General features: G+C 39.7%; 5 protein-coding genes and 1 long non-coding RNA gene across 14 annotated transcripts in view; 1 reads left to right on the plus strand and 5 right to left on the minus strand.

Moving 5' to 3' along the window:
- Positions 1-2281, plus strand: part of LOC105473393 (leucine rich repeat containing 10) — a 2358-nt gene extending 77 nt beyond the window's left edge. The window contains exon 1 of the mRNA XM_011727193.3: positions 1-2281. This exon is cut by the window's left edge and continues 77 nt beyond it. Coding sequence (XP_011725495.1) covers positions 12-851 — 840 coding nt within the window. The 5' untranslated portion in view covers positions 1-11 and the 3' untranslated portion in view covers positions 852-2281.
- Positions 2282-8560: 6279 nt separating this feature from the next.
- Positions 8561-24494, minus strand: LOC105473392 (chaperonin containing TCP1 subunit 2). The gene is made up of 16 exons (XM_011727192.2): positions 24351-24494; positions 23564-23638; positions 23090-23155; positions 22283-22394; positions 21898-21974; positions 21648-21760; positions 20664-20866; positions 18206-18306; positions 17255-17382; positions 16753-16856; positions 13070-13189; positions 12578-12706; positions 12276-12379; positions 11932-12031; positions 10119-10260; positions 8561-8834 (listed from the first exon to the last, which is right to left on the minus strand). The coding sequence occupies exons 1-16, from the start codon at positions 24351-24353 to the stop codon at positions 8804-8806; spliced, it is 1608 nt and encodes a 535-aa protein (XP_011725494.2). The 5' UTR covers positions 24354-24494; the 3' UTR covers positions 8561-8803.
- A 5645-nt stretch (positions 24495-30139) lies between these two features.
- LOC105473395 (fibroblast growth factor receptor substrate 2) lies at positions 30140-140129 on the minus strand. Of its 8 annotated transcripts, none has more exons than XM_011727195.3 (10): positions 139974-140129; positions 79122-79217; positions 78031-78073; positions 61057-61114; positions 47813-47907; positions 41075-41166; positions 39356-39542; positions 38442-38600; positions 37618-37781; positions 30140-35926 (listed from the first exon to the last, which is right to left on the minus strand). In XM_011727195.3, exons 6-10 carry the CDS (start codon positions 41138-41140, stop codon positions 34976-34978), a joined length of 1527 nt encoding a protein of 508 aa, XP_011725497.1. In that variant the 5' UTR covers positions 41141-41166; positions 47813-47907; positions 61057-61114; positions 78031-78073; positions 79122-79217; positions 139974-140129; the 3' UTR covers positions 30140-34975. The 8 variants fall into 8 exon arrangements, with proteins under 8 accessions (XP_011725497.1, XP_070927558.1, XP_011725501.1 ...); XM_071071457.1 differs by lacking the exon at positions 61057-61114 and adding an exon at positions 118259-118372; XM_011727199.2 differs by lacking the exon at positions 61057-61114 and adding an exon at positions 125246-125341.
- Positions 140130-146001: 5872 nt separating this feature from the next.
- Positions 146002-154729, minus strand: LOC105473396 (uncharacterized). 2 transcript variants are annotated; one of them, XR_982215.3, is made up of 4 exons: positions 154237-154729; positions 150081-150303; positions 148384-148520; positions 146002-146390 (listed from the first exon to the last, which is right to left on the minus strand). It is a non-coding gene; the product is annotated as an uncharacterized lncRNA (long non-coding RNA). The 2 variants fall into 2 exon arrangements; XR_982214.3 differs by lacking the exon at positions 146002-146390 and having other exon boundaries at positions 148136-148520; positions 154237-154723.
- A 65860-nt stretch (positions 154730-220589) lies between these two features.
- LOC105473397 (YEATS domain containing 4) lies at positions 220590-244264 on the minus strand. Its single transcript, XM_011727202.2, has 7 exons — positions 243979-244264; positions 240633-240752; positions 238139-238205; positions 237955-238049; positions 232996-233088; positions 232627-232714; positions 220590-221333 (listed from the first exon to the last, which is right to left on the minus strand). The coding sequence occupies exons 1-7, from the start codon at positions 244027-244029 to the stop codon at positions 221164-221166; spliced, it is 684 nt and encodes a 227-aa protein (XP_011725504.1). The 5' UTR covers positions 244030-244264; the 3' UTR covers positions 220590-221163.
- Positions 244265-249737: 5473 nt separating this feature from the next.
- Positions 249738-255934, minus strand: LOC105473482 (lysozyme). Its single transcript, XM_071071459.1, has 4 exons — positions 255756-255934; positions 254022-254186; positions 251374-251452; positions 249738-250511 (listed from the first exon to the last, which is right to left on the minus strand). The coding sequence occupies exons 1-4, from the start codon at positions 255889-255891 to the stop codon at positions 250445-250447; spliced, it is 447 nt and encodes a 148-aa protein (XP_070927560.1). The 5' UTR covers positions 255892-255934; the 3' UTR covers positions 249738-250444.
- Positions 255935-288358: the final 32424 nt, after the last annotated feature.

Here is a 288358-nt window from a genome sequence, read left to right on the forward strand (position 1 = left end):
CCAGCCTCTGCATGGGGAACACCATCAGGGCCCTCGTGGCCTTCATCCCTGCTGACCGCTGCCAGAACTATGTGGTCAGGGACCTCCATGAGATGCCGCTGGACAAGATGGTGGATCTGAGTGGGAGCCAGTTACGCCGCTTCCCCCTGCACGTGTGCTCCTTCAAGGAGCTGGTCAAGCTCTACCTGAGCGACAACCACCTCAACAGCCTGCCTCCGGAGCTGGGGCAGCTACAGAACCTGCAGATTCTGGCCTTGGATTTCAACAACTTCAAGGCTCTGCCCCAAGTGGTGTGCACCTTGAAACAACTCTGCATCCTCTACCTGGGTAACAACAAACTCTGCGACCTCCCCAGTGAGCTGAGCCTGCTCCAGAACCTCAGGACCCTATGGATCGAGGCCAACTGCCTCACCCAGCTGCCAGAGGTTGTCTGTGAGCTGAGTCTCCTTAAGACTCTGCATGCCGGCTCTAATGCCCTGCGTTTGCTGCCAGGCCAGCTCCGGCACCTCCAGGAGCTGAGGACCATCTGGCTCTCGGGCAACCGGCTAACTGACTTCCCCGCTGTGCTGCTTCACATGCCCTTCCTGGAGGTGATTGATGTGGACCAGAACAGCATCCGTTACTTCCCCAGCCTGGCCCATCTGTCAAGTCTGAAGCTGGTCATCTATGACCACAATCCTTGCAGGAATGCACCCAAGGTGGCCAAAGGTGTGCGCCGTGTGGGGAGATGGGCAGAGGAGACGCCAGAGCCTGACCCTAGAAAAGCCAGGCGCTATGCGTTGGTCAGAGAGGAAAGCCAGGAGCTACAGGCACCAGTCCCCCCTCCTCCACTTCCTCCTACCAACTCCTGAGGAGCTTCAGTTGCAAGTCAGTGCCAGGGACCCAACTGCAGCATGTTTTGGAAGCCTCTCCATTGGAGTGGAAAGGATGGCTCTGGGTCATTTGGGGGTGGCTCTGCTAGTAGAGACTGATGGAGACAGCCAGGTGGAATGCCATAAATCACACTGAGAAAATATTTCTGGCCAACAGCTCTTCTTTCAGAGGGGAGTTGTGTGCCAATGATGGCATGAGAATCCAGAGAATTCTTGTTTGCAAGAAAACAGCTTCTCCATGCAGATATTTTGAAACACTGAAGAGCAAAAATGGCTGGGACACTTTGAACTCCTGCACTCTCCAGAAGTGACTGGTCATGAGGCTCATGAGCTCCTCAAATAAGGTATTTGTCATAGAATTAAATATTCTGGTGGTCTGTCCCTTTGCAGGACATATTTTCTTTACTGTAAATGACCATAAACAGTATCAATGTATCACTGAGGCCACTGAAAAGGACATTTCTACCTAGGCAATCAGATTCACAGAAAAAAGTTGTTTGTTGTTGTAAAGGCTCAAGATGAAACTCTCCCCAGCAGTTTAGTGCCTGCTGAAAAGATCCCTGATGGACAATACCTCTGGTGGACTCCAGCTGCCCCTCTTATTATTATTAGAGACAAGATCTCGCTCTGTTACTAGGCTGGAGTGCAGTGGCACAATCATGGCTCACTGCAGCCTCTAACTACTGGGCTCAAGCCTTCCTCCCGCCTCAGCCTGCCCAGTAACTGGTACTACAGATGTGCGCACCTGGCTAAGTCTCTAATTTTTTCGTAGAGATGAGGTCTTGCTATGTTGCTCGAGCTAGTTTCAAACTCCTGGGCTCAAGCGATGCTCCTGCTTCAGCCTCCCAAAGTGCTGGGATTACAGGCATGAGCCACCACACGCAGCCTTCAGCTGTCACCTTAAACTTGACAATGGCTCATGCTGATTTAGTTCATTTTCCCTAAAGGTTTGAGCCAAGATCTGCTCCCAACAGTTCACTGTCACTGACAATGTTGGAAGTCATCTGGAAAAGATAACCTCTGTGGCAATGCAGTCTCATTAAAGTCAAGCCTTGTTGTGATTCCTGTCTACCTCCCTGAAGCAAAGCCCTTCTGTTTATTCACACTAATGAGCCAGAGCTGAGCTAAATTGAATCCCTGTCCTTGGAGGAAAACCACATTTCCAGAAGCATATTAGTTTAAAGGTAGTAGGTGAGAAATGTGATCACTTGAAACAAGTACTTTGAAATTTGAAGAGCAAGTTGTAGTGTATATAGGAAGTCTCTGCCTCTTTCGCCTAGTATCTCTGCCTTTGTTTCAATGTGTTTTGATTTCTATAGACTGTTTTGACAGTGTATAAACCAAGGTATTTTGTTTTTTGAAAGTATGTAAATTGTGACCTTCTCACAAATATATAAACTTTAAAGAAATTGTTGTTAGTGGGTGATTTAATAACACAATTCTTTATGTACTTGAACCTTTTCAGCAAACAAGGACACAAAAAGTGTCATCTTAACTAAAACATACAGTACCAAGTTTTTAAAAGGACCTTTTCCATAAAAGCATCTTAACCCAACAAAGTTTGGTTCTAAAATGACATTACACAACAGACCTATTTTCATGTATGTCTTCCTACCAGAAATATTTCCTGCTAAACTAAAGGAAGATAAATTTCCATGATATTGCATAATTCCTTCCTACTGCCACCTCCCATCTGCAGAGCGTTTGCAACCCATTGATCAGACTATGAAAAAAGGTCCCTTTAATCATTTAATGTAATAGGTTTAAACTTTCAGGTCAAACATATTTAACTCCTTTAGAAACAAGCCCAGATTTCTGTTGGACAGTTAGGATTTATCTCATTCCTAATGACGGAAGCCAAATTATATTCAGCTGATGATAGAAACTTTTGTCAACAGAACTTGCATTCTAAGCTTAATCTATAGCAAGGTTTATCGATTGCTGACTTTCTTTTGACCCTGTCTTCCCCTTCCCAAGATTAATCGGCCATTCTGTGGTTGCAGACTATAACCATAAAACAGAGTGAAGCCAATTGATCCATACAGAACTCTCATCTACAGAGCTAAATGGTCTGAATCAGTAGTCAAATTATAAACATTTTGGCCCATAATCAAGCTGTTTTATTCTAAAACAATCAATACACAACAGACATTTCTCAAATGGTACGGTCAAGTGTTTGCTGTTGAATTTGCTTTCCAAAAAGTTTTCACTGTAGGATTTCAATCAATTTTATAAAGTATATAAATGCATACTTACATTTCTATAACCCTTCTAATGTTTTCTGGAAATGTTGACATAATTAGAAAGTAAAATAAGAAAATGTTGAAGCACCAAATGTAACATTTTTGCTCCTCATTTTAAGTCTTGAAACTCAAAGTGTTAATGCATCAAAGGGAAAAGGTCTTCCAGAAGTTTACATAGGATTTTAGAGTCCATAAATAAGAGTGATGCCAACTGAAATCTTTAACATGGAATCAATGGAAATGAATCAGCAACCAAATTTGCTTATTTTGTCCTAAAATGTAACATCTCTAGAGTTTGTAATTTTACACTTAAAAGTGGGTTTGTGCCCTAATAAGCAACTGAACTCAAACTAAAGGCACATATCCAACACAGTGAACCAGAAGCAACGTAGCATACTGGCTAAGAACATGGCCTTTCAGACTACCTGGGTTCAAATCCCAGGCTTGCCAAGAACTAGTCAGTTATCATCTGTGTGCCTCAGTTTCCTCATCTGTAAAATGGTAACAGTTTCGGCAGGGCACTGTAAGGATTAAACCAATTACTGTGTATAAAATGCATAGAACAGTGCCTGGCATGTGACAGTGAAGGTTTACATAAAATGTTATTTTACTAAGTATTATACCAGGCAGCACAACACCTATGTTTACCCTAAAAGCAAGTGTAATTCCTTGCTTTAAAAAAAAAAAAAAAAAAAAAGTGGCATCCCATGATTTGCAGGAGAAAAAAAAAGTGGCAATAGAACAACAAAGCTATTTTCCCTTCAGAAAATTTTCAACCATAATATCTAAAGTCCTGAATATAAGAGATATAACCACAATTTGGTCAAATGTTCCTGGCTTACCAAAATAGGAAAACACACAGACATGATTACCAAAGATGCATTTGCAAATTTCTAAATGAATATACTTTGATCCTTATCTATTATTCTAGAATTAACTTAATCACCAAAGTACTTGAAAACACGGGACTATTTCTTGGCATTAAATCTGTTTAAGGGGCAGGAAGCATGTGACTGAAGACATGGGTCCTGTTAGATACTTTTACTCTGCCTTTTGCTCGTTTTTTGTTTGTTTGTTTTTAAGCACACTATTTGTCATCTCAGTACCATAGAAAGGATACTACTACTATTTGAAAACAACAAGATATGCATGCCTTTCTTTCCTTATGGACTGTCCACTTCTGGCAAACACTAAGCAGGTCTTATCATTGAATCATCAGTGCCTTGTACAGTTCCACCACACTTCTTGAAGATGGGAGATTTTGTCAGTACCCAGCCCACGGGACAGGAGGAAAGGCTGACACGTGGAGCGCTGCTAGAGGCCGGGCCAGGTACTTTCCTCAGGTTAAGTTAATTCATGTCATTTTTTCAATACTCCTTTGAAAAGTGCTATTATATACTGCTCACAATTTTAAAATCATAAATGAAATCAGGGTTATCTTTAGTCTTCATATTGAGAATCTGAAAAGTTCTATAGTAATTTTGATTTTTAAAAAGGTTCTCTTTATATCTTCTATTGACCTAATATGCTAATACGGCACATGGCAGACTTTTATAAAGGGTTTTGTACAGAGTATTTTGTTGACTTCTATTATTCGGAGCCCTGGCAAGAAACTGCATTCACCCCATGTGATTACATGGAGAGACTTTAGTGAAGACAGGGTGAAGTGGGGGAAAAAACCAATAGCAACCCAGACACAATAGCAGCAGCTGTCATCACCTGTAAGACCGAACAGGGTAAAAAAACATTTCAGCCGGGCCCAGTGGCTCACACCTGTAACTCCAGAACTTTGGGAGGCCGAGGGGAGGTGGGCCACGAGGTCAGATCCAGACCATCCTGGCTAACATGGTGAAACCCCGTCTGTACTAAAAAATACAAAAAACTAGCCAGGCGAGGTGGCGGGCGCCTGTAGTCCCTCCCAGCTACTCAGGAAGCTGAGGCAGGAGAATGGCGTGAACTCAGGAGGCGGAGCTTGCAGTGAGCCAAGATCCTGCCACTGCACTCCAGCCTGGGCGACAGAGCAAGACTCCTTCTCAAAACAAAACAAAACAAAACACCGTTTCCCAAATCCATTAAGAGCTAAGAGCCATGGTAGAGGTGCTGCCTAACAAAGATATAGTAGCAGGTCTTGCAGGGATGCAGTTACCTCCAGAGACAAAGAGCAAAGGCAGGAAGAGAATAGATTCTGTCTCCCTATCTCCTGCCAGTGCATCCTCAGTTAAAGCAATAGAAAACCAATCCACAGGGAGCTGTGAGCAAGGCAGCTAGCAGGGGAAGACTGGATTTGGGTTTGACGAGTGTAAAACATCAAACCCAAATTATCCTTCCTCAGAGAAAAACTGAAGGTTAACTAGGATAGATTTTAAGCTCCTAAGCACTTAGACCCATTCCAAATTTCTACTTTCAGGTCACAAGTCTTGTGAAAACAAAAACTCACTACTTCCATGCTTGCTATTTCTGAGTTAAAAGAAACTCCTTCCGTCACTCATACACTGTTGGTGGGAATGTAAATTAGCTCCACCTTTATGGAAAACAGTATGGAGGTATCTCAAAGAAATAAAGTTACAACTACCATTTGACCGAGCAATTCCACTTCTGTGTATCTATCCAAAGGAAAAGAAATCATTTTATCAAAGACACCTGCAGTTGCAGCACTATTTACAGTAGCAAAATCACAAAGCCAACCACAAGCCACCAAAAGGTGACTGGACTTTTAAGAATGTAGTACATATACACCAATGGAATACAACACAGCCATAAAAAAGAAAAACACATGTCCTCTGCAGCAACACAGATGGAGCTGGAGGCCATTATCCTAAGTGAACACAGAAACAGAAAATAAAATCTCACATGTTCTCATTTTTAAGTGGGAACTAAACAAAAGCAACACGTGGACTTAAATATGGAGGAAATGGACTCTGGGGACTCCAAAGCATGGAGGGTAAGATAGGCATGAGGGCTGAAGTTACCTATTGGGTCCGGTGTCCAATATATGGGTGATGGATATGCTAGAAGCCCAACCCCCATCATCACACATAATACCCTTGTGACCAAGCAGCACATGTACCCCAAATCTAAAATGGTAAAACCTCCATCCTAAAACTGTTAACAGGCCAGGTGTGGTGGCCCAGGCCTGTAATCCCAGTACTTTGGGAGGCCGAGGCGGATAGATCACAAGGTCAGGAGATCGAGACCATCCTGGCTAACACGGTGAAACCCCGTTTCTACTAAAAATACAAAAAAAATAGGCGGGTGTGGTGGCGGGTGCCTGTAGTCCCAGCTACTCGGGAGGCTGAGGCAGGATAATGGTGTGAACCCAGGAGGCGGAGCTTGCAGTGAGCCAAGATCACACCACTGCACTCCAGCCTAGGCGACAGAGCATGACTCCGTTTCAAGAAAAAAAAAAAAAAACCGTTAACAGGAGTTAGGTCTAGGTCATACTTACCTCTGAAACTGAAAAGATTATTTGTGAACTTGAGATTTTTCTAAAGACAACAATCAGTAAGGGCTTCAGAATATATGAAGGCAAGGTATGGCTATATTTTTGAATATAGTAGTTTCCATATTCTTACTTTTCTAAACTTCTTCATTGGCCAATCTGTTTTAAGGTCTTTGGAGAAAATATGCCTAAGTACCTAAGAAAATATGTGTAACTCCATGCCATCTGGTCCCTCAGGATAAACTCACCTGTCCCACCACATCCTTTGTGGGTTCTCTCATATGCTCTCCTGCTCCACCTACGTCAGTTGTGAGGATCACAACTAATGTGTGATAAAGCACTTAAAAAAAAATCACACAGCAGATGGTATTGCTATTCAATCAGTGTAATTCTGATAATGTCACATTTTTCTAGTTTTAATCTCATCTACAAATATTAAAATATTGAGACAAATTCTCAGATGTCTCAACTTTTCCCCTGACCCTGAAACAAAAACATGTTTGGTCTATCAGTGTGTCTTTAGAAATCCTTTGCTCCTTTATGGGAAGGTCCCTCCATGTTAGCACAGCTGTCCAATAAAAACTCAACCTGTTGGGCTCTTACTTCTTGTCTATTCTGCTACATACTGATGCAGTAACAGCCTCCAAATCTAGAGCTGCCTTTTAAACCAGCGAACTCAGTCCATACTTACACCCATTCTCATTCTCTTATCCACTTACCCAAAACAAAAACCCTTTATATATATATCTAAAAAAAAAAAAAAAACCCAATCAGTACCAATACTTAAGTCTAACCATACTCTTTTTAGAGAAATTACCTTACAAAGCATTGGAGAGAGGTGCTGTAAAACCAGCCTGGGCAGCACAGCAAAGTCTGTCTCTACAAGTTAAAAAAAAAAAAAAAAAAAAAAAAAAAAACACACATCAGCCAGGCATGATAGTCCCAGCTACTTGGGTGAAAGAATCGCTTGAGCCCAGGAGACAGGGGCCGTATGAGCCTTGATCACACAACTGTACTCTAGCCTGGGGGACAGAATGAGATCCTGTCTCAACAAAAAAAAAAAAAGCAAAAAAACAAAAAGTACTTAGAGCACATCATCTTGCAACATTTAATATGACTTTTTCAAGCATAAAAATATCATGTAACATAGAGACCAGCCTGGCCAACATAGCAAAACCCCGTCTCTACTAAAAATACAAAAATTAGCCAGGCATGGTGGCAGACTACTATGTAATCCCACCTACTCGAAAGGCTGAGGCAGGAGAATCATTTGAAACTAAGAGGTGGAGGTTGCAGTGAGCCGAGATCGCGCCACACTGCATTCCAGTCTGGGGGACAGAGGGACACTCCGTCTCAAAAAACAGAAAAAAAAAAAAAAATCACATCACAGCATTGTAATTTTTTCCAATGCAAGAGACAGCATTTAGACTACACAAAATTAAATGAGTACTAGTTTATGGCATTTTCACTGAACAAAATTAAACGGGTAGTAAAATTTACACTTTTTTTTCTTTTTGAGATGGGAGTCTATCACGCAGGCTGGAGTGCAGTGGTGCGATCTTGGCTCACTGCAACCTCTGTCCCCCAGGCTCAAGTGATTCTCCTGCCTCAGCCTCCCAAGCAACTGGCATTACAGGCGCCCACCACCATGCCCAGCTAATTTTTGTATTTTTAGTAGAGATGGGGTTTCACCATGTTGCCCAGGCTGGTCTTGAACTCCTGACCTCAAGTGATCCACCTGTCGTGGCCTCCCAATATTAGGATTACAGGCATGAGCCACCACGCCTGGCCATAATTGAGGGTTCTTATGGCCCAGCAACAAAACCAAAAGATTAATATATGGTGTGTTTATCACAATTAACTTGGGCTTATATTAATCAAGATAATTATTTCAAAAATGCAGATGGCCAATCATTAAGCTGGAAAATGCCATATTTAAAATAATCATTAATTTTCATTAAGTAGAGTTCAAACAGAATACACACATATAAGACATAAGAACCAAGTAATTGTTCAAATGTTTATTTTAATGCACAGTATGAGAAATGAACTTTTAAATCAACTGATTTGTATGGAAAATGACACGGCAAATAAATTAGACCTATGTTAAAGAGAAGGTCAGCTAAATAGCCAAACTTAAGGATACAAAATGGGCACCAATAAAGATTCCACAGTCTTCTTTAAGAGACTACCTTTCAAACACAACTTTGCTAGAAACTGGTCCAAAGATCAACGGCACGTGGGAATGCTTAACAGGGGTGGTGATCAGGGACACGTTTCCTATGAAAGTAAGAAAAAAGTCAACAGTGAAAAATGAAGAGCATGATTTTATCCGAAGTACTATACTAAATACAAACACAACTAGAATCCTGTACTAAAACTGTTATAGCTCTGCAATGGTTTGCATGTGTGTCCCCTATACAACTCACATTGAAACTGAATTCCCAATGTGGCAGTATTGGAAGTTGGGCTTTTAAGAGGTGACCAGGTTATGTCATGGACTAATGGGTTATACAGCAATGGGACTGCTGGCTTTAGGGGAGACTGAGCTAGCCACTCAGCCCCTCTCCGTGTGATGCCCTAGCACATCAAGACTGTTCTGCTTTGGGACTCTGCAGACACCCCCACCAAGAAGCAGCACCTTTTATTCTCATCTTTTATTCTTTGGTGACCATACAATAAGGGGGCACAGAACAATCTTTTGGAAAGATGGGATAAGGGTACTAGTAAATTTTTACTTAATGCTTGTTCAAGGATCTAAAGCTTGAGAAACACTGCTTTTAGAGGCAAACACAACAGTTAAGAGAAGCTGAAGAAGCTTAAGAATAGATCAAAGAGTACAGCATTATACAGGGGTCATATAAAGAGATAAACTTTTCAACCTTAGTAGCTTATGGAGGGACTAGGATGCTAACCACTGTCAAAAGAGTTATGAAGCAGCTGTCACAGGGCACTGATCTGAAAAACAAGTCCTCTGGAGATTAATAAGGAACATGAAAAAGAAGCCCATGGTCTGGTAAGTTTGGAAGGCTGGGTTAAACAAAATTAAGTTTCTTTACTGCAAATCACTCAGAATTTGCTAATAAAAGATACCTAATCTCTAAAACAGTATCAGACCAAACAAGGTATCACACATTTTTTAAGTGTATTTCAATTGTGGCTGAGGGCATTGACTTATTGTGAAGATTTCTGGGAGTAGGTGTGGCTATATGACATTGCCCCTAATCAGAACACTTTAGTTACAGAACTCAAGTTTCCTTTTGCTATAATTCTGTTTAAAGACAATAGAAAGCATCACAGCATCTATTGTCCTCAGTACTTGACCTTTCCAAGCATGGCTCTTTCTGTGCCTTTTCAATCCTAAGAGCTACCTCAGCTGCCCATCCTCTTAAGTTTTTCTGGCTTAAGTGTTAAGAGTTGTGATATTTTAAATAACTTACATAATACTTTTATCCAGGCAAAACTGTCTCTGCTTTTCATTAACTCTAATTATAAAATGAACACAGCTCCCTAATTTTTTTGTTTTGCTGTTAATAATTTTTTCTGAGAAGAGTGTTAGGGTACCTGGGTGCTGCTTTGATGATGTTGTCCACACGCAGAATCACCTCTGCTGCTTCAGCTGCACTCAGAAGAACCTGTCGCTTCACTTGAAAACTTTCTGTTATACCCAGGATAGCCATATCGCCAATGGTGCCTTCCCTCATATCTAAAAAGAAAAAATGTTTACTAAAAAGTAGTTTTAACTATCAAAACATCTCTAATGATTTACAATAAAAATTAATCCTGTTATTAATAAAATTAGGACACCAACTACTTTACTCAGTAGGTGGATATGCCTACAAATGAGCTCAAAGAAAGCCTTTAGATCACCTGTGATCAGAAGCTGGAGACTGGCTTGGCAAACATGGTAAAATCCCGTCTCTACTAAAAATATAAAAATTAGCCGAGCATGGTGGTGGGCACCTGTAATCCCAGCTACTCAGGAGGCTGAGGCAGGAGAATCACTTGAACCTGGGAGGTGGAGGTGGCAGTGAGCTGAGATCATGCCATTGCACTCTAGCCTGGGCAACATGAGCAAAACTCTATCTCAAAAAATAAACAAATAAAATAAAAGGGGCCAGGCTCAGTGGCTCACACCTATAATCCTAACACTTTGGGAGGCTGAGGCAGGAGGATTGCTTGAGGCCAGCCTGAACAACATAGTGAGATCGCCCCCATCTCTTAAGAAAATAAAAATAATTTAGTCAGGCATTGTGGCATGTGCCCTAACTACTTGGAAGGCTGAGGAAAGAGAACTGCTTGAGCCAGGGGTTCAAGGCCACAGTGAATTATAATGGTGCCACTGCACTCCAGCCTGGGGAACAGCAAGACCACTGTCTCAGTAATAATAATAATAATAATAATGATGTCAACTACTGGTCACCCTATTAATTAGAAGACAACAATGTCAAATAATGAAAAACAAATGGGGGCCAGGCACGGTGGCTCAAGCCTGTAATCCCAGCACTTTGTGAGGCCGAGACGGGCGGATCACGGGGTCAGGAGATTGAGACCATCCTGGCTAACACGGTGAAACCCCGTCTCTACTAAAAAATACAAAAAAACTAGCTGGGCGAGGTGGCGGGCACCTGTAGTCCCAGCTACTTGGGAGGCTGAGGCAGGAGAATGGTGTAAACCTGGGAGGCGGAGCCTGCAGTGAGCCGAGATCCGGCCACTGCACTCCGGCCTGGGAAACAGAGCGAGACTCTGTCTCAAAAAAAAAAAAAAAAAAGAAAAACAAATGGAAGAAAATTCAGAAGTCATCTACACAACTTCTCTTCTTGTGAGAATCCTGCTTCACTTTCTCACAGATTAACCGGTGCTCCCTCTTGTTCAATGACAGGATTATCTATCTTCTTAAGACTACTCTATAATGTCCAGCACAGCTTGTCAGAAAGTTTTTCAATACGAATTAAATCTGCCTCATTGGCCACTCTTATCTATGGACTGGAGATCTGTGATCTGTACTCAAGATTATCTCGCAGTAAGTTTACTATGAAATTAGGAATTAATACTGATTGTATAAGCAACATAATAGTTTATGTTATTTTCCAGAGTGTAAGTATTGTTTATATTTAAATCCTATAGTCATTATATACCAAATAGTTACAAATCTTCTAATCAGTTTTATATGTCTTATGGAATAACAAAGTTTGGGAAATGCTGAGCATATAAAGTCACACACATTTTCCCAGCACATATAATGGTTACGAGGACAAAGCAGAAGAGTCTTTTATATGGTTGGTTATCGTTAACTCTTTATGCTCCAAAAGAAAAAAAGGGCCGGTGAAAAGAGTTACTTTTAACAACGGCCACAAAGTTCCCCTTGATTGCTTACCCAGTCCAGCAGTGGTATTGCCTTCACTGTGAGCAGCCCTGAGCTGGGCCACCAGGTCTGCACTGTCATAGCCTGCATTGTCAGCTATGATGGTTGGCAACTATGAAATGAAGAAAACAAGTAACTACTCACTCTAAGAACCACTGATTTACTCCTAACTAGGATAGCTTTTTAAAATTATGCATTTAGAAACAATGTAATATCTGCTTCAATTACTGCTCACGAAGAAGAGAAACTCCAGAATTAAATTTAAAAGCAGTATTAACCAGTTTATTTTCTACTCATTTTAAAACTATCAATAACCACAAAACTTAAGTTCAGATCTCTCATTCTGATTAACTTACCATTCTCAGTGCTTTAGCGTAAGACTCCATTGCAACAGCTTCTTTGCCTGGTGTTCTATTGGCAAGCTGTGTCACAGCATGAGCCATCAACATCTCAGAACAGCCTATAGATTAAATTTCCAACAAAATATTGTAAAACTTAGTTGTCTCCAAGATACTGAATTACTGACTTTAAGATATGCCAAGCATTTTAAAATTTAGTGCAAAGGCAATATAAAGTTTCTATAAGAACCATTAAAACCACTTAAGACTTATATTGTACTTCAAGAAATAAAAATATTCAACATTTTCTAAATGCTTACCTCCTCCATAAACTGTTCTAGAGTCCTTTACAGTTTGCGCAAGAACACAAAGAGCGTCATGCAAAGATCTTTCTGCTTCATCTAAAATTTGTTGAGTGGCACCACGCAAAACAATGGTACAAGCCTCACCTAAAATTAAAAGTCACAGTGACCACTTAGGGACAAAAAGTTTGCCTTCTATTATTTATACAGGTGTTGGTTATATTACTGGGTTCTGAAAGCTGATCTGTCTTCCTGTATTATACATTCTCCAACAATCAAGGTTCATAATGGTTCTAAGTTATCAAGGAAAAAAACTATGTTGAACATGCACTTTTCACAAAGACACAGTAATACAAGATTGACCTCAAGAGACTGAAACAAAATATGTATCATGCTTCTGAAGAGTTAAGACTTGTAAGATACACTATTCTAGTAATTACAATAGCCTTTACTTCAACAGAGCCTAGCAAGAATTTAGACACCTTAACCAGGATCTACATAATCACTCACCAAGGGCAACCCCAGAAAAGTGAATGAGTTTGTCTTCTCCAATCATGACTTCCTCGATAAGTTTGCAACTTCCAAGCTTCACCAGTTCTGGGTGATCAAAGGTAGAGGCAATTTCACCACCTATAAACATAAACATTTATTAGCTAAATGCACGGCAGGCTTAAAATTCCTGTTTTCTAATAAACAGTAATGGATAATGATAGGTGATGTGTTTAACATTTTAAAGATTGATTGCTTATTATATACCAGGCACTCTTTAAATACTTCATATTGACTAATCTTTAAAACAATCCTCTTGGATAGGCTCCATTATTATCCATTTTACACATGATAAAAATGAGGCCAAGAGGTTTACTTTCCTATCCAAAGTTACCCAACTAGGATGAACATAAAAAGCTGGGGTTCAAACCCAAGCAGTCTGGCTTCAGATCTATAAGCACACACTATACAATACTACCTCCCAAAGGTTAAAGTGAGTCTTAAAGCAGTTACTTTTGAACTGAAATTCAGATTCTCTTCTGAATCCAATCTGTAATTCCCAGCACAAGACATGAAAATATTTGTCCTGTATGTCAACCACTATACACTTCATGAACCGCTTAATAATCACCTGGTATCTCTATCACAAATGAAATGTCCTAAGGCCTAAAAAAAAGAAATGCATACTACGAATTTCCCAGACCAAATTTAATAAGAACAAATTAATTTTAGTCCTTATGTCTCATTTCTATTCCTATTTTCCCTCCATCTTCCATGCTGTAAACTGAACAGGTCAGTCACTTCATTCCCTATTTCCTAACTAAGCAAGTCAAGTTTCCATTTCAAAATTCTTTTCTCTAGCTGACTACTCTTTTCATAATGTGAACTGCATATATTATCAATCAACCCTTCTCTTCCTATTCCTTACTGATAAATCTGTCAATGCCCTATTATTTATTTTACAATAAATTCATAAAGACTCTGGTCTTCTAAACTACTAATTTATACTCATAATTTGTATAAAGTTCTTTTTACTTCTGGCTGAGAAAATTCTGAGACTGCTTTGTGTTCTAGATGTGAGACACAACAGATATTTCAGATGTCATATCCAAAAATAACACTAACTTGGCTTATGAAACTTTTCACTTCATCCTTCTACATGTAAGGCTTTGTTTCTTTCTTTTTAAAAAGACAGTGTCTTGCTATGTTGCCTAGACTGGAGTGCAATGACTGTTCACCAGGCACCATCATAGCACACTACAGCCCCAACCTCCTGGGCATAAGCAATCTTTCTGCCTCAGTCTCTTGAATGGATGAAACTACTGGCACATGCCACCATGCCCAGCTCAAGACATTTAATGACACCTGCAAGAACCAATGTTATCAAACACCTTTGACAACTACTGAGCTTTTAAGGATGGGAGCCACCATGTGGTCAACTTCATAGACGTATAATTGGTGTACTTTAAATAAACATTCTTCTGGGTATATACAGCAATTTCATGTCAAGACCTTACGATACATTTATCCCATCAATATATTATTACCATTTACTTCTCACATCTTTTTTTTTTGAGATGGAGTCTCGCTCTGTCACCCAGGCTGGAGTGCAGTGGCGCCAATCTCAGCTCACTGCAACCTCCATTTCCTGGGTCCAAGTGATTTTCCTGCCTCAGCCTCCCAAGTAGCTAGGACTACAGGCGCCCACCACCACGCCTGGCTAATTTTTGTATTTTTAGTAGAGACAGGGTTTCACCATATTGGCCAGGCTGGTCTCAAACTCCAGACCTTGTGATCCGCCCACTTAGGCCTCCCAAAGTGCTGGGATTACAGGCGTGAGCCATCGCACCCGGCCTCTTACATCTTTATTTTGTGGAACTAAAGAATGAATTACACAAACATGAGCATCTTAAATTTTGTTTATTTGTCGCCTTAAAGCATCAAGTATGCAGCGGCTCCTAAAGAACTTTAAAGCAGGTAAACCCACTTCAAGTAATTAGAAGAAAATGTCTCTTGGTTAGAGGAAGACTATGCTTCTCAAATGATTTTAAAAAATGTCTTAAGAGATCATTCTGGGATGAGACCAAGTCCACTCTCCAAAGGTTAGTACACTATAATTTCTTCTAATAATCATGGCAGTTCCAAACCATGTGGCAGCCCTACTGACTTCACAACTCATAACCCATGTGTCCAGTTCTCCTTAATTCCCATTTCCAAACCCACTTTCCAACCTATTCATTCATTTTCAAGGACCTAAAATCTAGAAAAATCTGTTAAACTTAGTTTTCTAGGGCTTAGAGTTTACTATGAAAACCATTAACAAAACTATACTTATACCCCTAAATCTATAAACATTTAATAAACAAAAATTTTTAAACCATTAGTTACCACAATAAAGAGCAGACAAGCTACATTTTTTTTTTTTTTTTTTTTTTTTAATTTAAAGACAGGGTCTTGCTCTGTCACTTAGGATGGAGTGCAGTGATGTGATCATAGCTCACTGCAGCCATGAACTCCTGGGCTGAAGAGATCTCCTGCCTCAACCTCCCAAGTAGACGACTACAGGCATGTGCCACCACGCCTGGCTAATTTTTTGTAGAGACAGTCTTACTATATTGCCCAGGCTGGTCTTGAACTCCTGGCTTCAAGCAATCTTCCTGCCTTGGCCTCTCAAAGCACTGGGATTACAAGAATGAGCCACTGCAACCAGCCTGAACTCTTAGGTCATTTTGATATAGACAGACATGTCTGATTTACAAACACAGTTTCTATTTGACTCAACTGGAATTATATCACTCATACTTCTTTTAAAGGGTATTGAGGTATACTAATTTCCATTATACAATGTTGACTGTTTCACTTATGCTAACCTTTATTACTTTCAGAAACTTAAAAAAATTAATAAAAGTAATGTTTCAGTACTTGACTCACTCTTCAGCATACAGTAAGTGTTCAATAAAGGTTACCTATTATAACTGTACTACTACAAAGGACACAAAGCATTCAGCTACTTACTTGGCAATAAAAACAAATGAACAAACTAGATAAATATAAATAGACTTAAGACTTTTTAAAGCTCTAGTTTGTTCAGATTTTAACAATGGTCTTACAGGTTTGTGAGAAAAAATACATCTATCTTTTTTTTGCTGTTGTTGAGACAGGGTCTCACTCTGTCGCCAAGGCTGGAGTGCAGTGGCACGATCTCCATGATTGCAGCCTCTGCCTCCCAGGCTCAAGACAGTCTCATCCCTCAGCCTACCAAGTGGTTAGGATCACAGGCACTCGCCACCACACCTGGCCAATTTTTTTTTTTTTGTAGGGATGGGGTTTCGCCATGTTGCCCAGGTTGGTCTGAAATTCCTGAACTCAAGCGATCTGGCTGCCTCGGCCTCCCAAAAGTGCTGGGATTACAGGCACGAGCCACTGCACCCAGCCAAAAATCTACCCTTAAAACAGTGACACAATGAAAGAAATCTATACCTACAGCAAACGTGGTATATAATTTGGTATAGTAAATGTAATGTATCTGCATATCTAAATTAAAGATATCCAAGAGTATAGATTTCAGAATAACTGTTGAAATTCTAAACTCCTTAAAGGGACTCCTTCCTTTGATTTCTTAACAATGAATTGCATATAGTAACAAATAATAAATCCAAGAGTGACTATTGTGTTTGTTAAAAAAAAATACCTTTTTTCCATACCTGTGACAAGAGCTAGGCGTTCCACACCTGCAAAATCTGCATGCTCAATAGCCATGACACCAGCAGCACCAAAGAGCTGTTCAGGATAATTATAAATTAATTGCCTGTAAATAAAATATATGAAAACATTATGCTCAAAACTATTACAAGATAAACTATATTAGACTAAAAAACAAGTAAACATTTTTACCACACAAGTAAAAGAAATGCAAATTAGAACAAGATTGCATTTCTTACCTGTATAGAATTTATCAATTACAGTACTAATGCATCCACTACTAGCATTGAAAACAGGTGTTCTTTATTATAGTAACTGTATAAATCAATCCCATAATTCTGGCCACTGTAAGTGTGCATAAATCACAGTTTACAAATTATGAAAATCCATAATTTAGGTGAAGTTATGTAAGGCAGTTCCTAACAAATCATTAATTCAACATAAGTAAATATAAAGTATTCCTTAAACTTTCATAGAAAAAAATCCTTTCTTACAAGCACAGACCTGTTAATAAAGCAATTTATTCCATGCTTAAGAATACGTTCAACTTTCTCCTTCATTTTTTCCTTTTCCGCATGTTCTATTTCTGCAACCTTTGCTGTAGAATCAACTCTTACCCGGGAACCAAATATCTAAGACAAGAAAAGCATAAAGAGAGCATCAGTTTCATTACTTTTTTTTTTGAGATTGAGTCTCGCTCTGTTGCTCAGGCTGGAGTGCAGTGGGGCAATCTCGGCTCACTGCAACCTCCACCCCCCGGGTTCAAGTGATTCTCCTGCCTCAGCCTTCCAAGTGGTTGGGATTACAGGTGCACGCCACCACGCCCAGCTAATTTTTGTATTTTTAGTAGCATGGGGTTTCACCATCTCATACTGGACAGGTTGGCCTCGAACTCCTGACCTTGTGATCCGCCTGCCGGGCCTCCCAAAGTGCTGGGATTACAGGCGTGAACCACCATGCCAGTCCTCATTACTCTTTTTAAAGAGTCCCATAGCATATCTCAACATTTTTACCAATGTATATATCAAAAAGTATATACATGTGTATATATACAATAGACACCTATCCCAAGCTTTTTAGTGCAATTGATTCCTGAGTTTATAGAAGCCAGCAATTTTTTTTTTCTTTTTTTTTTTTTTTTGAGACTTTAGAGACAGAGTTTCACTCTTGTTGCCCAGGCTCGAGTGCGGTGGCACAATCTCCTGGGTTCAAGCGATTCTCCTGCCTCAGCCTCCCAAGTAGCTGGGATTACAGACATGCGCCACCACGCCCAGCTAATTTTGTATTTTGTATTTTTTTTAAGTAGAGACAGGGTTTCTCCATGTTGGTCAGGCTGGTCTCAAACTTCCGACCTCAGATGATCCACCGCCTTGGCCTCCCAAACTGCTAGGATTACAGGAGTGAGCCACTCCGCCTGGCCAGCAATTTGAATTTTTAAAAAGTACAGTTACATACCTTTATTTTGTCTGTATCCATACCAGTATTTGCAATAAGAATTTTAGCATTTTCAATTCGTTTTGGTTGATTTACTCCAATTTTTTTATCCAACAGAAAGCCTACAATAAATATAAGAACAGTATCATATTTAATACTTCAAAGCAGCCTTAGTAAATCTTATAAAGCTGTCTGCTTTATCATATCACTATTTCAAAGAAGCTATTTAAGTCCAATTTACCAAGCTCTTAGAAGGTATAAAAGCAAGCCTGTCTAACCCACCTTATTCTGTTGTTGTTTTGCTTTGTTTTAGGCTTTTAGCGCCTGAAAGCCATGGATTTTAGCTTCTGTCTCTAGTGATAAGAAAAGAGGGATGAGGAAGGGGCTTTACTGGCCCAACCAGAAACAGAAACTAGGAACCCATGACTGTATTCTCTTCCTTGGACACTCCTGGTATAAAGCATCCCACTAGAAGAGTTATTACAAAATTCATTTAATGGGTTACTTAAAAAATAATATATGAAACAGGAAATATGAGAACACAGTACAGACAGTAAAATTAAACAGTATTTTGAAACTTTTGTTTCAGATATATACTACACCCACATTTGTATGGGTTGCAAAATAAAGACAACAGGTTAAGTCCACTTTTATTAGCTTGAAATCACCATCACAAGAGAAAAACTGAAGATTCAGGTATTGAGGCTGGTGGTAAAAATGAAAAACCATGGACAATAGAGTCAGATAAACCTGACCCCAATCCTGCCCCTGCTGCTGGCTATATAACCTTGGACAAATTATCCAACCAGAGATGCTAATTTGTAAAACAGGAATGTAACCAGTGGCAGAGGTGCTAGTTACCAGCCTAGTCCTGTTGCTTTGAAATCATCATACAAACCCAGTACCACCTACCTCTCCAGGTCTTTTTTGGTTATGTTAGAAACTTTTCTCTTACGAAGCCACCTTTATCTTGGGTTTTCTACTCTATTCAAGTGAACTTAATCCTCACTCACCAGGTCATGATGACTAAATGACTAAAGTTCCTATTACAATTCCTAGTACACAGCAGACATTCAAGAATGGTGCTGCTTGTGCTACTATTCTTGTTGTAATGCTCCTATTAGAAATGCTACACAGCAGCCAGGCATGGTGGCTCACGCCTGTAATCCCAACTCTGTGGGAGGCTGAGGCAGGTGGATCACCTTAGGTCAGGAGTTCCAGACCAGCCTGGCCAACACGGCAATAATCAGTCTCTACTAAAAATACAAAAAAAATTAGCCAGGCATGGTGGCACACGCCTCTAATCCCAGCTACTTGGGAGGCTGAGGCAGGAGAATCGCTTGAACTGAGGAGGCAGAGGTTGCAGTGAGGCGACATCATGCTGCTGCACTCCAGCCTGGGTGACACAGCCAGACTCCGTCTCAAAAAAAAAAAAAAAAAAAAAAAGAAATGCTACACAGCTCTTGTATATAAACTTAACTAAGAGTATTTTCAGAATCATGACATTCTCTGAAAACAAATCAAGACCTATAACATACACCAAAACCAGGACTCCAAACCACTGATAAAAGCAGAAGTTATAAAACACCATCTAATTCTTTTTTTTCCTTCTCTGTACGAGAATGCCTATACTTTTTGACAGGTCATTTTGTGAAGTAAATTCAATGTGAAGATGATCTGGAAAACTTCACTCTATAAACAAAAATGTACTACTAAGAAAACAGTACTTGTTATGTCTCATTTATCACTCTTTAAGAACTAGATCCTCTTGCCCTATAAACATACATAATTACTAGTTAATTTTTTAAAAATTCTTTTCTAAAAAAACTAGTCATCCCCCAGTATACAAGGGATACTGGTTCCAAGATGCCCACACACACCAAAATCCACACATACTTAAGTTCCAGGCTGACTGGAACCAGTAGATTTGAAAAGTTGGCCTGCTATATAAACGGGTTTCAAATCCTGCAAATACTGCATTTTCCATCCACACTCGGTTGCACATGCACAAACCACGGACACAAAGGGCTGACTATATTTATTGAAAAAACCTGCGTTAAGTGAATCTACATAGTTCAAACCCATGTTGTTCAATGGTCAACTGTACATCCTCGACAACCAGCTAACACAATGATATGACTGACCCAGACCCTTCCTGGAGAATACACATATAATCCTGGTAAAAGTACCATTTGAGAATAAATGATTTCTAGCAAAAGAAAACTACATTTCCTCTTTATCAGAGACTGCAAATAACTTCATGGTAGTTAAGTAAACTCTAGAGATCATCAACAATGCTGGAATAGTGTGGGAAGAGGAGTACACTCAATGAAATGACAAAAATGGTTGCACATATGGTATGTCCTTAAATTCAAGTTCACTGGCTTTGTAAAGTGTCACTGGTCCCAAAACAGAATTCACTCAGTATTCAGCCCTCAGCATCTAATCAAAGCTTCTTGTATCTGACATTCATACATACCTTCATCTAAATAAGAATCTGCCAAACTTCCTCCTAGCTTCTTGATAATATGAATTGCCTCGAGGTTGCCAGAGCCTTTCAGTCTGAGAACTGCTTCTACAGCTAACTTTGTAAAGTGGTCTTTGTGATGAGTAAGAAGTTTTGAGGATAATGTTGTGCCCGCAATATTCATTAAATCTTGACGGAATTTTACTTCATCGGAACTAAATAAAACCAACCAAATACACATATTAACCTTACTTTTCAAAATTTATCTAGATATTCATGTCAATAGATAATTTTACCCTAACTGGTCAAGTTTGTAAGCTATAAGAAAAGAATTAAACCTCAGCAGTAATCAAGAAACACAAATTATTTTCCCCACCAAACTGGCAAAATGCCAAAAAAAAAAAGTGGGGGGTGGGGTACAGCACACAAGCAAGCAAAAATCTAATATTGGCAAGAATATGAGAAATGGCTGGGCACAGTGGCTCACGCCTCTAATCCTAGCACTTTGGGAGACTGAGGAGGGTGGCCTGTAATCCTAGCACTTTGGGAGACTGAGGAGGGTGGATCACTTGAGGTCAGCTCAAGACCAGCCTGACCAACATGGTGAAACTCCATCTACACTAAAAATACAAAATTAGCTGGGTATGGTGGCACATGCCTGTAGTCCCAACTACTTGGGAAGCTGAGGCAAGAGAATCGCTTGAATCCAGGAGGCAGAGGTCGCAGTCAGCCGAGATCACACCACTGCACTCCATCCTGGGAAACTCTAAGAGTGAGACTCCGTCTCAAAATAAATAAATAAATAAAAAGAATGTGAAAAACAAGTAATATTATACAGTTGCAAATGGGAAAATTAGTAAAAATGCCTTAAAACACTGGTCCCCAACCTTTTTGGCACCAGGGACTGGTTTCAAGGAAAACAATTTTTCTACCTGCATTAAGCATGTTATGAAAGAACACTAAATGTTTAGAACAGTAGTACTTTGGTGTACCAACCCATGATCGACTGCAGAACTCAACAGTGCCTCTCTTGCAGCCTTTGTGGCTTCTCTCCAACCCGCTATGATGGTCTGTGGATGAATCTTTTTTGCAATTAAAGATTCTGCTTCCTATTAATAGTTATAAAATAAAAGTTATAAATAGAAAATTATTAAGCACTCAACAGTAAAGATGGAGGAAGTAAGGACTTGATTACCTCTGATACTCAAAAACAGTAGGAAAAACAGAGTTGCTCAGTTGCTCTTACCCTTAATAATTCTGCTGCTAAAACGGTAACAGAGGTAGTGCCATCACCAACTTCATCATCTTGAACCCTTGACATATCTAGAAAAAGAAATTAGTTAACTCAAAATTGCTTCTTTGCTTACTAAATTCTCCAAAAATATTCACTACCAATCTAAACTTATCAAGGTTCCTCATACAAAAAATTCTTTGGAACTTTGAGGTCTGAAATGCAACAGTTTACCACCAATATATGGCACTCCTGAAGCTTGTATTTTAACAATGATAATTAAAACCCAGTGGATATCAATTGACAGTACAATTGGTCAACGCAGCCTATTTATAAAGTTATTTCAAAAATGTTAACCAATAGTATTATTAGGTTGGTGAAAAAGTATATTCAGACTTACCAACTAAAACTTTAGCTGCTGGATTGTCAACACCAATGTTTTTCAGAATAGTGGCACCATCATTGGTTACCATAAGAGAGGCATCTCGTCCGCTGCTTAGAAGAATTTTGTCCTAAAGGGAACATAATTGGTTCAAGTTAAGATATAAGTACATCTTGAAGAATGCATGGTTCAATCAGTATTCTCATACAGTGCTAGTGTTATCAACACCCTGGATGGCTATTTTGTGGTATCCATTCATCAAATGTTTTCAATACATACACCATGTTAACCAAACCGTGGTATCTACCCCTAGAAACATCAGAAGCACAGGGAGACACTAGTTTTTGTTTCAACACTGTTAACTGCAAAAACAATGGAAAGAAACTATCAGTACAGCCATAATTAAATTATAAAATAATTAAGGCACAGGATAATATTTGACAGTTAAAGAGGCAGTATTATCTACTTACACTGAAAGGAATTTAAAAGACCAAGCTACAAAACAGTATTGATAAATAGTATCTATGTTTTATAAAACAGTATCTATTACATGAGTATAAAATACATAATAAAGTACACATAATTCTACATAAACAGAAAATTAGAAGTAGTACATGCAAATTATAACACTACTTGTCACTGAGGAGGGGCATAGGATTGGGGATGGTGATTCTGGGGACTCTGATTTTTACTAAGAACATACTTGTCTTTTATAATTAAACGTTCTAAAGATTAAAAAGCATTTTAAAATGTTTGTTATTAATTATATTTCCACTAAGGGCTCTAAAACAATATTAAAACATAAAACTTTTCTATTTTTCTTACCATGCCTTTGGGTCCCAAGGTGCTCTTTACCAAGTCTCCAATGGCGATGGCACCAATAAAAGAAGTCTGGAGTAAAAACCAAGGAGATTATCAGAATCAACTTTACCGTCTTCAAGTACAGTTTTATCTTTATTTACTTTTTTTTTTTTTTGAGGCAGAGTCTCGCTCTGTCCCCCAGGCTGGAGTGCAATGGTGCGATCTCAGCCCACCGCAACCTCCGCCTCCTGGGTTCAAGCGATCTTCCTACCTGAGGCTCCCAAGTAGCTGGGATTACAGGCGCCCGTCACCACGCCCGACTAATTTTTGTATTTTTAGTAGAAACGGGGTTTCGCCATGTTGGCCAGGCTGGTCTTGAACTCCTGACCTCAGTTCATCCGCCTAACTCGGCCTCCCAAAGTACTGGGATTACAGGAGTGAGCCACCGCACCTGGCCTCCAGTTTTATCTTTAAAACAAAAGTTAGAACAAGGCTTACCAGGCGAGCTGTCTCTGCTCTCTCTTCATCAGCTCCTGCCTTGAAGATGTTAACAGGTGCAAGGGAAAGGGACGCCTAAAAAAGAAAACCAAGAGGCATTTCGTTTAAGTACCAATACTCTAACACATACACTGAGGTGCCTTCCACTTGTCTTACAAGTGGATATCTAAGAGAAAACTCATTTACAATAATGTTTTCAAACAAATGAAGCTTCCATCATCGGAGAAGGCATTTAAGTGGGAGAGAGGGACTTGTAGGAGAGCGACATGGCTTTTCGGATTTACAAGGCCCCAGGAGTACAAACTATACACCAGCGAGACTGACAGTTACCTACGGCTAGACAAAAGACGATGTGGAACTAAGAATGAGGCAGGGAGGGGTTTTTTGCCATCGAGGGGACGCCTGCCATGCGGGCGAGGGAACGCGGCCTCCATCTTCCACCCTCGGGTGGCTCCGGCCCCGCCGCTCCAGGCTCCGCCCCTAGAGGGAGGGCGGGGCAGGTCCCACACTAGAAATTTCTTCGCTTGGGGTGAGGCGCGGGCCTAGGCTCCCGGGACTATGCAAAGGCCTGGGCAGGAGACGCTGGCTTTGCGGTCCACTCCTCCCCTTCGTGGTGGGCTCCACCGGCTGGCCTGGCACAGGCCGCACGCCCCACGGCTCGCACCATGTGCGGCGGGCCGGAAAGCCAGAAACGGAGCCTACAACCCCAGCAGGACAGAGGAAGCAGTGGGGTGCCAAGAGCACGGGGAAGCAGGGGCAGGGCAAGAGACAGGGAGGTCAGGCTCACCATAGTTCCGAGGAATTCCGCACACAAGTGAATCCCCTCACAGCTCGTGCTCAGGGACAGCAGACAGAAGGAAGCCGGAAGTGACGTCACACACCCTACTGTCGGGGGCGGGGCCCCGGCCTTCGCGTCCCTCCGGCTGGCCGTTACCGCCAGCAGGCGTCCCATTTTGATTGGAGCCCCACGGGCCGGAAACGCAGCCTTTCACACTGGAGGGGGCGTGGCCGCCGCTCGAGGACGGAGGAATTGGGCGGTTGAGAGAGGAACAACCCAAGAACAAAGAGGCGGCTGCCGCACGAGTTGCCATAGCAATGGAGTTCTTGCTCACACTTTGTTTTCTTAAATTTAATCTTTAAACATTTGTGTTAAAATCACACATGTACACAGTTCAAAGTGTTACGTGCCAATAATGAAACCATAATTTACCTACCTCACCACTTCCTGTCTCCAGGAAAACTGCTTTCAACTTTTTCAGTTTTTTGGGGGAGCTATTTACTATCATATTCCCAGATAATATTATTGCTATGTTAATTTTAAACATTATTTACTGAGTATTACAGAAGAGGACTTCCTTTTCTCTTACTGAATTTTCAAAGGTTATTTCTAACTGGACGTTGACTGTCCAGGCTAAGTAAGGTCTTGTGAACTGACAGAGACATTTATAGTATTTTATCTTTGCCCTATTTACTCATTTTCAGGAATTTTTGCATTTCAGTCTTTTTTTTCCTCCAATAGTAGAGACGACTTACTAGTCTTTGTTTATAATAAACTGAAATATTTGGGACTGATCTTGACACTCTTACATGTTTTGGCAGACATCAAGATCAGTCCCAAATATTTCAGTTTATTATAGACAGTTTTCTACTTTCTTTAAGTTGACGGATGTCTAAAGCAAAATTTGTTCTCTAAAAAATTTTTCTGTCATCTACTGATACCCTGTTTTCTCCCTTTGATCACTTAACAAGCTCCTTGGCAGGGCGTGGTGGCTCACGCCTGTAATCCCAGCACTTCGGGAGGCTGAGGCGGGCAGATCACCTGAGGTCAGGAGTTGGAGACCAGCCTGGCCAACAAGGTGAAACTTTTGTATTTCAACAAGGTGAAAATACAAAAATTAGCCGGGCGTGGTGTGCGCATGCCCATAATCCCAACTACTCAGGAGGCTGAGGCAGGAGAATTGCTTGAACCCGGGAGGCGAGGTTGCAGTGAGCCGAGATTACGCCACTGCACTCCAGCCTGGGCAACAGAGTGAGACTCTGTCTCAAAAACAAACAAACAAAAACCAAGCTCTTGGATTTTTCTTTTTCTGTTTTGTTTTGTTTTAGAGACGGGGTCTCACATGTTGCCCAGGCTGGCCTGGAACGCCTGGGCTCAAGCAATCTTCCTGCCTCAGTCTCCTGAATAGCTGGGGTCTCCTGGATTTTTGACATTGCTAACATTAACAGGAATTTTCAATTTTTAGTTGTTTCTACCCTTTGGATTTCCTCTAAGTGGGTTGATTTCCACCAGGGGTTGGCAAGCTGGGAGGAGTCAAACCCAGCCTGCCAACTGTTTTTGTATGGCCTGAGAGCTAAGAATAGTTTTTACATTTTTAAGTGGTTGAAAGAAATAAAAAATTTCCTGACACATGAAAATTCTGTGAAATTAATATTTCAGTGTCCGTAAAGCTTCGTTGGACTCCATGGGCATACCCATGCATATTTACTCTGTCACAATACAAGAGCAGAGTTATGTGGCAGAGTTGAGTAGTCACGACAGGTTGTGTGGGCACACGAATGCTAAAACATTTATTATCTAATTCTTTACAGAAAAAGTTTGCTGACCCTGGTTTACAGTATTCCTCAGGTCCGACATGAAAAGGGGGAGTTCAGACTGAACAAATTGTTTTTTTAAATCTCCCAAGAATTTTCTGTTCTTTGTAGGAAAACTTGGTCTTCTTTCAGGAAATGTACTTTCCTAGGCCGATCCCAAATCGCATTCTGGAATGAGAAGATTCACAATGAAAAACTAAGATTCCTGCACAATATTGAAAAAGGTTGTTTTTATTGTGGGCAAAATTACATACCTGGAGATATTTACTATGTCCTCTGGTACGCAAGCCTGAGACTGTATGTGATGGGGAAACCAATGACTGCTCCCTGCTGGGCTTTGAATGTAGCCAGAGGCATTTGGATGGGGAGAAGGAGGCAGGCCCTGCTACCTTGTGGAACTGAGGCTAGAGGCAGCCAGGAAGAGACCCTATGATGGGACCCTTGGAAATGTGTCCCTTCTCCATTGCATCTTTTGATCCTTCCTCCTTTCCTACTTCCCCCTCCTTTGATGACACCTCTACACCCAGAAGCTAAACACTCAGCTTCTAGACCCAGACTATATGAGTTTGAATTTCAACCATTTTACATGCTGGCTTTGTAGCCTTGGGTGGGTTTCACAGGCTCTTTAAATCAGTTCATTGAAGGCCATTCAGAGCATGATCAATGTGCTAGCTTACCAAAAACTGTCTCTTTTAGCTGTTTATACTTTTTTTTTTTTTTTGAGACGGAGTTTCACTCTGTCGCTCAGGCTGGAGTGCAGTGGCATGATCTCAGCTCACTGCAACCTCCGCCTCCCAGGTTCAAGCAATTCTCCTGCCTCAGCCTCCCAAATAGCTGGGGCTACGGGCATGCACCACCACGGCTGGCTAATTTTTGTATTTTTAGTATAGACAGGGTTTAACCATGTTGGCCAGGCTGGTCTCAAACTTCTGACCTCAAGCAATCTGCCCACCTCAGCCTCCCAAAGTGCTGGCTGAGATTACAGGCATGAGCCACCACGCCTGACTTTTTTTTTTTTTTTTTATTAAATTGAGACAGGGTCTTACTCTGTCACCCAGGCTGGAGTGCAGTGGCGCGATCTCCACTTACCGCAGCCTCTGCCTCCTGGCTTCAAGCGATCCTCCCACCTGTCTCGCGAGTAGCTGGGAATACAGGCATGCGCCACCACACCGGCTAATTTTTTGTATTTTTGGTGGAGATGGGGTTTTGCCATGTTTCTCAGGCTGGTCTTGAACTCCTGAGTTCATGCAGTCTGCCCACCTTGGCCTCCCAAAGTGCTGGAATTACAGGTGGAAGCCACTGCGCCCAGTCTATTTATACATTTTATAGTAATTTGTATTAGATAGGTTACAGGGCCTATGGAGGTAGTGAGACCTTGGGAATCCATGTTTCTGTGATTAAACACGTTGTGCGACTTTCTCCTGGCTCTTCTTCTGTCCTCTACTCTCAAGTCCCTTGATCTTGGCTTATCTTAGTTAACCCTTCCTCCTCCCTCAAAGTCTTTGTGACCCTCTCCTCTCTATGACTCTGTGTCCTCCTCTCTCTTCCCCTTGGTATAATATGGCTTTCAGTGAGTTGACTTTTTGTTAACTCGTCAGCTTCCGGTTATATAATCTCTCTGTGCCTCAGTTTCCTTTTGTGTAAAATGGAGATAATTATCACAAAGATTAAATAGCTTAGAACAGTGCCTGTTTAGCTTAGCTATTGTTATCATTATGTCCCAAGTCTTCTAATAGGCTTTGTTAAGTATAGTAGCCGAGGGTGGGTATGCTTGGCATGATATGGAAGTAGGAAAGCACTGTAGCATACCATGATTTGATGGCTAGAGGTGATTTGGGAGCAAGGGTAGATGCATTATCTGGAGTGAAATAACTAGCCAAAGAGGCAAACAACCACCAGAACAGTTATGGGACTTGTCAACATTCCTCAGGAACACTAAGAATACCTGGGGAAGGAAACCAAATAAAGGACCAGGAATCCAGAGTTGCACTGAGTAGGGTCGATCCAGACACCTAGTGTTTGGGTAGTAGGGAGGTTAGAAGATTTGATAATTCTCATGTTGCAGACCATGATAGTTTGTACACAGGAACCAGTCTGTGGAGCACACTTAGAGTAGCACTTAAAAAAACAAAAACAAAACAGGGTCTCATTATGTTGCCCAGGCTGGACCACAGTGGCATGATCACAGTTCATTGCAGCCTCAACCTCCCAGGCTTAATCTATCCTCCTGCCTCAGTCTCTTGAGTAGCTGGGACTACAAGCACACACCACCATGCCAGTTGATTTTTGTATTTTTTCATAGTAACAGGTTTTCACCATGTTGCCCAGGCTGGTCTCAAACTTCTGGGCTGAAGTGATCCACCCTCCTCAGCCTCCCAAAATGTTGGGGTTACAGGAGTGAGCCACCATGCCCAGCCCCCAAATATATTTTAAATCTCAGTGAACTGACACCATCAACCATCTCAGTCACCCAAACCAGACAACTGGGGGTCATCTTTGACCCCTCCATTTCTATCATTTCCCCTTATCAATCAGAGGTGTTAATTCTTCCTCCTTTAGGCCCTCTATTACATTGGTGGCCCTGCATAAACTACACTTTTGATGTTCATGCTTTTATATGAGCCACTATAATTCAACAAAATAGAACAGAATTGACATTGTGCCAGTTCTGGGCTTAGGCCTCAAGAAAGCCTAGCAGCTTCTACTTTTGTGCTCTTGGGAACCCTAAGCTGCCATGTAAGAAGACCACATGAAGAAAAACCCAAGACTACATGGAGGAAAACTAAGGAACACAGCTGATAGCTAGAAGTTCCAGACATGACCTAGTGGAACTGGTCCAGCCAGCCCTCAGCTGCTTGAACCATACTAGCTGAGGCACAAAACATGTGAGGAAGCCAGGCCTCCAGACATCATATGAGATGAGTCATCTCTGCTGTGCCCTGCCCATCCTGATCTATAGCAACTTGAGATATAAAATGATTGCTGCTTTAAGCCATTAAATTTTAGGGTGGTTTGTTGCACAGCAGTAAACAACAGTCCTTTAGCAATGCCTTTGAATACACATTTATCAGATCTGGCTCCATTTCTGAAAAAGCCTCTTAACCAGTCCCTGCTTTATTAAAATACCATAGTTCCAGCTACTTGGGAGGCAGAGCTAGGAGAATGGCATGAACCTGGGAGGCAGAGTTTGCAGTGAGCCGAGACTGCGCCACTGCACTCCATCCAACCTGGGCGACAGAGCGACTGTCTCAAAAAATAAAAAATAAAAATAAAAATAAAAATAAAATACTGTGCCCTTCAGATATCCATGTTGTCAGAGTAATCTGTCTAAACTATTATTTTTCTGGTGTTTAAAATCCTTCAAGTTCTGTCACCTAAACAAAAGCTCCTTAGGATTCTGTGATGTTTCTCATTTGTCCTTTCTTCTGTATCCCCCAAGCCTGCCTTTGCTCTCCATGCTTAGTCATTTGCAACCTCTTGCAACCACTGAATGTCATGATCTTTCTATACCTCTGTGCCTTTGCACATGTTATCCCTTCTCCCTAAGACATCCTCTCTTAAGCTACAAAGACTTTAAACAAAACACCCCAGGGATCACCCCCTCCAAGCAGCTTTGCTTGAAAACCTGCACCCCTAGGCTGAGTTGGATGCCCTTCCTTTGTGTCTTTATCATGCCAGTTACATCAATCATTTGTGGACATGTCCATCTCCTTCATTATTTAAATAATTTCCATCTTGACCTGTACTCAACTAAGGCTTTGCAATGTCACTCAGTGGCTAAAAACAGGTTTGAAGTCCCAGAGCTGAGAACTACTATTTGGAATGATCACACAGATAAAACTGTGAGAGCGCCTGTCAAATAGTTACAATTTCATTTTGATGATATGTTCATTTTGAAAACAGAGGCACTGATATGAGACTAGGAAAGAAAATGTCATGAAGTTTCAAGTAGTATGTGAAATATAAATACAATAAAACTTTAAGTAGATATCCAGCCACACGTTTTATTGGGGTTTTATTGCAATCTACTTTGGGCAGTAAGGGGATAGTGAGCATGAAAAGAACTCCAATCAGACTTTATTCAACAAAGCAGCTTTTCATGAATGCTTCAGGTCCGTGTATGATCAGCTCAGCTTCCAGTATCAACTTGAGTACCTCATCATGGATATTTATGCTAGAATGACAACAGTAAGGCATTGCAAATTCCAAAGTCATCTAATATTAAACCATATTTTACATAATTTGTAGGACAGTATAATACTCTACAATAAATAAGGATTTTAAAAAATGTGTTGCTTAGCCCTTGTTGAACTGAATTCAATTACTAGCTTATTCTAAGTACTCCAGTTAATAAACGTTTGATTGTACTTAAAGAACTGACTTCTCCAAAGATAAAAAAATTAGTTATTTGTCTTGACAAAAATTAAGCTTAAAAAGCACATTCACACACTTGTCCTTAAAAGCATGTTTACGTCATATATGAGAGAACTTTTCATGCCTGATGACATGGCTTATATGCAAAAACAGTCATATGCAAAAGACAACTAGAGGGCAATCGTCCCATCCCCACTTCCTCCAAAAAGCCACACTCGGCCTCAGTGTAAAAGTTATATTTTATTGCCATGCTACAAAATGTATGAAGTTGGCACTGATAGGGAGAAATAGAGAACAAAGGGTGGGAAGGGATAGAGGGCAAATTATGTTGTTACATATACAAGGTTTTATTTTAATTAACAGTGGTTACGTTTTGCCAATATTAAAAATGCAAATCAAAATTTAAAATGCTGATCTGAAACAGCATTAAGATACAATTTATGCATAGTACAGTATCACTTATGTCCTTTATTAGAGAAATATGGAATGTTTATAAAAGAAATTAACCATGGGGGTAAAATTCATATTTCATATACAATTTGGCAATGGTAGTCCCACTGTTAGACAATTTTTTATAAAAGAAAAAATTAAAAATCTAATAAGCTACCTTTATACAAAGTTGCTATATTTATGCCTTTACGTAGGAAAAAAACATTTATAATGCAAATGAGGACATACAATAATCTTACAATATTATACAATGTAATGAAAATAAAACATAACACAAAGTTTGTCCTTTATAAAATGTATATTTTGCATTACTAATGCAAATGTGGCACACTGGTGACTACTGTACTATTAATACCAGTCTGTTTCCATGCTATAATTGTCCAATTGCCATAGAACTGCAATTATAATGATGCTACAAAAGAACTGTGTTATACCCCAAAAAAATGAGGAAGTAGGGATGGGGAACAGGGATGTAAAGAACAGGATAGATAGGGGGCTGGTTTGGGCAGAGTATACTGTGGTATGTCATAAAATATTTGTTAATTTTTCAAGCCAAAAACATTTTCTTTACATTCTGTAATTTCGTACCAATGCCTTTATTCAAATTTGGCAAACATCAAGGAAAAGGTAATTAGTACCATATACCTCACACATCAGAAATATGAATGAGATGCCAATACATCAGTTACTTGTGAATGATGTCTCTGATGGTATGTCTACTTCAAGAATATATGTATTTATACACACACACTACACATTGCACAAAACATTTGGGCATTATAGGTTAGGAATAGCACAGGGGGAATTGGGAAGTACTTTTTCATCTGTTAAAACCTTTACCTTGAGGCAAAAATATGGTGGCACATTGTTGGGAAATTATGAAAACATAAGGCCCCTGTCCCATTTTTAATAGAACATTATTGAGGTACATTTTTATATGCTGTGCCACAGTTTTGGGGAGGGGAAGGAGATTAACAAACACTAGCTTGACTTGTTCTATTTATAACATTGAACGGTGGAGAGGGTCAACATTAGTATCTATAAAAACAAAGATTGCTTGGCAAATTTTCCTAAGTCCCAGATGTGATGTATTCTGGATATACTGGGAAGTGAAAAGCTTTTTGCTGAATCTTCAAGAGTAAAGTGCATATCTCATCACTCCACAGCAGCAGTAAATAAAAGGAACTATTTGCCAGTCTTCCTGGAGGGAGGGAAGGCACCATATTTTCATTTTTAAAATAAGATGAAACTGGGAAATAAAACACATTAAGAAAAAACACAAGTAATACCAATATCAGTTTCCAACCCTGGCATGGGATAGATGCTGTTATGATTTATATGGATAAAACAGTATTCTATTTGGAGGGAAAACATTAACAATGATTATATTTCCAAAACCAAAAAGAAGGATCACATGGTCTACCAACAGAATTATCTAAAATTAGATCTGCCTCAGAAAATCTGAGATATATGGCCATAATTATATGCTAATAAAATATTAATATTTCATTCTAAAATGCACCTAGTAATAGGTACATCCTTCCAGGACACAGCTTAATGCCCATTACTAAACTACTGCAAAGGACAAGTAGTATTCTAAATTACCTTTTATTAAATAGGAACACAAGTGATTTCTAGAAGACATCTAGAAATTAACACCAGTTGTATATATCTTCCTAATACTCTTATAGTACCTAAAATCAAATTCTTAGCAAATTGGTCCCATTTTCATTTTTAAAGCACACAGTATTTAAAGCATAAACTGTAATGATTATATTGGAGTTATCTAAAAAAATAAAAACTAATTAGAATCCGGAGGAAACAATGAAAAGGATGACGGAAAGAATAAAGTATCCAACCTCCAAAATGAATAAATAGATCAGCCCTTTCATTTGGAGATTAATGTTCTGCCTTGACTGGTTGTTTCAGAAAAAACTATGTGCATTGGTTCCATCATAATTCTTATTCCACATTACAAAAACTATTACATAAATTTGGCACAATTAGCAATTTACTCAGAAGAAAGGATAGTGGAACAATGTATTAAAAATGGAACCTGCATCACGGAAACTGCACACCTATACCACTGCTCTCTTTTAAGGGAACAGTGAACACTTTAATAAGCACCAAGTTCACAAGGGAACAAAAGGCGGAAAAGAAAATTCTGCTATGCACATAGAATAAAATACACTGATATTGATTTATAATAAAGACACTAAAATGGCACTGAAAACGATAAAGACACCTTTAATAATTTATTTTCTTTATAATGATCCCACTCTATTGTTCTCCTAATCCATCACTGTCCTATGATTCGGTTATTTACTGAATAGGTTGGATGCTAATATGACTAAAACTTTTTCATGCTAAATTAACCTTAGTTATATCTGGTAGATCCAGATCATAATCTCAAACTTCCTCATATTTAGAGGAAATAGTAAAATATTTTGCAAGGTTACCTAACCTTTTTCCACTCTACCTTCTCTCATATTCTCTAGTGTTTAGGAAATTGGAACATCTTTGATTTTCCAAGAGTTTGACATATGGAGACTCTTCAGTTTATATAAATTTTAATTCATTTTAATGCTAAATTATGATACAATCTCATTGCTACAAGACTTCCACTGTACCTGCTATGCTGGCAACAATATTAATATTTCATGGAAATCAAAGGATAATCAAAGATCCCGCTACAAGTAAAAGGACAGCAGAGCTGAGGAACACTAGAGTGGGCAGAGTACAACTGCAGCGTGTAGCTGGGGGAATTACTGCTAAAGTGCTGGGGAAGAGTGCCCACAGAGAAAACACGGTACACCTTGAGGGAACTTTGCATGTTAAAAGTATCTTCCTTTTTTTCTCAGTTGCTAAAGAGATCACCTATGGACACAAGTAAATTTAGAATTGAGAGAATTTTTTATCAACTTGAAAAGTAAACAGCATATAAATAAATACTGGACAAGGGCAACCCTGTTATAGAATAACACAGTAAGTTCCAAATGAACCTTCAAAACCATAATTTGACAAAAATGCAAACTAAACAACAATGAACACATAATCCAATTTCAAAACTATATACAAACTCAAACATTTTAAATTGAAAAGGACATAAAGCAACAAAATAACACATCCCAAACACCAAAGAAAAAACTGAAGATAAATGGAAACCTAATGGCACAAATGCCTCCAGAAAACAATGTTTTGTCAATAATCTATAGGAGAAAAACTTTCAAGAGATTGTGGTTCAGATTTTCAAATGTTTTTGGGTAAAGTGACCTGAGACTGATTCTTGAGCCTATTATAATTCTGAGTAAGATATGTGGACATGCCCTTCAAATGACATCATGAGATGAGTAAATAGAAAATCTTGTCTCCTTCTTGCCTTTCAGTGCACCAACAGCAAACCATACTCATGGACACGGGCTGCTTTCTAGTAACACTGAAGACAAAGGAGCTGACTGGTGTAAGAGGAGGTGTGGTACTTGTTTCCTTTACATATGTTTTGGCTCAAGTAAAAAAGCCTTTAATTAATGAAATAAAGGATTCCTCATGTTACATGCTGGAGGCCACATACTGTGAACACTGAATCTACGAGCATTACTTTCAAAGCCTATAGTTATCTGTTAGCAATGCACATTGTCAAGAGGCTTTATAAAAAGTTTTAAAAGCCAACTATGACTTAGACATGAAAGATATGCGTTAAGTCCAGAATATTGATAAAAATCAACCAGCATGTCATTCACTTCAACTCTCATTTTAAATAGGCACTGTGAAAACAGGAATGCTGCTGTACAACGAGTAGTATATAATGAAATTAGTGTTCTTTAAGGAGTACCTGCTCTACATTAATTCCCTTTAGTTAAAGATGCACATGAAATACTCAGAAAAAAATTTTATCAGTCTATAAAAGGAGTTAGTATTTAGAAATGAAAATGAAGTACTTGCATCTTCATTTTTAAAAACTTCACAAAGGTGCAAACAACATAATGCTTTCCAGGCTCACATGGGCAGATCAGTACTATTGTGTCTAGTTTTCCTAGATGTACCATCATCTCGTGGCAGTGCTTTCTGCAAATTTGACATAGCAGCAGTTCTCTCGATGTCTATCACGGCATACAGCTCTGTGCGCCTGGTAGGGGTTTGTGGAAGGGGAGTCGTAGGCGTTTTTGGAGTCTGAGGGTTGTCAGAGTCACTGCCACCTTCCAAGTCAACCTGTATGTAATTAAGCTGCCTGTGTTCTAAACTTGGGCGTCTGATATCAAAGTTAAAGACTGTAGGTGTACAGTCCCGACGCCTTGAATATTCTATTTTGTGAGCACTTGCCGGCACTGTTACATTCTCTGTATTTACATAGTTATGCATTGGATCTAGATTATTATGGTAGCCATTTAGAGATGGGGTCTTTGGTCCTAAATTGTCATCTTCATCCCTACTTAGCTTGCGGGCTTCCCAAACAGGAGGCAAAGATGGTAGATTTTCATAGTTTAATAATGCAGTTCTTCTCTGAGCTGAGTTGTTGATATTCTGGGTATCTGAGGTACTGGTGGATGTCAGACGACCTCTCCTGACCCCTGAGGCACTAGGGATAGATAGCCCATTTATATTTTCATACACCAGTTTGTTAACAGAGGGTGCATCTCTTCGTTCATCACTGTCATAGCCAGTGTCCCATTCTGTGTTATTTGCTCCACTTCCACTAACTTGATCTCTTCCAAGTTGCTCCAATTTCTCTTTTTCCATTAATTGCTTTTGAACAGGCGTTGGCCCTAAAACAAATTTGACTCCTTCAGGTTCAAGAAGAATCTGAGGATCCCTGTCCTCAATACTACTTGGTTCTTCTTTTGGTGTGTTGCTTTCAGCGTTAGAAACCCTCGCCTCCAATGGAACATGCACACTTGTGCGGTTTTTCCGCTCTTCTTGCACACCTGTAGTGTTGACATAGGTATGTACCTAAAACAAAACAAAGTGAATTAATTTACTTAAAAAAACAAAACTGAAAAAAAGCCTGACCACATCAGTTAATTTTATTAACAAGTTGATTTTATTAACTTTCTCTCCAAATGTACTCTTACTTCAAAACTTTTGCAACTATTTTTTTATTAATAAAAAGGTAGAAAGAGAGAATAAATGTAGAAATGTCTTCCTAATTTGATAAAAGAGTAACGACTTTAAAATAACATGCAGGCTGAGTGCAATGGCCCACGCCTGTAATCCCAGCACTCTGGGACACTGAAGCGGGTGGATCACTTGAGGTTAGGAGTTCGAGACCAGCCTGGCCAACGTGGTGAAACCCCGTCCCTACTAAAAATACAAAAATTAGCTGGGCATGGTGGTGAGCGCCTGTAATCCCAGCTACTCTGGAGGCCGAGGCACGCAAATCGCTTGAACCCGGGAGGCAGAGGTTGCAGTGAGCCGAGATTGCACCACTACATATCAGTCTGGGCAACAGAGTGAGGCTCCATCTCAAAAGATAAAGTAACATGCAACATTATATTTGATTGTTAAACATGATAATTATACAAAAAATAAAAATCAGGAACAAAATAGGGATTATCATTTTGCTGCTGTTGTAGAGGTTCTCAAAGCATTAAAATATGATCCAGAAATAAATAACAACTTTGAAAAGAGATAAATTTATCCTTATTTACTGATGATCTGACTATATAAGATAAACTCTACTAGATTTAATAAGAGTTCTGTAAAATGCATAGATATAAAATAAATGCCACCTAGTAAGAAATTATCACTATTTAGAAAAGCTTAATGGTATTTTGGGGAGATAATATAAAAATATTTAGAAGGGCCGGGCGCAGTGGCTCACGCCTGTAATCTCAACACTTTGGGAGGCTGGAGCAGGTGGATCACTTGAGGTCAAGAGTTCAAAACTAGCCTGGCCAACACAGTGAAACCCTGTCTCTACTAAAAATACGAAACAATTAGCCGGGTGTGGTGGCCTGCGCCTGTAATCCCAGCTACCTGGGAGGCTGAGGCAGAAGAACTGCTTGAACCCGGGAGGTGGAGGTTGCAGTGAGCTGAGATCACGCCACTGTACTCCAGCTTGCGTGACACAGAAAGACTCACGTAATTACGGTAAATAAGAACTCATTATGTACAGAACACAAAGAAACTGATTTTAAAAACACTAAAAACTTTTTAATATGACATATGGTTTACAAAACATAAGTATAACTAATTAATACAGAGGTTCCAACCAGATACTTCATTCCACACATGAAAACTAGAATAGTCGGGAACACTAAATAACTCCGTAACATTAACAGCAAAATCTACCTTCCTACTAGTAGTTCACTGACTGTAACGGCTAAAATATGAAAAGCAGCATAAACTCTTAATCCATTGGACGTTCTTATAATGGGAACTGACCATTAGTTATGCCTTTCTTAATCTATAGATGTACCTCTTCTGTGAACCCACAAGCTACTGTAATGCTAAATTCCCCTGAATGCCTGCATATATTTGAGCATAAGCCAGCAAATATATGCTATTTCCTCTGATTGTTCACTACAAAAGTAATTTACAAACAGATAAACTTCAAGCTGAATAAAATCGTCTAGTTTTAGCACAGTGGTACCCTTACTCTGAACAATCATTATTGCTGTTACACCGGAGCATATGCTTACTTGTTCCTCAGCCACAAGCAAAGGATGTGTAGATTCTTCCCCTACTGAAGGCAGGCGAGCACTTCCCACAGAAGGATGTCTGCTTGAAGGATGGGATGAAGCATCTCCAAATGAGGGATATCGGGGATATCCATTAGGTAAGTTCTGAGCAGCAAATCCTGGAGCTGAGTTTTTTTTTTATTGGTTTAAGGAAAAGGGGGGTGGGGGCAGAGAGAATAAAAATGATTAAGAATCGAATCTGTACTGAGAGGATTATAAGAGGTCTTTCTGCCAAGACAGCAGAAATCAGAGCACAAATAGTATTACTCCCACTCCATATTTTAGATAATATGAAATACTAAATGTTTTCATTTTTAAAATATTTTAAGTACATAGAACTTTTTTTTTTTTTTTTTGAGATGGAGTCTTGCTCTGTTGCCCAGGCTGGAGTGTAGTGGCGCGATCTCTGCTCACTGCAGGCTCCACCTCCCGGGTTCATGCCATTCTCCTGCCTCAGCCTCCCGAGTAGCTGGGACTACAGGCATCCGTCACCACGCCCGGCTAATTTTTTTGTATTTTTTTAGTAGAGACGGGGTTTCACCGTGTTAGCCAGGATGCTCTCGATCTCCTGACCTCATGATCTGCCCACCTCAGCCTCCCAAAGTGCTGGGATTACAGGCATGAACGACCGTGCCTGGCCTACAGCTGTTTTTAAAAACTGACAACTATTATACTTTTGTTATCCAATGGTGATTTATAGTGTGTTATTGACTAAATATCCATAATCTGTATCTTACAACTAAATGTCTGTTATTCAAAATGTGAGAGGGAAAATGGGTACCTACTTGTAGGTGTTCGAGGTGTTCTAGGGACTTCCAATTCTGTCTGATGATTATTCCTTTCTACAACTGGCTCTTCCACCACATTTATACTATTATTTTGCATAATCTCTTGCAACATGTTAAATAATTCTTCTGCACGGGCACACTTAAAGGCAAAGATTCCTACAAATATAAACCAAAAGGGAAAAATAGTTAACATACCTTTGGAAAAACTATGGGAACACTTGACAAAGAGCAGAATTGTAAAGTAAGCATTCTATGCGCCAAGAGTAAGAAATCCCTTTAAAATAAATATCTGATAAATTAATGATTATTCCCTGTTTCAAAACAAGCCCCCGCCAAAAGTTCACAGAATAATTTTCATTCATCTAAGGGAGATGGCCCAAAACAAAGCTGATGAAATCAAGACCTGCACACTTAAGGCTCATCTGTTTCTAAACAGCAGGGGGAGCCCAACTCACTACTCCAAGGTGATCATCTGCCATGTAACAGGCCCCTTGGAAAGTCCCTAGGTGTTTTCCAATTGCTATCTTGTTTAATTATTACAATAATTATAAGATAGGTATTACCATTTCCCTGTTATAGAGAAGAAATTTAACATTCAACAGAAGTCCTGTAACTTGTCAAGGCCATTCAAGTAATAGGTAGTAAAAAAATCAATGATAAAGACATTTAGTCAATTTAGCAGGCCCAATCATTTACTGAAAAATCTTAAAGGTAACACGAGCCAAAACTTCTCACATAGACAATGTGCTTAATAAACACTTGATAAATGAATACATAATATACTATATCTTTTCTTAACAATCTGCTTATTTTGGGATTTTCATAAGAAAAATATTAATCTTTATATACAGAATAGCTGAAAGAATAATATTTCAAATATAATAATTGGAAAAAAAAACCAAAGATTCTACCTTGTCCAGTTTGACACCTTCGACCACTTTCAAAAGAAAAGAGATTCGAGTCATAGCCATAGCGTCGCAGGCAGAGGTAGTGCCATTTTACTGAGTCACGTTTGCGGGTGTATAAAATCAGTTCTGTGTCTGTAAGTTCCATTATGCCAGAACCTAACTCATTCCCATCATCATCCACATTAATGACCTAAAAAAAAAAAAAAAGGTGACAGTCGTGCAAATATTTCACCAATTCGTCAGGAAAACGCATTGTTGCTAATTAGTTATTTGTAATTTGTTAGTTCATTCATCAACCAATGTGTGTGTCAGGCATGGACTATGTAGCTGTGTAACACCCAGTTCAGATCTGTAAGAAATTTACATTTCCACTGGGGAAACAAAACATACAAACACAAAACAGTGTATGATTAATTGACAAATGAATGCAACAGCAGCTGCAGAAGGCAGGAAATGTGGCCTAAGGTTGTTGAGACACCTTCATGTAAGAGGAGGAGGGCCTTTAGCTGGACCACTAGTATAAATAAATTGACACAGAAAATAAAATCAGGGGGGAAATCTAGTGGGTCAGGAGATAAAGGGGACATCATAAAAACACAATGTTAAAGCAGAACAAAAAAGTACCTTTCAAAGAGACCAAAATAGATTGGCACAGAGTTCATATAAGGAAAGGTTTAGTACTGCTGAGCTTCAGAAAACGTCCAAAGACTAGAGCAGTAGATAACATTTAGGGAGAAGTTACTATTCCCCGGGAGTGGGAGAAGAGCTTTATATGTATTTTTCTCATTTAACCCTCATAACAATCCTAGACTACATTGTACAAAAATGGAACTAAGACTCAGTAATAATGTAACCTGCCCAAGGTCACAAAGCTTATAAAGTAACAGACTTATACCTAGGTTTGTGTGATCAAGGCTACTCTTTATAACAGATCGAGGTCAGACTATCAGACACAAAACAGCTATAGGAGCATTTAGCCTATAGATAAAATAACACCACAGAAGTTTTAGCAAACAGGTTAGCAAATGATGAAAGAAGATTAATTTGATGGTGACTACAGGATGAATCAGAGGGTGACTTGAGGTAGAGTCCAGTTAAGAAATCCCACAGGCATGCATTAAAATGATAACTGAAAGATAGTGATGAGATTGAAAAGGCACCCTGTAAAATGGCATTTTAAAAACAGTGTTACCACAACAGTGTGGCTAATTAGATACAGAGGACCAAAGGAAAACTAAAAAAAAAATTCCATACTGTAAGAAAATGTTGTCATTGTTTATTAAATCAAGAAAGACAGGGTGGAAAGAAAGGGAAATAGAAGGGTTTGGCGATGAATGCCAGGAATAAGATTTTTTTTTTTTTTTCTTGAGACAGAGTCTCGCTCTGTCGCCCGGGCTGCAGTGCAGTGGCATGATCTCGGCTCACTGCAAGCTCTGCCTCCCGGGTTCATGCCTTTCTCGTCCCTCAGCCTCCCGAGTAGCTGGGACTACAGGCGCCCGCCACTAGGCCCGGCTAATTTTTTTTGTATTTTTAGTAGAGACGGGTTTTCACCATGTTGGCCAGGATGGTCTCAATCTCCTGACCTCGTGATCCGCCTGTCTCGGCCTCCCAAAGTGCTGGGATTATAGGCGTGAGTCACCGCACCCAGCCTAAGATATGTTAAGTGAAATAAAGAACACCCAACTAGGCAGTAAGATATATAACTCAACCAGTTTTACTGACCTTAAACTTGTTCCGATGGTTATCTGGGACAGTGTCTTTATCTGGACAGCTACAACAGCTACCCATGGCTTCTTCAGAAGACCATGTGTGCACTACATGAAAAATGATTTGGAAAATGTATTAGATGAAGGATACAACAACTGTAAACAGAAAAAGACTTTAGAAATAATCTAACACAAACATTCTGATGCAGAAAATTAAGTCCAACAAGGTATATGGCTGCAGCTAGATTTTATACAGCTAGCTAGTTGATTTTACTCAGTAATAATGAGAATAAATTTTGTGAGGCATTAATACTGTCACACAAATCTCAAATTTCTAGTTAAATTTGCAAAGGTCACCTATTCTAAAATCATCTAAAAAACAAACCAACTTAAGGTCTCATATATATTATTTAAATAATTAACTTGTGTTCAAGAGTTAATGAAATTAACCCTTTGTGGCTTATCAGGAATTTCACATCCTTCTTTAAAGAGAGAGAGAGAAACAGAGAGACAGAGACAGAGACAGACAGGCAGGCAGGCAGACATTATGTTGCCCAAGGCTGGGCTCAAACTCCTGGGCTCAAGTGATCCTCCCACCTCAGCCTCCTGAGTAGCTGGGACTACAGGAGTGCCAGGCCTGGCTTGTTCTTCTTTAAATAAAAAATCACCGAAAGGATGGTAAACTTCTGGCTTGGCAGGTATTTTGACTGTTGTTACTCATTGTAGTATCTTTTATGTCTCCACAAGACAAGAGTTCATTGGTAATTAAAACAAAATCAAATTTCGAATAGTTCATTGGTAAGGGGGAAAGACAACTTAAAATTAAGCAGTAAAGTAACACACAGAATACTGGCAAAACTGATACAGCATGTCTATTTAATACTCCTTTCCCATAGAAGGAGAGAGAAGTGGTTATACACCTGACATTGAGTGTTTAAGAACACTCCAACTAAGCAGATAAAGACAATGCCAAAGCATCACTTACAAGTAAGGGAAATAATCAGATAGAATATGACAATATATGAAAAAAGGAGGAGGGAAGGAAGCACAGAAGCTACAAAACATTACAAACATAAATTTGATTGAAGCTTGTTGAAAATTATTCAGTGGCTCTCTACTATCTTCAGTTTAACAGTATAAACTCTTCAGTATGACAGATCCGATCAGATGCAATGTGATCCCTGTCTACAGATCCAGTCTAGACTCTCCCTGCTCTGTTTCAAGCCCTATTCTTAGTCCCGTAGAATAAACAAGGTGTGGTTTCCCCAGAGCATCTTGGTCTCTCACATCCTTCCAAGCTGCTCCCTTTCTGCTTCTTTCCTTTCTCAAGATTCAACTCAAAGTGCAGTTCCTCTAGGATGCTTTCCCTGACTCTAAGCAACTAGGCAAGTTATACTTACTATGTATGACCGTCATGCATATGCTACCCCAAAGCACCCTGGGCTTCCTAATATCAGAGCATCTATCCCACTTTGTACTGAGTAGAAATTGTGGCTAGTGTCTGTTTATCTGTCTTCTTTCCTCCATTGTGAGCCTCTTGCCAGCAGGGATGAACCTTACTCATTTTTACATTCCTAGTACCTAACACAATACCTAGCATATAGTAGGTGCTATAGGACCTTTGTGATTTAAATGGACTGTATTAAACAAATGTGAAGGATCCCTAGCAGGTTTAAGTATTAAAAAGATGAAAAAGTGTACTAGTGTATAAACCAAAAGTGTATAGATAACATATAATAGTAAAGTTAATTAAGACTCATGATATTTGGTATTTTTGCTTTAACTAATATGCCAGCTAGGTATCACAGTACAAGGACATGTAAGTCACCATCTTTGTCTTCGAAGAGCTGTGAGTGTCATGGGGGTGGTGGGGTGGGGGAGGGAGAGACAGGTAAATAGAGAATGCACTGCGATAAACCTTGTATTAGGATATGAGCAGAGTACTGTGGGCACAGGAAAGGGAGCAACTAACTTTCTGGGTTAGGCAGGGAAGGAAGCACTATTTGAGCTGGGATTTAAAAGGAGAGTAGAAACAATGTGCTAAGCAAAGTAAAGAGAAATAAGCACCTGAGACAGACAAAAGTCATGAAATGTCATACCACATTCAGGAGAAAGTGAGGTGTTCAGTAAGACTGGACTACAGGGTAGACTGGAAGACAAATGGGACCCAACCATGAAGCAGCCTGAATAAGTTAGGGACATGTTCCCTAGATTTGAGACTTGATCTTTCAATGAACTTGAAGCTAGCCTGCCTCTAGCGTTCCCACAATAGAATGGCATAAACTCTATCATTGCCTTTATCACACTCTGTTGCAATGTTTATCTTTCTGCACCATCCACTTTGCTGGGATCTCTTTAAAGATAGGAAATCTTGCCTTGCTCATTTTCCAGGGCACTAAGCATACCAACTGACATGGCACATATTTTTTTTTGAGATGGAGTTTTGCTCTTGTTGCCCCGGCTGGAATGCTATGGTGTGATCTTGGCTCACTGCAATCTCCGCCCCCCGGGGTTCAAGAGATTCTCCTGCCTCAGACATGGCACATATTCTATAAACATTTAATTTTTTTTAAAAAGTAAACGTTTAATATTAATAAATTATAGGATGAGTAATATAAAAATTTTTAAGGGATAATTGATACAGACATTTTTTAAAAGTCTTCTTGAAATTACATATTCATTCTCCCCAACCTCCTTGTGAAATATAAACAGCTAAAAGATTACTACAGTATGGCTTTTGCCTCAAAAGATGATCCTCCAAAGGAATGTTTTTCAACTTTTTTTTTCTCACAAGGAGCGGGAAAATCATCCTTCCATTTGGCATCTTCATAAGCTACCTGTTAAGGTAGAACCTCTCATGCTGGCAGGGATATACAGTCATGAGCCACATAACAATTTTTGGTCAGCAACAGACTACATGTATGACAGTGGTTCCCTAAGATTACAAGGGAGCTGAAAAATTCCTCTCACCTACTGACACTATAGCTATCACAGCATCACAGTGCAACACATTATTCATGTGTTTGAGATAATGCTGGTATTAAAAAAAACCTACTGCACTACCAGTGTATAAAAGTATAGCACATTCAGTTATGTACAGTACGTAACACTTGATAATGATAAATGACTATGTAATTGGTTTATTTATTTACTATACTATATATCTATTATTTCAGAGTATACTCCTTCTACTTATTAAAAAAAAATTAACTGTAAAACAGCCTCAGGCAAGTCCTTCAGGAGGTATTCCAGAAGAAGGTGCAGTTTTCCTAGGAGATGACAGCTCCACGTTATTGCCCCTGAAGACTTTCCAGTGGGACAAGATGTAGAAGCAGAAGACAGTGATATGGATGATTCTGACCCTGTATAGGCTCATGCTAATGTGTGTATTTGTGTCTTTGCCTTAGTTTTTCACAGAAGTTTTAAAGGTTAAAAAAATTAAAAATTTTAAAACAGAAAAAAGGATAAAAAGAAAAAATACTTTTGTACAGCTGTAGAACGTATGTGTTTTAAGCTAAGTATTACTACAAGAGAGTCAAAAAGTTTCAAAAAATTAAAAAGTTTATAAAGTAAAAGTTATAGTAAGCTAATTTATTATTGAAGAAAAAAAATTTTAAACAGTGTAGCCTAAGTGTACAGTTTTATAAAGTCTACAGTAGTGTATAATAACATTCTAGGCCTTCACATTCACTTACCACCCACTAACCAACTCACCCAAGAGCAACTTCCAGTCCTGTAACCTCCATTCATGGCAAGTGCCTTGTACAGGTGTACCATTTTTTCTCTTTCATAGTTTTCTTACTGTACCTTCTCTATGTTTAGAAATGCAGATACTTACCATTGTGCTACAACTGCCTATAGTATTCAGTACAGTAATGTTGCTCAGATTTGTAGAGTAGGAGCTACAGACTATACCATATATCCTAGGTGCATAGTAGGCTATACCATCTAGGTTTGTGTAAGTACACTCTATGACATTTGTGCAGTGACAAAAGTGTCTAATGACACATTTCTCAGAATGTACCTCCACCAGTATGTGATACATGATTTATATGAGTGGTAGTGCAACCTACCTGGGGACTGTATCCACACTGAATGCTTGAGTTCAATACAACAATTAATGAAATCTCTAATATGTGATACGAAAGCCTTGTAGGTCATGCCAAAGAGAAAGGAATTTATCCTACACATGATGGAAAACCACTGATGTATTTTAAGTAGAAAAGTGAGATGGTCAGAAGTGCATTTTAAATATAACCATATGTACGATAAATTTAAGTAGGTGTTTAGATCAGAGGAAAGGAAATCAGTTTGGGATTATTAAAAAATGAAATATGATAAAAACCTAAAACAAGAGCAGCAATGGTAGGAATGAAGAAGAAAATAATAAATTTAAGGAACATTTAAGAGGAAAAGTCAGTAGCACCAATAACTGACTTGATATAATGGAAAAAAGAAGCAGCTTCCAGCATGGCAGACGAAGGGTGCTGAGGTTCTATTACCTGAGATACAAAAAACTATAGTCTTCAAGAGGAAGTGATAATGATTTGTTCAGATATGTTCAACTGAGAGCCCAGGGAACGGCCAAGTGCAATAGTTAAGTACATGAGTATGTGTTTGAGGGAGAAGGTAAAACATTAGAACAAATGTAGTATTTTAACTCTTGAACACTAGCGCAAGGATAGTATGAAGACTGGTCTATGGTTGAAATTCTGGGGAAATACAAATGTGTTTAAATACAGGAGTAGAGAGAAGCCAGTGAAGGCGAAAAAAAAAAAAAAGATCAGAATAGTACAAACTAAGTAAGCATCAAGCAGGAGAGCACCATCCATGGCAGAGACAGATGCCAAACTGCAATGAGCAAGTGGAAGATAAAGAGGTAGCTCCTAGAGGATAGAAATTGGTCTTTCAAGAATTGGTTGAGAAAATAAAGAATAGAGAAGGCTAGGGTGTGAATATATTCAAAAGAGGATATATTACTTGAGTTATGTATTTTAAGATGACACAGATTTATGCAGGCTTATAATCAGTAGGTCAAGAAAGTTTAAAAACATAGTAAAAACAAAGAAAAGAGAAGGGCTAATTGATGGATCAAAACAGAGGGGGATACTACAGATGAGTTCCAGGGCCCAGATTGAGAGGTTTACCCAGAGAAGGAGGAATACTTCATTCTCTGAGGAGAGAGGAAAGACATAAGGGTGGGTGGAATATAAAAAAGAGACTGAAGTAGATAACATTTATCACCCTACATTTCTTCTATAAAAGAGAAGGCAAGGCTTGCAGAATGAGGGACTTGAGAATGGCAGGATTAGTCACCGAGGAGCTACCCAAGAAAAGAGAGCAGGATTATTAAGTAGGCTGAGATGAGAGCTCAGCAGAGGCTGCAGAGGCAAGATTATGCTGTTTTGCTAGCTGTGCTCAGCAGTCCACAGGACAGACAGTTCAACTGACCCAGGGTCAGAGGGTAAGAGGGCGAGGTTACTAAAGGATGTTGGCAATACTACAGGGGTTTGAAGTGACAGATCATCACATCCAGTCAGGAAAGAAGTAAAGAAAGAAGAGAGCCAACAAAATAGAAAATGGGGCAAAGACTCAAAACAAAACAAAAAAACAGGTGGCCTCAGTAAGGCTAAAGAATAGGCTTAGCGTGAGTGAGGGATAGACACAGCTGGAACACAGGCAGTTGTGGCCAATCTTCCAATTCCTGAAAGGAGACTTCTTTAATGTGAAGTTTTCATCCACATCTCTGATTCTTTCCCCTAAACCACAAACTCTTAGGCAAGGGAAAAGGCTAGATACTAGATATTCTGCATTTATGACCACCAGATTAATATTTGAAGACTACATCTGAGCTATGTGACACCTAATAATATGCACTAATATTGTAAACACTTGAGGAACAACCATGTGATCTCATTTGTATACACTCCTCCAAGTTCGTAACTCAGCAAAAACACAAATGATTTTATTATGCTCCCTCAAGACAGCAACATACAAAAGCAAGTAGGGTACATTTAAAAACAAAAGGTAGGCGGGGGTGGTGGCTCACACCTGTAATCCCAACACTTTGGGAGGCTGAGGTGGGAGGACTGCTTAATTAAGTCCACGAGTTCAAGACCAGCCTGGGAAACACAGTGAGACTCTGTCTCTATAAAAAATAGAAAATTAGCTGGGCATAGTGGCACACACCTGTAGTCCCAGCTACTCGGGAGGTTGAGGTGGAAGGATCATTTAAGCCCAGGTGGTGGAGGCTGCAGTGAGCTATGATCATGCCACTGCACTCCAAGCCTGGGCGACGGAGCAAGACTCTGTCTCAGAAACTAAACTAAACTAAACTAAACTAAACTAAACTAAACTAAAATCAAATAAAGTAAAAGATAGCTTTTGTTTGGGAAGAGCAATGCTGTAACAAGTTTGCTGAATACTTTAAATTAGTAAACACATCTTAGTTAATAAAAGCCATTTATCTTCGTTCTTTGGGAGTCAGGGGGTGGTGTCAGCAATCAGGAAGCAAAATGATTGCAGTTCAAGAAAACATTATTAAATTCTCTCATTAAAAAATTATAGGCCAGGTGTGGTGGCTCACGCCTGTAATCCTAACACTTTGGGAAGCTGAGGTGGCGAATCGTGTGAGCTCAAGAGTTAGAAACTGCCTGGGCAACATAGCGGGACCTCATCTGTATTTAAAATAAAAACTAAAAATAATTGTAAATGCAGGCTTAGTGATGTAAAAAATAAATAAACTTAAACTTACCTAGATCTGGCCATTAATATTCTTAGCCTCTGCTGCAGCATCAGGAGTTTAATCATACTTCAAAATACCATGTTTTCTTTGTTTGCTGACTTAACCTAAAAACAGAAGAAAAACATTGAGCATTTCTCATTTCTAAAGAATAATATTCCTTATGAGCTTTCTGGCAGCACGGTTAGTTCAGTTAATCTATTTAAACAAACTCAAAAGTCTAAAAGATTGAATAAAAAGTATTTAATATATAACATCAATTTAAAAAAGTAATATAATATTCACATGCTACCACTCTTTTTCAGAAGAAAAAGATGATAAAAATGTGATAGTCTAAGTTCTATGATGTTTCTGGCTTCTCTACTACAGCTATAATACTTGCACAACTCACTTCTCTATACTTATCTCCACAGCTGTAAAATGAGGGGTTAGGTTAAACCACCTCTTAGGTTCCATTCCAGCTCTAAAAACCCATTTTAGCCAGTAGCAGACTAATTCTCCGTCCCCAGTGACTTTTCCTAAACCTCACTCACCATAATTCCTCTTGAAGAGCTGTCTTCAAAATCCACCCTCCATATCTTCCTATTCCACAAGACCCCTCCAAAACCAGTTCAGACAAGTCAGCAAATCAGAAAATGGACGGTATGAACAAGCATGCCACAGAATCACAGAACAGTGAAATTACAGTGATAAATTACAGTCTAGATTTACAAGAGATTTCAATATATTTTTGAAAAATTTCTGGTCAATTTACCCTTCACAGCACAAAAAAATCAAACTTACTCAAACAGGGACACTAATATTTACTGAATACCTACTCTGTATCAGCATTTTATTAGGGGTTATGGGAATAGTGTCATTTTAATCTACATACTAACTAGAGAACAAATATAATTGATAGCCAAAATGAACATTTCTAAAACCACGTACTCACAGACAGTCAACAATTTCAACTCTGAACTTCAAATGCAACAATTTCAACTCTGAGCTTCAATTTCATATATAAAATCAGCATGCCAGGTGTTGGCTCACACCCCTTGGAGATGCTGCTACACCTCACTTTAAGGTGGGCAGCAATCCAGTCCCTCTTCTTTACTATCCCTTTCTTTTCTCCAGGAGCTCAAATATACACCACGCTTTGTCTCTGGCTTGGAAAACTGCCCAGGGCTGAACTAATTCTACCATAAACCAATTCTTTTAGGTGAATATATACTCTCTTTGCCCGTCTCTTCTAAAATGTATTCTAAGGGATTTTGGCCAATTAAGTCAGAAACATCTCTATTCCTCTCATTCTTCATTCCACTTATAAGCATTCTCCAACCCTTATCCTGCAATGAATTTAATGACTGCACATAAAATTAAGAGAAATGATAGTGATCTACCTATTAACTACCAATGAAAAGTCACAAGCTTTGAAATGAAGTTAAACATATTAAAGAATCAGTGTACCAACTCATTAAGCTCTTAAAAATATTAAAGAGTCCCCACATGAATCTCCAGAAATTATTTTAATCTCTTGAGAATCAATATTTATTCAATTTTATTCTTTAATTATTTTGATTAATGCTGCCAATGTATTATAGAGTTTTTGCTTGCTTTTACTGTTTTTCAGTGCAAATATCCAGCATGTCAGTTGTATCGGGGAGTCAAGATTTTTTGTGCCTCATTTAGAAGAATACTTTTTACAAGAAAACACATTCTGAGTTCTAAGCAACTGACATACCAAAGTACTCCTGGAATGAACATAACCCAATGGACCATGGGTGTCCACTGGATGCCTCAGACACTCTATGACTTCTTACCCCTCTTTGGTTTCTCCCCATTGTTGGAAGACTAAGAACTAAAAGATAATTAGGAGGCAGTAAGGGAAAAGGTGGTTATAGGCACTACATGGAACTATAATCTTATTGTTGTAACATCAGTATTTTTCTATAAAATAGGTATATATAACTGCACTGACTATGACACTTAGTAAAAAAAAAAATGCAATTTTACCAAGAGGCTAAAAATTACACTAAATGCTGTCTATCACCACCCCATTTTTCTACAGTGAACTAATTTACCTTACTGTATGCCACACATACGGTCATTTGGATTACCTCATTTAATCCAAACAACCAATAAGGTACATATTACCATTATTTCTGCGTTCCAAATAAGGAAACCAAGCCTTAAAAAGGTTAGGTAGCTTTCCCAAGGTCAAGAACTGATCAGAAGAGCTAGACTTAAATTTTGATCTGATACCAAAGCCCAAGCAGTTATTAATTAATACACGCAAAAATCTTAAAAACAATGTTTAGCATGTAGTATGCACTAGTAAATGTCAGCTGTGGAAATAACAGTACTTTGTTATTATACAATGCTGCATGCCTTTGACCATCAGTCAACCTTTCTGTGTCAACATTCCCTCATTTATAAGATTAGGACACCCACTTCATAGAGCTACTATGAAAAACCAAAAAATCTCTGGATATAAAGACATTTAGAAAATTAATAGCATTTTAAAAGACAAGGCATTATTATATCATCATTACAAGTAAAATTCTGTCTCTTATTTCACAAAGAAGCCTTTTGCACTGTAAGCACAGAAAATCTAGAACTTAAGCACATACTTATAACAAGTATTACATTAATAAATTTAGTAAAGCTGTCCTAAATTATTCCAAATATGATTCTTGCAGAATGACATGTAAAGAGAACACTGAACTCTATTCACAAGTATGATTATAAATTTGGTGCTTAGGAAGCTATATGTGCTCTTTTGGTTCACTAGCAATGAGGGGGAATTTGGCTTATACTACAGTAATACTACAGTAATTTTGTTCAAATGCAACCAGGAAAGAATGTCTATAGTTAGAAGCATAGCCAACTAAATTTTGGGCACAGTAAACTGCCATGTTTCATTACATTAAAACAATCAAGAGGATAGCATTCAAAAACCATGTTGTGTCCATGGTCTGGCTGTTGTTTTTTCTTTTTTTAACCATTGGGTAGGTCTTTTAACATACACATTAATTTTCTGTTAATTCTTAACACTGACAAAGATTTCTGGATTATTTATATTATTCTGAAAAAGAGCAGTTAAAAAAAAAAAAAGCTAACGAGGGGAGATTCTCAGTACATTCTACTAGTTGCCTTAAATCAGAACCATTATGTCAAAAGCAAGGACATCTGCAACAGTTCCCTTGCTAGGTAAAAATTTAAAGTACACACCTATACACAAAACTACAAAGGTACATGACTATTTTTAAGCATCCATCCATGAATATGGTTGTATTTGCACATTCTTAAATAGATCTTTCTTCCTTTTTTTAAATCTGAGGACAAAGTTGATGAACTGCTTCATAAGACGTAACCCTCCACTCACCCCCTTTTTAACTCTTGAAAAAAATCAATTACATTACTTACAAATCACTTCAATATCTGGTACTTTAATTTCTTGCAATTATATCTAATCAAAATTCCCTGAACTGCAGTTTAAACCAGATTCCTCTCATTTCTCTATCAAAGACAAGTAAAACCAGTATGATCAAGAAAGATTAAGCATATGCTTATGTATATTTAAACTGTCATCAATTCACTTTACTGTGGATAAATTTCAAATATTAATAAAGTGGCATTTCTTTTAAGATGGGTCTCACTATGTTGCCCAGGCTGGTCTCGAACTTCTGGGCTCAAGCAATCCTCCCACTTCAGCCTCCCAAAGTGCTAGGATTACAGGTGTGAGCCACTGTGCCCAGCCTAAAGCAGCATTTATTTCAGACATAGTTGCTTGAATTAAGCTAACAAAAGGTTATGTAGTAGATAAAAATGATTTTTAAGCAACTATCAATATTAAAGAGAAAATTAAACAATGAATTCATTTCCCTATCCACACACTGAGGCATTTTACCAAGTATTTTCTGAGCACCTATTCTGTGTGTCAGGCACTGAGTTAAGTGTTAGAAATAAAGATAAAGGACACATTTCCTGACTCCAAGGAGCTTACTGTCTAGTGAGAGAGACAGACAAGAAAATGAATATGTGGCAGAATTGCAGACCCATGTGCTGGTGCTATGAGAACATTCAATACATAGCAGAAGGAAAGACAGAAAGAAGCATCAAAAAAGGCTCCCAGGGAAAGCTGGTCCCTACATTGAGTCCTGAAAGATGGATGGGAGTTAGCTAGGGCAGGGGCAATCCAGATCAAGAAGAAAACATGTAAAACCCCCCCAAACCTAAAAGAACAGGGCCTCCTCCAGGAGCACCCGGTAGTTCCTTAGAGTTGGAATGTAGGGTGTGCATGGGAAAATATTAGGAGATAGGTAGGAAAGAAGGCACATGGCCATTTCACCGAGGGTCAGTTTGTACTACTGAGGGTAATTCACATTTCCCCTTAAAATCTTACATAAACCACTAATGTCCTACCAGAATACTTTCCCATGGGGACAGAAAACTGACATTACTTTCAAGAATAATTTAACTTAAAATTAGTAAGAATAAAATTAATAGTGTTTTACTGTGTGTCATGTCCAAATTCTAACCTTCAAGGCACAACATCCATCTATAAACATTTCCCCTGATAGCAACTGGACTTGCAGTGTCACCGAACAATGACCTGAACCTCAGATTCTCTCTTCCCTTCTAGACCCCGAAAACTCACACACTTTAACCCCAAATCTCACAGTGAATCTCAAAGTCCCTTTTAATCATGTATTTTGTTTTTTAGGAACAGAAATCCAAGAATATATATATAGAGAGATTCATTTGTTTATGCGTATGCGTGTTTGTGTGTGTATGTATACATATAAAACAACACACACACATATATAAAACAATTTTGTGTGGGTATTTGGCAAATACTAAGAAAGTATTACTAAAATAGTTTGCTAAAAAAACTAGTTTTTTTTAAAAAAGAAAAAGCTAAAATGGAAGATGATACAAAATACTATATCTCCACCTTTAGTAGTGTTGGTCATAACTCAATCCTGGAGTCATCCTTAATCTTGGTACATATCTATAGCAAGAGACACTGGTGAGGAAATTCAGACAATTAAATTGGAGCGCCCATAATGTCTGCTCTAAGATATGTGCAAACCCAGCAGATGAGTCACTCAGTCTCAGCTAATTAACAAGGTAATCAGTACTAAGGGCAACAATCCTAGCGCGCGCGCGCGCGCACACACACACACACACACACACACACACACACACACACACACACACACAAATCAACCTTCAGAACTCTCAAAGAAACTCTTAGTTTAGGCAGGGCGCATTGGCTCAAGCCTGTAATCCCAGCACTTTGGGAGGCCGAGACGGGCGGATCACGAGGTCAGGAGATTGAGACCATCCTGGCTAACACGGTGAAACCCCGTCTCTACTAAAAAATACAAAAAACTAGCTGGGAGTGGTGGCGGGCGCCTGTAGTCCCAGCTACTCGAGAGGCTGAGGCAGGAGAATGGCGTAAACTCAGGAGGCGGAGCTTGCAGTGAGCTGAGATACGGCCACTGCACTCCAGCCTAGACAGAGCGAGACTCCGTCTCAAAAAAAAAAAAAAAAAAAAGAAACTCTTAGTTTAGTGCCTTATACTGCAGTATAAAAACATATACAGGGAAATCAAATACCATCCTCTAGCAACATCAAAAGGATGAACATTCTATATGAGCAATCCCATAGCTCTCTCCACTAAAAAGTCACAGATCGCACCATAGAAAGCAAAGGTGTGTGCTTTTAAGGCAGCAGTAAGAAAGTAGAGGCACTCTCTAGAAAACGATTATCATTAACTCTGAAAATCTGAATGAATAGATTTGATCTCATAGAGTTAGAGCATTCAGTTTTCTGTAAACATTGTAGATCAAAATTCCATGTTTTTATTCTTTAGCTCAGTGATAACTTCTACGTATTAATCTTACAACTGTGTCAAATTAATAAAGGGTCACTTAACCTTCATAATAAATCTCTAGTTTAGAAATTTACTAATAAACAGTAATCCCTTAGCAGGGACAGAACTCTAGCATAATACTTAACTTATGAAAAACACATATCATACAAAATCTTTAACCCAATATCCATTTACTAAAAAATACTGTGAAATTCAAAGGAATTGTTATTTCCCAAATAAATGCCAAGTTGTTCTTAATGTAATCACTGAGTAACTTAAAATCAATTCAGTTTTTTCTATTACACTCATGATTATAGGCAATGAAGTTTTTACTAAACTGAGCAACCGTAGGAGGTAAACCCACAAGTATGAATTTTACAATATTTTCCTTAATATGGTATACCTAACGGTTCTTAAAAAGCATTTGGCTTTATGGCTTTATTTTTTAAAACAACAAAATTTAAAGGCAAGTCACTCTAATTTCAAGCTTCATGTTAAATACACAAACTAATATTATTCAAACCATAAACATCAATAAAACACTAAAAGACATGTAAGAAAATCCCTAGGCATCTTCACTTTTTATATATAATAGCTTTAACCTATAACTAAATAAACACTAATGATGGATAACAGAAAAGTAAATAAAAGCTAGTCACGGAGGCTCATGCCTGTAATCCCAGCACTTTGGTCAAGGCAGGCAGATCACTTGAGGTCAGAAGTTCAAGACCAGTCTGACCAACACAATTAAACCCCGTCTCCATACAAAAATGAGCCAGGTGCGATGGTACATGCCTGTAGTCCCAGCTACTCAGAGGGCTGAGACGTGTGAATCGCTTGACCCTGGGAGGTGGAGGCTGCAGTGAGCTGAGATCATGCCACTGCACTCCAGGCTTGGTAACAGAGCGAGACAAAAAAAAAAAAAAAAAAAAAAAAGAAAGAGAAGACAAGACAAGAGAAGACAAGAGAAGACAAGACAAGACAAGAGAAGACAAGACAAGAGAAAGAGAGGGAGGGAGAGAGGGAGGGAGGAAGGGAGGGAGGGAGGGAGGGAGGAAGGAAGGAAGGAAGGAAGGAAGCAAGGAAGGAAGGAAAGAAAAGAGAAGAGAAGAGAAGAGAGAAGAGAGAAGAAAAAAGAGAAAGAAAGAAAGAAAGAAAGAAAGAAAGAAAGAAAGAAAGAAAGAAAGAAAGAAAGAAAGAAAGAAAGGTAAATTAAAAGGTATTTTTCAAAACTGAATATAGAAATGTATAAGTACAATTTACTATAAATCTGTACTTCCAAACTCAGGTGGATATGATGTTACTAGACTCATATTAAAAGCCTAAATATGGGCCAGGTGTGGTGGCTTACACCTGCAATCCCAGCACTTTGGAAGACTGAGGCAAGAGGACTGCTTGATGCCAGGACTTTGAGACCAGCCTGTGCAACATAGCAAGACATCGTCTCTAATTTTGTTTTAAAGTCTAATATTGACTATGTGTACATGAAATGTGTATACCATGTGTACATCACCCCCCGCCACATACACACTGATCAAAAGAAGCTATGCCAAATGCCAAGCAACTCTAACCCCCCAAAACAAACTGTTTCACAATAGCTCATTTAAATGTTTCTGCATTTAAATCAACCTAAAATATTGATAAATATACTCTCAAAGAAAACTAAATTTGCCTATTTATTCTCTACTTCTAGAGCAGTGCATTCAAAGTAATTGTTACAATCTAACACACCTGATCAAGTATCCCACTAATAAAAATGTTTGTTGTGTATAGTCATCCCTTTGTGTATCTGGGTATTGGTTCCAGGGCCTCTGTATGGACCAAAACACGTGCACACTCAAGTGCCACAGTCGTCCCTGTGGAATCTGTGTATATGAAATGTCAGCCCTTTGTATATGGAAATTTTGCATCCCACAAACACTTTCTGGTTGACAAAATCCACCTATAAGTGGAGCCATACGGTTCAAACCCTGTGTTGTTAAAGGGTCAATTGTATATACGTTTTGTAACATGCCCCCTCACGAAATGCCAACAACAAAAAGTTTACCAGAAAAGTTTGCATCAGAGCACATCTATCCCTGTGATTAACTTTTATAGAGCTCTTAAAATAAGTATTGTTCAAAAACTATTTAATGACAAAGACAAAATGTTCATGATATAAAATTAAGTATAAGAAAAAAGGGCTGGGCGCAGTGGCTCATGCCTGTAATCCAGCACTTTGGGAGGCCGAGGCAGGCAGATCACCTTAGGTTAGGAGTTTGAGACCAGCCTGGTCAACATGATGAAACCCCATCTATACTAAAAACATAAAAATTAGCCAGGGGTGGTGGCACATGCCTGTAATCCCAGCTACTCGGGAGGCTGAGGTAGGAGAATTGTTTGAGCCTGGGAGGCAGAGGTTGCAGTGAGCTGAGTTCACACCACTGCACTCCAGTCTGGGCAACAGAACAAGAACAAGACTCTGTCTCAAAAAAAAAAAAAAAAAAAGAGAAGAAAAAAGGTAAAAAACTATTATTAAAAAAAATAAAGCTGGGCCGAGCATGTGGTTCACACCTATAATCCCAGCACTTTAGAAGGCCGAGTAGGGAGGACTGCCTGAGCCTGGGAATTCAAGATCAGCCTGGGCAATTTAGTGAGACCCTGTCTCTACAAAAAATAAAAAAAATATAGCAGGGCATGGTGGCAAATGCCTGTAATCCCAGCTACTCGGGAGGCTGAGGTGGGAGGATCACTTGAGCCCAGGAGGCCAACAGTGCAGTGAGCTGTGATCACGCCACTGCACTCTAGTCTGGGCGACAGAGTGAGACACTGTCTCAAAACAGTAACAAACCACTAGATGCAATATGTATCCCTAGGTTGGATCTTGGAACAGAAAAAGAACATCAGTAGAAAAACAGAAGAAATGTAAATAGTCTGTAATTAATAGTATTGTACTAGTATTAATTTCTTAGTTTTGACACATATGCCACGGTTACATAAGATGTTAACACTAGGGGAAGCGAGGTGAAGGGCATATGGGAACTATCTTTACAACTTAACATTCTAAAATTATTCTAAAAAATTTTATTTTAAAAGTTGCTCTTCACATCCAGTAGCAAACTTGAAAGGATTTGCATTATTAAAAAATAACATTTTACACCAATTTTTCTCTCCCCTACCTCCACATAAAATACATAAACCCACACACACAAAAAAAACTAGATGAACACACCTTAAAATGTTAACACTGATTCATTTGGTGGTAGAATGAAAAGGATTTTTTCTTTTTATGTTTTCTAGTGTGTGAATTGCTTTTATAATCAATGAATTACTAACTAAAGAAAATACAAATCAATACTTACTGAAGAGTTCTTTAGAAACAAAAGCTGTAAGTGTCTAAGCAGAGCCCAAAGGCAGACTACATACAAAACACGTTTGGGCAGACTCTGAAGAACACAGTGGCCAAGGGAAACTGCCAGGAGCATTTAAGTAGGGAAACTCTAATTAGTAAATGCTGGAAACCTGCCAACGAGCAGAACTTAACATCTACTCTCAGGTTAAAGTGCCTGAGGCCAACAAGCTATGCTCAAAATTCACATCTTAGGGGAATGAATGTCTTGAAAAGCACCCAATACTAAGAATTCACGGAGATACACAGCCTGGGTTTACTTCAAACACAAATAATGCAGCTGGACACCTGGTACACAACTGCCCACTGAGAACTCCTAGAGACAGTTTTCAGTACCACAATATGGTCCCAAAGTTTTTCTTCCCTACTTCTTTCCTCTCTAACATTTTCCTACCACCTACGCCCATTCCTTAGCCCTAAGGCCTAAAAATGGCACCCTGGTGCCATCTAGCAACATGGGTAGAATTATCCAGGTCTAGAGACCACTGAAATTACAGAATCAAATCCTATTTCAGATGTGTAACAGATGCCTCCCACAAGCTTTTTTTTTTTTTTTTCCTGATACTTTTAAGGAAAACTATGTTCTAGTAACTCCATTAAGCCATAAGGGAAAATTTAATCAACAATAAATATTCTCCAATCAAAATTTAAAGGTACAATCATATTGTCCCTTAAAGAAAGTGCTAGTGGAATCAGATTACATTTTGATAAGAAATTTCTTCTAAGCTGTAATCAGCATAACTTACATATGTTAGGTTGCAAGCTCCTAAAATAACTCTAAGTGGGTCAGGCGCGGTGGCTCACGCCTATAATCCCAGAACTTTGGGAGGCCGAGGCAGGTGGATCACGAGGTAAGCAGTTCAAGATCATCCTGGCTAACACAGTGAAACCCTGTCTCTAATGAAAATACAAAAAATTAGCAGGGCGTGGTGGTGGGCGCCTGTAATCCCAGCTACTCGAGAGGCTGAGGCAGGAGAGTCTTGTGGACCTGGGAGGCAGAGGTTGCAGTGAGCTGAGATTGTGCCACTGCACTCCAGCCTGGGCAACAGAGTGAGACTGAGATTCCGTCTCAAAAAAAAAAAAATCACTCTAAGTGGCCTGTTCTGAGTTTTGTGTTGCTTTTTAAAAATAATTTGTAATTGTTTGTTTATGGGACACTCATTCTCCGCAGAAAGTATAGTAAGTCCTAGAACCACCACTTAATAAACATTTATATGCATTCCTTTTTACTTTTTTTTTTTTTTTTTTTTTTTGAGATGGAGTCTTGCTCTGCCGCCCAGGCTGTAGTGCAATGGCACGATCTTGGCTCACCGCAACCTCCACCTCCAGGGTTCAAGCAATTCTCCCGCCTCAGCCTCCCGAGTAGCTGGAATTACAGGTGTGCGCCACCATGCCCGGCTAAGTTTTGTATTTTTAGTAGAGACAGGATTTCACCATGTTGTCCAGGCTGATCTCGAAACCTGACCTCGGGTGATCTGCCCACCTCAGCCTCCCAGTTTACTCTTTTGAATCCTTGTGGACTCTGTAATAAGGTATCTAGGATTAACTCAATGACGTACAAAGTAAGACACTACACTCAGAGGCAAAGGGGTCTTGTAAGTTAAAGTACCTGGCCTTTACTTCATGAGTTCTGTAACAGTGATTTTAAGCATCAGAAGCCTTTGTTTCTTACTTTCCAGTTCCTGGCTGTGTTTAAGACAGTAGACGTTACCTACCAAAAAAGTGATCCTCAGGTATGGTGGCCACTATACTGTTATTGTTGTTACTTTGAAAATTAATAGACATATATCCTGTTTTTCATCAAAGCTGAGACATGATTGATTTTAAGACTGATATTTTATATACCACTGAGAAAGAAAAAAAGTCAATTTAACTATAATATGCCACTAATTGTAAGACACACCCAAATTTTAGTGAATAAAACTGGGAAATGTCTCTTAGGATCAATAAAATATGTCATACAGTCAATGAAAGAACTATCAACACACTACAAATAACAGAAATGCAAAGTTGTTTGGATTGTCTTTTCTTTGCTCCTTCCCAGATGGTGAAGATAGTTACAATCAAGTGGTAGGATTTCAGAGCATCCAAGACTGATGTGATGTTCTTTTGAGCCCTTGCTAAATATTGATCTAAAAAACAATCTCATAATGCAGCCTGCTGGGAACTATTTTCTCCATTTTTCAATGGGGAAATGAAGGTGAATAAATTAATCAAAATTTTACTAGAAGTCAAATTTAGAATGTTCAGTTTTCTGCTCTACCACATTAACAAAGACAATATGCACCCTTCCTCTAAAGGTTTCATGGTTTGCTTTCCTTCAGATTTACCTGGGTCTTAACTTAAACACGTACCAATCATCCATGGTGAAGGTAATTCTGAAGAGCCACGTTCATAATTACACTTGAGCTCATCCCTCTGAAAACAACTACAATAACATATAATTTGGTAGTTTTGTTTGTTTGTTTGTTTTAAGACAGGGTCTTGCTCCATTGCCCAGGCTGGAGTGTAGTGGGGCGATCAAAGCTCACTGCAGCCTTAACCTCTTGGATTCAAGTGATCCTCCCGCCTCAGCCTCCCAAAGTAGTTTGGATTACAGGCGTGCACCACCACACGCAGCTAATTTTTTAAATGTTTTGTAGAGACACGGTCTAGCAATGTTGCCCAAGGGGTCTAGAACTCCTAGCCCCACGAAATACTCCCGCCTTGGCCTCCCAAAGTGCTGGGATTTGAAAGCAACTTTGAGAATATTTCTTTCTTCTTTTTTTTTTTTTTAAAAGACAAATGTGAAGAAAACAAATCTCAAAAAAAAAACAGCTGAAATTTCTAAGAAGATGTCTTATTCCGTCATACTCTCAAAATGTTTCTTCACTAATACTGGCTGAAAAGCTGCGTACTTTAATCTTTTTAAAAAGACTTTGAATAATTAAAAAGTCTTCGAACTTAATTCAACAGTTAGCTACAAATAATATTGGTTTCCTATAATTATGTACATAAAATACTCATGTTGAAGCCTTATAGTTTTAAATTTTCCACACGTAAATTACAAAATTGAATTCCCAGAAATGATTCATCCTTCTAAACAGAAAGTACAGTATGGCTCAGGTGAGGTTTTAATTCTCATATAATTGACAAATGGCATACAATATCTCTGCTATCTCAATGTACTTTAAACACTACATTAGAATTTAAAATGAAAGGCTTTGGTGGTTTTGCTTGTTTTGGGACAGGTCTTGCTCCATCGCCCAGATTGGCAATATTGGAGATAATGTCTTCTAGAGAAATTTAGAATGCTAAAAACAAAGCCTGTCGTTTTAGACTTAGTGAAAATATGTACTTGAACACTAGAGAGATCTGAGTTCTTACTTAACCTCTCTGAATCTATATTTCCTCACAGGTTAAGTTAAAAATACTTCCTACCAACATTCCCTACACTTTATATGGTTTTTACAGGTTCGGAAGTGGTTGTTGCATGCCAATAACCATGAGGACTGAATTAAGTGGAGATGGGAGAGAGATTTGGGAGTCGTCAGCTTACAGATCCAAGCATAGCGACAGATAAGACTGCCCAGTGCGAAGAAAAGTAAGACCTGCAGCAGCTCAGAAACATCAACATTTAAAGGAATTGTGAAAAAAAAAAAAAAGAGTGAAAAAAAGCCCACAAGGAGACTGGACATTCACTCTCCAAGAAACAAGAGGAAAACCCCCAAGAGTGTGGTATCACAGAAGCCTAGGGGAAGACTGAGGCAAGGTGAGTTGGGACTGAAAGAACATTGTCAAATCAATAAGGTAAGACTGTAGAAACCAGTGTGGAGAAGAAAATATTTAGCAATATGGAAGAGCAGAACAGAGACAGACAACTGTCTTCAAATTTCCATCTTATGGAATAATAGGCTTGATTTGCTCCTGAAATAGGAGACGGACCAAACAACAGAAGTCTATGCAAATGGAACAAATTTCTATCTACCCAACAAATAACTGAGCTCCCTTTAAATGCTGAGTTACCAATCGCAGACAGTGTTTCAGTCGAGTCCATTACTGGTTAAGAAGTATGATGTTGTCTCTAAAAACAAAATGAATTAAATACACAAAATTAACAACAACAAAGTTGTGATGATTTTTCTCTAAAAACTCAAGTGTGATGTTGTCTCTAAAAACAAAATGAATTAAATACACAAAATTAACAACAACAAAGAAGTGATTTGAGTTTTCTTTCAACTGAAATAAATTTCAAGGACTAAACTAAATCTGAACTACTTTACATTAAAGGGAACAAAAAGACACAACAAAACAGCTTTAAAATACTTAAGAAATATAAAGCATATTTCTTAAGTTATTATTTCTGAAGTTATAAAATATTATATTCAATTAACTTTAAGTAAAACACATAAAAAAGATAAAAAGCATTTTTAACTTTGTAAGTCCAAAGTAAAACATTTAATATGATATAAAACCTCTAAAGTCTTCACCAAATTTTATGGTTGATTTTTAGCTGTACTAATTCTATTTAATATCATTAAAATCTACCCAACTGAGTTTTCATAATTTTCTACCACTAAATAATTATGTTCTTCATTTCTCTCTTTGCTATATTTTTAAACTTGAAGCACATACGTGTATTTGTTTGTTTTAAGGTAGGGCTTAAAAGTTATCTGCAATGCTGTATATTTTCCATTTGACCCTTCAAAGCCGCTCTCTAACCTTCTCTACTCTACTCTGCGCCCTAGGAGCCTCACTCGCATGGAGGCACCAGCAGACCAGATTGGCTGTGGTTCCCTTCCTTACGGAGGTTCTTCTAGTAATGGCCCCTGTTAGGCAGCTCTCTCACATACTTACAGCTCTTGCTGACTCAGGTAATCACTTCCTCTCTCTTTCCCTTTTTAGACACCTAGGAGTGTTAAGAGCTGTTCCTAGCAGCCCGGTGTTCCTAGTAAACCTGGCTAACATCACGTGCTGATTTCCTTTAACCTGCCCATAATGTGTAAATAATCCCTTTATTAAATTCTTTTCCATTACAGGGTTCCTGCCAGAACCCTGACTTAAAGCAGTTGTTATTGATGTTTTCAATACAGTAATTATATATTACACTATAATCAGTGGAAAAGATACCTTATGAGAAAAGAGCCATGATCACCAGCTTTTACATTTCTTAGTCAAACCAACTAAGAATTGAAAATAAAAATGACCAACCTAAAAATGTTTGAGAGAAGGAATTACTTATTTTATTAATATCCAAAAATCTTGCAGTCACCCTTCACACCTTACTCTCTCACATCCCATATCCAATCCATCAATCCTTTCAGATCTGTCTTCAAAATATGTCCAAGTTCAACCATTGCTTAACATTTCCACTATTTCTTCTCTGGTCCAAGTTACCAACATTTCTTTATGAATTTTTCCCAACTACCTTCTAATTGGTCTTTGCCTCTGATTGTCCTGCTCTAGTCTTTTCTCACCAGAGCAACCAGATTAATTGTTAAAAAGTATTAATACAGGAGCTTGGTGCAGTGGCTTACACCTGTAATTCCAGCAACTTGGGAGGCTGTGGTGGGTAGATCACTTGAGACCAGGAGTTTAAAACCAGCCTGGGCAACAGCACAAGAACCTATCTCTAAAAAATAAAAAAACAACTTAGCCAGATGTGGTGGTATGCACCTGTAGTCCTAGCTACTTATTAGGAGGCTGAGATGGAAGGATCCCTTGAGCCCAGAAGTCGGAGGCTGCAGTAAGCCATGACTGCACCATTGTACTCTAGCCTGGGTGAGAAAACAAGATCCTGACTCAAAAAAAAAAAAAAAAAAAAAAGTATTAATGGATATTTTTCTGAAAATGGCAAAAATCATAACTCTCAAAAAACAGTAAAACAAACATATGTCAAAGATATAATTTAACTCATTAATAATAGAATTAGTAAGACGTTACAACTGGTTCAGAGGAACATTCCAACAACTACACATACATAGGGAATAAGGAGTTCCAAAAGAAATTTACAAATAGATGCAAAACAGGTATATTCACAGGTAATATCAACTGCATTCTACTGGGGATAATTTATATTTATTTTCATGAATAAGATTTACTTGCATTTTCTACTTTTTTATTGTGGTAAAATACACATAAAATTTACCATCTTAACTATCCATCATCCATCTCTGTAACTCTTTTTTTCTTTTCGAGACAGGGTCTCACTCTATCAACTAGGCGGGAGGGCAGTGATGTGACCATAGCTCACTGCAGCCTTGACTGCACAAGGGATTCTCCCTTCTCAGCCTCTCAATTAGCTAGGACCACTGGCACATCCCACCATGTGCGGTTAACTTTTTAATGTTTTGTAGAGGCAAGGTCTCACTATGTTGCCTAGGCTTCTTTTCATCTTGTAAAACTGAAACTCCACAGCTGTTAAACAGTAACTCCCTCCTCCTCCCATCCCCTGACAACAACCATTCTACTTTCTCTCTAATTTTGACTATACTACCTCCTTCACATAAGTAGAATCACATAGCATTTGTCTTTGTGTGACTGGCTTATTTCACTTAGCTTAATGTCTTCAAGGTTCATCCATGACGTAGCATATTACAGAATTTCCTTCCTTTTTAAGGCTGAATGATATTCCACTGCATCTACATACCACATTTTACTTACCCATTCATCTGTCAATGAACACTTGGGTTGCTTCCACCTTTTGGCTACTGTGTCCAAATAGATATGGGTGTACAAATACCTTAAGACCCTGCCTTTGGTTCTTTTGGATATACTCAGAAGTTGAATTGCTGCATCATATGGTAATTCTGTTTTTAATTTTTTGAGGACCACAAAACTGTACCATTTTATATTCTCACCAACAGTGCATAAGGTTTCCAATTTTTCCACATCCTCACCAACATTTGTTACTATTTTTTAAAAAAATAATAGCCATCTGTGGCCAGGTGCAGTGGCTCACACCTGTAATCCCAGCACTTTGGGAGGCTGAAGTAGGCGAATCTTGAGGCCAGGAGTTTGAGACAAGCCTGGACAACAGGGTAAAACCCTATCTCTACTAAAAATACTAAAAATACAAAAATTAACCAGGTATGGTGGCACATACCTGTAATCCCAGCACTTTGGGAGGGCAAGGTGAGTGGATCACTTGAGGCCAGGAGTTCGAGACCAGCCTGGGTAACACAGCGAAACCCTGTCTCTACTAAAAATACAAAAATTAGCCAGGTGTGGTGGTGCACACCTATAGTCCCAGCTACTTGGGAGGCTGAGATGTAAGAATCACTTGAATCTGGGAGGCGGAAGTTGCAGTGAGCTGAGATCATACCACTGCGCTCCAGCCTGAGCAATACAGCAAAACTCTGTCTCAAAAAAAGAAAAGAGTAGTGTGAGGGTAATATGAGTATGAGGGTAGTATCTCACTGTATTTCTTATTTGCATTTCTCTAATAATTGGTGACGTTAAACACCTTTTCATAGCTTACTGGCCTTTGTATATCTTCTTTGGTGTAATGTCTATTCAAGTCCTTGGCCCATTTTTAAATTAGTTTTTGGTTTTGAGTTTCAAAAGTTTTTTCTTGTATTGTTTGTGCCTTTGGTGTTACATCCAAGACACCACTGCCAAATTCAATGTCATGAAGCATTTGCCCTACATTTCCTTACAACAGTTGTACACTTTTGATTCATTTTAAGTTAATTTTTGTATATAGTGCTAGATGAAGGTCCAACTCCATTATTTTGTATGTAGATACCCAGTTTTTCCAGCATCACTTGTTGAAGAGACTGTCCGTTTCCCACTGAATAGTCTTGGTACCCTTGTCAAAAATTATTTGCCCATATATGCAAGTGTTTATTTCTGGTTTTTTTTTTTTTTTTTTTTTTGAGACGCGGTTTCGCACTGTCACCCAGGCTGGAGTGCAGTGGCACGATCTCGGCTCACTACAACCTCCGTCTCCTAGGTTCAAGCAATTCTCCTGCTCAGCCTCCCAAATAGCTGGGATTACAGGCCTCCACCACGACGCCCAGCTAATTTTTTGTATTTTTAGTAGAGATAGGGTTTCACCATCTTGGCCAGGCTGGTCTCGAACTCCTGACCTCGAGATTCACCTGCCTTGGCCTCCCAAAGTGCTGGGATTACAGGTGTGAGCCACCACGCCGGTCTATTTCTGGGTTCTCTATTCTATTCCATTGGGCTATATGTCTGCCTAAATTTATGCCAATACCATGCTGTTTGATTACTGTAGCTTTGTAGTAAGTTTTGAAATCAGGAAGTGTGAATCAACAGCTTTGTTCTTCTTTTTCAAGATTGTTTTAGCTATTGACAGTCCCTTGATATTCCATATGAATTGTAGGATGGGCTTTTCTAATTTTGCAAAAATCATCATTGCGGTTTAGATAGGAATTGCACTGATTCTGTAGATTATTTTTAGTATTCATATCTTAACAATATGAAGGCTTCCAATCCATGAAAAGCAGAAGTTTTTCATTTATTTAATTTCTTTGAGCAATGTTTTATAGTTTTTGCTGTAAAAATCTTTCACTTCTTTGGTTAATTCATATTTTATTCTTTTTGATGCTATTGTAAACATAATTGTTTTCTTAATTTCCTTTTAGTATTGTTCATTGTTAGATGAAACTGCTAACGCTTTAGGGTTTTCTACATATAAGATCGTATCATCTGTAAACAGAGATTACTTTACTTCTTTCCAATTTGGATGGCTTTTCTTTTTCTTGCCTAATTGCTCTGGCTAGAATACCCATTACAATATTTAATAGAATTGGTGAAAGTGGGAATCCTTGCCTTGTTCCTGATCTCAGAGGAAAATCTCTTTTCAGTCTTTCACCACTGAATATGACATTCACTATATTTTTCATATACAGCTTTTACTATGTTGAAGTAGTTTCCTTTTATTTTTTATTTATTTATTTTTTTTCAAGATGGAGTCAGGCTGGAGTGCAGTGGCATGATCTTGGCTCACTGCAACCCCCTCCTCCTAGGTTCAAGTGATTCTCCTGCCTCAGCCTCCTGAGTAACTGGGATCACAGGTGCACGCCACCAGGCCCAGCTAATTTTTACATTTTTAGTAGAGATGGGATTTCACCATGTTGGCCAGGCTGGTATCAAACTCCTAATCTCAAGTGACTCACCCACCTTAGTCTCCCAAAGTGCTAAAATTACAGGCATGAGCCACCACACCTGGTTCCTTTTATTTCTAATTTTAGTGTTTTTCTTTTTTAATCATGAAAGGATGCTGAATTTTGTCAAATGTTTTTTCTGCATCAATTGACACAATCATGTGGTTTTCTCCCATTCATACTTTTAATGCATACATTACATTGAACAATTTTCATATGTTGAACCATCTATGCATTCCAGGAATAAGTCCCACTTGATCATGGTATATAATCTCACTGATATGCTGCTGAATTTGGTTTCACTAGTATTTTGTTGAGGATTTTAACATCAATATTTATGATTCAATCGCATTTTTAAGAAGTTTTCTGTTAAGTTCCAGTACTCTAAAAAAAAAAAAGCCTTCCTACTCTGCCCCTGCCCTGCCCACAAAATGAGCCAGAGATAAACTCAATGGCTGAGCTAGACAGGACACCCATTTGCCATTTTTTTGTCCACTTCAATGTGGTTCACAACTTTTCCTGACAAAATCCTGCAATGGCTCCCCCTATTCCTCTGAAAATAAAAATTAAGGACTTTTCAATGGTCTCTATGAGATCCTAACATTTTCTGCCTCTCCCGTTCCACTACTGATCATGTACTTTAAAATTCTTCACTCTCCATACTCTGCTCCAGCCACAACGGCCTCCTTGCTGTTTCTAGAATACACTAAGTATGTCCCTATCTCAGGTCCTTTGCAACTACTGTTCCTTGTACCTGGAATGCTCTTCTACCAGATATCAGCATAGTTTCCTCCTTCACTTGCTTCCGGTTTTTGTTCACAAATCAATTTATTAAAGAATTTTCCTGAGCACTCTACATATGAAATAGATAAGCCCTTACCCACTAGCCTATGATGATACACCTTTTCCTCTTTCCCTACTACATTGTTCTCAAAATACCTTACCACCAAGTGGCATACTACATATTGACTTGTTTTTTATTCTCTATCTTCACTCCACTGCCGCCACAAAACGTAAACTCCACAGTGGCAAAGATTTTGTTTTGTTCACTGAAATATCCTCAGTGCCTGAAGAGTGCCAGACAGATATTAAATGCTCAATAAGTTTTAGTTGAATGAATAATATCAGATATTGTTTAAAAATAGCAACATTCTTATTCATAAAATTTGTTCCTGAATTTCTGCAATGTACAAACATATCAATAAAACTACAACCAAATGCTTTTACATTTTTACTTATTAACATATGTTACTTAATAGTTACTTATTGAGATGACTTGCAAAAATGGGGCTCAAAATTATCACTTAGATTTGTCTGTACACTGACAGCTATCTCAAGAAAAATAATTTGAAATTTAAGAAACAGTATCACAAAATTTCTTTTAGAAGCAATGTTACCATGTTGTTATCAAAGTGAGCAAGTATACTCGTAAGACTGAGGTAGCACCAGATGTTTTCCTTTTTGTACTATAGATTCAAAAACTGTCATTTGGATTATAGGTATTATAGCAGATGTAACTCCTGAAGACTCTACCTGGGTAAGTCAACCGCCTAAGAGTCATTATCCAAGCCACACTATCTCCTCCAAGCTAGGTCACTCTTTGACATTTTGCAGTCTTGGGACGAGCCTAGGTGAAGGTGAAGATACTCTAAGAGTAAAGCAATTGTTTATGTTGGATTTCTCATCCTACAACTTTTCCTAAGCTCTTTCATTTTCTAACATTAAAAGGTACTTAATATTAACTAGAATTTACTTTGAATATATTTGAACTACCTGCCATATGCAATTCCAACACCAACATCTTTGATCTGAGTTATTTCAGTGAAAACAGAAATATGGTTACATATGGTTGAAAGTACAAGTTTGGAACATCACAGACCAATGAAATAATGGTTTAGCTACAAACAATATTAGTTTAAATATTTTTTCTTTACATACCCTGATTCATTCAAAAATCTGTTTGAAAAAATAAAGAATTTCAGAGCTAGTCTTTTTTCTGTATACTTTTTTCCTGTATACTTTAATAACCTCTAGATTACTTACAATACAAATGCTATCTCAACAGTTGTTATGCTGTATTTTGTAATTTTTTAAACTGCTTTCTATTTCAAATAATTTCAATCCGTGGCTGATTGAATTTGCAGGTGTGCAACCTATGGATACGAACAACCAACTATAAATCAAAGGTAAAGGCATCATAAAGTAAGGTTTTAAATTCCTCTAGTTGATAAGGCTGAACCTGTTTACGATTGGGTCTGACAGCATGCACATTTTCACTTTTTAATTAGAATGCTGCAAATTAATATGTTTGTTATACTAAGTATGTCCGTCAGTAAAGAAAAATATTCAGAACATACTCCCCCGCCATCTACATCTGGTTTTAGAGGCAATAAATGCTTCTAATATATGGCCCTGATAACACCTGCTTTAATAATAAAAAGATAATCAAATCATCTTTCGAGTGTGTGAGGAAAAATTCTGAAAATGGAGAAATAACTTATTTGAAACCAATCTCTTTAAATTATAAAAAAAGTGTTAGAATTACATCAAAGCATAAGACTTTTTACATAAAGTTACTAAATTTATATCAAAACCACTTCCCCTGAATTAACAATAATACAGTGTTACTTTTTTTTTTTTGAGACAGGGTCTCACCTTGTCACCCAGGCTGGAGTGCAGTGGTACAATCTTGGCTCACTGCAACCTCCACCACGAGGGTTCATGTGATCATCCTGCCTCAGTCTCCTGAGTAGCTGGGACTACAAACACATGCCACCGCACCTGGCTAATTTTTGTATTTTTGTATGTTTTATTTTTTATTTATTTATTTTTTTTGAGATGGAGTTTCGCTCTTGTTGCCCAGGTTGGAGTGCAATGGCATGATCTCGGCTCACCCCATCCTCCTCCTCCCAGGTTCAAGCAATTCTCTTGCCTCAGCCTCCCGAGTAGTTGGGATTACTGGCATGTGCCACCATGCCCAGCTAATTTTGTATTTTTAGTAGAGACGGGGTTTCTCCATGTTGGTCAGGCTGGTCTCGTACTCCTGACCTCAGGTGATCCGCCCACCTCGGCCTCCCAAAGTGCTGGGATTACAGGTGTGAGCCACCACGCCCGGACTACTTTTTGTATTTTTAATAGTGAAGGAGTTTTGTCATGTTGCCCAGGTTGGTCTCAAACTCCCGGACTCAAGAGATCCACCTCCCTCAGCTTCCTAAAGTACTAGGATTACAGGTGTGAGCCACTGCACCTGGCCCAGTGTTACTTTTGTACCAGTAACTATACTAGAATACAGACTAACTGGGCCTAATAATATTAATGCTATATTCTTTATTTTTACAGAGTAGGCCAAATACACACATATACACACACTTCCTTTAAAACAAAAACAGCTAAATTATACATTCTAAGGTATTTTGTATAATTTTCATAAGAATTTTGGTTATCGTGAAGTTTAAAAATTTGAAATATTAAAGAAGTTAAGATTTTAATAAACACAACTTTCTACCGTTTGTATGAGTAGGCCTTCAGATGGCAGCAAATGCAACATAATAAACGTTGGGCCTGTTTGTAAGAACTGGTTATCTGATATCCTCTTTTACTAAATTTTTTAAAACAAGGGTTGCTCCAGGGGAAACACGCATTCAAGAGTGGGATGTGATCTAAAATCAAATGAAAGTTGCAAAGTAGGTGACTTCTAGGTTTAAAAAAATACTTGAGGGACTCAGTTTTGTGGTTTTTTTTAAAAAACCAACTTCATTACATTTAGTCATCATGTCTCTTAAGGATCCTCTTGGCAGTTAACAGTTTTTCAGATTTTTCTTGTTTTTGATTATCCTGACCATTTTCAGGAGCACTGGTAAAATATTTTGGAGAACGCCTTCTCCTCTCTTGGAATTTGACACTTTTCTCATAATTAGACTGGGAGTATGGGATTTGGGGAGGAGGATCACAGAGATAAAGTGCCATTTTTATCACAACATAGCCCTTAAAACATATTATCAACATGACTTATCACTGTTGATGTTACCCCTGACAACCTACCTGGCTGTCAGATTTCTCCACTGTGAAGTTACTTCTCCCTGAACTCTTCTGTACTTCTTGGAAGAGTACTGAACTTCTTGGAAGGAAGGCATGCACAGCCCACACTTAAGGATTAGGGAATTGTGTCTCACCATGATGAAGGTGGAGTACTGACAAATTATTTGGAGATCTTCTGTACAGGAGATTTGTCTCTTCTCCATTTATTTATTTATTTATTCATTCATTCATTCAATCACTTATTCATATCAGTATCAGCCCGTGGATATTCATTTTATACTCTGGGTTATAATCCAATACTACTTTATACTTTACTTATTTTCTTCTTCAAATTATTCCCACTTTGATCATTGTGAGCTCTTTTAAGACTCCTATGCCCCTTTGACATAGTCCCATTTTGTGGGTTTTTTGTTAAAGCCCTTCTTTACTTTTTTTTTGGCACTACAAGATGTTCTAAGCTGATCTTGTCTATCTTTTTATTATTTTTTGAGACAGAGTCTCACACTGTCACCCAGGCTGGAGTGTAGTGGCACGATCTTGGCTCCCTGCAACCTCCACCTCCTGAGTTCAAGTGACTCTCCTGCCTCAGCCTCCCGAGTAGCTGGGATTACAGGTGCCTGCCACCCTGCCCAGGTAATTTTTTGTATTTTTAGTAGAGATGGGGTTCCACCATGTTGGCCAGGCTGGTCTTGAACTCCTGACCTTGTAATTTGCCCGCCTCAGCCTCCCAAAGTGGATCTTAGACGTCTGTTTCTTGCCCTAGTCCTAGATCGAGCCATTTTTCCAAGGAACCCTGGTCCTTAAGGAGAAGAGTACAGATTCAGCATCCCTAATTGGAAAATCTGAGAATTTTTGAGCACCAACATGACACCACAGGTGGAAAATTTCACACCCGACTTCACATGATGCGTGCACAAAATTATTTAAAATATTGTATAAATCACCTTCAGGCTATGTGTATAAGGCATATATGAAACATAAATGAATTTCGTGTTTAGACTTGAGTCCCATCCCCAAGATATCTCATTATGTATATGCAAATACTTAGAAATCCAAAAAAAACCCTGAAATTCAAGCAGGCACGGTGCCCATGCTTGTAATCCCAGCACTTTGGGAGGCCAAGAACAGCCTGGAGTTCAAGAACAGCCAGGAGTTCAAGAACAGCCTGGCCAGCATGATGAAACCCCATCACTACTAAAAATACAAAAAATTAGCCAGGCATGGTGGTGTGTTCCTGTGATCCCAGCTACTTGGGAGGCTGAGGCAGAAGTTGCAGTGAGCTGAGATCATGCCACTGCACTCCAGCCTGGGCAATAGAGTGAGACTCTGTCTCAAAACAAAACAAAACACCCTGAAATCCAAAACACATCTGATCCCAAGCATTTAGAATAAGGATAAGGATAATCAACTAGTATTAGAAACCAAGATTTGGGTTCTTGGTGTGCTCTTGCTATCGGGTGTCATTGCATCTAGGAGGGCCTCTGTGTAACTAAATTTTATGTTATTTTGTGAGGAATCTGCATAACAAAATATAGAAATAAACTCATGGAGAATAGACTAAGACCATGAAGTTGAAAGATTATACAATTATAGATAGGGTATTATCACTTTTTATGAATGTGTTTTGAAAATAATGCATCTGAATAATATAAGGGAACCTAAATTTTTAAAAATATAAACTTAACACATGTCATTTTTGTTGCAAAGAGAAAAAGGTGACAAATGTATAATGTCAGGAATAAAAGAGGAAGTTCAGTAGAATCCTTCTTAATTCAAATGGACATGAAGTTAGTTGGATAATGCAGGAAATTAAAACACACATACCACCCTCACACACACCCCTTACCTTAAACATTTTATTTTAGCTTAAACATATAAAAAGGCATGAATTTACCAAACTTAAGGCCAGGGCCTTTTTTTGTTAATGGGAGATGGCTGATTAGAATTCTGTATTATGTTTCTCATACAAACCTTACCTAAGTTGTATGTTATTTGAAATGGATCAAGGGATTCTATTTCTAGCAACATGGTAGGTTAGATGTCCAGACTGACTCTACTGCTGGAATCTACAATGCTTTATATACATATTTTTAAAATTTTATTATTAAATGTTTTCCTAATCTGGCACAAATGTAAAAAGCTACAAAAGGTGGCTCTTGACTTTAAGGTAATTTCATCATGCTGCTTAGAAAACTGCAGACTGCAGGAGACAGACTATATAGTCCAAGACTGCATTGCATACAGTTGCAAATCCCCAAATCCACAAAGTACAAATGAATGAGCAGCAAACCTACCTTGTAGAAGGTGACAGCAAGTAAACTTGCCTGCTTGACCTTGACGCTGGTAAAAAGAAGAAAATCTCCTGCAAGAATTTATAACTATAAGCCTCTCTTAAATGAGTTTGTGGAGACGAAAAAGGACAAAAAGGCATAACATGAAAAATAGACTGTATGTCTAATTAGAGTTATAGAAGGAGAAAATAAGAGGCATTATTCAAAGAGATAATGGTTAAGAATTTTCCACAATTATTCAAAGAGATTATTATCCTCAGATCCAGGAACTCCCAAAGAATCCCAAGTGGGATTACAAAAAATAAAATGAGGAAATGAAAAAAATAATGCCTCAATACATTATACGAAACTGCAAAACACTAAATGGGAAGGAAAAAAAGGCTTAAGACAGCCAAATAAAAGGGTGATTACTTACAAAGGAAGGGCAATTAAGACTTCTCAACAGCAATACTGGCAGTCAAAGGACTGGAATAATGTCTTCAATATGATGAGAAAACAGAATTCTACACACAGAGAAACTACCTTTCAAGAATGAAGTTGAAATAAGACATCTTTAGACAAAGAAAAAAGTGTCTTTTTCACCAAAGGATCTTCACTGAAAGAAATTCTAAAGAACATACTTCAGGTAGAAAAAAAATTATCATAGACGAAAGGTCTCAGATCCAAAAAGGAACAATGAGCCAAGAAAACAGTAATTAGGTAAATAAATTTAAACAAAGGTTTACTACCTAAAACAGTAATTTGTCTAAAATTCTGTATGTATGCATAAGAAGAATATGCCAAAACTAAGATAACAGACAACAATGTTACAGGTTGAGAGGAAGACAACCAGAGCGTACTAAGTTACTACATTATTCAGGAATAGATTAAAGATACTAATTTGGACTTTTCTAAGAAAAGCATGTTAAAATAGCCAGAGCAAGCACTAAAAGAATAAATAATATATTAATTATAAACAAATATACATGCATGCAAGGTATGGAGAGGAGATGGAATGAGACAAACATATATGTCTAACTCAATACAAAAGACTGGCAAGAATGAGAGGAAGAACTGGATAAACAGAAAAACCACAGAAGGGGACAGAAATATATGTAAATCAGAGCTGGGCATGGTGGCTTACATCTGTAATTCCAACACTCTGGGAGGCTGAGGCAGGAGGAACGCTTGAGTCCAGGAATTCAAGACCAACTTAGGCAACATAGTGGGATACCATCTCTAAAAAATTAAAAAATCAGCCCAGCATAGTGGCGCATGCCTGTGATCCCAGCTACCTGAGGGGCTGAGGTGGGAGGATCATTGACAGCAGCAGATAGAGGCTAGAGTAAGCCATGATCGTGCCACTGCATTCCAGCCTGCGCAACAGAGCAAGATCTTGTCTCAAAAAAAGAAAAAAAAAGTTAAAAAAAAAAAAATCTAAATCTATCAGCAACACAATTGACTGAAATTCTCCAGTTAAAAAATAAAGACTGTCATTCAGAACAAAAATAAAACTGAATCTTATTCTATTTACAAAACTCCAACGAAAATACATGAAAAACTAAAGAATGAAAATACTGGCCAGGTGCGGTGGCTCATGCCTGTAATCCCATCACTTTGGGAGGCTGAGGTGGGTGATCACCTGAGGTCAGGAATTCGAGACTGACCTGGCCAACATGGGAAACCCCATCTCTACTAAAAAAAGAGAAATTAGCCAGGCATGGTGGTGCGTGTATGTAATCCCAGCGACTCAGGATGTTGAGGCACAAGAATTCCTTGAACCTAGGAGATGGAGGTTGCAGTGAGCTGAGATTGCGCCACTGCACTCCAGCCTGGGTGACAGAGTGAGACTTCGTTTCAAAAAAAAAAAAAAAAAAAAAAAGAATGAAAATACTACACTAACCAAAAGAAAACTACACTAGCTATATTAATCCAAGAAAACAGCAATAATAACAATTAAAAAAAAAATGTAAGGCTAAAAGTGTGTTTAGATAGAGGGCCCTTTCATAATGATAAAAAATTTGATTTAACAAAAAGATAAAACAATTCTAATCCTAAATTGTTTCATTATTTTGGCTTATTAATGTACTTAATAGCATACAGTCGGCCGGGCGCAGTGGCTCAAGCCTGTAATCCCAGCACTTTGGGAGGCCGAGACGGGCGGATCACGAGGTCAAGAGATCGAGACCATCCTGGCTAACACAGTGAAACCCCGTCTCTACTAAAAAATACAAAAAAATAGCCGGGCAAGGTGGCGGGCGCCTGTAGTCCCAGCTACTCGGGAGGCTGAGGCAGGAGAATGGCACAAACCTGGGAGGCGGAGCTTGCAGTGAGCTGAGATCCGGCCACTGCATTCCAGCCTGGGCAACAGCGTGAGACTCCCTCTCAAAAAAAAAAAAAAAAAAAAATAGCATACATTCAAAATAAATAAAGCAAAAATTAACACATCTATAAGGAGAAACTGACAAACCTACAGTCATGGTGAGAGACATTAATTACCATGTCTTTCTTACTAGAGAAAGTGACAAATCAGTCCCCAAATAAAACTAAACCTGAATCCAAAACAAAACCGAGAAGATATGAATAGAACAATTAACAAGTTCTTAGACATAAATATAACACTGTACTTAATAAATGAAAAATTTGCATTCTTTCTAAATACACATGGAACATTTATAAAAATTAGCCACATTCTAGGTGGGAGGATTGCTTGAGCCCAGCAGGTCAAATTATTTTAATCCTTTCCTTTCCCTCCATATTTTATAAATTAATCACTTAAACAGCAATCATTTCAAAGCAAAGAGACTATCTGGTTGTGAAAAACAATATGATGCTCATGTAATACAGGGCTGCCACTGTTCCAACTACTTCATATCTTAAATACATCACATTTATGCCCTCATTTAAGATCAACACATCATTGTAGGAATTAAGAAAAAAGGATAAAAAACAAAAATAACACATTTCGTTTAAGTATCTACATCAACGCCTATATCTAGATCTCATTTCAAGTATTAGTAATGTTGCCCATAGTAAAATCTTAACAGCATCTCAGGTAAATGGGATGTTAGTTTGACCCTTCTCACTGTCCTTGAATCATTATTTTTACCAAATTGGCTACTTATTTGTCAGATAGGCCCAGAACCTAACTTTGGATGCCTTGAGGAAAAAACACTCAGTTTTTAAAAAAGAAGAAATGGAACGAGTAGACAACACATTTTTACCAATCTCCAAATAATTCTGAAATTACAGTGCCAAAGAAATACACAACTACAAGGAACACATCATTTACTTGGGGACTATTAATACTGTATATATGACTGAAAAGGATGAACTGGAAAGATGACATTTATTCCAAGATAAATAATTATTTTAAAAATATTAAAAAATATGTATCCATCCAGCAAAATAGACACATTCCCATCTCATCTGCCATCAAAGCACCGTCCCCAACTTCAACCCCAAACACACACATACATATAAGACAGACCTTTTTCATCTAAACTGTAAGCCTGTGGCTTACATGAAAACAAAATGATTTTAACCACACACAAGCTCCGGCACTCAGACTTGTAGTTTCTACATGCTGCCCACACAGCACTTTGTGAGCATGTGATTAGGAGGAATGATGTACAATCACACCACATTCCTTCCCTCAGCTCACACATCGAGAACTTGCCCTCTCAGCTGCATTCTTCTCCAAACAGCCATGGTCACCTTAGCAACCCTGTACTCCTAATATGGACAGCTGGTCCATTTAAAGTCAGTACTTCTTGGCAGGGAAAATGCTTGTTCTTCAAATTGGGGGAGAGAGGAGAGGTTTTCCTTTCAATACACATTACAGGGGTTGATTTAACTTGATCAGCACTTTTGTTACGTGGCAGCAATTTGTGTTGAGTTTCAACCTATTCTGAATTTTGTTTTTTTGTTTTTCAATCTAAAAGCACGTAGCTGAAAAAATAAAATCAAGCCAGCTAATAAGGAATTCTAAGAGTGGAACGTGAAACAAAAAGGTATCTAAAATAACTGTTCTTTTATAAAACTATAAAACGATCCACATTTTTGTGTATTACGTTCAACCTCAGTTAAAATGAACTGTAACACCTCAAGTCCTAATACACAATAAGAAATCAGGGTCAGAAGACCCACATCTTTTAAATATCATAGTCTATTTTTGAACAACAAAAACACTGCTAAACTTCAAAGTCCCATAACTTCAAGTAGACTATCAATCTGCATTTCCGTATTCCACCACCTACATGTGAAATCTCTCAGTCTTTCCACAGGCTTAAATGTGAGCTAGGTGTAAGCCAAGTGGTTACTACTATTATCTGAAGACCCTTCAGACCTAAAGTGACCTAGAATAGGACTGGATTACTCAAAAACAATCTAAATCTCTGCCTCTAACAGTAAAGCACGGTCTGAACCAAATTAAGCTTTTTGGGACAGAAGATACTGGTTTATAATCCAGTATACCTGATTTTCACACTACAAACAAATAATTTGGTGGGGAGGGGATTACTATATTCTGAAAAACACAAGATCAAATTGTTCATTTCATCCCCTTGATGAAATTCTAATTTCCCACCCATCAAAACTAGACACATAACCTTTAAGTAGACAGGCATGCTCAAAACTAGAAATACAGCCAGGCGCGGTGGCTCACACCTGTAATCCCAGCACTTTGGGAGGCCAAGCCAGGCAGAACACCTGAGGTTGGGAGTTCGAGAACAGCTTGACCAAACTGGAGAAACCCCGTCTCTACTAAAAATACAAAACTAGCCAGGCATGGTGGTGCATGCCTGTAATCCCAGCTACTCAGGAGGCTAAGGCAGAAAAATCATTTGAAACCAGGAGGCAGAGGCTGTGGTGAGCCGAGATCGTGCCATTGCACTCCAGCCTGGGCAACAAGAGCAAAATGCCATCTCAAAAAAAACAAAAAACAAAACAAAAAAAAACCTAGGTAACTTAAATTTATGGCATTCATTCTAAATTGGAAATACTTATGAAATACTTTTCTATATAACAGAGGTGGACGAAATCCATATTAATAAATGTTCCTTTGACTATGGCCTACAGTATTCATGGCTTATATTTTTGTCTGTATATGTGTGTTTTTTAAACTTCTCAGGCTATGAGGTTCTTCCTAGTTAGAAAGCACTTCTTTCAAGTTAAGACTATCCTAGTAATTACACCTTTTATATATAGGAAAGTATCAGCTGGGTGGCAGTATAAGATTAGTAAAAGAACCTAAAGCCAATCCTAATACTGGTTTCCTCATTTGTAAAATGAGAATACTATCTATTCTATTTATGCAGTGTGGTAACATATCAAAATAAGAATAATAAAATTACTATGCCATACAAAAGACTCAAAATTAAAGAAATTGGAGAAAGGGACTAAAATTCTGACATAGTAAAACAGTAGCTAATAAATTAGTGAGAATCCTATGATAAAGAAAAGGTATTAAATAAATACATGGAAGCAAATTTTTAAAAATCAAGAGCAATTAAGCCTTACTCAACTATATTGATTTTATTACTATATTTACAATTTCTTACCTTGTGGAATTCTCTTCTGAGAAAAATAGATACAATTTTGTTCCTAAAAAAATTTCAGGTAGAAAGTTGAAATGTTAGTTTCAAGACAGTCTATTAAAAATGAAAACTTACAAAATGCTAACATAGTACATTCAGAATATTATGCTATGACATTTGATATTATGAAAGCCTGAGAGACAGTTGGTCTCTAATAACAAAAGTACGTGTTATTAAAAAATATATAAAATTTATTACTTTTATTACAAAAACACTTATTCTACTTGCTAAATATCAAGTCATTTTGCTAGGTACCTGATGATATGTGGCAATTTTTATATTCTAAAACAGTTGTTAAGTCAAATAGGTTTTCCTCTAAGACTTGATGTTCTGAAGGGTACTTTTTTTTTTTTTTTTTAGGTGTAATTCACATAAGGTAAAAAGCATTTCTTTGAACAGTGTTTTTTTTAAATATATACACAAAGTTTTGTAACCATGACCACATCATCTTATTCCAGAATATTTTCACCACTCCAATAAGAAACCCCATACTGAAAGGTATACTTTTAATCCCAGGAAGAAACATACGAAATAAATTTAATTTTTAAAAATATGCAAGAAGCGTACCAATCAAAATTATGTTGTAAGATACACCACAGAAGTACACTTCTTAGAGCTGTATGGTAGAATCTGTACTACAAAGTAAAACCAAAAATACAAGGTAACTTTAATGTCTACTTTTTTTTTTTTTTCTTTTTTTTGAGACAGAGTCTCACTCTGTTGCCCAGGCTGGGTGCAGTGGCACAGTCTCAGTTCACTGCAGCCTCCACCTCCATTCTCACGCCTCAGCCTCCCAAGTAGCTAAAATTACAGGCACGTGCCAATACCCCTGGCTAATTTTTATATTTTTAGTAGAGACAGGGTTTCACCAGGTAGGCCAGGCTGGTCTTGAATTCCTGACCTCAGGCGATCCACCTGCCTCAGCCTCCAAAAGTGTTGGGATTACAGGTATGAGCAAGCATGCCCAGCCTGTCTACCATATTTTTTAATTAAATGATTTTCAAAGTAGATAACTATAAAGTTTAAAAAAAAAAAAAAGATTTGGCCACACTTACCAAGCTGGTTGACACGCCACAGCTGCATCTTACTTTATGACAAATGGACTGTTTCATCACTTTTGCATCTGGGCATCTACTTCTTAATGGTCATTTCTGAAATATAGGTTAAGTTATTAAGAATGCTACTCTTGAATATATTATAACAAAACTCTTTAAGGACAATTATCTAAATTGTAGTGACCAGAAAGAACTTTCAAAGCATTTTTTCCCCTTTGAGATAGGGTCTCATTCTGTTGCTCAGGCTGAAGCGCAGAGGCACCATCACACCTCACTGCAGCCTCAATCTCCTGGGCTCAGGCAATCCTCCCACCTCAACCTTCTGAGTAGCTGGGACCACAGGTGCATGCCACATGCCCAGCCAATTTTTTAAATTATTATTTGCAGAGACAGGGTCTTACTACACTGCCCAGGCTAGTCTTGAACTCCTGCACTCAAGCAATCCTCCTGCCTCAGCCTCCCAAAATGCTGGGATTACAGGTGTGAGCCACCATGCCCAGCCTCAAAGCACTTATTGAGCAACCTTCTCATAAAAAAACATTAACAACAGGGCTGAGACTGGGGAGCGGGGGGTGATAGAAAATATATGGGAGCCCTAATATAGTACATTCTGAACACAACAAATTGCTTATTTATTATAAACAATTATCATTAATTGTTATAAGCAATTATTATTTTTATTGTCAACTTTCCCCTATAACTAGAATGTAAACCACAGAAGGGGTTTTTCTTGGTTTTATTTACTGTTTTTTTTTTTCTTTTGAGACAGTCTCACTCTGTTGCTCAAGCTGGAGTGCAGTGACGAGATCGCAGCTCACTGCAACCTCCACCTCCCAGGTTCAAGCAATCCAACCGCCTGCCTAGCAGTTGGGACTACAGGCACGCTCCACCACGTCTGGCTAATTTTTGTATTTTTAGTACAGACAGGGATTCACCACGTTGGCCAGGCTGGTCTTGAACTCCTGACCTCAGGTGATCCGCCTGCCTCTGCCTCCCAAAGTGCTGGAATTACAGGCGTGAGCTGCCACACCCAGCCTACTGGTATTTTTCAAGCACCTAAAACAATGAATTCCATGCTTTAAGCATTCATAAGGATTTACTGAAATGATTAATAAACTGATGAATTTTTAAACTTAAATTGATGAAATATTTAACCTTCCAGTACTATTTATTTATTTATTTATTTATTTATTTATTTATTTATGTTTGAGACAGGGTCTCGCTCTGTTGCCTAGGCTGGAGTGTGATGACGCAATCTTGGCTCACTGCAACCTCTGCCTCCTGGGTTCAAGCAATTCTCCTGTCTTAGCCTCCCGAGTAGATGGGATTACAGGCACATGCCACCATGTCTGGCTAACTTTTGTATTTTTAGTAGAGACGAGGTTTCACCTTGTTGACCAGGCTGGTCTCGAACTTCTGGCTTCAAGTGATCTACCTGCCTCTGCTTCCCTAAGTGCTGGGATTACAGGCATGAGCCACCATGCCCAGCTTACCTTCTAGTATTTTAAAATGTCACTACCCATGTAGTGTTCATCCTAGGAGCTCCAGTTTCAAAAGATATTATTACCACTTCCACTCTTAGTACCATGGTCCAAGTCACAGTATTTTGCATACACATTAGTATAATAGTTCCCTGTCTGATCTCCCAGCCTCTCTCTTGCTCACCTCAACAAGTCAGTGAGATTAGCCATTTTCAAAAGAAAGTCAGATCATGTCATTCTTCTAATCAAATCCTCCAATTGAGTCCAGCTCAGTAGTCTGAAAGTCAAAGTCCTTACAAAGGCCCATAAAGACCATGATCTGCTATCCCCCACCCCATCTCTCTGACCTCATCTACCACTCTCTCCCTTATTCACCCCATTCAAGCCATACCAGCCTCTTTCCTTTCCTTAAACTTATCAAGCATCTTCTCACTTCAGGGTCTCAGGACTTTTTTTCCCTCTGCCAGTAACAACAAATCAATCTCTCTCTCTCTCTCTCTCTCTCTCTCTCTCTCTCTCTCTCTCTCTCTCTGTCTCACTTATTTCTCCTCTTCCTTTAGGACTTTGTTTTTATAAGTCATCTCATCAAAGAAATCTACCCCAGTGTCCCGGGCAAGCCCAAAATAGCTGTCTTAGTTTTCCTTATCTGGCAAAGAATTTGCAAGGAATGGTAAATTATAAATTTGGGAGATGGTAATCTTCAAACATAACATAATCAATTTTTAGATCTTTCTTTGTGTCTAAACATCTGTAGAGCTACACTGTTCCTTTTAAAAGATTCTTACGTTCCTGACTTCAAAGAAATAATGAAGATGTATCTATCACAGCGTGTTTTTTTTAAACGGTTGTTTTGTTTTTAAATCATCTGTACCATAACTCTAGAATAGAGTGGTAGAAGATTTGAATTAAGAGTCCCATTAAAAAACAGAAACCAGCAAAATAAATGGCATTTCCTTTTCTTCCACTTCGTTAGGGATTTCTGTTTGGGATTACATTGTAAGGTTCCAAGTAATCTCAGGAAGTTTAACTGCTTCAAATTTGTCTGTTACCTTTAGGTATCAAGACCACCAGGAAGGAATCAAAAGAACTCACTAACTCTTAACATGACTAAACTAGCTATGACATGGTAGGATGTTTAAACTTAATTATTTTTTCTTTAAATAAACAAACTCCCCCTAGACTAAGCCCTCCTCTGCCTTTTAAATATTCTATGGCTGGCAAATTTCAGGGTCTTAAGAGAGATAGCCAGGGGACAGAGAAAACAGCAAGTCTGACTCAGTGATCACATTTAACAGTCCCTGAAAACCAAAACAAAGATACAGTTCTGGCAAGAGTTCTCTAGAATTGCTGCAAAATTGACTTATCCACATACCTTTCATCTGAACAATCTATTTTCACTTACTTTAAGGTACATAAAGCATTTGTTATGTGCCTATCAGACCTTAGGTATAAAAATAAACCAAGACACTTTGGGAGGCCGAGGCGAGCGGATCACAAGGTCAGGAGATCGAGACCATCCTGGCTAACACAGTGAAACCCCGTCTCTACTAAAAATACAAAAAAATTAGCCGGGCGTGATGGCGGGCGCCTGTAGTCCCAGCTACTTGGGAGGCTGAGGCAGGAGAATGGTGTGAACCCGGGAGGTGGAGCTTGCAGTGAGCCGAGATCGCGCCACTGCACTCCAGCCTGGGCAACAGAGCGAGACTCTGTCTCGGAAAAACAAAACAAAACAAAACAAAAATAAACCAAGAGTACAATGAAAACAATTAGCAGGGGTTCCAACAGTTGGATGATGAAATTTAATGTTCAAATCTGCTTTGTTTGGAAAGCTGGAGAGAACCCTTGAATATTTTTGTACCGAAATGCTCCCACTCATTTAGAAATCAGACTTTTAGCAAGTTCAACCACTTGAAAGAAGGCTAGTAATATTAAAAACTTTTACTGAGCAACTTCTATATGCCATATATACATTAGTTACTTCTCAGAATTTCCCAATCAAAAAAGTTAAAGCACACGGTGGTTACCTAACTTGTCTAAATCAGAGATAGCCTCAGGATTCCAAATCCCAGTTTGTCTTGTTCACTATTATAATCTGTAGTAACCTGGAATACAGTTATTAATGACAAATCCCTTATTTGTGCCATAGGAAAAACAGGTAAATCCAGGCTATTTATATAAAAAATTTGCTCAAAGCCAGGCATGGTGACTTGCAACAAGAATCTCAGTTACTTGGGAGGCTGAGGCAGGAGGATTCTTTGAGCCCAAGAGTTAGAGTCCAGCTTGGACGATGTACCTAGACCTTGTCTCTTCAAAAACAGAAAAAAAAAAATCATTTAAAAAAAAACTTTGCTCCATTCTTGCTTCAGACAGGAGGACAAATGAAGAAAGATTCACTGCTATACATTAAGAGTAAACCTGTGGCATTAGGGAATTCTTCAGGGCATTAAGGGGTGAATCCAAAGAATGTGCCACGCTTAGGTCAAAAGAATTGAGTAAAAATAAGCTGGCCAGAGCACAGCACAATAATTGGTTTTCAAATCACTTTTAAATGACTGATTGTTATTCCATACACTTAGAAAAGTCAGGGAAAAAATGTCAGGGTTCGACAGGGTGGCCACACAGGTGTTCATCAAAAGTTTCTGCACTGGCCGGACGCGGTGGCTCACGCCTGTAATCCCAACACTTTGGGAGGCCGAGGCAGGCGGATCACGAGGTCAGGAGATCGAGACCATCCTGGATAACATGGTGAAACCCTATCTCTACTAAAAATACCAAAAATTAGCCGGGCATGGTGGCACGCGCCTATAGCCCCAACTACTCAGAAGGCTGAGGCAGGAGAGTGGCTTGAACCTGGGAGGCAGAGGTTGCAGTGAGCCGAGACGCCACTGCACTCCAGCCTGGGCGACGGAGACTCCGTCTCAAAAAAAAAAGTTTCTACACTTTTCTGAGTATCTGAAATATTTTTCTCTCTCATCTATCTACACACACACACGTATCTGTTAAATTATCTTTAAAGTAATTTTTAGAATTTATAATAAAATTATTAGTTTTATTAATTTTCCTAATTTTCTTTTTCTGAAAAATCTTCTCATGTGGAACACATTCTTGACATTATCAGATAACACTAATTGGCTTTAGTTCTTCATACTCAATAGAATCTGATTTTATAAGTGTCATTAATGAGAAAATATTGCATAGGAATATTTTCTTTCTGAATCGTAAGCGTAATTGGTTGTTATTAGATTGAACTACTGCCTATCACACAGCAGAAGCAATATATCCACTGTATTTAAAAATGAAAATCAAGGTAATTTCTTATCAGGACACATTACCCAGGAAATGTAGCCTTATTATACTAATGTCCTAAGTTATTTGGAAAAAGTGAAAATTACTTAGAACTATCCCCATGATTAAAAAACACGCCATTTAAACATCAATGCAACTTACTGATTTACACAGAGAAACAGATTGATCAATTTAAAGTTTCCCAAAGGATGGGCCAGGCGCCAGGGCTCACACCTGTAATCCCAGCACTTTGGGAGGCTAAGGTCAGCAGATCACCTGAGGTCAGGAGTTGGAGACCAGCTGACAAACATGGTGAAACCCCATCTCTACTAAAACTACAAAATTAGCCAGGTGTGGTGGTGCATGCCTGTAATCCTAGCTACTTGGGAGGCTGAGGCAAGAGAATCGCTTGAACCCAGGGGGTGGAAGTTGCAGTGAGTCGGGATTACACCACTGCACTCCAGCCTGAGCAACAAGAGCAAAACTCCATCTCAAAAAATAAAATTAAAATCAAAATAAATAAAGTTTCCCAAAGGACTAAATACATATGCTAGTCTTCTAAATCTTTGTGATCTGGGGATTATCAGCAAAAAACAACATTCTTTTAAAAAAACACATACCACTTAGTTGAGTTTATGGTGTTAAAAAAAAAATCTCCCTCACAGTCTCCATTGCACTGATGGTTAATAAAGATGAAGGAGAGGAAAGAGATGACATGCGTTCTCAAGATACCACTTATAAACAATACAACTTTATTTTTTTAAGCCTTAGGATTTTAGTGTTCCTTTCTCAGTAACAAAGACTTTGTGTGCAGACCTAGAATTAGGAACATATAAAGATAATGGGATGGTCTGTATGGTTTTGAAATCAATGTTGGGGGTTATCACCTGTGGCATTTGCTTGTTTTGTTTTGTATTTTAAGGAAATGCAGATCACAGAGCATACAAATATGTATTGTTTCTTGAAACTTTATCATATACACAAAGTCTCTCTATAGTCAGTGTTTGTCTCATCTTTATCTCCTTTCCTTCCTTCCTCTTGAATACTCACACACAGTATGAATAATGCATATTTAAATACTTGTGGCTTGTATAAAAACATGCTACACACATTCTAGGCCATGACACAAAATGCATTTTTTTTAAGTAAAAAACAATATGACATCTTAACATTGTGATTCGATTTAGAGCATCAAGGTAAAAACTTCCAGCGTGGAGGACTCTCCAAGATGGCTGACTACAGCCCTCCTCTAGCCATGATGCCGCCCGGCTGCTGCAAATGCCTGCATGGAGGCTGGCACCCTGGCACTGGCTAGTACCCTGCCACAGCCCACGTGTCCACACTGCCATTGCTGTTGGCACGTGCAAACGAGTACAAGGACCAAGCCTGCTGCCACCACCCTATGAAGTGCTTTGGCTGGCACTTGCCCATTGGAGTGTGGTGACCAGTGTTACTGGAGCACTGGAATTTAATATCCGGCCAAACCAAGCTTCATAAATGAAGGAGAAATAAGATCCTTTTCAGACAAACAAATGCTGAAGGAATTTGTTACCACCAGACCTGCTTTACAAGAGCTGCTGAAAGAAGTACTAAATATGGAAAGGAAAGACCCTTACCAGTCACTACAAAAACAAGCTGAAGTACATAGACCAGTGACACTACAGAGCAACCACACAAACAAGTCAGCATAACAAGTTAACATCATGATGACAGGATCAAACTCACACTATCAATACTAACCTGCAATGTTAATAGGCTAACCACCCCAATTAAAAGGCTCAGAGTGACAAACTGGATAAAGCAGCAAGACTCAGTGGTATGCTGTCCTCAAGAGACCCATCTCACATGCAGTGACACCCATGGACTCAAAATAAAGGAGTGGAGAAAAATCTACCAGGGAAATGGACAGAAAAAGCAGGGGTTGCAATCCTAATTTCAGACAAAACAAACCTTAAACCAACAAAGATCAAAAAAGACAAGGGCATTACATAATGGTAAAAGGTTCAATTCAACAAGAATACCTAACTATCCTAAATACATATACACCCAAAACAGGAGCACCCAGATTCATAAAGCAAGTTCTTAAGAGATCTTCAAAAAGACTTGGACTCCCATGCAATAATAAGTGTGAGGCTTTAACACTCCACTGACAGTATCAAACAGATCTTTGAGGAGGAATATTAACAAAGATATTCAGGACCTGAGCTCAACACCGGAACAAATGAACCTGATACGCATCTACAGAACTCTCCACCCCAAAACAACAGAATATACATTCTACTTATCGCCACACGGCACATACTCTAAAATCAACTACACAATTGAACATAAACAATCCTCAGCAAATGTGGAAGAACCAAAATCATACCAACCCCCTTTTTGCACCACAGCATAATAAAAATAGAACTCAAGATGAAGAAAATTGCTCAAAACCTTCATTACATGGAAATTAACCCACTCCTTAATAACTTTGGGGTAAACAATGAAAATTAAAGCAGGAGTCAAGAAATTATTTGAAACTAATGAGGACAAAGATACAGCCAGAATTTCAGACATAGCTAAGGCGGCATGAAGAGGGAAATTTATAGCACAAAAGGCTCACATAAAAAAGTCAGAAAGACCTTACACAACCTAAAATTACAACAAAAAGAACTAGAGAAGCAAGAGCAAACCAACTCCAAAGCTAGCAGAAGAAATAACCAAAATCAGAGCTGAACCAAAATAGACTGAGACACAAGAAAGCATTCAAAAAAAAAGATCAACAAACCCAGGAGTTGGCTTTTTGAAAAAAATTAATAGACTGCTAGCTAGACTAATAAAAGAAGAGAGAAGATACAAATAAACACAATGAGAAATGACAAAGACAATGTTATCACTGACCCCACGGATATACAAGTAACCATCAGAGACTACTATGAACACCTCCATGCACACAAACTAGAAAATCTAGAAGAAATGAGTAAGAGAAGAGCTGGTACCATCTGTACTGAAACTATTCCAAAAAAACTGAGGAGGAGGGACTCCTCCTTAACTCATTCTATGAGGTGAGCATCATCCTGCTACTAAAACCTGGCAGACACACACACACACAAAAGAAAACTTCAGGCCAATATCCTTGATAAACATAGATGCAAAAATCCTCAACAAAATACTAGCAAGCCAAATCCAGCAGCACACCAAAAAGTGAATCCACTACAGTCAAGTAGGCTTTATCCCTGGGATGCAAGTTTGGTTCAACACACATAAATTAATAAATGTGATTCATCACGTAAACAGAACTAAAGACAAAAACCACATGATCAATTCAACAGATGCAGAAAAGGCTCTCAATAAAATTCAACACCCTTCACGTTAAAAACTCTCAACAAACTAGGTACTGAAGGAACATACCTCAAAATAGTAAGAGCGATCTATGACAAACCCACAGCCAACATCATACTGAATGGGCAAAAGCTGGAAGCATTCCCCTTAAAAACCAGCACAAAACAAAGATGCCTTCTGTCACCACTTCTATTCAACACAGTATTGGAAGTCCTGGCCAGAGCAATTGGGCAAGAGAAAGAAATAAAGAGCATTCAAATAGGAGGTGAGGAAGTCAAACTATCCTTGTTTGTAGACAACATGACTCTATATCTAGAAAAGTCTACAGTCTCAGCCCAAAAGCTCCTAGATCTGATAAACAACTTCAGCAGTTTCAGGATACAAAATAGCTGTACTAAAATTACTAGCATTGCTATACACCAACAACAGCCATGCTAAGAGCCAAATCAGGAACACAATCCTATTCACAATTGCCACCAAAAAAAAAAGAAAAAAGAAAAAAAAAACCTAGGAATACAGCTAACCAGGAGGGTAAAAGAGCTCTACAACAAGAATTACAAAATACTGCTCAAAGAAATCAGAGATGACACAAACAAATGGGAAAACATTCCATGCTCATGGATAGGAGGAATCAATATCGTTAAAATGGCCACACTGCCCAAAGCAATTTATAAACTACCAATGATATTCTTTACGGAACTAGAAAAAATATTTTTTAATTCATACGGAACCACCACCACAAAAAAAGCCCAAATATCCAATGTGTCCTAAGAAAAAAGAACAAAACAGGAGCCATCATGCTACCTGACTTTAAATTACACCATAGGGCTACAGTAACCCAAACAGCATGGTACTGGTACAAAAACAGGCATACATGTATGACCAATGGAACAGAAGAGAAAGCAAAAAAATATGGCCACACAACTGCAACCATCTGCTCTTCAACAAACTTGACAAAAACAAACAATAGGAAAAGGACTCCCTAATCAACAAATGGTGCTGGGATAACTGGATAGCCATACGCAGAAGACTGAAACTGGATCCCTTTCCAACACCATCTACAAAAACCAACTCAAGAGGGATTACAGACTTAAATGTAAAACCCCAAACTATAAAAACCCCAGAAGGCAACCTAGGTAATACCATTGTGGACATAGGAACTAGCAAAGATTTCATGATGAAGATGCCAAAAGCAATTGCAACAAAAGTAAACATTGACATACGGGATCTAATTACATTAAAGGGCTTCTGCCCAGCAAACAAACAAACAAACAAAAACAAAACACCTAACAATAGAGGAAAAGAGACAACCTACAGAATGAGAGAAAATATTTGCAAACTATGCGTCTGACAAAGCTGTGATATCCAGCATCTATAAGGAACTTAAACAAATTTTCAAGAGAAAAACAACCCCATTAAAAAGTGGGCAAAGCACACGAACACGTTTCAAAAGAAGAAATAAATGTGGCCAACAAGCATATGAAAAAAAGCTCAGTATCACTCATCACTAGAAAAATGCAAATCAAAACCACAATGAGATAGATACCATCTCACACCAGTCAGAATGACTATTATTAAGAAGTCAAGAAATAACATGCTGGCAAGGTTACAGAAAAAAGGGAATGCTTCTATACAGTTGGTGGGAGTGTAAATTAGTTCAACCATTGTGGAAAGCAGTGTGGTGATTCCTCAAAGAGCTAAAAACAGAACTACCATTCACTCCAGCAATCCCATTACCGGGTATACACCCAAAGGAATATAAATCGTTCTGTCATAAAGACATATGCACATATATGATCACTGCAACACTATTCACAATAGCAAAGACATAGAATCAACCCAAATGCCCTTTAATAGTAGACTGGATAATGAAAATGTGGTACATATACAACATGGAATACTAAGCTGTCATAACAAAGATCAAGATCACGTCCTTTGCAGCAACAAAAGGTGGAGCTGGAGGTCATTATCCTAAGCAAACTAACACAGGAACAGAAAAGCAAATACCCATGTTCTCGCTTATAAGTGAGAGCTAAATGGTGAGTACACATGGAGACAAAGAGGGAAACAACAGACACTGTGGCCTCCCAGAGGGTGGAGGGTGGGAGGAGGGAGAGGAGCAGAAAAAAATAACTATTGGGTACTAGGTTTAGTACTTGCATGATGAAATCATCTGTACAACAAACCCCGTGACACAAGTTTACCAATATAACAAACTTGCACATGTATCCCTGAACTTAAAAGTTAAAAAAAAATGGCCGGGCGCAGTGGCTCAAGCCTGTAATCCCAGCACTTTGGGAGGCTGAGACGGGCGGATCATGAGGTCAGGAGATTGAGACCATCCTGGCTAACACAGTGAAACCCCGTCTCTACTAAAAAATACAAAAACTTAGCCGGGCGAGGTGGCAGGCGCCTGTAGTCCTAGCTACTCGAGAGGCTGAGGCAGGAGAATGGCGTAAACCTGGGAGGTGGAGCTTGCAGTGAGCTGAGATCCGGCCACTGCACTCCAGCCTGGGCAGCAGAGCGAGACCCTGTCTCAAAAAAAAAAAAAAAAAAAAGTTAAAAAAAATAAAACTTTCAGAGTGAGTTTTCTTCTATGTCTTCAACATTACGCATAAGAGATGCATACAAATGTAAACGTCATCAGAGTCTGTGACTTTATTATTTTTCATGAATTTTAATGTAATACACAAAATATTTACTATGAAGAGCAGCTTGGTATTAAAGCAGGTTTGCCTTTTATACGATCCCAGGGAACTGACTTACGTGAACCCCAAAAGACCTCAGTATTTGACAGCCTCTTCTTGAAGATGGTATCTTCGTATCTGTGGGTCCCAGAGCCTGTCACCCCGTCCATTAACTTCCTCAGAAGTGGATGCAATTTGTACAAAACACACCTTGGCCCCTTTATTTTCTAGGCAATAGTCCATAACTTCAAAAACAGAAGTCAATAAAAAACAGTTACAACTGTTGTTTTTTTTTTTTGAGACGGAGTTTTGTTCTTGTTGCCAAGGCTAGAGTGCAATGGCACGATCTGCCTCCTGGGTTCAAGAGATTCTCCTACCTCAGCCTCCCAAGTAGCTGGGATTACAGGCAAGCACCACCACACCTGGCTACTTTGGTATTTTTAGTAGAGACATGGTTTCTCCATGTTGGTCAGGCTGGTCTCGAGCTCCAGACCTCAGGTGATCTGCCCGCCTCAGCCTCCCAAAGTGCTGGGATTACAGGCATGAGACACGACGCTTGGCCTACAATTTTTTTTTTTTTTTTTTAAAGACAGGGTTTTACTTTGTCAACTAGGCTGGAGTGCAGTGACACCATCTCTGCTCACTACAGCCTCGACTTCCTGGGTTCAAGCGATCCTCTTGCCTCAGCCCTCAAAGTTGCTGGGACTACAGGCATGCGCAACCACACCTAGCTAATTATATTTTTTCTATGTTTTCATAGAGATAGGGTTTCACCATGTTGCCCAGGCTGGTGTCAAACTCCTGAGCTCAAGCAATCTGCCCATCTCAGCCTCCCAAAGTGCTAGGATTATAGGCGTGAGCCCCCTGGCCAAAAATAGTTACAATTAAAAAAAAAAATCTGCATTTATCTGCCAGAAGAAAAACACTATCTTCATTTGTCAGTAGTTTTGGTAGGTTCTAAATATTTTTCAGCTGTGTACAGGATATAGAGATAATTTTTCCCACAACTAAACTCTAAGGTATTTTCTCATAAGTGGGAATTGTACAAAGGACAATGAAAGAAGGAATGACTAATGTCTTCAACCAGTTTCCAACAAATTGAGAAGTAGAATTCATGTCTCATGAAGAGGTCTTCAATAAATCCATACCTCAAAGCACTCAAGACAAGCTATATCTGTTTTCTTTCAACTACTGCTATGAAATAGTGTTTCTCATGAAATCCACAAAACTTTTAGTTAAGATAAGCCAAATGAATTCAGTGATCCTCCCTAACTTGTGCCTCCTTCCTTATACATAAAAAAGTGCTTAATATTTTGTATATAAATGCAATATAGGAAGAAAATGCTAAGAAGAAGGGCAAAAAAGACAAGCCCTATAAATTTGCCATATTACAACATATTTTTAGAGTGGGGGGAAATACCTGTGAAATCATTTTATATTTTACAGGTAAAGAAAATGAAGCACCTTATAAGCAAGGAAAGAAGTCAAGTTCGTAACATAAATGTTTTTTCCCCCAGAATTACACATTCCAACAAATCTACAGGACATTTTAGCTTAATACATGTCTAACATACATGTATTATATATTAATCAGAACCGACAGCAATGCTGAAGAGTTTAAATAAAAGCATGAATTCTGAGTTAAAGGAAATTACAAATGGCCTATGTGCCCTTTAGGAATGGCAGAATTCCAATAAGAAATCTGTTTCCTTGGTGTGGCTCTTTAGGACAGTCTAGGCTCAGTGGATCACTGCTCTGGCCTCACACACCATTTCTTATCTAGATTATTAGATTCACCACTGGCAAATGCCCCTAAAGATTAAAAAAAAAAAAAAAAAAAAAGTACAGGTTGAGTATCCCTTATCCAAAATGCTTGAAACCAGAAGTGTTTTGAATTTCAGATTTTTTTCAGATTTTGGAATATCTGCATATACATAATGAGATATCTCGGGAATGAGATCCAAGTTTAAACACGAAATTCATTTACATTTCATATATACCTTATACATATAACCTGAAGGTAATTTTATGCAACATTTTAAATAACTTCGCGCATGAAACAAAGTTTGTATACACTGAACCATCAGAAAGCAAAGGTGTTGCTATCTCAGCCACCCATGTGGACAATCTGTGGTTGTTTAGCACTATCATCATTCTGCACACAGAAAAGGTAACTACAGCTGTGAGGGCTGGGAGAGTCTTTTTTCCTTTGTGGAGGATGAATAAGCTGTGTGTTGTGTGCCTGTGTTTTCACTGGAGCCCATGACATGAGGTCAGATGTGAAATTTTACTGTAGCATCATGTTGGTGCACAAAAAGCTTTGAATTTTGGAGCATTTCAAATTTTAAATTTTTGGATTAGGGATGCTAAGCCTATATATGCCAACACTCTGTTTTCAAAAATGGACTACCACTCATTTGAAAACTGATTCACTAAAAAGTTTCTATAAGAAGCATAAATCTTAAAGTGGCAGAATAGAAGAATATATAACATCAATTTCTTTTATGAAAAAATCCATTTTATACAGCTAGTACTGGATTAAAATAAAACAAATTATAAAGAAATAACAGTTCTCACATTAAAAGTTATATGCTAGGAAAGATCAGATGGAGATAAGGACAAAAAGTATAGTATACTCAATGTTGACAATTTAATATTTAAATAGAACACAAATCACTTTTAATTTCATGGATTTTAACCTTACATCAAGCACATCTCCAGCCCACATTCAGACTGTCTACAAAAGCATGTGTGTGGAAGGGCATTTAATCTACCCACTTTTACAAAAATACAGCTGCCCATTTAGTCCTAAAGGCACAAGTGAATAAAATAACATTATTATGAAGTACTGCTTTGGAAGTATAGAAAAATCTGTAGGACAGACTTGTGCTACAGTAATAATTAACAAGAGATGTGGTTTACGAATAAATACTCCAGTTTAATTGACATCATAGAAACTATGGGAGTTTGTCTTTATGATTTCCTCTTGCCCAAACCAAGTTGGATATTTCCCGGGTTAAATAACAGTTCTTGTTTATTTCTCCTAGATATCACACCTTTTGTGTGTGTGTGTGTGTGGGGGGGGTCAAACTAGAAATACATAAACCAATATAAAATGTAAACTGGTAGAGAGGCTTAAGATTTACTGTTTACTCTAGGGAAAGCACAGATTCAAACTTTTTTTAAAAAAAAAGACAGACCTCAATGACTTTCCTGATATAGAAAGGGAAAAAGCTGTTTTTCAACCTACCATTAGAGTGAACAAAAGATTAAAAATGTTGCTTTCAGGGTAATGTGTGTGCATCCCCTCTCTTCCATATGTATTTGTCTTTGTTTCTCCCTCTCCATGGGGTGTGTGTGGGTGTGTGTATGTGTGTGAGAGACAGACAGAGAGAGCAAGGGATGTTTCTCCCTTCCTCCCTCAGTCTCAGTCACTCTATATTCCCTCTCCTTTCATATCAGCCTGTCTCTCACACTCAGTAACTCATTTCTAAGCACTGATATTCAGAAACAAAGCATTTTATCAGATTGTAGTCTGAGGCAAAGTGAATTACAAAAATAGTCACAAAGTGAGAAAAAGAATCAGAAATTATTTAATCAACAGTTGAAAATAGAAAAAATCAAAGCCACAAGCTTTCAGCTTTCCTTAAACTACCTAAACACATAAACGTCATACACGAAATCTTAATAAACATAGTAGGTTCAATCTAATAGATTTATTTACAGAATGTTGAGCTAAATACATCAGGACAGAAAAAACATTAAAAGTTAGTTTAATTAAGTAGTTAGCACTGGCTTTGGAGTCATAGCTCTGAATTTATATCCCAACACTGCTATAACTAACTGTACAATCTTGGGCAGGTTACTTGCTCTTGGTCTATCTCTTAATTTCTAAAATGAAAGTAGTAAGTTTGTTGTGAGGATGACACAGATAATTCTTGTTAAACATTTAGCATGGTGGCACATATTGAGGGCTTCACATTCTATCTGAAACATCAGGTGCAGTGAACAACTATTATTCTTTTTGTCTGCTTGAACTTCTCCTGCCATATGATTTCAGAAGGTAAAACACTAGTTCCACATTTTGGAGTTCTTGAGAACTCCACCCATCTTTGTTTTTGTTTTTGTTTTGAGATGGAGTCCCACTCTGTTGCCCAGGCTGGAGTGCAGTGGTACGATTTAGCTCACTGCAACCTCTGCCTCCTGGGTTCAAGCGATTCTCCTGCCTCAGCCTCCTAGGCAGCTGGGATTACAGCCACACACCAACACGCTTGGCTAATTTTTGTATTTTTAGTAGAGATGGGGTTTCGTCATGTTGGCCAGGCTGGTCTAGAACCCCTGAACTCTGGTGATCCACCCACCTCAGCCTCCCAAAGTGCTGGGATTAAAGGCATGAGCCACTGCACCTGGCCATCCACCCATCTTATGATTGCAGAAGGTTAAACACTTTCCCACATCTCCCATACATCTAGGATATGTATTTTGTCAAACACACATGTGCATCCCAGAGTAGCAAACTAGTAGGCAGAAGCAGAGAGAAGGAGCTTGTTCTCACACTAATGGTGGAGCAGTTTCAGCAAGGTCAAGTCTAGGGCAGCGGTGGCAGCATTGAGAGTCATCCAGAGCCAGGTGCTGCTGGGACAAGCTGTGGTGTCCATCCGTCTGTCTCTACATGGTACTGGCATCCTCATGGGAATTGTGCAATGTGATTTGGGGCATTGTTTCTGGTTGCTTAGCCCCGAATCTTGTTCTCCAACCCTCACAACAATTTGATAAGCCAATGAGCTCTACTTAATTTCCTTTTAAAACATATTTGAGTTGGTTTTTACTAACCAAAAATTCTGATTGACATCACGCAGGGGCGAAATCTATTCTCACCTGCCTCACCCACACAGAAAAAAAGAAATTTTCCATCTCTTCAAAGGAACTCAAAAAGTATTGCTTGCTTTTAACCAATGGATTTATCCTGGGAAGTCCTGGAATTTTATTTTTATAAATTATGGATAATTATTTTCTTAATTTAAAAAGTAAGAAATATCTAGGCAGTTTTAGATTTATTTCAAAGGAACACTGTCAAGGAGAAATGGTATCACAAGAAAACAACTCTATCCAAGGAGTAGCTTTCATTGAGGTAACAAATGATTCCACCATGCCTAAAACCAACCTATGTATTCCCACCAGCTTTCTTCCCAGCAGGAGCTTTACATTTGAGGAGCCTCACCCCCAAGGGTCATTTTTAGGTCAAAAATTTTTTTATTATTATCAGAAAACCATATATATCCCTCTCTTGTTTTAAAAAATAACTCAGTAAAATGTCTAAATAGCAAAACTATTCACTTCTCTGTTAAAATAGTGAACAGTAAGTCAGTGCCTCATTGTCATAGGCTAATGCACTCTCCTCTTCCTCTGCCAGATTTCTCTGCAGGTCTATTTTACAGTTCAGTAATGCTTTTTCCAATGTTCAGAATGTTACAGCTCAAATCTGTTAATTTTATTACTCATCAGTATAAATGTTGATACAAGGTTTGTAGCGAGGCTAAAGCTTGTGGACTAGTTTCCCTAGTCTCAGTAGCCAGTTACCATATGGGGTTGAAACTATGTTTTAATGAATAAAAAAATATATATATATATACACATATATATATATGGATGGACATATATATATATATGAGAATAAAATCAAGCATAGCTTTTTTTTAAAAAAAAAAAAAGTGATTGTTGACTGTCAACCTAAAAAAAAAAAAAAAGTTTAAAAAAGCAAATCTTTTCAGATTAAAATTCAGGAAAAAAAAAAGAAGAATTTGGAAATGTATATTGTTGTTAATATACATCCAATGTATAAAAAAGTTAAAAAAAAAAAAAACCCAAACTTTGCCAGAGATTTTGGGGGGCAGGGGGTAGAAGTCACAGAATTTCAAGGTTTATGCTCATGCACCAGAGCTACATTACAACTTACAAGTAAGTAGCTGAGGCCTTGAGAGTTGAGCAACTTACCCAAGGAACTTATCTTCTGATTCCTAGCTGAATGATGTCATTAAGACATCTGCATTTTGCCCTTCAAAGTAAAAGTAACTGAAATAAAGTTAACTGAATACCATATGGCTTGATTCCTGAACTTAAAATAACAAAAAAACACTAAATCCAAAACAAGTGATTTCAACTGTTTGTATTCTTTTTAACATAAAGTTCTGATTTATGATAATTCATACATACTCCAGACCTAAAAGTGCAGAAAAGGTCATCAAGGAAAGTAAAAACTTTCTACAGTGTCTATAAGTTCATTTCTAGGTAATGTCCGGGATGTGTTATAAAGTAAAATCATTTTTGCATATATATCAAGGGCTATTTCTTAACCATCAATTATAATATATAAGTTGTTATTTACTGCATGCCCTCAGGACATATACCTAAACACCATGAATTTAAGTGTATGCCACTTAACAAAAAAAAATTTTTTTCTGGTCACAATCCACCCACCTTATAAAGATACCATAATCCCTTAGGAAAAAGTTCTTCTGTATTTGGTTCTTATACTAAATGTAGTGTGAGCTTTCTACTCAAGGGAAAAAAAGGAAAAAGTTCACACAAAATCTAGGTCTTCTTTCTTAAATGAGGCTTATGCAAGTAAGTCTTACAAACTAGCTATATTTGTGTTTTATGAGAAGCCTAGAAGAAGCAGAGCTAAAAAGGTCCTAAGGCTAGCTCTGAATAACCACCCTGTTATAAAGAGTAATTTATACTATGAAATAACAGTAACAGCCAAAATATTCCCCTCCCCCGCCAAAAAGAGGTAAGCTAACAGATTCCTATTAAAATAAGGTGCAAGAACACAAAGTACATGAAACCCAAAAGAGAACAGGGAGGGAGGGTGTGTATAAGGAGATAAAAGGTTTACAGCAAGGAAAGCAAACCTAAGACACATGTACTGCTATTTCTCTTCCTTCAAAGTTGGCAGACACAGGTAACAGGTGACAGCTAGGTGGAGTCTGGCAAAGGCTTCAGAAACCTGTTACAAAGCAATGGAAGCTGTCAGATCAAATAGAACACTGTCATCCCTGGCTGAGACTGACTGAACAAAAGCTGCAGAGAAAACTCATTAAGGAGATAAGGAGTATAGAGAAAAACAGTAACAATAACAGCAGCAAATACTTAGAGATATTTTTTATTTTTAGGTTACATACATTGTTCATTTAATCCTCAAAACAAATATAACTAGTAACACTGTGCCCATTTTATAGATGGAAGGAAAGAAATAAGATTTACAGAATTTTCAACAACTAGCCAGTCATACATATAGTAAGAAATGGGGGCCCTAACAAGGATATGAGCAGTTTACCACTCTTGTAATGGATCATAGAATTCAACGACTGACCCAATCCTCTATTCATCCCCATGTAAATCCACCAGTTCTGTTTTTTTTAAAACAAAACTTTAAGTAATATCACGTTTCTAATTGAAACTGTGGGAAATAAAATGAATATACTAAAACTGATATATTTTTATTGCTTTTATAATTAACTTTGATGAACACTTTCTACCTAGACTTCTATACATGTTTATTCCATTTATAAAACATTATCAATGGAATTCTGGGTCAAAGAGTGCGCTTACATTTAGCCGGAACATTTGATTTTATTATTACTGAAATGATGAAGAGATGATGGTCCCTTTAGGAAAACAACTGTCTTATTCTCTCTTGTATCCAAAACATCTAGTACATGAGCAAATATTCATTGACTGCTTAATGAATGATGGAGGTTTCCCTTCCCTTAGCACACAGTCTCTGAGGGGAGAATTAAATACAGCAGGTTCCCAAATGAGAAGACAAATGATGCCAAATATCAAATTTATCGATGGGCTGCATAAAGCCCTCCTTAGGGAGAAAAAAGCACAAGTATTGGCACTGCCATTCAAAGTATCTCCAAATGTTTAAAAGAGTTGGATACCTTATATTTAAAGAATACAGTATTTTAGTAGGTATGTAACACTGAAAGATATTACTTCTCCCAGTTTATCATCTAAATGGCACACTATCCATGGAGATAATTTCAGAACATTTTCAAAGAGCTTCAAAGGGCTAAATATTATACATACTAGCTAGACTTTTCATTTTTCATTGATTTTTATTCACGGGTACTAATGTTACTATAGCAGGTATCCCATAAAGATGAAAAACATATTCACTATAAGACAACGTGCAGGTAATACACTTTAGATGTATTAATTTAATGTTCACCACATTCCATGCTAGGTATTATTATCTCTATTTCACAGGCAAAGAAACAGAAGATAAAGAAACTTGCTTGTTTCTTTGAACCAAGACATTCTGGCCACACCCCTAATCACTACACAGTATTGACTCCAAGTAACAAGCAAAAGCAAATACAGTTTCTGGCACAGCTTTCAGTGGACATTAGTGATAAAGGGTACAATGAGAATATGCTTGCCAGAAAATAGGGTGTTCCATCACTTTGGATGGACTACTTATCTATTTAGTAAATAATTATTTATTATCTATCATGGGCCAAGAACCATATCAGAATATGAGTGTTTTTCAAACCTTGCAAACAGTTTAGGGAAGAAAGAAGCAGATCTTGTAAAGTAGATCTCTAGCGTACAGAGACAGATGTAATGGAGATAGAATAAAATAGAATTATTCACAAGTGTCAAGACACAGAAGGAGTAATTAACTCTACCTAGGGCACTCAGAGAAGTTGCACAGAAAGGAAACAGTTCAATTGCAACTTGAGTAACAGACTTTTAAAGTCTCTAGCTATAAGTTTCTCTCTCAAAATTATTCTCCACAGATGGGTCAGGTTATCACCATGAAAAGTGCTACAACAGTAGAAGCACAGAATATGGCTTAGGACAGCTGGCACCACATAAGGTATGCTAGGGAGGGAGAGAAGGGGCTAGAGATTGCCACAGATCTGCACAATCAAACCCCTACTAACACAATAGAAGCCAGTGACAAAGAAGTCCATTTATCACGCTTAATTTTATAGCTAACATGGCTATTAAAACTGCCTTTGTTTGGCATACCTGTAAATTCCTAATAAATTCTTAATAAAAGAAACCTAAATTTGAAAACAATAACAAAGGAATGAGGGCCAGGATGGGAAGGGTGAATCTTTAGTAAAGCATGACTGACTGACTCTTCCTGAGACCTTGCTTTAAAAAGTTATAGGAATTTTTAGAAGTATAAAGCCCATAAGGATGAAGAGAATTGGGAAAGACACAACAGCAAATGAGAGTCATCAACATTTTGGAAGCTAGAAAAGGAAAACAATAACCTATAAAGACCAAGAAAGTTGAAACCTAAACCTGACAGGGCGAATCCATCAGGAAGCAAGCTGATAAAGACAGAAAGTAGAATAATGGTTGCCAAGAGCTAGGGAGGGGGAAATGGGGAGTTACTGCTTAATGGGTGCTGAGTCTCAGTTGGAGATGAAAAAGTTCTGGAGATGAATAGTGGTGATTATTGCACACTAATGTACTTAATACCATGGAACTGTACACTTTAAAATGGTTGTAACAGTAAATATTGTTATTATATTTTACCATAATTTAACAAAAAAAGCAGCAGCAAGTTGACTCATGCTGGAAAGATTTAGGTATCATAGGGACAGGGAAGACAAAACACAGGATGGGGCTGGAAACCATATGACTGGCTGAAAATTCTTGTTAAGTGGCCTCCTCCTGAAAACCGATCTTCTCCCTATCCCTGGTAAGAGTCTGGAGATGCACCTCTGGAGAGGGTGAATGAGAGACCCCAATCTTAGGAACACAAGTCACAACTGAAGCAAGACAAAATGCCTTACTGAAAAAGAGGAGAATTATGTGAAATTCTGCTCAGAATGCAGAAGACTATCTCCCAGCAGAAAATGGAGATGACAGATTAATGTGTCCAACCATATTAAGAGCTGTTTCAGATTTGTTAAATAATTGTAAAAGAATTAATAGTAACAAGAAAAAAATTTTTTAACTGGGATAATTATCGGGAAAACCGAAATATAATTACAGTGAATTTTGTGACTCAGTTGTGAAAAATATTTGCATAGTCTTAATAAACACTAAACTACCCCCAATATCTGATATCCTATAAAGAGAAGATGAGAAAAAGGGAAGTATGTACAAACGCTTGTGGGCACTAGAGAGATTAAGATAACTAATCGTCATCCTTCTTAGATGGAAGTCAGTAGCTACCACCTAAAATGAAAACCCAACAAAAAGCAGAATAACTGACTTAGAAAAATGAAGACAAATATCAGAACAAATAACTAAAAGAACTGAAACGGACTGCCTTGTAAAGATTGGTAATTGGAGGTGAAGCGAGATGGGGAACTGCTGTTTTCATAAGCCTTGTAATATAATTTGACTTTTTAAACCACACATGTACAAATATCACTTTAATTTTAAAATAAATACAAATTTAATTTAGAAAGGTAACCAGAAGATTTTGTTTAAAAGATCTAAAATTGTCTACAGAGTATACATTTTTTTCAACTATCATTATTAATTTCTGTTAACTCTTAGGACTTCCAGTAATAGTGAGGCCAATCATAATAAATGCCTTTCTTGTAGTACAATTCATTAACTGATATGTCATTCACTAGAGGAATACTTTGGGAATGTAGCAATTCTAAAGCCTGTTTAAAACCACTCCTTAAATGCCATATTTTCTTTCTTTCTCCCTAAGAATAGATATTTGGATATATTTTATAAAAGCTTACATTATTTGAACTCTTGGGTCAAATCCAAATTTTGACATTTTGAATGACTAGTATTTGTGAACACCAGTGATAGGAGAGTTGATTTAAGTCTGAATGTCAAATGATACAAATGGACAAACTGAAAGGCTACCTCACGGAAAAATACACACAGTAATAAATATGCAAACGAAAACAGTAAACAATCTTATTATCTTATCTGCAAGACTGCAGCAACTTTTTTTTTTGAGACAGGGTTTCACTCTTGTTGCCCAGGCTGAAGTGCAATGGCGCAATCTCGGCTCACCACAACCTCCGCCTCCCGAGTTCAAGCAGTTCTCCTGCCTCAGTCACCTGAGTAGCTGGGATTACAGGTGTACCCCACCACACCTGGCTAATTTTGTACTTTTAGTAGAGACAGGGTTTCTCCATGTTCGTCAGGCTGGTCTTGAACTTGCGACCTCAGGTGAGGTCCACCTGCCTGGGCCTCCCAAAGTGCTGGGATTACAGGCCCGAGCCACCGCGCCCGGCCGCAACTTTTTAAGTCCCATTCTTGTGGGCACAAATTCATCAACTAAATATAATCTAATTAACATACTTCTACACAGTCAAAACCAAGAACCTCATCCAGAAAAGGAAAATGCTTAAAAACACAAGATTAAAATCATGAGATTAAAACTACATCACAGTCTATTAAATTTTTAAAAAATTAATGAAGTTCTTTTCATACAAAGATAAAAGCTATGAGGCCTTGGTTTCCTTTCACAGCAGTACTAATAGACTGTGTTGATCTATAACACAGAGTTGCTCGATTTCATGTGTGAACTATAAAACAAACTTGCAAATAAACAACTATTACAAAAGCTTAAAAACATTAAAATAATATTTGTCTTATTATTTACACTGCACACCCATATAACGGGACAGAAATAGAGTCAGAGATACAGCAACCCAAAAAAATGCCAAGTATTTATCACTGAGTGCCCATTATGTGTGGGAACATGACAGAAAGAAATGCATACAAGACAAGACTCCTGCACTCAAGGAGTTTGAAATTTACTAGTGGAGGAGAGGGAGTAAGAAGTATGTTGTAGTAGGGCTGTGTCTTAGTGTTTTTTGTTGCTTATTACAGAATATCTAAAACTGAGCAATTTATAAGATATGAGATTTATTTCTTACAGTTATGGAAGCAGAGAAGCCCAAGGTTGAGGGGCCGCAGCTGGTGACAGCCTTCTTGGCTGGTGGGGTCTCTCTGCAGAGTCCTGAGGCAGCAGAGGGCATTACATGGTGGCGCTGAGCGTGCTAGCTCTGGTCTCTCTTCCTCTTCTTATAAAGCTACCAGTCCTACTCCCGTGATAACCCATTAATCCATTAATCCATGAATGTATTAATCTATTCATGAGGGCAGAGTCCTCATGACCTAACCACTTCTTAAAGGCTTTTCCTCTCAATATTGCCACATTGGGGATTAGGTTTCAACATGAGTTTTGGAGGGGACAAACATTCAAACCATAGCAGGCTGCCAATATTAAGACATTAAAACAATTCATGAACAATACAAAACAGAGAAATAACTAAGAACTAAACTATGAAATTATAAATTGAGAGGAGGGGAAGATAACAGAGGTCTTGAAAGAAGAAGTAGACACCGAACTGGGTCTAAAAGAATCTTTCAAATGCTATAGAAGCATTTGAAAAGATAAGGGATATTAGGGAGAATGAGCACTCTCTCTCTCTAGATTTTGCTATATATTTAAATAATATGTATCAGGCCAGATGAGAAAAGGAAAGGAAAAAAAGAGAATACATATCAGTACTTCCCAAATTTATCAGCATAACTGTATTTGTAGTACTATTCTAAAACACTCGATAAATTCAAGAGACTACTAAAAGTAATTATAGTTTATGAAGGATCCAGGATCAAACCAATTAAGTGTTATAGAACCCAATTAAAACAAAATCAAATATAGTCTTTGGGGATATAGGGAAAAAAAAAAAAACCCAACCAGACTTCTGGAACTCTTATTAACATTAAGACAATAAACTAAATTTTGAAACAATTCCCAGAAGTGTTAATGCTCAAAGTGACTCCTCCCCATGAAGAGAAATTTATGCAATACAAGCATGTCTTGCAAGCCAACTCAAATAGTGTTCGGGTAAAAATAAAAAACATCTGAAGACAACTTTACTGTCTCCTAATTTTTTAAAGCACTATGAGAAATTTTTAGGTTAGTATAAAAACATTAAAGAAAACATGAAAATAAAAATAAGAGAAGAAAAACTAATGAAACACTTCTGGAACAAGAAATGGTGTTCAGGGATGGATTCCAATCAACCAAAGGTGAAAATAACAGAAAAAAGACAAGGAACTCATGTGCAGAAACATTCTTGGAATCTGCGTTGGAAACTAATCATACAAAGTAATCATCACAAAATGAGGTCCAATCTACTGGTTAAAAGCATAGAGAGCTTTTATGACATTTTTCCACGCAAACTCAATGTAGACTTTTCCTCCACTACAAATACACAAAAGGTTTGTGTTGGTGCAATTTACTATGCCTATTCTCAGCCCTAGGATATTTTTGTACCCAATCTCAAATTGGAAATGAGATGCTATCTGTCCTCAAAATGTCGAGTTATTGGCAGAAACATAGTTCCGTGTCTAATAGAACTTATATGCTGTACCACAAATCTTTTAAGTGGTATTCTTTTTTAGATGTAAGACCACCCATATAGCTAAAACAAATCGAAACTTGTGGAACACATTATTTGCTGATGTATTAAAGCAAAAATTTTCCCTAGTATGAGAATACCACCTTAGTGCTTACTTACCCTATTGCTAAACAGATTCTTATTATGTATATCCTTTATTTTATGGAATTGGTATTTCAAGGTTACACAGCGAATCCTACTATTCCACCACTGTAAAAGCAGAGAAATGTTCCACAGAACTATATTTCCAAAACATTAAGCCAAAAGTTGACTACTACGAAAGAAAGTTCACACTTCCTTTGCTTCCACTTCCTCATTTGCTAATATGAGGTACCATGTGATATTCAGTTTTTAGAAACAAAAACTGGAAATCAGGAAATCAGAAGAGGCCAAATACATTGCCTCGCACCTGTTATCCCAGCCTTTTGAGAGGCCAAGTTGGGAGGATCGCTGGAGGCCAGAAGTTTGAGATCAGCCAAAGCAATATACTGAGACTCAATCTCTACAAATACAAATAAATACAATACAATACAATACAATACAATACAATACAATACAATACAATACAATACAATACAATACAATACAAAACAAAACAAATTAGCCTAGCATGGTGGCACGCACCTGTACTCAGTTCCTGCTACTAAGGGAGGCTGAGGTGGGAAGATCACTTGAGTCTAGGGGTTTGAGGCTGCACTAAGCTGTGATCACACCACTGTACTTCACCCTAGGTGACAGAGTGAGACACTATCTATGGGGGATTAGGCTTCTACCACCAGATACACAACTGTAAGCACCTTAAAAAGTGGGGAACTGGAAATAGTTGTCCATTTATTTCCATCAGGTTGTAATTCTACTTTGAGTAAGAAGGAAAAGTTATTTGTGAGTGTGTGGTTTTTTTTTGTGGAGACGGAGTCTCGCTCTGTCGCCCAGGCTGGAGTGCAGTGACGCGATCTCGGCTCACTGCAAGCTCCACCTCCCGGGTTCATGCCATTCTCCTGCCTCAGCCTCCTGAGTAGCTGGGACTACAGGCGCCCGCCACCACGCCCAGCTAATTTTTTTTGTATTTTAGTAGGGACGGGGTTTCACTGTGTTAGCCAGGATGGTCTCGATCTCCTGACCTCGTGATCCGCCTGTCTCGGCCTCCCTAAGTGCTGGGATTACAGGCGTGAGCCACCGCGCCTGGCCTATTTGTGTGTTTAAAGTTATCATAATGCACATTTTATGTTTAAAGCATACATTAAATAAAAAGAACATTATTACATGTAACAATCTATGAGAAAAAATATATTTTTATAATGGGATACAACTGTTAACATAGCAGACTTAGGTTATTTTCCCCCTATAATGTATATAAATGTTCCTTGACTTGTGATGGGACTACACCCCAATAAACCTATTGTGATGCCAAAATATCAAAGGTAGAGCCATTGTAAATCAGGGATCATCTGTACTTTGTTTTATTTGGTCTTCTTAAATAAACTCACTTCAGTCTCCTGGTTCTATGCTTTAAATTCCCTTAAAAACTTTTTATTTATTATTTCATTTAATTTATTATTTTAGATAGAGTCTCATTCTGTCACCCAGGCTGGAGTGCACTGGCATGATCTTGGCTCACACAACCTCCACCTCCTGGGTTCAAGCAATTCTCCTGCCTCAGCTTCCCGAGTAGCTGGGATTACAGGTGCCTGCCACCACACTGCATTCATTTCCCTCATATTTATAACTACCAGACTGTATCTATTAATTTGCTTGCTGCTTGTCTCACTCATCAGAATGAAAGCTCCATCAGAACAGAGAGATGTCTCCTGTTCTCTGCTGAATACTTAGCACCTTAAAAACTGTCAGATACATAGGCATGCAATAAACATTTTGCATTTTTCGTAGAAACGGGGTTTCACCATGTTGGACAGGGTTTCACCATGTTGGTCTCAACTTCCTGACCTCAACTGATACACCCACCTCAGCCTCCCAAAGTGCTGGGATTACAAGCATAAGCCCCTGCGCCCAGCCAAATTTTAAAAATCTGTAAAAGCAATTTAATACTAATTTTCATTTGGGATTTAAAAAATAAAACCACTGGTGTTCTCATTTCTATCAAATGACTAAACTCTGCACCCCAGGGGTGATGTAGGGCATGAGAACCAACCCTTCCACTCTGCTTTCTTCTCAGAGCCATCATTCTCCATCTTACTCCTAGCACTGAAGAGGTAAGTGCAAAAACACTGTTCCACAACTTCGGCAGTTCCTACCAACTACTGCCCAAACTCCTCTCAACAGCCCAAAAGAATCTCCATTACCATCACGTAGAAGCTTGTGGTCTCTGGTGATAGACAGATGTACAAAAGAGAGCTGCTAACGCTCCTCTTCACACACCACACACAAGAGGCGACTGCATCACTTACTGGCAGCCATGCAATGGGGACTGTCAGTAGTAGGCAGAATTTTAAGATCCAAAATCCCTGCTCCATGATTTATACACCCTGTAAAATCTCTAGGACTATGAATATGATGGGATTTTACTTTCATGATCAGGCTAACTTTAAGAAAGTGGGATTATCCAGCTGGATAATCCTGAACTAACCTCAAAAATCCTTCAAAGGTGGGTCTAGAAGACAGAAGTCAGAGAGATTGGTGTGTGAGAGATTAGACAAAAAGGATATTCTCCACAGCTGGCTTTCAAAATGGAGGGTGGGGCATATGGCAAAGAATAAAGGCAACATCTATAAGCTGAGAGTGGCTCCCAGCTGACAGCCATCAAAGAAACAAGACGTCAGTCCTACAGCTGCAAGGAACTGAGTTCTGCCAATAATCTGAATGAGCTTAGAAGTGGATTCTTCGCCAGAGCCTATAGACAAGAAATCATCCCAGCTGACACCTTGATTTCAGCCTTGTGATATCCTGAGCAGAGAATCTAGCCACACTGTATCCAGATTTTTGATGTATAGAACTGTGGGTGCCACTGAATTTATGGTAATTTGTTCTGTAGCAAAATTAATAAGGGACTCCTTGGAGGGAAAGGCTGTAGGCGGCGGTGGTGGCAGCTGCTGCTGCTGCTGCTGAGATAATAGGTAGATTTCCTTCTAGCTTCAGCAACACCTCCAACAAGAAGACCAGAGGCAGACTATAAATTTGCCTGGAAACTAAAGAAAGATCTCCATAATGGGGTACATAGCTTTGAAACCACACACTGCATTCATTTCCCTCATATTTATAATTACCAGACTGTATGTATTAATTTGCTTGCTGCTCGTCTCGCTCATCATAGTGAAAGCTCCATCAGAACAGAGATTATGTCTCCTCTGTGGAATACTTAGCACCTTAAAAAACGTCTGGCACATAGGCATGCAATAAATATTTGCTGGATAAGCTGCCATCAACCAGAAATCACAGTGGCTGGGTATGGTGGCTCATGACTATAATCCCAGCACTGTGGGAGGTTGAGGTGGGAAGACTGCTTGAGCCTAGGAGTTTGACACCAGCCTGGGCAACCAGTGAGACCCCATCGCTGTAATAATTAAAAAAAAAAAAAATTCACAGTAAACTGTGCTATATATAAGATTTCTTAGAATAACTTCATTATCAACTGGAAAAGCTGCATTCAACAAAGTCCATTCTAATAAATGATGTCCCTTTAATACAAAAGATAGGTGTTGGCCGGGTGCAGTGGTTCACACCTGTAATACCAGCACTTTGGGAGGCCGAGGTGGGCAGATCACTTGAGGTCAGGAGTTCAAGACCAGACTGGCCAACATGGTAAAACCCTGCCTCCACTAAAAATACAGAAATTAGCCAGGTGTGGTGGCGGGTGCCCATGAAACCCAGTTACTCAGGAGGCTGAGGCAGGAGACTTGCTTAAATCCAGGAGGTGGAGGTTTCCGTGAGCCGAGATCGTGCCACTGTACTCCAGCCTGGGTGACAGAGGGAGGCTCCATCCCAAAAAAAAAAAAAAAAAAAAAAAAAGGTTGTTTCTCCATACAGTTGTTTCACACGTGCTTCCACAGATGTCTACACTAATGCTGTCTAGTAAAGAATGCTTGTAACCTGGAAAATGTATCAACAACAATAGAATGATGTTTTAATAAACAATATGATAATGAAATCCCAACATCAACCGATTAAGATGGGGAATTTACTTTCAGGTGATACAGCCAATTCATCACCTCTTTTCACATAACCATCCACACCGTCCAGAGTTCAAGAATCCTGATATGCTTCAAGAAACTGAGAACCAGAAAAATCTCCAGATGAGCAGTGGAGCATATTTCTACAGTGAATCACACGTACATCTAATTTGTTTGTTATGCTAAACTGAATGTTGCTCAAAATTAAGTGTAAAAGTCCTAATATAATGCAAAAGAAAAATTTCAACAATTATACCTTCTACTAAATACAATTTCTGGCACTTTCAAGAGCAGGTAACAGCACGAGATATCTAATTCTCTTTTGACACATCTCTTCTGCTAGAAACAATTACTTCTATTCCAAACTTCAACATGGTACACTCCGAAATGATTCACTGGTTGGTTGGGAGTCCCGAATGTCTTTCTACCCCAACAGAATCACTGTTACAAATGGCAGTTAGGTGCCATGAGCAGTCTGTACTTCAGGTACATTACAGAGCTTTGTGTCCTGGCAATTACATTGTGTACTTATTTATATCTTGTCTCATTCTTTCAAGGGGGGAGGGGGAAGGTTGTAATCATCATATGTAGCAATTTAATGATTTTTTTTTTTAAGGATTGCAATTCCTAAACAAGTCTTTTTTCAACAGAAAAAGTTCATCTTAAATTGGGACCATCTCAATTCAGATTGAAAAGAAGGCAGGGAAAAACACATATATTCCCCTTATTCTTTAAAATTAATTTTATAATGTAGAGAACAACAAAGTACTATTATGCATAATCCACAGAAAAGTAGAATGATTTAATCACCACAAATTCAAAAAACTTCCAAAAAATGTGTTCAGAATTAAGGGACAAAATTCGTTTTAAGGATAACAAAAAACACAAACCATTAATATATTCATTCCTCCCCCATCCACCAAAAGTAAAAACAACTTCACATTTGTGACCAGTGTTGGTTCATACCTTTGTATATGACTCACAAAACTATTCCTCAAAATTATTCCCTATACCTATTACATATAATCACATTTCCTCAAAGTAGGATCTAAAAAGGGGTGGAATTCTTCCTTTTCATAGACAGTTCATATATAAAAAGATGACAGTCTAATTCACGTTTAAGCCTGTATCTACAAATTTTATCTACTGAAATATTATCGTTGAATTAAATAAGCCTGCTAAGACTCAATCATAAGACCAGACTCATAATCAAAAGAATGTTCTAATAGACAGTATATTTGAAAGCTAAGAATGTATTTTCTTTATCATTGTTAGGCGCCCTGACCACATTTTCATTTACTAATTTAAATTCTAGATAAAGGCCGGGCGTGGTGGCTCAAGCCTGTAATCCCAGCACTTTGGGAGGCCGAGACGGGCGGATCACGAGGTCAGGAGATCGAGACCATCCTGGCTAACACAGTGAAACCCCGTCTCTACTAAAAAAAAAAAATACAAAAAACTAGCCGGGCGAGGTGGCGGGCACCTGTAGTCCCAGCTACTCAGGAGGCTGAGGCAGGAGAATGGCGTAAACCCGGGAGGCAGAGCTTGCAGTGAGCTGAGATCCGGACACTGCACTCCAGCACGGGCAACACAGCGAGACTCCGCCTCCAAAAAAAAAAAAAAAAAAATTCTAGATAAAACTTCCTAACACACTGAGAAAGTATTTTAACAATTCCTCTCTATTCCCACTGCCAATTCCTCTTCCTCTGCCATACCTCGGTGTTCCCCACTTTAGTATGCGTGGGATATATACCCACTTTAGGTAGAATGTATATAATAACCAATCATGTCATAAGAAAGCTAATAGCTTTTCAATCCCTCAAGCCTTCTAATTACAAGATCTTAGTCTCTTCATGTCATTTACTGTTTTGTTTTTTTGGGTTTTTTTTCTGGGCAGATTTAGGCTCAGAGAATTTAACAGGTAACAGCATCTATCTAAAAGTTAATAGCATTATTTTGTTGTTATTTTAATGTTGCCATTGCCAACTATTCAAAGCCAGTGATACTAGTTTTCCATTTACAGTACCGATATAAAATTTCTCTTTAAATAAATGTATTTAAGGAAAAGAGTCATTTAAAGATATTAAGGAAATAACTGAATCTTGGAATGGCCCCCCAAAAAAACTGAAGTGTCAGAAACACTACTCTGACCAGAATTGTGGCCATTTTAAACTCAATTTTTTCTCCACATTTTCCGGCTTATTTGATGACCCCAAATTCTCAACTAAGCTCCAGATTCCAACTCGGGACACTGTACCAGCACATCAAATTCAACACCATTTTCTTTGGGGTCACCCCTCACCCCCACCCTACTCCAACCTCACCATCAAAACCTAGCTAAATTCTCCTATATAACCATTCACACAATCTAAACATCTAGAAGCTACCTGTGATTCGTATCCCTCTCCATTCACTGAATTCCAGAATTTACCAGCTCATTCGTTCCACAAATAAAATCATGCATGCAAATAAAATCACATTATTTTAGAATGTTGTTTCTTAAAAACTTTCACACTCTATGAGAGGAGATATGTAGCCTTGTGGACGCTTTCTCCAAAATTGGAGGGTGGAGGGCAGAGGGGAAGGTATGAGATGGGACGGATTTGAAAAGGAATGCCCTAAAATATTAACAGGGGTCATTTCTACATGGTACATGGTAGAAACAAGTAAGTTCCATCTGCTCCATATTTTCCTGTAACTTTGTATGTTTTCTATATTTTTATCATCAAGAAAAAAATACATTCCAAAAAGTGGTCCCATCTGGACTTATGTCTCAATTCCTATTCAAGCATCCTAGTTCAACTCTCTTTAAATCCTCCCGCCTGTCCTCTAAATTGACCTTTGCAAAGGTCACTGTCCAATACATTATACACACAATTGCCTGAATAATACTCCTGAAAAGTCTTCACTAGGTTACACTTCTAGTCAACAATCTTTAATAGTTTCCTATTGCCTATAATCATAAGAGTTGCCTACTCTGCCAGCTTTTAGGCACTTATCTAGCCCCAATTCTACCATCATAATAGCATTTTCATAGTATCTAGAATCAAACTGCTCAAGTAATATTTCCATCATTTACCAGCTGTGTCATCCTAGAAAAGTAATTTAACCTCCAGATACCTTGGCTAAGCATTTGTAAAAAGGGGGCTAATAATACCTCATAAAGTTGTTATAAGCATCAAGTATGTAATAAAGGGACTGGTACATAATAGAAGCTCAATAAACAATAGTGTTATTATTCCTTTATAATCCTACACACAATCTCAGCTCAAGGCTGGTTTACCCACTATCACAAATACACCTGACTTTATGTGCTTGGCTCACAGTGCTTCCCATGCCCTGAATAACCTCTGCCAATCCTCCACTTCTTCAAGCTCCACCAGCTCTCTGAAACGTGCACAGGCCAGACTTCCCCTGCTTCTCATATTCTTTCCAGGGGTGTCCAATCTTTTGGCTTCCCTGGGCCACACTGGAAGAAGAACTGTCCTGACCACACATAAACTACACTAACAAGAGCTGATGAGCTAAAAAAAAAAATAAAAATAAAAATAAAATAAAATAAAATAAAAAACAACCAAAAAAACCCCAAAAACCCTCATAATGGTTTAAGAAAGTTTACAAATTTGTGTTGGGCCGTATTCAAAGCCATCGTGGGCTGCATGAACTGCAGGTTGGACAAGCTTGCTCTACACCTCATGGCTCTTGTGGCAGGTGAATTAATACTCAACTCATCTCAAAACTTGTAGAGTTCGAAATTCTCTGTCTCAGCCTCTACCAGACTATTAGCAGTCTGAGGACAGTCATTGTGCCTTAGACGTTTATCCCTTGATATATTAATTCCTTGTATAGAATAGATCCACAACATAAAATTATTGTTTTGCATATTTTAGTCTTTCCTTCCCAACTAGACTGCAATCTTCCCATCAGGGCTAACTTATATCTTCTCTGTAATCCTAAAAACACATAGTATAATGCTACTGGCCTACTCTACATTCAGAAAAATAGCACTTTAGTTGACAAATCTCACATAAAAATACATGAGAGAAGATAGCAAGTATCTACTATAAAAGTTAATGTACACATCAAAAAAATCTGAAAAAACAAACAAGGTGTGATATAGATATTGGTGGAATTATCTTTTTCCTGGAATAACAGTTAAACTCTCATAATCACCTTACCATTTGATACATCTACTAGCGGAATACAGCAGACTTACCAGATCAGACTACTACTCTGCTCAAAACTCTCCAAGGACTTTCTATCTCACCCAAGTAAAAGTATTTACAATGGCCAGGCCCCTTGTTCTCTCTGCAGTTCCTTGAATACAGTAAGAAACAAATTAGCTCAGCTAGAGCTTTTACACTTGCTTTTCCCTCTCGTGAAATGTTCTCTCCCAAATATCTACAGGGCTCACTCTCCCATGCTCTTCAGGCAACCTCAGGAGAAACCCCTTTCCTTATCATCTGCTATGGTCTGAATGTTGGCATCCCCCTAAAATTTAATGTTAAAACCTAATACCCAACAAAACGGTATTAAGCAGTAGGGCCTTTGGGGAAGTGAGGAAGTCAAGATGGCTCTGCTCTCATGAATGGGATTGGTGCCCTTATAAAAGAGGTTGAAGGGAGCTGTCTTGCCCCCTCTACCATGTGAGGATACAGCAAGAGGCGTCATCTATGAAGCAGAGAGTATGCCTTTACCAGGCACTGAATCTACTGGTCACTTGATCTTGAACTTCCCAGCCTCTAGAACTATGAGAAATAAATCTGTTATGTATAAGCTATCCAGTCTAAGGTATTTTGTTGTATTAGCCCGAATGAACTAAGACGGTAAGAGCACTAAGCTCACCCCACATTCCAACCCTTTCACCAGCTCTTTCTTCATAGTGCTTATTACTACTATCTGTTTATTGTCTCTTTTTAAACACCAGTCTGTAAGCTACATGAGTGCAGGAACTTTGCTTTGTTCACTGCTATGGCCCCAGTCCCCAGTACAGACAACAGGGCCCAATAGTCAATAAAGATTTGTTATATAAAGAAATGAATCATGGCCGGGCGCGGTGGCTCAAGCCTGTAATCCCAGCACTTTGGGAGGCCGAGACGGGCGGATCACGAGGTCAGGAGATCGAGACCATCCTGGCTAACACAGTGAAACCCCGTCTCTACTAAAAATACAAAAAAAACTAGCCGGGCGTGGTGGCGGGTGCCTGTAGTCCCAGCTACTCGGGAGGCTGAGGCCGGAGAATGGCGCAAACCCGGGAGGCGGAGCTTGCAGTGAGCTGAGATCCGGCCACTGCACTTCAGCCTGGGCGGCAGAGCGAGACTCCGTCTCAAAAAAAAAAAAAAAAAAGAAATGAATCTAGGTTGAATTAACTGACTCTAGAACATTCTATCTTTAATTTTATTTAATATCATCCATTTTATATCTTTGTTTCCTCATTTCCTCATTCATACATTTGGAATAACACCTAAACCTTGCAGGAGATGTAAGGAGTAAGAGTGTGTGTGTAACTTAGAGTAGCATCTAGCGCACAGAATTGTCCTCTGTTACCTATTGTTGTTAATTTCAGCCACTTAGATCCAATTATATTCTTAGATATAAATGTATGATTCCTATTTGTTATGCCCTAAACAATGATTTTTGTAGGCAAGTGGTAAAGACAACTAATATCTTCTCTAACCAAAAGTTACCATAGGCAAAAAGCTACGAAGTATAGAGTGTTTCCTAATAATGGTAAAACTACTCATATAACCGAAAGTTAGAATTGTTATACGCTATTATTGTAAGTGAAAACGTTTGGTTTATACATCTGATCTGAAGCCTGTAAGAGCTCTACCAAACCCAAACTAGGTTGCTGTTTTGACTTTAGCTGGAAACTTCAAAAATATGTAGATACACATATTTTATCATTCACAGGCTCCTTTCTATTGCAATGGATTTGTTCACCAGACTACAAGCTTTTTGGTTTTTTGGGTTTTTTTGTTTTTTGTTTTTTTGAGACAGAGTCTCGCTCTGTTGCCAGACTGGAGTGCAGTGGCGCAATCTCAGCTCACTGCAACCTCCGCCTCACCAGTTCAAGCGATTCTCTTGCCTCAGCCTCCCAACTGGGATTACAGGCGCCCACCACCACGCCCGGCTAATTTTTTGTATTTTTAGTAGAGATGGGGTTTCACCATGTTAGCCAGGATGGTCTCCATCTCCTGACCTCGTGATCCGCCCGCCTCAGTCTCCCACAGTGCTGGGATTACAGGCCTGAGCCCCCATGCCCGGCCAGACTACAAGCTTTAAGTGTAAATTCATGACAATATGTTTTACAACAGAGTTTTGACCATTTATCAAAAAAACACACTAAAACTTAAAAGAAAAAAAATAGTATTATCATAAGTCAAATATTAATGTTTTATCAGAAAGCTAAATGTAAGTTAAACTACTTGGCCTCCAAATCTGGTATACTATGAATTCACTGACTCTATTGTAGGAAACACTCTATACTTTGTAGCTTTTTGCCTAAGGTAACTTTTGGTTAGAGAAGATATTAGTTGTCTTTATCAGTTGCCTACAAAAATCGTTGTTCCAATTAAGCACTATGTTTTTTTCCTTTTTCTTTTTTTGAGAGTCTCGCTGTCATTCAGGCTGGAGTGCAATGGCACTATCAGAGTTCACAAAGCCTCTATCTCCTAGGCTCAAGCAATCCTCCCTCATGAGCCTCCCAAGTAGCTACAACTACAGGTGTGCACCACCGCAGTCAGCTAATTTTTGTTTTGGTTGTTGTTGCTATTTTGTAGAGACAGTGTCTCGCTATGTTGCCCAAGCCAGTCTTAAACTCCTGGCCTTGGATTATCCTCCTGCCTCAGCCTCCCAAACTGTTAAGCATTATTCTGTAATACCCCTAAAATTTAGATTTTTATTATAGTCTCCATTTTTTAAATACTCCATTCTAGAGAACTACCCAAACAATCTAGACTGTGTTTATCATGCAAGCTACAGCATAGTTAATCAAAAGGTATTAGTGGATATATCCCTACAACAAGGAAATATTTATTATATTGAAGCACAGACATGAGAAAACAATCAATGGAATTTCTAATGGTAAATAAGCCAAAACTAGCAGCTAAATGCAAGGCCCACCAGGCATGAGTAAGCTGAGTATATTCCAAGTTTAGTTTTGTTCTCTTAAGTTTCCAATAATTTGAAGCAATAGGTTTGTTTCATAACACATCACTTACAGTTTCTAAGCACTATAATACTTAGCAAGTATTTATTTAGCATTTATAAATGCTATTTCTGATTAGCCACTTTTGGCCAAAAGTATGTGTTCTGGGATGAGGAAAACAATAAATGCCGAAAATCTCCTGTTCATCACTGTTCTTCAGCTCCCAAGAAACATTTCAGTGTGTAGGAGATTTACTCCTCATATCAATACCAGGGAATACTGAATTAAAACCTAGAAGTAGCCAGGCGAGGTGGCTCACGCCTGTAATCCGAGCACTTTGGGAGGCCAAGGCAGGTGGCTCTGAGGTCAGGAGTTCAAGATCAGCCTGGCCAACATGGTGAAACTCCGTCTCTACTAAAAATTTAAAAAGTAGCCGGGCGTGGTGGTGGGCGTCTGTAATCCCAGCTACTTGGGAGGTTGAGACAGGGGAATCACTTGAACCCGGGAGGTGGAGGTTGCAGTAAGCCAACAGCACACCATTGCACTCCAGCCTGGGCAACAAGAGCAAAACTCCATCTCAAAAACAAAACAAAACAAAAACCTAGAAGCAACAGGCTAGTGCAGGAGAACTTACTCAGGTGCTGTGAGATAAAACACATGGTCAGCACTTACAAGATCCTGAGAGTGAATGCCTCCTTAAATTTTAAGTCCTACATGCCTCCTTGACTCACTCTGGCCTTAGGTAGAGCCAGGAATGCACAGGACAGTCTCCCACAACAAAGAAGTATCTGGCTCAAAATGTCAATAATGCTAACATTTAGAAGCCCCAGTTTAAAAGAAAGAAGTGAGTTAGAATTCCAGCTCCACAACTCATTAGCTAAATGAACTACAGCAAATTATATAACCTCTCTGAGACAGTTTCTTCATGTATAAAATGGATACGTGCTTATACTGAAAGACTGCTAGGAGGAAAAACTGAGACAGAAACCCTAGGCACAGAGTAGACACTCTACAAAAGTTAGTTACCATTCTTCAGAGTAAAATCTCCATCACAGACAGAGCTCTGGCCCTCTCAAAGATGTATTTTTAAGTTATTATGGTACTATAATTATTTTCTTTATCTCCTATCAAAATTTAAGGAACTTGTAGAGTCCTTACCTTATTGGACTTTGTAGCCTCAGCCTCTACCACAAATGGACAAATAAATTCTAAGCACCTACCCATTACAATAAGGTATATATTGCATTGTGCAACATTGCCGAACATAAGAAAACATAATTCTTGCCCTGGAAAAATTCTGAAAAGAAGCCTAACAAGAAAACAAAACATACAGAAAGATTTAACACACAGAAGGCACACAAAGAAACTCATGGATTGATGAGTAAAATTCACGTAAATAGCTGAGGCCACAACTGAATACTAATGGAATGCAGACGAAATAGTATTAAAGATATTTAATCCGGGAAAAGGCATATTTTAAATCAACATAATCCTACGTATATGCAGCTAGTATTTTCTAAAGGGAATGAAAGTACACTTAACAAACAAACATCAAAATGACAAGTACTATCATTTGTCATTTTAGCAATATGCAGCTAAATTTCTTTTCTGTTTTGTTTTTTTGAGGCGGAGTTTCGCTCTTGTTGCCCAGGCTGGAATGCAATGGTGTGATCTCAACTTATCACAACACCCGCCTGCTGGGTTCAAGTGATTCTCCTGCCTCAGCCTCCCGAGTGGCTGGGATTACAGGCATGTGCCACCATGTCCAGCTAATGTTTGTATTTTTAGTAGAGACATGGTCTCTCTATGTTGGTCAGGCTGGTCTCAAACTCCTGACCTCAGGTGATCCACCCGCGTTGGCCTCCCAAAGTGCTGGGATTACAGGCGTGAGCCATCATGCCCGGCCGCTAAATCTCTTAATTCAGATGATGGCAGCACATTTTAACAGGTTCAAAGGGCATTTTAAGCAATTTTTAAAACCACATTAAATTTTAATGGGAGCTTATCAAATCCCTGACATCCACAATCCATAAATCGTCTGAGACAGAATAAGACCAAAAGGGCTGATGCCCAAATGTCTGAATACTTTGCTGAAAAGGCTGAGCTCAAACATACCCAAAGTGTGTTAGAAGCAACTTTTAAAATGCACAAATGTAACAATTATTTTTAAACCAACAATTTTAGGAAAACAGCAGTTCCTATCTAAAGCTTTTATAAATATAAGACACTGGCTTTGCAAATGTCAGCGGAGTTTTAAGATCTCTTTCTAAAGCAATAGTCTCTCTGTTTTGCCTGGTATCTTAATATGCCTTTAGTTTCAAAACTTAATTTGCCAACACTATTCCTCTCAAAACCTCAGGAATTCCATTACTAGTTTTAAACTAAATTAAAGGAAAATAGACTCATTCAACCCATGGCAGAAGTATGCACAAAGTGTTTGTTGATGCTCATAAATAGGCTGAGAAATTTAGACACATCTGAAGGACAATGGCTGTACAGTCAAGTCTGTTTTGCTCCACCATGGAACCAAATAGAGAATTATTGCTACCAAGTGAGACCAGCACTAGATACCTCTAAACTAAGTGGGCTATAACAGAACATTATCTTCAAGGTAAGAGTTTTCGTGTATGTTTTCACTTCAGGGAAGAATACAATATCCCTTAAAAAAACCCATATGGAGCCAAGTTATCCTGTCTCCCAAAACAATCCTTAAAGTGACTTCAACAGTAACCACTCACTTGCCCCCTAAAAAATATGAGATTTTTTTTAAAAGGAATAAACTATGCTTAACATACAGATGGTTCTTTGTCTTATCCCTAGAAATCTTCTTTTCCATTCCATTTCCCTTTTCTCAGATTCCATAAATCTTCCTGACAATTACAGCCATTTCTACTTTTCTTCCCTTTCCATCATCTCCTTCAAGACCTGATTCATCTCAACTCACCTGAATCACAGGTATCAAGATCCCCTGGGTGGAACTAGTAACTATTTTCCCATTTCCCTGTTACTCCATTTTATATGACTCAATGGAAATACAGATTCATAATTCCAAATTACTTTTTTTTGTTTCTCTGTCTTGTTTTAAACTCTCCATTTCCTCTACCCCTAGCCTCTGGCCAAATTCTTTTTTAAACACAATTCATTCACAAGATACAGGTTATCTACATAAAGTAAAATTACAGTGACTGCTAGTAATGAAAATAATACATTTTTGATGAAGTAAACAAGTGAAAGCCAGTTGTTTGTACAAGAGTGATCAGTGCTTGCAACTACATAATAAAAATAGAGAATATAAACAGCATATAACCAAACTAGTAATATTTTTTGCAGAGTACCTTATAAAACTAACATTCTATCTTTAGAAATGAATACACGAAGAACAATTCGGAAATATTTATCAAAAATGCTAATGTATATCCACTGGCACAGAAATTCTACTTCTAATTTTAAAGTACTGATATATATTTGCACGGGCAAAATATGTATACAATATTCATTAAATCATTATTTTAAAAGCCAAACATAGGCCCAGCACTGTGGCTCACACCTGTAAACCCAGCAGTTGGGAAAGTGAAGATAAGAGTCCTTGAGGTCAGGTGCTTGAGACCAGCGTGGACAACACAGTGAGTGCCTCTCTCTACAACAAAATTTTAAATGGAGGTATGTACCTGTACACCTGTAGTCCTACGTACTTGGAAGGCTGAGTCAGAATGATCGCTTGAGCCCAAGAGTTCAAGACCGTGGTGAGCTATGATTGTGACACTGCACTTTAGCCTGGGTACCTGTCTCCAAAACACACCAAAAATAAGAAACAAACTTAATGTCCACCAAAAAGGGAATTTATAGTACACTCCGTTCGATGGATACTATATAGCCATTAAAAAGCGATGTATGGGCCAGGCGTCGTGGCTCACGACTATTAATCTTAGCACTTTGAAAGGCCGAGGTGGGCAGATTGCTGGAGCTCAGGTATTTGAGAGCAGCCTGGGCAACATGGCAAAACTTCGTCTTCATAAAAAATACAAAAAAATCAGCCAAGCAGGTGGCTTGTGCCTGTGGTCCCAGCTACTTCAAGGGCTGAGGTGGGAGGATCGCTTGAGTCCAGGAGGTCAAGGCTGCAATGAGCCAAGATTACACCACTGCACTCCAGCCAGGGTGACAGAGCAAGAGAGATCCTGTCTCAAAATAAAAAAAAAAGAAAAAGAATGTGGTTATAAATGTAGAAGACAAAGTGCTATAAACAGCAACTGCCTCGGGGTATGGGACCTAGTAGATAGAAAGGTAGGAAAAAAGACTTGCTTTTCACAATAAGCCCTTTTGTATCTTTAAATTTCAGATCATGTACACATACTAAACTTTTGTTAAAATGAGTAATTTTTAAAACAGCAAAAGAATTTAGGACATTCTCTCAGATCTTCTAATCCATAAATAGTTCTACTCTTCTATCTCTAGGCACTTTTAATTTGGACTGAAAATCTAGACTACTAGAGGTTACCAATAACCACAGGTAAAGGACTTATTTCTTCTTTAGTGAAAAGTATAACTATGGCAACTTCGCATCAACCAAAACAAAACATAAGAAGTCAAGAAATAAACGAAGAATGTATCTTACCCTAAGCAATCTGTTTACAGAAATAACACTGAATACAATACAATTTTGTTAGCACTCTACAAACTGCTTCACCAAAAGAGAAAACTATCTGGCTGAAATTTCTGGTTATGGTCTAGATCTCAAATGGCTACATACACCAGAAATATTTTGTAAAGAACCTAAGAAGTGCTAAAATCATTTGAATCCAAAAGGCATAAAAACAAGAGAAGGAGGACAAAAACTTGGGCAAAAGTTTCAAATGAAAAAAAAAAAAAAAACCCACACATTTTTAAGGTACTTTTCTATTGGAATTTTTCTTTTTAGCTCTTAAATTCCAAATAAGCTGAATGCTACAATCCCTCAATTAGTCATTAAAACTCAAGAAATTTAAAGAAACACTTCATCTCTTTTTCAAGCTAATTTTTAAATGTTGCTATTTAATATGATTTTTGTTTTTGCTATTAGATAAAGAACTATTAATCTGATAGCAGCCAATACTACTCAGGTCCCCTCTTCTTTCTCAGATTCAAACAATCTGTTTGATTACAAAACTACAAAGCAAATTCTTGAAATGGGGAAAATACATAACGGTAACATTATAAAGAGTAGTGTATTTTTTGTTAAAATCCTTTTACTGTGTCTCTTGTTAACAACGTTATGACTTGGCCATCTGAACATACTGCTACATCAGTATGTTTTAGACTTGATGACCTATTTTTTTTTAAATCAAACTATATAGCCCAAAGGTTTGTTGTCAAAATCAATTACAATCTCTTGAGGTGTAGAACATACCTCAGCAAAAAAAAGATGTTAGCTAACATATCAAACAATCAGTATATTCATTTGCCAGATTCAAACATTTAGGCTAATGACCCCCAAAAAAGCCAAAAAAAAAAAAAAAAAAACCCAAAAACTTCACAAAAGGTATAGTTAAGAAAACAGGATGTAAAAAACACCTCAGAATATGTGGTTATTTACATATCTTGACAATTACAAAGAAAAAGGACAAGAATGTCACCAACTTTTTCTTTTCTTTTTTTTGAGATGGAGTCTTGCTCTGTCACCCAGGCTGGAGTGCAACGGCGTGGTCTCGGCTCACCGCAATTTCCACCTCCCAGGTTCAAGTGATTCTCCTGCCTCAGTCTGCTGAGTAGCTGGGACTACAGGCACATGCCAACACACCCAGCCAATTTTTGTATTTTTAATAGAGACAGGGTTTCACCATGTTGGCCAGGATGGTCTCGAACTCCTGACCTCATGATCCGCCTGCCTCGGCCTCCCAAAGTGCTGGATTACAGGCGTGAGCCAGCACATCCGGCTAATTTTCATTTTTAACTGTAATTTTGTATTTATTGGTAAACTACTACAGCTCAAGGGCGACTTAGGTATTTCATACATTTGATTAATGAGTACTGCTAATGATAATTATAATCATATCAAAGTCAAGGATTCACAAATATAAACAACAACAACAACAAAATTTAAACTCATTTAAAGACAGTGAGTCCAGGACCACCTAAGTTAGAACTAGTAGTTCCTTAAGCTATTTTGGAGATTTAAAAATAGCCTGACAGCCCTTATATACTGTCTGAAATATAGTTTCATACACAACCAAAATAACCAAATTCCTTTTTTGGACAGGAAATAAAACTCAGTATGTTTTACTTGACAATATAAAAGTCTGATATGCCATAGGGGGGAAAAAAAACCTCAATGTGCTAATGCCAGTTATCACATGATGATTAGCAGCTCTGGTTGGGGTTACAGCCATCATTAATAAAAACAGAAAACCCAATAAATAATAAATATATTTTGGCCAGGCGCAGTGGTTCACGCCTATAATCCCAGCACTTTGGGAGGCCGAGGCGGGTGGATCACAAAGTCAAGAGATCGAGACTCTTCTGGCCAACATGGTGAAACTCTGTCTCTACCAAAACTACAAAAATTAGCTGGGTATGGTGGCACGCACCTGTAGTCCCAGCTTCTCGGGAGGCTGAGGCAGGAGAATCACTTGAACTCAGGAGGCGGAGGTTGCAGTGAGTCGAGATTGTGCCACTGCACTCCAGCCTGCTGGCAGAGCGAGACTCCATCTCAATAATAATAATAATAATAATAATAATAATAATAATAAATGTATTTTATTTTGTAGAAAATTTTTGGATGCCAGCCTCTGAAAATTAATGAAAAATAGAGTAATTTCATTTTTTTCCCAAATGTTCTAGGAAAGCAAAACGCCAACTAAAAACACCAGGCTCTAAGTACGGACAAAACAGTTAAGTTTAATCAGGAAAAACATTTGTGTGTGCTAGATGAGAAGGACAGAAAGATACCAAAGAACTACAAATATATATGTGTGTGTGTGTGTGTGTATGCATGTTTATATATGTGTGTGTATATATATTTCTTTTCTTTAAACCCTAATGGCTCAATTGATACCTCATGAAATAAGTAATGACATCAAGATGACTGATCAGATCCCAAACTTAAGGAAATCTAACAGGACGAAGAGTAAAGTTTATGGCTGTGCTCTCCACACTCCATTTTTGCCCTTTACATTCTTTCATTTCAGAATGACCTTAGCAGTTTATAACTAAAGGTCTTAGCCATAACTCTCACGAAGACATAGTCAATACAAAACAAATAATTGTAAGCTTAATTTTTTTTCTGAGACAGGGTTACTCAGGCTGGAATCCAGTGGTGCGATCATGGTTCACTGCAGCCTTGACCTCCAGGGCTCAAGCAATCCTCCCACCTTAGCCTCCTGAGTAGCTGGAATTACAGGTGTACACCACCACACCCAGGTAATTTTTTGCATTTTTGTAGAGATGGGATTTCACCATGCTGCCCAGGCTGGTCTTGAACTCGTGAGCTCAAGCAATCTTCCCACCTCAGCCTCCAAAAGGGCTGGGATTATAGGCAGAAGCCACCTAACCAAGCCTTATAAGCTTAATTTTTATCCTGGAATGTACCCTCATTTTTCTTACACAGAGTTGGTGCAAAAAAAGAACCAAGGAGCAAAATGAAGCCAGTATCTAAGATGTGGGACAACTTACAGAACTCTATCCCAAACACTACCTGAAGACCACTCAAGATTACCTATTGACTGAGTAAATCAGATTCCCTAAAAGGCACCAAACACCTGCACAGAAGGTTAAGAGTACATGCTATATTTGAACCTATACAGATCTAGGTAAAAATCCTGGGGCTCCATTATTATCACCTGCCTGACCTTGGGAAGGTTACTTAACTCTCTGAAGCCTCAGTTTTTTCATCTATAAAATGGAAAGAGGAATAATAATTCAGTAGAAACTCTTTAACAGACTTCTACTGTATCAAACTTACAAAAATAAAGCTCTCCAATCCCTCCATAAATCACTCCCTAATGCCCAACACAGGCTCATCACCTATACCTAGTAGTCTTCTAAGCAGACCACTTTCTTAACATGTCCCTACCCTTCTGCACTTAATGTTTAATAAGAGCCAGCTGTCCGTTCCCAAACCCGTTTATACCAACTGTACTTGTTATTGTAATTATGTAATGTAAGATCATATGAACTGAATTATGAGGAAAAAGAGGTTGTTTCTGTGAAAATTATGTTGAAAAGTTCAAAAAGATTCAGCGGCTAGTATTTTTTAAAGTTATTATGGAATTAGGTGTACGTCAAAACAGCTTTAAGTAGGAGGAAAAGCATGAAAACGTAGAAGGATTTTATATACAAGTATACCTCAAAGATATTGCGGGTTCTGTTCCAGACCACAGCAATAAAGCAAATTTTGCAGTAAAGCAAGTCACAAATTTTTTGGTTTCCCAGGGCATACAAAAGTTATGTTTACACTGTACCATAGTCCATTAAGTGTGCAATGGCATTATGGCTAAAAAAAACACACATACCTAAATTTTAAAATACTTTATTACTAAAAAATGCTAATGATCATCTGAGCCTTCAGCAAGTGGTCATCTTTTTGCTAGTGTAGGGTTTTGTCTCAAGGTTACAGCTGCTGACTGATCAGAGTGGTGGTTGCTAAAGGCTGGGGTGGCTGCGGCAATTTCTTAAGGCAACAATCACTTGCCGCATCAAATGACTTTTCCTTTCACAAAAGGTTTCTCTGTAGCATGTGGTGCTAATTTACTGCGTTTTACCCACAATAGAACTTCTTTCAAAATTGGAGTCGTCAATCCTCTCAAACCCTGCCACTGCTTTATCAACTCAATTTACATAATATTCTAAATCTTTTGTTACCACTTTAACAATGTTCCCAAAATCTTCATCAGGAGTAGATTCCATCTCAGAAACTATTATTTGCTCATTCCTAAAAACCAATTCCTTATCCGTTAAAGTTTGACCATGAGATTGCAGCAATTCAGTCACATCCTCAAGCTCTAGTTCTAATTCTAATCCTTTTGCAATGTTCACCATATATGCTGTTACTTCCTCCACCGAAGTCTTCAATCTCTCAAAGACATCTATGAGAGCTGGAATCAACTTCTTCCAAACTCCTGCTACTGTTGATATTTTTACCTCCGCCCATAAATCACAAGGGCAAACACAAAGTCGACATTAAGATGTTCTTAATGACATCTGGAATAGTGAATCCTTTCCAGAAGGTTTTCAATTTACTTTGCAGAGATCCATCAGAAGAATCACTACCTATGGCACCTATAGTGTTACAAAATAGTATTTCTTAAACAGTAAGACTTGAAAGTCAAAATTACTCCTCAATCTATGGACTACAAGAACAGATGTGTTAGTAGGCGTGAAAACATTAATCTTGTACATCCCCATCACGGCTCTTGAGTGACCATGTACATTGTCAGTCAGTAGTAATATTTTCAAAGAAATCTTTTCTTACGGGCAGTAGGTCTCAACAGTGGGCTTAAAATATTCAATAAACCATGTTGTAAAGAGATGTGCTGTTATCTAGACTTTGTTGTTCTATTTATAAAGCACAGATTGGATTTACCATCATTCTTAAGGGGCCCTAGGACTTCTGGAATGGTGAATGTTAACTTCAAGTCCCCAGCTGCATTATCCCCTAAGTAGAGAGTCAGCCTGTCCTTTGAAGCTTTCAAACCAAGCACAGATTTCTCTCCAGCTATGAAAGTCCTAGATGGCATCTTGCAATAGAAAGCTGTTTCACCTACATTAAAAATTTGTTGTTCAGGGTAGTCACCTTCATCAATTATCTAAATTATTTCTTCTGGGGAGGCATGTTGGCTCAGGCCTGTGGTTCTGGTGCATAAGGAGGCGAGCCCAGGAGTTCGAGACCAGTCTGGGCAATATAGCAAGCCCTCATCTATATAATAATAAAACATAATTCTAAGAAAAATGATAAATAAATGTTATTCTAGGTAACTTGCTGCAGCTTCTACATCAGCATTTGCTGCTCCCCCTTGCATTTTTATGTTATATAGATGGCTTCTTCCCTTAAACCTCATGAACCAACCTCTTCTAGCTTCAGACCTTTTTTCTGCAGCTTCCTCACCTCTCTCAGCATACAATTGAACAGAATTAGGGCCTTGCTCTGGATGAGGCTTTGGCTTAAGGGAATGTTATGGCAGGTTTGATCTTCTATTCAGGCCACTAAAACTTTCTCCATACCAGCAATAAGACTTTCACCTTCTTATCATCTGGATGTTCACTGGAGTAGCACTTTTCATTTCCTTCAAGAACTTGTGCCTTTGCATTTACAACCTAACTGGCACAAGATGCTTCTCTTTCAACATGCCTTCCTCCCTAACCTTAATCATTTCTAGCTTTTGATTTAAAGTGAGAGATGTGTGACTCCTCCTTTCACTTGAACACTTAGAGGCCATCATACGACTAACTGGCCTAATTTCAATATTTGGGGTCTCAGGACAGGAAATAGGGAACCCTGAGGAGAGGGAAAGAGATGCGGAAACAACCATTCGGTGGAGCAGTGAGAACACACACGTTTATTGATCAAGTTCACCATCCTATATGGGCACGGTTTGAGGTGCTCCAAAACAATTACAATAGTGACATCAAAGATCACCAAAACAGATAGAATAATGATAAAAAGTTTCAAATACTGTGAGAATTACCAAAATGTGACCCAGAGACACGAAGTAAGTACATGCTGGCTGGAAAAATGGCACTGATACAGAATTCTGAATACAGGGTTGCCACAAATCTTCAATCTGTTAAAAAAAAAAAAAGGAATTATCTGCAAAACACAAAAAAAATGAGGTACGCCTGTATTACACTGAAAGTGCCTTATGTTCTCTCTTCTCCATAAAAAAGAGAATCTATTAGGATACTTAATGGATAATGCTGCATGGCAGTGGATTATGCCAAAAAAGGCAATCCAGAACTCTAATCAAAGGACCCATCCACAAACAAAAACCTTGACACTATAGGGAAAAAGTGAAGGAATGTATATTCTAGTTAAAATAAAAAATGTTATTTTTTATGATTCCTTGTAACCAACATTTTCAAGTATCTACTCAATATATCATATAGAGGATCTTTATATGTGGTTACCTCAAAATTTATAGAATTATTGTGAAGACTGGAAAACATGCACTTAAGTACAGTGTCTGAATCTTAGTAAGTATTCAATTAAAACCTGTTTAGGTCAGGCATGGTGGCTCATGCCTGTAGTCCCAGCACTTTGGGAGGCCGAGGGGGGTGGATTACCTAAGGTCAGGAGCTACAGACCACCCCAGCCAACACGGTGAAACCTCATCTCTACTAAAAATACAAAAAATAGCCGGGCATGAAGGTGGGCACCTGTAATATCAGCTACTCAGGAGGCTGAGCCAGGAGAATCGCCTGAACTTGGGAGGTGGAGGTTGCAGTTAGCCGAGATCGCACCACTGCACTCCAGCCTGGGTGACAAGAGCAAGACTACATCTCTAAATAAATAAATAAATAAAAAACCTTCTGTTTTACTTTAAGAGTTGTTTGCGTGTATATGTGTGTGTGTGTGTGTGTGTGTGTGTGTGTTTAAGATGAGGTCTTACTATGTTGCCCAGGCTAGTGTTGAACTCCTGGGTTCAAGTGATCCTTCCACCTCAGCCTCTCAAGTAGCTGGGACCACAGGTGCAAGTCACCATGCCTGGCAGGTTTTAATGTCTTCTGTTGTTACCATAATGATCTGCTGCTCTAACAATACAGTACTGTTGTCTCCCAAGACATACAGAAAAGTAAAAGATGCACAATTTTCTTATTGTTTTGTTATTTTTGTATTCATGTATGTTACACATACAGACTTTAGACATTATTAGCCATATAAATTCCTAAACAGCCATCAAAAAAAGTCAAGGCCAATACTCTTGAGAGCTCCAGGAGACTGTAGTCTCCCAGGGGTATACTTAACTATAAAGATAAGGCTACAGTAATGTATTAACATGTCAGCATGACTAGGCACTTGAAACTGACAACATAGGAAAAATGAATGAGGCGCTGGCGTGGTACCAGTGGAGGAAGCAGCAGCCCTTTGAACAGGGAGCAGACAGGAAGAAAGGTCGAGAATCCAAATTGAGGAGAGTAACTAGGAGATAATGATAAAAAGCAATGGAGAAGCAATGTAGAAACTGGCAATCGTTTTGTAGGTAAACCTGTAAGCTAAAGAGAAGGATGTGGTGATTCAACCTCTAGCTCAAAACTGTGCAATACTGGCACAGATATTAAAAAGCTTTTCCGGGCCGGGTGCAGTGGCTCACACCTGTAATCCCAGCACTCTGGGAGGCCAAGGTGGGAGGATCATGAGGTCAGGAGATCAAGACCATCCTGGTTAACATGGTGAAACCCCATCTCTACTAAAAATACAAAAACTCAGCCGGGCGTGGTGGCAGGCGCCTGTAGTCCCAGCTACTTAGGAGGCTGAGGCAACAGAATGGTGTGAACCAGGGAGGCGGGGCTGGCAGTGAGCTGAGATCGCGCCACTGCACTCTAGCCTGGGCGACAGAACGAGACTCTGTCTCCAAAAAAAAAAAAAAAAAAAGCTTTTCCAATTAATTAAAAGCAATATCACATTTTTTAAAGTTCATGTCATTATGACATTATAATCAATTTTACTCTTCATGAAAAACCTGTTACCTAAAGAAATGCACTCTAAAACCACAACAGTGAAGTACCTTTCTCACCTACTAAGTTGGGGGAAGGGGAAAGCAGCACTAATACCCAATCTAAAAGAATACAGTGAAACAGTACTAGTAATACTATCCTTTTGAGAAGCAATTTAACCACATTTCAAGACTAAAAAACTCTCATATCCTTTGATTCAAAAATCATACCTGGCAATCTACGTTAAGGAAATAACTAGAAATATGAAGAAATCCATATACTCAAAGGTGTTTTCTGCAATATTTCTCTTTTTAAGCTTAATTTCTTCTTTTTATATATTTCGCAACATTTCTTATGATAGCAAAAACCAAATATGATGGATGGTGACATGGAAAATACTTAATATAAAGTTTGTAAAAAGCAGCAAACAAAATTGAGCATATACTGTGATATAAAATGGATATGAAAAAGGCGATAAAAACTCCAAAATTGACTGTATTAGTGATAGAATTAAGAATTTTTTTCTATTTTTGTAAACTTTCTGAGATTTCACTTTTTGAATTAAAACAAATTACATTTTTTAAAACATGAATCTCCAAAGATTACATACTACATGACTTCATGCAACATTCTCAAAATGACAAAACTAGTGGTTGGGGGGCACGGGGCATTGTAACTACAAAGAGGTAGTGCTAAGGAGTTCTTTCATGGTGATGCAACAATTTTGCATCTTGATTGTGGTATTGTTTCTATAAAATTACACATAGGATAAAATTATACAGAACTATATATACACATGCACACACAAGGAACTTCAGGTTTGAAAAGTGGTGAAATCTGTATACCATATGTTGTCTCATTAACAGTAATGTATTGATGTCAATTTTTTTGTTCATAAATGACATCTATATAAGATGTTTTCATTGGGAAAACCAAGTGAAGGTATGCAGGACTATTACTTTCCAACTTCCTGTGAGTCTATTTCAAAATAAAATGTTAAAATAATACATGCACTAGCATGTATAACATTAAACTTTCCTGAGAGTGGGAGATGTGGGAATGTAAAATGAGCCCTGTAACATGTAGCTTTCAAGGCACTAACCTATTAACTATTCACAAAACCCCACAGAAAGCAAATGGCCATCTTTAGATTGAATGTAATTTACTTAAGTCAGGTTTTAATAAAAGGCTTCAATTTAAATGAAAATATCAGTCAATTTTCAGAACATGCTTAACTGAATAGTTTTGAACCTCAAAGCCTATACTTACAATGTAATTTATTAAGTAAGAGCCCTTGGAACTTTCTTCCTTGCCAGAAAACAGTTTCAACAGATATAAACGATATTTTCTTACACACATTCACTTTAAATATATAAATGACTATACACACAAAGGATATAAAAGCTTATTACCTCTGGACTGTGCTCCATGACAGCAATCACATCTGTCTTAATTAAACATTTTAACACAATGCCTAATATATAGTAGGCTCCCAATAACTATCTACTGACTCAGTCAGTCAATGGATGAATTCATGTTTTAACCAAGGTTCAATGCCCAAGTCTCTCCAGCTATAACTGGGAATGAGAGGTAGAGGGTTACAGGGGAAAACGGGCCCAGCTTCTACCAATTTACCAGATCAAAGGATTATATTAACAAACACTCCCATAATATCAACGTAAAAGTTTACCTTGGGAAAACCTTAAGTCACCTCCTCTAATCACTCAAATCTTAAAGGATTGTTTAATAAAAAGAAATGATCTGGTATCAAAAAATCTGCCTAATTTTTGTCACCTAATGCTTCAGAATTTTCTTTGCTATGTGCAACTCTATCGACTTTTTGATCCGACAAATCTTAGCTAGAGTTATGCAAAGTATCAAAAACCTCTTCTACACAAGCCTTAAACTCTCAACAATTATATATACACAATTACATATACATTATACATGTATATATAGACAGCACTACACAAATATAAGGTATGTTATTACTACACTTAGTTTTCATTAAGGGAAAAAAAACCATAAAACACTAAGATACCTCTAGGCAGACTGCTTATTAGTTACAAGGGAAAAATAGTAACTATAGAATAGATAGATGAACCAGACAACATCTTGACCAAAATTAAAATCACTAATGAGGGGCAGGGCAAGTGGGCATTATGTATCTCCAAATGTGATAATCTGAGAGGAAAACATCACTTTTGTAACATTCTGACTAAAGATAACCTGACTACAATCAAAAAGCTAATCAGATCAAATCAGACAAGCCCAAGTTGAAAAATCTTCCATAAAATAAATGACCTATACTCTTCAATTGCATGAAAGACAAAGAACTGCTAAGGAACTCTTCCCAAATTAAAGGAGACTAAAATACAATACGTGATCAAATTACCAAAATGGGAATGTAAAGTGTAAAGTACTGTATCAATGTTAAAATTCTTGGGCCAGGCTTGGTGGCTTATGCCTGTAATTCCAGCACTTTGGGAGGCCGAGACAGGATAGCTTGAGCCCAAGAGTTTGAGACCAGCCTGGTCAACATAGTGAGACACCATCTCTACAAAATCTTTAAAAAACTTAGCTGGGCATGGTTGAGCGTGCCTGTAGTTCCAGCTACTCAGGAGGCTGAGGCATGACTATCTCTTGAGCCTAGGAGTTCGAGGTTGCAGTGAGTTGTTACTATGCCACTGCACTCCAGCCTGGACAACAGGAAGAGACCTTATCTCAAAAAAAAAAATAATAATTCTGGAATTTGGACTTTCATGATGGTACTGTGATTATCTTAAGAGAATACCCTTATTCTTAGGAAATACATCCTGAGGTAAAAGGCATACAACCTACTCTTCAACGGTTCACAAAAAAATAAATGTGTGTATGCAAAAAGAAAAATATGGCAAAATGTTAAAAATTAGTGAATATGGATAAAGCGTATAACAGAGGTCTATTGTACTATTCTTGCAACTTTCCTGTAAGTTTGAAATCATTTCAAAATAAAAAGTTTAAGAAAATAGCACACTATTCTCCAGGCATTTACTTATAAGCTCTAAACAACAAAATTTTTAAGCACTACTAAAAATCACTCTGCAAAACTAATATAAAATTTTAAGAACTTCACAGTCAAAAATTACAAGACAAGAAGGCACGGCACCATAAGCAACAGCCGGCAGAAACAAACAGCAGAATCAGGTCTGCAAAGACTTCAGATACTGGATTATCAGGCACAAAATGTAAAGTAAGTATATTTAATAGATTTTTAGGAAATAAAAGAAACTGAGAATATAACCAAGAAAAGGAAAAAGAATACCCAAAAAATGATTAGATAGTCTTAAGGAACTGAATAAAATATCCAGAAACAAAAATATATAATAAATGAAATTTTAAGAAACTCAACAGCCAGGTGCAGTGGCACGTGCCTGTGCTCCCAGATACTGGGGAAGCTGAGACAGGAAGATGACTTGAGTTCAGAAATTTGAGGTTGTAGTGTGCTATGATCACCCCTATGAAGAGTCACTGCACTCCAGCCTGGGAAATATAGCAAGCCCCCATCTCTAACATAAATAAATTTATAAAACTCAATGAACATGCTATAACATAGACTAACCTAGAAAACATGCTAAGTAAAATAAAGCAGACACAAAAAGACAAATATTTTATGATTCCACTTCTATGAAGTACTTAGAATAGTCACATCTGTAGAGGCAGAAACTCAAATAGTGGTTGCCAGGAGCTAGAGAAAAGAGGAAATAAGGAATTACTGTCTAATGGGTACAAATTTTGGTTCATGATGACGAAAAAGTTCTGGAGATCAGTAGTGGTGACAGATGCACAATGATGTGAATGTACTTAATGCCACCGAACTGTACACTTAAAAATGGTTAAATGGTAAATTCTATGTTATGTGTATTTTACTCTAATGAAAAAAATGGGTGTAATAGTTAAAACAAAAAATTTTTAAATTCAATAAACTGGTTGAACACAGTTGAAGAGAGAAGTAGCTAACTTCAAGGAAAGTATCCAGAACACAATACAATACACAAAGATAAAGAAATGGACAATATAAAGACATGTTAAGAGACACAGAAGTAGAGTAAGAAGATCTAACATACTTCAAATACAAGTTCCAGACAGAAAATGTGGAAGACAAAATTTGAGAAAAAGGCCAAAATTTCTCCAAAATTGTTGAAAGACATTAATCTTCAGATTCCAAAACCTAGTTAATACCAAGCATGACAAATACAAAGAAATCAACTTCCAAACATAAAAATGAAAATGCAGATCACCAAGGACAAAGAAGTGGTTCTAAAACTAGCTATAAAGAAACAACAGATTAGGCTGGGCACGGTGGCTCACACCTGTAATCCCAGCACTCTGGGAGGCTGAGGCAGGAGGAGGATGAGGTCAGGAGATGGAAACCACCTGGCCAACATGGTGAAACCCCGTCTCTACTAAAAATACAAAAATTAGCTGGGCATGATGGCACATGCCCATCATCCCAGCTACTCAGGAGGCCTTGAGACAGGAGAATCGCTTGAACCCGGAAGGCAGAGGCTGCAGGGAGCTGAGATCGTGCCACTGCACTCCAGCCTGGCAACAGAGCAAGACTCAGTCTCAAAACAAAGAAAAAAAGAAACAACAGATTAACTATAAAGGACTGTCAATTACACTGCATATTTTTCAACAGCAATAAAAGCCAGAAGAGAATGAAATAAAATCTATAATGAGCAAAGAAAAAAACAACTGCTAATCTAGAATCTATATCCAGGAAAACCAGTTTCAGGAATGAGACTAAGAAAAAGCCATTTTCCAACAAATAAAAAGTTTTCCAACACACCCTCCCTAGGGAAAATTCTAAAAGATGTACTTCACACAAAGAAAAATGGTCCTAGATCAGAGGTCTCAGATGCAAATGAGAATAAGCAGACATCTGTAAATACAGTGTATAGGCAAATCAAAGTTAACAGTGTTTAAAACAAAAATATCTCATTTGTTGAAGGTCAGGGAGAACTAAAATAAAGCTACATAGAGTTTAACTTCTAAACTTCAACACAGGGACATGTTAAAAAAAAAAAAAAAGACATTCATATAAAATTAAAAAGAAAAACAAGGTAACGATTAATATAAAATTCAGATGGTGGTTACTTAAAGAGTATGTCAGAGATCACAAGTAGTGAGAAACATGAAGGGCCATCAAAGGTGCTGGCAGTATTCTGTTTTTTAAAGTGGTTGGTCATACATGGTAGTTCATTATATAATTCTTTACATACACACACACACACACACACACACACAATGATGTATGTCTTTGTAAGAATAAAAGTAAATTCTGAAAATCAATACAGAAGAAAAAAATTCAAAAATCTATGGCTCCTCCCCAAAAATCTAGAATACTTCACAAACACTGGTCTTCAAAATTCAAACAATAAAAAGATGAATTATTTCATTCAACAAATACTTACTGAGTGCCTAATCTGCCTACATGTGAGGTGAGAGGTGGCATGAAGATGTCTGATCTCTCTTCTCTCTTGTCTTCCTAACCTTACAGAGCTGCACTAATACAGTAGTCACTAGCCACATGTGGCTATTCACATTTAAATTAATTAAAATTAAATTCAATTAAAAATTCAGTTCTCCTGTAACACTAGATATATTTTAAGTGCTCAGAAGCTATATATGGGCCACCATATTGAACAGCATAGACATAGAACATTTCCATCATTTCAGAAAGCTCTATTAGACAGTACTACCATATTTTATTATGACAGAAATACATTGATAATTTTAAAATCTTACATAGAAAAAAAAATTTTAATGGATTAAATCCCCCTTAAAAGTCATTTTATTTCTATGAAACTACAGCTGCTTAGTAGTATTTAAAACAGCTTGCTATTTGTAAAAAATACATAGAAAGTATCAGAAATTGCTTACCATCTCCTATGTTCCAACAAAAACCATCAGACACAGGGTTTAAAAATAAATGAATAAATGGCTACTATTAAATAGTTAATCACAGTACTACTAACCAGTGATACAAGCCATGTCATAGGGATATAAAAAGCCACAGGATGAACACTGCACTCTCTCTTAGAAGCATCAATTTTAGTTGAGAGTATTTTAAAATACTGTCTACACACATGTAAGATAGCAAAATGCAACATTTATATAAATTTTAAAATATAAAACCCTACAGGCCTCAAAAACTTCAATTTACAGCAGGCACACTTTGGGCTGCATTCCTAGACTTCTGAGGGTACTATTCATCCACATTTCTGCCATTGGAAGTACTTTAAGAGAAAAATTCAAACACTGTTAAAATAAATGAATTAAACATTTTTTATTTACCAGAAACAATGATACACAACATAACTCTATAAACCCATATCATTTTAATATCTAAAGCAGCAAACTCAGTTTTCTTTAAAATTAACAGAGGGTCCAAGCTATTTCAGCTTAATCTGAACATTTTGCTTTAGGCATTCTAATAGAATTTAAATATTTCTATAGCATTCCCAACTTTTAAAATTACCCAACCAAAAACACTCAAAAGAAACAAATGTTAAGCCTTAATTTAACAGTCGCCTAGGCTAGGTTTGCATCTTAAGTTCCCCACCCCCATGCCCCACCCACCTGTCCACCCAAGTGAACCAGGGAGTCAATAAGCTTCTCATCTAGAAAACTGATGCAATTTCAATAAGCACTTATGTTAATAATTGGTTTGTGTCCCCAGGAAGACTTCTGTGGCTCCACTTACATAACCCATTATGCACAGTGCTGCACTATTCTTTCTCTAGAAAGCATTTTGAATACTGATATTTGTACAAGGTTTACTTGCTATATTAATAAAAAGGCTTTTCTTGCTCTATCTTTCCTGCAGAAGAAGTGAAATGGAAAGCCAATTTCTGCAGCTTCACTATGTCAAAGGCGAGTTATTTATCTTGTTGGCTAATCAACTGAGTAATAACTTAAAGCAGCACCCCCAGGCAGCGCCCACAGTTCATCAGTTTTCTCCTGAGGCTCTGGTTGAGAAACACAGTCTCAAACAAGTAATTTGGAGCCACTTGTGTGAACTCAACTGAAAACAGTCTGAACTGCTCCTTGAAATGTGTTGTAAGTACTGACTGTGAATCTTGACAAAATTAAATTCAATGGTGGCGAGAATCACAATACAGCCTCTGTAGGCTAACACAAGGGCAGAATGTACCCCAAACCTTCTTTAATATGCATAAATATGTGGATGAAAAGTCTCCTCCAATCCCTCAGATTCTGTTTAAGCCAAGATTTTAGGATTTCACAGAACCATAATCTTTAAAAGGGGGCACAAGGAAGGAGAGGGTGACCAGCATAGGATTGCCAACTTTTATTCTGCCAACGACATTTAAAAAACCAATTACCAATCACCACTACTTCATAAAAGAACTAAGTGTCCATCAAAAATGGTAAAAGACAATTTTAGAAAAAAAAAAATCAATAGATTTAGCTTTAAAGAAAGCTAACTACATTCTCCTTTCACTCAAAGGAAAACTCCGTCATGAACTGACACTACTTCACAGTCCAGCATTTTGGGAGCCACAAGCTTAAGTGGCTAGCTCCCACTTAGAAAAGGAAAGTGATGATACGTAATGCCCAAACCAAATATTAACCTATTCAATAATGAGGAAATGTAAGCTTGGAGAAGTTTAGGGACTCTCCCAAGGTCGAACACCAAGGATTTTGACACGGGTCTATCTAATTCTAGAGTCAGAGGTCCCCGCCATTATTCTAAGTTTCCTCTAATATTCTTCCAATGATACCAATGGTATAATGATCCACCCTCATCTAGTCACCTTTGTGACCAATGACAACCAAGGAATTTCCAAGACAGCTGGAGGGAGTGAGGGGTGTACTCCCTGGCCATCATTTAGGCCGAAGCTAAATGGAACTCCTGACCTTTGCCTCATTAATACCAGGCTTACTGAAACTAAGCCAAACAGCCCAGACAAAGCACACACAAAACCCCCTGCCTCCAACAACACTGAGACAGGACTCTTTCGACATTCCCAAGTGCCTGTGATACAGTGGAAAACATATTCCTGAAAAACAAAAGGAATGTATTAATTCTCAAGAAGGAAATAAACACTTCCATGGTAACTCAGTCTAAAAATAATAAACTTGCCCTCAAAAAGTTACAACTCTAAGCCTCATTCCGCAAACTATTACAATCTTTCACACATTAATACTCAAGTTCCCCCTGTTTAAATACCTAAACAGAAAACCACATGAAATTCTATAAATTTACACTTCTTAAACAGTTTCCAAAATAAAATATGTAACTTTCATATGTGTTATTATATAATGGATAAAAGTATCTTATTCTATCCCTCCAATATAATCCAAACATTATAATCCAAAACTACTCAACTAAAATAGAGTTCGAAGAAAAATATGTAATTAAATGCCATTTTCTATAAAAAACAATATTAACAACCTTAATGAGATATAAATATTATCTTTGAATATTCAGAGGTTCTTGATATTGAAACTAAAATCAATGGCATACACATAAATAAGTGAAATACTGTATCAGAGATTTGCTTCCAACTCCTCACATACCACTTGCCAAACAAATGTCCAAAAGAAACAACCTAATATAGCTTTTAAGTAACCAAATCTGACACTCTGGATGAAATGAGTCTGAAGTAGTTTGTCTTCCCTGAAATAGGGTAATGATAGCATAGTATTCTTGCTACCAAGGGCAAGAAAACTGTATTTCTCAATTGGACTTTTAATGATCAGATTCTTTCTACTCCACATGAACCTAAAGTGTGAAGAAGCAGTACACAGACTACCAAATTCTTTACCCACTGCATAAAATAAATCATTTAGCGTATTTCCTTCTGTTTAAAACACATGCCATTTAAAACAGAAGTGGTTTTTTTTTTCTGTCCACTCTACATTCTCCCTTGGCACTTCCATCTTCTTACACAGATTCAACTAATACACCTATTAGTATTATTCACTAAACCCATGTTTAATATATGCCTTAGTGCTGACCTCTCTCCTGAACCACAAATCCACATTTCTAAAAGCCTCTGGACATTTCCAGCATTTGGCAAGTATATAAAAAGTCAACAAATCCAAAACTGATCTCATTATGTACCTCCTTGCCCATATTTCTAGTAAGAGTACCACCACCAACATTGCTGACACTTAAAAAGTGCAATCTTCGGCCACGCACGGTGGCTCACACCTGTAATCCCAGCACTTTGGGAGGCTGAGGTGGGCGGATCACAAGGTCAAGAGATCGAGACCATCCTGGCCAACATGGTGAAACCCCATCTCTACTAAAAATACAAAAAATTAGCTGGGCGTGGTAGCGAGCACCTGTAGTCCTAGCTATTCGGGAAGCTGAGGCAGGAGAATCACTTGAACCCAGGAGGCGGAGGTTGCAGTGAGCCGAGATCACACCACTGCACTCCAGCCTGGCAATAGAGCGAGACTCTGTCTCAAAAACGAAAGTGTAATCTTCACCTTCCATCTCCTCCAAACCTGCTCCAAAAATCCCCTCCTCCCCACCACCCACCTACTACATTGAAGTCCGGCAGAGCCTGTGCTCTAATTCTGTTACCACTGCCCTTGCCCAGTATTAATACTATATTGAGAGTCAGTTTTCCACAACAAATCATTCTGCACACTACTCTATTAGACCTTAGTAACTCCTCATTACCTCCCAAATGTCCAACTTTTTTCCCCAAATGTCAAACTTCTAAAAGCAGCACTTAAACATGTTCCACAATCCCACCCCAACTTAAAATTCAAACCTCATCTCTAATTCCCCAAATGAACAGTATATTCCAGGTAATCTGGTCCACTAACTTTTCTCCAAGTACACAACGAACTTTCCCACCTCCACACTTCTGCTCACATCATTCTCTTTATTTGAAAGGTCTTCTTCACCCACCTACTCCCAATCCATAAATCTTTGTCTTAGAAAAATCTTATTCTCTGTAACATTAAACTCAGGTTACCAGTTTATTGGGAAGCAACATGATGCAGGAGAAACACACAGGTTTTGGCACCAGACAGATTTGGATTCAAATTGGGGCTGTTACTGCTAGCCACATAGCCCAGGCAAGTAACTTAACATATTTCAGCCTCACTGTCCTCATCATTAAGCTACTTACATATTGCTGTGAAGCTAAGAAAATGTTGTAAACAGCAACTAGCATTGAGTCTGTTCAGTAAATGCTGAATAAATAGTAGCTTCTGAGCTATCTCCACAAATTTCCATTACTCAAGCTAAAAATGAACCCTTTCTTCTTTTGTGTAATTTACTCCAAACTTTACCTTAAACCACCCACGTAAGTATTTACAAATGTTTACGTTGTAAATGTTTACACAAATCTCATATCTCCTTCTAGATTTCAAATTTCTAAAAACCAAAAATTTAATCTTTATATCCTAAAATGCCTAGTATAGCACTTTTCATTAAGCACTCAACACCCATCGCCAAAGTTAAGTCCCAATTTAAAAAAAATTTTTAGTATGCCTAAAGAATACAACTCAACTCTTCATGATTTCAGAAATTATTACCAAAACATGAAACTCACCTGTTATGCCTGTACCTTTATTTGCTCCTTTATTGCCTAACTAGCTTGATGCACAGCAAATGCTCAGTATCTGTTGAATTGACTTGTATAATATAAAAATACAATCAGTATCTGATTTTCCCCACCTTTCTCTGCTCTTAAATCTCTTGAAATATTTCCCTTCAAAACACACTGTCGTACCTGCAAATCTGTAACTACACCTAACTTATTTTTCCAGATTCTCTCAATTCCAATATTATGCTCTAAATAATTAAGTACTTCACATGTTGAATCTACAGTTTCTATCTAAATTTAAAAGTTGTGCAAATAGGCTGGGCATGGTGGCTCACAATTGTAACCCCAGCACTTTGGAAGGCTGAGATGGGAGCGTCACTTGAGCCCAGGAGTTCAAGACCAGCCTGGCAACATAGTGAAACCTCGGCTCTACTGAAAAAAAAAAAAAAATTAGCCAGGTGTGGTGGTTGGTGCCCCTAGCCACTCAGGAGTCTGAGACAGAAGGATTGCTTGAGTCCAGGAGTTGGAGGCTGCAGTGAGCTATGATGGTGCCATTGCGCTGCAGCCTGGGCAGCAGAATGAGGCTGTCTCGAAAAAGAAAAAAGAAAAGGAAGGTAAAGAAAAGAAAAGGAAAAAGAAAAGTTGTGCAGCTAATTTCTCCACAATTTTTTCCAAGGACTTTAAAAATCATCTACCCTTTGCCTCTTCAAAATCAACAACCTTGAAATAAATTTTCCTTTGCATAGGAAAGCTCACTGAACTTGTCACTTCAGTCTATTTTTCCTGATTCATGACACCACCTCCCCTTTCAGGGGTGGGAGGAAAAAGAATGACATAAGTACCCAAAAAATTACAGTATAAATCCTAATCTACACACAAGATAAGAGGTGCAGATAGTGTCACTGGTTTCAAGAAGGTGATTTGTGTATACTTTACGCTGCAAAAACAGTGGCCATCTGCTAATAGCAATAATCTGCAGTAACTGCATTCCCTTATAAAAAGTTCTTAAATCACCATTTATTGTGGAAAACCCGTTATTTCCTACAAACCTTTCAGCAGTAAAGTTTATTACCTAAATTCTGTTCACTAAACCTACCTACATCACTTTCTCCCCTAGGGAATCCTCAGTTTATCCGAAGTAAACACTTCACGGAATAAGTTTAAACAAACAAAACATCTCTGCCCACCTGTGTGAAATTCTGCATTGCAGCAACAATTTTAACAGTGTAAGGAGTCTCTCAAGAAAATCCAAGAACAATTTTTCTTTAAGAAATATGACAGTTCCAAACATGAAGGTAAACAAACTTTGGGAGAAAGGATATAATAATTGTCCAACTCTTTGCAATCAATTCGTATAGCCTCTGAATGAACTCATCATACAACTGTGACATCAGATAGCCAAAAGAATTAACAGTGCAGAGAAGAGAACAGCATCTTTATTTTTTTTAATATGTCTGCAAAAAAAGGCGGGGGGGGGTGTCTAAACTACGGATTTTCCTTAAGCAAGTTTTTTTTTTTTTTTTTTAAAGTTTACTTCAATAACAGCTTCAGTGAGCTTTCAAGTGAGTAAAGATGATACAGAGCATGCTGGTGCCACAGCGACCTACGTATCCAGAACCGCTTCCAAGCCCAGTCCAAATCGATCCCGGACAACCCAGAAGCAAATCTGTACGAAAAGCCCTGCAAAAGATCCCTGGCATTTAGAGGCAGCGCCCCACCCTGGAGTGAAAAGACGACACCCCGGGGACCCGGGTTAATTACTGAGCCCGGGACAGACCCAGAGGAGACGAAACGTCGGGAACTGGAGCCCAAGATTGAGTCTCAGGTCCAGCTACTACCCCAGGCCAGACACAGAATACCAAACTGGGGAGCGGCGAGGTTTGGGGGAGCACACATGAGGGGGTCGGACGGACGGAGGCCCAGCCCATCCCCACTCCCGAGTCCCAACAGCAACAACAGCTCTGGGAACCCCCTTACTGGCTCCGCCCCGCCCACCCCATGGACCCACAACCCTCTTCTTCCCGTCCCGCTGGCTCGGAGAACTCCGCGGCGGTCGACAATCCCCTTCCCCGGACGCCGGCAGCCGAGCCCTCAGCCCGGATCCCGAAGCGGGCAGCAGGGGCACGAAAACGCCAGCCCTGACGCGGGCCCGCGGCCGTCCCAGTCCGTTTCCCTAGCCACTCACCGTCGGCCCAGGTGCTGAGAGGGAGCAGAGCGCGGGTCGGCGGGCGAGAACCCCCAGACTCCGACCGGGCTGAAGCCCCTACTTGGAGCAGATCGAGTCTCAGCCGCTGTGCCTACAAGGCCTCTCTCCGGCCTGAATCCTGGAAAAGCACTTCCGGGGGAGCGGGGGAGGGAAGGGTTTTGGCACCGGAACTGCTCTCAGCCCGGAGCTGCCAGGGCCTCCAGGCGGGGCGGGGACTCTCTCGCCCGGCGCCCAGAAATCAGCCTTTGGGCTCCTAGCTAACCCTTTCCGCCCCGTGCCTCCTCGGTTCCCCGGCTGCTGCTGCACCCTTTGCTTTAACTGCTGTTCGAGTTGTTTTACTCCGGCCACCTAATTTTACAAATAAGGAAACCGAGGCTCTGAGAATTTACGTGCAAGAATCCAGCGCATACACCCGGCCTCCCGACTCCCTTCAGTGTATTCTACGCTCCAATCTGCCTCCTTTAAAAAATAATGATAATAGTTAACACTTATTGAACGCTTACTACGTGGTAGGCACTATTAAGTCCCTTCGGGTGCATTAACTTATTTAATCATCCCCAAACTCCTTGGGGTTGGTGCTGTTATCTACATCTTGCAGGGGAGAAAAACGGTCAAAGATACCAAACCCAACATCACAAACGTTGGCTGCTTGATTTTAATTCATGTGTGTATAAATCTCACCTACCTATAACAAGATTTTTAAATTATTTAAAACAGGACTCAAACTATATTCCTATATTCTGTCATCACTGGCGAGTTCAACAGAGGCTAGAGCTAGGGTGGAGGGGTTGGGGTGGGGACCTGGAGTCTTTTCGCTTGTCTCCTTTTATTTGCTTTTATTTTTTCACCCTGGCAAGTTACAAAATCATCTCTGTATTGTAGGAATCCAAAATGATAATGCATGATAAACATTTCAGTGTCTGGCACTGGATAAAAGTCAACGATTCTTATACCTCATTAGCAATAGGCAATAGAAAAGATTAGTTAAGGAAATAAGAAAGAGTAGAGGTTTTTACAACGGGAAAAATGCAGGTGCTTGGGAAACGCCGTGCAGTGATAGCATGAGGTCCCACAGAGTTACATATCAGACAGGGAAAGGGGACGGAAAGGAGGAGGGGAGGATTCCTCAGCCACAAAATGAGAAAGGCACCAGATAACTGAGGCAGATTCTGTATCTGGGATGCAGGGAAAGAAAAAAAAAAAGCCTCTTAACATGCATACTATCTGCAAAACAAATGTACTAACATCTCTTGATACGGCGGGGGGGACGTGATTTTTAAATTTTTCTACTATGAAAAAATTTTTCTACTATGAAAGGCAGGGGAAATGAAAAAATGTGAAAACCCATTACTACAAATTTAAGATGCAAACAATGCCATTGCTCTTGGCTTTATTTACAGGGCTGTCTTATTTATTTTATTTTAGTGATCGCAGAAGTGTTTGCAAATATTTCTGTAACACTCAAATTCAAGCAACCTTTTGTGCCTCAGGGTGTGAAGAAGTAAAAAACAGCGTAGGTTGGCAGGACTCACCGACATCTCTTTTTACTCAAGGCCTAAAGGGATAGTGAGAGGAATCCTGAATCACAGACATTACCAGGCTCTGTGTGGCATGCAGAGGTGCTAGAGGTTAGTCATTTAATCTGGTCATCTAACTGGTAAATGGAGCTGCCTGGATTTGAATTTGCAGACCATATTCTCAGATGCCTTTCACCATTATCCCAGTGGTTCTCAAATTTGAGAGTGCATCGGAACCACCTGAAGGGCTTGTTAAAACAGATTGCTGGGCCCCACCCCTAGAAGTCCCTGGACTAAGCCTCTCAACATCATCTGTGAACTTGTTACAGATGCACATTACTGGGCCTGCCCCAGATCTTATGAATCAGAAGCTCTGGGGTGGGACCCAGCAATCTGTGTTTTAACAGGCCTTCCAGGGGATTCTGGTATACTGACAAGTTTAAGAACCACTGCATAAGATATTAAGAACTAATATCTTGTCTTCCACATATTCCTCTTTTTTTCTAATTTTTTCCAACAGGGATAACTCTTACTGGAGCAAAATTTCTTCCCATTGAATTAAATGACCTACTGAAGCATTTTTATTCATGTTTTGCTCTCAGTGAAAGATGAGGCTAGAAAAAAAATTACTATAATGGAGGATTCATTTTGATTACTTTAAATTTGTGCTGAAATTTAACCAGATAATACTGGTTTGGGGGTAGAACTAATCTTATTTGAGAATTACTCTATGCCAAGGCTTTACACACGTTTTCTAAATTAATCTTCACTACATTGCTATGAGGTTTTATGGTCTTAATTTTAGAGATGAGGATAACTGAGACTTAGGTGAAGTAATTGACTTAAGGCCACATTCTTGTTAAGGGGCAGAATCAGGATTGTGCAAAGATCCCTCTAATTCCAAAACTCATGTTCTTTCCACTTCATGGCTGGCGCCTGGAGAACCAAATTCCAGTGTGGGCTCCACTGCCCTAGCTATGCAACACTGAGTAAGAGATTTAATCTCTATTTCGATTTCTTCATCTATAAATAATGTTATCATAAATCTGCCCCACCCACACTGGAATGTCAGAACAAATGAGGAAATGAAAGTGTAAGCACTTCTCGCTTTTTAAAGAAAAACAGTAAAAAGGCAAGTTATTAAGGCATTGTATGTATAGGCAAGTGTTGCTGTGTGATCCTGGACAGTGAAGTCTTTCCCAATTATCTCCTGATTCATAAAGAAGAGTGCCAAAGAAAAAGTTGTTTGACTTCATATACCAGTGTCTCCTGGAGGTAAAAGAAGATGACAGAGGATTGTATGCATCTCTTGTAAAAATCACCAGGCTCTTTTGGCTCCAGGTTGTTGCCAAATTGCTAGCCCATCCTCATCTTTTTTTTTTTTTTTTTTTTTTTTTTGAGACGGAGTCTCACTCTGTCGCCCAGGCTGGAGTGCAGTGGCCAGATCTCAGCTCACTGCAAGCTCCGCCTCCTGGGTTTACGCCATTCTCCTGCCTCAGCCTCCCGAGTAGCTGGGACTACAGGTGCCCGCCACCTCGCCCCCGGCTAGTTTTTTTGTATTTTTTAGTAGAGACGGGGTTTCACTGTGTTAGCCAGGATGGTCTCGATCTCCTGACCTCGTGATCCGCCCGTCTCGGCCTCCCAAAGTGCTGAGATTACAGGCTTGACATCCTCATCTTAGAGATGTCTTTTCTCCTAACCCTTTTCTTCTGTCCATTCCAGGTATCCCTCTACCCACCTGCCTCTACCCACTAGGAAAGACTTATAATTCCTGTTACTTTATTATGTAGAAGGATTTAACTCTCAATCCTCATCTCAGGCCAGACTCCAGGCCACCTTTACTGACGCAAATACCATGTTGTGCAATTCCAGGGGGTACTATTCACAAAGAATACAACATGAATGATGCTCAAGAGCTGACAAACACAAATGATGCCCCCTGGAACTGTGCAAGGCTGTGGCCCTGACTATGCATAGCTCCTACCCCCAAAATCCATTAAGGTGTTTTGTTAAACAAAAGAGCCATCTACTTGGGTGTCCACCCTTTGCCAAGCTTTGAAATAATGGGGTTCTTTGTTTTTGTTGGTTTAATGCAGACCTGATCCTAACCACCCAGCTTATGTTCTAAGTTCCATACTCTACTGTGACACTTTTCACTCTCTTCTGTGACTTTGTTGCCTATCTCCCCACTAGACTTGTGAGTTTCTGAAGACCTTTTTATATTTTGTCTTCCTCATCTTTTATTCATGCCTTAAAAACATTTGCTTTGAATAAAAGCACAGTGTAACTGGTATATATGTATTAGTGTAAATATTTATGACAAAGATTTGACAAATGTATTGTTTGGTCCAGAGAGTTTTGTACCAAGAAATAAATTGAGTCAAAATTTTAAAATTGAGAAATGTCATGTAAAAAAAAATGCCAATTTCTGGCATCCCTTGAAAATTTAAACACTCTGGCAGACATCTGACATGCATCCACAAGGCATCAGTGACTTTAGCTCAGAGGTAGCATCTCTCTTCCAATAGTGCAATGAGTTGGCCTTACCCACATATGATATCTTTGTGATAGACCACTGATATATGGGATCATATGGATGTTTTAAAGAAACAAGTATGGAATTTTGCCTTATAGATTTTACATGTGCTCATAACTATTCAATGTATTTTGAGGTAATTTTATTTTATTTTTGTTTTTTGTTTTTTGAGATGGAGTCTCACTCTGTTGCCCAGGCTGGAGTGCAGTGGTGCAATCTCGGCTCACTGGAAGCTCCATCTCCCAAGTTCACCCCATTCTCCTGCCTCAGCCTCCTGAGTAGCTGGGACTACAGGCGCCTGCCACCACGCCCGCCTAATTTTTTGTATTTTTAGTAGAGACGGAGTTTCACCATGTTAGCCAGGATGGTCTCGATCTCCTGACCTTGTGATCCACCCGCCTCAGCCTCCCAAAGTGCTGGGATTACAGGCGTGAGCCACCACGCCCGGCCTTGAGGTAATTTTAAATTGTTTTACTGGGATAGCAATTGTGGGGTACCATATTGTATCTTTTTTTTTTTTTTTTTTTTTTGAGACAGAGTCTCATTCTGTCGCCTAACCTGGAGTGCAGCAACATGATCTCAGCTCACTACAACCTCTGCCTCCCAGGTTCAAGTGATTCTCCTGCCTCAGTCTCCCGAGTAGCTGAGATTACAGGTGCCCACCACCACGCCCGGCTAATTTTTGTATTTTTAGTAGAGACCAGGTTTCACCATGTTGGACCAGGCTGGTCTCTAACTCCTGACTTCAGGTGATATGCCCGCCTCAGCCTCCCAAAGTGCTGGGATTACAGGTGTGAGCCACCATGCCTGGCCACGTTGTACCATTTCTAAACAGGCAAGGCAAGTGCAGACATCAAATTATAAATATCATTGCCACCACGTTTTAATGGAGTTGTAGCTAATGTTATTTGTCAACAGCCTTGGAAAGACAAAAGACGAAAAATAGCAATTATTTAAATAGATTTGATGACAAACAGCCCTATAGGGTATAATTCTTCTTTTTTTTTTTATTTTTTCCTGGATGGAGACGCAAGCAAAGCTAGTTCAGGTAGCTAGCAAATGATGAGGTCAGGATTAGAATCCAGGCAGTCTGTCCCCAGAGACACACTTATAACCACTAAACTAATATTTATTGATCCTTTTGCATGTGTCATGGCCATGACTGCCTCCCAACTGAAAGAGACAACCAGATTTATAGAAGAATGCATAAATCTCTTCCAGGCCTTTTATAGGTCACTATAATAAACCCACATAGATCCTTTTCCCCCTCCCTCCGCAAGTCATATTGACATGTTTATAATCTTCATTTTTGAAATGGACAAACTGCCAGATGTCTAAAACTTCTTTTAATTCTCATATAGTTCTTGCAAGAAGTTTGTTTCTATTGAAAGTTATCATAACGAATCCTATGCACGTGGTTTCACAAACAATGGAAGAAATTTGAAGCCATATAATATTGACATTGAAAACCAATATCTCTAGTCAAATTGTGCTTGCGTGGAGAAATGGGAGATGTCAAGGTTGAATTTGAGCGAAAATGTCACATTGACACAAATGCAGAGAAAGCTCAAAAATAGAGAACTTAAAAGGGAATGATCATCAACCTTTGGTGTATTTTTAATTTTTAATTTTTAACTGAATATCACGAAAAAGTATTGGAACTGACACTTTCCTTTAAAAGGCTCAAATTAATTAAATTTCTGTTGTCCACATTGAATTATGTAGTATCAGGAATTTAAGACGTTGCCATCCACTCTTACTCCTTTTTTTATCAAAACACTGGCCATCTTACCTTTCCTCAGCTTCTCTTTCTGCAAAAAATGCATGATAAATGCATCTTTATATCTTAGAGATGTTGTGAGACATAGCTAATAAATGATTATACAGCATAGCTCTTTGAAGTATAAAGCACTGCATAATTACTAAATACTATAATAACCATCCTCATAATAATAGTAATTTTCAACCAACACATCAACCAGACCCAGATGCCTTTAGTCACCTCCCAATTAGACAAAAGTATATATACCAACTATTAAATCAAGTAAAAATCTTAAACCACAGATTAGCTCTACTCCCCTCCTCTTTCCTATGCAGAATCTGAAGTCAGACTGCCAGTGACACATCTCAGTTTCATCCCTTGCTGGCTGTGTGACCCACCTCATACAAGACAGCTAATCTCCGACCTCTATCTCTTCACTATAAAAATTACAATAATAATAATACCCACCTCACAGGATTTTTGTGAGAGTTCAACAAATTAATACATGTAGAACTCTGAACTGGTGGCTGGCAGACTATAAGGGCTCAGTGAACATTAGCAGTGATGACTTGCAGCAATAGCTGAAAAAAAATAATAATGGCAGCAGTCTAGCCATGTTATTGGACAGTAAGTCAATCCGTTCAACTTGGAGCATAATTGGCACTGCCCTCTAGGTTCCCATGTTAATATTCATCAAATATAAGCTCTTTAATATTGAACTTTGATATCAAAAGGAAAAGTGAGACATTTTCATTTTCATTTTCCCAGTCTGTTTATCCTTTCTTTTTCTTTTTTTTTTTGGAGACATATTCTTGCTCTGTCACCCAGGCTGATGTGCAGTGGTGCAATCACTGCAGCCTTGATCATCTGAGCTCAAGCGATCCTCCCACCTCAGCCTCCTCAGTAGCTGGCACTACAGGCGTGCCCCACCATGCCCAGCTAATTTTTATATTTTTTGTAGAGATACAGTTTTGCCATGTTGCCCAGGCTGGTCCTAGGCTCAAGTGATCTTCCCTGGTTAGCCTCCCAAAGTGTTGGGACTACAGGCATGAGCCACCATGCCCAGCTATTTTTATTCCTTATAATCATTATATATGTAATAAATGACTACATTTTTATTATAGATGATTAGGAAAAAAATGAGTAAAATTTAAAAGTACCTCTTCATCACTAATGCTCCCCATTCCCCAGCCCATTCTTCTCTGCAGATGTAACCACTATAAATGATTTGGTGTGTTGCTTTCCAGGCATTTATCTGTGCATTTATATTCATATAAAGAAAACCCAGTGGAAACATGAAAGTATGTGCTTAAAGCACCCCAAAGATGGAGCTTCACAATGTTGCCTGGGCTGATCTCAAACTGCTGGGCTCAAGCAATCCTCCTGCCTCAGCCTCCCTAGGTAGCTGGACTTACAGGCATGTGCCACTGTGCCTGTCCCCACCAAAAACAACAATTAAAGAATTTTGTGTTTTTCAATCATTATTAAGTAATTCACAAAATAGAAGGAGGAAAATGTGGTTAAAATTTCAATGTGATATGAAAAAAAAAATTACCAAAGTGAAATTCTTAGAGAAACTTTTGATAATAAAGATCTTATACACATGTCAAAAAAAGGAAAAAAAAAGAAATTTGTGTTTTTACGTATGCATAGATATAAAAAAAATCAGAGCTTGTTGGGACTTCCTTATACTATTTAATTTTAACATGGTTTTAATTCTTAAACAGTAAAATACTATTTACTATGGATCATAAGCTCTTTAGTGCTTACGATTTTTCTTTTTTCTTTCTTTCTTTCTTTTTTTTTTTTTTTTTTTTTTTTGAGATGAGGTCTCACTCTTGTCTCCCAGGCTGGAGTGCAATGGCATGATCTTGGTTCACTGCAACCTCCACCTCCCAGGTTCAAGCAATTCTCCTACCTCAACCTCCCGAGTAGCTGGAATTACAGGTGCCTGCCACCACACCCAGCTAATTTTTTTTTTTTTTTGTATTTTTAGTAGAGATGGGGTTTTTTTTGTTTTGTTTTGTTTTTTTGTATTTTTAGTAGAGACGAGTTTGTTTTTTTTTGTTTTTTGTTTTTTGTTTTTTTTTTTTTGTATTTTTAGTAGAGACGGGGTTTCGCCACATTGGCTAGTCTGTTCTCAAACTCCTGACCTCAGGTGATCCGCCTGCCTTAACCTCCCAAAGTGCTGGGATTACAGGCATGAGCCATTGCACCCAGCCACAATCTTTCTTAAGATCTTAATCCAAGCTTGCTTTATATGTATGTATGCACCAATATTTTTAAATACATAAATGTAATCATATTGTTTTGCAAATGGCTTTATTTGAGTGAGCGATTTTACACATCATGATATTTACTTAGTGGCAATCTAAATAAGGAACTTAAACCGTATCTGTCATTTTGCTCCCCTAAAAACTATTTCTGTCTAAGGGTCCTGTTAGAACAACTTGAGTTTCAAAAGCTTCCATTTTTGCTAAAGCAAATTTCATTTTCCATCACATTTCCAAGCCCATGTAATACAATCCTTTTTTAATCTCTACAGAGTGTATGATGGAGAGAAATCCTACCGACCAGGAGCTTTCTAAATGGTGACTATGGAGAGATGCCAAGGAAATTGAATGGTGCCAAATGCAAAATCCTCAAGTTGCTCTCTAAACCAACAGAAATTCACTGGGAGCTGGATTTCACTGAGGCAGGAAGTATTTCACCTACAAAGATAGAGCACATGTGGAGATTATATTTGGGACCAGGGAACAAAGAAGAAAAGTAAAGCTACGTTGTATTGCAGTTGTATTTCAGAAGAGAGTAAAAAGAGAACGTTCCCTGAAGTAAAAATAACCAATGACCTTTGGTGCAGGAAAAATATTTAAGCAATAGTTTATAATTAAGTTTATTTAAATTTTTCCCTTATAGGAAATTAACCGCTGAAAATCTGTTATTCCTATAGCAAGTTCAATGCACATAGAACGCATAAAGAGAGATCCAGAATTATTTCAAATTTCAAAAATTATATTTATTTGAAATAACCCTGGATCTAAACTTCTACAAATGTTTATTGCATACTCAATATGCATAGGAGGTCAGGGGAATACCAAGAACTCCAAGTTACAGAGCAAGTCCTCTAAGTGCTTAAAAGTGCCAGTTAGGGAGACAAGTTATGGGCTTATAGAAAAAGAACCGTAATAATGCTAAGGATCTTGTGGTAAATACTAAATGAATAACAGAGTCATTCATTTTTGGAGACTTCTTCCCTCACTCATGGTCTTAGGACCAGGTAAGAGATAGAACTTAAATCATGTCTTAAAGGATTTTGGAAATTATAGGAAAAGAAGGGACATGAAAAGGATCCCAGCATCTAAAAAAGTACAGATGCAGCCAAGTACCAAGCACATCGAGCAGACCTTGAGCAGATCCTTTTAACTGCAACAAAGGGTTTGTGCCAAGTAGGAGAAAACTTTGAGTAAGTAGGTTGGGCCTCTACTCTGAAGGGCTTTGACTACTAAATTAAGATATTTGGACATTATCTTTTTAGGCCACAAAGAATCAAACTTGGTTTCCTGTGAAGCAGCATGATTAAAGTATGCTTTCTAAAAATCTTTATTTTTTTATGAAGAAAATTTGCAAAACACAGAAAACCACCATAAATATAATAAAAATTGACGTGCACCTATAATCCCAGCTACTCAGAGGCTGAGGCAGGAGAATCCCTTGAACCTGGGACACAGAGGTTGCAGTGAGCCGAGATTGCACACTGCGCTCCAGCCTGGGTGATAGAGCAAGAATTTGTCTCAATAAATACATACATACATACATACATACATACATACATATGTACATAAATATTAGTAAAATAAAAAATAAAAATAAAAATTACCTGGAAATCCATCATCCATAAATATGTTAAACTTTGATGGATAAATGTATAGCATTTTATTTCTGGCCATAGATTTGTGTGTGTGCACGTGTGTGTAGAGACTGGGATTATGTTTTATTTATTCAACATTACGTTGTGAGTACTTTTTTCAACATGATTTTTAACGAACTGCATTGTATTTCATTATATAAATGCAATATATGTCCAATTTTTCCATTTTTCCTCCAGGCATAAATAACTAAGATTAATCCAAGGTTAACATAAGCAGTATTTACAATGGATTGGAGTAAGGATAAACTGAGAGCAGGAAGAGCAGTTAAGAAGCTACTGGTAGAGAAATGTTTGAATAAAGGGTATGCTCACACACTGGAATAGTTTATAACTATGATATTACATTATAATTATTGTTTCAAAGAATGATACTGCTCCCAGTGTAGTATCATGAAGTGATCTCCAAGGTCAATTTTCTGGGTTTCTCCTCTTCTCCCCAGTCTCTTAAATTTGTAGTGCTCCAGAACTCAGTCCTTTCTCTTCTCCTTCATCTACATTTCCTCCCTTGGTAATCTCATCCAGTCCCAAGGATTTAAATGCTGTCTATATGCTAACCACTTGATGGCCTGTGGAAAGAAAAAGTATTCTATATACAGAGATGGATACACATTTCCTGAAAAAGCATTCAAAACTGTAAGTTGCTATCCAATAGGACAAATTACAAATACAAAACACTAGTGTACTGCCCTCGGAGGGGTGCTTGTAAGTGAGGGGCCTTGAAGCTGAGTATATGCTACAGCTCAAGACAAGGCCTAGAGACAGGAGCAGAATGATGTGATGAAGGAATCAGGAGGGTGCACTGCTACTACAAAGTCCGGCGATGGGATGGGTAGGGAAAAAAATCACCTTTGGCAATTTGCTCTTTAACTTCTACTCATTCAGATGTTTGTCAACTAATAACTTGAAAGCATCATTTGATTTAGGTTTCTAATAAATAGCATGTAAGCCATTGTGACAAAGGGTGGACAGAGAAAGACTCTGTTGACCAGTGAACAAAATAATGATCCTGAGATAGAAAGCAAATATACATGATTCTTCATTTTCAATACCTTCTCCATGTCAAAGTTTTTTTCATTGTTTCTTTTATGAGCTCTGCTTTTCATCAAATAACCCCTTCAACTAAAATTTTCAAAGAATTCTTTCTTTCCATCTTGAAAGGCCTACCTACTTTTATACAATTGCACTTTGCCTTCCTTTTTGTGTAATTGGGTACAAACATGTAAAAATATTTATACTCCTCTCTAATCTATAGAAAACCATTTTGGGGGTCTTGAAAACAGACTCTTTACAGATGGAGAGAATGAGAGAAATGTCCTCAGTGTGCTGGCTAAAAACTGCAATGTCTGTCCAGCACTGTGCCTCCTCTCATAACAGGGGATGCTCTGCTGAATGAGCCCTTGTAAGTCAAGATTCAAAAAGTGCTTGTTTGCTCCAGTCGAACAAAGCTCTCACAGACAGTGGGATCTGCAGGGTAGCCACCAAGTGTGTTAAACCAATGCTCCCTCCACCACACTGCTGAATAGTTTATCGTAATGGCAGTTCTCACCTTCATGTATGGAGGCCGGTGTTCGTGTTGCCGTCCTGCACAGAGCTCCCACTGACTTCAAAGGAAATGACATAGAACAGAACCCCGTGGTGTAAGGAGAAACAAGCAGCATCTGATCAGAATCAGGCCACTTTTTTTTTTTCATTCCCTCTCTATAAATGGCTAAATTTATATACGGAATATCTAAAGGCCACCTTTCACTTCAGCAGTTTATGAATTGTCAGATATACATACACTTATTGGGAAGTTCAACACTGGACTGCTTTTTATGTAGGAGGGAAAGGGAGGGGAGTGTGTGTTAGAAAAACCCACCTCAATCCCATGTATTTCTTGGTCTCTAAGACCCCCAAGAGATCAAAGTGATTTGGGGCTAGGTTAGTGGTTCTGTTTTACTTATAGCTGGCCTTGAGGCACACGCTAAAGAAAAAGAAGGAGGAGGAGAAAAACAGGAGAGGAAAAATAAAGAGAAAAAAGAAAGCGTAAGTGTATGTTTATTAAGTCTCTGGATAGGGGAAGTCATTCTAAGCTTAAAAGCAAGGAGGGGGATAAATCAAAATGATATAGGTTAAAATGGCAAATGAAAAGCTGTGTCAACTGTGACAGGTAAAAGATTAATAATTCCTACTGTATTCGAATTATCCACAAATTGGCTAAAAATGTAATAAAATAAATTCTAGATGGATAAAATGTTAAAATTTAAATTTTCTAAAAATGTTTAGCTAAAGTAATGCATACGTGAATATATGACCTCTGGATAGGAAAGGGAGTTCGAAACTTAAACGTAGTATAAGAAATCACAGTGGCCAGGCACGGAGGCTCACATTTGTAATCCCAGCACTTTGGGAGGCTGAAGTGTGCAGATCACAAGGTCAAGAGATCAAGACCATCCTGGCCAACATGGTGAAACCCCGTATCTACTAACAAGACAAAAATTAGCTGGGCGTAGTGGCAGGCACCTGTAATCCCAGCTACTTGGGAGGCTGAGGCAAGAGAATCGCTTGAACCCGGGAGGCAGAGGTTGCAGTGAGCCGAGATCATGCCATTGCATTCCAGCCTGGGCAAAAAGAGAGAAACTCTGTCACAAAAGAAAAAAAAAAAAAAAAAAAAAAGAAATCACAAAGAAAAGTATCAAAACATTTGACCATATGAAAAATTAAAAGTCTGCAAATTAAAAAAATAAATAAAAATTAAAACAGTCAACTTGGAAAATATTTGCAACAAACAAGTATCCTGAATTTATAAGGAATTCAAGGCTGGGCTTGGTGGCTCATGCCTGTAATCCCAGCACTTTGGGAGGCTGAGGCAGGCAGATTGCTTGGGCTCAGGAGTTTGAGACTAGCCTGGACAACATGGTGAAAACCCATCTGTAAACAAAAATTTAAAAATTAGCCGGACATGGTGGTGCATGCCTGTAGGCTCAGCTACTTGTGAGGCTAAGTTGGGAGGATCACTTGAGCTCAGGAGGTGGAGGCTGCAGTGAGCCGAGATCACACCACTGCACTCCAGCCCAGGCGATAGAGCAAGACCCTTTCTCAAAAAATAATAATAATAATAAAAATAAAGAACTCAAGAAAGTTGATTTTTTAAAAAAAAGTAATAAAAGATTTCCAGAGAAAAAACAGACAAAGGATTCAGAAAATTCATGGAAACATAAATTAAAATGGCTAATAAACACTTGAAAATGTTCAATATTACTAATGACCAATGAGTAATGACATACAAACTTTTTTCACTTCAAATATGCAAATATGAAAAAATGAAACTATACATTGTAGTCTTTTCAAATACAAGCAATGAACAGAACATACAGTGAAAAAGAAATGCTTATTCAAAATAGCAACAAAACAAATAAAATGCCGAAGAGTATACTTAATGTGCAGAACCTAAATAAGGAAAGTGAGCTTTCTCCCTTTCTCACCAGAAGGCAGCCTCATGGGAGCCAGGCCTGCCTCAGAAGAGTGTTCTAGCAAGGTAGCAGCCTAAAGGTGTCAGGAAATTGGCAACATGCAGGGAGATTAAGCAAATTAGTGGAATATTAAGGATAATGACAGTCAAGTTGCTCACTGTCAGAGAAAAGAGGTGCAAACATGGAAGAGGAAAGCTAGAATAAGCCCTGTGGCAATGGATTAGAATTGAACCTATCAGTGTGAACTCATGGTTTTCAATATATAAAGACAGATATAAAGAATAAACATAGGGCCAGGCGCGGTGGCTCACACCTGTAATCTCAGCACTTTGGGAGGCCCAGGTGGGAGGAACACTCTTGAGGTCAGGAGTTCAAGACCAGCCTGGCCAACATGGTGAAACCCCATCTCTACTAAAAATACAAAAATTAGCAGGACACGGTGGCATGCTCCTGTAATCCCAGCTACTCGGGAGGCTGAGGCAGGAGAATCACTTGAATCTGGGAGGTGGAGGTTGCAGTGAGCTGAGATTGCACCATTGTACTCCACCCTGGGCAAAGAAGCAAGACTCCATCCCAAAAATTAATTAAATTAATTAACATAGATGTAGATGCATGTATGCATATATGCGTATAAATGTATATGTGAAAATACCTATATATGTACATACGTATATGCATACATGTATTTCCCTAGTTCAGTTAGTGAGGCAGCCTCGGAAAAGCAATGCCATAGTAACGATGAGCACTCCCAGAGTCTCTATCTTTTCTGAATATTGTTCTATCTTCTCCACATTTACTCTGTTCTTTAGGGATCTTATCCACTTTTTAATGCCAATAACATCTACATGTATATGTCGAGACTAGACCTTTCATCTAAGCCCCAGATTACTGTATTCAAACTGTTCTTCTGACATCTCTACTTTGTTGTGTCACACACGTTTCAAATTTAGCATAGTCAAAATAGAATCTTTGATTTCCCTGTGCCCTTCCAAGCTATTTCCCCCATTATTTGTATCTTATAAATGGCAAAGTTATTCACTCAGTTACCGAAGTCAGAAGTCTGGGAGTTAAAATCCTTTCCCTTCCCCTTATCCTTCATTGTCAGTTCACCAGCCAGTCCAAATGGGGTTCCACCTCCCAAACGTATCTTGAATTCATTCACTTTTCCCCATCTTCACTTGGGACTGTGCCAGTTTAAATTATTGCTCTTCCTCTCCTGGTTTACTGTGATGGCTTTCAATTGGTCCCTCCAATTCTATGGAAACGTCCTTACATTCCATTATCAACATAACCAGAGTAAACTCCTGAAATGTAACTGGAGCGTGCCATTCTCCTCTTTAAAACACTTCCACGTGTTTCCAGCCTTTTAGAACAAATCCAAGTGCCTGGCTATGGCTAGAAAGACCCCCGCATGATTGGAACACCTGCCTGAAGTCTCCAACTTTGCACCATGTATCTTATCTCATCAGTCACAACTCTGCAGTCAAAGTGTCCTCTGCAGGCTGCGTGTGGTGGCTCATGCTTGTAATTCCAGCACTTTGGGAGGCCGAGGTGGATTGGTGGATCACTTAAGGCCAGGAGTATGAAATTAGCCTGGCCAATGTGGTGAAACCCCATCTCTACTAAAAATACAAATAATTACTCAGGTGTGGTGGTGCACACCTGGTCCCAGCTACTCAGGAGGCAGGAGAATCACTTGAACCCTGGAACAGGAGGTTGCAGTGAGCCGAGATCACACCACTTCACTCCAGCCTGGGCAACAGAGCAAGATTCTGTCTCAAAAAAAAGTGTCCTCTGCAATTGATGCTCCTAGAACACACTAACCTCTTTCCTCTTTCAGGATTTTTGCACTTGTTCTTGTTTCTGTTTGTAATGCTCTTCTTTCAGCTTTTCAAATAGTTGGCCCCTTCTCGTTCTTTAGTTTTTAACTTCAATGTCAATTTCTCACCGGGTGCTGTGGCTCATGCCTGTAATCCCAGGACTTTGGGAGGCCGAGGAGGGTGGGTCACCTGAGGTCAGGAGTTTGAGACCAGCCTAACCAACATGGCGAAACCCCATCTCTACTAAAAATACAAAATTAGCTGGGTGTGGTGGGGTATGCCTATAATTCCAGCTACTCGGGAGGCTGAGGCAGGAGAATCGCTTAAACCCAGGAGGCGGAGGTTGCAGTGAGCCGAGATCGCGCCACTGCACTCCAGCCTGGGCAATAAGAGTGAAACTTCATCCCAAAAAACAAAAACAAAAATGTCAATTTCTCAAGGCAGAATTTCCTGGTCTTCTTATCTAAGTAGGACCCTCTATTATTCCCTTTCACAGCCAACTGTTTATATTCTTCCCAATACAAGCTGGAATTGTTTTACTTGTTTGGTTGTATGTGTCTTTCACTAGAGTATAAGTTGTGCAAGGGAGGTGATCTTGTCTTCCTTATTTTCTTATGTATTCCCATTGTTTAGCATGGTGTCTGGTGTATACTGTATAGTTGATAAATTTTTATTGAATTCACATATCCATCTGACAAGGGATTAATAACCAGAATATATAAGGAGCTCAAACAATTCAGGAGAAAAACCCCAAATAATCCAATTTTTAAATAGGCAAAAGATCTGAATAGACATTTCTTCTTCTTCTTATTATTATTATACTTTAAGTTCTAGGGTACATGTGCACAACGTGCAGGTTTGTTACATAGGTATACATGTGCCATGTTGGCTTGCTGCATGACATTTCTTAAAAGAAGGTATACAAATGGCCAACAGGCATATGAAAAAAAAAAAGTTCAACATCACTAATCATCAGAGAGATGCAAATCAAAACTGCAATGAGATTTCATCTCACCCCAGTTAAAATGGCTTTTATCAGAAAGACAGGGAATAATGGATGCTGGCAGGGATGCAGAGAAAGGGGAACCCTCATACATAGTTGGTGGGAATGTCACTTAGTACAGCTATTATGGAAAACTGTAAGGAAGTTCCTTAAAAAACTAAAAATAGAACTGCCATATGATTCACCAATTTCACCACTAGATATATATCCAAAAGAAAGGAAATCAATGTATCAAAGATATGTCTGCACTCCCCTGTTTATTGCAACACTATTCACAATAGCCAAAATATAAAATCAACCTAAGTGCCCATAAATGGATGAATGGATAAAGAAAATGTGGTACATATACAAGATGGAATATTATTTGGCAATAAAAATTAAACCCTGTCATTTGAAGCAACATAGATGGAACTGGAGGTCATTATCTGAAGTGAAATAAGCCAAGCACAGAAAGACAAATATCACATGTTCTCACTCATATGTGAGAACTTAAAAAGTAGATTTTATGAAGATAGAGAGTAGATTGGTAGTTTTCAGAGACCAGGTAGGGTAGAGGGGAAGGCAAGGGTGAAGAGAGGTTGATTAATGAGTACAAATATACAGTTTAACAGAATAAATAAGACCTAGAGTTTGATAGATCAGAAGGGTGACTATAGTTAACAACAATCTATTGTGTATTTCAAAATAGCTAGAAGATAATAATTTGAATGTTTCAAACATAAAGAAAAGACAAATATATAAGGTGATGGCTATCCCAGTTATACTGGTTTGAACTTTACAAATTATATGAATGTAATACATTATCGCAGGTACTCCCAAAATATGTATGCCTATGATGTATCAATAAAAATTAAAAATAATAAAAATTTACAGAAATCTACTATGTGTGAGGTGCTAAGGACTCAGAAATGAAACAAAACTTTCTCTCACATGGCTTATAACCTAGGAGAGAAGTAAGTAGGAAAGTAGTAAGAAATGGCTGTTCTGCATAATTAGTGCTATGGTTGGGGAAGTAAAGGAGAGTACAGCATCATCTAGGAGAAGCCCCTGCTCTGGGGCTCAAGGAAGATCACAAAAGGCTTTTTTTTTTGAAGGCTGTAACACCTTAGCGAAACCTACAGGATGGATCAGTTAGTCATCCAAGATACAGTGGGTGAGGACAGAAGTGAAGAACAACATGTATCTGGAAAGGAAGGAGGGCATGACATGATCAACAGGCTAAGCCTTAGGGCTGCCAGAGTAGAGCTGAGGATGAGGAAGATGAATGGCAAGAGATAAAGATATAAATAAGCTGATACAATGGTAAACCTCACCAAACATCTTGAGGAAATGGGAAGGTCATTGGAACGCTGTACGCAGGGAGTAGCATGACCAGTTTTGTGTTACACAAGGTCATTCTGGCTGTACTGTATATAAGGGATCGAAGACCAAGAGTTAGGAGGCCCTGGCAGCAACCAGGGTGAAAGCTGGCAGAATAACAGTGACCTCAACTGGGGTGGTAACGATGGGACTATAAAGAATAAGAAGACAGATCTGAGGGCCATTTAAACTCCTGGCCTCAGCTTCCTAAGCAGCTGGGACGACAGGTGCATGCCACCACACTCCACTAAGTTTTTTGTTTTTTTATTTTTATTTTTTTTTAAGACAGAGTCTCACTCTGTAGCTCAGGCTACAGTGCAGTGGTGCGATCTTGGCTCACTGCAACCTCCACCTCCCAGGTTCAGGCGATTCTCAGCCTCCCAAGTAGCTGCGATTACATGCACCCACCACCATGCTGGGCTAATTTTTTGCATTTTTAGTAGAAACGGGGTTTCATGATGTCGGTCAGGCTGGTCTTGAACTCCTGACCTCAAGTGATCCGCCCGCATCAGCCTCCCAAAGTGCCGGGGTTGCAGGCATGGACTACCATGCCTGGCCTTATTTTTTATTTTTTAGAGATGGGGTCTTGATATTTTTCCCAATCTGGTCTTGAACTTCTGGCCTCAAGTGATCCTCCAACCTCAGCCTCCCAAGTGGCTGGAATTATAGGCAAGATCTTCTGTTTTTAAAGCTTATTCTTTGACTCCAACCATTTTTCAAATATATCTATACCTATAATTTATTGTCCTTAATCTGTGTCATGTGCCAATTTTCAGTATTACTCCGCCTAAATTCTGTGATCAATCATTATAACCTTGCAAGCTTCCTAAACTCCCTTGTCTTGTCGCTCTTACTTTTTATTGATTTTTTTTTTTTAACTTTGCAAATCCTGGTTAAATCTAACTTTCTGCCTGCTTGTTACCAGGATCCAGTTTTCCATTTAAATCTGCACTGCACCTCTACAGCTAAATGTGGTTGGAGGGAAAAACACATAACCATCACTAACCTCACTTGAGTGCTTAATGCTACCTACCAATCATTATTGTTCCTTGGTTCAGACTCGCATTATTCTAGACTATTCAGACTTTCTCCGAACTTTCAAGCCTCTGAAAACTTCTCCCCATCCTCACTCTCAACTGATGAGTTGTATCTTATTTCTATTGAAAAACAATGGCAATCAGAAAGGAATTTTCATGTGTTCTCACTGCCACATCTCCTCACCTACCTGCACTTGTGTTCACACGCTCTGCCTTCTCACATGTTACTGTGAATGGACTGTCTATGCTCCTAATGAAGGCCAGTTCTCTATTACGCACTAGATCTCCCTCTCTCTAGTCGATTTAGGGACCCCATTAAAGCAATTTTCTCCTTTATCTCTGGCATCATCAAGTTTTTTCTCTCTGTTGGATCTTTCCCATCAGCACAAAGCCATGGTTTTATTTCTACTGTCTTAAGAAAAAATAAAAATAAACCTTACTATTCACCTTACTTTTCCCTTCAGTTACTCCATTTTCTACCTTATCCTTTTAGCAAAATTCCTTTAAAGAGTAGCCTGCCTATACCTACTATTTCTAACTTCTCTACTCCCATTCTCTCTTGAATCCACATAGATCAGCTTTTTTTCCCCGTCTTAGTCCATTTTGTGTTACTATAACAGAATACCTCAGACTGGGTATTTTATAATGAACAGAGATTTATTGGCTCACACTTCTGGAGGTTGGGAAGTCCAAGATTGAAAAGTCCATCTTGCCAGGACCTTCTTGCTGCATCATCCCATGGTGGACAGCATCCCATAGCGGAAGGGCAAAGCGAGGGTGAGAGAGACAAAACAGGGCTGAACTCATCCTTTTATAAAGATTCTACTCCAACAATAACAACTCTATTTCTGAGATAATGGCATTAATCCATTCATGAGGTAGAGTGCTCATGACCTAATCACCTCTTAAATATCCTACCTTTCAATACTGTCACAGTAGCAATTAAATTTCAATTAAAAAAAGCAATTAAATTGTGTGGGAGGGGACAAACATTCAAACCACAGCATCCCCCACCATGCCATTAACTCTGTTGCACTATCACCCAATATTTCCACATTGCTAAATGTAATGGTCAACGTCAGCCCACATCTTGCTTGACCTGTTAGCAGCATGGGACACAGCTGTTCCTTCCTTTCTTCTTGAGACACTTTCTTTCCTTGACTTCCAATGTTTCTCCCCACCTTACTATCTCTTCCTTCTCAGTCTCCTTTGTTGGTTTCTCGTTATCTCCCTGACCTCTCAATATCGAAATATCTCAGTCTTTGGATTTCTTCTCTTCACTATCTACACTCACTTTGTGGTAGGTTAAATTATGGTTTACAACTACTTGCTTTCTCCCTTCTATGAGTATTATACATCTGCACCCTTTGGATTTGTCTTAAAATGCCTCTGCTGAGCAGAGTATACATTTTTTGCCACATTGCAGGGCGGAGCTATGTGACTTTTTTTGGCTGGTGGGATGGAATAAAGTGGTGTACGCCATACGCAAGGAGAATCCTTAAATTGGATTGAATTGATTAGTTTGGCCTCTCTTGCTTCTGCCCTTTGCCATGAGTATAGCACAGACAGGGGCTGTTCTTTTAGCCTAGGCTCAAGATTAGAAGGCGCTTGAATCAGACCTATTGCTGGCCCACAACCTAGAGCAGAGCTGTAATCAATCTGTAGCCTATATGTAGCAAGAGCAAGAAATGAATGTTTGCTGCTGTAATCCACTGAGATTTGGTGCTTGCTAGTTACCTCAGCAATGTTAACTAATAAAATTTTCTATAAACTCTCCTGAGCTCCATGCTTATATATCCAGTTGCCAACTTGGCATCTACATTTAGATGTATCAAAGGCATCTCAAACTCAGCAGGTTCAAAATGAGCTCCTGATATTTCCCACAAAATCCGGTCTTCTTGAAGTCTTGTCATTATCACTAGTGTAAATTCCAACAACAACAAAAAAAGGGGGACAAAAAACTACAGTCACCCTGATTTCTCACTTTTGCTTGCATTCCATGCCCAATTTATCAACAAATCTTGTTGGTTCTATTTTCAAAATAAATCCAGAGTCTGAAAACTTCTCACCACCTTTACTAGTACCACCTTAGCCCAAGCCATGATCATCTTTGCCCATTTACTGTTACAGCCATACCAATCCCCACCAATGGGGTGGTCACCTTTGCATTCTCCATCAGAGCCTCAGCTCCTAAGCATTACTGAGAAAGTTCCTCTAGCATAGGAAAACAAAAGTTAATCAATAACTACACAATGAATGTTACTCAAGCTCAGTTGGGTCATAATTACTCATGGGCCATCTTTTAATTATCTCTAATCACTTTTTACCACCTCCATCACGATCATAGTCCAAGCCACTATCATCTCTTGTCCAAGTTATTCTGAAAGACACTCAGTTTACTCCTGCTCTTGTCCCCAAGAGTGGGCCTTTTAAAACAGAAAGTCAGATTGTGTTACTCCTTTGTCCAAATTTTCCTTTCCTCAAATAGAAAAATATCACCTCGCCAAGAGAAAAAAATCATTATAATGGTCCACAACACCCTTACATTTTGCACACATGCACACACACACACACACTCCCCATCTTACTGCTCAGATCTCATCTCTTATGACCCTCACTTTTCTCATTCAGCTTTAGCCACAGTAGCCTCCTTGCTGTTTCTTAAATACATAATTTATGCTCCCACTTCAGAGCCCTTTACCTAAGATGCTTTTCCACCAAATATCTCTATGGCCTGCTTCCTTGCTTTCTTTAGGATTTTACTCAAATGTCACCTTCTCAGTGAGGCCTTCCTTTACCGCTCTATTTTAAATTGTCCCAGAACTCCCTATCCCGCTTCTCTGCTTTATTTCCCTCTCTAGCACTTATCGCAAAGTATGTAAAATGTAACGTATAACAAATTTTGCTTTTTTATTGTGTTTATTGCTTCTCTTTCTACACTAGAATGTAAACTCCGTGAACTAAGAGTAGTTTTGGTCTGTTTTGTTCACTGTTGCATACTATGAACTGGTGTAGCCTTCTTCTCAAGCCCTTCCAATAAATTTGGAAATTCCTAATTACTTGAATTAAATCTTTCTCTGCTTAAAAAAACCAAAAACAAACAAACAAAAAACTACATTGGTTTCTGTTTTCTTTCATGAACCTGACTGATAGACCCTTTCTTGCAGAAAAAAAAAATGCTTCTAACTGGAGAGACTGAACCAGAACAACTCTGGACCCTGCAACTATGGGCCTTCAGTGAAAGTCTACATATTGAACAATGAGGTCTCCAGCCTTTTTATACCATTGGCTCTAGACACTGGCTGACAGTCTTACAGTACACCATCTTCAGCGAGGAGATTAGAATATTTGTTATTGGAGCTGCTGGCTTCCCAAGAGAAAAGCATTTTGGGAAAGAGGGAAAGAGCCCTGCCTAATCAACCTGCCATGCACAGAGGTTCCAATGGACTTTTTTATTGCCTCATTCTTAAATCAAGAGACCACCAAGGGTCACCAGATATTAGAAGACATATAGAAGAACGATTCCAATACAAAATATAGGAAAAAAACGCAAACCTTTAAAAAATGAACTTATGGCCAGGTGCGGTGGCTCAGGCCTATAATCCCAGGACTTTGGGAGGCTCAGGCGGGCAGATCATGAGGTCAGGAGTTCGAGACAAGCCTGGCTAACATAGTGAAACCCCATCTCCACTAAAAATAAATAAATAAATAAATAAATATTAGCTGGGTATGGTGGCACGCACCTGTAGTCCCAGCTACTCAGGAGGCTGAGGCAGGAGAATCGTTTGAACCTGGGAGGCGGAGGTTGCAGTGAGCCGAGACCGCGCCACTGCACTCCAGACTGATGACAGAGCGAGACTACGTCAAAAAAAAAAAAAAAAAAAAAGAACTTATAAGGAATAGAAACAGTAGATGGAATAGAAGAAGAAAGCTTATAAATTACAATTATAACTAACATTCTTAGAAAGATAAGAAAAGTATCGCATCTTTACTTTAGTAAGTACTCCTTAAACGTTAATAAGATACTCCCAGAAAGGAACATTCAGAGAATTAGAAAAAATTATAAATATTAAGAATGTAATAGCAGATAGAAAATTTAATAGGATTGGAAAACATGTCTACTAAGACAGTGGAAAAGAGGAAGAAAAGGATAATAAGATTAGAAACTCAACACAGGAAATTTAGCATCCAACTGATCAAAATTTCAAAATGAGAATAGAGAAAAATTGAGAGCAACAGTCAAATAATTAAAGAAAATTTACAAGAATTAATTGCCAGAAATCCTAAGGTAATATAGAGAAACAAAAAAGACCATGCAGGAAGGAGAAACAGAATGGCATTAAACTTCTCATGGCAATACTAGATCCTGGACAACAATAAAACAATGACTTTAAAATTGTCATCAAAGTGGATTTCTAGTGTCAAATTCTATACAAATCACAATCATGTGTAAGGGTAGACTAAAGACATTTCAGATACGCAGTCTCTCAAGGTCTCAAAACATTTACTTCCAGGTGCCCTCATTTTTTTTTTTTTTTTTTTTTTTTTGGACACAGAGTCTTACCCTGTCACACAGGCCGCAGTGCAGTGGCACGGTCTCTGCTCACTGCAACCTCCACCTCCTGGGTTCAAGGAATTCTCCCGTCTCAGCCTCTAAGTAGTTGGGATTACAGGCTCCCGCCACCATGCCTGGCTAATTTTTTGTATTTTTAGTAGAGACAGGGTTTCATCATGTTGGCCAGGCTAGTCTCAAACTCTTGACCTCAAATGATCTGCCCGCCTCGGCCACCCAAAGTGCTGGGATTACAGGTATGAGCCATGGCGTCTGGTCTGGGGCACCCTTTCTAAGGTTGCTATTGGACAAAGTGTTCCATCAAAACAATGGAAGAAACCAAGAATTGGGGCATACACGGAATCCAAGCAAAAGAATCTTATGCAGGAGAGAGGAATAGGGAATGGCCAGAAGTCCCAGGTAGCCTGCAGTGCGGCAGGCCTAAAGAGCAGCCAGTCACAGATAGGAATAGGACAATAGAGGCCTCAGAAAGGCTGTTTTTTAAAGATGGAAAAAAAACCCAAACTGTGAAACTGACAGATTACCTGATGTATTAACCACAGAATATACAGAGAAATTTTACAGCTCTGGGAGAGGAAATAATCAACTGAGACAAGTACATAGAAAACAAAACAAACAGAAAGACAAGGTAATTACTATCATAATTAATTTTACAAAAGGGAAATGTGGCTGGGCATGGTGGCTCACACATGTAATCCCAACATTTCGGGATGCCAAGGTGGGAGGATCTCTTTGAGCCTGGGAGTTTGAGACCAGCCTGGGAGGCATGGCGAGACCCCATTTCTACAAAAAATAAAAAAAATTAGCCCAGAGTGGTGGCATACACCTGTGGTCCTAGCTTCTCATGAGTAATGTGCCTAAAATGTATGCAATATAAAGTTGAAGGCACCAGCTATTAATATTCCTGACCAAATGTTTAACTTGAATTGAAATCAGCCTTTCTATCTCACCTTCAGCGTACAGGAAATACAGCGATTAGGCAAACATGTAAAATGACACCAAAAAACACAAACAATCAGACAAATCCAGAAGGCACACTGAATAGGGCCAATGGGACAATCTGTTCAACAATTCAATGACATAAAAAAAGAGGGGAGGGCACTGTTGAAATTAATGGAGAATTAAGCAAGACGGCAACCTGTGCAAAGCGTGGTCTTTCATTGAATCTTGCTTCAAAAAAATAAGCTGCAAAAGACATTTTTTGAGACCATTGGGAAAATTTTAATATGATCTGTTATAAAATATAAGACCTCATTGTTATTAATTTTGTTAGTGTGATAATGATTTTCTCAGAGATGCATTCTATTTAGGGGTACTAAATAAATCATGACATTATACCATGATGTCTAGAATTTAATTTAAAAATGCTTCAGAAAAAGAAAGATGAAGCAAATATGACCAATTGTTAAAACTAGGTGCATATATATTGGAATCTATTATGGTATTCTACTTTTCTATATGTTTGGAGATTATAATAAAGTTACAAATAAACTTAGTGGCAGAAAGAAAGTGATGAAATAGTTACTTATATAGGTTGCAGTGGCTCACACCTGTAATCCCAGCACTTTGTGAGGCCGAGGTGGGTGGATCACGAGGTCAGGAGATTGAGACCATCCTGGTTAACACGGTGAAACCCCGTCTCTACTAAAAATACAAAAAATTAGCCGGGTGTGGTGGTGTGCACCTGTAGTCCCAGCTACTCAGCAGCCTGAGGCAGGAGAATGGCGGGAACCCAGGAGGCGGAGCTTGCAGCGAGCCAAGATGGCGCCACTGCACTCCAGTCTAGATGACAGAGGGAGACTCCGTCTCTGGAAAAAAAAAAAAAAAAAAAAAAAAAAAAAAAGGTTACTAGTGGAGATTGTTTTTACTGTGGGCTTATTTGCAAGTTGAAAGAAAGAGGCAGCAGGGAGAGAAGGAGAGGAACTGATGGAACAAAGTCAAAGAGGAAGTGGGATAAGATACAACATAAGGACACGTGGAGCATTCAGATCCAGAGAGGACGATCAGCACCTCTTCCTCTGAGACCAGAGGGACAAACCATAATGAGTGGAGAGATGAGGACATTCTTAAAGTGGAGCTAGCAAAGCGGGGAATGGCCTTCCACAAGAGGAAACCTAAGACTGGACCCAGAAAAGTAAAGGTGCGTTTGGGGACTTGAGGCAAGTGAGAAAGCTCTGGAAATGCCGCTGGATACATTCTGTAGGGATGCATTCCTGAAGAGAGGCGGTGCCGTGGTGATGGTGGCACACGTGGATAGTGAACTGCACCTGCATGATGGCGTGATTTTCTTCAAGCATGCCCATCAACCTGGGAGTAGGAAAAAAGCCCGAGAATGCTGGATTTTCCCTAACGTGAAAGAAGGGAAAGTGACAACCCCACAAATCAAATAAGTGAGTGTGGAGTGTGAACGCCTCTAGTTCTTTAGTACACCCATACGTAACTAGCCAACCACAGGAAGCTGTCTGTGTGGAGCTTTGAATAAGACAGGAATGGCATTAACAAACTATAACAAGAAAGGCCGAAAAGGGCACATAGTCATGTTTGCTCTGAAGGATGGTCCAATAAGAGTGAAGAGGTGGGACAAGTAGAGAGAGTGATAAGTTGTGGTCAATATAACAAGCACAGAGGGTGACAGTTTGGAGAATATAAAATTCCAGTGGTGTTGAGGTCCCAGGTATGGCCATGCAAGTGTGTAACTGAAGTAGAAACTAGTCAGCCAAGTTCCTCAACATGGATTTGGTAGGCAACGTGTAAGAGAGCCCCTAGCGACCCCCACCTCCTGTTAGTCCCACCCTTGTGTAATCACCTACCCCATTGAGTATAGGTCTAGTGACACTTCTTTTTTTTTTTTTTTTGAGATGGAGTCTCACACTGTCACCCAGGTTTGAGTGCAGTGGCGTGATCTCAGCTCACTGCAACCTCTGCCTTCTGAGTTCAGATGATTCTCCTGTCTCAGCCTCCTGAGTAGCTGGGATTACAGGTGCCCACCACCAGGCCTGGCTAATTTTTTGTATTTTTAGTTGAGATGGGGTTTCACCATGTTGCCTAGGCTGGTCTTGAACTCCTGACCTCGTGATTTGCCTGCCTGGGCCTCCCAAAGTGCTGAGATTACAGGGGTGAGCCACCTGGCCCAACCAGCTCACTTCTAGCAAATAAAATGTGGCAAAAATGGTGGGCTCTCGCTTCTGAGATTAGGTTACAAAAATACTCTGGCTTTCGCCTTGTTTGCTTTCTTTTGCTTTTGCTTTCGTTTGCTTGAATGACGCCAGCTGCCATGTCGTGAACTGCCCAGTGGAGAGACCAATCAGGCAAGGAACTGAGGGAGGCCTCTGGCCAACATCCAGGGTGGAACTGAGCCCTCAGTCCAACAACCCATGAGGACCCGAGCCTGCTAACAGCCACATGAGTGAGCTTGGAAGCAGATCCTCCCCAGCAGAGCCTTAGATGACGGCTACCTCAGTCAACACTCAACTGCAGTATTGTGAGAGACTCTGAGCCAGAGGATCCAGATAAGTGTTGCCCAGATTCCTGACTCACAGAAACTGTGAGATAATATATGTTTGTTGTTTTAAGCTGCTAAGGTGGAGTGATTTGCTATGTAGTCATAGATAACTAATACAATGGATGTTGACATCTTGAGAACAACAGGAGACAAGGTTGAGAAGAAAATCATGAACCAGGAGCAGTGGTCATCATTAAAGATAAAGCAGAGCTTCTTCCACTTTACTTGCAGACAGAACACTTAGGGTTCTTGTGAGAAAGCAGATTCTGACTCAGTAGTTTTGGGACCTACCCTTAGTTCGTTGTACATGTCTTTTTTCTTTCTTTGTTTTCTTTTTATTTTTTTGAGATGGACTCTTGCTCTGTTGCCCAGGCTGGAGTGCAGTGGTGTGATCTTGGCTCACCACAACCTCTACCTCCCAGATTCAAGTAATTCTCCTGCCTCAGCCTCCCAAGTAGCTGGGACTACAGGTTGTGCTACCATACCTGGCTAATTTTTTTTTTTGTATTGTTAGTAGAGATGGGGTTTCACTATGTCAGCGAGGTTGGTCTTGAACTCTTGACTTCAAGTGATCCACCCACCTCGGCCTCCCAAAGTGCTGCAATTACAGGCATGATCCACCGCGCTCAGCCTTTTTATTTACTTATTTATTTAAGACAGAGTCTCGCTCTGTCACTCAGGCTGGAGTGCAGTGGTCATCTCAACTTACTGCAAACTCTGCCTCCCGGATTCAAGCAATTCTCCTGCTTCAGCCCCCAAGTATCTGGGACTATAGGCACGTGCCACCACACTCAACTAATTTTTGTATTTTTTTTAGCAGAGATGGGGTTTCACCATGTTGGCCAGGCTGGTCTCATACTCCTGACCTCAAGTGATCCACTGCCTTGGCCTCCCAAAGTGCTGGGATTACAGGCGTGAGCCACCGTACCTGGCCAATTGTACATTTCTAAAAAGTTCAGAGAGGAGGCTCATGCTGTTGGTCCTTTACAAACTAGGGCTCTAAAGCACCCTGAGGATTAGCAGAAGACAGTAGAGAGGATGGGGAAAAGGTGAGTTAGAAGAACCCAAATCAATATACTTGAAGAGGAGATCAAATTGTTCACTAAAATAAGGAGGCAGTTCAAGGCATATGTAAGTCAGGGCCTAAGATAAGGCTAGGGAATAATAGAGAGGAAGCAGACAGGCAGATAATTCTGGGTGAAAATGTGAAGCATTGGTGTTACCTACAACTGGCTTTTATGGGTTCCCCATAGTACAATGTTAAGGCAGGTCTGTCACGGTTAGGGGACAGGATTCTCTTTCTCTCTTTCCCTCCTGCCCCCTCCCACCCCCTACCAATTACTCTTAATACCTATCTACATCCATTTAATAAAACCTGATTTATAAAAGGCCTTTAGGGGCCAGGCACGGTGGCTCATGCCTGTAATCCCAGCACTTTGGGAGGCCAAGGTGCATGGATCACTTGAGCCCACGAGTTTGAGAATAGCCTGGGCAACAAGGCAAACCCCTGTCTCTACTAAAAATACAAAAATCAGCTGGGCATGGTGTCATGTGCCTGTAGTTTCAGCTACTCAGGAGGCTGAGGTGGGAGGGTCACCTGAGACTTGGGAGGTTGAGGCTGCAGTGAGCTGTGTTTGTGCCATTGCGCTCCAGCCTGAGTGATGGGAATGAGACCTTGTCTCAAAAAAAAAAAAAAAAAAGGCCTTTAGGGTAGATAGAGATATAATTTCATTCATTCATTTATTCATTCAGTCATTCAGTCATTCATTTAGCAACTCTGTCCCAAGCACTTATTATGTACTAGATATTAGAGAAACAAAAGTGGATGAGAGTCTCTGCCCTAATTACTGATATAGGAGGGGAGACAGGTGACAGGTACATCAATAACTACTGGAACACAATGTGATAGGTGCTATAATAGAGGTACAAAAGTTATGGTAGCCTGGCAGGATTAATGATTACTCTTTCCCAAGAGCTCAGGGGTAAGAGAAGTTTTGCAGATCAGGTGGCTGGGAGCCGGGCCTTTAGAGGAGTAGACATTGAAAGGGAATCAGAGAATTTTAGGCAGATCAATTTGTAAATAAACATCTCTTAGACCCCTTCCTCATATGAATAACATAAGCTCACACAGCAACGACCTTCTCATCTTTGGGCTTTCTTCATGGGAAGGGAACTCACAAACTGGCCAACATAAATATCTTGGCTCTTGGCTGTTACATTTCTCATAATAAATGATTAAACTGATTTTCTCATACGGATCAGACTCATATGAGTTTGGGATACATGAGCCAGGTTTTGTTTTTTTTTTTAAATCAAGCCAGCATAAGCCAAGTTGAGATTCCAGATTACAAAGGCAGAAAACCCACAGAATCTAGAAGGGCAACATCTTTCCTAACCATTCAACTTATTCCTCCACTGCACACAGTGAAACACTAAACCTAAAGAGGACTGGATTCATGATAACATTGTTCACAGAAAGGGACAAGAGGCTAATACTCTTAGATTTAGGTGTATGTGGTGGGGGAAAAAGTCTACAAAGGGAACTGGAAGAGACCTAATAAACACACTTGAATAGATACTGCATGCAGTCAGGTACTTCAGTCATTTGTGTGCATTAATAGTGAGCCTTCAGCCCATGCTTTTATGACTTGAACCACAAAAAACACCAACAAAGAGAGAACAGGGTGAACTGTTCCTGGAGCCTCTTTGAAACCATACATAAGGTCAGCTTGACATCACCACTCATGTTCTGCTTGATCAAGTCTGACCAGTTTTTCTCTTGCAGTTAATAGGGCAGTTCTTTTCCTGCTCTGTGACTTCTTACTAGCCTTGAACTGCTGTGGTAGCAGTAGCTGAGGTGCCTGCAGGCCAAGCGTGCATGTGAGCAATGGGTCCACGAAGTCAGCTGTAGTCCGCCCGTCATGCCTCCATTCGGATTTGACCTAAACACTGACATCTCCACATAAAACTGCCATCATGTCCGCAGCCCATTCTTATTGTACCAAGGTCTTACGGTTTTAATCTCAGTATAAAATCCTATGTGAGTGCCCCCAGAAGAAAACTCCAAAGGCATTATCTTCTCCATTTAAATCTTTTGTCACATGTAGACAGAAGATCTGATTCACACACAATATCAAATACTTTGCCCCCTGTTGGTATCATCTAGTCTTTGTCAGCGTGTCAGTTGAAATCAGGCTGTTCATTAGCCAGTTGGTTAGGTTGATTTCACAATTAAACCACCATTAGACATACATTTAGACACACACTCATGCGACAGTGTAGACCAGATTCTTATTATTTAAAGTAGGTTCAGAGTATTCCAGTGTATTCATAGAGCAGGATTTTCTTAGTCCTGCCGTCTATTATTGGGTTTTGTGTTGTTTCCAATTTTAAAAAATTTTATTTTATTGAGACAGAGTCTCACTCTGTCGCCCAGGCTTGAGTGCAGTGGTGTGATCTCAGCTCACTGCAACCTGTGCCTCCTGGATTCAAGCAATTCTCCTGCTTCAGCCTCCCATGTAGCTGGGACTACAGGCACGTGCCACCACACCCGGTTAATTTTTGTATTTTTAGTAGAGATGGAGTTTCACCATGTTGGCCAGGCCGATCTCGAACTCCTGACTTCAAGTGATCCACCTGCCTTAGCCTCCCAAACTGCTGGGATTACAGGCGTGAGCCAGTGTGCCCGGCCCCAAATTTATAATACGGTGAATAAAGGTACTATGTACATCGTTGTACGAATTGCCTTTTTTTCCTTTTTAGTTTGTTAACTTGGAACATATTTCCCAAGCCAATGGATAAACAGTAAGGAATCACTGAATGATTGTAAGCTGGGAAAGGGCATGATCAGATTTTCACCTTTAAAATATCCACCCATTGAGGGTAATACCTGTTACAGGGTTACTGTGCACACTAAATGGGGTGAGAAAGGTGACAGCAAAGCAAAGAGCGGCGCAGATACAGATGCTTATACTAAGAATGTTGTCAGGAAGTCTATGGAAGAATCATAGTTAATTGAAGATCATCATGCAAAGTGTTTCTCTTGGTTTCTTATTTTATCTTTGCATGCCAAAAATGTTTTCTTGAGATTCTTATTTAATCTTGGCATGCTAAGGATAGTGCAGTACCCTGAGAAGCAGTTAAACCCAACAAATAACCAGCTTCTTTGTGAGCAAGTACTTGCTTCAGGAACTTGGGCTTGCCTCATAAGCATGGAAGTGGTCCACCCTTGAAGCATGGCAATGTCTGTGACCTGATAAGGAGAACAGAGACATTATCTGGTCTAGACACTGGCTTAAGAGATAGCTTTTCACATATCTCTTCTCTCTTTTCATTTGATCCATTGTAATCTTCTTGTTATATTTAAATCCTGTTTTTCTCCTCTGCTCTTCAGCGTTCACAACGCCCTGGCTTCACCATCTCTGGACTCTGTTTTCTCATCTGGAAAGTAAGGAGGTGACCTTGACAGTCACTGCGGGCCCTTGCAGCTCTGACCTTATAGGTTCTGTCCCTTCTGTCTGGATGGCAAGGCCCAGTCTTGCCTTAACCCGAGTCTTATTGCTTCAATTTCCCCACACCATGAACCACTGGCTCCCTAGAGAAATCTTTGTTAGTGTGACACCCGAATCACCTGAAAGCATGCTAAAATGCAGGTTCCTGGGCCCCAGGGCTGCAGAATCAGAATCTCAGGGGTGAAGCCTAGGGAAGCTGTTTTTATGTTACAAAAGACAAACATGAATTCAATGCATGTGATTATGAGCCAAACAAGGTGAAAGGCTTCCTGAGAGGAACACTTTGCCCTGCAAATCTCTTTAGTCTTCGCCTTTCCTGTCTTCACTCCTATTCTTCAAGTTCTGCTTTCTTTTTGGAAATGTATTTATTATTTATTTAAAAAAATTTTTTAGAGACAAGGGCTTGCTGTGTTGCCCAGGCTGGCCTTGAACCCTTGAGTTTAAACAATCCTCCTGCCTCAGCCTCCTGTACCTGTGTGTAACAGGGACTACAGGCACATGCAACTGCGCCTGGCTTTCAAGATTCTGCTTCTTTAACCAGATCAAAAGAGTCACATCAGAGTTACATCAAAGAAAACATGTTCAAATGATAGGACTGCCAAGCAGAGTGATGCATAAGAAAGACCTTTTCGATGCCATTGATCCTCAAACTCTACCTGGTCTGCAGTTGCCTAATCTACTGTCATTAAGCCTGACACTAAATGTGGCATTAGGAGACTTTTGTGGGTTGAATTGTGTCCTTCCCTACCCCACCCCAATTAACATGTTGAAATCTTAACTCCAAGTCCCTCAGAGTGTGACTGTATTTGAAAATAGACGTGATGAGTTTGCAGATGTGATTAGTTAAGATGAGGTCATACTAGAATAGGACGGGCCGTTATTTCAATAAGGCAAGTGTCTTTATAAAGAGGGGAAATTTGGACACAAACAGTCCTGGGCACAGGGAGAACACCACGTGAATATGAAAAGAGAGATCGGAGTGATGCACCTACGAAGCAAGGAGCACCAAATATTGCCAGCAAACCAGCAGATATCAGGAGAGGAGCACAGAAGAGATTCTCCCTCACAGCCCTCAGGAAGCACCAATTCTGCCAGCACCTTGATCTCAAGACTCTACCTTCCAGAACTGTAAGACAACACATTTCTGTTGTTTACGCCACTTTATTATGTCAGTCCTGGCAAACTAATACAGAGAGCTTGGTCACAGCCCTGGATTGGTTACAGAGACTGTAGACTATCGCTTTACGTACTCTGAGCTGCTCTGTGCCATCTCACTAAAGAGACAGAAAATGTGTTGCATTCATTAGAAGACAAGTATTGAGTGAGATCTCTGTGAACGCACCTGTAAAGTGTTCACTATTAGTGAAATTATTATTCATGAAGTGGCAAATAGGGAAATGCTTTGGGGAGATCATAAAGGGGTTACTTGGTAACCCAGAATTATTTTTTACAAGGCATAAAGGTAGGCACCAGATTGTAGGTGCCTTCACTTAACCAAAATGTGCTGGTAGCATAGATGAACTTCCTGCACTCCTGTCCAAAGTCAGTCCCTCCCCCTGTGCACCAGAATGCATCCCCTCTCACCTGCTCAAGGACATCACTCCAGCACTCTCCCCTTCCTTTTCTAAACCTTCAATTTCCTCCTCCCATCGACATATAAACATGCTATTATTTTTCCCAGCTTAAAAAAACCTTTTGACCGGGCGTGGTGGCTCACACCTGTAATCCTAGCACTTCGGGAGGCCGAGGCGGGAGAATCACGAGGTCATGAGATTGAGACCCTCCTGGCTAACATGGTGAAACCCCGTCTCTACTAAAAATACAAAAAATTACCCGGGCATTGTGGCGGGCGCCTGTAGTCCCAGCTACTCAGGAGGCTGAGACAGGAGAATGGCGTGAACCCGGGAGGCGGAGCTTGCAGTGAGCCAAGATGGCGCCACTGCACTCCAGCCTGGGCGACAAAGCGAGACTCCACCTCAAAAAAGAAAAAAAAAAAAAAACCTTTTATAGCTTTAAAAAAACCCTGCCTCCCCTGTGAACTACGCTTCATTTTTTCCTCCGCTTTACAGCAAAACTTCCTGAAAGAATTTCTATAACCCAGTTCTTCTCTTACTATTTTTAATTTTTAGTAAACTTTATTTTAGACATGTGCACATAATCCTAAGCACTCAGTTAATCTTCACAAACTGAACACTCCTGCCAACCAGCACCCATATCAAGAAATAGAATCTTATCAGCACCCCAAAAGCTCACCTCCTAAACCCTCCCAGTCACTCATCCCAAAGTAACCACTATTTTAACTTCTAGCACCTAGAATGCTAGAATACTTTTCCTGTTATAGTTGAGTTTTCCTGTTTTTGAACTTCATACGCATAAAATCATACAGTGTGTACTCTTGTATCTTGCTTTGTCCCCTCAACATTATATTTGGGAAATTAATCTATGTTGCTATAAATAGCAATGGTTCACTCATTCTGATTGCTCTGGATCAGGATTGGCAAACTTTTTCTGTAAAGACCAGAAAACAAATACTTTAGGCTTTGTAGGCCATAAAGTCTATCACAACTACTCAATTCTGCTGCTGTAGCCCATGAAAGCACCCAAAGACAATACTTCAACAAATGGTCATGGCTGAGTGCCAGTAAAGCTTTATGAAAACTGTTCCAGTGTTGGATTGGACTCTCAGACTCTAGTTTGCTGACTCCTGCTTAGTCTGTAATACTCCATGGAATGAATATGCCATGACTTCTAAAGTCCATTCCAATGCTGATGGACATTTGTGTTATTTCCAGGTTTGGGTTATCCTATGTCAACCCTCCCATCTTTTGTGTTTTTAAATCAACTTAGTTGAGGTATGATATATATGTATAATAAAATGCACCCATTCACTTGTAAATCTATTTCAATCTGGATATTCCCCCACCACTCCAACAAAACTTTTGTTGGCAAAATCACCAATGATCTCCATGTTGCTAAATCCAATGGTCAATCCTCAGTCCTCAACTGTTTTTACTTCTCAGCGGCATTTGACACTATCGATTTCTACCTCCTCCGTGGTATACTTTCTTCACTTGGTTTCCAGAATTTAGCATTTAAGTGTTCTTCCTACCTCACTGACCACTCCATCTTAGTCTCCTCTGCTGATTCCTCTTTTCCCAACTCCTTAATGTTGGAAAACTCAGAGGCTCAGTCCTTGGTCTGAGTCCTTCTCTATCCACACTCACTTTCCTGGCAATCTCATCCAGCCTTTAGCTTTAAATACCATCTGTATACCAACAACTCTCATGTTTATATTTCCATCCAGACTTTCTCCCTGACTTGCAGACTTGTAGATCCAACAACCTGCCTCACCTGTAGCCTTCTCCATCGTGGTATACATAGTCATCTGAATCATCCTTTTAAATTGTTTTTCTCACACACTACATCCAATCCATAGCAACTCCACCTACTTCTACTCTCAAAATCTAACTACTTCTCACCACTTCTGCTATTTGTAACCTGGTCCAAGCCAGCATCATCTCTCGTCTTGATCACTGCAATTGCATCCTATCTGGTTTTCCTATTTCCACTCTTGTGTTAGCAAGAGTAAAGTCAACTCACAACACAGGAGTCATAGCGATCTGCTTATAATATAAGACAAAACATGTCACTCCTCTGCTCAAAACTCGTTAATACAGTCCCATCTCATTAAGAGTAAAGGTCCTACAATGTAAAAAGTAGAAGTCCCTACAATGGCCTGCAAGCCCACAAAGGATCAGGTCCTTCTTATTTCTTCCATCTTCCTGGTCTCCCCTACCTCCCTCTGCTCTAGCCACCTTAGTAGCCTTAACATACAAGGCATAGTCCTGTCTTGCTGTTTCTTTTGTCTGGTATACTCTTACCCCATATGAACACCCGGGTAATCCTCTCAACACCTTCAAGGTTTTGCTCAAAAATCATCTTCTCAATAAGTCCTACCCCGATAATTCTGCAACGAGTTCTTCATGCTTTCAATTCCCCTTATTCTGCTCTACTTTTTTCTTTTTCCATAACACTTTGTAGCCTCCTAGCATATACATTATTTACCTAGTTAGTAGGTCTATCATTAATCACCGATCTCCTTACACTAGAGTATAAGGTCGATGAGGGTATACATCTTTCTTTTGCTCATTGATATATTGCAATCTCCAGGAACAGTGTCTGTTACATAGTAGGCACTCAATAAATATTTGTCGAATATCTGAAAGATTAAGAAAATGGGAATTTCTATTTCTCTGTAAAGAGCATTAGTCTCCTTTTTCGGTGCAAAGTCTCACCCTGGTTTGAAAGCTAAAGGACTCATCTGTCAAGTTCCCAGTGAGTGGTTTGGCAATTATATCAACTACTAGCAGGTCCCCTTAGGTCGATGGACACCTGAGGCTATTTATTTTACTGGTGAAAGGTTGGTGTGAGAGCATTTTGGTCCAGTTCACGAAAACAGCAGTGTTCTAACCAGCAGCTCCAATAAATCTTACACATTCTTAAGCCCATAAGTCCTGGCCTCTTGCCTCTCTACACATCCATTCATCCAACTAAGAAGAACCTCTTGTTGGAGCACACAGGGCCACTTGATTAGCAAGAGCAATGGGAAGAAACACAATCCTCTTCCCTTTCTGCCCTGGGGACACAACTTCAGAGCAACAAGCTCTTTGCCCAGGACAGGCGGAATGTGACAAGTAAGACTTTGCATCTCTTTCCACATACACCAAATAGCTTGCCCACTGTCCCGAGTCAGTTAAAGTTAACACATGGTGCCATGAATTTGTATTGATTTATTCCAAGGTAATTTATGTTTGCTTCTGGGACTGTCAGTTACTCTATGACCATCAAAGTCTGTAGAGACTAATGGGCTAAGAAATGGTTCATGCAAAAGGACGTCTTTCTCATGGTAATTTTCTGATTCCATATCTTTTTGCACATTCTTTATTAGAGAACTTTTTACATTTTGCACTGTAGTTGTTTACATTTTGATCTTCCCATCTATATACCCCTTACTCATCCTTTGCCCCAACCACTACACTAGCAGTTTCTCATAGCTGGGACTAATGGTTTATTAACTTAGCAATACAGGAGTAAGCAAAGGCACAGACTCAGAAGCCATATTGTGTCAATTCCTAGCATTAGTACTGTGTGATCTTGGACAAATTACTTAACTTCACTGTCTGTGCCTCAATTGTGTGGCCTGTTAAAGGAGAATAACACTACTGCTTCATGAGGCTGTTGTAAGGATAAAGTGAATTTATATATATATGTATACAAATTTATGTATATTGTAAAAATAAAAATCACTTAGCACAACACCTGGCATATAAGAAGTATGAACACACACACACACACACACACACACACACACACACACACACGTCCTTGTTTACATAATTAGAAGCGCTTTGTGTCTTTGTGAGGTAACAAAAATTATCTGAGATTGTCTTTCAGTGTGACTCCTGCTTTAGAATTATGAATGAGCCAGGTGTTTGGTGAAAAGATTCTAACAAGATATTAAAGGAAAAAAATTAATTTGACCCTGTGCACATACACCCGGAATACATTTTGCCTTCTTCAGGGCTGGGCCAATCCCATGAAACAAGCTCCCTGGCAAACATCCTCAGAGGACTTGGGGTTTCCTCTGATACCACCAGGGTATAGAGGAGGAGGAAGCAGGAGCAAAGTTTAGGGAATGTTTTCTGGGCTTCCTCCCCACTCCTCAAAAACACATATTAAGCCTATGTGGCAGTTATACACATACACGAGTACCTTTGGCCTAGCCTACGTTAGTTAGATCCTTTACAAGTTGCTATAAACGGAATTGTACCCCCCACCCCAAATTCATATGTTGAAGTCCTAACCCCCAATATAATTGTATTTGGAGATAAGGCTTTTGGGAGGTAAATAAGGTTAAACAGAGTCATAAGAGTAAGATCCTAATCTAAGAAAATTGGCAACCTTATAAGAAGGGGAAGAGAGCAATTTCTCTCTCTCTCTCGCCCCGCGCTGAGGAAAGGCCATGTGAGGACACAATGAGAAGGTGGCCCTCTGCAAACTGGGAAGAGACTGCTCAACAGGAATTGACTGGCACCTGATCTTGGACTTCCCAGCCCCCAGAAATGTGAGACATTTCTGTTGTTTAAGCCACCCAGTCTATGGTATTTTGTTATGGTAGCCCATGTTGACTAAAGCAGGTTGAAACAGGAAGCATACCCAGATAATCCCAATAATGAGTGTTTATTGCCAGGGTTCATGAGGCAGCATGGGATGTCCTTTGCCTCCTTAGTTGGGCAGCCATTCTTGGTCTCCGAGCTTCCCAGCGATGTGTACGGGCTCATGGAGAAAAGGAATAAAAGCTCAGCATGGATTGGGATAACTACACTTTGTTTATCTAGTATTTCTATTTCCTGGTTGAGTGTCCCTATTGAGCAGTTTGACACCCGAAGTCCTTTCTGGCCTCCTTCTGACTAGCTCAGTCCCAGGGGACTTTGGCTCCAAACAAATGTGGCTAAGGTAGTAGGGTTGGTTTTATACGGTAAGAAATATGACAGCAGAGAATAAACCACTAGCAGCCTGTTTCTAAGAAGCAGGCTGTGGGCCTAGCAGGCACCTAAGAACAGCAAAGCGTTCTTCTCATTGTAGAGTCTAGTTTGAAAAGAGCAGTTTTGAGGTCAACCCTCCTATTCTAGTGCTTCTATTATTACTTCCCTAGGGCTGCCGTAACTAAGGACCACAAACTGGGTGGCTTAAAATAACAGAAATGTATCCTCTCACAGTTCTGGAGGCTGGAGGTCTACAGTTATCAGCAGGCTCTGCTCCCTCTGAAATCTGTAGGGGAGAATCCTTCTCTGCTTCTTCAAACTTCTGGTGGCCCCAGGCATTCTCTGGCCTGTGGCAGCAGAAAGCCAGTTTCTGCATCCTGTGTCTTCATATGGGCTTCTTCCCTGTGTGTATTTCTGTCTTCTTTTTTTCTTATAAGGACACCAGTCATTGGATTCAAGCCCACTCTAATCCAGTCTTACCTCATTTTAACGTAACTAATTATATCTGCAGACTCTATTTCCAAATAAAGTCACACTCTGAGGTTCTGGGAGACATGAGTCTGGAGGGGCGCTATTCAACCCACTACACTGCCTTAGTGGAAATCTTCTGTTGAAAATTACAGAAAAACATGTGAGCCAGATTATTAAAATAAGAGATTTTATGCATAGGACACAGGAGTGGTTTACAGACTCTCAGGTCAGTAAAGCTATCAGGCCTCAGGAGGAAGACCCGGAAAGTGCACGGCCGTCAGATGGCTCTGTTCCCTCTCTTCCTCTTATCAGAGCCTCCCTGTGCCTGTCGGCTTCATTCTTTCTGCAGCTGGCTTTCTCTGTGGCTCCATGCCCTTGGCCAGCAGCAGATGACCAACTCATTGCTCCAAAGTTTACATTTCTGTTCAAGCAATCAGTCCAAATTGAATAGTCTTGGCCTCAATTCTAAGTTCTCAGGAGGGAGAATCTGATGGACTCATCTAGGATCAGATGTTTAATCCTGGTCTAGTTAATTGTGGGTAGGGGGATGGAGTGATAGAGTAAATCCTCTGTCTATCTAGAGGCAGAGGCGTCCCACTGGCTGGAAAGCCAACACTCAGAGAAAGAAGAGTCACTGCAAGCTGGATAGATAGCCCAAAAAGGTCTAGACATATCTTGTTTTATAGCATTTAGCAGCATGCAAAGTGTTTTCATTTATACTCTCATTTGATTTGTGCAAATTCATATGGAGTAGGCATAACTAGCATTTTGCCCATTTTGCACATGTAGATACAAACTCAGAGAGATTGAATGATTAGCCCATAAAGATGGCCAGGGTCAGAAGTCACACACAACATTAGGTCGTCTGGGTCCTGACCCGATTCACCTTACTATACAACACAGAAATGTAACTGACTTTGTCATTTTTATTACAACCAATTGTCAGTTATACACAGATTTATTATCCAAGTTCACAAACATAATTTTATAAAAATAAAATTTTAGTAGTCTGAAGATTAGTCATTCTATTCTTTTTTTTTTTAATATATATATATTTATTATTATTATACTTTAAGTTTTAGGGTACATGTGCATAACATGCAGGTTTGTTACATATGTATGCTTGTGCCATATTGCTGTGCTGCACCCATAAACTCGTCAGCACCCATCAACTCGTCATTTACATCAAGTATAACTCCCAATGCAATCCCTCCCCCCTCCCCCCTCCCCCCTCCCTATGATAGGCCCCAGTGTGTGATGTTCCCCTTCCCGAGTCCAAGTGATCTCATTGTTCAGTTCCCACCTATAAGTGAGAACATGCGGTGTTTGGTTTTCTGTTCTTGTGATAGTTTGCTGAGAATGATGGTTTCCAGCTGCATCCATGTCCCTACAAAGGACACAAACTCATCCTTTTTTATGGCTGCATAGTATTCCATGGTGTATATGTGCCACATTTTCTTAATCCAATCTGTCACTGATGGACATTTGGGTTGATTCCAAGTCTTTGCTATTGTGAATAGTGCTGCAATAAACATACGTGTGCATGTGTCTTTATAGCAGCATAATTTATAATCCTTTGGGTATATACCCAGTAATGGGATGGCTGGGTCATATGGTACATCTAGTTCTAGATCCTTGAGGAATCGCCATACTGTTTTCCATAATGGTTGAACTAGTTTACGATCCCACCAACAGTGTAAAAGTGTTCCTATTTCTCCACATCCTCTCCAGCACCTGTTGTTTCCTGACTTTTTAATGATCGCCATTCTAACTGGTGTGAGATGGTATCTCATTGTGGTTTTGATTTGCATTTCTCTGATGGCCAGTGATGATGAGCATTTTTTCATGTGTCTGTTGGCTGTATGAATGTCTTCTTTTGAGAAATGTCTGTTCATATCCTTTGCCCACTTTTTGATGGGGTTGTTTGTTTTTTTCTTGTAAATTTGTTTGAGTTCTTTGTAGGTTCTGGATATTAGCCCTTTGTCAGATGAGTAGATTGCAAAAATTTTCTCCCACTCTGTAGGTTGCCTGTTCACTCTGATGGTAGTTTCTTTTGCTGTGCAGAAGCTCTTTAGTTTAATTAGATCCCATTTGTCAATTTTGGCTTTTGCTGCCGTTGCTTTTGGTGTTTTAGACATGAAGTCTTTGCCCATGCCTATGTCCTGAATGGTACTACCTAGGTTTTCCTCTAGGATTTTTATGGTATTAGGTCTAACATTTAAGTCTCTAATCCATCTTGAATTAATTTTCGTATAAGGAGTAAGGAAAGGATCCAGTTTCAGCTTTTTACTTATGGCTAGCCAATTTTCCCAGCACCAAGTCATTCTATTCTTGTCTGATGGATCCAACATTTTTCCCGCTTATTTTCCTTCTTTCCTAGGCCATTCTTTCTTCACAATTCTCCTCCTTCAGCATTATTATTCCTCCAGAAAGTTCACTAGGATTTAGCACACAAAAATAAAAAGGACAATGGTTTTCTTTTTAACACTTAAACTCAAATCACTCTTCCTTTGCATTTAATGATTTCCTTCTATTAATTCTGGCATCTAATTAATTGACAGTGTTGGGAAAATGGTGTTATACCTTTGCAATCCTTTTATTCATCTCTTTTTATATTTTCATTTTCATTTTCATTTTTGAGACAGGGTCTTTCTCTGCCCCCAGGCTGAAGGGCAGTGGCACGATCACAGCACACTGCAGCCTCAACCTCCCAGGGTCAAATGATCCTCCCACCTCAGTAGTTGGGACTACAGGCATGCGCCACCATGCCCAGCTCATTTTTATTTTTAGTAGAGATGGGGGTCTCACTATGTTACCTAGGCTGGTCTTGAATTCCAGGGCTCAAGCGATCGGCCTACCTTGGCCTCCCAAAGTGCTGGGATTTCATTATTCATCTCTTACATTTTCTCTGAGGCTTGTTTCCCACAGTCTCTGGTTCAGGCTCTCTCTTCTCATTTTTTTTTTTTTTTTTTTTCACACATTGCTCTTCCCAATCCTGTCACCTCTTAGTGAAGGATTTTGCTTCCTGTTTACTGAAACTCCCTTAGTTACCCTGGCCTTGTTTAATTCCCTTGAACTTTCTGTCTCTATTTTATGTTTATCTCTTTCAATTATCTCAGGATAAAATCATTCCTCTTCTCTTTAGAGATAAGTTTTCTCTCCTAAAGCTTCCTAGAACCATTAACCTCACACAATTTCCACTAACAATTAAAGCTTTCTTTCCCAACTTCCTCCTCTTTTGCTTTTCTTGTTTGCTTCTCTCTCTTTTTTTTCTAAGAAAACCAACCAACAGCAGCCTAGCCTTTGCCTTGCTACCCCTTTCTGTCTTTCCAGCTATACTTCTTGAATAAATGGTCTCTGTTCTCTACCTTAATTTTGGCTTCTTCACTCCTTTCTTTTTTCAGTATGGTGTCATTCTGAAACTTCTCTCTCTCTTTTTTTAATGTCATCAATTTCTTTCCTCACTTTGTTCATGTTTTCATTTAAATAGTTAAAAATAGTTACAATAGGTGTTTTAACATTCTTCTCTGCTTATTCTATCTCTGTCATTTCTGTGTCTGTTTCCTTTGAGTGATTGTTTTTTCTGGTTATGGGTCACATATTTCTGCTTCTTGACTTGTTTAGTCATTTTTTACTGGATGCTGAACATTGTCAGTTTTATATTATTGAGTGTCTAGATCTTACATCTTCCTTCAAAGACCGTTGTGTTTTGTAGTGGCAGGCAGAAAGGTACTTTTGGTTTAGTTTGGCCCTTTTGGGGTTTGTTTTCAAGCTTTGTTAGGGCAGACCTAAAGTAGGTTTTATCCTAGGAACAGTTTAGTAACATTTCCAAGGCATGGCCCTTCTAGTGCTTTCACTGAATGCTCCTAGTGATCAGTGAGGACACTTCCCTCTGGCTGGTCAGCGCTTGAGCAATTCCCAGCCCTTTGTAAGCTCAGGAACTGCTGTTCAGTTCGCAATCTCTCTTCGCTCAATGGAGTTTCACCATATTCAGCAAAGGTGCAAAATGATATCATGCAGATTTCTGGAACTCTCTTTCTGAGAGAGAAACTCTGCAATTCTGCCCTATAATTTCCAGCTACTTCAACCCTCCTGAATTCTGTTCTTGGTCTCCTCAACTCAATAAGACCATTGTGTCTTACACGGGTGCCCTTCCCCACTCCATCGCCAGACATGTGTCTTCAGGCAGAAAGCCCGGGGGATCTTAAGGCCACCTTATTCTCAGGGATCACAGTCCCATATTACCTATTGTCCAAAGTCTGGAAACAGCTGTTTCACATATTTTGTCTGTTTTTCTAGTTATTCATGGTGAATTCCAGTTCCAGCTACTTCATCATGGCCAGAAGTTGGAGTATCTGAAACTACCCTTTTGAAGAACATCATTGACTGTTTCTAAGTAACCAAAGGATTTCTTTATTCCTCTTGTTTTAGAACAACACTTGGGTCACTGGCCATTGCCTTCTTGAAATTCTGCTCCCTGAACCATCCTACCCCCTTACCATTCCCTCCCTACTTCTTATTATCTTTCCTTTTTCAGAGGGCCTGGTGAGTAGGCAAGCTCAATCATAAAGCAGGTTGTAAATGGCGTTGGCAATTTCCAGTTTGATCAGGGAGCACAGCTGGAGGAACCCAGGCAGTGGTTTTTTTTTTTTTTTTTTTGGCTAAAGTCTCCTTTTTAATCCTCATAGTTAGCATTTAACAAATTTGCTGTTGATTTTGGGCCCACTATACTCTAATTTCTTATTTATTTATTTATTTAGTTTTGTTTTAGACATAGGTCTCACTCTGTTGCCCAGGTCAGAATGCAGTAGCATAATAACAGCTCACTGCAGCCTCAAACTCCTGGGCTCAAGTGATCCTCCCACCTCAGCCTCCCAAGTAGCTAGGAGTACAGGCTCATGCCACCAGACCCAGCTAATGTTTTAGTTTTTGTGTAGAGATGGGGTCTCGCTATGCTGCCTAGGCTGGTCTCAAACTCCTGGCTTCAAGCAATCCTCCTGCTCTGACCTCCCAAAGTGCTGGGATTACAGGTGTGAGCTGCCTTGCCCGGCCCCACTGTACTCTCATCAATTAGCGGGATGGTTGAGAGCTGGCTGCATTTAATACGTACATATTTCAGAATGAATGCTATTATTTCCCAATCTCATATGGGGTATTTCTCAGGAAAGTATGATCAAATCATTTGAGATTCAAATTATCAAGATTGTCATCTTTGCCAGGTTTGTTGTACTCCATTTTTATCTTGGTAGGTTCTCAACTTGTACAATTCCCCTGTGGGTCCTTTCCAGACCCAATAGTTATTCTTTTTTCTTTTTCAGTTTGTATATGTGTTTCTGTTCTGGGTGATTTAGCAATACACTAACATTTTTTTTTTAACTTTGTTTCTTATGTCAGATAAGATTAAGTAGGTTAATATCTCTACAGTAATTTATGCTTTTCATTTATTTGGGTTAATGATTCCAGACCCCTACAGGCAGAGGCATCCACACATCCAAGCTGATTATGCTGCCACTGAGATTCAAACCTCATTTTTTCCCCTAAGGATATTTCTATTAATTATATTTAACTCCTACATGTATTTAATATAAAACAAATTTAACTGTATCGAAAGATATCTGTGACAAACATAATAATAATGCTTAAAAGTAATGTAGTGTTTCACATCTGTCAAAAGAAAATAACTCAGATACTCTTATCATTTGCTGTAACTTTTATTTACATTAGATGGCATTAAGATAGCCAGACATCAAGCAAAGAATAATTACGTATCTTTCAATTATTCTTCCAACTCTCTTTCAAGAAACTTGTCAACACAGGCTTGATGTGTTGAGAAATAAAGCCACTTTAAAGGAATCATGATCAAGCTCAAACTGATAATGTTTAAAATCAAGGACAATTAAATGTTTGCTTATCCTAGGAGTTAATTTGCTGCCCTTGAGACCTCACTTCACCTCTTCTAAGATTATTTTTAAAATGAACAGATTGATTTTTTACAAAATGCCCCCATGGATAATGGTTTCCTTAAACAAATAGAATGTTTAGAAATCCTGCGCTGTTTTGGCATCCCTGGTTACCTATGTTTAAAAGAGAATTTAGGCCGGGTGTGGTGGCTCATGCCTGTAATCCCAGCACTTTGGGAGGCCAAGGCCAGTGGATCACCTGAGGTCAGGAGTTCAAGATCAGCTTGACTAATATGGTGAAACCCCGTCTCTACAAAAAATACAAAAATTAGCCGGGCGTAGTAGCAGGCACCTGTAATCCCAGCTACTCGGGAGGCTGAGGCAGGAGAATCGCTTGAACCTGGGAGGCAGAGGTTGCAGTGAGCCGAGATGGCACCACTGTACTCCAGCCTGGGCAACAGAGCGAGACTCTGTCTCAAAAAAAAAGAGAATTTAAACTGAAGTCATATCCACAAATATACAACAAGAAAATGGATTCTGAGTCATAGCTATAACTCTTTGTCTTAGCCTAGAAAACAAAGATGGAGGCAAGGGCATATACAAATAGTTTATTATTATTATTATTATTTGAGATAGGGTCTCACTCTGTCACTCAGGCCAGAGTTCAGTGGTGCAATCATGGCTTACTGTAGCCTCAAACTCCTGGGCTCAAGCAATCCTCCCGCCTCAGCTTCCCAAGTATTTGGGTCTACAGGCACATACCATTATGCCCAACTAATTTTTTGTTTGTTTTTCTTTTGTAGAGACAGGGTCTCGCTATGTTGATCAGGCTGATTTTGAACTCCTCACCTCAAGCAATCGTCCTACTTTGGCCTCCCAAAATGCTGGGGTGAACCACCACACCTGGCCTAATATTGTATTAGAAGGAAGGGAGTACAATTCCAGGGCAGCAAGAGTTAGTAAAAAGGAAGTCAGTCGGGGATGGAGAAAAAGCAAGTGCAAAGTGGGGCATCAGGAAGCGGGCTACAGCTTCATGAGATCACACAGTGGGTTGCTTGGTTGGGCTGTATGGAATTATGGTGCACAGAGTGGTCCACCAAGGAGTGAGGGGGATGACTTCATGTGTGGGCTCCTTTGCACCTCCTGTCTCTCTTTGGTCCAAGTAGACCTCACAGAGTGATAACTCTCTAGCACTCTCAGGCTGTGTAACCAAAGACCTCTCCAGGCAGCCAATGGGGAAGCCACATCCCGAGGCACAGTGCTATCTCTGCATCTGGAAGTCAGGGGAGGTGCCAAAGACTCCACAGTCTGCTTGGACTGACTTGAGAACCAGTTCTCCTACAGCTCTCACTGTGTGGGCGCAATGGAGGCCATGCCTGAGGTAGTCACTCCACAGGAGAAGGTGTGCACCATCAGAGCTGTCCATTCTGCAAGCAGCTCAGAATCCAGTCTGGCAAATCTGGGGAAGCTCATGAAAAAGCCCGTGATTCTCTTTATTGTTGTTATTCAGGCCCCTTTCTCAAAATTCCATTTAAAACACACTTTCTGAGCACCCATTATTAATATTTGCCAGTCTTTCTGCCATAAGCGCTAAGATAAAGAAAACAGAGTCCCTGGCCTCAGAAATGAATATAATACAATTTATTATAATAAATACTAAGACCCGGCTGGGCACGGTGGCTCACGCCTGTAATCCCAGCACTTTGGGAGGCCGAGGTGGACGGATCACCTGAGGTCAGGAGTTTGAGACCAGCCTGACCAACACGGAGAAACCCCGTCTCTACTAAAAATACAAAAAACTTAGCAGGGCACGGTGGCCCATGCCTGTAATCCCAGCTACTCGGGAGGCTGAGGCAGGAGAATTGCTTGAACCCAGGAGGCAGAGGTTGTGGTGAGCCGAGATCAAGCAATTGCACTTCAGACTGGGCAACAAGGGCGAAACTCCATCTTAAAAAAAAGAAAAAAAATATATATATAGTGTGTATATATATGTAGTGTGTATATATAGCGTATATATTTATACTATATACACTATATATACTTACGCTATAGTGTATATAATATAAATATAATAAATATATATATAGTGTATATAAAAATATATACACTAAGACCCTGGGACTATGTATTAGTCTGTTATCATACTGCAATAAAGAAATACCCGAGACTGGGTAATTTCTAAGGGAAAGAGGTTTAATTAACTCAGAGTTCTGCTTGGCTTTGGGAGGCCTTAGGAAACTTACAGTCATGGCAGAAGGCAAAGAGGAACCAGGCACCTTCTTCACAAGATGGCAGGAGGGAAGTGAGGGAGAGCGAAGGGAAAAGAGCCCCTTATAAAGCCATCAGATCTCGTGAGAACTCACTCACTATCATGAGAACAGCATGGGAGAAATCTGCCCCCATGAATCAATCACCTCCCACCAGGTCTCTCCCTCAACACCTGAGGATTACAATTCAAGATGGAATTTGGGTGGGGATGCAAAGACAAACCATATCAGACTTTAAATGAGAAAAATGAATTCCGTCTGGGAGAGAACAAGGAAAGCAACAAAGAAGAGAATGTAGATGAATAAAGTAGCTTCATATGATTCAGCTGAGACTGTGGAAGGGAAGGATAAAGACTAATGAGACACACAGAAGATTAACCAAGAATATGCATCCTATCTCCTGAGTATGGAAATGAGGCTATCTCTGAGTGACCCCTGTAGCAAGTTAGGATCTTTTGCTCCCTCAATTTTCTACTGTGATGGCCACATATAAGGCATCATGGCAATTAACAAAAAAGCCAATTAATCATGATTTAAACCATAAGAGCTTTCATTATTGATTTGGTAAGTTCAAAGCTGGCCAACTCAGAGTAGTTTTGGAAACTAAAACTGTCACCAAGAATCCAGGGTCTTTATTCTGTTCTGCTATCTTCAACTTGTTGCCTTTCATTCTTAGGTTGATTGCCTCGTGATTCCAAAATGATTGCTGCAGCTCCAAACATTACATCTTCATAGAGTAATATCTAGAAAGAGAAGGAAGCAAGGGGACAATAAACGCTTTCTTCTCCAGCATTTTTCTGTTACCAAATAACTCTTTCCCAGAGGCTCCCTTAGACATCCATTTATACCTCATTGACCAGAACTGGGTTGCATGTCCCCACCCTAGATTAATTAGTGGATAAAGAGATTAAGAGTGCCATGATTTAGTTAGATCCAGCAAGATGTATCTGCTGGGGCTGGGTTCATAATTGCACATCAAAATTGGCCTCCTCGTTGATGGAGCCAGTGTGTTCTTTCTAACAAACTGATGATGCCACTGTTATGCCTGAAATTCTTCTACGGCTCTTTCTTGTCTATAGGGCAAGTAGAAGTTCCATGACTATTCATGCTTCTTCGTGTCAGCTCTTCAATTTCACCCCCTCCTAATCTGCCAAGGCATGCTGTTTCAGATCTGTGGAATTAGCTGAGATTCCCGGAATGCCCCATGCTTGTTGCTCCTTCTAGTGCTTTGTATAGATGGTCTCTTCTGGCCTTCCACATTGTCTTCATAGCAACTACAACTTATCTTTCAAATATAAACTTAAATGCCTCCTCCTCAGAAAGCCTTCCAGGGTGTTCCTCCTCGGTTTTCTCAAAAGTGCCCTGTTTATACCCCTTTTATGACATATACAGCCCTGTGGTAATTACTTGTTTCTTCATCTATCTCCTTCACTTGACTGCAAATCCCTAGAGCTTAGCCCAGTACCCAGAATGAAGCAGCCACTTAAAAAGTGACGATTAAGTGAAAAATCCCTATGGTTGTGTGCTTTCAACCTCAACCAGGTCTTTATTGGTTTGATTTGTTGCTGGTTAGATCCTGACCGTGGGGACTGTTTCAGACACTCCTCATCCTGCCACAGCATAAAGTCCAGTCTCCGTCTCTCTCATCCTCAGCAGATGATCTTAATGTCTACTTTTTTATAAAAAGAATAATTGCCATTTTATTTTTTTCCAGAGGATAGTTTTCCATCCTTAAGACTGAAAACACCTTACACAGGCTTTCGCAGAGGTCACGGAACAGCACCCGTAGGTCTAACTCAGAGAGGGGTATTGGATCCTTCTGGGCTTCATGACAACGACTCCTGACTACTTTGCCATGAATGGCACAACTCATATCACAATACAGTTTCCATACAGCTGGGAAGCACAGATGTTGAAGACACTCACTTCAGAAATGGCCCTGATGGCTATGGCCTCTACTTTGCTTTTAATGACGAGCTTAATGGCCTTGTCCATGGGCACACATTGGGTGCATTTGTACTGGGAACAGGCTACATGTGGCCTTGGCCCTTTTTGGCACAACCATTGTTTCTTCTTTTGTTTTTCTTTCTTTCCTTCTTTCTTTTTTTTTTTTTTTTTTTTTTTTTTTTTTTGAGACAGGGTCTCACTTTGTCACCCAGGCTGGAGTACAGTGGTGTGATCTTGGCTCACTGCAGCCTTGGTGTCCAGGGCTCAAGTGATCCTCCCGCCTCAGCCTCGCACATAGCTGGGACTATAGGTGTGCGCCACCACACCTGGCTATTTTTGTATTTTTAGTACAGACAGGGTTTTGCTGTGTTGGCCAGGCTAGTCTCGAACTCCTGGACTCAAGTGATCTGCCCACTTCAGCCTCCCAAAGTGCTGGGATTATCAGCGTGAGCCACTGTGCCTGGCCGTTGTTTCTTCTTTTCTTTGTCATTTTGGAAGTGAGGACCTGAGAGAGCTTACCTTCTATTTAGAGTTCACTGAGACACTAATTTCAGGGTCTTCAATGTTTCTTCATTAACTTTGACCCTCATTCTCAAAATCTAACATTTCTGTTGCTCACTCTCTTCATCTCACTCATCTCAAAGGAAAAGGTCTCTCTTCTCCCTAAGGACCTCACGTCCTCCACCCCCTCCCTGGACCTCTTTCTCCAGAATCTTCTATCTTCCCTTTGATACCTGTTAGCACTCTGGTCTCCTCCCAACCCTAACACACCCATCAGACTGGATACCGTTGCACTGTCTTACATTTCAAAACATTCCTGTCCTGTTGTCAATGCCTCAAACCAAGCCCTTAGAGCAGGGGTTGCTAGAACTGGTAGCTCAAATACCAGATAGTCTATAGGGGTGTTTTACTCAACTTTCACGGTGTTTCTAAAAGTGGGAAATTTCACTTAAAAATGAGGATTCCAGTCTTTTCCATAAAGGTCACACAGGTGACTGGTCTGGGCCACCTTTTCTACATGGCAACAATGATGTGGGCACAGCCTTTAGCTGCTACCTTTGGGTGGGGCATGTGGTCACCAGGTTGTCAGAGTATCCTTCGTGTAAGCATTTGAATTTTCAGTTGCCTAGAGTTGTGGTTTTGTCCCTGTCTTTTTTTTTTTTTTTTTTTTTGAGATCGAGTCTTGCTCTGTCACCCAAGCTGGAGTGCAGTGGTACAATCTCGGCTCACTGCAACCTCCGCCTTCCGGGTTCAAGCGACTCTCCTGTCTCACCCTACCCAGTACCTGGCACTACAGGCGCGTGCTACCACTCCTGGCTGATTTTTTTTTTTATTTTTATTTTTAGTAGAGACGGAGTTTCACTGCGTTAGCCAGGAGGGTCTCGATCTCCTGACCTCGTGATCCGCCTGCCTTGGCCTCCCAAAGTGCTGGGATTACAGGATTGAGCCACTGCGCCCAGCCTTGTCCCTGTCTTTCACCTGGAAGTGCCCTCTTGAAAGTCATCGGTGATTTCTTAGTCACGAGATGCACAGGTGTTTGCTCCATCTCCATTGTCCTTGAACTCTCTGGACCTCCTCACCGTCTCTCTAGAAACGACACCCTGCTTGGCTTCCTTAGAACTTATGTTCCTGGTTCTCTTAGATTCCTAATGCCATTTTTTTAAGGTACACATGTGAACACAAATTTGCAATAGAAAAGAAAACACGATATAATATAAAATTTTAATGGCTGACAAATACAAAAACATTATATAATAAAGAAAAAGAATGTTTTTACTCAGTAATTGCCTGACACACCTTTATAATTTTTTTTCCTACTAATTTTGGCTTCACGTTCATTGATAACCTTCTCATATGGTGATTCTTAATATCTATCTTTTTTTGTACAGGAATGTTTATTGCAGCATTATTTCTAATACCAAAAGGTGGAAACAACCCTAATATCCATCAACTGACAGATAGATCAACAAAATGTGGCGTATCAGAGCTGTGTGCTGGGGCTCACAGATGTAATCCAAGCCACTGGGGAGGCTGAGGTGGGAGGATTACTTGAAGCCAGGAGTTTGAGACCAACCTGGGCAACATAGAGAGACCCCATCCCCCCAAAACAAAAACCAAAATGTGGCAATATACATGGAATGGAATATTATTTGTCGACGAAATTAAGTAGTGATGCCAGCCACAACATGGGCAAACCTTCAAAACACTATGCCAAGTGAAAGACACAAAAGACCTCAAATGACATCGTTATTCCATCCATGTACAGCATCCAGAACAGGCAAACTCATGAGACAGAAAGTAGATTGGTGGGTACTGGGGGCTGGGAGGCAGGGGATGGAGGGGAAAGGAGTGGTAGCTAATGGGCCTCTTTTTCTCCCCCAGTGTTTTTTATTGTGTTAAAGTTCACATAACATGACATTTATCACTTTTGACCATTTTTGCTGGCTGTGTTCTTTCTGCCTCCTAAATGAAGGCTTCTCCTAAGGTCTGATCCTGGAATTTTCCAGCTAGGATCCCACTCATCTTCATGGGATGAGTGGAATCATGTGGCTTTTGCCATTCATCCCTTTTTATGAAGAGTTGCCAAATTTCTCTCTGTCCCTGTCTCTCTCTCACGTTCTTTTCACACATCTCCAATGATCTGACGGAACTCTCCTCCTGGATGTGTTTCTAGCACCTTATATACATAATATCTGAAATACAACTTGTCATCTTGCCTCCGTCCCCCTCCCCCTAACCAAACCAGGTCCCTCTCAATTAATTAACTGTCGATGGAGTTCTATAGTAACCCTTTCCTTTGCACATCCCCTTCCTTTGACCTCCACAGCATTTCTTCAGGCCTTTATAACACCTCGCCTCCCAACCGGTCTCCCTGCCTCCTGCCTCTCATCCAAATGTCCTTCCTTGCACCCTGGAAAAATTATCTTTTTAAAACATTGCTGTGATAATGTCTTTCTCCTGCTCTCTATTCAGCAACTGAGGGAATGGGACATGACGATTAGTCCGGATTCTTGTCCACTTTCATCTCAACAATCCAGTTACATTTTACCCTCAAAGCAATGACAACCCACCTTTCCCACACCACTGTTGCTGCTTAAAGGACTGTTAGTGGATCTCTATCACTCGAAGAAGAATTTCCAAAGGTTCTGACCTTCAACCACCCAGACCCAGCCAGATTTCCGACCTTATCTCCCGCCGCTTTTTGACACCTACCTAACATCACCTGGGCAACTTAAAGAAACCTCATGCTTTTTCTTCCTTTGCTGATGCAGGTCTATTGTTTAGAAGGTCCTCCCAGCATTCATTGAGGCCTTTCTCAAATGTCTTACTGGCAATGCCACCTGTCACACACATTCTCGCATTGTATTTATGCCCAGGTCTTTTCTGGCTCACTATATTGTATGCTGTTTGAGAGTAGGGACTGACTCCTTTTCTATCCTTTGTCCCATCAGAGTGCTCAACATGTGATATTCTTTCCTTCAACAACTATTTATATAAAACTTCTATAATGGCAGGTACTGAGCCAGGGCCTGGCATGCAAAGATGAATGAGGCATAGTCCCTGTCTTGATTCAACCTAATGAGAATGACACATGAACACATGACTATAAAGTTGGCTGAGGCCAGGTGGTGGCTCACGCCTGTAATCCCAGTACTTTGGGAGGCCAAGGCAGGAAGATCACTTGCGACTAGGAGTTCAAGACCAGCCTGGGCAACATAGCAAGACCCCATCTCTACAAAAAATTTTAAAAATTAGCCAGCAGTGGTGGGGCACAACTGTAGCCCCAGCTACTCAGGAGGCTGAGGTAAGAGGATGTCTTGAGCCCAGGAAGTTGAGGCTGTAGTGGGTCATGATTGCACCACTGCACTCCAACCTGGGTAACAGAGTGAGACCCTGTCTCTAAAGAAAAAAAAAAAGTAAAGTAGGATGAGCACAGTAGATGTATACACAAAGCATAGGGAGGATTTATTCATGGAGGATGACTGAGAACAGGAAAGTGAGGCCTCGGAGGAAGTGACATTTGAATTGGGCACTAAAGGAAGAAGGAGCAGAGGTGAGCAGGGGAAATGACTAAAGTAAAATTTAAGCCTCATATATATATTTTAAGCCTCATATATATATATATATATATATATGGCTTAAATTATATATATATTTAATATAAAAATATTTATATAAAAACATATTTAGTATATATATTTATACATAAAACATATATATATATATATTTTTTTTTTTTTTTAAGGAGACGGGGTCTCACTATGTTGCCCAGGCTGGACTTGAACTCCTGGGCTCAAGCGATCCTCCTACCTCAGCTCCCCAAGAAACTAGGACTGGATGAGTTTGTATCCTTTGTAGGGACATGGATGCAGCTGGAAACCATCATTCTTAGCAAACTATCACAAGAACAGAAAACCAAACACCGCATGTTCTCACTCATAGGTGGGAACTGAACAATGAGATCACTTGGACTCAGGAAGGGGAACATCACACACAGGGGCCTATCATGGGGAGGGGGGAGGGGGGAGGGATTGCATTGGGAGTTATACCTGATGTAAATGACGAGTTGATGGGTGCAGCACACCAACATGGCACAAGTATACATATGTAACAAACCTGCACGTTATGCACATGTACCCTACAACTTAAAGTATAATAATAATAAATAAATTTAAAAAAATTAAAAAAAAAAAAAAGAAACTAGGACTACAGGTATGCACCATTGCGCCTGGCTTAAGCCAGCTATATTTATAACTTACTGGCAATTATGATGAAGGTAGCAAAAGTTGAAGGATTAGCTCAAATGCATTTAGATTACATAGGTTTTAGTTTGGTATGAAAGAGATGAGAGTTAATACTATCACCCAAGGATAGATTCTACCAAGGGAAATATGTGGGAGAAAAAAACCAACTTAAATTACTCTAATTCTTGGTTGTTGACTCCCTCCAACACATACATTCCTTTGTTGACAAATGAATGTTTTAGATGAGCATTTGTTTATCACAGACATTTAACAAAGAAGGAGAGCAAACTGACAATCAAGATTGGGTGCAGATCAGAAAACCAGTAAACAATGTCTTTTTTTGAGACAGAGTGTCACTCTGTCGCCCAGGCTGGAGTGCAGTGGCAAGATCTTGGTTCACTGCAACCTCCACCTGCCAGGTTCAGGCAATTTTTGTGCCTCAGCCTCCCTGGTAGCTGGGATTACAGAAGTCCACCACCACACCCAGCTAATTTTTGTATTTTTAGTAGAGACGGGGCTTCGCCACGTTACTTCATGGGCCAGGCTGGCTAGTCAATAATGTCTTACACGTATTGCAAGCGTAGGATCTTCCGTCCAGAAATGAAAGATTTTAGAACTCTTCCATTTACTGAATATGACTTGAACAGCATTATCATCTGCCAAGGCTGAAGTCACTGCTAAAATGGCTTCCCTAATATAAGACAATCCCCAGACTCTGTCTCTATCAGAAGAATGACCTTTGATTTCATCTCTAAAATACACAAGCTTTATTTGACTAAGGCAAACGAAAGAGCCAGAAACTTTAAATATAGCTTATTTCATTTGATCATCTTAACTAAAATCTCTTTCTATGTGAGAAAAGACTTCCCCATCAATTTTTTTTAAGGGACATTTAGCTTCAAAAGCTTTTATTGCTTTCTTTTTCTCTATTGTAAGAATATTAAGTCAAGCATTTGTGGGGAGACATGCAACAAAAATGCCAGCATTAAATTAAGTGCTGCTGATTTCCAAAGGGACCATTTCTGCAGTAACAAGTGGTTGCTGCTGTTTTCACACAAACACCAATAAATAGTCACAGAAACACAGTACATGGGTAGTGATCAAAAAAGTATTTCCTCATTTTAAAGCTAGTTCTGAAACAACACAGAATTATTGTGAACACGAATAATTAGACTTGACAAGTAACCAATTTCCGTAGAGTCACAGGATTTTCAGCCTCCTGCCAAGGGAGCCTTATGTTCTGGCATTGGTCATACTTTCTCATCTGCTCCGAAGCCTCAAAGTCATCACCCAAGATCTTGGTAATTTAAGCCCTGACTAGCCAGGTGTGGTGGCTCACATGTGTAATCCCAGCACTTCGGGAGGCTGAGGCGGGAGGATTACTTGAGCTCAAGAGTTGAAGACCAGCCTGGGCCACATAGTGAGATGCTGTCTCAACAAAACATAAAAAATTAGCCAGGTGTGAGGGCATATGCACCTGTAGTCTGAGCAAGGTTGAGGTAGGAGGATCACCTGAACCCAGGAGGTTGAGGCTGCAGTGAGCCGTGATCATACCACTGCACTCCAGCCTGGGCAACAGAATGAGATTCTGTTTCGAAAAAAAAAAGTTAAAAAAAATTTAAGCCATGACTAACTTGAATATTTTATTTTATTTTTATTTACTTATTTATTTTTAAATTTGAGACAGAGTTTTGCTCTTGTTGCCCAGGCTGGAGTGCAGTGGTACAATCTCGGCTTACAGCAACCTCTGCCTCCCAGGTTCAAGTGATTCTACCTCAGCATCCCGAATAGCTGGGATTACAGGCACCCGCCACCATGCCTGGCTAATTTTTGTATTTTTAGTAGAGATGGGGTTTAACTACGTTGGCCAGGCTGGTCTCAAACTCCTGACCTCAGGTGATCCGCCCACCTCAGCTTCCCCGAAGTGCTGGGATTACAAGCATGAGCCCCCACGCCCAGCCGACCAACTTAAATATTGACTGTTCATCTCTCACCATAAACATTCTTATTGTTAAAATTAAGCACTGGGCATCAATTGTTACACACTGATCTGAGCGAAGTAGCCTGTCACAGATGCCTTGTCATCCCAAACCCCAACCCTGTGAAGCAAGTCTAGCTTACCTACTGGCGTGGGAGGGCTGCAGGGAGATGGGCAGGAATGTGACCCAGGTGCTTCTTGGGCTGCCCTTTGAACCACATCCATGGAACTCTGCCTACTGGTGATAAGTGCCTCTGCACACTGATAAGCACCATTTAGAAACACCATTCTGACAACCATCACTAGGCCACTGTGAGTGTTGTTGAATTCTAGATTTTTCCCTGGGGCCGATCGTTTTGCAGTAGGTCTCTTGGGCAAATCCCAGTTCTGTAGTTGGAGGACTGTAAATTGTATAGAATTTGGGAGAATTTCTTTTTCTTTTTCTTTTTTTTTTTGTTGCTAGATAACAAATTAAACACATCAGAGGATTGAAAAGCCTCTAAGTTGTTTGTTGTTTTATGGGGAGGAGAACAATGGATTCACCAGGCTGAATTCCTAGTGCCTGTTTGCTCTTTGAAGCAGTTTGCAGGTGAGCGATGGTGGCAGTGGCACACACAGGGAACTGAAGTTGGGATGCACAGTGTTTCCCATTCTTCCTCCACTAAAGTAGGACCGCGGGCCTGGGAGATGCCAGGCCTGAAGGATCCAGCTGCCTTTGGCTTCCAAGGCTGGTGTAATGGCTCAGTTCTCACAGAAGTGCTGACAGAATATGACAAATAGAAAACAGATGTGAACTGACCTTCCAAAAATGTATTGCAAGGCTTCTTAATCTTCACAGGAATTCTTCAGAGTGAGAGACGCCACCTGCAGGCAGCAATGCTCATGGCATCTTAAAGGGTTGATGTTTCTGCCTGTGATCCCCTCGCTAGTTGGCCACAACTGTTCTTCTTACCCATTGCCCTCTCAGACATCTTTCTCTTGGTATCCATGTGTGAAATGCATGGATCCCCGACTGGCCAGGGGATCACAGGCAGTGAATCCTTTCCCTCACCTGTCCCCCTACACAGTTTTGGCTTTCATAGTTATAGCCACCTTTTCCTATGCATTGAGGCTGTTCCTCTCCCATCTTTGCCATTGGATCTCTACTTGCTTTGAAATTGTTATCGTCGCTGGGTCCATTGCTTGCTCCAAATACCTGTTTGTTTGTTTTTAAGACAGGATCTCCCTTTGTCGCCCAGGCTGGAGTGTAGTGGCATGATCTCAGCTCACTGCAGCCTCCGCCTCCCGGGTTCAAGAGATTCTCTCACCTCAACCTCCTGAGTAGCTGGGACTACAGGTGCCCACCACCATACCTGGCTAATTTTTGTATTTTTAGTATAGACGAGGTTTCACCATGTTGGCCAGGCTCTCAAACTCCTGATCTCAGGTGATCGGCCCGCCTCAGCCTCCCAAAGTGCTGGGATTACATGTGTGAGCCTCTACACCTGGCCCCAAATACCTTTTTGACACTAAATGTTGCTTTGGAGCTACTGAGTACACTGGAGTTTTGCTCACTGAACAACTTAAGTTAGATCTACTAAGTAGAGGGGTGCAAAGGGCAACAGGGGAATCAACATCCCCTGTTTCTTTCTCTCTTACTGCCTTCCCGGTCCCTGGCTTCTAGGTCAAAGTGCTGCTCCTTATGTAGGCAAGTGTGCGTTCAGCAAGCATGATTCTGTGGCTTTTTTAATTGCTCAGTGTATGTTCCTTGTGAACACCTGCATGCATCCTGCAGGAATTTAGGTAGCATTTCCCAGATTTTTGTCCCCCTATCACTATAATACATTGATGGAGACCTTCTTTCTTGCCAAACTATTGATATCCCAAAAAGAACTGATGGCAACATTTCCACTGAGAAAGAAAGCCATGTAAGTACAAGGCAGTGCGAATTCATTCCCAGTGCCACTGATGAGCAATCAACTACATCACCCCAGTTAATCTCAAATCCATCTGGCTTCAAAGTCTAGGCACTTTTCAGTGGGCCAAGCCAGGTCTCACTTTGGAAGTCAAGGGGATTCTGTGCTTAAGAAGTCAGTGCACTGTCCGACCTCCAGACGTTATATGCCAAGAAAGTCCCATCTTATTTTGAAGCAAACTCAATAAAATGTTCTGGACAGAAGTGGATAGAGTTCGTGGAATCTGAATCTTTTCCTATACCTGTGTCACTTAAGACTAAATAATTTGTCCAATTTTGGGGACAATAAGAAAGGTACTCTTTGGGCATATGGTGGCTCATGCCTGCTAGTCCAGTGCTTTGGGAGGAGGCTAAGATGGGAGGTTCACTTAAGGGCAGGAGTTTCAGACTAGCCTGGGCAACAAAGTGAGACCCCGTATCTACAACAAAATTTTAAAATTTGCCAGTCGCAGTAGCATGTTCCTGTAGTCCCGGCTACTGGGGAGGCTGAGGTAGTAGCATCACTTGAGCCCAGGAGCTTGAGGCTACAGTGAACTACGATTGTGCCACTGCACTCCAGCCTGGGTGACACAGCAAGACCGTATCTCTTTTAAAAAATTAAAATTAAAAAATACAATTAAAATGTTCTCTTTTTCAAAACATGCAATCATTGTTTAGATATTTGAGTTCTGCAAATGAATAAAAAGTATCAAACATGCAATTTGTATGTATTAGCTCAGTAGAGAGTGATGATGATCTTGTGAGATGAGCAATAGCATGTCAATTTTAGAGAGCAGATAAATGAAGTTTATAGATGTCATTTATCTATAAATGGGAGAGCAGGATTCAATTAGACTTGTCTGTAACAGGGGCTACAAAATTTTTGTATTATAGCCCTTTGATGGAAATGTAAGCAGGAGACTTTCTTGAAGCTGTTTGCATAGCTACCTCAAGCCTTTTCTTTTCTTTTCTTTTCTTTTCTTTTCTTTTCTTTTCTTTTCTTTTCTTTTCTTTTCATGAAGTCTTGCTCTTTTGTCCAGGCTGGAGTGCAGTGGCATGACCTCAGCTTACTGCAACCTCCACTTCCCAAGTTCAAACAATTCTCCTGCCTCAGCCTCCCGAGTAGCTGGGACCATAGGCGTGCACCATCATGCCTGGCTAATTTTTGTATTTTTAGTAGAGACGGGGTTTCGTCATGTCGGTCAGGTTGGTCTCGAACTCCTGACCTCAACTGATCCACCCATCTCGGCTTCCCAAAGTGCTGGGATTACAGGTGTGAGTCACTGTGCCCAGCCTCATTTCTTTACTTAGTACATTTTGGGTTAGATTGAGGGAGGGATGGAGATCGGGGGGGTTGAAGATCTCACTGCAAGCTACTTCTTAGGCTGCCATTTCTTCTGTGACTCTAAGATCCACTCTTTCAACTGATATGTTTTACAATGTGAGATCCCAGGAAGAAAATTTTAAAGACAAATCTGCAATTAGTAGTTTGTTTTTTTTTTTCTTTTAGAGACAGGGTCTTACTTTGTTGTCCAGGCTAGAGTGCAGTGGTGTGTTCACAGCTCACTGTAGCCTCAAATTACTGGCTAATATTTTTTTAAAAATTTGTTTGTAGAGACAAAGTCTCACTATGTTGGCCAGACTGGTCTTGACCTCCTGTCCTCAAGTGATCCTCCCACCTTGGCCTCTCTCAGTGCTGGGATAGTAGGCATGAGCCCGGCGCCCAGCCAATTAGTAGACTTTTGGTCAATAGATTTAATGAACCCAAACTTCTACTCTCTGCCAGTGTTTCTAGTTCATTCTGTGTGACCACCCCTAGCACACTTAGGATCCAGCAACATCTGGGTTTTTTTTCTTTCTTTCCAATGTCCTGCTTTCTCACTTCTAGGTCTTTCTTTGCACATGCTCTTCCCTCCCCCTTCCACCGCTGCATTCTTTCCTCCCTATATCCACTCTTCCCCTGGCTAACTCCTATGAAGCCTCAGCTTCAATGTCACCTCCTCCAGGTGGCCCTCCTGCTCTCCCTCCCACGTCATCCTATTCTAACCCTCATCACACCGCCATCTTCAGGAAAGCACTCTGTAGCCCAAGCCTGTGCACTTGAATCTTGACTTGCCTGACTGCACAACTTTGGGCTGCCAACTCTCTCAGAGTTTGACTTTCCTCACCTTTATTTTTATTTTTATTTATTTATTTATTTTGAGATGGAGTCTTGCTCTATCGCCCAGGCTGGAGTGCAATGGCGCGATCTCTGCTCACTGCAACCTTCGCCTCCCGGGTTCAAGAGATTCTCCTGCCTCAGCCGCCCGAGTATCTGGGACTACAGGCACCGGCCACCACGCCCGGCTAATTTTTTTTGTATTTTTAGTAGAGATGGGGTTTCACCAAATTGACCAGGCTGGTCTTGAACTCCTGACCTTGTGATCTGCCTGTCTCGGCCTCCCAAAGTGCTGGGATTACAGGTGTGAGCCATCGCGCCAGCCTTTCCTCACCTTTAAATGAGGACAATAGTGGCACCTGAGCCCTTGAGATAAGGTTCAGGCTCACTGAGAGAATACCTTTCAAGCGCTTAGAGCCAGCCTGACCTGCAGGGAACCTTCCATCCACGTCAACTCTTATGTTGTTTACATTAATAGAAGAGAGACTGTGAGCAAATTGGTTGCCACAGCACCCCAGCACATGGTATAGTGGCTATGAATATTTGCTGGATAAATGAATCTGTAGTTGCACAGACATATTAAGTGTACTGCTCCTGACCCTCATCACTTCGTATCTGGACTCCGAAATAGGCTCCCGTCCCTCAGCCCTGCTTCTACCCTTGCTCCTTCCTAAACCAGCCAGAGGGATCTTTTCCAGGCTGAAGTCAGATCATGTTGCTCTTCGAGTTTCCTGTCTCACTTGGAATGAAAACTAAAGTCCTTGCAATGAACCCCAAACCCTTGCGTGGTTTGGTTCCTAGTATCCACCATGACCTCATCTGCAATCTTCCTCTTGCTCACTTGGCATCAGCCACATTGGCCACTGGGGTGCTCCCCAGACACACCAGGAAAGCTTTCGCTTCAGAGAGTTTGCCCTGGCAGTTTCTTCTGCCTGGACCATTATTCCCAGAGAAAATGGCCTGCTCACTCCTTCACCTCCTTCATGTCTCTCTCTAATGCCACCTTCTCAATAAGGCCTGCATGGACCACTCCATTTAAAGTTGCAACCCTGTCCACACTCCCCTTCAGTACTCCCAACTCTCTTCCCCTGTTCAAATTTTCTTTTTCCTGTATCATGAAACACCTTCTAACTTAACACTGTAATTAATTAATTTATTATTATGCTTATTGTTTATTTTCTGACTTTCCCTTCTAAAATGTTAGCACTACAATGGTACGGACATTTGTTTGTTCGTTGACATATTCACAAGCACTTATAACAGTACCTGGGCCTGGCATGGTGGCTCATGCCTATAATCCCAGCACTTTGGGAGGCTGAGGTGGGAGGATTGCTTGAGCCCATGAGTTCGAGACCAGTCTGAGCAACATGGCGAAACCCCATCTCTACAAAAACTACAAAAATTAGCCAGGTGTGGTAACACAGGCCTGCGGTCCCAGCTACTCGGGAGGCTGAGGTGGGAGGATCCCCTGAGCCAGAGAGTCGAGGCTGCAGTGAAATGTGATTGCACCACTGTACTTCAGATGGGGTGACGCGGTGAGACCCTATCTCAAAAACCAACTAACAACAACAAAAAAACAGTACTTGGCACACACAAGGTGCTTAATACGTATTGTTAAATAAATGGTTACCTATAGATACACACATGCATGCTTATGCACAGCTATACATAATTTCTGTTTATAGTTACTATGGTTTAATAGGGGCAATTCTTCCAGGTGAGGAAAGCAGACTTTTCTGGTTGCAGTTTCGACATAATGTCCTAGAAAGATTTCATTTAAATAGACTTTTTCAATAACAGAGGCATTGCACAAAGTCCCTTATTGGTGCAGCCTCAACATTTTCTTTGGCGGTTTGGACGCTCTGCCGTCTAGGCTGTGGCCCTGTGCATGTGGTCTTGATGGAATGCCCTGATTAGTTATGAGATGTTCCCGAGCAGCCCGGGGGAATAGCTTGTTAGTTCAAGTCTCACCACGGAAGGTTTCTCATTAGCAGTTCTCTTGAAATTCTTCTTGGGCAAGCTTGCTTATAGTTTCTTTTGTCAATCTGTTTCCTTATCGACTGCTAAAAATAAAGTGGTTGTTTCTTAAATTATGATGACAATGGTCATTTTGACTAAAGGTTTCCATCCTCATTCCAACAATTATGTGGCACATATAATAATTTTTGCCTGACTTCTGTTAAAAATAAACTATGATAGGAGTATGTTAACTGTGTAGAATAAGTTACAAGGCAGTAGATTTGGGCTCATTCTAAGAAGTTTTAATAAGAAGCTGAGAAGAATATAGAATGAGCTGACTCTTAATATATAGAATTTCCTATTCATTGGAGAGGATTTATATGAAAAGCCCAGAAAAGGCAAATCTGTCCAGGTACAAAGAAGATGAGTGGTTGCCTGGAGCTGAAAGTGGGAGTAGGGAGTGACTGCAAATGGCAAAAAGGCTTCTTTAGAGGAGACAAAAATACTCTAAAATCAGATCGTGGTAGTGGCTGCACAACTCTGCAATTTTACTAAAAACCATTGAATTATATGCTAACATGGCTGAATTTTATGGTTTGTGTGTTAGTTTGCTAGGGCTGCCATAATATAGTTTCACAGACTGGGTGGCTTAAACGGGAGAAATTTTCTTACAGTTCTGGAGGCTGAAAGGTGATATATATATAAATATATATATATATAATATATATATATATATAAAATAAATATATATATATATATATATATTTTTTTTTTTAGACAGAGTCTCACTCTGTTGCCCAGGCTGGAGTTCAGTGGTACAATCTCGGCTTACTGCAACCTCCGCCTCCCGAGTTCAAGTGATTCTCCTGCTTCAGCCTCCTGAGTAGCTGGGACTACAGGTGAGCACCACTGCGGCTGGCTAATTTTTGTATTTTTGGTAGACGCAGGGTTTCATCACCTTGGCCAGGCTGGTCTCTAACTCCTAGCCTCAAGTGATCCGCCCACCTCAGCCTCCCAAAGTACTGGGATTATAGGTGTAAGCCACCATACCTGGCCAAAAATAACTTATATTAATTGAGCATTAACTAGGTTCTAAGTCCTAGGCTAAATACTTTACAAACATCTCTCAGTTGATCTTCTGAATAACACCATGATGCAAGTATGATTATGACCACTTTAAACATGAGGAAAGTAAGGCACAGAGAGGTTAAATAACTTGCCTGTGATCACAAAGCCAGTGTGCAACAAAGCCACGATTCAAACCAAGTAACTTGACTCCAAAGCCCACACTCTTAATCCCTATTAAGAGTGAACAATAAGTATACACTGAAGTCGAGGCTGCAGTGAGCTGTGATCACACCACTGCACTCCAGCCTGGGTGACAGAGCAAGACCCGGTCTCAAAAACTACAGTGTTCAGATAGGCCAGGCACTGTAAGTCAGTCGTCTGAGATACATATTATAATCTCAATTGTAAACAAGAGAAAACCGAGCCTCAGAGAAATCCAGTAACCTACTCAAGTTCACACAATCTGGAATTGGGGTTCTCTAAGCCCTAAGTAGTTTCTAAATATTATGACATTTCTAATGATACGCAACTGTGGGTCTCGCTATTTTTGATGGGCAAGCTCTAAGACAGGAAAAGGCCCCCTGACACACAATAGATGCTCCAAAAACAGCTGTGAGAGGAATGAGAACATATTGAAAGGCCTAGTCTGTCGTTTTAACTTCACATTGATGGACAAAGGAATCTACTCATGCTGGAGCGATGAGCTGCCTCAAGCCTGCTGCTCTGGAGACTACTTGGGCCACAGGCCAGGGCATCACCAATTGCATCATCATACAATTCTCCGGAAGGTACCTCTTGACTGGAGAAATTTGTCTGAGGAAATAGGCATCCTCACAGCCTGCTGGTGCCAGGGCAAACTGGAGTAAACTTTTCACAGGGCAACCTGGCAACATGTATCAAAAACTTTAAACACAAGCATGCACACACACACGCACACACACGCGCACATCCTTTATTTCCCAATAATTTCTGATCTACAAATTTACAAGTGTTAACCCCTCCCATTTGGCAAGCTACACTCCACCTACAGCAAGCGAAGCATTTATACCATTACAATCTCTCTCCTGTCATCCACCCTGGATTCACTCGTCTATAAAAATGAGAAATTAGTATCAAATCTAAAGAAATGTAAGATGTTACAAGCACTACATCAACACTCTCCTTAGTCTCAACTTTCCAAGGGTCACTAGTAAGTTTGAAGGATCTTTGATGACTCCGATGATCTTGTAATGCCCAACAGCATCTCCCAGGAGTAGTTTTCCCAGAAGATTGTAAAACCTACGATCCTCTCCATGTAAGACACTCTTGATAGTGCTTTTCTGATTCAGCCCACTACCCCAGTGGTTACCATAACAATCCGTAACTCATAATAATCAGTGAGAACCATTGTTAAGACAGAAAGTGGCCAGGTGCGGTGGCTCACGCCTATAATCCCAGCACTTTGGGAGGCTGAGGTGGGTGGATTACCTGAGTTCGGGAGTTCAAGACCAGTCTGACCAACATGGAGAAACCCTGTCTCTACTAAAAATACAAAATTAGCCGGGCGTGGTGGCACATGCCTGTAATCCCAGCTACCTGGCGGGCTGAGGCAGAAGAATTGCTTGAACCCAGGAGGCGGAGGTTGCGGTGAGCTGAGATTGCGCCATTGCACTCCAGCCTGGGCAACAAGAGCGAAACTCCATCTCACAAAAAAGAGACAAAAAGTATTTGTACTTAGAATACAGCACTGGACCACTAGTATCAGAAGCCTCCATCTGCATCATGACATTCCCAGTGCTATGGTTCCCAATATCCTGCATGGAGTTTTCTGGGCCCTTCACAAGTCCAGTTAAGAAAATTACAGCACTGCAGGACTTCACAGTAGCTATCCAGGAAATAGGGATATGGCAAACAATTCTCAGCCTCAATATATGCTAATCCTGAAAAACAAACAAAAGAATTCTAGATCAAAAGTATCTCTTATAATATTTTTCATAAAATACAGGCCCATTTTTCATTTTACATTAAATTAATTAATATGTATCAGCACCTACCATATACCAAGGACTGTGCAAAGTACCTTCCATACACTTTCTTATTTAGTCCTCAGAGAAGGAATTGGAAGCTTAGAGAAGTTACTCACGCTGTAAGTAGGTCTGTCTGATGATAAAACCTTTGCTCTTAAAGGGAATTCCTAGCTATTCATGACCTTAGTTGTGAACGTCTTGAGCCGCTCCTATTCTCAATCATTCTTGCTTTGAGAGAAAAAAAAAAGAATGTATAAATGTTAAGAGAAATTGGGCCAGGCGTGGTGGCTTACACCTGTAATCCCAGCAGTTTGGGAGGGCAAGGTGGGAGGATCACCTGAGGCCAGAAGTTCAAGACCAGCCTGGGTAATATAGCAAGACCCTGTGTCTACAAAAAATACAAAAATTAGCCAGGTGTGGTGGTGCATGCCTGTGGCCCCAGCTACTTGGGAGGCTAAGGTGGGAAGATCACTTGAGCCTGGGAAGTCGAGGCTGCAGTGAGCTGTGATCACACCACTGCACTCCAGCCTGGGTGACAGAGCAAGAGCTGGTCTCAAAAAAAGAAAGAAAAGAAAAAAGAAGCTGAGATCCGGCCACTGCACTCCAGCCTGGGCGACAGAGCGAGACTCCGTCTCAAAAAAAAAAAAAGAAAAAAAAGAAAAGAAAAGAAAAGAAAAGAAAAGAAAAGAAAAGAAAAAAGAAAAATTGGAAACAATCTAAATGTCTAATAATAAAAGAATCATTATGGTATAATCACAGAATGGAATAATATGCAGTTCTTGTTGATCATGTTTTTAATTATTCTAGATAAAGTTCACAACATATAATATTAAGTGAAAAAAAGCAAAAAATAAAACCAGTTACATGGCCGTTCACAGAAAAAGAAATGTAGATGAACAATAAGTATATGCAAAAATACTCACTCTTACTCAGAATTTTTAAAAATGCAAAGTAAAACAATAAAATGCCGAGCCTGGGCAACATGGTGAAACCTTATCATAGTGGCACACACCTGTGGTTCCAGCTACTCAGGAGGCTGACGTAGGAGAATCACTTGAACCAAGGGGGTGGAGGCTGCACTGAAACACTTTCCTGCCACTGCACTCCAGCCTGAGCCACATAGTGAGACCTTGTTTCAAAACAAACAAAATACTCAAATAAACAAAATTGACGTAATACTTTCATCAATGAGATTCACATTGAGTTGCGCAGGGTGTGGAGAAGCAGGTACTCTAACACACAGTTGTTGAAAGTATTATTTGGTACAAACTTTTGAGAGAAATTTGACAATATTATTAAAAATTTAAGGCCAGGTGTAGTGGCTCATGCCTGTAATCCCAGCACTTTGTGAGGCCGAGGCAGGTGGATCACCAGGTCAGGAGATCAAGACTATCCTGGCTAACATGGTGAAACCCTGTCTCTACTAAAAATACAAAAAATTAGCCAGGCGTGGTGGTGGGCACCTGTAGTCCCAGCTACTAGGGAGGCTGAGGCAGGAGAATGGTGTGAACCCGGGAGGCGGAGCTTGCAGTGAGCGGAGGTTGCGCCACTGCACTCCAGCCTGGGCGACAGAGTGAGACTCCATCTCAAAAAAAAAAAAAAAAAAAAAGTAAGATGTATACTCTTCTTGACCTAGCAATTTTACTTCTAGAAATTTGTCCTATAGAAATACACAAATATGCAAAGATGGTCATTATACCACTGATTGTAGTAGCAAAATAATTGGAAACAAATGTTTATCAATAGCCAAATGATGAAATAAATTGTAGAACATTCATATAGTAGAACATGGGCAGGTCTTAAATGATGTAGAGTTGTTGTATGTGCTTATTTGCAAAGTTAGCTACATCAGTCAAGATCCAGCCAGGAACACAAAACTCATGTCAGATAATTCAGTAGATGGAATTTAATATGGTGGTCCTCCCGTATTCACAGTTTTGCTTTCCATTTCAGTTTTAGTTACCTGTGGTCAACTGCAGTCCAAAAATATTCCATGGAAAATTCCAGAAAGTTTCATAAAGTTTTAAATTGCACACTGTTCTGAGTAGCAGGATGGAATCTCTTGCAGTTCCACTCCATCCTGCCCAGGGCATGAATCATCCCTGTGTCCAGCAGATCCACGCTGTCTGCATTACCCGCCTGTTAGTCACCTAGTAGTCAGCCCGTTATCAAATTCGCTGTCGTAGTATCCCAGTGCTTGTGTTCAAAGTAAGCCTTATTTTACTTAATAATGGTCCCAAAGTGCAAGAGTAGTGATGCTGGCAATTTGGATATGCCAAAGACAAGCCGTAAGTGCTTCTTTTAAATGAAAAGGTGAAAGTTTTTGACTTAATAAGGAAAGAAAAAAAATTGTATGCTGAGGTTGCTAAAGGTCTTCTTTAGTAAGAATGAATCATCTATCCATGAAATTGTGAGCAGTATATTGTAATAATTGTTCTATTTTATTATTAGTTATTGTTAATCTCTTACGGTGCCTAATTTATAAATTAAACTTTATCATAGACATGCATGCATAGGGAAAAAATAGTGCTTATAGAGTTTAGTTCTATCTGAAGTTTCAGGCATCCACTGGGTGTCTAGGAATGTATCCCCCACAGATAAGGGTGGGAACTACTGCATAGGAATCAATTACAAAGGTTTAGAGGCAAAACTATTTGTATCCAGAAAGTGGTAATCTGGGTACATGGGCTGCCCTGCAGGCTTTCACACAGGCAGGTGGTGAGTGAGAAGAGCAGGGCCAAGATTACTCTGTCCAAGGCCATATCTTCCTATCTCTCTCTGCTTCTTTCTGTGTATCAACTTCAATCTCTCTCTGTATACCAGCTTTCTGCTATTCTCCATGCACATAGCTGTACCAGCTCTAGTTCAAGAATTAGCGATAGCTGAAGATAATCCCAGGAGACAGTCTGATTAATCCAGATTGGGTTAAGCACCCACCCAAGTCCAATCAAAGTAGGGGGAAGGTTCACATAATATAAACATGGCCACAGAACCCACCTTTGTGAGTGGAGGGTTGCAGTTCTCACCAGAGGAACCTAGAACGGAGAGATCCTATCTACTGTTGACAATATGGGTGTCTTAGTTCATTTTCAACTGCCAAACAGACTGGGTAATTTACAAAGAATAACAGACTGGGTAATTTACAAAGAAAAGGCATAGATTTCGCTCATGGTTCTGGAGGCTGGGAAGTCCCAGGGTATGGCACTGGCAGCTGCTTGGCCATCTGGTCAGAGTCTTCCTGTTCTATCATCCCCTCGATGAAAGCAGAAAGGCAAGTGAGTGCAAGAGCCAGAGAGAAAATGAGGGCCAAACTCATCTTTCATCAGGAGTCCACTCCCACAATAACTAACCCACTCCCAAAATAACTAACCCACTCCTGAGATAACAGCTTTAATCCATTCAATGAGGGCTCTGCTCCCAAAGGTCTCACCCAACACTATCATAGTGGCAACCAAATTTTAACACAAGTTTTGGAGGGGACATTTAAACCATAGCAATGAGCAACTGCGTTGGTACTAATGCCATCTAACAGAGCAGGAAATTCACGATGGGGAGAAGTTTGAAATAGGAGATGATAACTTAAGCTTGGAACATGCTCAATTGAGGTGCCTGCAGAACATCCAAATATATAATTTAGGAGGTAACAGAACAGAGAGTCTAGAGCTCAGCATGGGAATTTGTGCTGGAAATCTAGACTTGTGACAATTAGCGTAAAATTGTGTTTGAAACCAAGGGTAAGTAAGGGGAAAAGAAGATGGTTCAGAATAGAACCTTAGGGAATAAGACACATTTACAGAATGAACAGAGGAAGAGGAAATGCTGAAAGAGACTGAGAAGAATTGGGCAAAAGGACTGGAGGAAAAAAAAGAAACAAACAAACAAAAAATCATGGTGAAAGAGACAGAAGAAAGAGAAAGGAAGTTTCAGGTAAAAGAAAGTGGTCAATTTTGTCAAATGCTTCTGAGAGGTCATATAAAATAAGCCCTGAAAACTGCTTGTTTGGATATGGTCCCAAGAAGATATCTGATAATTTGGGTATCAAGGTGAAGGAAGAAGCCAAATTGCAATGCACTTAGGAGGTTAGGAAATGAATTCCTCATGATATAATTCCCTTGCCACATTCATGAACAGGTAGGTGACAAGCTTTGCATAACATTAAATAGAAGAAATAAATCATTGTGCTTGTATGTCACGGTTCTTCTGCAAATTCCGCCCCCCGTTTTCTTCTTTTTGAGACAGAGTCTTGCTCTGTTGCCTAGGTTGGAGTGCAGTGGCACGATTTTGGCTCACTGCAACCTCTGCCTCCCACGTTCAAGGGATTCTGCTGCCTTGGCCTCCCAAGTAGCTGGGATTATAGGCGTGCGCTACCACGCCTGGCTAATTTTGGTATTTTTAGTAGGGACGGGGTTTTGCCATGTTGGCCAGGCTGGTCTTAAACTCCTGACCTCAGGTGATCTGCCTGCTTCAGCCTCCCAAAGTGCTGGGATTACAGGTGTGAGCAACCACACCTGGATGCAAATCCCTTTTAACAGGGTAACTTGGACTAATCTCGTCAGTTCAGAACATTTACAAAGGCCAAATCTCAGGTTTTTACTTTGAATTCACAGAGCAAATCACAAAGGTCCCCTTGGGATTGGTGATTCTTATATACTCCCAGTCTAGAGAAACATCAGAACAGGGGCCAGCCAGCTACAGTCCTTGCGCTGCATCTGGCTTGCTGCAAGGTTTTGTATGGTTTGTTTATAAAGAATATTTTTTTACATTTTTTCAATGTTTGACAAAATATCAAATCATATAATGTCGTGTATCACAAAATTTCAGTGTCTATAAATAAATTTTATTGGAACTCAGCACTCATCTATGTCTGACTGCTTTTGTGCTACAATAGCAGAGTTCAATACCTATGACAGAGACCATAAAATGCTTACTATCTGGCCCTTTTCAGAAAAAGTCTGTGGATCCCAACTCTAGACAATTAGACAGGGCAGTCCTGGGACTTTAGGTTGCTCTTTGGAGATGTAAAAATAGCTTAGTTATTGTCACCAAACCTCAACAAAAAGCATACTATATATTTGTTTAATTTCCTAAAATTTTAGGTATAGGAACAACCCTAGCAGAATTAGGCCCACACGAATGGCCCCATTTTAGGCCAAATCTTGGGGTTTTCACTTTTGACATGTAGTGAGCTATGTACTCATTTGTGGTGTCTTGGAACACAACTGGACAAGACTCTGTGCCTGGCATTGGGACAGGCTAGAATAGAGAGAGGAAAAGCCAAGATCTGTAACTAGACTTAGGCCCTGGTGTGGAATAGTTCCAGGACGGGCCCTGGAAGTTAAGTGGCAGGGAACAATAAAATGCCGTGGAGCACTTCCCAGATGAGAGGCCTACCAAGGGCTTTATACACACTTACCAAGATAAACAAGACCAACGGCCTCCTCTTTCACCAAAAAGCTTACCGTCTGAAGAGTGGGAATACAAATCTAGGGTTAAAATCCTAGGTTCACAGCTGGATCTGGGAGATCACCCATTCCAGTCTTCCCTTTCTGGGTGAGTTGAATACCATGAAACAGAGGCAAGCAAGATGCTAAGGTAGTTTAAAGGAGGGTGAGCTTACTTGCCGGCAGGCAATTTCAGCCTGGAAGGAAGGAAATACTTGAACAAAAGAAAGTGGAGAGTGTGAGAGACAAGAAACCTCAGAGTACATTTAAGGAACAGCATGAAGATCCTACTGGCTGAAATGGAGGGTGTGTATGAACTAATTTTTAACTTACAAATTTACTTTCAATTTCCAGCTATGCACAACAGGAGGTCTTTTTTAGATTCAACTAAACATGAACTCACAATCTGGACCACACTCAGATACTGCAGCGGATACTCCAAAGGAAGCATAGATTGCCACTGGGCCATGGACATGTCCTCCCAGGACTCCCTGCAGCAGTCCACCCAGCAGCGCTGCTTGGGTTCCCACAGCAAGATCCTTACTGGCCACCAAAGGTTGAGTTCTCGTGCAGAAAGGGAAACAGTTTTGCCAGCCCTTTACCCATGCTCCCCAACACCAGCTCCAGTTTCATTGCTTTCCCCCAAAATAACTCCTGGTAATATTTTTCTGAGAATTTACATGAAATTATGTAGATATAGGTAGACATTTGGTTTATATCTATTTTTTCACTATTAAAACAAGCAACGAACATCCTTATGTACACATGAAAGTATTTCCTATCAGTGAAATTACTTGATCAAATGGTAAATTTTCAATTTTTTTTTAAGAGACAAGGACTCACTATGTTGCCCAGGCTGGAGTACAGTGTCTATCCACAGGTATGATCCCACTACTCATCAGCATGGGAACTCTGACCTGCTTCATTTCTGACCCGGGCTGGCTCACCCCTCCTTAGGTAACCTGGTAGTACCCTGCTCCCAGAGGTCACCATATTAATGCCAAACTTAGTATGGACACCAGATCAGCATAGTGCACTACAGCTTAGAATTCCTAGACTTGAGCGATCCTGCCGCCTCAGCCTCCTGAATAGCGGGGACTACAGGCACGCACCACTGCACTCAGTAACTTTTAAATTTTGATAGGTAATATTAAGTGGCTATTAATCTTAATGCACACCAACAATGTATGAGTACCAATTTCCTTTCACTCTCTGTGACTGAATATTAGACATCTTTAAATTTTGTCTTTACAATGAACCAACAATTGTCTTTTGTTAATTAGCATTTCTCTGATTACTAGTGAGTTCATACACCCTTTTTTTTTTTTTTTTTAACTTTTTAAATTAGAGAGGGGGGTCTTGCTATGTTGCCTAGGCTTTTCTCAAACTCCTGGGCTCATGTGATCCTCATGCCTCGGCCTCCCAAAGTGCTGGGATTACAGGCATGAGCTACCATGCCTGGCCATATGCCTTTTCAAATGTTTATTAATCACCATTTATATTTTTTGTATGTGATCATATTCTTTGCCCATTTTTCTATTGAATTGACCTTTTTCATTGATTTGCAGGGGATATATATATATGGCATATATATTAATGTATTGTTTATATACACACGATATTTCTATTTTATTGAGTATTATTAGATATGTAATGGAAACTATTAAAAACTTTTGATCAGTACAGCTTGGTGGCTAAGTGAATGTCAGGGCTTCGGAGTTAGACTTGTGTCTCAGCTCTATGACTTCCTAGTATGTGACCTTGCGCAAAGCACTTAATCTCCCTGAACCTGTTTTGCTAAGTGGGGATGATAGATGTACTCACTGGCTTGTCTTGAGTATGGGACACATAAAGTATTCAGTAAATGGTAACACTTAGCTTTCTTTTTTTAAATTGAGATATAATTCACATACCATAAAGTGTAGAAGTCAGTCATTTTTAGTATATTCACAAGGTTGTGCAAGGATCACCACTATCTAATTCAAGAACTTTTCCATCACCCCTACCTAAAAAAATTCTGTACCCAGTCACTCCCCATCCTCCCTTCCCCACCCATCTCCTGGCAACCACTAATCACTTTCTGTCTCTATGGATTTACCTATTCTGGATGTTTCATATAAGTGGAGTCATACAGTAGGTAGCCTTTGTGTCTGGCATCTTTCATTTGGCATGTTTATAAGGTTCATTCTGCATGTTTAGCACATCATTCATTTTTACTGCTGAGTAATAATCCATTGTACTGATACACCACATTCGATTTATTCATTCATCAGTTGATGGACACTGGGATTGTTTCCAATTTTGGCTATTCTGAATTATGCTGCTATAAATATTCATGCACAAGTTTTTGTGTGGACATGTTTTCAATTCTCCTGGGTATACATCTAGAAGAATTTTGAGGTCATATGGTAACTCTATTTTTTTTTTTTTTTTTTTTTTTTTTGAGATGGAGTCTCGCTCTGTTGCCCAGGCTGGAGTGCAGTGGCCGGATCTCAGCTCACTGCAAGCTCCGCCTCCTGGGTTTACGCCATTCTCCTGCCTCAGCCTCCTGAGTAGCTGGGACTATAGGCGCCCGCCACCTCGCCCGGCTAGTTTTTTATATTTTTTAGTAGAGACGGGGTTTCACCATGTTAGCCAGGATGGTCTCGATCTCCTGACCTCGTGATCTGCCCTTCTCGGCCTCCCAAAGTGCTGGGATTACAGGCTTGAGCCACCGCGCCCGGCCTATGTTTAACATTTTAAGGAACTCTGAAACTTTTTCTACATCAGCTGCGTCTTTTTACATTTTTACGAAAAATATATGAGAGTTTCAATTTCTCCACATCCTAATCAGCACTTATTAATGTCTGTCTGTTTTATTGCAGCCATTCTAGTGGATGTAAAGTGTTATCATCATTTTGATTTGTATTTCCAAATGATATTAAGCATCTTTTTATATTTTTATTGGCCATTTGAATATCTTGTTTGGAGAAATGTATATTCAAATTTTTTGTCAATTTTTTTTTTTTTTTTTGAGACAGAGTCTCGCTCTGTTGCCCAGGCTGGAGTGCAGTGGTGCGATCTTGGCTCGTTGCAACCTGCGCCTACCGGGTTTAAACAATTCTCCTGCCTCAGCCTCATGAGTAGCTGTGACCATAGGCGCACACCGCCACTCTCGGCTAATTTTTTTTGTATTTTTAGTAGAGACAGGGTTTCACCGTGTTAGCCAGGATGCTCTCCATCTCCTGACCTCATGATCCACCCACCTCGGCCTCTCAAAGTGCTGGGATTACAGGCGTGAGCCACCGCATCTGGCCAAAGCACAAAAGTTTTTAATGATGAAGATCAATTTGTCTTTTTTTTTTGAGACAGGGTCTTGTTCTGTTGCCCAGGTTGGAGTGCAGTGGCATGATCCTGACTTGCTGCAACCTCCATCTACTGGGCTCAAGTGATCCTCCCAACTCAGCCTCCCAAGTAGCTGGGACTACAGGTGCACACCACCATGCCCAGTTAATTTTTGTATTGTTTTAGTAGAGACAGGATTTTGCCATGTTGCCCAGGCTGGTCTCGAACTCCTGGGCTCAAACAATACACCCACCCTGTCTCCCAAAGTGCTGGGATTACAGGTTTGAGCCACTGTGTCCGGTCAATTTGTCTATTTTTTTATTTGGTTGAGTGTACTTTAGGTGTTATATTCCTAAGTATTTTATTGTTTTAGATGTTATTATAAATGAAATTGTTTTTTTAATTTTTATTTTCAGATTGTTCATTGCTGGAGTATGGAAATAATTGATTTTTGTATATAATCATTCATCCTGCAACTTTACTGCATCCATTTATTACCTCTATTAGGTTTTTTTTTTGGTGTGTGTATTCCTTAGGGTTTTCTTTGTACAAGAGTATGTCATCTCCAAATAGAGATCACTTTACTTCTTCCTTTCTAATCTGGATGACTTTTATTCCTTTTGCTTGCCAAATTGCTCTGGCTAGAACCTCCCACACAATGTTGAATAGATGTGGAAAGAGTGAACATCCTTATCTTTTTCCTGATCTTATGGGGAAAGAATCCAGTCTTTAACCACTATATATGATGCTTCCCACTGAGGAAGTTCTCTTATATTACTGATTTGTTTAGTGTTTTTTTAATCATAAAGGGGTATTGGATTCTGTCAAATGATTTGTCTGCATTTATTGACATGATCATGTGTATTTTCTGTCCTTTGTTCTATTAATATAGTGTATATGTTAGTTCATTAAGGCTGCCATAACAAACTATCACATATGGGTATTTGGTATTTATTTTCCCACAGTTCTGGAGGTTATAAGTCTGAGATCAAGTTGTGGGCAGGATTAGTTTCCTGAGGCCTCTCTCCTTGGCTTGTAGATGGTTGTCTCCTCCCTGTGTCTTCACATAGTCTTCCTTCCATGAGTGTCTGTGTCTTAGTCTCCTCTTATAAGGACACTAGTCAATTTTCATGCTGCTAATAGAGACATACCAAGATTGGGTAATTTATAAAGAAAAAGAGATTTAATGGACTCACAGTTCCACATGGCTGAGGAGGCCTCATGGTGGAAGGTGAAAGATGAGCAAAGGCATGTCTTACATGGTGGCAGGCAAGAGAGCGTGTGCAGGGAAACTACCCTTTATAAAACCATCAGATCTCATGAGACTTATTCACTATCATGAGAACAGCACAGGAAAAACCAGCCCCCATGATTCAGTTACCTCCACTGGGTCACTCTCACAACAAGTGGGAATTATGGGAGCTACAATTCAAAATGAGATTTGGGTGGGGACACAGCCTAACTATATCACCAGTCGTATTGGATTAGGGCCCAACCTAATGATTATAATTACTTCTTTGACACTATCTTCAAAAACAGTCACAGTCTGAGGTACTAGGGGTTAGGGCTCAACATGTGAATTGGAAGAGGGACACAATTCAGCTCATAATAGTATATGTGTACTTATTGATTTGTATATGCCAAACCAACCTTGCATTCCTGAGATAAATCCCACTTGCTAATGGGACTTTTTATCCTTTTTATGTTGCTGGATTTGGTGTGTTAGTATTTCATCAAGGATTTTAGCAGATGGCCAGCATTATTATCCTCTTTATTCTTACCATTCAACATGCTTTTACATGTGCTATGTCATTTACTCTTAAACAGAATTCCGTGAGGTAGGTAGTATGTTTACCACAACAAACTGAGGCTCAGGAAAGTTTATTTTCCCCTAATTATAAACTTGCAGTAGTACATAGTATAAATTGGAATTAAAATTACAGATGGGGAGAACATTTAGGGAGATGAAAGAAAGCAGGATTTGGTGAGAACAAAGAGAAACTTTGTATGGATGGAAGTTTACAGAATCAATTTGAATAGCATCAGTGATCTCAATGATGTAAGAACTGAGATCATCTGCTGATGTGCAGAATAAGAGTAAATAGATTCGTGGTTTCAATTCATGCATGTAATTAAACCAAATAGGAGTGACAATTCTCATTAATTTTGAGAACCTGATTTAACCAGATTAACTGGTGGGAGAATGAGCCAAAATTTTAGTAATAGGAATTTGACTACCTCAGTAACAGTAAACCTCAGCTTACAGATTCCTTCTTTCTTGGAAAGTTTGTTTCCCAGTTGATTTCCAGTTTGTACACTCTTCTCTAAGCTTTGGGGGAGCTGTACCATGACTGTTCAGTCAGGAAATGCTGAATTAAAATTGAATCTCTGGTCCCAACAGATTGTGTGACTCAGAAAGTCATTTAATTTCTTCATGACTTTACTCCCTTATCAAATGAGGGAATTAAGTTAGATGATTAGCTCCCAGCTTTATGACTCTATTCATTTAGTGAATAAGCAGACTGGTGATTCAGTAGACTGGAAATTTTCAGACAGCAACAATGAAGAATTTACTAAGGGTAGACTAAGGAATTACTAAAGAGCAATGAAGCCTTGTTGAGAGTAGAGAACAGTTAACTCAGGATAGCCAGTGAAAGTGAGAAAAGTAAACAGCTAGGGTGAAGACTGGGGAAGGCTACCTAGAGTTGGGGACTGACATGAGGCACATTACATAAGGCTACTGAAATCTAGGTGGTCAATTGGTTAAAATTTATCTTAAGTAAAAATAACTAAGAATAATTTAAAAGCCAGATCAGAGAGTCCAGACTGGGGCAGGATACAGATGAAACCCATACGTTTAACTGCTTATTTTTACATTAGGATCATAATGTTATTTATCCCAGTTCACTGGACAATGCACTGAAGAGCAAGGACTTTACCCATAAGTCCCTTCAATAAAGTTCCTGAAGGAGTCCTGGCCCTGGTCCCTTACATCATTTACAGGTCATGTTTAATTTCTTTGAACTGTTATATGATACTTCATCATAGGAGGCAATGTTCCGATAATCAAGACATCTGTTTTTCCTTTTCATTTAATTTTTAAACTACTTTTATTCTCTTTCACTCAAAGGAAATGCATTCTTATTTTTTTAAAAGCTAAATATTTAGACACATAATGAAGATAGTTACAGTCCCTATAATTCTTCCTGTTAGGATTGGTGATGATTCATTCCTCCAAGTTACTTTTATTTGCTTACTAACATATTACGTACAAACATTGAATTATAAACACTGTTTTTCAAACTGCCTTCCCTCCCCTACCAACAAAGTGCATAGATCTGCTTTATTCATTTTGACAACCACAGAGGATTCCATTGTATCATGATATATCATAATTTATACAGCTTCTATTGACAGACATTTGCCTTGCTTCCAATTTTTTTCTATTTTTTCATTGTAAATAATGCTGTAGTGAAAATTCTTGTGCATATCTTGCATATTTGGATAAATGTTATAATACATTCTTTTTTCTTATTTTTTTCCTTTTCCCTTCTTCCTTCTGTGAAAATAAATAACATATTCCTAAAACTCTACTTGCTTTCAATAAAGAAAAGTAAACAAATGTGAATTTTAAAAGTGAAACTATTGACTCAGAGTCTTTTAGCAGATATTCCTAAATTATCCTCCAAAAACACTGAACTAATTTATAATACCATCATTGTATGAGGGTAGCTGTTTCCTCACTCTCTTGCTATCACTGTCTTTTTTTGTTTTGCTTTGCTTTTTTAAGTCTAGAATTTAAAAAGTAGAGTTAGCAAATAAAAATAGAGTATGTTTAGTTAAATTTGAATTTCAGATAAAAAATGATACTCTATCTCAGGCTAGGCATGGTGGCCCATGCCTGTAATCGCAGCACTTGGGCTGACTGCTTGAGCCCAGGGGTTCAAGACTAGCCTGGGCAATAATATGGTGAAATTCTACAAAATATACAAAAATTAGCTGGGCATGGTGGTGCAGGCCTCTAGTCTGAGGATCACCTGAGCCAGAAAGGTCAAGGCTGCCGTGCTCCAGCTTGGGCAACAGAGTGAGACTCAGACTCAAACAAACAAACAAAAACTATCTCCATCTTCCAGATGGCCTGTTTCTGTTCTCTCTGTTGGTATCATCAGTGGTGTCTTCTCTGTTATCAATTTATCTGCACCATTTATCTCATCCTACATGAATGAGAAATACTTGCTATTTAAATTTGTATATTCTTAAGATTTAGTGAGATGAAGCATAAAATTGGTTATTTTTGTATCCTCTTTAGTGAACTACCTGTTCAAGTCTTTTGCTTTTGCCAGTGGTTCGTTTTCCTTAATGATTTATAATAATTCTTTTAGTCTTAAAGCTTTAGACACATATATGTCCCAGTTTTCCTTTAGGCTATTTTTATTTTTTGTCTCCATCTAGAAGTGTTGCATTTCATGTAATACAACTTGTGCAGTTGTGCCACTATGCCGTTTCTCAAATCACCTGGATGCCTTGTACAAATGCAAATTCCTGAGCTCTGTTCTAGACCTAATCAAATGTCTTTACTATTGTACTCTAAACTATTAAGAAGCTCCCTAAGGGGTTTTCTTTCTCCTTCCCTAACTGCCCCCTTTATTTTTTCCTCTCTCCCATCCATTCTTCCAAACTTCTACTACATTCAATGATCAGCACTGAAGAATTTGCTAGAATTATTAAAATAAAACATACAAGTAAACATGCTAACCATGCAATTGGAAGCTACTGTTATCTTGTGAGACAGTGTGCTGATCCAGTAAGATCAAGATAAGATTGACTTATTCTTCATCAGTTGACTTCAGGGAGAAAACATGGTTTTCTCTGACATTATTTAAAACCCTGTTTATGAAAAATCTCAAGCATACATAAGAGTACAGAAAATAATATAAATTCCCATGTACCTATTATCAAGCTTTAATAATTAGCAACGGTCAATCTTGTTTCATCTGTATTTCCTATTCCCCCTACCATCCCCTTTCCCCAGATTTAGCAACTCTCAGGAGATTCCTAAACTCATTCAAATTTGAGATCCAAAACTTTATGATATCTGGGTTTTGCATTGTACTTTCCAACTCCAATAAAATAATATTTACTTTTTTTTTTTTTTTTTTCATTTCTTTATCAATTGTTGGCAGGGACTGGGTTGAGGGGAAGCAATTTACTCATTTTTTTTTCCTAGCTGGTACTTGTATGATCTCATTTTCTTTCTTTGTTCTTCTAAGAGACAAGGTCTCGCTCTGTCACCAGGCTGCAATGCAGTGAGTGGCCCACGCATAGCTCACTGCAGTCTCAAAAACTCTTGGGCTCAAGCAATCCTCCTGCCTCAGCCTCCTGAGCAGCTGGGACTACAGGTGGATGCCACCATACCTGGCCAACTTTTCTGTTTTTTGTGTGTGTGTTTTTTTTTTTTTTGTAGAGACCAGGTCTCACCATGTGACCTAGGCTGGTTTCAAACTCCTGGCCTCAAGAGATCCTTAGCCCCACAAAGTGTTGGGACTACAGGTGTGAGCCACCATGCCCAGTCATTTTCCTTGGTTTCGATCTCAAGAGCTTGAAATCTATTATTATTAAAAAACAAAACAAAACAAAACTGAAGACATTAGTGGTAATGCTAAGGAACAGGTACCTGAAATGTTTTGTAAAGAGATTTCAAATATCTATGCTTTAGCATTCCATCCAATAGAATTAACACTAGAATTTTCTTACATGTTATTAAAGGCTAGCAAGATTTTTATCTGCAGTGTTTTGCATTTATGCTACCTGATGTTCATATTTGATATAGTATTAAGTTACTCCAATTAGTTAAAGGAAGGAGGTTTGAGAAGTATTTAGTCATGAGCAACAGACGATTAAAAATGCTAACACTTTGAACATGAGAATTAAGTATTAATGAGACAGAAAAGCCCATAGCAGATTACTCATCTGAGTCACTGCTGGTTGACTCAACACCAAGCTATAGTTCCTTAATCTCCTATCTGTAAAATATGAATAACAGCACCAACCACCTACATTGGTTAGAAAAAACGAGACTAATACTTTGATCTTCTTTAAAGAAGTGAGCGGCCTAATTAGCTGAGTTTCTTTAATTCTTCTTATTGTCTAGATGAATAAATTATCCCTTGGGAAATAAATATTCTTTCTACTTATAAAAGAATGGGAAAATCTATCATATGGAGATACCACATTTAAAAAATGCATTCATTAGTTGATGGACATTTTGAATTGTCTCCTTTTTGGCAGTCATATATGATGCTATGAACATTGATGTACAAGTTTTTGTGTGAATGTTTTCATTTCTCTTGGGTACATATCCAGGAGTGGAATTGTTGTGTCATTGGATAACTATGCTTAACTTTTTGAAGAACTGCCAAGTTGTTTCCCAAAGTGGCTGAACCATTTTACATTCTCAACAGCAATATATGAGGGTTCCAATTTTTCCATATCCTCACCCAACTTTTTTGGGTATTTTGTTTAAAATTATAGCCACAATGGTGGATGTGAGGTGGTATCTCATTGTGGTTATAAATTCACATTTTCCTAATGATGAATGATGCTGAGCATCTCCTCATATGCTTATTGACCATTTCGATACCTTCCTTCAAGAAATCTGTTCAAATCCTTTGCCCATTAAAAAAATTTTTGTTGAGTTATAGGAGTTCTTTGCAATGTCACAGTGAAATTCCACCAAGATTAAAGCCAACAAAGAAATAAGAGCCAGTAGAGTAAGACTGAGCCATGAGCACATATTTTGAACCCTTGTATGCATATGCATAAAGTCAGACCTACCTACATGGACTTTAGTTTTATGAACCAATACATTCTTGGGGGGCTAACTAGAATAATGATTGCCTGTGCCAACGCCTCAAGTAGAATGGGGCTTTCCCTCATGTCATTTTCCTGATCTATCCCCAGGTCCTATGCTGTAGTGTGGGGAATCTTAGCATGATGAGCCTGGTAGGTAGGCATGGGGATAAAAGGTGCAGAGAAAAATGAATGATGCTTGGCACAATTAAAAGTACCAGTACCAAGCCTCAGAGGGCTCTGGCCGAAATTTCAGACCACAGAGGCCTTTGTACATCCTCCATAATAATTGTAAAAGTCACAACTTTAAAAAATAAAGCCACAAAGTAAAAAGTAACCAATCCATCAGGGCAGACAGATAAGAAAGTATTTTTGTTCCTAGGTTGCCAAGATGGTTCAGCCAACATACCTTTAAAGATTAGGTATTAATGAATGTTAAATTAGATGAGTCCAAAAGTAGAGGACTTGCTGTGTGGATTTGAACAGAAGAGGCTAAAGAGGAGAGGGTGGGAGTAGTGCATGAAGCTAATGCACAGCTGTAGCTGCTTCCCATATGTCTCTATGAAATACTTAACTTTTTTTGTTTGTTTGTTTGAGATGAAGTCTCATTCTGCTACCCAGGCTGGAGTGCAGTGGCGTGATCTCGGCTCATTGCAACCTCTGCCTCCTGAGTTCAAGCAATTCTCCTGCCTCAGCCTCCCAAGTAGTTGGGATTACAGGCATGTACCACCATGCCCGGCTAATTTTTGTATTTTTAGTAGAGATGGGGTTTTACCATGTTGGCCAGGCTGGTCTCGAACTCCTGACCTCAGGTGATCCGCCCACCTTGGATTCCCAAAGTGCTGGTATTACAGGCGTGAGCCACCGTGCCTGGCCCCTAAGAATTAATACATTTGTATGTGAAGAATAATGACACTGTGATAGGCAGAACAAAACTTACGATATAATCTTTACCATCAAAGAGCTTCTATATGCGACAATGAGTGCCAATAAGAGATGTGAGATCACAATACTATAAAGATACTTTAATTGTATTGAGGGTGTTCCAGAAAGTCTTCAAAGAGGAAGAAACAGATCAGGAGGGAGAAATAGGATCAATAAACTACATTTATTGACTACTTACTGGACACATCATATAGAAAAAAGATAGGGTGGGGGCAGGTAAGAACTTGAAGAAATTAAATATATACATTAAGTTTATCACTAATTCTAACTACTAGAGAAGTACAAAATTTGTACAAGTAATACTTTATAATGAAATGCTGATGCCTGTCAAAAGGGTAATAAGCTATACATATACTACAATAAACATTTTTTAAAATTGCGCTTAATATCATAGAATTTCCTTAAAATGGGTTGGTAAAATGGTAAAAATGTATATGCATCCATTCTTACACATGTACTTTCCATTAAAGATTGCTTAAATAGTACAAATTCCTATTGCTGAGAAATTCATGGTCAACAGCTATATATGAAGTTCCTCTAAGAAACGTCATAGCATTTGCAGTAAGTCCATTTCTCCAGTGAAGCCCACCTTATTTTCAGTTTAGCTTACTACCAAGTTCTCATGAGAACTGTTTATATGTCTTTTGCTTGGTCATCTTCTTCAAGTTTTCTGATTTCATTTTTTAAACAATTTATAGTTTCACGACTTGCTTTTAATCTCTCCTTAAGCTCTGCAATCTCAAAGCTTGTTTTTTTCTTAGCAGCTTCTAATTTTTCTCTGGTTTTCACTTCAAGCTCTGCAACTAAAGAAAACAAATATTTTACTAAAGTATTTTTCTCACATGTTTAAGATATATGATAGGGTAATAAATATGGCATTTCCTGGCGACAATGTTTCCATAATGAAATATGGATAACTTAAGAATTACAACATTAAACATGGGTGTAGGTTGGGGTAGGGGAAGAATGTCTGAATTCCCAAGAGAGGATCTAAGATGTTTACTACAACTAAAAATGAAATTCTGATCACCAACTCACAGTTAAAATTTTAAGACATAATGTCCTTTTTTCCATACACATACTAAGATTGAAATAAGGGGGCACACAAACCCAAGATATATCAGCTAATAAGAGGTGACTGGGTGCAGTGGCTTATGCCTGTAATCTTAGTACCTTGGGAGGCTAAGGCAGGTGGATCACTTGAGGCCAGGAGTTCGAAACCAATCTGGCCAACATGGCAAAATCTTGTCTTTACCAAAAATACAAAATTAGCAGGGCGTGGTGGTGCACACCTGTAATCCCAGCTACTCTGGTGGCTGAGGCATGAGAATCACTTGAACTTGGGAGGCAGAGGTTGCAGTGAGCTAAGATGTTGCTAGTGCACTCCAGTCTGGGCGATAGAGTGAGAGTCTGTCTTAAAGGAGGTGGCCGGGGGGGAGGAGAGAAGTGCTAACTACACGTATTCTTAAATTTATATACAGGTGAAACTTTTTTTTTTTTTTTTTTTGAGATGGAGTCTCACTCTGTCGCCCAGGCTGGAGTGCAGTGGCACAATCTCGGCTCACTGCAACCTCTGCCTCTAAGGTTCAAGCAATTCTCCTGCCTCAGCCTCCCGAGTAGTTGGGACTACAGGTACATGCTGCCACGCCCTGCTAATTTTTTGTATTTCAGTAGAGAAGGGGTTTTACCATGTTGCCCAGGCTGATTGCGAACTCCTGAGTTCAGGCAATCCACCCTCCTTGGCCTTCCAAAGTGCGGGGTTACAGGCGTGAGCCACTGCACCTGGCCCAGGTGAGACTTTTATAAACAAAATCACACTATCAAAACAAGCAAATACCTTTTTTTTTTCAAAGAGGTAGGAATAACTGCTAAAAGCTGAATCCCAGCTCTGCAACTTACGAGTTGTGACACTGTAAGCTACTTCACCTATGTTCCTCACTTATGAAACAGAAATGATAATGGCAAATACTTCATAATATTATTTGTTGAGAAAATTTTTGAGACAGGATCTTACTCTGTCACCCAGGCTGGAGTGCAGTGGTGTGATCTTGGCTCACTGCAAACTCTGACTCCTGGGTTCAAGTGATCCTCCCACCTCAGCCTCCTAAGCAGCTGGGATTACATGTGTGAGCCACCACACCCAACCTGTTAAGAAGACTTAATGAATTAATTTATGCAAAGTACCCAGAATACTGCCTGGTACAGAAAAAGCCCTATCAACTATTGTTATGAGAACAGAGAAACATTAAATGATATTTGAAACTATCCAGGACAAAGTACTAAAGAAACATTACTGCAAAACAGGACACATCTATTTAAATATGCCACTTGGATATGTAGCATGATGTTTTACAAAGAAAAATATCTTCTTGTGTCTAACATTTCCATCTTGTGGACATTTTTGGTAACTGCTGCTGCTCGCTATTAAAGTATACTTATATTTTGGTGGGAAAAAACCCAACTATGGAATCAGAAAAGACCTGAGTTCAAATAAACCCTTGCTCCCTTATTAGCTGAATACTGACATTTCTAAGGCTCCATCAATCTCTTTGTCTATATGATACAGTTAAAACTAGGTATTTCTCAGAGGATTTACAAGGATTACATGAAGTAATTATATGTAAAGCATCTAACACATAAAAAACATGCAATAAATATTAATGAGTTCTCTCCTTATTTTGCTCATTGCTAGCGACTTGCTTTTAGTGACTGCCAAAACAATTCATATTTTACTTCGTAATTCTTTTCATTCTTTTAAAGATTGTATTTATACATAGGTAGTACATACAAAATTACAAATTAAAAGGTTAAAAACAGTAGATAGTGAAAAAATATGCCCTTCTACTACACTTGTTCCCCAGCCTGCCACGATCAATCAGTGCTTCTTCCCAGAGATGATCACTGTTGGGTTCTCTGATATCTTCCCAGAAATAATCACTGTTGGGTTCTCTGATATCTTCCCAGAAATAGTCTGCTGATATACAAAGCATATACCCAAGTGCAGTTTCTTCTTCTTCCCAACACAAGTGGTATCATTCTATACACACTGTTTTGCACCTTGCTGTTTCACTTAACATTATATGTGGAAGCTCATCCTATAACACAGAGCTGTCTTATTCTTTTTAATGACTACAGAGGACCTAATTGAATGGATATACACAATTCATTTAGTCTGCCCCCTATTGATGTACATTCAGAGTATCTCCATTTTTTCTTTTACAAAAAATGCAATAATGTGTATGCTGTGAATAATCATTTTAGTATATTTGTAGGATAAATTCCTAGAAAAGAATATATATGTACTTGTAATTCTGGAATAATGTTAAGCAACTCAAAAGGATCTACCAATTTATAATCCCATCAGCATTGTGTCTGTTTCCCTACTGCATCAACTTTTTGGTCTTACCTAACCTGAAAGGTTAAAAACAGTATTTCAGTGTAGTCTTAATTTGCATTCATCTTATTACTACTGGGGCTGACTCATCTTTTTTATAATGTTTGAGACATTTCTCCCTTTCTACAAATGATCTGTTTTCCCTTTGCTCATTTTCCTATTGGGTTATTGGCCTTTCTTATTGATTCATAAGAGCTATACACAGCTTTATACAGTAGTCCCCCCTCATCCATGGTTTCAGTTTCCATGCTTACAGTTACCCACTGTCAACAGCGGTCTGAAAACAGGTGAGTACAGTAGAATAAGATTTTTTGGGGGGTGGGGTGGGGGAAGAGCACACATTTACATAACTGTTATTAGAGTTCATTGTTACAATTCTATTTTATTAATTATCATTGTTAATCTTTTATTGTGCCTAATTTATAAATTAAACTTTATCATAGGTATATATGTACAGGAAAAAACAGTATATAGGGCTTGGTACTATCTGCAGTTTCAGGGATCCACTGGGGTTCTTGGAACGTGTCCTCTCCAGATAAAGGGGGACTACAGTATGTTAAGAAACTAGTCATGTGTGACATGAGTACATTTTCTATGGCTTGTCAGTCTTTAGAGTTTGTTCCCAGTGCTTTTTACTATGCAGAAATTTGTATTCCCCTGTACCCTCTCTCCCCACATCAATTTAAAAAACACACTGAATGATATGCACTTTGTTAGATGCTGGGCTACAGAGGCAGGAAACAGGTAAGAAAAAAATGCACTAATGTCATGAGGTAATCATAGGGAACAACAAGAGTAGATTGGATTCAAATCAAGTAGAAAGGGTGAGTTTTATGAAGGGGGGCTGCTTGGCAGTAGTAACATCTAAACTAAATTTTAAACAATGAGAAAGGAGTTAGGTAAATGAAGTGGGCATACAGGCCCAGGAAGCAGCATAAAAACAAGGAGTCCTGTATAGCTATAAGTGGTAGTTTTAAAACTAGCCAGGGAGACCTGATTAACTCAATTGTCAGAAGGACGGCATTCACTGTAGATGTAACATAGATTCATGTTGTTTGATTCATGATACTTTTATTTTTGACAACTTGTAAGACTGCGAAGGGCACTAGATGTTTGGAAGAAGACTTGAGTTAGTTAGCAATGAGATCCTGGGGGAAAACATTTTAAAACTTCTTTTAGCTTGTTCCAGTGTTCTGCTTCCTATGTGTTAAATGCTTACACAAAAAAAGAAAAGTTTCTGTTTTTAATTTCCCAATGAAGTCTCAATTTCGAGAAAACAAATCCAAAGAATTACTACTTTTACAAAGTCAGTTCAAATTACTGGTTAGGAGACAGACTATCAGGCTTTTTACAACTTATTAATTAAGCGGACAGATTTGGGGTTTAAAATGCAGGCTCTACTGGGTAATTTTGGGCAAGTTATCAAATCTTTCTAGAGTCTTTACCTACAAAATGGTGCTAGTCATAGTATCGCCCTCCTAGGATTATTTAGAGTATTCAACAAGTTAAGAAAGGGAAAGTGCTTGACAGGTACATAGTAAACTCTCAGTAAGTGTTCACTATCATTTTTATTACTTCTTGAAGAAGTAACTAAAAACCTAGATCATTAGTGCTTAAATAAACTTCCAATATACTCCATAATAAATATTCTCTATAAAAATACTATTAAATTTTTGGAGCCTAAGTTCTGAGGACTGCCGGGGATCAAGTTCTGATTCTACTACTAACTAGCTGTGTGACCCTGGGCAAGTTTCTTAACCTCCTTGTACCTTGGTTTCCTTTTCTAAATATTACCTAATAAAGTTGTTATAGAATTAAGTGAGTTTATATATACACAGACTCAGAAGAGTACAAATAGTAAGCACTAAGTCGGATATTTTATTATTACTAAATATTGACTATCATATGCCCTCAAATTGTTAAAACTATACATACATTTTTTAGACCTTTGATTAACATTCCCAGATAGCTTTCCTAAAAAGCTAAATTTATACTCACAAAACAATTCATGAGAATGCAAAGTTTACCATATTCTTAATCGGTACAACTATTAAAAATTCCTGGCTGGCACGGTGATTCGTGCCTGTAATGTCAGTACTTTGGGAGGCTGAGGTGGGAGAACTCTGCCTCTACAAAAAAAAAAAAAAAATTGCCAGACGTGGTGACACGTAACTGTAGTCCTAGCTACTGCTTGGGAAGCCAAGGCAGGACGATCATGTGAGCCCACGAGTTTGAGGCTGCAGTGAGCTATGATCACACCACTGCAACCCAGCCTGAGTGACAGAGTGAGACCCTGTCTCTAGGGGGAAAAAAAAATCCTTTTGCTAATTTGATAGGACAAATGTAGTCATTCATTACTGTTTGGTTTGCATTCTTAAAGTTATTAGCAGGGCCAAATATTTTATCATTTTATTTACTGGTGATCTCTTATTCTGTCTGTCTGTCCATATCTTCCGCCTATTTATCTACTGAGGTTTAACATGTTTTTCCATTTATCAATTTTAGCATTAAAAAAATTAATTCTTTGCCATATTTTCTGCAAACTTTTCTTCTTTGCCTTTTTGAAATGTAGAAATTAAATATATCTAATAAAGTCTATCCTTCTTTTAATGTGATTTTTCCTAACACTTTAAATTTAGAAAGTCCTCCCTAGCCAGGATAGCCAGTAATCTAATTTTTCGAAAAACAGGCTGACTGATTTTCAAAAAACATTTAAATATATTTAACGAAACTGGAATTTGTTTTGGTAAGTACTATAAAGTGATGATCAAAATTAAGTTTTCCTCCCAAAAGCTTACCAATTATGCCAACACCATTTATGGAATTAGACTTTTCTCCCTTATTGATTTGGTACTGTTAAGAAAATGAACTAAAGATCATACAGAAAATGTAATTTATTGATAAAAACCTCCCAAGGTTATACAGCTCCATACATAAGATTTAACACATCGAAACAGATTTACAGCCTTTTCACAAAATACATTATTTATACCTACTTGTTATACATAAATAAATAATAGTTTTGTCAAAAACAGAAAAATGTGAGCACTTGAATTTTGAAAGAGAATTTTCCACCATGCATGGGCACATTTCATGGTATGAGAGAAAGAAGAGAGTGATCAATAATGAAGCACACTAGTGCTTTTTACCTTTTCAAAGTGATCATATACTTAACTGTTTTTATGTTCATAACATTTTTTGCAGATATAGAAATTAAAGCATACAAATTTTCAATGACTACCCAAGTTGCAAAATTATAAATAGTACCCAGATCTTTTAAGTCCTAACCAAGTGTTTTATGAAAATATAAACAAAACACTGCTATAACCACTAATTGTTAAACAGCAATTCCCTCCCCACTTCATTACCATCCCTCCACCTCTTCTTTTATTGGATCACTCCCTTTCAGCCTACAAATATACTGGTTTATTTCCCCCTGAAAACAATACCCTCTTGACCCCGTATCTTGCTTTGGCTACTGCTTCAAAGACTTCTCCTCCCCTTTACAGCCAGGCTTCAAGACAGAGTTGTCTATATTGTCTGTCTCCAATTTATCTCATCTGATATTCTCTTATCCACTTCAATTGATCTTCTGACCTTACTATTCTCCTTACACTGCTCCTGTTAAGATCATCAAGGAGCTCCATCTTACTCTATCCAATTACTGGGCCCTCATCTTAATTGACCTACCAGCAATATTAGACACTCTCTAGTTCTTGATATACTTTTCTCATTCAGCTTTGAGGACATTACATGCACCTAGTTTTTCTCCCTCCATATTCGCTGTTTGTTCTTCATTCCCTTTGCTGGTTATCTCCTCAATTTTTAAATTTTGGAGTGCCCATGTCTCTCAGTCTTTGGACCTCTTTTCTATCTTTACTTACTCCTTTGATGATACCATTTGGTCTCATAATTTACAATTCTATTAACTTTCAAATTTATGTCTCCAGCCTAGACCTCTCCTCTCTTTGAATGCCAGTGTGCAACATCCTTCTCAACATCTCAACTTACATGTCTTACAGGCATCCCACACCCATCATGTCCAAACTTGCACTTTTTTTTTTGAGACAGAATCTTGCTGTATTGCTCAGTCTGGCATGCAGTGGCATGATAACAGCTCATTAAAGCCTTGCCCTCCTGGGCTCAAGTAATCCTCCCACCTCAGCCTCCTGAGTAGCTGGTGCTACAGGAATGTGCCACCACACTCAGAAGATTTTTAAAAAATTTTTTGTAGAGATGGGGTTTCACTACATTGCTCAGGCTAGTCTTGAAGTCCTGGGCTCAGGCAATCCTCTCACGCTGGCCCCCATAAAGTGCTGCGATTATAGGCATGAGCCATCACACCTGGCCAGTCAAAGCTATACTCTGAATCGCAAAACCATCTGTGTAAAAAGCAATGACTTTTTTGGAGTTCCTCAGGCCCAAAACCATGTAAGTCATCCTTTGCTTGTCTTTCTCCAATACCTCATTATTCAAAGGATCAGCAAATCCTACTGTACCTATTTTCAAAACAGGTCCAAAATCTAATGTCTTCTCCCATTGCTATCACTCTGGTCCAAGCCACCATTCTACCAAATCTGAATTATTGAGACAGCCTCCACACTACAACTTCTCCTTCTATTACATCTGCTTTGCAGAACCAGGGTGATGTTAGTTTGGGGAGGAAGTGGAGCAAGATGGTGGAACAGAAGCCTCTACCAATTGTCCTCCCAACAGGAATACCAAATTTGACACATATCTACACAAAAGAGCATCTTGATAAGAAGGAAAAATCAGGTGAACGATCACAGTACCTGGTTTTATCTTCATATCACTGAAAGAGGTGCCGAAGAGGATAGGAAAGACAGTACTGAATTTCCAACACCACCCCTCCCTCACCCCCAGCAGCGGCTGCACAGTGCGAAGAGAGAATCTGTGCACTTAAGAGAGGGAGAGCACAGTGATTGGGGGACTTTGCATTAGAACACAGTGCTCCCAACACTGGGCAGAACTCAGCTAGCGCCCACAGAGTATTTACACGCCCTATCCAGAGAACTGCCCATCCCTGTGGTCAAAACTTGAGTTCTGGCAAGCCTCAAGCCTCACCCCCTTGGGATAAAGTGCTCTGGGGTCCTAAATAAACTTGAAAGGCCATCTAGGCCACAAGGACTGCAACTCTTAGGCAAGGCGAGTGCTGTGCTTGACACCAGTAGACTTGGGGGACACCTGGCTTAGTGAGACACCAGCTGGGGCAGCTAAGGGTGCTTGCACCACTCCTCCCCCAGCCCCAGGCAACACAGCTCATGGCTCTGAAAGAGATCCTCTCCCTTCCACTTGAGGAGAGGAAAGTGAAAAGATGACTTTGTCTTGCAACTTGGATAGCAGCTCAGCCATAGTAGGATAGGGCATTGGGCAGAGTTGTGAGGCCCCAGGCCTTAGCTCCCAGACATTTCCAGACACACCCTGGGCCAGAAGAGAACCCAGTGCCTTGAAGAGAAGGAACCAGTCCTGGTTCCCAAAGCAATCTACAGATTCAATGCAATCCCTATCAAAATACAAATGACATTCTCCACAGAAATAGAAAAAAAAAAACCCTGAAATTTATGTGGAACCACAAAAGATCCAGAATAGCCAAAGTTATCCTCAGCAAAAAGAATAAAACTGGAGGAATCACCCAACTTCAAATTACATTACAGAACTACAGTAACCACAATAGCATGGTACTTGCAGAAAAAGAGACACATAAGCCAACGGAACAGACTAGAGAACCCAGAAACAAATCCACACACCTACAGGGAACTCATTTTTGACAAAGGTGCCAAGAACATACACTTGGGGGAAAAAATGGTCTCTTCAATAAATGGTGCCAGGAAATCTGGATATCCATATGCAGAAGAATGAAACTAGACTCCTATCTCTTGCCATATACAAAAATCAAATTAAAATGGATTAAAGACTAAGATTTCAAACTATTAAACTACTAAAGAAAACACTGGGGAAACTCTCTAAGACATTGGACTGGGCGAAGATTTCTTGTGTAATACCCTATAAACACAGGCAACCAAGGCAAAAATGGATTAACGGGATCACATCAAGTTAAAAAACTTCTGTACCACAAAGGAAACAATCAACAAAGTGAAGAGACAACACACAGAATGGGAGAAAATATCTGCAAACTACCCATCTGTCAAAGAATTAATAATCAGAATATATAAGGAGCTCAAACAACTCCTTAAGAATCTGATTTTAAAATGGGAAAAAGATCTGAATAGACATTTATCAAAAGATGACATACAAATGGCAAACAGGTATATGAAAAGGTGCTCAACATCACTGATCATCAGAAAAATGCAAATTAAAACTACAATGAGATGTCATCTCATGCCTGTTAAAATGGCTTTTATCAAAAAGATAGGCAATAACAAATAGCAAGGATGCAGAGAAAAGGGAATCCTTATACACTGTTGGTAGGAATGTAAATTAGTAAAACCAATATGGTCAACAGTTTGGAGGTTCCTCAAAAAACTAAAAATAGAGCTATATGATCCAGCAATCCCACTGCTAGGTATATATCCAAAAGAAAATAAGTCAGTATATCAAAAAGATATCTGCACTTCCATGTTTATGTTTATCGCAGCACTATTCAAAAGAGCCAAGATTTGAAAGCAACCCAAGTGTCCATCAACAGATGAATGGATAAAGAAAATATGGTACATATACACAATAGAGTACTATTCAGCTATAAAAAAGGAATGAAATCCTATCATTCCAAACAACATGGATGGAACTGAAAGTCATTATGTTAAGTGAAGTAAGCCAGGGACAGAAAGATAAACATCATATATTCTCATTTATTTGTGGGAGCTAAAAATTAAAACAACTAGGCTGGGCACAGTGGCTCATGCCTGTAATCCCAGCACTCTGGGAGGCTGAGGTGGGTGGAATACCTGAGGTCAGGAGTTCGAGACCAGCTTGGCCAACATAGTGAAACCCTGTCTCTACTAAAAATACAAAAAAAAAAATTACTCAGGCGTGATGGTATACGCCTGTAATCCCAGCTACTCGGGAGGCTGAGGCAGAAGAATCACTTGAGCCTGGGAGACAGAGGTTGCAGTGAGCCGAGATCGTGCCACTGCACTCCAGCCAGGCCAACAGAGCGAGGCTCTGTCTCAAAAAACAAACAAAAACTGAACTCATGAGATAGAGAAAACAGAGTAGAATAACAGTTACCAGAGGCTGGGAAGCATAGTGGGTAGGTGGGTGAAGGATGGTTATTGGTACAAAAAATATAAAGAATGAATAAGATTAAGTATTTGATAGCACAACAGGATGACTATAGTCAATAATAATGTAATTGTACATTTAAAAGTAACTAAAAGAGTATATTTGGATTATTTGTAACAAAAAGGGTAAATGCTTGAGGTGATGGATATCTCATTTCCTGGATATAATCTTTAGACATTGTATGCCCGTATCAAAATATCCCATGTACCCAGCAAATACATACACCTACTATATACCCACAGAAACTCATTCCTTTGCTCAAAACTCAAAAATGACTTCACATCTCAGTTTAATAATCTGAAGTCCTCATAGTTACCCACAAGTCCCTACATGACCTAGTCCCCTGTTAACCTCTCTGATCTCATCTCCCACTCCTTGTCCTCTTGTTCACTCTACTCTAGTCACACTGGACTTCTTGTTGTTTTTCAGCCATTCACTTACCTGAGGGCCTTCGTCCTCACTGCTCCCTCTACATATAACATCTTTCCCTTAGATCACTCCTTTACTCCTTTAGGTCTCCAAATGCTCAGAAAGCATTTCCTGACTGATATTTTGGTATTAGTATCTAAAACTCCAACCACCTCCTCCCACCAAAGATGCTCCCTGCCCCACTTTGTCTCCGTAGCACCTAATCACTACCTTATACTTCCTTGTTCTGTTTATTTAATACCTGTTTTCCTCCCACTAGAATGTAGGGCCCATGAGGATAGGGCTTTTTGTCTGATTCGGACACTGCTCCAACCTCAGCACCTAGCACCTAGAACAAAGCTTGGCATGTAACTGGTACTCACTATATATTGTAATGAATGAATGATCAAAGAAATGACTGAACAGTGACATAAATGTTAACACAGGGATGGCAAATAGATTTCATATTAAATGCTAATTGCAAATGACTGAGAATACACGCACGGATTAATGTGTACAGGATTCTGAGACCATATCAGCTTAGAGAGAAAATACAACATGACCGATTATCAATGTGGCATTCAGGTAGTCAATACTTGAGCATTAATCTAAAACTATGTAAAATGACATCGGCAAAAATACAAGATAAACTAGCTCACAGTACATAAAAGTATAATTACGCTCTGCAAGGTCCGTCACACGGATTTTGTTAGCAAAGATTAGTCAACAGAAAATGATAGGCTAAGCAAGACTAATGAAAAACTATACTTAAATGTAATTAGGGAATAAAACAGACAAACAGTACTTCAGAGAATGTGAGAGGCTGTCTTTCACCCTTCTTGAAAGTAGTCCTACTTAGGAACAATTTAAAACATCCTTCTTACATGTTCTACTGTAATACAAACTGTTTTTTAACACCTAAAAAACTTACCTATATCATTTTTTTTAAAGTTTAAAAGGCACTAATCATACAACCCTTTCACCATTACAGAATACATTATTTTTCAGAATTAGGAATGCATGGCACTTACATTCTGTTTCATGCTTATAGGCTCCTAATGTTAGCTGACGAGATGTTGTCAATAATTGTTGCATCATTGCTGTTGGGTCTTGAAATATCTAATGGGATAGAATGAACAAAAACCCAATAACTTCAAAGTTCTCCAACTTCAAATGCTTTTGAAACTATCATTATAGCCGGACACGGTGGCGGGCGCCTGTGGTCCCAGCTACTCGGGAGGCTGAGGCAGGAGAATGGCGTGGGCCCGGGAGGCGGAGCTTGCAGTGAGCCGAGATCGCGCCACCGCACTCCAGCCTGGGCGACAGAGCAAGACTCCGTCTCAAAAAAAAAAAAAACAAAAAAAACAAAAAAAAAACCCGTCATTATAAAATATTTTTACCATTTCATCATAGAACTCTGAAACCACTGTCTTTTTCCCCAGCATTGCATTGGTATCTGATTGAAACAGCTTTAGCAAATGATACAGGGTTACCTGTGAAATAAAAACAGATGTCACATCTGTGCAATGGTTTTTATCATCACAAGACACTGGCATTTTTCAAACTGAATTAGAGACTGAAGTAAGTATATACATGTCAAATTCATGATCTTGTTTCAACTGCAACTGATTGCAGCAAATCACCCAAATTTTCTGTACCTTTATTTTCCTAGTAGATATATTCATATCTACCTAACATGAATATTCTTTAGAGGCTAATGAAGAATCTGTTCAAGAATCTCTAGAGAGGAAACTATAAAAATAACACAAGATAAAGCTATAGAAATTAAACTGAGAAATCACTAAAAGATGAATTATTTTACTTACACAAGTAGGTTGTGACAACTGCTTTTGAAGATTAGAGTTTACAAATTTACTGTGGGGAATAAAAGATTTGATACTTTTAAAAGGAATGAAAAAGTTCAGTGAGGGCAAGATAATTTCTTTGGGGATCTATAAGATTATTACATAAATGACATAATAAATAAATAAAAAGTTGGTCAGTAATAATTCACTTTGGGAAGAGCAACATGTCTTCAAATACTTTAAAACAAGTATAGTAAGACATCAAGGGAAAAGCTTTGCAGCACAATGTGTGATTATTTTAGCAAAATAAAATCTAGTTGGGAAAACATCAGAGTTCATGTTGAAGTTCTGAAAACCAGAGACCTCAAATAATTTTCCAAAAAGTTAGTTAACATAATTGTAAGAGAATGCTATTCTCCAAAAAAGTCACGAAATAGGGAGCAAGGAACGGTACACTGAAAAAGTCAGAAAATATAAAATTCCTTGCAACTGGATTTAAACAAGCACGATCAACTCCCCATAAAGACAATTTAGCTCAATTAATAGAGTGTCAGATTTCCCTGGACATGGCTCAGCAAACGGAAATATCCCACTTAAAGGACATCTTCCAGGCTCTAGATGATGCACTAACAATGTAGAAAGGGGAGGAGGGAAATGCACAGAATTCTACTAAAATAACAGTAAAGACAGACAATCTGCAAAATAAGAGAGCATGAATTACATATCAAATTATTTAAAGCAAATAATTTAACAAATTTCTCGAACAGACAGAAAGCAGATGAGTCTACCAAGAAGGATAATAAACAATAACAGAGAAAAACCACAACTTGAAAACTTAAGAAAACTGCCTCAGAGGTGGGAGCCAGAGCTCCCAGAAGCCCTACAGTGCTCCAAGCTCAGAGTTGGCAAGTATCAAAGTTAAGAACGCTATGGGGTAGCTGGGCCTCTTGACCTTGCCTTCTCTTTCCACTCATAGGCAAGAAAGCATATTTACCTTTAGTGCCTAGAATTTTTCTCCCCAACAATGAAGTATGAAGAAAAAATAAGGACATTTCAGATGGGCAATGGTTCTGAAAGTTTATTTCTCAGGCATCCTTTCTGAAAAAAATTCCTTCAGCAAAATGTAAAAAGGAAACTTGGAAAGAGGAAGAAAAAGGATCATCTATAATCATTATGCACTGAAAGATACTATCTGAAGTTGAGAAATCCAACATTAGGGATTCAAATATATGAAATGCATGGGAGTGAGTAATTTCTAGATGAATTGAAAACAGGTAACTGTTAAAAAGTAGTTTTCTTGGAAAAGAGGTCAAAGATGGGATAAAGAAGACGTTATGGGCTGAATTGTGACCTCCCTGCAAAAGGTATATTTTGTTTTGAGATGAGGTCTTACCACGTTGCCCCGGCTGGTCTTGAATTCCTGAGCTCAAATGATCCTCCTGCCTCAGCCTCCCAAGTAACTGGGACTACAAATGCAGGCAAAAGATATGAAGCCCTAATTCTCAGTACCTGTGGATGTGATTATTTGGAAATAGGGTCTTTGTAGGTGTAATTACGATGAAGTCATTAGGGTGGACCATAATCCAATATGACTGGTGTCCTTCTAAGAGAAGAAGACACAGAGACCAGGGAGAAAGATAAGGCCATGTGACAATGGAGGAAGATATTAGAGATATGTTGCCAAAAGCCAAGGAACATCTGGGGCTGGAAGAGGCAAGGAAAGATGCTCCCCTAAAGGCTTTGGAAAAAACATGGCCAACACCTTGATTTCGGACTTGTAGCCTCCAGATCTGTGGGAATCAACTTCTGTTGTTTTAATCCCACAGTTTGTGGTACCAGAAAACTAATACAGAAGACTCACATTTATTTCAAAAATCTTCTCTTAAAATCATGTGCACATCTGACTTTTATAATTAAAAAATTCTTACAATTACATCATAAAACTGTCCTTCCCTAAATTTATTATTCAGACTTCCAGAGGCATTCATGCAGATATAGGCAATAAAAACATTTCAAGACAGATGTCTCTAATTTTGAGTGCTGTTTGAAAATTCTTAGAACAATGAAACTGCCTATACTTGCCTAGAAATCACTATTTCTAGGAATGAAAACTCAATTTGGCATTTTGCTTTTAGAAACAACCATTCTTTTTATAGTAGCTTGATCTGTATAATAGGTTACTGGGTAACAGAAGTAAATCACAAGTTACCTTCCAACCAAGTTGTCTTTCTTACACATTTTAAATAAATCTTCATTTGACATTTTCTGTAAGAGCCAACTATTGAAAAAGTACAATAGTTAAATAATACTAAAAAAAAACTACAATGTTTTTTAGAGAATAAAACTGAGGCCTATGTAGATCTATATGGGAATCTATTCAATAGATTAATCACTACAGCAGTGCAATAGGTTATATTGTTTTACCTTTCTAAGAGTGACTTCAGGAGCTGTCTCATAATGAGGTTACAGGATATAATGATTTCTTTCACAGATTTATTTTCCAACTGGGGATAAGGGGTAACAGATGAGGAGACAGGGAGGTAAGGCAGCATATTCTCAAAATAAAAATGAAAACAGAGCAATCTTACAAAGTTAAAAAGAGTTTCTACTCTAGTAACATCACGGGCTGCTTCTCTCTCCCTCTCAACATCTGCTAAATTCTACGCTCTCTTTTCCCTAATAAACAATTCTCAATAAGGTCAGTGTCTCATTTTTGTATCCTTCTCAGTCCCTTAAACAACATCTTGCAAATAACAGATATAACATTTAATAATTTCTTGGCTGGTCATGGTGGCTCATGCCTGTAATCCCAGCACCTTGGGAGGGCAAGGCGAGAGGACTGCTTGAGTCCAGGAGTTTGAGATCAGCCTGGGCAACATAGCGAGCCCTCATCTCTACAGAAAATAAAAAATTAGCACAGCGTGGTGGCATGCATCTGTGGTCCCATCTACTGGGGAGGCTGAGGCAGAAGGAGTTTGAGGCCAGAAAGTGGAGGCTGCAGTGAGTTATGTTTATGCCACTGTACTCCAGCCTGGGCAGCAGAGTGTAACTCTGTCTCAAAAGAAAAAAAAAAATTCTTGCCAAACAAAATATAACAAGTGTGTTTTCCTGAAGGCCAACATGGACAGTAGGAGATCTAAAAACTTCATCACATGAAAACACAAAAAATGTTTAAATGAGCTATGGATGCTTACTCATGAGAAAAGGAAACTAATGTAGGAATAGTAATCAGTAAAAGGTTCAGGGAAGTGTAACGAAGTACAGCTTTCTTAAAACTAAAACTACCCCAACCTTGAATAGAATGTTTTACTTAGTGACATAAGTTAATTCTCCACATTGGAGATATGCAAGCCCAAACTAGATTTTCATTTGAGAGATTGCCTAAATAAATTCCTACGTAGGAAGGGAAGAGTAAGTCTACGTCAATGGGTCCCAAATCTCACTGTGCATCAAAATCACCTGGGGTGCTGGCCTCATTCCAAACCTACTGAATCAGACTCTCCAAAAGGTGACGTCTAGGAGTTTGAATTTTTAAAAAGCACTTCACAATAATAAATAAATAAATACACAAGCACTTCAGGTGTTTCTGATGCAGCCAGTTAGGAACCGGTTTGCCGAAATACTGGTCCAGGTGATATTCCGCTCCTTTAAAAATACATACACAGTTTAAAAAATATAATCTGATAATTAAAATGTAAATGTCTGGTGCTAAAAGAATGATATGATTCTAACAAGATAAAATGGTGATGAATGTGAAAGCCTTGAAACTGGAGTTAAAACCCAGTCACATATGTGGAATGTGAGAGCCATTACTGAGTTTTGACCCTACGGGCTTAAGAAAAAAAAAAAGGCCTAGTAGTTTTACTCAAAAGAAAAAATACTAGAAAAAGGTATGAATGCAAATATCTGGGCTCGAAAACTAGCTCTACCATAATTAACTGAGTGTTTTTGAGCAGTGACTTGACCTCTGGCCTTGGTATCCTGATCTCTAAAATGAGGATATCACAACCTAATATCCTTGCTGAAGGATCAATGCAAAAGCCTGGAGGGATTTTTTTTACATTATCAAGTAACAATCTGATAAGAAGAGATCAAAAGATGAAAAAGCCAGTGGCTATAAAAATAAAGACTCATAAATAAGATATAAAATGAAGCACTAGTACTGATGACAGTTTAAAAAAGCAAAACACTGTTTCTTAGGGTTTAACTACCAAAAACTATAAAAACCATTTTACACAGCATGTGGGCTCAACTTGTTTATTACTAATAACCAAATGATAATAATAGTTTTAAGTATTTTTGCTGCAGTAATCATCTGATTTCCATGGTTTCTTTCCAATATATGTTCATATTATATGTTTTCTTTCCATACTTGAAAAAAAAGGATTTTGAAAGGCACTACATTTAAAAATGAAAAACTTAACTCATGGCAAGATACATTGTGCCATAAATTTACATAAAACACATCTGAATGAACCCTATTCATTAAGTATATTGCATTTTCATATTTACAAAGAAATCTATTTTATATTTACAAAGATTAATGCTACTCACAGGTCTTTCATTAGGGTCAATGAAAAATATTTTGATGATTATTTCGAATTCACCCCATCCTGTTTCAGTAATTTCATATGGAGGTTTAGTAACAACTAAAGACAGAAAAAAATAGTAAATTATCGGTTTAGTTTTCTAGCCATTTTTAACTTTGGATATTGTGAATCAAAAGACTATATTGTACCTCTTAAAGGATTGCCATAGCTTTCATGTAATTTAAACTGGATTTTCTTCACATATGCTGACATATCCTAAAATATAAGGAATTAATTAGTTTTATGATCTACAAATGAAAACTTGGAAAAAAATACACTGAGCATATATACTTAATTTTATAAAACACATACTTCCCTTCAAATTTTATGGAATCTAATTTTCTAAAAAATATGAATTATACCTGGGAAGCTATTTTGCTTTTTTTAAAAAACAAAAACAAAGGAAGGCTGTGTTGAATTCTTTCATAATTTGTAATATATAAAAATACATGTCCCAAATTCACTTTTTTTGGCAAATCTTGTTTTCATAAACCTCTATAGATAATATTCTAAATCAATTTTGATTTTTTTCATTAAAACAACAGTACATATTTGGTACTATTACAGAAATATAAGGCAAATCTATAGTTAATTTCAAAGAACAAAATTATATCACAAAGGCCAGGCACGGTGGCTCACGCCTGTAATCCCAGCACTCTGGGAGGCCAAGGCAGGTGGATCACCTGAGGTCAGGAGTTCGAGATCAGCCTGGCCAACATGGTAAAACGCCATCTCTACTAAAAATACAAAAAATTAGCCAAGCATGGTGGTGGGCGCCTGTAATCCCAGCTACTCAGGAGGCTGAGGCAGGAGAATCACCTGAACCCAGGAGGCGGAGGTTGCAGTAAGCCGAGATCACGACATTGCATTCCAGCCTGGGCAACAAGAGAGAAACTCCATCTCAAACAAACAAACAAACAAAAAATTACATTACATAAAGCTAAGGACAACTAATTTAAAGCAATCTAAGACTGTTGAGTACAAAAACTCCTCATTTTCTTAACTTTATTTTAAAGTACAGAAGTATATTCATTAGTTATGGCAAATAAAGGGGCTTCTGTTGGCGAAGGTGGCTTTTAAAATATATAATTCATTATAGAAGAATAAAAAATGGAAAGCAATAAGTCACATTCAATAGTAATGTTTATTAACCTTTTAATTTACTTTTAGGAATTTTTAAATTACTTATATCTACATTCATATCTAACTTTATTAGATATGGAATTCATATCTAACTTTATTAGAAACTGGAATCTTACCATAATGATACCTTTTTTTTTCTGTAGAGATGGAGTCTTACTATGTTCCCAGTCTGGTCTCAAACTCTTGGGCTCAAGTGATCCTCCCGCTTGGGCCTCCCAAAGTGCTGAGATTACAGGAATGAGACATTTTGCCTAGCCAGTGGTTTTTAGTTATATTTACAGAGTCTCATAAGAATCACTACAATTAGCCGGGCGCGGTGGCTCAAGCCTGTAATCCCAGCACTTTGGGAGGCCGAGACGGGCGGATCACGAAGTCAGGAGATCGAGACCATCCTGGCTAACAAGGTGAAACCCCGTCTCTACTAAAAAATACAAAAAATTAGCCCGGCGTGGTGGCGGCGCCTGTGGTCCCAGCTACTCGGGAGGCTGAGGCAGGAGAATGGCGGGAACCCGGGAGGCGGAGCTTGCAGTGAGCTGAGATCCGGCCACTGCAGTCCAGCCTAGGCGACAGAGCGAGACTCCGTCTCAAAAAAAAAAGAATCACTACAATTTTAGAACATTTTTATCACACAAAAGAAAGCCATATCCATTAGCACTTACCTCAATACTCCTTCTGCCCCACCCACTAGCAACCACTTATCTATTTTCTTTGTCTATGGATTTGCCCCTTCTGGACATCTCATATAAATAAAAGCATATAATATGTGGCCTTTTTTATATCTAGCTTCTTTTACTTAGCATAATGCTTTCAAGTTTCATCCATGTAGTAGCATCTTTACTTTATCAGTACTTTACTTTTTATTGCCTGATAATATTCAATTGTATGGATATACCACATTTTATTTATCCATTCATCAGTTGATAGATGAATTGTTTCCACTTTTTGGCTATTATGAATTACACTGGTATCAATACTCATATGCAAATTTTTGGGTGGACTTTGAAGGATTTTAAATGGAGGAATAATTTACTCACTCAATAAATATCAGTTAAATACCTACTATATACTGGCTATGTTCCAGGCATTAAAGACTCCACAGTGAAACAAAATTACTAGCAATCGGATGACACAGCAGAGCTGTCTTTCACATATTTTGATGGTCTTATTACCACATTATCACTTTAAGGATTAGCTGCTTATTCCTGAAACTCCTGATTAAATACTATGTTAACTTGAGACATGATGTTAGGAAGATGTACTATATTTATAGTATAATAATTCTTATCTCAATTTTAATTAGGAAACATTTTTGGAAAATTGAATTCTAGTATCACATGAAGATGACGGTTCTCTATTTTTTCAAAAACTTTTTGACAACATTCCTACAATGGACCAATTTTATAATCAGAAAGTTACTATAAAAAATTACAGGTTGTCTTTAAGCAAAACAAATTACAGACAACTTTAAGCAAAACGGTTACAGAAAAAACGAGTGCCTACCTCATTTCTATATGGTTTTACATATACTGTCCACTGATGAGTGTGCCCATCTTCTTCTCTTTTCTTTCCAAAATACCGAGCAACATTACCATAAACTATTGGTTTAACGATAGTAACACCCTAAAAGAAAAATAATTTTAAAATAAATGAACATTGTACCATTAGCTAAATAAGCAGAATAAGAGCTCTGAAAACTTGTTTTAAAGAATGGCAGTCTAACAATCTATAGTTTGCTTATAAAATGGATTTCTCTCAAATCAATTTCAGACACTTATCCTCATTTCATATTAACACAAAAATCACCAGAATAATCACAATGCTCCCTCTTTGAAAATGCTTTTATTTAAATTATCACGTAAAGCGTTTTGAGAGTTTTGTTAAAAGAAATGCAAAAGGCCTTTTACTTAAACACCTGAAAGCTAGGCATTGAAATAAAAATTGCCAATTCTGACTGGCATCACCTGTGGTAATGTCCGTATCACCCAATCTGTGGCAGTGTTTCCCAAAGCATAGTGTAAATATTAAGAGTAATTTGTGAGAGGTAGAATAAAGGTCATTTTTCACTTTTTTACTTATGTGTTTAATCAGTATTAAAAATAATAATAACTGTAACTAGAAATTAAAACCTACAATTTCACCAAGGCGGGTGTTTCACCTGAGGTCAGGGGGTTCAAGACCAGCCTGGCCCACATGGTGAAACCCCGTCTCTACTAAAAATACAAAAATTAGCTGGGTGTGGTGGTGTGCATCTGTAATCCCAGCTACTTGGGAAGCTGAAGCAGGAGAATTGCTTGAACCTGGGAGGTGGAGGTTGCAGTGAGCCGAGATTATACCATTGCACTCCAGCCTGGGCGACACAGCGAGACTCTGTCTTCAAAAACAAAAAAAAAACCCCACCCTACAATTTCAAAAACATTAACGTTTAGAAAAAGACGTTTAAAAAATAAATTGATTTAAATGTAAATGTTACAATAAATATTACAGTTGAATTCAGACATGGCAAAAATGGCCAAGTGTCACTTGGATGACTGAAGCTTGTTTTTTTTTGTTTTTTTTGTTTTTTTTTTTGAGACGGAGTCTCGCTCTGTCAACTGGGCTGGAGTGCAGTGGCCGGATCTCAGCTCACTGCAAGCTCCGCCTTCCGGGTTTATGCCATTCTCCTGCCTCAGCCTCCCGAGTAGCTGGGACTACAGGCGCCGGCCACCTCGCCCGGCTAGTTTTTTTGTATTTTTTAGTAGAGACGGGGTTTCACCATGTTAGCCAGGATGGTCTGGATCTCCTGACCTCGTGATCCACCCGTCTCGGCCTCCCAAAGTGCTGGGATTACAAGCTTGAGCCACCGCGCCCGGCCTGAAGCTTGTTAAATAATGGCTGATGACATGTTTGCTACATTTGTCCTTAGTTTAACATACATATTTCTTATATCTGATAAGTGCAAAGGCAGTGAGTATTGACAGATTATGACGGAAAGATAAAAAATTTCAAATTAAGTGAAAATATTGAATGTTGCACATGAATCTGAAACCAATGGCTCAGTTACAGAAATGTATCTGAAGGACAAAGAGCAAGATTTTCCACATGTGAAAAGTGCTGAGTGAGTGTAACCAACAACAATAAGAAATGAAGAAAAGCGGCCAGGCACGGTGGCTCACGCCTGTAATCCCAGCACTTTGGGAGGCCAAGGCAGGTGGATCACCTGAGGTCAGGAGTTGGAGACCAGCCTGACCAACACGGTGAAACCCCCGTCTCTACTAAAAATACAAAATTAGCTGGGCATGGTGGCGCATGCCTGTAATCCCAGCTATTCAGGAGGCTGAGGCAGGGGAATCGCTTGTATCCATGAGGTGGAAGTTGCGGTGAGCCGAGATCGCGCCATTGCACTCCAGCCTGGGCAACAAGAGCAACACTTCGTCTCAAAAAAAAAAAAAAAAAAAAAAAAAAGACACAGATAGGTATTTTTAAAACCTACTAATTATTATTATTATTTTTTGAAGAAACAGAGTCTTGCTCTGTCGCCCAGGCTAGAGTGCAGTGGCACGATCTCAGCTCACTGCAACCTCCGCCTCCCAGGTTCAAGCAACTCTCCTGCCTCAGCCTCCCAAGTAGCTGGGATTACAGGCGCCCTCCACCACGCCCGGCTAATTTTTGTAGTTTTAGTAGAGACGGGGTTTCACCATGTTGACCAGCCTGGTCTCGAACTCCTTACCTCAGGTGATCCACCCACCTCGGCCTCCCAAAGTGCTGGGATTACAGGCGTGAGCCACCGCGCCCGGCCATGGTTGATTCTTTTTAAAGAAAAATTTCCTTTCCTCTACAAATAAAAATCAGATGGGGTACAAATAGTTGTTTTATCAGGAGCCAGTGGGCCCTGCCTTAAAAATCAACGTGCAGGGCCGGACGCGGTGGCTCACACGTGTAATCTCACCACTTTGGAAGGCCAAGGTGGGGTGGATCATGTGAGGTCAGAAGTTCAAGACCAGCTGTCAACATGGTGAAACCCTGTCTTTACTAAATATACAAAAATTAGCCGGGCGTGGTGGCGGGCACCTGTGATCCCAGCTACTTGGGGGGCTGAGGCAGGAGAATCGCTTGAACCCGAGAGGCGGAGGTTGCAGTGAGCCGAGATCGCGCCATTGCGCTCCAGCCTGGGCAACAAGAGCGACACTTCGTCTCAAAAAAAAAAAAAAAAAAAAAAAAAAAAAAAAAAAAATTAACGTGCCAGGGGATGTGTGAGGGAAATGACACAATGTCAAACATTACGCTAGGCTCTATGATAATTTCACTAAAAACAAAAGAAGTTGACATTTACTGAATGTTCCCCATGTGCCAGGCAGTGTTATGCCCCTGCTTTGGGGCTTTCTGAACACCATGAACTCCGGCAAATTTTCTTAGCCTTCGTATGCCTCGGTGCCTCAGTTACCGCACTGGGAAATACTGCGGGTGAGCGCTCAGCGACTGTTGGCTAGTTATTGTTATCCTCACACCAGGGGGGTGGCGTCACCGCTTTACCAATAACCTAGATTGGCAGCGAATGTGCACCAAGCTGAGCTTTCCCAGCCCTCGGACTCGCACGTTTCCTCGGCAGCCACGTCCAGGTTTCCCCAAGCCACCACTGATTTGTTTGGTTTTTGGCGGGGATGGGAGTTGGCAGTGACGCGAGGAAGTTGGGGCCCAATGAACGCCGTTTTTTCACTCAATGGCTCTGACTCGCTCTCCGCCTTGAAACCACGGTTCAAACCCTAGGAGAGAAGGCGCGAAAGGAAACCCAGTGCGACCTCCCCGTGCCGCTCAGGGAGGAGCCGGGGCGGGAGAGCCACCCCGGAAGAGGGGCGGTCCGGGCACTGACCTTTACTCTCCCGCCGGAGTCAGGCCCAAATTCGGCCATTCTCTTGAACATATTGTCCCACGGAAGAAGCCGCCGCCGCCAGGGAAAGAGACCGGGGCTGGCGGGGTCGCCGCTCCCCTCAGAGGCCGCGCTCCTCTCGCGCGGGCCCAGGCGGAGGGTTTCTGGCCGAGGGAGGGCGAGTTACTAAGGCTTGTAACGCTGACTAACCGTCAACTCCTCAGGCCGACAGCGCTCCCAAAGGCCATTCAGCCCCGCGCAGGTGGAGAGCGCAGCGGAAGGAGGGGCGACGGCGGCACCGTGCGCAGGCGCAACGGGCTCGCTTGTGCGCACGCAGTGTACACTGCGCACGCGCCTGGCGGCTGCAGTCACATCGCAAGACCAGTACAGGAGTTCCAAACCAAAAAAAATGAAAGGAAGGAAATAATAAATGAGTTCAGAAAGTTGTCCAGATGTTAAGAATATGAGTTTCCACATTGAAAGATCCTACCAAGCACCCAGCACAAATATTAAAGCATCCATGTCAAAGCATATCATTGTGAATTTTCGGAACATCGAGAATAAAGAGACCCCACACCCTTCCAGGTTATAAAGACTGTGGAATCAGAGTGGCTTCAGATTGCTCAGGTAGATTCTAGGAAGCCATACGGTACTGTCTTCAAAACTCTGAGGGAAAATTACTTACGATTTAGTCTTCAATACTCATCCAACTACCAATCTAGTGTGTGAATAGAGTTTCAGACGTGCTAAATCACTACACATAAAAAATAGTACCTATCTTACTTTTCTCAGTACTTCCAGGAAGATCTTGTAGATCTGATCCACCAAAATGAGGGAATAAGCCAAGAAGGAGGCAATTATGAAATACAGGAAATACAATAAATAATAAACACAGAAAATAATAAGATCCCAAGATGATACTGAAAGAGCCCCGGGGACGATAGCTGTGTACAGGCACAGACGGCAACGCATCCAGATGAGATTCGGTCAGAAATCTTTGGGAGACACTGCTTTAGAAGGATGGAATTGACACAATTCCAGCTGGCGTTGAATCCTCAAGAGGAGATTTGACCGAGAGTTTGGGAGTTTAACTCATGACAGGTACACAGAAAACTAAGCGGCTGTAAGAATTATGCAGCCATTAATTCTAGGGAAAACAAAATCTTGCGTAAGAAAAGAAAGTAATTGTATTTATGGTTACATAAATACTGACTATTGATCCCCCGCTCCCCCAAAAATAGAATTACATTTGGAAGGATGGGCTTTGGAGAAAGGTACTATGCTTGATGGGGTTGGAGGAGAAGGAAATAGAGCTTAATCTTTAACTTCCATAGTGGGAAGTCAATATCTTAAAATGGAAAAATCAAGAAGAAGCAATGTAAGTGTAATATTGAAAAGCATGGAGGTAAGTATTTTTAAAAAATAAGCTAAAAGAGTAGAAAATATTGCTGATTGTGATTTTCAGTAATTCCATTTAACAATGTTGAAGATTTTTTTTTTTTTTTGATACGGAGTCTCGCTCTGTCACCCAGGCCGCAGTGCAGTGGCACGATCTCGGCTCACTGCAAGCTCTGCCTCCCGGGTTCACGCCATTCTCCTGCTTCAGCCTCCCGAGTAGCTGGGACTACAGGCGCCCACCACCTCGCCCGGCTAATTTTTTGTATTTTTAGTAGAGACAGGGTTTCACCGTGTTAGCCAGGATGGTCTCGATCCCTGACCTCGTGATCCGCCCGCCTCGGCCTCCCAAAGTGCTGGGATTACAGGCGTGAGACACCACGCCCGGCCGAAGAAAATATTTTTTAAAAGACTTCACTAAATAGAAGTGCAAGGGATGTGCTCAGGGCTTAGTTATAATCAGTGCCACATGAAGAGCTCAATTGTCATATGAATGTCACTGCATTTCAACCAACATAGGAACTGAGTTTCTTTTGAAAATGATCAAACATTGATATTGATTTTTATCTTTTGCCAGAATAAGAGTAGAAATTTGGTTTGGGGGCGTAATTATATTAAAGACAGTTGGTATAACTAAGAAATATTTATCAAAAACTAAAACAAAAATATCCAACAAACATTGCTTTCCCTCTTCAGTCTACTTTGTCTAATCTCTGGCAATTTCCTCAATCAGCCTGTGTTGTTGGGTTATCCTGGCACTTCCTGGACATGTCCTATCTCTGTTTCTCAGCTGTCACTCTTCAACTCTCTCTCCCCTACCTTGACTCATCCTTTGTACACCTCAGGGTATCTCCATATGCATAAACTCATTCTTTTTTAGTTTAATCACATCAGAATGATCCAAGAATTTTGAAGCCTAACGTGGCACCTATGTAGTGGCCCTCTGCTGCCCTCCCATGGCTGCTCTATGTGCTGCATTTACATAGCCAAGACGTGGCTTGGAACCCCGCAAGCTGTTGTACTGGAATCATGTGGCCTGGAGGAGTTAATTAAAAAAAAAAAAAAAAAAAAAAAGCCGGGCGCGGTGGCTCACGCCTGTAATCCCAGCACTTTGGGAGGCCGAGGCGGACGGATCATGAGGTCAGGAGATCGACCTCCTGACATGGTGAAACCCCGTCTCTACTAAAAATACAAAAATGAGCTAGGCGTGTTTGCGCGTGCCTGTAGTCCCAAGTACTCGGGAGTCTGAGGCAGGAGAATCGCTTGAACCCAGGAGGCGGACGTTGCAGTGAGCCGAGATCGCGCCCCTGCACTCCAGCCTGGCGACAGAGTGAGGCTCTGTCTCAAAAACAGAAAACTTAGAATGATCAGCTTGGAGGGAACATACTAAATAATCAGCAAGAGATTTATTCGATCAACTCATACTTATTGAGCATATACCATGTTCCAGTCACTCTTCTAGGTGTTTAGAATACAGAAGTGGAATGAGTGAAAAATTTCTATTCTTCCTATCAGTACAGTGGTTCAGCATATTATAAAATCAGAGATGTATCATGGTAAGGAGGGTGTCCAGGTGTGGGGTAAGGAAGCAACCCACTGAGGGATGTCAGAGCCTGAGTGGAGAGCACTCAATGTTGGGCAGAGTTGGGAAATTGGTTACATACAGGCAAACCCATCAAATACATAAATGTACTAAGGACACATTTTAAGGATATTGAGTGTAATGGATGCTAAGTTTCTTACTGTCAGAGAAGAGAGTTAAAACATGGAAAAGAAGAAAACTAGAGTGAATCCTGTGGTGTGAGATTAGAATTGGAGATACTGGTGTGGATTCATGCTTTTCAATATAAATAGATAGATGTAGAGATAAATATAGTGTAAATACATATATCTTCCAGCTCTGTTCACTGATAGGGCCTGGGAACAGTGACACCCTAGTGCCCAGATCTTGTTTTTAATACTATTATGCACTTTGAGGAATCAGGGCTCCTTGGAGAAATGGCTAGTCCATTTCTGAAAGCAAGGAAGGAAAAAGGTGAGCCTTAGAATATCTTGTGCCAGAAAACAAAAAAGTGCTTGAAGAATAATGGGAATATGTCAAAATGGCACAGAAGCCAACTTGCAGAGGCTCACTGGCCAAATCGAGGACAGTGTGAACATCAAAATAAATAATAGTAATGGACTATAACTCCTTATGATTTGAATAAAATAGAAACCATGGGTCCATATTGATAAAATAAATAAATGCATGATCAGGCACGGTGGTTCACGCCTGTAATCCAGCATTTGAGAGGCCAAGACAGGCAGATTGCTTGAGCTCAGGAGTTCGAGACCAGCCTGGGCAACATGGCAAAACCCCATCTCTACTAAAAATACAAAAATTAGCCAGGCCTGGTGACGCGTGCCTGTAGTCCCAGCTACTCAGGAGGCTGAGGCGGGAGGATCGCTTGAGCCCAGGAAGCAGAGGTTGCAATAAGCCGAGATCACGCCACTGCACTCCAGCCTAGGTGACAGAGTGAAATCCTGTCTCTAAATAAATAAAAAAACAAACTGAAAATTTGATGAGCAGTAGTCTCAAGGCACCTCTTCCCCAAATACTTTACAGTGAAGATGGCTTGCAGGCATCACCTTAATCAAGTGATCCAAGTGAACATCATCAGTCATGGGGCAAATCAAAACTGCATGCCACCTGAAATGATGCAGTGAGAACATCACTTCTGTGGTATTCCTACCAAAGATGCATAACCTAATGGAATCGAAAGAACACCAGAAAAACCTTAGGAACATTCTATGACATAACTAGTCCGTGGTCTTCAAAAGTGGCAAGGTCATACAAAGTCCAGAAAGAAACAACTGAAGAAATAATCCAGATTGAAAGAGACTTAAAAAACATGAAAACAAAATACAACATGATTCTGAATTAGATGCTTTTGTTACGATGGTCTTATTGGGACAATCTCTGAAATTGAGTGGAATCTGATGATTAGGTGGTAGTAATGTATCAGTGTTAATTTCCTAATTTGGATAATTGTTTTGAGGTTTTATGTAGGAGAATGTCTTTGTAGGAATTACACACCAATATAATCAGGGCCATTGGGTATCATGTTGGCTATTTACTCTCAAAACAGTTCTGAAAAAAATAAAAGATCTTTGTACAGTACTTTTACATTTTTTGAAAGATTGAGATTATTTCAATGTTTTTTTAAAAAGTGGGAAAAGCTCTGTCATTTTGGAAGTTATATTTTGGTGAGAAGAAATAAATAAATAAAATATGTAGTATATAAAATTATTATAGACTTGATCCCTGAGGCACTCTCACATTTAGAAATTAAATAGCAGAGAAAGAGTGAGCAAGAAGGACTGAGAAAGAATAGTCATTGAAGTAGGATGCAAATAAGGAAAAGTCAAGGGAGAAAAAAACTGCTAAAAGTATGAAGTGGTTCACTTTGTCAAATGCTGCTGAGATGAACAAGGTGACCACGGAATTAGCACTGAGGAGTCATGGGAAAAATCCTGGAGGAGCAGTTTCAGCTGGGTAAGGATGGAAGCCAGATTAGAGAGGGTTGAAAAGACAATGGGAGGTGAGGTCATGGAGTTGGTAAGTACAGACATCCTTCCCCAGAAGTCTTGCTGTAAAGGGAGCAGAGAATGGAATTGCAGTTGGAGGATTATGTAGGGTCAGTGGAGTATTTGTTGTAAGATGGGAGGTTACTAGGGCAGACTGCAGAATGATGGAGGTGATCCAGCTAAAAGGAACAAACTAGGGATGCAGGAAACAACCTAACTTGGAGTAGTGAGAGGGATGGGAGGGGAACTGCATGTGGAGTCAGTGCTGTTGGTAGGAGCAGAGGCTCTTCATCCTGATAATAGGAGGGAAGGAAGGAAGGATGGGCCTATGGGAAGGTATGACTGCTGCTTTGGTGATGTGGAGGGGAAAACTTGCTATGAAGTTGCTTTTATTTTATAAGTGTAATATGAGGCCAGGTTATCTGCTGAGAGCAGAGGAGGGTGGAGGATAACGGGGCAGAGGAGGAGGCTGAATGTGTGTCTTGAGGTTTTGAAGAGAGAAGAGGAAAAGTAAAATAGTAACAGTCATTTTGGAGACTAGGGACATAAAAATGGAAGGATTGCAGAGAAGTAACTAAAATGGTCAGGTAGACATGAGGGTTCATTTGAGATTTATGGTTATGAATTTAAACTGAGACCTGTCAGCATGCTTGTGGATTTTTCTCCAGCAATATCCGACTATTTAAGTGAAGTAAGTGAGGATATAAGAGAGAATAAGAGCATCAAATCATATTTTTTCAAATATTTGTATTTTTTTCTTCAGAGGCACTATAGGAGTCTAAATAAAAACAGACAAGGTATGTGTTGCAAAGCCTTTAATTAGAATGTTTGTGTTTTTCAAACATTATGCATAATTTCACATTTGTGATTAGTTAGCAATTATTTCAATACTTGTAAGCTCATCTACCTCAGATTTAATCATAATACATGAATGAAATTAATCAAATTAAGGAACAGCAATTTAGAAAGAAACACACTTTAAGAAAACAAAATTCTCAACTCAGGCAGTCTGTTTCTAGCATTTGGTATTCTATCCCTTTAAAAATTTCATATCACCCAACAAAAAGTGGTTATTTTTACTGTTTTTGGAGATGACTGAACAGATGAAGGCATCTAATGCTGCTGGTATTTTGCCCAAGATCAACTGAAGATAACGTTTTGTTATATTTTTTACTTAATATTGGACATATATCATTCAAGATTAAGTCTGGGTTATTTCTTTGATAAGAACTGAATGTACTGGAGATGTATTTGATAACCAAGGTTTTAGATAAATTTGCACCAGTATTAGCTCTATTTGCAAACTGAAAACTGTTGTAGGCTTAATATAAAATAACCACATTAGTGAACATTACGTCTCTTAGAAGAAAGGCCATATTTTGCTCCTGCTTCTGTAAAAATATTATTTCTTTGAAGGGGAAATAATGGTAGTGTGATCTTTCACTTAATTACTACTCCCTTAATGTGAGAAAGAGACAAAATGAGCTGAAGAAGGAAAATTCTGCAATTACACTCCACAACCTTGAACATACTGACTGACATCTCTGTTTTGACAGTGATTTCTCCATGCCACCCTGTAGAAAAAGATGAAGCAAATGGTGAAAGGTTAAAACATATCTTCATTGTAATATACATACTTCACACCCCTTGGGGAAACAAAATATTTTATCAATAGACAAAATAGTAAGATAGACTCAGTGATTGCTATTTATTAAATGAAGATATGTATACAAAGTACTTCACTCCTACCCAAATCTCTCAGTAGAGCATAGAATGCTGAACATAAAGATTGAGTAATGTGCGTTGTACAGCAGCAACTGCAAAGTGAATTCCACATTTATTTTATTTTATTTTATTTTTATTTTTTCGAGACACAGTCTCGCTCTGTTGTCCAGGCTGAAGTGCAATGGTGCAATCCTCTGCAACCTCCACCTCCTGGGTTCAAGCAAATCTCCTGCCTCAGCCTCCCAAGTAGCTGGGATTACAGGCACCTGCCACCACACCCAGCTAGTTTTTTGTATTTTTATTAGAGACGGGTTTTGCCATGTTAGCCAGGCTGGTCCCAAACTCCTGACCTCAGGTGATCCACCCGCCTTGGTCTCCCAAAGTGCTGGGATTATGGACGTGAGCCACTATGCCCGGCCCACATTTGCTTATTCTAAAAAGAATTTCAAGATATGACAAGGAACTGGTCGAGTGTGAAGAATCTGAAAACTCTAGAAATCCCCTAAAATAAATTGTGGAGTAAAAGAGTAAGATTCTGGATCACTTAAAGTAGATTGTTTCTTCAAGGTGTAGGTAATACATTATTTAGCATAAGCCAAAAGCTGCAATTTTTAGGTGTCATTAGCATAATTTCGTCTTTGAAAGTCTGCTCTCATTGTATATATCAACAGTAGAGCAAAATAGTTTTCCCTTTTAACACTTAAAACATACCATGCTCTAATGCCTTGTGGATCACTGACAACCCTCTTTGCACAAGTTACAGCATCAGCGATGTTATCTTGCAGCAAAGCTGAAAGACAGGTGGTAAGCAATAAAAACTTTATTAGATATTTTATTTTAAATTTACGTTTAGCCAGCTTTATTCTGTTAGGCTGTGGAAAGAATGCTAAGATATTATTTTCTATAAGTCCATATATGTGTGATTGTTGAGGAAAACTTTCTCTTCATTCTCTCCCATTCAGCATGAAATGAAGTATTTTTTCCTTCATTTACCAAAGTCATTGGAAGCTCTGGAAGTATTAACAAAATGATTAAAGGTCCTCTTTGTACTAGACACTGTAAAAAAACACCTAGTGATATTTTACTCAGCAGTTCTATTACTGAAAATTTATCCAAAAGAAATAAGAAATGCACCCAAAGATGTATACACAAAACTATTCACAGCAATTTCTAAGAGGGAAAAATGGAAACAATCTAAGTGCTCAATAGTAACAGTTGGATCAGTACATTATAGACTATTCATATATTAAAATTCTAGTCATTCTTTTCAAATGATGATACAGATTTGTATTTTTTTCTCATCTGGAAAATGGAGCAAAAGATAATTAAAAACCGATTTGTATTTGCTGACATGCAAATAATTTTGTGTGATAAGAAGCAAATTGTAAAGCAGTGTGTATAATACAATTTAATTTTTGCAAAAGCACACATTACTTACATGTTTGTATGTGGGTATATATATGTATGATGTAATTTAACATTCATACACATGATTGATATACATTCTGGAAGAATATAAACCAGAATTAGGCCGGGCGTGGTGGCTCACGCCTGTAATCCCAGCACTTTGGAAGGCTGAGACGGGCGGATCATGAGGTCAGGAGATCGAGACCATCCTGCCTAACACGGTGAAACCCCGTCTCTACTAACAATACAAAAAAATTAGCTGGGTGTAGTGGCGGGAGCCTGTAGTCCCAGCTGCTCGGGAGGCTGAGGCAGGAGAATAGTCTGAACCCGGGAGGCGGAGCTTGCAGTGAGCTGAGATCGTGCCACTGCACTCCAGCCTGGGTGACAAAGCGAGACTCCGTCTCAAAAAAAAAACCCAAAAAAACACAAAAGAATATATACCAGATTTTACCCATGGTTATAAACCTCTGGGGAGTAAGATTATGGGTGTTATTTTCTTATTTGTATTTTCTAATTTTTATTTAATGACCAAAGATTATATAATATAAATTAATTTTTTTTTTTTTTTTTTTTTTTTTTTTTTGAGCCGGAGTCTCGCTCTGTCGCCCAGGCTGGAGTGCAGCGACGCGATCTCCACTCACTGCAAGCTCCGCCCCCGGGTTCACGCCATTCTCCTGCCTCAGCCTCCGGTGTAGCTGGGACCACAGGCGCCCGCCACCGCGCCCGGTTAATTTTTTGTATTTTTAGTAGAGACGGGGTTTCACAGTGTGAGCCAGGATGGTCTCGATCTCCTGACCTCGTGATCCACCCGTCTCAGCCTCCCAAAGTGCTGGGATTATAGGCGTGAGCCACCGCACCCGACCTAAAATTTTTAATTAACTGGATTTTTAAAATAAGATTAATGTTCTCTACTGGGAATTTTAGTATTTAAAAATTTAGTAATATCAACTTTGCAAGATTTCTGCAATATTTTTGACACTGAAGATTCCACGTTATTTCTATTTTTATGAGTTCAATAAAACATTTGTTTCACCCTAAATAAATCCTTAAGTTAATTTTTTATTTACAGTAATAGTTCTACAGGAAATGTATTTTTTGAAGATGTAAACTAAAGAATTTAGAAATGGAATGTCATAATGTTCCTAATTCACTTAAAAGTCTCTCAGCAGTAGCCAGGTACAGTGGCTCATGCCTGTAATTCCAGCACTTAAGGAGGCTGAGGTGGGAAGATTGCTTGAGCTCAGGAGTTCAAGACCAGCCTGGGCAACACAGAATTTGCGTGTACTAAAAATTTCAAAAACTAGCCAGGCATGGTGGTGTATGCCTGTAGTCCCAGCTACTTGGGAGGCTGAGGTGGGAGGATCACTTGAGGCTGCAGTGAGCTGTGATGGTGCCACTGCATTATAGCCTGGGGTACGGTGAGACTCTCTCAAAACAAAACAAAACAAAACAAAAAACTCTCAGCAAAACAAAAAACAAAAAACAAAAAAACATAGAAGAAGTGACCATGGCAAAATGTTAACAACTTTTAAAGTGCATAATGGGCATATGGCTGTTTATTATACTAATGTCTCTAATTTTGTATGTATTTAGAACATTTCCTAATAAAAAGTAAAACGATTGAAAAGGGACCATACAATTAAATTATCCCTAAACTTCCCCAAAGTAAGCAGGAGCAATGGCATTGTTTGGGACAAAGCATCAGTAAGGCCATTGACAGTAAATTAATAAGTCATTTCAGAAACTTCTGTATATTAAAAAAAGTCAACCTTTTATGATACCGCTTCTTTAATTTCTTACTCAGGGAATTATGAGGAAAATAATAATGACTTTCTGGAAGTTGAGATGTAGTTTTTCTAGGTCCCTCATGAACCCTTCAAGGCTTTTTCATTTGCATTGAACCTCAATTCTTGTAAGTGTAACCAGATTGGTCAAATATTAGCTGGTCTTACCATTGCAGGATATATGACAGGCATTAACTGCTCCTGGGGTTTTGCCATTATTACACCAGTAGTGGCTATTGATCTGAAATATCCCATAATCAGTGCTTTGGTCTCCAGGATTGTAGTTTGTAGCTTGTGTGTTATAATTACTCTCCCATTTGGCCAAACACACCCCTGAAAAGAACTTATTTTTAGTAATAAACAGCAACACTAAGTGACTTACACTCTATAGCAAAATCAGTTCTATTTAGCTACTTCTATTTTACTGATTTGTTTTATAAGTATAAAGATTTACTTAACTTATAAAATATCTTAACACTTTAGTATTAAGATAAGGGACTTGTAAGAGAATCCTTTTGTAATGCAAATTATCTTGTAACACTAATGAACAATATAACATACTTTTAAAAATATTAAAATACATGTTTCTTCCATTGCTTTTACCCTTCCTGTGCTCCCATCCCTCAGGCAACATTCAGCCAAGAACAGAAAAATCAATAGAGCTGTTGAGTAGATTTTTAATTCATAGCAGATACATAGGCTGATGGAAAAATGCTTTTTTTAAAAATCGGAAAAACATAAGGATTTTCTGATAGAGAGAAATTTTCTTATGATATCTAAAGGTGAATTTGGATATCAAGTTAGAATCTTGAAAACAAGACTATTCTGTGATTTCATCCCTTCACTCATTCATTCAAAAATAGCTATTGAGGGGAAATGTCTGAATTAAATCTGAAAACTACAGAGATTATTACATTGACAACTATGGACTAAACTGTAAAATAACTTTTCCTCGTGGCACATCTTGAATTGTGTGGGAGAAAATGAAAGATAGTGAAGTAGAGTAGATAAAAATAATAAAATATTTCATGCTGAGTTTCTGGAATCCTATACAAAGAGTGAATGAAGGGAACTAGGTTCCTACTGCCCTTGTGTAGGGAATTCAATATATTCTTTAAAAACATCACTATTAAAAATCCCATGTCAGCCAGGTGCAGTGGTTCACACCTACAATCCTAGCACTTTGGGAGGCTGAGGTGGGCGGATCATTTGAGGCCAAGAGTTCAAGACTAGCCTGGCCAACATGGTGAAACTCCATCTCTACTGAAAATACAAAAAATTAGCTCGGTATGGTGGTGCACACCTGTAGTCGCAGCTACTCGGAAGGCTGAAGCACGAGAATCACTTGAGCCCAGAAGGTGGAGGTTGCAATGAGCTGAGATCATGCCACTGCACTCCAGCCTGGGCCACAGAGTGAGACCGTCTTAAAACAAACAAAAAACAAAACAAACAAACAAAACACAAACAAAAAAACCACATCATGGCAGGGCACTTGAAGACAAGAAAAAATGCTGCATCACTTTAGGCTCTCAGAAGTTCGAAATGGGAAATAACTGGAGTCACACACCAAGGACTTGAGAGAGCTCTGCCAGGTCCTCAAATGTATCTTTCAGTCAGCTTACATGTGCCATTGAATCTCAGGCATCCAGCAAACTTCCTAGCACTAGAACAGTACAACAGGTCCTGTTTTACTTAGAATGGAATTTTCCCCTGCCATGCTCTTACTCCTTTATCGGGTATCTCTGATTATAAAGAATCAAACTGATGTTTTTAGCCATTGTAAGTATATAAAACCACAAAGAAGTAAAACATCTATTCATTCAAAGCCCCTTCTTCTTCCTTCTCTCCTAGTGTCTGTTCCATACATAACTAATTCTCTGGAAGTATAGGGAGTAGACTTACAGTTTGCTAGGCTGATTCCCCTGTAGCCATCCAGTCCCAATCTTTTCAGAGTTCTGGCCAACTCACACCTTTCAAAGATCTTGCCCTGGACCGTGACAGAAAGGAGGACAAGCCCCAGAATAATGACAGCCTTCATGTTGACTGCTAGGTCAGACTGCTAGGTCAGGCTGAGCAGGGTGAGCTGGTCCCAGTATTTATATCTTTTAACTTCCTTCTTCCCCTTGTGTTTTGGTGGCTCCACCCTTTCAGCTGTGTGGAAAACAGGAACTGTGTATTGATCTACTGATTCTAAAGAGATTTTTTAATGCTTGAAGAGAGATACTCTAATTTCCTAAGAATTAGTCTACAGGAAAATAATGAAATGGCATTGTTTAAAGTACTGGCTCTGGAAGAATTGGGGCATAGCACTGTTTACAAGACAAGAACCTTCTTCTGTTTGATTATGAATTTGAGCAATTATAAAGAAAACAATGACTATTTTGTACAGCTTAAAATGAGCTGTGATTTTTGACTGACATTCAATTTCATGAAATTTTTTCTATGCATTCACTGTTTGGTATTCATCTTTTTTACTCAAAATTATTTTACATACATTTTCCACAAAATGGACATGACACATGTGCCTGTTGTCTTACAAGGTGTATAGTGTGACACCACGTTGCTCAGCTAGTTTCTCACTCTAGACTCTTTTTGTTACTATAGTAAATGTTTTATTATTATGAATCAGTGTTTTACTATTATAAATAAGGTCCAAGCGAACAACTTTACCAACTACATTTTTTTTTTTGTTTTTGATAGGGAGTCTTACTCTGTCGCCAGGCTGGAGTGCAGTGGTGCAATCTCAGCTCACTGCAACCTCCGCCTCCCGGATTCAAGCAATTATCTAGCCTCAGCCTCCTGGGTAGCTAGGACTACAGGCATGTGCCACCACGCCCAGCTAATTTTTGTATTTTTAGTAGAGATGGGGTTTCACCATGTTGGCCAGGATGGTCTCAATCTCTTGACCTCGTGATCCACCCGCCTTGGTCTTCCTAAGTGCTGGGATTACAGGTGTGAGCCACCATGCCCGGCCGAATTTACCAACTACTTTTCACAACACTTTGCCTCCCATTTTCGTATTAGAACATAGGGGGTTATTAGAAAGCAATAGCATTTTAAAAATCAAACTTACCCAAACACATATATCCAACTAAATGCTACCTTGGAAAATAGCAATCTCACGAGGCTGTGCACAGCTTTTAAAACAATGCTACCAGAACTCAAAAAGAACTATGCTTCTGTATCTGCCTATGAAGACAGATTCTGAGCCACACAAAGTGTCATCACTTTGTAGTCACCCTTATTTTTCATCAATGGCCTCTAAAGATTACCAGATTTGGTTTTAAATGACAGTTCAAGGACCCTGTCCAAAAATCAAGAATAATCTCATTTTTCAGGCTAGGTCTAATTTTGATTCTTCAATAATAAAGAGGGCCAGGTGTGGTGTCTCATGCCTGTAATCCCAGCACTTTGGGAGGCCAAGGCAGGTGGATCACCTGAGGTCAGGAGTTGAAGACCAGCCTGGTCAGCATGCTGAAACCCTGTCTCTACTAAAAATACAAAAATTAGCTGGGCATAGTGGTGGGTGCCTATAATCCCAGCTACTCAGGAGGCTGAGGCAGGAGAATTGCTTGAACCCAGGAGGCGGAGGTTGCAGTGAGTCAAGATTGTGACATTGCACTCTAGCCTGGGCAACAGAGTGAGACTCTGTCTCTAATAATAATAATAATAATAATAATAATAATAATAATAATAAAAAATAGTGAGACAGATTTTCAAGACCCAGAGACAGAAACCAATTAAAAGAGTTAGTCTTCGCTGGGCGCGTGGCTCATGCCTATATTTCCAGCACTATCGGAGGCTGAGGCAGGAGGATTGCTTGAGACTGGGAGTTGGAGACCAACCTGGGCAACATGGAAAAACCCTATGTTTACTAAAAATAAAAATAAAAAAAAAATTTTAAATGTGCTTGTAGTCCCAGCTACTTGGGAGGTTGAGGGTCAGATGATCACCTGAACCCGGGAGGTTGAGGCTGCGGTTAGCTGAGATCATGCTACTGCACTCCAGCTGGGCAACTAGAGTGAGACTGTGTCTCAAAAATAAAAAAAAAAAAGAAGAAGAAAAAAAGAGTTAGCCTTTGGTCTTTGGTCCCCTTTATACCATTCCCAACTCAATACTAAAGATGGCCAGTTATTACATATGCTGGTTTCAGCCTTATGCTGATAAGATTAATTTTTCTTTTCAAATGTCTAAACAGTTATGACCTTATACTTTCTTGGGAGTGGAACAAGCAAATATTTGCTGCCAACCTGAACCAAAGTGACAGCATGTTATCAAGTGACTACTTCAAAGGGATCCCCTTAATTATCTCCCCTGGGGAAGAAGTTAAGGGCAGTTATCCATTTATAATCCTATCATTCCATTTGAGGTAAGTTTAATGAGCAATCTATTTAAAAATAAAATAGCAAGTAAGCATGATTTGAGGGCACAGATTATTTTTCTTCCTCAGAAATTTTGTATGTATTGCATGTTCTTTTTGATGCAATGTATGCATTTTATCTTTTTACGAAAGTTGCTTACAGACCCTAGATTACTTTGTTGTATTACAGTGGATAATAGTTATGATTTACTCATTTGTTTCTCAAGATAGAGAAAAATAATTATTTATGGTGAGTGTTGGGTGCTTCAGGCCTGGGAAAGGGAATCTGACTAAGGGTTTCTCACACTTTTGACTATTCCCCAAAACTAAAGCCATCCTGAAAAGATGAAGATTTGCCATAATGTAAGATATTCTAAACAATGTGCTATAGCCCTCTGTTTTGTTCTGTTTTTAGATAGGATGTAAGGCCAGTTTTGTTTTGTTTTGCTTTGTTTTGTTTTGTTTTGCTTTTTTGGAGATAGGGTCTTGCTCTGTTGCCCAGGCTAGAGTGCAGGGGCGCAATCTTGGCTCACTGCAGCATGAACTCCTGGGCTCATGCAATCCTCCTGCCTCAGCCTCTCAAGTAGCTGGGACCACAGGCGAGTAGCTGGGACCACAGGCGAGTAGCTGGGACCATAAGCGTGTGCCATCACACCTGGCCAACTTTTTAAATTTTTAGTAGAAACACAGTCTTGCTATGTTGTCCAGGCTGGTCTTGAACTCCTGGACTTAAGCAATCCTCCTGCCTCAGCCTCCCAAAGTGCTTGGATTACAAACATGAGCCACTGCACCCAGCTCTGTTAGGCCATTCTTGTGTTGCTATAAAGAAATACTTGAGACTGGGTAATTTATAAGAAAAGAGGTTTAATTGGCTCATGGTTCTACAGGCTGTTCAGGAAGCATGGCATCGGCATCTGCTACTGGAGAGGCCCCAGGAAGCTTACAGTTATGGAGGAAGGTGAAGGAGGAACAGGTATTTCACATGGTGGGAGCGGGAGCAAGAGAGTTGCCAGGGGTTGGGGTAGTGCCACACTTTACAACAACCAGATCTCGTGAGAACTCACTCACTATCACCAGGACAGTACCAAGCCATGAGGGATCTGCCCCCATGACCCAAACACCTCCCACCAGGCCCCAGCTCCAACATTGGGGATTATAATTCAACAGGAGATTTGGATGGGGATAAATAACCAAACTGTATCACAGGGTCTCACTCTGTTGCCCAGACTGGAGTGAAACAGTGCAATCATGTTTTTTCAGCTTTGATTTCCCAGGCTCAGGTGACTCTCCCACCTACAGGCATGTACCACCACACACAGCTAATTTTTCATTTTTTGTAGAGACAGGGTCTCGCTATGTTGCCAAGGTTGGTCCTGAACTCCTGGGCTCAAGCAATTCTCCTGCCTTGGCCTCCCAAAGTGCTGGGATTACAAGCATAAGCCACTATGCCCTCTTTTGAAAGTGGTGGGTTGGGCACACAGGTTTCTCTCTGTTCACTTTCCAAATTACATTAAAGTATCAACAAAAGGAATATGAAAAGGTATAAACCAACAAGGGCAAAGGAAAAGCAGACGAGATGATAATAGATGAGAAATGTCAATAAAAGTTTATAATACAGAGTGGCTGAGTAGTAACTAATTTAGGATAATGGAGAGAGCTGACACCTGAGTGCCTGGAAAAAGGGGAATCACTACAGAGCAAACTAACTTGTGCCTTAGATCCTGGAAAAAAACTAGGTAATTCTGAAGGCAGGACTGCACGGCAGTGCTATAAACAGAAAGGCAGGTTGGAAATCTGTATATGAAACAGTTAAGCCCCAGATTTTCTCCCCCAGACCAGGAAACCAGGTTGCTGCCTTTCCTCAATCCTAGAAGAAGGATGAGAAGATCAGTCTTTGGAGATGATGAACCAGAGACTCTGGACTTGGGACTCAAGGCATGACTAAAGACAGGGGATAATGCCATAATGAAAATAGAGGCATTAAATACAAATCTGCTTTCTGAAGAGTAAGCCAGTCACCCAGCTCTCAACCTGCCTGAACCGAGCTCCTCGATGTCTGGCTGCCAAAACCACCTCCCAGGCAGGAACCAGTAGGATTCTCTCTGGAGTAAATATCTGAACCAGGAGAAAAGACCTATAGATATTATTATTTGGGGCCCACAGTGAAATGGCCAGTCTCGATCAATTGCTTGTGGTGAGATGTACCCAGGCTTACAGATTTTCTGCTCAGCTCTTTAGTGCTTTATATTACTCTTACACAATCAGTGGAGGATACTTGATGAAAGACACTATTGTGAAATACAGAGACATTAATATCAAAAGAAACATTTCGAGAAGAAGAACTCAAAGGAAACAGAGGCAAAACAAAATAAGACATAAGCTACAACGAATATCTCAGGGAGATAAGAGAAAATAAGAGAAAGAAAGGGAGGGAGAAAGAGAGGAGTGTGTTTTAGGCCTTGAAGGGAACTCTAAGAGAGAGGTTCCGAGAATATTTTAATCGATAGTGGAATTATTAAAGTAAAGGTGATTATTTTGAAGGCTTCCTCATTCATCTGCATATATGAACTCTGTCATATTTGTTGAGGCAGTCATATTACTTTATAGTCATCTTTCTTCTGCAGCTCATCTCTACCCAGATCTGTGTTCTCTTAAATTCCAATGGAAATAAGTGAACTATTTTCACAGAGCTTCATGAGCAGCATTCAAATAACATATAAGCCGTGTAAAAAGTAACTAGAAAGAATATCTCAGTACAGTGTTCTTTTGGTAGGGTCATTTTTATTGCATAGTTAAAAAAAAAAAAGATTTAAAACTCTTGCAAGAATAGCATTTGTATTTCCTGGAAGAAACACAAGTTGCCATGCTTCCAGAATGCTACCTCCTATCCAGACTATTGTTTGGGAAACAAATTCCACTGAGAGAGAATAAGCTGGGGAGGAACTTTCTGAGGCCACTGGGTATTGACAAGGTAAACTTGGTCATATCTAGGGTGACAGTGGCAGCAGATTCCAAGACTGGTAGCACTCTGCATCTCACTCCCATGTGGGATCCAGGGCAATGGCAAGAGGTCTCTTGGATGGCGCATAGCTGCTGGAGAAATTGAACACAAATTCTCCAGCAGCCCCTGCCTTGGGCATCAACAAAGGTTGGAAAAGGAGCCTCCTGCCTTTGAATGACCACGTCAGCTTGGGCAATAACCACTGTCTGAGCAGCTCAGGTATAACCATGACGGGCTGAAGCTCTAAGGTGTTCCCCAGGTTTTCGGAACTTCGTAGTTTTTTTGAGACTCCTAGAAGCTCCTGGACAGGAGAGCAGCTTAAAAAGTTTAACGAAAACTAGCATTGCCTCACCACACGGGGGAAGTGGGGCTTAGAGACATATTTTGTTAGATTTGGGAAGAAAGCAAAGTGATGTTTCTTACATCCATTTATGGTACACCAAATCTATACTAACCACACTATTTGATCTAGACTTGCTTGCTCTGATTAGAATGCGATCAGAAAGCAGAAAATGAGATGATTCCTGCGGGCTCTAGGGATTAAACTATTTTCCTGAAACTAGCTCGTTGTTGTCATGACTCAGGTCACCATTAACTCCAGAGGTAACCCTAGGTCGTTTTCTTTTCTTTTCTTTCTTTTTTTTTTTTTTAGAGACAGATTCTCACTCTGTCACCCAGGCTGGAGTGCACAACGTAACTCACTACATCCTTGAACTCCTGGGCTCAAGCCACCCTCCTGCCTCAGTCTCCAGAGTAGCTGGGACTACAGGCACGTACCACACACCTGGCTAATTATTTTAATTTTTGTATAGACGGGGTCTCACTTTGTTGCTCAGTCTGGTCTTGAACTCCTGGGCTCAAGTGATCCTCCCACCTTGGCCTCCCAAAGTGCTGAGCTTGTAGGCATGAACCACTATGCCTGGCCAGTGTTTAGATTTTCAATGGTCCACACTAGTGAGCCAGACCCCTCTGTCTTTATAATCTTGTTTCACTCTAATTTATGTCACTACTATATATTTTTTGTTCCTGCAATCTTGTTTTTGCTATTAGTATTAAGTAATTAAAATATTACCTGTGTCAGTATATCAGAAAAATGAATTTTAAAAACCTCAGAATGTCACTGATGCAGATAAATCTAAATTGTATTAATGGAGAGAAGCATTGGCATGGCTTTTGTTAGAGGGTGCAAATAACCACTTGGTAGTGAAGCAGTGCTGCTTCCTTGAAGTTACTGAGGACGTTGGGATACTGTGGTTAGGACAGCTGCATTTCACTCATGACTCAACTGAGGCTGCCCTGTGGCGTTTGGCTTAGGGGTGCAGAGGACCTAGATTCATTTCTGTTGTGGCAGCATGGCTGCTAGGAGAATATACAGGGAGTGAGAGAGTTGGGATGTAGGGAGCAATACCCTCTGACTCTCCAGGGGACATTAGACGCTGAAAGGTTAAAGTGAAGTAATTACTTTCTCAACTAGTGGAGCTGCTATGTACCAGTCTTGTGAAACAGGACGAGCACCCCTACCAGCTGCCCCCTGCAAGTCCAGGAGCCGGGCCATGGGTCAGAATGACTTTCTGTGGGAGTAGTCCCTATGAGGAGTAGGGCTTGACCCCAATCCAAAGGTGGCATTTCGTTGGCTCCTGAGGCACATGGGTTGCTAAGAAATGGTAACTAATTTAGGATTGGCTAATTCAGACTAGTGTATTTTTTTTCCAAGTATTAGTGATCACAGTGTGTTCTTTTTTGTTTTCTTTCTTCCTGTTGTGATTGGCATGCAATCTGTTCTTTTAGCACTCAATATCCCTGTAATTTGAGGTCCTGCTCATTGCAAAATAGATCAAACAAGTTAGATAATTTCCTTCCCGGGTTTTCTGACACCGTCTAAACTCCAGAAATCATATAACTTTAATTTATGCTATGGTCTTGCTGCTGTTGCATTTTGGGTCAGGTAACTGGTTAATTCTGAAAGGAAATAATACTATTCACCATAATTCACCATACATCACAGGGCTGGGTAATGGGGAATTATTTCTACTATATTGCCAATACTGTGCTACAACAGTCTCTAGCAAAAGCCACATGTTACTATGTTTAAAATCTGTCACTTGATCACTTGGCCTAATAAATAGCACTAGCCTAGTAGGGGTATTGCTAGGCTCTGCCATGCATTTTACCTCCAGCCACAGAGGAGAATTCACCATTTCTGGTATTTGCTGTGCATTTACTCTGTTCTTTGCTTCTCTCTTGCTCTTTCCTCAATCTGCTATGCCCTTCCCCACCTACTCTGCCTATGGAAAGCCTCTTAATTCTACAAAGTCTTCAAGAAGTACAAGCCAGCCAGGGGACTGAAGGAATTGAGGTTAGGTGGGCAGTGTTCTAAATAGAGAAAGTCATATAAGCAAAGGCAGAGAACAAAGAGAGTAGGCCATATCTGAAAGAATCACTGAAAATAGTTTTTAAAAAGTAACAACATTTCAGTTAAAGGGATATTTAGAGTTAAGACTCTTTCAGAGTTATGTTTAAAGTTCAAAAACAGTTTTGTAAAGGCATCCTGGCTTTTAAGTTCTTAAGTTGCTTTTAATATGCTTCTTACAGTTGTTGCCTTTGCCATGGGTCATACTCTCATGCACTTATTGGGAAATAATTTGTTTGACAATGTTTTATCTAGCAGCTATTATCCGCTAGGCAGCACCGCGCAAGGAACTCAGGTTCTGGTAGGAACTAGGCAGATAACATCCTTGCCCTCATAGAGTTTATAGAATAGTCATGCTGATTGAAAACAATTTTAAGTGTGGTGAGTACTTCAGAAATAGAAGCACTGTATTTATAGAAGAAATTAACAAAAGTGATAAACCTGTCTAGGAGGTTCTAGTTGAGACCTGAATGATCAGTTATAGTTAGCCAAATGAGAGAGGTAGGGAAATTGTGGAGAGAGAGTGGGGCTGAAACAGCATGTTCTAAAATCCAGAGGCAAAATGCAAGAACAGGTTGATGAAGAACCTGAAAGAAGTGCTAGAATGTCTAGTAAAGACATTTGGACTTGGCCAGGCATGGTGGCTCGTGCCTGTAATCCCAGCACTCTGGGAGGCCAAGGCAGGCAGATCATGAGCTCAGGAGATCGAGACCATCCTGGCTAACACTATAAAACTCCGTCTCTACTAAAAAATACAAAAAATTAGCCAGGCATGGTGGTGGGTGCCTGTAGTCCCAGCTACTTGGGAGGCTGAGGCAGGAGAATGGTATGAACCCAGGACGGGGAGCTTGCAGTGAGCAGAGATTGTGCCACTGCACTCCAGCCTGGGCGACAGAGTGAGACTGCCTCAAAAAAAAAAAAAAAATTTTTTTTTAAATTTTTAAAAAATATATAAAAAAAAAAGACATTTGGACTTTAAATCTGTAAGTGCTAGAATGTCTGGTAAAAGACATTTGCCACTGGATAAAGTGGCAAAGAGAAATGAGATTGAGGTCAGGGTGGGAGAGGCAGGGCCACATCTAGGCACTTAATCCCAAAGACAGTGGGATTTAGGACTTAATCCCAAAGACAATGAGAAACTATTCATGAGTATTAAAGTGGAGAGTAACAGGCTCAAAATTTTTAAAGAAATCACTCTAGACTGGCTTCAGAGACAGTTGCTAGAGAACTGACAAATAATCTAGATGGCAGGTGATGATTGCCTATGGAGAGAACTGAGAGAGCTCAAGAGATATTTAGGAGGTTGAATAGTCAGCCTACTAAACTGGCGATTACTTAGACTATTTGGAGATTAAGAAAAAAGGGAAAGGAAACAATACTAGCTTTTGTTTATCACATACTTACAAAGCGCTAGTCCATTAATAAACATTACCTATAATTCTTACAGGGATTTTATAAGTATTATTTCAATTTTACAAATAAAGAAAGAAAGAAATATAGCTAATAAATGCGAGAGCAGAGATTTGGATTCAGGTTCAGTTACATCCTTTTTTCAGTCTACCATACTACCTTGTAAACATTGAAATGAAAAAGGAATAAATTCTGTTGAGACCCAATTCTCATGCTTTGACAAGCTGTAACATCTTTGCCTACCCCTTGTCTGATTTCAGTTCCGATATAGTTGTGCCAACCCATTATATTCTTTTTAATTTTTATTTTAGTTTATTTTGTTATATTTTGTAGATGGGTCTTGCTATGTGGCCCAGGCTGGAGCGCAGTGGTTATTCACAGGCATGGGTATAGTACACTACAGCCTTGAACTCCTGGGCTCAAGTGATCCTTCCACCTCAGCCTCCTTAGCAGTTGGGACTATAGGCCAGACACCACCACACCTCGTTTATATATTTATTTTAAAGGTATGAGTTTTCTGTAAGAGATTGGTCTAATAGCAGGCAATGCCATTGAACGCTTAGAGGCTATTTAAAAAAATCAATATCCTTGATGTGGAACAATGATAAAATCATTCTGAAGGACTTTTGATTTCTTTCTCAGTGCTCTATTATTTCCATTATTTTTAAGCTTCCAAGGCCAAAGTAATTAGAACTTTGGCTGGATCTCACTTCCCCCTTTCCCATTATAAAGAAAACATTTTTCTTCCCACTTTGGTCAAGTTACAAAGATCTTTCCTCAATTTACACAATAACTGGGCATTCAACATTGAGAAATTATAATGAAATCATCAACTGATTTTTCAGACTTGATGAAATGCAGTCTTGTTTGCAAAGAAACATAAGTGTTCCCATTTTAACTTCCTCTTTCTAGAAGGGTATTCTGATTTCAGTTCTGTATTAAATAAGATCTTTGGATATAAGTTCTGTATAATCTTTTCATTTTGTATTTTTAAAGTTTTGTTTTTATTTTTACCGTTTTTTTTTTTAAGTTAGGTTCTGTATAATCTTTTCATTTGTGCCTATCTAATTGCATGTTTATTAAATTCCCTCTCACTGAACTAGTGATTTCAATCTGTAAATGAGCTCTGGTAACATCACAAAATGTTGATGAAAGAGGGTTGTAAATAGGATAATGGGATCACATATGTGGGTTGCATTTTTCTCCCTCTTGACAAATATTTTACTGCAAAGCAAATAAGTTAAAATACTTAACTTCCTATTAATGATGATTTGTATATACACATTTACTTGAAGAGGATGCTGGTCTCCCTTTTGGCATCACTCTAAGTTGCTTTGGGTACAGCTACACTATCTTATTCTTTTCTCCCCAACTCCCCCAACTCCAGTACACAATAGCTCTGTGAGGTGGCTGCTTGCCAGCATGGAAATACTCAATTTCCACCTCCGTCAAGTAGAAACTGAACCCACAAATGTAGTGCCATTTACACCCAGGCCTTGCAATCAAGTCAGCCTGACCCAAAGAGGATGAAGGCTGGTATCAGTGTCTCACACATCTATTTTGTGTGGGTTTTTTTAGTTCCAGAAACACTGTGTTGAGATCACACATTTATTTTAGAAAATAATTTCTTTGACTGCTGTTTCAAACTGACATGTAATTGAAGAGTAACTTAGTAAATTAGAAATGTTATTTTAAAAATAGGATGCTAAACCTTAATCTGCTAAAAAAAAGAAATGAATTTTTTTAACATCTAGGAAGTAAAGGTATTTTAAGTTTCCACGGTAAGTGTGCCATCTTCTAAAACAGAAAAGTTTTTTTTTTTTTTTTTTTTTTTTGAGACAGAGTCTTGCTCTGTCACCCAGGCTGGAGTACAGTGGCTGGATCTCAGCTCACTGCAAGCTCCGCCTCCCAGGTTCACGCCATTCTCCTGCCTCAGCCTCCGGAGTAGCTGGGACTACAGGCACCCGCCACCTCGCCCGGCTAGTTTTTTGTATTTTTTAGTAGAGACGGGGTTTCACCGTGTTAGCCAGGATGGTCTCGATCTCCTGACCTCGTGATCCGCCCGTCTCGGCCTCCCAAAGTGCTGGGATTACAGGCTTGAGCCACCGCGCCTGGCAACAGTAAAGTTTATACACACACATACACACACTTGACTACTATTTATTTGAGGAAAAAAGGTAGTAAAATAAACCTAAACACATAAAAACTACACTTAGAATTATCATCCCTACGTAAGGAATTCAATCACACTGCAAGTTAAATCTCGCCTGTGGAGTGTAGAATCTATTTTAGACCTAAAGGGTGTGGACTTCATGATAACTTCATGTTGGTACATGGCTTCTTACTAATCCCCTTAACTCCAGGTTTTCTCTCTTCTGACCCACTCCACACCCAGAGCATGCCATTCTTGAACTCAGACGACTTAGTGTTTAACACACACATATGTCATTACATGCCATCTATGACTTCATATTCTATTGTTGTTTGCTGTTGTATTGTCTTTATAATTACTATCATGAGCTTTTTGAGGGCTTATTATGCTCCTTTAAACCTTTTCTTCTGCCTTACCAGTAAGAAGCTTTCATTTGTACAATGTAGACACTCAACAAATTTGGTAAAATCACTGTATAAAAAATATATCCCACCTACAATTAAATTGTTGCTCTTCTCTTTTGAACATGTGTTTTAAAACAGGATTGTTTTAAAACAGGATTGTTTTAAAACAGGATTGTTTCAAAACAGGATGTGTTTTAAAACAGGACTTTACACATGATACAATGAAGTAACACAAAGTTCTAAATAAAAGCCAACCACAAACTACAGAGGGATGTGGGGTCTTTTTATTATTAGAAAATAATTACAAAATATAGCTTAGAGTTAAAAAAAAAAAAAGAGGGAGAATAATTTTTATTTATTTATTTAATTTATTGTTTTTGAGATGGAGTCTCGCTCTGTCATCCAGGCTGGAGTAGAGTGGCACGATCTCAGCAAACCGCAACTTCTGCCTCCTGGATTCAAGTGATTCTCCTGCCTCAGCCTCCCGAGTAGCTAGGATTACAGGCACCCACCACCATGCCCAGCTATTTTGTATTTTTAGTAGAGACAGGGTTTTACCACGTTGGCCAGGATGGTCTCAAACTCCTGACCTCAAATGATCCGCCCACCTCAGCCTCCCAAAGTTCTGGGATTATAGGTGTGATCCACCACGTGAGCCACTGTGCCTGGCCGAGAGAATAATTTTTAAAAATACACAGTTAATTTAGTCCTCTGGAATACATTAGAAATAAAACCATATGTTTGAGGCACAGGATTTCTCATACCAATCTAGGTAGAAACTATTTGAAGGTATGATTCAATACTTCATTTAAAGTTAATAAGGGATTGGGTGCCGTGGTTCACACCTGTAATCCCAGCTCTTTGGGAAGCCAAGGTGGGCAAATTGTGTAAGCCCAGGAGTTCGAGACCAGCCTGGGCAACATGGCAAAACGCCATCTCTACAAAAAATACAAAAAATTAGCTGGGTGTGGTGGCATGTACCTTAGTCCCAGCTACTTGGGAGGCTGAGGCAAGAGGATTGCTTAAGCCCAGGAGGAGCAGAGGTTGCAATATGCTGAGATTGTACCACTGCACTCCAGCCAGGGTGACAGAGTGAGACCCTGTCTCAAAAAAAAAAAAAATAAAGTTAATATGGACCAAAAGAATTCCACTTTCATTGCCAAGAACACTATAATCTTATTATAGAATAAGGTCCTGTGTAACATTGGTTACAAAGTTTAAGAATTTATCTATTCATTAATTCAATATAATAAAAGCTTTCTTTTTTAATTGAGACAGGGTCTTGCTTTATTGCCCAGACTGGAGTACAGTGGTGTGATCATAGTTCACTGCAGCCTCAACCTCCTGGGCTCAAGGGATCCTCCTGCCTCAACCTCCTGAGTAGCTGGGACTACAGGTGCACCACCAGCACACCAGGCTAATTTCTCATTTTTTGTAGAGATAGGGTCTCACTATGTTGCCCAGACTGGTCTCAAACTCCTGGGCTCAAGCAATCCTCCCATCTCAGCATCCCAAAGTGCTGGGATTACAGGTGTGAGCCACTGCGCCCAGCCAATAATAAACATTGACTGAATATTTTTCTATGTAAGAGGCACGGTATTGATGCTGAGGATACCAAGGTGAAAAAACATGGTTGTTTTCTTCTACAGAACATGCAAACCCACAATTATAATCCAATATAATAGTTTTAATGGTGATAGCCACAAAGTGATGACAGAGCACGGAGGGAACCTGAAGTCTGTCTGGAAGAGATGGTGAATGCTTCATAGCATTTCAGCTGAATGAGAATTGGGGGAAGAATAGAATTTTGTTTAGTGGACAAGTAGGGTAGAAGACTTGTGGTAGAAACTTCCAGTACTCACCCATATCTAGTTCCCTCTCCTTCCAGGCACAGGGGAGAATTATAATTCCCTGTCCCCTTGTAGAGTTAGGCAGAGTGATGTAGATAAATCTAGGCAATGAGCTATGGATAGAAATGTCATTTCTAAGTTGAAACATTTAATTTCTGGTACAAAACACTCCAGTGCTCTTACTTTTCCTTGGCAACTGATGAAGCTGTGTGTTTCAGAAAGTGTAGCTACTTGATGGTGGAACCTCTGGCAGCCTGAGCGTCTGAGTGACTATGTGGAGCAGAGCCACTTGCTAAAGTGTGATAGGCATTTTGGAATGAATAAGGAATAAAATGTGTGCTAAATCATCGAAATTTTGAAATTGTGTTATTTCAGCATTCCAGGTAGAGGTGAACATATTTAAAAATAAAAGAAAGGAAGAACAGACAAATCTTCCATGCAGAAGAATTTCAAGTACTTTATGTAGATAGTCTACCCTAAAGGAAGTATTGAGGCTGTACATAGTGACTTCCTTCCAAAGAATACAGTATGGAAACAAGGTAAAAGAGTAATTTCACAGGAGAGAAACCTGACAAATTCTGCTTCAGTCAGTAGATCAACGTTAACATCAACAGTGATAAGGCGTGTTGATAAGTACGCATCCTTGATATGATGTGATGAAAATGGCATTTGCCTCTGTGGTCTTTCTCTCCAAAACATATAACCCCAGTTTCATCATAAGAAAAACATCAGACAAACCTCAACTGAAGATTATTCTACAAAATACCTAACGGGTACTCCTCAAAACTGCCAAGCTTATCAAAAACAAGGAAAGTCTGAGAAACTACTACAGCCAAGAGAAACCAGAAGAGATACAACAACAAAATGTTATATGCCACCCTGGATAAGATCCTGTAACAGAAAAGGAGCATTAGGTAAAAACTAAAAAATCTGAATAGAGTTTGAACTTTAGCTAATAATAACATATCAATATTGGTTCATTAATTGTAACAAAGGTACCTTATTGATGTAAGATGTTAGTAGTAGGGGAAAGTGGGTGTGGGGAATACAGAAATGAACTGTCTTATCTTCAGGATTTTTCTGTAAATCTCGAATTATGCTAAAATTAAAAGTTTATTTAAAAATAAACACTGCCTGGGCAACATAGTGAGATTCTGTCTGTTAAAAAAAAAATTGGGTAGGCATGATGTTACATGCCTGTAGTCCTAGTGTAGCAGGACAAGCCACAGACAAAACCCCTCAGACACTGAGTTAAAGAGGGAAGGGGTTTATTCGGCCGGGAGCGTCGGCAAGACTCCTGTCTCAAGAGCTGAGCTCCCTGAGTGAGCAATTCCTGTCCCTTTTAAGGGCTCACAACTCTAAGGGGGTGTGTGTGAGAGGGTCGTGATTGAGCAAGCAGGGGGTATGTGACTGGGGGCTGCATGCACAGGTAATTGGATCGGAACAAAACAGGATAGGGATTTTCACAGTGCTTTTCCATATAATGTCTGTAATCTACAGATAACGTAACCGATTAGGTCAGGGGTCGATCTTTAACTACCAGGCTCAGGGCGCAGCGCCGGGCTGTCTGCCTGTGGATTTCATTTCTGCCTTTTAGTTTTTACTTCTTCCTTCTTTGGAGGCAGAAATTGGGCATAAGACGATATGAGCGGTGGTCTCCTCCCTTACTAGCTACTCTGGAAGCTGAGGTAGGAATATCACTTAAGCCCAGGAGGTAGAGGCTGCAGTGAGCCGTCATTGTGCCACTGCACTCACTCCAGCCTGGGTTGCAGAAGGAATCTCTGTCTCAAAAAAAGAAAAGAGAAAAGAAAGGAAAAAAAGGTGTGTTTCACATGTCCATGTGAAGAAATCACCAAACAGGCTTTGTGTGAGCAACAAGGCTGTTTATTTCACCTGGTTGCAGGTGGGCTGAGTCCAAAAAAGGAGTCAGCAAAGGGTGGTGGGATTATCATTGGTTCTTACAGGTTTGGGGATAGGCGGTGAAGTTGAGAGGAATGTTTTGGAGGCAGGGGTTGAAGCTCACCAAGTACATTCTCAAGGGTGGGGAGTATTACAAAGAAACTTCTTAAGGTTGGGGGAGATTATAAAGAACCTTCTTAAGGGTGGGGGAGATTACAAAGTACATCGATCAGTTGGTGGGGGCAGAAATAAATCACAACGGTGGAATGTCATCAGTTAAGGCTATTTCCACTTCTGTGGATCTTCAGTTGCTTCAGGCCATCTGGATGTATACACAAACGTCGCTGGGGACATGATGGCTTAGCTTGGGCTCAGAGGTCTGACAATAAGAAAGAATGTGGTATGCTGTGGAAGTTCCTTTCAAAGTAGGAAGTGGAAGTGAAGAGCCTGGCTAGGTAAATGAAGAATCTTTTATGCTATTCAAAGGAGATTCCATTTTTATTGTATAGGTTAGGTGAAGGATCCCTAGAAGATCTATGGATAGGCTTCAGAGGTGTTGCTATACCTCCAAAATTATATAAAATTATATTGCATATTTTTCTCAGAAGAAAGTGAAAAGCTTTATTTATTCTCAAAAGTGTAAGTACCTAAAATATGTTATAATCATTGCTGAAGGCAATGTAAAAACTGAAGTCTTCTGAGTAAAAGAAATGACACAATTGTATTTTTTTGTGTGCTAAAAAGGATCACATAGCTCACTTTTTGCTAGTACAGACTAAAGTGATTTTGTGCGTGGGGGTGGGTGTGTGCATGTTTGGAGAAGGAAGGCCAAAATTAAAGGCAAGTTGATAATAAAGACAGTGATCTTCAAACTTTTGAACGTGGTACATTTTGCAACGGGAGAAAACTGTTGGGATTCACTCAGGTTGGTGGCAGAAAGGGTAAAGGGAAATATTAGGGAAAATTATAGGAAATAGTCACAAACCTTTTAGAAGGCCAAAAGGTTACATAGCTTGTAATAATTGAACAGGCCAAGGCAGCTGGCTCTTACCTTAGAGCATTAGGTCATAGAGTCAATACAAGGGACAACAGAGGCTTCCCCAGTTAAGTCTGTTTACCCTACTTCCATTAACCTTTGAGCCAGATGGCCTTCTCTGGGGAGGTCAGCCAAGGATATTGCCCCCTAATGGTATTTGTCACGCGCGCCCGTGTGAAGAGACCACCAAACAGGCTTTGTGTGAGCAACAAGGCTGTTTATTTCACCTGGGTGCAGGCGGGCTGAGTCCGAAAAGAGAGTCAGCAAAGGGTGGTGGGATTATCACTAGTTCTTACAGGTTTTAGGATAGGTGGTGCAGTTAGGAGCAATGTTCTGTGGGCAGGGGGTGGATCTCACAAAGTACATTAAGAATCTTCATAAGGGTGGGGGAGACTACAAAGTACATCAATCAGTTAGGGTGGGGCAGAAACAAATCACAATGGTGGAATGTCATCAGTTAAAGCTATTTTCACTCCTTTTGTGGATCTTCAGTTGCTTCAGGCCATCTGGATGTATGTGTGCAGGTTACAGGGGATATGATGGTTTTTAGCTTGGGCTCAGAGGCCTGACAGTATTTACCTTAGACCAGGGTACCTGAGCTTTCATCATTCCTAGAACTACTCTCTTAACCATGTTAATTACCCACAAGTGTGTTTACTCAAAGCTTCTGTTGTTAATTGTATACTAAATAAATGCCTGGAATTCGAGCTGCTCAGGGCCGGCCACAGTGACAAACCTCTCTAGGTGTGCAGGTGGCCGGACACTTAGCTGGACTGGCAAAACAGAATATCTGTGTGTCAGTGTACGTTTTATTCATCCATCGTTTGTGTCAGGGTCTGAGGGCAGACCCCCGCAGCTAATGCCCTCACGTGTGAGGAGCAATACCTCAACTGGTGCCCTGTGTAAGGAAACCCGTGGGAGGAAAGCCGTGTGAGGCCAGTCAGGGGTCTGCAGAAACAGACTCCCCGCAGTTGGAGCTCCTCATGAAGCAAGCTGCCCAGGAAGCAAGACCGCCCTCATGAGGAAAGCTGCAAAGGAAGCCTGAAGTAAAAGCGACAGACACCCCGGAAAACAAAGGTGAAGACAGGAACCGCGCGGTCAAGTCAGTAGTAATCAGTAAGTCATTGGTGCCCACTCAAGGTTACCAAGTTCTGGGGGAAGCTGGGCCAAACTGAGTTTTCATCATGGTGAAAGGACACAAAGATAGATGTGTACTCGCCACCCCCCCGCTACACCCTTTGTTCTGCTCTCTAATCTTTGCACATACCAGAGATTTCATAAGTTCTGTGAGTACCTGTTTTTCTGCACGTACCAGAGATTTTGTTTTGCACATACCAGAGATTTCGTAAGTTCTGTGAGTACCTGTTTTTCTGCACGTACCAGAGATTTTGTAAGTTCTGAGGCAAGGTCACAAGACGTGTTTAAGTAAGATAAACTCTTGCTGCCATAAACCTGCTCTCCCGCCTCAAAGGTTGAACCGAAATATCAGAAATGGCAGGAACCAATCATAGTTAGCCAAATCGCCTTGTTCAAACACTAGCCAATCATATATCTGATTTGTATAATAACTCTATGCCCACTTTTCTTAGACTATATAACACTGCTCAGAGCTCAGTGGGGGAGCTCTCCTGCCCGTCTTGTTTCACGAGCGAGTGAGAGTTCCAGGTTCGAACCTGTAATAAAGATCCTTGCTGCTTAGCTTTGACTCTGGACTCTGGTGGTCTTCTTCGGGGAATAAACGGTCTGGGCATAACAAATGGGGGCTCGTCCGGGATTTCCCCCAAGCCCACCAGACCCCCAAGTCAATGGATCTTAATCTGTAGGTAAGCCAGCTTTGTCACTGTCTCTGTCTTTATCTCTGTCTGTCCCCCTGAAATTTCGCGAAACCTGTAATCCGTAATCTGTATTGGTCTGTTCTGTAAGTGGCACGGTCTTGGCGGACGCGCTAAAAGACAGCCACTCGGGACTGGTGGGAGACGTCCCCCAGTGCCCATCTGGGGGCCTCCATCCTTGGTTGCCCCGTCTGACTCAGGTCGGAAGTCCGACACGCGCTCGCAAAGGCTCATCGTTTGTCACTGTCTGTCCGTTATTGTTAAGTGTTGAGTGTAAGTCCAAAACGAAACATAAAACCTTTTCTTCCCCTTCCAGGACTGGACCTGTCAGATACTTCCCTCTGCTTCACACTCATTTTCATCCCTCCTTCTCTTTGTAGGAGCAGTCCAAAGATGGGCAACAACCAGAGCACGCCGCTCTCACTCCTTGTTACCAATTTCAAGGATGTGAAGGCTCGGGGGTGTAACTTAAGCATAGAACTAAAGAAAGGAAAGCTAGTTACTTTCTGCCATTCAGAGTGGCCCTCTTTCAGCGTAGGGTGACCCTCCAAAGGAACTTTCTGTCTCTCTATTATTACTAAGGTAAAAACTAAGATTTTCCTGCCAGGGCAGTCAGGACATCCTGATCAAATTCCTTATATTCTAGTGTGGCAAGATCTTGTGGAAAACCCACTGCCCTGGGTAACTCCATTCATCCCTGAGCCCTGCAAGGTCCTAGTAACGTGACCTACAAGACAAAGGACTCCCTCTGCTCCCTCGCCCCCTGTGCTGCCAGACAGCCAGGACCCCCTAACGTTAGAACCCACACTTCCCCCACCATATCTGCACCTTATCCCGCAGGACCCAGTCCCCCAGGGTGGTGCTTCCATAGAGGGAAACCAAGAAGCGGAAGCAGCCGAGAGCGAAAGTAACCCGGGGGGGCCGGCCGGCCGAACGCAAGGCCGCGTACTGCGGGACCAAGTTTCCCGATTACCTGACTCCACCGTAGCCCTGCCTCTCAGAGAAATAGGATTGCTCGATGATACCGGGCTCTCCCGTCTCATGTATTGGCCTTTTTCCACTAGTGATTTATACAATTGGAAGTCCCAAAATGCTCGGTTCTCCGATAATCCCAAATATCTAACCTCGTTGTTAGACAGTGTCATGTTTACTCACCAGCCAATCTGGGATGACCGTCATCAGCTCCTCCGAATCCTGTTCACAACGGAGGAGCGGGAAAGAATCCAAGTTGAGGCCAGAAAGCTGGTTCCAGGAGATGACGGCCAGCCAACTGCAAATCCTGACCTCATTAATGCGGCTTTTCCTTTGACCCGGCCCAGATGGGACTACAACACGGCAGAAGGTAGGGGACGACTGCTCATTTATCGCCAGACTCTAATGGCAGGTCTCCGGGCTGCAGCTCGCAAGCCCACCAATTTGGCTAAAGTATATTCTGTGTTACAAGGTAAGACAGAAAGCCCTGCTGTGTATTTAGAGAGATTAATGGAAGCTTTCAGACAGTTTACCCCTATGGACCCGGAAGCACTGGAAAATCAGGCTGCGGTAGTAATGTCCTTTGTAAACCAGGCAGCACCAGATATTAAAAGAAAACTCCAGAAATTAGAAGGTTTAGAAGGAAAGCAGATACAGGACTTCCTTCAGATGGCTCAGCGAGTTTATAATAATAGGGATACTCCAGAAGAAAAACAGTTCAAGGCAACCAAAGAAATGACCAAAGTCTTAGTAGCAGCATTCCCCCAGGCAGGAAATGGCCAAAACAGAGAGCAGAAAAAGCAAGGCTCTAGGCAAGGATTAAAAAAAAATCAGTGTGCTTATTGCAAGGAACGTGGCCACTGGATTAAAGACTGCCCAAAGAAACGGAGACCAGCTAACCCCACCTCTGTACTCGTTACCCAGGACTCTGACTAGGGAGGACGGGGTTCAGACCCCCTCCCCGAACCCAGGGTAACTTTGCAAGTGGAGGGGTCCCCAGTTCGTTTCTTGGTCGATGCTGGGGCGGAACGCTCAGTCCTAACCAAACCAATTGGAAAAATGTCTAAGAAAACATCCTGGGTGCACGGGGCCACAGGCATCAAAAAATACCCCTGGACAACCCAGAGGACTGTGGACTTAGGAACAGGAAAAGTCTCCCATTCCTTCCTAGTCATCCCAGAGAGCCCCTGCCCTCTACTAGGGAGGGACTTGCTGACAAAAATGGGGGCCCAAATCCACTTTGAGCCAGAAGGGCCCAAGATAACTGATTCCCAAAACAGGCCAATATCTATCCTGACTGTCACCTTAGAAGATGAGTACAGACTCCATCAAGAGCAAAAGCCCCCCGATCAGGAAATTGACTCTTGGCTCCAGCGTTTCCCTGAAGCGTGGGCAGAAACTGGGGGCTTAGGGCTAGCTAAACATCGACCTGCCATATTTGTGGAAGTTAAGCCAGGGACAGACCCGGTTCTGGTTCGGCAATATCCTATGCCCCTGGAGGCAAGAGAAGGAATTATGCCCCATATCCGCCGACTCCTAGACCAGGGAGTCCTACGGGCTTGCCACTCATCCTGGAATACTCCACTGTTACCTGTTCGTAAACCCAACAGTATGGACTACAGGCCAGTACAGGATTTAAGAGAAGTTAATAAAAGGGTCATGGACATACATCCCACTGTGCCCAATCCATACACCCTTCTGAGTGCCTTACATCCTGAAAAACAGTGGTATACCGTTCTTGATCTAAAAGATGCTTTCTTCAGCCTTCCTCTGGCTCCCAAAAGTCAAGAACTCTTTGCATTTCAATGGACGGATCCTGAGAGGGGCATCAACGGTCGGCTAACATGGACCAGGCTGCCACAAGGGTTCAAGAACTTGCCAACCCTGTTCGATGAAGCCCTTCATGAAGATCTGGGTGAGTACCGGCGGCAACACCCTGAAATAACTCTTTTGCAATATGTTGATGATCTCTTAATAGCGGCCAGGTCCCCGGAAACTTGTGTTCAAGGGACTGAGGACCTCTTGAAGACTCTGGGGGAGCTAGGCTACCGAGCCTCAGCAACAAAGGCTCAGATCTGCAAGTCGGAGGTAACTTATCTGGGGTACCTATTAAAAGAGGGGCAACGCTGGCTAACCAAAGCCCGAAAGGAAACAGTCCTACGTATCCCTAGACCCCAGTCGACACGGCAAGTGAGAGAATTCCTGGGGTCAGCAGGGTTCTGTAGGTTATGGATACCCGGATTTGCTGAGTTAGCCAAGCCCCTATACCAGGCAACAAAGGAACGGCAGCCCTTTAATTGGACGGAAGAGGCTGAGCTGGCCTTTCAACAGATCAAAACTGCCTTGTTGTCAGCCCCCGCGTTAGGGCTCCCTGATGTCTCCAAGCCCTTCCACTTATACGTGGATGAAAGTAAAGGTGTTGGAAAAGCCGTGTTAACGCAGTACCTAGGCCCCTGGCAGAGGCCAGTTGCCTATTTGTCAAAGAAATTAGATTCAGTGGCTGCCGGCTGGCCACCCTGCCTCCGGATAATCGCAGCAACCGCCCTAATGGTCCAGGACGCTGATAAGCTTATCATGGGGCAAGAGTTGCACGTCACCACCCCGCATGCCATTGAAGGCATCCTCCGGCAGCCGCCGGACTGATGGATAAGTAACGCCTGGCTCACCCACTATCAAGGACTGCTGTTAAACCCCCTCAGAATAACTTTTCTGCCCCCAACCTCTTTAAACCCTGCTTCACTGCTGCCAAATCCAGACTTGGACGCCCCGTCCCATGAGTGCACTGAGATACTGGCTCAAGTGCATGGGGTGCGGGAGGACCTGCAAGATCGTCTGCTCCCCGACACAGAACTCATCTGGTTCACTGATGGCAGCAGCTACGTCCACCAAGGCCAGCGGTATGCAGGAGCGGCTGTAACATCAGAGACTGAGGTAATCTGGGTGGAACCCTTGCCTCCAGGGACATCGGCCCAAAGAGCCGAACTGATAGCACTCACACAGGCCCTCACCCTAGGGGCAGAGAAAAAACTAACAGTATACACGGATAGTCGCTATGCTTTCGCTACTGCACACATACATGGGGCCATCTACAGAGAGAGGGGACTATTAACAGCTGAAGGCAAAGAAATAAAAAACAAACAAGAGATCCTAGCTCTATTAACTGCTTTGTGGAAACCAAAGAAATTGGCTATCGTACATTGCCCTGGGCATCAGAAACCAACTACGCCAATTGCTCGAGGCAACTCCTTAGCTGACCAAACCGCAAGGAGCATAGCAAGAGCTCCCAGTCAGCTCCTCGCACTCCAGCTCCCTGATCCTGGCCCAAGAAATTTGCCATGTTTTCCCAACTATACTAAACAGGATCGTGAATGGATGGACATGCTTCCCCTAAAACAGGTTCAAAATGGGTGGTGGACTGATATAAATGACCAAACCATCCTACCAGAAAAATTAGGACGGCAGGTGTTGGAACATATCCACCGGACAACCCACCTAGGTGCCCGGCGAATGATAGACTTAATCAGGCACGCCAAGTTCAGAATCAGGCGTATTACTGAATTGGCCAGCGATGTCACAACAAATTGCAAAGCCTGCCAACTGAACAACGCTTGCCCCCAAACCCAGACCGCCGCAGGAAATAGGTGTAGAGGAACTAGGCCTGGCGTCTATTGGGAAGTAGACTTTACTGAGATAAAGCCTGGAAAATATGGGTATCAATACTTACTTGTCTTTGTAGATACTTTTTCAGGATGGACAGAAGCGTTCCCAACTAAGAGAGAAACTGCTCAGGTTGTAGCAAAGAAAATTTTGGAGGAAATCCTCCCCAGGTATGGCTTTCCCGTCCAGATAGTGTCAGACAATGGACCAGCCTTCGTTGCTAAGGTAAGTCAGGATTTGGCTTCCATTCTTGGGGCAAATTGGAAATTACATTGTGCTTATAGGTCCCAAAGCTCAGGACAGCTAGAAAGGATGAATCGGACTCTAAAGGAGACCTTAACTAAATTGACCATGGAGACTGGCGCTAATTGGGTAGTACTTCTCCCCTACGCTCTGTTCCGGGCCCGAAACACCTTTTACAGACTGGGCCTCACACCATATGAAATCATGTATGGCAGACCCCCACCCCTGGTCCCCAGTCTAAAAGATGACTTACTCAAACCTGAAACTGAAAATGTCTCTGAGCTCTTGTTCTCCTTACAAGCCTTAGAGAAAATTCACCAGGAAATTTGGCCCAGACTACGAGAACTGTACGAAGCAGGACCTCTGCCGACGCCCCATCCGTTCTAGCCGGGAGACTGGGTCCTAGTCAAGCGCCACCGGCAAGAAACTCTTCAACCCAGGTGGAAAGGACCACTGCAAGTACTCCTGACTACTCCCACCGCTCTCAAGGTAGAAGGCATCGGTTCGTGGATCCACTACACACACGTCAAACCAGTGGACCCAACATCCGACCTTCTCGGGCCGTCTGGAGCACCGGTTACATGGACTGTAGACAAAGCTAAGAACAATCCCTTAAAGCTAACCCTGCGCCGTCATCCCCATAGCCGTAACCATGTCTAGCTTACCTATGCTTTTATGCCTTATGCATCTGACTCTCCTCACTGCCGCACCGTCTAATCCCTATGTCTGGAGGTTCTGGCTCTATGAGAACAAAACTCACCCCGGGGAAACCCCCCAGGCGGGTAAACTGCTAGCTAGTGCAGACTGCCCCCCCCTCTGGGTGCAACACTCCAGTTTACCTCAATTTCACTAACTTCCAGATTGCCCAACCAGGGATACCCATGATCTGTTTTGAATATGATCAGACTGAATATAATTGTAAAAATTATTGGTGGCACCAGAATGCAGGCTGCCCATACCACTATTGTAAAATGCACTCAGCCAGGGTATGGGACGAATACCCGAGAAAGTCTAATCTCCTCAGGACTCGCTACCCAACAGGTACTCCCAACATATTCACTTGGATAATAACAGATCCAGAGCACTACCGGTGGACATCGCCCCAACATGGGGCAGTCTACTACGATGCCAGTAGTAGCTGGCCTAGTAGCCACCTGTACCTGTGGTGGAGTCTAGTCCAGATTCAACCCTTAATCCATACACAAATCCACAGACAAGAAACCAAGCTATCACAAGACTTGCAGCCCTTCTCCTGGCTAACTCTATTACAGGAAGGGCTAGCATTCGCCAACCTCACCGGTTTAGGCGATCTGTCCTCTTGCTTTATGTGTGCAACCCTAGGAAGACCACCATTAACCGCTGTTCCCCTATCCTCCCCTCCCACAAACTATACAGATTTTAATTCATCAACAGTCACAATACCCGATGTGGCCCTGTACCGTGACCCATACCAAGAGAAATATCCCTACTGTTATTCGGCATTTAGCAACAGCCTTTGCAACCAATCGGCTGCATACCCTAATAGTCCCATATATGCTCCCCCTGGTGTGTTCTTCTGGTGTAATATGACTCTGTTAAAGACTCTGTCCAAAAGCATCTCTGATGGACAGTTGTGTATCCCTGTTACCCTAGTTCCCCGACTGACACTGCTAACCCCGGCAGAGTTCATAGGCTGGGCAGGGACCACCCCAACTGAAACTGCGTGACATAGATGAGCAGTTTTTCTATCACTAATTGCTAGAATATCCTTAACCACCTCTGTCGTCGCAGCGGGGTTAGCAGGAGGGGCCCTACAACACTCCATGATAGAAAACGACAAGCTGTTACAACAATTCTCTGTTGCTATGGAAGACTCCGCCTATTCCCTAGCCTCCCTTCAGCGGCAGCTCTCCTCCCTAGCACAGGTCACCCTTTAAAACCGCAGAGCCTTAGACTTACTCACGGCTGAGGAAGGAGGTACCTGTATGTTCCTCAAAGAAGAATGCTGTTTCTATATAAATGAGTCAGGGTTAGTTGAGCAAAGAGTCCAACGCCTACACAAACTAAGCTTAGAGATGAAAAAGCAACAATTCACTACAGCCGCTAACAATTGGTGGAGCTCTTCAATGTTTTCCCTTCTGGCACCCCTTTTAGGCCCACTAATGTCTTTACTACTTCTATTCACTATAGGCCCCTGTGTGGTAAATAAAATTTTACAATTTGTCAGAGAAAGGTTTGATACCATCCAACTAATGGTCCTCCGTAGCCATCACCAGCCTCTCCTGCACCCAGAAAGTGAGGCTACATTATAAGACTCTGGAAATCCAAGATTGGACATCCAGTTACTTATGAGAGGGGGAAATGAAAGGACACAAAGATAGATGTGTACCCGCCCCCCCCGCTACACCCTTTGTTCTGCTCTCTAATCTTTGCACATACCAGAGATTTCGTAAGTTCTGTGAGTACCTGTTTTTCTGCACGTACCAGAGATTTTGTTTTGCACATACCAGAGATTTCGTAAGTTCTGTGAGTACCTGTTTTTCTGCACATACCAGATTTTGTTTTGCACATACCAGAGATTTCGTAAGTTCTGTGAGTACCTGTTTTTCTGGACGTACCAGAGATTTTGTAAGTTCTGAGGCAAGGTCACAAGACGTGTTTAAGTAAGATAAACTCTTGCTGCCATAAACCTGCTCTCCCGCCTCAAAGGTTGAACCGAAATATCAGAAATGGTGGGAACCAATCATAGTTAGCCAAATCGCCTTGTTCAAACACTAGCCAATCATATATCTGATTTGTATAATAACTCTATGCCCACTTTTCTTAGACTATATAACACTGCTCAGAGCTCAGTGGGGGAGCTCTCCTGCCCGTCTCATTTCACGAGCGAGTGAGAGTTCCAGGTTCGAACCTGTAATAAAGATCCTTGCTGCTTAGCTTTGACTCTGGACTCTGGTGGTCTTCTTCGGGGAATAAACGGTCTGGGCATAACAATGGGATAACAGTTATTAGCGCAGCAGAAACATTATATAAAAGTATTAAAACAGTTGCTTAAGGCTAGTGGAGCCTCAGTTTCGCAGGCTCAATTAAGGGACCTAATCATCCATGTCAGACAAACTGTTGTAATGCAAACTGTTGTGATCCCAAGCCCACGGTTCCCGGAAGAAGGAACGCTAGACGTAGAACTCTGGGAACAAATGGGGAGAAATCTTAAACATCATGTGCAAAGGCAATAGGTCCCAGTAACAGCTTTAATGTTACAGACTTCAATTAGAGCAGCCCTAGCTCTGTTACACACTGAAGAGCCTAAAAAGAGCCAGGAGGAGAAAACGTCACCTGCCTTATCACTTCCTCTTCCCTCGACCCTAATATCACCGGGCCGAAATAACAAAGAGGAAACGGAGGTTTTACCTGAGCCTCCTCCTCCAATAGATAGGAAAAAAGACAGAGGATATGCTACAGCTATCAGTCCCTGTCTTAAGCAGACAGCATGAGAAGCAGAGCTCTTAGCCTGCCCAGTAATGCAGAATCAGCAAGGCAATCAGGTGTATGTTTATAAAAAGATAAGAAAATAGGCATCAGGAGCCGAAAGAAATGCAGCCGAGCAAGGAGTAAATAAAAAGAAAGGCTCGGCAGCCCGGAAGTTCACAGAAACAGAGCCAGCACAGGCAAAAGGCAGCGCTTTTACGAGTGTAAAACAGCTACCGCCCAGGGACCTGCCGCTCAACTCTCTATCTCTGCAGGTGATCCAAGGCAAAATCTCGTGTGCTCCTTGTTTACAAGGGACATCCCAGATTCTAATTGTCTGCTAAAGTTTAAGTGAAATGTAAGAATTTGAAAAACCTCTTTTCTGATAATGGCCACTGTTGTTGTCTCTCTCCTACCCCTGACGTAGCTCTCCAAATCCAGATTAGGTAAAACAGTAACCTCTGAAGGGAGAGAGATTACTGAAGGCCCATGAATTAAAGAGTAATTAAAAGCTAGGCATATAAAACCACACATTACCCTTTAAAGGAGACCTTTAAACCTAACTAAATCATATTTGTTAAATTAGAAGAAAAGTTGTATGTAAGTGTAGTGAAAGCATATTCATGAATGACTGTCTTAACCCACTAATTGCAGATAGTCTTTGATTTGTACTTGCTAAAAGAGGCCTGAATTGAGTTCCCCAACTAGTGAGTCACTGTTTTCAAGACTGTTGGCCAGATTAAAGTCCATAAACTTGATCAGCCGGAAAACTCAATTGCAAGATTTAAGCTATTCTGCCTGTGGCTTTAAGCACATTGTTAAAGTATATTATTTAAGTTTCTGCTTCTAGCGATGCTTTCAGATTTTCTTTATAAACTTCATGTTACTTATTTCAATTTGCCATCTTAATGATTAATGCAGTCAATTGCTAAGTTGTAACCCTGATATCATCAGGATTCCTTTAAGTACATTCGAAGTGGTATTGCACTCCCCCATACCTAATGCTTTAACACTGTTTACTGATGGGTCTGGTAAACATGGAAAAGCGGCAGTGTAGTAGAGACCACACAATTCCATCATTCAATCTGAGTTTACTAGCACTCAGAGAGCTGAGGTTACTCTGTTTATTTATTAACGAACTTTTACAGCATTAAGTTTGCTCTGGAGCCCACTCTGTGTGCTCTTTTTCTCCGACTTCAGCAGTTGCTAGACCAACGTACACATCCTATTTTTATTACACACATTCGAGCCCACAGCTCTCTGCCTGGCCCATTGGCTTATGACAATGATCAAGCAGATCTTCAGGTTATAACATCACTGCTAGACCAAGCTACCCAATTGCATCAATTTTTCCACTAAAATTAGAGAAACTCATCTAAACAGTTTCAACTTACACAGAGACTGGCTAAACAAATTATTCAACAATGCCCAGATTGCCAGCTCACAGGCACAGCTCCTCTTTCAACAGGTGTTAACCCTAGAGGATTGGAACCTAATTAGTTGTGACAAACAGATGTTACACACATCCCTAAATTTGGGATATATACATGTATCCGTTAATACCAACACTCACCTAATTAGTGCACATTAAAAAGAGAAATAAAGGGAAAGAATGAGTAAGAAAGAGACTAGAAAAGACAGATCAGAGACAGACACAAAAAGAAAGACTAAGGAGAGAAATAAAGTAGGAAGAAAGGAAAGATATTAAAGTTATAGATATAAGAAAGCACCTTTAGTAAGGAAGGTTATAAAACATAGAAAGTTAAAGCATGTTGAAGATTGTCTGTGAAAGTTGCGAAGAATGTTATAAAAAGGAATTTATGCAGGCAATGTCGTATAATTTTTTTTTTTTTTTTTTTGAGACGGAGTTTCGCTCTTGTTGCCCAGGCTGGAATGCAATGGTGTGATCTCGGCTCACCGCAATCTCTGCCTCCCAAATTCAAGCGATTCTCTTGCCTCAACCTCCCTAGTAGCTGGGATTACAGGCATGTGCCACCATGCCCAGCTAATTTGTATTTTTAGTAGAGACAGGATTTCTCCATGTTGGTCAGGCTGGTCTCGAACTCCTGACCTCAGGTTCGGGCCTGTCTCAGCCCTCCCAAAGTGCTGGGATTACAGGCATGAGCCACTGTGCCCGGCTTGTTGTATAATTTTTGTTTTGAAGGTGTAAACAAGTTTTAAAACGTTAATTGTAAAAAAAAAAATTCTTTGTGTAAACATATTGGCTAAAATAAAAAACGGGATCATCCAGTTTTTCTGTAAACTAGACATTAAAATAAAGTACAAGTTTTTCTTAAAACATTAACCTGCTCTTTAAAGATCGTAAAAAGTCTCTTAGCACAGGTGCCACCCCTAGAATTTCCAGTACACCAGCACCAGCCTGGAGACTACATCCTCATCAAAGGATGGAAAGAAGAAAAAAACTCAAGTCAGCCTGAGAAAAACCCTACAGGACCCGCAGCCTCAACAATGTGGCTTCCACAGACAACACAGGTCGCAGGCATTATACTAAAGAAGCAAAAGGCTAAGCCAGATAATTTATTCATTTTTAATTCTCTCACTTTGCCTACTACCTATACCTGCTACACTCTATTAAGCTCATCTCTTAAATCTGCCTTTTTTCAGTCCTGTCGTCTAGGCAGACACTCCCTTTCCAGCTTCTAACAATATCTACGTGTCAATGTACGTTTTATTCATCCGTCGTTCGGGTCAGGGTCTGAGGGCAGACCCCTACAGCTAATGCCCTTAAGTGTGAGAGCAATACCTCAGAAAACTACCACATAACTTACTTTACTCCACCTGTTGCTACTTTTCTGAGGAAAAAGTACTGAGTAATTATGATGAACTGTCACTTAAAAAGTCAAGTTTTGTTGAATTATATACATCGACTTTAGCATTATGCTTATGAATATTAATATCTGAAGCAAAATGCATATGTTAATTATAATTATAAAGATAGCATTGTAACGTAAATCTACACTTATGGGAAATGATCATTACAAAACAAAAAGGCAGGAACCGAAAACCATGGGACTGATAGCAAAACATCCTTTCTGAAAATTAGGGGAATTCTAACTATTTATGTACAGTTAACATTGCACGCAGCCAGACTTCTTTGTAGGATACTAATTTGTAGGACACTAATTTGTAGGATACCTGCCTAGCATCACCAACCTCCTTTACTCTTGGGTTAAAATAATTTAAACAAAGGAATTCTGTGTTTAAAAAGATCTTTGCCTCCCCAGCAGGGTGCATCATCGATGATTTATGCTTCTAGCATGTACTATTCTTTCCTCAGGCAGCCACAGCTACTGCTGCAGCCTCTCCTGTGAGACAGCTGGGCCCAGCCCGCTGACTCAAAAGTATCTCAGCCAAAGGTACAGATACTGGATTTATTGGTCAGCTTGGGACGCCTGACCTGAGAGAACGCAGGGCCACCGGTGCACCCTGGGAAATTCCAATCGCCATGGCTGGGGGCCAGAGCAAAGGGCAAGCAGTAAACCCTATTAATGTGCTAATTTTAGTTTATGAAAACAAATTTTCAGTAATCCTTAATAACTCACAGACAATTAGGTTTGGGAGACAACTAGGTTGGGAGGAGGAAGTCAGAGCCAATTAAGAATTCCTGAAAAAAATAACAAGAGCAACTCTGTATTTATAATTTAAAATTATTCATGAAATTTCCACTGCCTAATTTCTTGAAATTATGTTTTACATATCTATGTTTCTCCTTACCAGTCTCTCTTGTTAAATCATGGAATTTGAGTGTCTGTTCATTTATTTATGTTTTACTTTTCATTGGTGTTTTATAATTACTAAGTTAACACATTTTAAATGTACAGTTGAAAGAATTTGTACATACTCCTGTGTAACTCCTGTGTTAACCATCTATAAGAGAAATACAGATGTGTAAAACATAATATCAGCATACAGAATATATCCAGTAACCCAAAGTCTCCCTGTGCCTCCTTCCAATCAACATTTCTTCAAAGGTAGGCAGTAGTTTTGTTTCTGTCACCGTTCGTTAGTTTTTTCCTGTTCTGGGTGTCATAATAATGGAATCGGACAGTACGTTTTCTTCATGTCTGCTCATCTCACTCAACATTATGTCTTTGAGATTCTTCCATGTGTTGCCACTTTGTAGCAGTGGCTAATTTTTTTCTGTGTAGTATTACTTTGCATGAATATGCCAAAATTTATAGATTCAACTACTGATGGATTTTTTTCATTCTTTTGGTAACGATGAATAGTTACTATGGATATTCTTATACGTGTTTTTGGTAGACATATGCACTCATGTCTTGTGACTATAGTCCAGGCAATGGAATTATTGGGTCATAGAACAGGTGTTTGTTTAGCTGCAGTAAATTCTGCTAGTTTTCCAAAGTAATTGGGCATATTTAGACTCCTACCAGCAATGATGAAAGTTCTTCTTTCTCCACACCTTTAGTATTGCCCATACTTTTAATTGTAGTCTATCTGGTGTGTAGGAAGTGGTATGTTATTTTTTTTTAACTAGCTCTTTGAGATATAACATATATATATATAAAACATATATATATATATATAAAAATAAAATAAACCGCACATTTAAAGTATACAAGTTGATGTGTTTTTCTTTTTTTTATTTTTTTGAGACGGAGTCTTGCATTCTCACCCAGGCTCGAGTGCAGTGGTGCTTGGCTCACTGCAAGGTCCGCATTCTGGTTTCACGCCATTCTCCTGCCTCAGCTCCTGAGTAACTGGGATTACAGGCACCTGCCACCATGCCCGGCTAATTTTTTGTATTTTTAGTAGAGATGGGGTTTCACCGTGTTAGCCAGGATGGTCTCCATCTCCTGACCTTGTGATCCACCTGCCTTGGCCTCCCAAAGTGCTGGGATTACAGGCATGAGTCACCGCACCCGGCCACAAACTGGTGTTTTAAAATATGTATACACACATGAAATGATTACCACCAAAACAATGAACATACCTATTATCTCCAAAAGTTTTCTGTGCCCCTTTGTAATTCCTCCCTTTCTTTAGCCTCACTCCCCCATTCCCAAGCAGTCACTGATATGCTTTCTGTGATGATAGTTTGCATTTTCTAGTTTTATATAACAGAATCACATAGTATCTACTCTTTGTTGTCTAGCTTCTTTAACTCCGCATAATTATTTTAAGATTCACCCATGTCATCGCATGTATCAAAAGTCCATTTTTTTGCTGAGTACTATTCCATTGTACAGCTATATTACTTTGTTATTCCAGTCATCGGTTGATGGACATTTGATTTGTTTCCATTTTTGGGCTATTACAAATAAAGCTGTTACAAACATTCGGGTCACAAGTCCTTTGTAGGGACATCTATTTTCTTTTTCTTGGGTAAATATCTAGGAGTAGAATGTCTGGATCACATAGTAGGTGTATGTTTAACTCTTTAAGAAACAGTTAAACTGTTTCCCAAAGGTTTTACCATTTTACAATCATATGTGTCTCTTATGTAAAACCAGCATATGAGAGTTCAGGTTCTACCATATCCTTGCCAACACATGATATGGTCAGTCCTTTTAATTTTAGCCATTCTAGTAGGTATGCAATAGTATCTCATTTTGCTTTTAATTTGCATTTCACCAATGACTAATTATGTTGAACATTTTTTTCATGGGCTCATTTGCCATATATGTATGTTGTTTGGTAAAATGTTTGTTGCAATATTTTACCCATAAAAAACATTGTTTTCTTATTACTGAGTTTTAAGAGTTCTTTATATATTCTAGATACAAATTCTTTTTTTTTCTTTTTTTTGAGACGGAGTCTCGCTCTGTTGCCCAGGCTGGAGTGCAGTGG

The sequence above is a fragment of the Macaca nemestrina genome, chromosome 10 (genome assembly GCF_043159975.1).
Source record: "Macaca nemestrina isolate mMacNem1 chromosome 10, mMacNem.hap1, whole genome shotgun sequence".
NCBI classification, from domain to species: domain Eukaryota; kingdom Metazoa; phylum Chordata; class Mammalia; order Primates; family Cercopithecidae; genus Macaca; species Macaca nemestrina.

Excerpts from the sequence above, each read along its gene's own strand:
- LOC105473482 (XM_071071459.1), bottom strand. The coding sequence starts at position 255,891 with ATGAAGGCTGTCATTATTCTGGGGCTTGTCCTCCTTTCTGTCACGGTC. Across the intron at positions 254,187-255,755 it reads GGGAATCAGCCTAGCAAACT|GGGTGTGTTTGGCCAAATGG; the intron begins GTAAGTCTACTC and ends AGTTCTTTTCAG. Across the intron at positions 250,512-251,373 it reads CCACAAGGCATTAGAGCATG|GGTGGCATGGAGAAATCACT; the intron begins GTATGTTTTAAG and ends CTTTTTCTACAG.
- LOC105473397 (XM_011727202.2), bottom strand. The coding sequence starts at position 244,029 with ATGTTCAAGAGAATGGCCGAATTTGGGCCTGACTCCGGCGGGAGAGTA. Across the intron at positions 240,753-243,978 it reads ACTCCGGCGGGAGAGTAAAG|GGTGTTACTATCGTTAAACC; the intron begins GTCAGTGCCCGG and ends TTTTTCTTTTAG. Across the intron at positions 232,715-232,995 it reads CAGAGTTCTATGATGAAATG|ATATTTCAAGACCCAACAGC; the intron begins GTAAAAATATTT and ends CTATCCCATTAG.
- LOC105473395 (XM_011727201.2), bottom strand. The coding sequence starts at position 41,140 with ATGGGTAGCTGTTGTAGCTGTCCAGATAAAGACACTGTCCCAGATAAC. Across the intron at positions 38,601-39,355 it reads AAGGTGTCAAACTGGACAAG|GAATCTTTGCCTTTAAGTGT; the intron begins GTAGAATCTTTG and ends TTATATTTGTAG. Across the intron at positions 35,927-37,617 it reads TGCTTGTGGCTGAGGAACAA|GTACATACCTATGTCAACAC; the intron begins GTAAGCATATGC and ends GTTTTGTTTTAG.
- LOC105473392 (XM_011727192.2), bottom strand. Across the intron at positions 21,761-21,897 it reads TAGCAGCAGAATTATTAAGG|GAAGCAGAATCTTTAATTGC; the intron begins GTAAGAGCAACT and ends AACTATTAATAG. Across the intron at positions 12,032-12,275 it reads ACGCTAAAGCACTGAGAATG|TTGCCAACCATCATAGCTGA; the intron begins GTAAGTTAATCA and ends TTCATTTCATAG.